A 286,635-nucleotide genomic window follows, 5' to 3' on the forward strand; every position below is an offset into this window, starting at 1 on the left:
CAGTTGTGCACCGCGCCTCCGAGTTATAGCCAGTTTGCGTTGTTCTGTGAAGGGAGTAGTACACAGCGTTGTACGAGATCTTCAGTTTCTTGGCAATTTCTCGCATGGAATAGCCTTCATTTCTCAGAACAAGAATAGACTGACGAGTTTCAGAAAAAAGGTATTTGTTTCTGGCCATTTTGAGCCTGTAATTGAACCCACAAATGCTGATTCTTCAGATACTCAACTAGTCTAAAAGCCAGTTTTATTGCTTCTTTAATCAGGACAACAGTTTTTAGCTGTGCTATTGTAATTACAAAAGGCTTGTCTAATGATGAGCCTTTTAAAATGATGAACTTGGATTAGCGAACACACTGTGCCATTGGAACACAGGAGTGATGGTTGCTGATAATAGGCCTCTGTACACCTATTTAGATATTCCATAAAAGAAAATCAATAGTTCTTTACAACATTAACAATGTCTACACTGTATTTCGGATCAATTTGATGTTATTTTAAAATTGACAAAAAAGTGCTTTTCTTTCAAAAACAAGGACATTTCCAAGTGACCCCAAACTTTTGAACGGAAGTGTATATATAAAAATAACAGAATACTGTCATTTTACAGAAATAACACCAAGTTGCTCGATATACTTTAGGCAAAGTGCAATATTTTTTTGGTGCCAATATACACTGAGTAGACAAAACATTAAGAACACCTGTTCTTTCCATGACAGAGACTGACCAGGTGAAAGCTATGATCCCTTATTGAAGTCACTTGTTATATCCACTTCAATCAGTGTAGATGAAGGGGGGGAGACAGGCTAAAGAAGGATTTTTAAGCCTTAAGACAATTGAAACATGGATTGTGTTATGTGTGCCATTCAGAGGGTGAATGTGAAAGAGGAAAAATGTGCTTTTGAACAGTGTGATAGTAGGTGCCAGGCCGACAGGTTTGTGTCAAGAACTGCAACCCTGCTGGGTTTTTCCACACTCAACCGTTTCCTGCCTGTATCAAGAATGGTCCACCACCCAAAGGACACCCAGCCAACTTGACGCAACTGTGGGAAGCATTGGCGTCAACATGGGCCAGCATCACTGTGGAACGCTTGACACCTTGTAGAGTTCATGCCCCGATGAATTGAGGCTGTCCTGAGGGCAAAAAGGCAAACTGCAACTCAATATCAGGAAGGTGTTCCTAATGTTTGGTATACTCATTGTATGTATAATCAATCTCCCTTAGGTCCACAGACCTGGTGGTGCAGCACAAACTTCAGGTAATTATCAACCAAGAAGTTGTGAGTTCAAATCCCAAGTGAGGTTGATTCCCAAGTAATCAGCATACTGTCCTGTAATGTTAGCGCCTTCACTTAGCTGTAAAAATACAGTAACTTCAACAACAACAAACACAATAGCGTTCTCGGGGACGTCTCCGGAACAAACCGGAACTGTTTAACTTGAATGTCAATTATGCCTTTAAAAAAAATCTATTCTCAATGACACTTTCACACGCAAACATGTTGCATCCTCATGTCACATTTATTTAACATGTTTTCAACTGTTGTCACGTGTAGCTTCATGTTATCACGTTGCTTCATATGTTGTCACGTTATCACATTAAACTTCACAGAAAAAAATCACACGAGATCACGTGAAATTCATGTGCTTTTCTCCCCGTAAGGGATGCACCACATATTGCCTGCACATTGTAAACATAAAATGACATAGAAAGCGGTACCAGTGCTTTTGACATTATAACTTAAATCCATTTAATAAATAAAGATATTTAGGGTTACGGTATATTTTGGAGTGTTATACATTCTCATAAACAATGTGGGATGGCAGTATCAAATGTATGTGAACTGGAGAATATTTACACAAATTATATTCTCCAGTTGAAGGCTAGGGTGTGAAACTGAGGTTAGAGTTTCAGCTTTGATTTAGGCTACAGAAAGAACCATTCATCAATCTCTCCCTGTTGTGTTCCACTCAGACAGCTGAAGATAGGACAGGTTTGGCCTCCAAACAGTGAAAGAGGCGTCACTGCAGTACCTGGTTCGAATCCAGGATGCATCACATCCGGCCGTGATTGGGAGTCCCACAGGGCGGCACACAATTGGCCCAGCGTCGTCCGGGTTTGGCCGGGGTAGGCCTCCATTGTAAATAAGAATTTGTTCTTAACTGACTTGCCTAGTTAAATCAAGGTTCATTTTTTTTAAAACAACTAAATAATAAACATTCTTGGTTATAACTACACAGTACAGATATGCCTTAATGAGGTATCAGTTTCTTATACAGCTCAGCGATGATATGTATTTAGCCTTAACATAGCTGTGAGCCAGTACCATGTTTCAATCAACACACTTACGTGAACCACAACAGTGCATTTTCACATTGGCAAATCACAAGTCTTCCGGACATGATAAGTAGACACACACCTTCTGTCTTCCAGACATGATTAGTAGATTACAGATTGACTTCAGTGGAATTCTCCTCCTTACCACAGATGAGTCTCTCTGATCTCAGCAATGACCTGACTGGCCTTCTGCAGAGCCTGTGGACACACAATGAGATACACTTGACTATGAAGCTTGTTGTGAATAATATAATATCGAAGTGCTACCTTTAGTTGTTGTTTTTTTAATCTACTTCCTGTACCAATGTTTGCGTGTATGTCAAACCTCACTGTTCATGGTTAAGGTACCAACCTCTAGCATGTCTGCAGCCTCCTTGCGTCTCTGGGCCATGTCCTCAGACTCAGTGAGCAGGTCGTTGAGAAGACTAGACTTATAGAGCTGACCCACCAGCTCACTCTGCAGACTGTCCTTCACATGGTTCACCAGGAAGTGCATCACTGCCTTAGGCACGCTACAGGACAGAGGAGGGAGAAAGAGAGGAGGGAGAAATCTGAGCTGCTGGCCTAATGGGAGCAAATACCTCTAGACTTCAACACTGCGCAGAAATACAACGGGTGGCAAGCAACCTAGCGGTTAAGAGCATTGAACCAGTAACCGAAAGGTCGCTGGTTCGAATCCCCGAGCTGGCAAGGTGAGAAAAAAATCTGCCACTCTGCCTTTGAGCAAGCCAGTTAACCCCAAACAACAACTGCTCCCCGGACACTGTGGATGTCAATTAAGGCATCCACAATCCCTCTCTGGGGTTGGGTTAAATGCAGAAGACACATTTCGGTTCAATGCATTCAGTTGTCCAACTGACTAGGTATCCTCTTTCCCAAAAAGAGAGGGACAGTGTCAGAAAACACATGCACCTGTCTTGGATGTTTTTCCGGACGATGAGAAAGTAAGACTTGATGAGTCTCTCGATGACCTCACAGTCACGCTGCTCCCGAGAAGACAACTTCCTGGCAACAGGAACGGGCTGCGGGAGAAGCATCAGCCAATCACTGAAGGGCAACACACAGCATTTTGAAATCGAATAACTTTATTATTATTCGCTCACCACGTCCAGCAGGTTGACGGCAAGGCCCTTATGGGGGCTGGCGGGGCCAGAGCCGGGGGCCCCCTCATCCCCTTTCTTCAGCATGCCTCTCCAGTTCCCTGTCCCCTCCTGGTCCCCCTGGGGCCCTGCTCCGGGAGGCTGAGGTTACACACAACACAAACAATCAGATGTAGAGACGTTTTTACAGCATCTTGTGCCACAAGTTGCAGAACCACAACGCAAACCAATCTATTTAAGTCAGAGCCAAGCTCAAACGCACAGAGAGGGAGAAGGCAGAGAGGACATTGTTAAGAGAGGGCTTGAGTGCTGGCGAGCAGACTGAGCACACAGAGCAGAGCAGAGCACAGCAGGAAGTACGGAGCATGCCCACACCCATGCTCCACCTTGGCACCCTCCGCGTCCACAGAGGCAGGGGGCTCGGTAGGAATGGGAGGCTGGCCGACTGGACCATTAACTACTGACTAAGAGGAAGAGAGGAGAGGAGGAATGGAGAAGGGACTTGTGAAGTCAGGAGAGGTAAAAAGGAAAAGACCAGGGACAATTGGTATTACATTGCGATTAAAGAGAGCTGGAGAGATTGAGCATGGGAGCCATTTTGTTTAGAGTATTATAGAAGTGAGTCAAAGTACGGTGGATAGTTAGTTACCTTATCCCTGGGGACGGCAGCGGGCAGCTCTCTCATTCGGTTTCTCCTCGACTCCTACAGGACACAGACAGCAAGGAGGAAAGTTACATCACTTTTACAACACACAATGTCCTCTTTTGCGCAGTTGATTCCCGGTACCACCCATATGTAAAATGTATGCACGCATGACTAAGTCGCTTTGGCCTAAAGCGTCTACTAAATGACATACACTACCCGTCAAAAGTTTTAGAACACCTACTCCTTCAAGGGTTTTTCTTTAGTTGTACTATTATTTTGTACTATTTATTTGTACATTGTAGAATAAAAGTGACGACATCAAAACTATGAAATAGCACATATGGAATAGGTGGGAACCACACATGCAGAGATCATCTGTTCACCCACACCACGTCTCTCAAAGACCTGGCTGTTGGAACCAAAAACCTCAAATTTGGACTCCGGACCAAAGGACAGAGTTTAACACTTTGTTGGTTACTACATGATTCCATATGTGTTACTTCATAGTTTTGATGTCTCCACTATTATTCTACAATGTAGAAAACAGTAAAAATAAAGAAAAACCCTTGAATGAGTAGGTGTGTCCAAACTTTTGACCGCTAGTGTACATTATCATATAATTATTACATCACACAACTATTATTATACAGAATTCATGTCAAGAGAAACGGTAATGAGCTGTCACCTCTATGTTGTTGTTCATGACCCCACAGGCATCAGCAAAGTCAGGGTGTTTGGTGTTGATGTAGGCCAGCTCTATGGCCACCAGATTATGCACCTAGAGTAAGATGCACCTGGAGTAAGTATATGATGCGATACAATAACCTGATGCAATTGGCATACAAATAACCCACGTGCACATTAAACCGTTTTAACCTAAATTTACCATCTCATTGGTGATAGGCAGCCTTTTCCTGAGCAGAGAGGTGACCACTTCTACTATGGCATCATGGAGCTTTGGAAATCTCAACAACTCCTATGGAAAACACAGGTATCAGGTGTGTGTGTGTGTTTAACTATACTTGTGGGGACTAGAAGGATAGGATAAAGTAATCCCTCTCACCCCCCCTCCCCCTGAAAAGATTTAGATGCACTACTGTTCCACTGGAGGTCATAAGGTGAATGCACCAATTTGTAAGTCGCTCTGGATAAGAGCGTCTGCTAAATGACTTAAATGTAAATGTAAATGTAAGAATAGTAAACAAACAAAAAGATGACCAACTGGGGACATTTTGTTGGTCCCCACAAGGTTAAATGCTATATATATGGGGTTTAGGGTTAAGGTGAGAATTACGTTTAGGGTTAGTTTTAGGGTTAGGAGCTAGGGTTAGTTTTAGGGTTAGGGTTAAGAGCTAGGTTAGGTTTAGGGTTATGGTTAGGTTAAGGGTTAGGTTTATGAGAAAATAGTATTTTGAACGGGACTGAATTGTGTGTTCCCACAAGGTTAGTTATTCAAGACTGTGCGTGTGTTGTGCGTGTCTGTGTGTGTGTGCGCGCACAGTGTCTACCTGTGTGCTGTAGTTGCTGCAGTGTTGGATGATCCTCTGCATCTCCTCATGGACCAGCTCTACACAGCGCAGGCTGGGCTCCTCCAGTCTCTTCACCTGCTTCTTCACCAGCAGCTCAAACGACACCTCGGGCACAAACAGAGACGGGCGAGGGCCCTGGAGAGAGAATGAGAGGGAGAGAGCGAGAGAGAAATTAAGAGTAGAGACAGACATGTACCGTGTGTTGTTCCGACAAAGTAGCATTGATAGGAAGACACCGATTACTATTTATTCATTCCCCAGTTTGAAGGTATGCCCACTCTTTGGCCAATACTGTTGTTAGAAGGAGAGAAGAAGAAGGTCTCAGAACTTCTACTCACAGTGGCGTTCCTGATGGCGGTCAGGATGTCTATGGTGTTGAGTCCTCCTAGGGGATCCACTGACTCTAATGTTCGCCCAAAAGTCTCGTGAAATATGTAACAGATTCTGGCACCACCGCATCTGCAAAACAAGAGGAAAGATCAAGTTGTCATGGTGTGACAAACATGATGTGCTACTATGAATCAAAGTAATAGTGCCAACACTCAAACTCATCTCAAGCATTTCATAATACAGGTACTGTAGGGGAGGCAGGTAGCCTAGTGGTTAGAGCGTTGGACTAGTAACCGAAAGGTTGCAAGATCGAATCCCCGAGCTGACAAGGTAAAAATCTGTCGTTCTGTTAACCCACTGTTCCTAGGCGGTCATTGAAAACAAGAATTTGTTCTTAACTGACTTGCCTAGTTAAAAAGGTAAATAAAAAGTGCATCTGGGTTTTCACAGGCATTTTGCCCAGACATCAGCACCACCTCGTGGAATAGAGACGGTACTACTACTCACAGCTCGGCCGTCTCAATGTACTTGGCAGTGCCCTCGATAGTGTGGCAGTACTCTGCAGCGAATTTGGTTATGAGCTGCAGAAGGGTGGCATTCTGGTCCTCAACGGGCTGGCCGTAGCTGCTCAACAGAGACTGGTACTGGGTCGCCAGTACGTTGATACGCGTTTTCAGCTCCGGTAGACAGTCTCTGATGTGGTGCATCAGTAACCTAGCAGGGACAGGAGAAATAGAATCACAGAACATTGATTTGAATGGCAATTCCAATCTTAATAGTTCTAATTCTATGGGCACAGTATCTGAGACCTTGAAGTTTCAATAGATACAGTAGGTTACTGTAATGAGAATATTTAAGCTGAATAAAGTTCATGTTTAGTTAAGTGTGACATTTACCTTTCTGTAATACATATGATTTCCAGTGTTCTGTTTGTGACACTCGGGTTGATGGTCACTAGACTCGATGCTGAATGTTATGGATTAAACGCATATCTGTTGATAGTGATTGACGCTAGACTGGAGGTACAAGGACCGAGGACACAGTGATTATTATTGTATTGTCTGTGAACACTGTGTGATTCTGTAGCAGCTGACAAAGTCACTGGTTTTTTGTTTTGATTTCCTACAAGTCTCTTGACTGGTGCTTACAGAACAGTTGTCAGCTGATTAGGTTATACAGTGCATTCGGAAAGTATTCATACCCCTTGACTTTTTCACATTTTGTTACGTTACATACAGCCTTATTCTAAAATGGATTACATCGTTTTTTCTCATTATCAATCTACACACAATACCCCATAATGACAAAGCGTTTTTTTTTTGAGAGAGAAAAAAAATATTAAAAAATATATAAAAAAATGTTTTACATACGGTTAAGTATTCAGACCCTTTGCTATGAGACTTGAAATTGAACTCAAGTGCATCCTGTTTCCATTGATCATTCTTGAGATGTTTCTACAACTTGATTGGAGTCCACCTGTGGTAAATTCAATTGATTGGACATGATTTGGAAAGGCACACACCTGTCTATATAAGGTCCCACAGTTGACAGTGCATGTCAGACCAAAAACCAAGCCATATTTTTGGAATTGTCCAAAGAGCTCAGAGACAGGATTGTGTTGAGGTACAGATCTGGGGAAGGGTACCAAAAATGTCTGCAGCATTGAAGGTCCCTAAGAACACAGTGGCCTCAATCATTCTTAAATGGAAGAAGTTTGGAACCACCAAGACTCTTCCTAGAGCTGGCCGCCCCCCGGTCAAACTGGGCAATCGGGGGAGGTGTGCCTTGGTCAGGGAGGTGAACAAGAACCCCATGATCACTCTGACAGAGCTCCAGAGTTCCTCTGTGGAAATGGGAGAACCTTTCAGAAAGACAACCATCTCTGCAGCACTCCACCAATCAGGCCTTTATGGTAGTGGCCAGACGGAAGCCACTCCTCAGTAAAAGGCACATGACAGCATGCTTGGAGTTTAATGAACTCTCAGACCATGAGAAACAGGATTCTCTGGTCTGATGAAACCAAGATTGAACTCTTTGGCCTGAATGCAAAGCGTCAAGTCTGGAGGAAACCTGGCACCATTCCTACAGTGAAGCATAGTGGTGGCAGCATCATGCTGTGGGGATGTTTTTCAGCGGCAGGGACTGGGAGACTAGTCAGGATCGAGGGAAAGATTAACGGAGCAAAGTACAGAGAGATCTTTGATGAAAACCTGCTCCAGAGAGCTCAGGACCTAGATTAGCACAAAAAAAAAAGGTCATTATGGGGTATTGTGTGTAGATTGATGAGGGGAAAAAACAATTTAATCAATTTTAGAATAAGGCTGTAACGTAACAAAATGTGGAAAAAGTCTAAGTTTCTGAATATTTTCAGAATGCACTGTTAAGGACCTTCTTAGTGATGACCAGTTAGACATTTTCTCTGCTTCTGTGCTGGAGGAGTCTTCCTGCGGCAACTTGTAATAAATCGGATAGATTCTTTGATTGCCTTGATCTGTGACTCCTTTTCTCTTTTGTTCACCTTGAAATTGCTATGACACAATTCCATTCTAGTAGTGGTAATTCCATGGGCACCATATCTGAGATCTCAAAGTTCCATTAGATAAAGTAGGCTGCACTTTGTGATTTATTGGCTGATCAGACTTAAGAACATTTCCTGGCAAGTGTTGTTAGAAGTCACTACTGTAGTTGCTACTACCATTCCTGATGTGCTTATGTAATACTCATACTAAACTGCAGTATGGAGGGAACAATAACATTCTCACCTGTTCAGAGTCCTGGACAGATACTTGGTTCCATTTCGATTAGCGAGAGAGGGATACTTCTTCTGCAGGAAAGCATGTTCATCTCGGATGGCATCGCTCACCGACTTCTTATTGTTGATGTCCAACTGACTCCTGCGTGAACCAGACAGAGACGTGTCGGCTTCACGGTAAGCACAAGACCGATTTCAGCTAATGTTCATTTTTAGGTAAGGTAGAGTAGAGGCTACTATTGGGAGTGAGTGTAACGTGCTACAGTAGAGTATAACGCCAGACCTGTTGACCACTCCGATGAGGCCCAGTTTGACAGGGATGACCCGGCCCAGCAGGGCGTCCATAGCATCAGTACCAGCGTCCATCAAGTCCAGCTTGGTCACCACCGCCAGTGTCCTCCTGCCTGTACACAACAACAGACTACAGAAATGAGTCCAACACAACATGCTGTACACACCATACACTTTTACCAGTCGCAGAGAGAGATAAGTGGCTGCCCAAACACTGTGGATGAAAATGAGCATTATAGCCCTTTTACATTGATGTCAAACCTGAAAGGCGGGTCAAAACCCTGACACCCAATCTGTTACCATCACCTAGATATGCGTGAAAAAAGTCAAACCCAGTACTGACCGTCGGGATCGACCTCACGGGCCACTTTGAGGGCCTCTGAGGTGGCCATGTCTGTGTTGGCAGCGGTCACAGCCAGGATGATGGAGTTGGGGTTGGAGATGTGCTTCAGGATCAGCTCTCTGATCTGCACCTCTATGTCTTGGGGCTGGTCGCCCACTGGGACCTGTAGGGTTGGGGGGAGGGGGGGCACAAACACAGAGGAGTGACAGACGACGGAGTCTTTTAGTGTATCATGCTCCAGCCAAGGTTTCAGTTGCCCTGCATGTCTGCTAGGCTTCTAGGTTCTCCAATGCAGAGCAGACACTTAGTACAGTTCATCGCCATCTCCAGTCACTGTTACCTTGGTGATGCCGGGTAGATCCACCAGAGTGAGGTTCACCACATTAGGAGAGAAAATCTTCAAGTGAATAGGCTCATCGCTGATCCCCTATAGGAAATACAATGACAAACAATGACTAGCTTTGTTGAAATTGTTAGGGACGTATGATGTGAAGGAGATCAATTTATGAGGTGCTAAATAATTACACTGCGATTGTCTTACCTTGTTAATACCGGAAATTCTTTCCGTTTCATTTTCGATTTCCTGCCTGATTTCACTGAAGTCTGGGTAGATCTGAAAAGACCAGCTTTGTTCATGTAGATTTTCTTCAATCAACAACACAGAAAACAGAATGTCATGAGTAGCAACACGTATCAATGTTTGAGATAAGTCATACCTTGTTTTTGGTGTGTAAGAACTTGCCCCATTCATCTCCTTCCACGCCTGTGGAATACAATAACACACGGTTTAGATACACATTTTCACCTAACCAAAATAAGGTAATGGAATACGGGAGAGCTATCAATAATATAAATTGTCCTACATGCCATTTAGCTGACACTTTTAGCCAAAGCAGCTTACAGTCATGCGTGCATACATTTGACATATGGGCAGCCCCAGTGGGAATCGAACCCACAACTCTTTGCTTTGCAAGTACAACGCTCTTCCAACTGAGCCACACAGGATCACAATCATAGATTAGAATACTATATTAATAGCATCTCTATGATCACAATCATTGAAGGAATAGCCCTAGATAGACTACATGTTCAGGTGTGGACGGTCTGTTCTACAGGTCCCTAATAACGGTCAAGGGAGGCAGGTATACATTGTTATGTGTTTGTCCACGTTGTGGGGTCTGCAGTCAGAGAAAGAGGAAGTTTCAGCTCCTATTTTCAACAATGTGGTTACTGCAAAAAACATCTCCCTCTGGGTTTAACATGATACAGTAGCAAGCGTGTGATCTTCTGAGTTTCACGACTTGCTGAAGTATGAAATGGTACAATTGGTCTGAAGGGTTGCAAAACAACACCATGGGTGGCAGGTCAGAAACAATGACACAAAGTGGCCTGAAAATACAGAATGGGGAATCGCGCGCGCACACACGCACACACACACACGCACACACACACACACACACACACACACACACACACACACACACACACACACACACACACACACACACACACACACACACACACACACACACACACACACACACGGTTAGTGGTCAGTCAGTGTGCTCACATATGGTGGTGTTCCATCCCAGGTAGGACTACGTACCATTCTCATCTTTCATTTTCCTGCCATCTCCAGGATCCACATGGACTAGCTGTAGGATGAGTGGCCGGCGGGTCACTACACCTGTCCCACGGGGCAGCATGTCCTTGCCAACCAGGCTCTCCAACACAGAGCTCTTCCCACTGCTCTGGAGACAGGCATCACATTATGTCACATCATGGAGTTGGGTTAACAGCTATCACATAAGGACAGATCTGAGAACAGCAGTGTTACAAAATAATATGGCACATAAGGTGGTGGTGACCTGACTTTAGGAGAACTGATAATGAAGATGATCTAAGAAAAATGTCCTACAGTAATTGACAGGTGTTCCTCATAATGGCTGCTGCCAAAAAGCAGGCTTTGCCCGGGTCAAATGGAACATTCCAGCTGTCCGTTAACACAGGCACACCAATAATAGCCACCCAACTGACTCGTGCACAAGCAGGATAGAAAGAGGTGTATTTTTAACTGCACCACGCTCCAGTGCAATGGCTCATTTTCTGCAATCCTGATGTTTTGCCCGAACAAAACATAATGAAAACCTCGAACACAAAATTGCTGGATAGATAGCAAATCATGTAGCTAGCTATGTAGCTATCTTTCAGGGTCATGTGAAGAGCCTAGCAGCATAGCCCTATTTTGACAACTAAGGGGAAGGATTTCACCTGGGTTCCAACGACTGCTATCTGCGGCAGCTGTATTATGTCTGCTCCCACCGTATTGAAGACATCTTGAAGCTTGTTTATAACGGGGATTAGAGCCTCCATGTTCAAGCTAAATTGACACCTTTCTAGAGAGATAAAATAATGGAACAGCTATCCACCAGCTCTGTTAAAAGTCATTCAATGTCCCACAGACAGCATTGAAATAAGCCATTCCCACCAGTCTGCGACTGCGTTGTGTATTGTAGGGACTTGTAGTCTTCCAGATGCCAAACGCTGCTAGAATTTTATAAATAGGACTGCATTTCCCAGAATAGGGCTGCTGCTCAAAAACGTTTGTTTTTCTATGGACGTGTAAGATTAAGATCACTTTACTGGTCAATTGCACACAAGCTCCAACCCGAAATTTGACTTGAGCTTTTAACCCAACCCCTCCAAAAGACACACTGGGCACCCAGGGAGCTCTTGAGGGGGCTTAAGTGCCTTGCTCAAGGGCACAACGGCAGGCAATAGTATATATGATTTGATACCATCAACACCCCAGTCGCCAGCTCACTTCAAGACAGGTTTTTCCTGTCAGACCCGGACTCAAACTGGCAACCCTCTGGTTGCTGGCTCACCTCTCAAATCGCTAGGCTAAAAATTGTAGCTACATTATAGTGGCAGGCGAAAATATAGTGTTTTGTAAACCTATTCTGAGATTTACACAAACTGATCAAATGTCAGAGCATGAATAGAATAGACACACATTTTGAAGATACTACAGTAATCTCAACCCCTGAATTTAGAGAATAGAATGTGATATAGAACATGATAGAATAGAATGATAGAAATTGTAGAAATACATTTTAGTCTGCAGGGACCTTAGAGTAAATATATTTTTATTTCCAAACAAGTACCACTCCTCATTCTTTCAATATTTAAAAATAGATCATCCTTAGGATTAACAAAGTGCAGACAGCATTCAATAACTGAACATTGGTTTCACACAAAATGATAAATCAGGCAGCAAAGTCAAAGAGACAACAGAACAAAAGGTGCCAACTGCAAATATTGCACATAATAAAATGGCAGAGGCACACTTTTCAGAAAAAAAACTAGAGGTAACAGTTGATAAATGGTGTATAGCCTGGTTAAATACACATTTAGAGTTAGGTTCTCTTCAACTTCACGGTGAGATTCAACTCAAGTGACAGCAACTTAACACACTGGGGGGGGGGGGGGGGGCATAAGTCCCCGATCAAATGCAAAAGCTCTAAAATTACAAGGCATAAGCCATATAAAATGTGCTATAACACTGACTTTCTTTCACGATATTGGAAGAACTCTTTCTGAAAGAGAGAATTACTTTGGTTTTGCTTAGCCATTTCAAATGTTCCAGAATGAAAATAAAAGAAAGCGTGATATTTTTTTTTCCCCAACTCAATACATTTGCTGCTCTCAAAGATGGAAGCCAAGAGAGAACCTGAGAAATGGGAGTCGGTGCTTGTCATAGCATGATGTAAACAAAGTCCATTTAAAATCTGAATGGAGGCATTGTAACATGCAATGATATCCATAAGTAAAAACCTAATACATAAGCCCAGCTAAATTATATCCAAAATGAGTGAAAGGTATTGCTTGAGAACAGTTTGTTTTATGGCCCATAGGCATCAACATATTTATAGCATATTTTCTTTCTTTCCAAAACCATGTTCCAAAGTGCTAAATTAAAAGTAATTACAAAATAACCACAATAGCTAAACCCATACCCCGTGAGTAGTGGGATGTGGGATGTGTTTCTGGTAGAGATCAATCAAGAACAGTCTGTGTATGTGGTGACCATGTTCCCTCTGCGCTGTGTCACTGTCCTGCAGTGTTGTTTTGCCGAGCCCTGGAACCGGCTGTCCGCCCCGCCTGTGTGTCCATTAAACGAGAACATCTTCTCCATGTCCTCAAACACGTCATCAAAGAGTTCTCCACCAAAGGAGCCCTGGAAGTGTCTCTTGTGCCTGTTCTGGGCCTTCTGATGGGCCTGTTGGTGGGCCTGGAAGTGGCTGTTGAAGGCCCTCTTGTGATGGGAGTGCTGGTTATGACCGAACAGGTCAGAGTCTCTGAACAGGTCATCAAAGTTGAAGTTAAAGTTCTGGTGGAAGTGCTGTCCACTCCTCCCACCTCCTGTGCCTGGCTCACCAGGGGAGGGGCCATGTCCAAACTGGTCATACTCCAGTCTCCTCTTATCGTCTGATAACGTCTCGTACGCTGGGCAAAGGAAAGGAAACATAAGTCTCTTGGTGGTGTCCAGACATAAGAAAAACAACAAATGCTTTAACATGGAAAAACTTCATAACTGACTGTAATGGGAATATTAAGATCAATAAAGTTCATATTCAGTTTAGAGTGATTCACTCAATGTTAAGCATTTTCCCTTTCTGTATTTACACATGATTTCCAGTGTTCTGTTTGTGACACTTTGGTTGATGATCACTCAACGCTGAATGTTATGGAGTAAACTCATATCTGTGTATAGTGATTGATGCTAGACTGGAGGTACAAGGACTGAGAACACACTGATTATTATTGTATTGAATTGTCTCTGAACACTGTGATTCTGTAGCAGCTGACAAAGTCATTGGCCTTTTGTTTTGACTTTCTACAAGCCACTCGGGCTGTTGTTCGCAGTACATTTAGCATTGCTGATCAGGCTATTGGGCCTTTTCAGCAAAGGCCAATTAGACATTCTCTGCCCCTGTGCAGGATATTGTTATCACGGTTTGCAAACTTGTAATTAAGCCAGATAGATTTGTTAATTGATATTATCAATGACTGCTCTCCTTGTTCACCTGAAAATGTCTATTACACCGACAATATTAAAAGATTGGAAAACATCTATTACTTGTTGAAATGTTTACAAAAGTATTAATACAACTACAGGATGAATAATTAACACTCCATCCAATACATTTGGTGTGGACTTGATGTAAAGGAGCCCTGATGTAACAGATGAGGGGAGTGCCCAGAAGTTGACAGGACTCACCCTCAGCTATTTCCCTGAACTTTGCCTCTGCGTCAGGACTCTTGTTTCGGTCAGGATGGTACTTCATGGCTAGCTTATGGAAGGCCTTCTTGATCTGGCGCTCAGAGGCATCTTTTGGCACACCTAGGATGTCATAGTAGTCCCTCTGTGCCAATATGAACTCAGTTATCATGAGAATACATACTGCTAACATTAAGACTGACTGTGCTGTGGCCATATTTGGTGGTTAGCACTTGCCTCCCTGCCCAGGAAAGAGAGAGGTTTGACAGTTAGTTTACAGTTTGCTACTTACACAAGCAAATAATGTAAAATTGACAAAAGTATAACTACGTAAGCGTTTTTTAACCTGTACTGTAGAAAGGAAGCATGGCAAATCTGTAAAACCTGCTGTGTGACATAGGCTTTTCTTTTTTTAAATCCCACTTTAGCTAGGGACATGATCTACAAATGTATTTACCCTAGTGAATAGATGATTGAGTCAGCCACACAATGATCCAACCATTTACATTGTATTTAAAGCAATTGATAAGGCAGTTTAAACCATTGAAGGTGGATGGGGGAGAGAAAAAGTGTCAGAACAACAAGTACATAGAGCCTGTGAAAACTATGAAACACATTTCTGTTCTGTATGCAAATTCTAAGCTAAAAAAAACATCACAAATAAATTGAGAATTTACCTTGAAAAGCACTAACAACAGCGGCTCTTCTATCAGACGATAATGGCACAGCTGATCCGTAGGTGACAAACTATAGCAGGTTGCATTCCCGAGCTGTAACACCACGACTCGCAATCTTATTGGTTAATTCCTTCACCCACTGACTCGAAACACCGCGATTGGCTGAAACTAGGGGCATGTGGATCTGTGTTGCATGCTTTCACTTCCGGTACACTCCAGTCCTGTTGGTGGCAGTAGGAAATGTGAAACCACAGCAGAAGAAAACAAAAAGAAACCGATTGCTACACTGTACAATAGCAGACTGGACTGTAAACAGATGATCTCAAGCTAGCGTCGCTGTTTAGGTATTAAAAACGTAAGTCCTTATCCGTTTGACCTCAATCTTGATTACATATTTGCATTTCCATATAGTGTTATCCAATGCCAAATGTATATTTAGTGAAAGAGAAGCATCAAGCTAGTGTATTCCATATGCATTACCTACCACCAGAGTGAGTCACTTGAGTTAAGTGCTGCACTGCTGGCCAGCAACAGAAGCAGACAGAAGACAGCTCCCAAGGATATTTATTGCAAACCAATAGCTATATTCTTCCTATCTAGAATCAGTACATGGAAAAAGTAAGCAAGGAAATCTCAATCTTTGTTGTATGTTGCTGCCTTTATTGGCAGAGTGTGATTCAGAGGGTGTTTACAGCAGATAAAGGTTTCAGACCAGATTCCAAGGTTTGTTGGCTGTTTAACTAACAGTAAGGTCCCATGATGGGAAGTAGGTTAATGGTAACAAGCTTGTGACTTTATTCTTTGGAAGAGGCTAACCAAGACCTTTGGTCACCTGTTTATGGCTTTATATCCTATACCTTTTACAAACGTTTACTAAGGTAAAAAATATCCACTTGGTCTCATAGGACTTTAAATCCCAGTTCTCTGATTTTCAGGCAAAGCTGTGTTTCTGACTTAGAGTTGTGTTTGCTGCTGTCCTGTGATCTAGGCTGTACTGCTGGATAAACTACTGTGGTGCTGTTCCCTCGCTGAACCCCCTATCACTCCTGCCTCCTACTGCTGTTCCCTTGAAGGCCTCCACCCCCTCCTATCCCTCCTGGTGACCCCTGTGATGTCGTCCCCGTGCTGTGGCTTCCTGGCGCAGTACACCCACCATCACCTGGTCGCCTTCCTCCTCACCTTCTTTAGGTAAACTCAACTCCTGAACTCCCACCAGCCTTGTAGGGATATGGTATAAGACCCTCTGAATGTTCAGAGTTCTCATTCCAGTTCTCTTTGGCCTAAATGCTCTCTACACAAGCACTTAAACCAGAGCATACATACGCATTTGATACGCAGGCTCACTTGTGCTCATATAGGCCTACATCCTCCTTAAGTAAATACAGTACTAAGCCAGGGGCCCCAGCACATGCTAATGCCTGGACCGGAGCTACAGTACTCACAGTCCTACACATCTCTCCACTGATTTCTTTTATTTAAATAACACCATTGCTTCTTGGTCAGACTGGTTGTTATCAGACTAGGAGAAAGTGAACGTATCAGACAGTTGAGCAGAAAGAATCCGATTAACGCTGAATCTGTGCCTGTGTTGCTCACATTACCTCTCCTGACCTCCCTACTCTGAACCCTGACCTTTGACTCCACTCAGCTGTGCCAAAGATTTTGTGGCTGTGCTTTCCAGGCCCTGTCATCAGGAAGTGACGTGTAGCCTAGAGTTCTTATTACAGGTTATATAGTAGTTGTAAACGGGTTGAGTACTGACCTACACACCAGCTGCTTTAAACAGCTAAACACATCATTGGAAGGCCCTGGATGTTTCTGGTCCCTTGTTCTGCTAAGAATGTAACAGGGCTTTATTAAGTCTCCCCTCCCTCTCCCTCCAGCTATGTCCTCCTGCACGCCTCAAGGAAGACCTTCAGTAATGTGAAAGTGAGCATCTCAGCCCAGTGGACTCCCTCTGTGCAGAATGCCAGCTCTCCTGCCTTCTCACCCAGGGAGGTAGGTACTCAGGAGGATGCGGATTCACTTCCTTGAATTATCCCCCCTTTTCACCTCATCTAAAAGATGGCCTCTGATATAATGACTTAATTCCTGGATGTCTGCTATTTTGCCTTAGTTTGCACTATTGGATTTGTTTAGTGATCTCTTCAGGTGCAGTCCTCAATATTTACTTTTTGTTTTGTGTAGTGGATGAGGAAGTGTTATCACGTGTGGAGCTACTGATGAGTACTGAAACAGACCATGAAGTACAGCTAATACTAATGGTCAAATGGTTAAATAAATCCCTTTATTCAGTTGCTCTGAAAATGTTTTTGTTTGATATGATATAATGTTTATTCATTGTGTTACTGTATGTATCTTTGATTGTCTATTCGGAATCTTCCTCCAGACATGGGAGGAGAATAACCTGTTTGCAGACTCCGATGAAGCCACTCTGTTCCTGGGTGTCCTTGACACCATCTTCCTGTTTTCCTACGCCGTGGTGAGTGTCAGGGCCAGCTGGGGTCATGAGGGGGGCGTACTGGTAGTCTAGCAACAGTGAGTCAATGTAACCTAATCAGTCATGTCAGATTTACTTCTCTCTCCTGCCCCACACTGGAGGTTGCCTGTGGTGTTAATTTGTGAATATTATCTTTAATTATCAACATGGAAACAAGCACACTGATGCCGTCTTCTCACATTCCCTATTCTGACCTCCCCACTCTGAACCCTGACCCCACTCAGCTGTGCTAAAGATTGTGTGGCTGTTCTTTCCAGGCCCTGTCATCAGGAAGTGACGTATAGCCTAGAGTTCTTATTACAGGTTATAATCTTGAGGATATATGGTAGTTGTAAACAGGTTGAGTGCTGACCTGCAGTGGAGGGTTTGGCCGGGGTAGGCCGTCATTGTAAAATAAGAATTTGTTCTTTACTTACTTGCCTTACTTGCCAAGTTAAATATATATATTTTTTATAGTCATAGTTAAATAGTCAAAGCAGGAGGACAGAGTAAATATGCGTGTGTTGTTCAATATTCATGCAGGGCCTATATATGAGTGGAGTGATCGGAGACCGCATGAACCTCCGGTATGTCCTCTCCTTTGGTCTGTGTGGTTCAGCCATAGTGGTAAGTGGGGCATTGCTTTTTCTATTTCACATACATCTACACAGTTGTTACATCAGATTTTTACAATAGGTACTTAGTTAAAACGTAGTTACTACAATAGTCATATATACTGCAGATTCTGCATTTTGATCCCATTACATTTCATTGTGCTCTATTGATGACGTAATCCAATATAACCTTCTGTTTCTCCCTCCTTCACTTCCCAGGAGTTTGTGTTTGGTACCCTGACTGAGTGGCTGCAGTTCTATAACATCTACCTGTACTGTGGCCTTTGGGTGCTGAACGGCCTACTGCAGTCTGCTGTCTGGCCCTGTGTGGTGGCAGTCATGGGGAACTGGTTCGGCAAGTCGGGGTGAGTATCATGTCCCTCTCTCTCCCATGACACTAGTATACTCCAACACTGATCAATAGGGCTGGGAATTGCCAGGGACCTTTTACGATACGATATTATAACGATAAGATATTTATTGCGATTCCCACAATTCTATATGTATTGTGATTCGATATTGTGATTTTTGCGATTCGATGTTCCAAACATATTGCTCACCATATGTCAGAGGGTGAGCCATGGGAAAACTAGTTATGGTCAGTCAGGGAAATAAAAGTGTTGAAAACAAAATGGACTCCCTAAAAATAAGATGGAGATCAAGCTATGAAGGAAAAATACTGGAGTTTAGGTGCAGGTACAGAAAACTAGCCAATGCCGATCACTCACACAGATTGAGTTAGGCTCCCTGATGGTCAACAATCAGAAGTTGTCTTTACAAACAGCAGCCTTAGGGGATTGCTTTAACTGTGGGGTCGTTCCATATGATTTCAATCACTTTCTGGCGACACCCCTTTTGATTTGCCAGAAACCTGTCATACATGTTTGCGCATGCTGAAATTGGTCAGAAAGTAACATTTTAGACCTGAATGCCAAAACATTCAGGAGATAGTTGACCCATTTTGCATAACTGTTTCGTTCCCCGGCAAGAAAACCAAAAATGTCAGGCAAACAGAAGGGGGAACTAACAGAGTCACTGACCAACAACCAAGATGAAACAGGTGGGGTTTTAGGAGAGGTTCTGAAAGACATGGGAGTGTCCACTGAAAGATGACTAGCAACAAAAACTGTAACCTAAAGGGCACCAACTAAATTTGCCCAAGAAGAGGCAAACAAAAGAAAAAGCCACACCAAACTTAAAGACAGGAAGCAAAACAAAATCAGATAAGGGATTGTTTGTCTAGAAATCAAAATAGGGAGCGCCAACTAAAGGTGTTAACCCTCCACATCAGTCAAGACAAGTGTCGCTCTTAAATAGCACCTGGGCCAGGACAGGTAAGACACATTCCCCTAACGTGGTGGAGACTAGCACAGGTGTAACACATACTGACTAACGAGTTGACACCAATTGGTGCGCCCTACGTGCTAACAAGCTATACGTGCTAAAGTCCAACCTCAAAACATAAATGGAAAAACAAAACCTGTAACAATACCCCACCCTACCATGGGACGTCCATGTCTTTATCTCTGATAAAGATAAACGGTTGAGTTTGGTATAATTTAAAAGTTTACAAATGGGGTTGTCAATCTATTCTATGATGTATTTATTTTTAAAAGTTTTTAATGAAATCAAATAAAATGTAAGCATTAACGCCAATTATCTAAAAACACGTGAACTCAGATTTGACTCATTTTCACAAATGGTGTAGCTTAGACCCTTAGACCCTTTGAAATCATCTAAGATCTTATTTTACATCGAAGGGGTGCAGTCAGAAAGTGATTGAAATCATATGGACAGGAAGTGATGTACTGATTTATTCTAATTGAGTATTGTGCTGAGTATGTTGTGTGAATTGTGCATGTTCTTTAGAGTGTTGTAACCGCTGTATGTCTCCTCCTCCCTCCAGGCGAGGTTTTGTGTTTGGCCTGTGGAGTGCCTGTGCCTCTGTTGGGAACATTCTGGGAGCTTTCCTGGCATCCAGTGTTCTCAAGTACGGATATGAGGTGAGTGCAGATGCACACAGATATACATATTACAGACCTGCTCTGGGATCCACCTTTTTATAAGGTCTAGATGAAAAAGGGACATGTTGCATAGACAATACCTGGTATGGTCTAGTCAGTAAGTCTAGAAGAAAAGGTCACCACATTGTTGTCTCGAGAAAAGTGAATTTATGCGGTATTGTCTTTCTCTCAACCCCTTGCTACATAGTTAGCTATGTAGTCCGTCTGTGGTCCCAGGGAAGAAAACATGAAAGCACAGAGTATGAACAGCACAATTCCCAATACAAGGCACCTCAGTGTTATGCTGTGTTTCTGCAGTATGCCTTCCTGGTCACTTCAGTGCTGCAGTTTGCTGGTGGGGTGGTGGTGTTCTTTGGTCTGCTCACCTCCCCTAAAGAAGTGGGTGAGTATTGGGTCCACATATGCTCAGTTTCCCTCATTGATCTGGTATTGTCTCCCTATCATTGTATCGTACTGTACTTTTTTTTCACTTCAAGCTTCGAGTTGAATTAGTCGTGTGTACAGGATACGCATGGTATACACCGTCCAATGAAATGCTTACTTGCAGGATCCTTCTCGAAAATGCAACAAGAATAAGAAATAATAAAAGATAAAAGATAAGAATACGAACATAAAGTAAATGGCTCAGTAGAATAGAATAACGTTTTTTTTTTTATTGTGAGGATGTTGTAATACTGTATGTGGAATATGATATAAAGCTCAAATAGCTATGATGTACTGTGTGACTCTTTTGATGAAGAGTATCGTTTATCTGTCCCATCAGGTCTGTGTTTGGAGTCAGAGACAAGTCTGAGTCCAGTGGAGAGAGATGCAGACAGCCACAGGCCTCTGATGAGTGATGAAGAGGATGAGGAAGAGGAGGGATCGGAGGAGGTGTGTGACGGAGGGTACTACACCATCCAGCAGGGGGATGAGGAGCCGCGGGAAACACCCAAAGCCATCGGATTCTGCCAGGCCTTCTGCCTGCCCGGGGTGCTGCCTGTGAGTGGGATATTACTAGAGCTCTCTGTGTGTCTCTGTGTCCCTCTTTCTCGTGATCCCTCTAACTCTGGCTAGCTGTCACCCACTCACTCTCTCACACTCACCCTGCTATCTCCCTCTTTCATTCCCCATCTATATCAATATCTATTTCTATATCTCTATCATCTTATCATCCTCCCTGCCTCTCTGCTATCTGCCCCTCCCTGTTTACGCGTTTTCATTCTGTCTCTGTTCTTTAGCTGACCGTTTTGTTTAGGCAGTGGGGGGGGGTGAAGACGTCACTAGTTGCGTTAGTCTCTTTCTCTCAACTTCTCCTCCCAGAACCAATAAAGCAAGTATTGTATTATGGAGCATCTGACGATATGAAGATTTTTAGTTCTGGCTTTCTGTGATGACTCTCTCAGTAACTGGTGACTGTCATCCTCTCTCCCCAGTATTCCCTGGCGTACGCGTGTCTGAAGCTGGTCAACTACTCCTTCTTCTTCTGGTTGCCCTTCTACCTGAGCAGGAACTTCGGCTGGAAGGAGGCCCAGGCCGACAGGCTCTCTGTGTGGTACGACGTGGGAGGCATCATAGGTGAGTTTTCCGGCCCAGGCCTAGTTAACGCTGGCTGTATTGACTGGTTAATATGAATGACATTGGCATTGGTGTTGTTGACTGCGGTTTAGCTGTGGTAACATCCTAGCTAACTATGCAGAGTCATTTATCTATGCTGTCTGAAGGGGTCTACGTAGTCTACGCTAATGGAGCCGATTGAGGTCCGTCTGCAACGCTCTCTAACGTAGTTCCACGTACATTTGTGCGACTGGGTTTTTGGAACGCGACGCAAACGGACCTCCGTCTGCTCTGTTTGCGTGGACTGTGTAGACCCCTTAAGACGGGACCGCAAATTGCGTATTAATCTTCTGCTCTCTGTCTCTCTCTCTCTCTCACAGGTGGTACGATCCAGGGCCTGATCTCAGACTGCATGGGGAAGAGAGCTCCAGTGTTAGCCGTCAGTCTGCTGCTGGCTATGGGAGCCCTGGTGGGGTACAGTCGTGAGTACTCCTCCTTTTTTCATCCACCTTCCTCCTTTTTCTAGCCCAAAACATCTCACTATATTACTCAGGCCAACATTCAATTTCAATGTGATCCCGTTTATTTAAGAAATAGTATTCCCATTATTTATTTATTTATTTATTTTAGGTCAGCGAGGAAAAAATGGAAATAGTTCATTGATGTGTTATGTCAATTCTAGACCACCAAGGGGAGCCCTTGATAGGGGGGGGGGGGGGGGGGGGGGGGGTAAAGAACCATATGTCTCATACAGAATCCACACAAAAAACATGTGAATTAACCCTGTGTTGTCCCCCTCAGACTCCCCTCCGGACCAGGTGGTGAATGCAGCTCTCCTGGCCACCACAGGTTTCTTCATAGGAGGGCCATCCAACATGATCAGCTCAGCCATCTCTGCAGACCTGGGGCGACAGGAGGCCCTCAGGGGCAGTCAGGAGGCTCTGGCTACCGTCACCGGCATAGTGGACGGGACTGGGAGTATTGGAGCTGCCGCGGGACAGGTAACACACACTAGAGATTGAGAAAGTACACACTCGCACGCACATACATACATACATACGTACATACATACGTACACACCTAAATATGTGCTTTCCATTGATTTAATGTTGAGTATTTTACCTTGTCTTTCAGTACTTGGTATCGCTGATCGAGAGCAAACTGGGCTGGATGTGTGTGTTCTACTTCTTCATAGTCATGGTAAGATCATCTGTCTAATCCATAATGTGAGACAATGTTCATGTATTCCGTTAATTAGTCACTTATTCTCCTCAGGAGCATCTTACATAAGACACTGTGGTCGCTGTTTGTGACATATTTGGTCCTGTTGTGATTGCCTCACAGACGGGGGGCAGCATAGTCTTCATCTTGCCGCTGATCGTGACTGAGATTCGGGCCATGTGGAGGGACAGACAGGCAAGGACACACCAGCTGTGAAGCCTTCCTCACGGGGGCCATGTTTGTTCCTACTCCTTCCCTATTGGGCCTACTAGCTGTCAGTCAATCAGATTATGTCCACTGATCACTACTGTAGATATATGTACAACATGTCTATGAATGTGTGTGTCCAATCTATGTATATATTTGGTCTGAAACACGTTTTTTAAAGATTACTTCAGCGCCTTTTACGAGTGGGGGCAGGGCCCTCTCAATGTTTGTGGTCTGAGATAGGAAGTTCCAAGCAGCTGTCAATGATTCAAATTCCTTTACCTGTTTACTGAAGTGTATAATGATTACTTGTATAGAATGATTGGATCTGCTCATTTGCTTAGTAGAGATCAGATTTCAAAGGCACGCAAAACACACACTCACTGAAGTCCGCCACTCACTCTTAGAATCTCACAGTCACACATCCGCTTGGTGGATTTTCAGTCATTGCCTGTAGCACATACATGTAGTCAGTGACCACGTATACATGCACACAGTATTCTGGACAGTAGCTCATTCATATGGGTTAAATAGTAACTGAAATATGGCCTACAACCTCTCACATGTAGCATAATATAATGTTAACTCATGCAGAATTATGCTTTTTTTGCAGTAAAATTAGGCAACAAATGTTAATTTTGTCTCGGGAACAGGAGTGGATAAATATTATTTATTTATTTCAGCATCTCTTGAGAAAATGCGTGTGAAATGTATCATAAACCTATTTAATCGTTTTCTCATCTTTTAATTTAATTAAAACCGGTCAAACTGATGACATTTGGACATTTTGCACAGACCTATCGTTCCCATTGTTTTTGGAATCTTTCCACTGTTCTCCCGGTCGCTAAACGAAACAGACAACTTTACCGGTTTTAGCTAGATTACTACTGCGTTCATTCTATCGATGATAGACATTATTCTGGTGAGCACTACTTTATTTGGTCTTCTGGGACAACAAGTTGTGACAGAAGAGAAGCTGCATGAATCTAACAATAGTTGGCAAACAAATGGCCTACTAATTGTCAGAAATTATAAACAGAAAGTGTCTAAATTAAGGATGAAATTAGCCAGTAGGCTACACGGTCCAATACGGAGCATCAGTAAAACTTTTTCGGGTTATTGTAAACGGGATATGATGTTTACGTGTGTCAACTCACTTGAGTACCCCGAATAATAACGGAATATTGGTGTGCATTTAAACGTGGTCAGTGTAAAAAGTACGTTTGCCGATAATGTTTTTAAGCAGCTTTGTAAGTCATAAAGGTCAGTAAACATTAACTGCGCGCCTCTGAAATATTGTATTTATTTAAAGAACAGTAAGATTACATCAATGTAAAAAAAAAATCGTCTTATCAAAATGAGGTAAAAGTATACTGATTTTATTTACTGTAGGTACATAAATTAAAACGGTACAAGTAGTTCTCCTGGTTGGACTGGGATCAGTTGCTAAATTACTGTAGTGGTTTTAACCAAGGTCACAAGTGCATTTCAGCTGGTCTAGGACCTGCTAAACTTGATGAAATGGAATGTGTATTTAATTGTAACATTATCGAATGTATGTTCTTAATCTGTGATGAATGTTCGTTTTTTTTTCTCCATATGTGCACTTTAAATTAATATTTTAATGAGCCTATGTGATGTTTGTTTTGTTTTTTCAAGAAAAGAAAATAGACTTTTTCTAAACTGTTGACTCCTATATTTTATTCTTCACAAGGGAATTTACTATATATGTTTGGGAAACCACCTCAATGAATTTGAACTTCAATGACCTAAACTATATTCACACAACTGACTTCTTTGTATAAATCTCATAAAGCAATGAAACCAGCATTTAGAAACATTGAATTAGCATACTTGTATTTATTTTCACATATAAAATGGACACAAATTAAGAGGATCTGTTCAGAAGGACTTTCGCGGTAAATTACTAATGGGATAGACACCCTTGTAGAGCAGTAGAGGATACTGAGACACCTGAAACCCCACCTCTTTAAGGAATACCTAGGATAGGATAAAGTAATCCTCCCCCCCCCCTCCCTTAAAAGATTTAGATGCACTATTGTAAAGTGGCAGTTCCACTGGATGTCATAAGGTGAACGCACCAATTTGTAAGTCGCTCTGGATAAGAGCGTCTGCTAAATTACTTAAATGTAAAAATGTAAAATACATTCTGCTCATCCTGTTACAGACGTGTTATGTCACTTCAGATCCACCAGGAGGAGCCTTTAAGGCAAAAATAATACCATCAAAATATGTGTAGTATTAGTAGGCCTAATTTTTATTTAACTAGGCAAGTCAGTTAAGAACAAACTCTCATTTACAATGACGGCCTAGGAACAGCGAGTTAATTGCCTTGTTCAGGGGCAGAACGACATATTTGTACTTTTGTCAGCTCAGGGATTCGATCAAGCAACCGTTACTGGCCCGACGCTCTAACCACTAGGCTACCTGTCGCCCCTAATATAATTAGTAGGTTTAATATAATTAGTAGACTTAATATGTGTAGAATTAGTAGGCCTACTAGATTTTCCAGCTGTTGACACTGAAGATAATATTAATGTACAAGGAGGTAGTAAATTATGGATGAAGACGAGTCTAAACAAACAATACTTTAGTATATTTCTATCATTTATTTACATATTTAATAATCTGAAACATACTGTAACAAATGTACATCAAAGTCAACAGTGCACCAAAAACCGGTCATTGAATCCTCATTGAAATGTGTCATTTTATTTTCAAACTATTACCAAACCGAATCAAAGCTAATAGTCTGTTCCCATGTAATTACATTGTAATACACTTTGCATACATGAACCATTATCCTATCAAAAACCTATGTTATCCATTCATGCATATAAGACATGCAATACTATGTTTTGATATACCTGGGATAGTGTGGGCCAGGGGGGATGCAGGATTGAGCAGCCCAGTAGCTGTATACAGATCTATGATCATTAACTTATCACAGTTCGCTTGCCAAGGGAATTCTGGGAAAACCAGTATAGTCAGTAATATTACGGCTGAGTATTACCTTGTTTTAACACTGTTGTAATACCAAGAAAGCACCGAATATCTATTTATCATTTTGTGTCCGACCCAAACTACGATAGCCCATATAGTCTGTGTCCCAGTTCAGCAGTGAAGGATTGTTTTTTTCTAAACACTTCCTCTTCCGTGAGAGTAGCTCTATAAAATCAGAAATATAGAATTATCTTGTCAATAATGTTTTAGTGCAAAGACAGTTCAACAATACACATAATCAATTAGTTTTACCGAAAGGGTATTTAGAATTATTTCCCTACAAAAACAAAATATATAGTTAAAAATAAGTTAACAGACTTTTAAAGATTTTGTTTTGAACACGTTGAAAGACAGGCGCATGTATACCAACATGCACATATAGACTCAAGTCCAAACACACACAAAACAACAACAAAAACACCATCAAATATTATTAAATAAAAATGGATAATCGATTCCATTTGTGAGGTAAAGTGTGCAAACGGAAATCAAGACGTTCTGTTGGCATGTCTCTCTACGTTGGCAAGTCAATAGGGCGGTGTTATAAGGACCTCTTTGGATCCAGACAAAAGCCCTCTAGAACACAGGCCACTCGTCTGGCTATAGAACCACTTTTGATTCAGGGTCTCGGACATCATTCTGTTGCGGTCTATTAATAAAGTCCCTGCCCCCCCCCCCCTATCCTCCATTCTGTCTACTTCTGGGAAACCAGTCAAAGCAAGCCAGAGGGCTAGAGATAACAAAGCTCAGGACTCCCAGAGGACTTTGAGTTTCCTCAGTCCTGCTTTGAGCTGGAATGGGCCTATCACTCTGACACACTGACTCTTTTACCTGATGTGTAACTAAAGCCTATGGTCTGAACCCATTTTCCCACTGAACCAGCTATGAACAGTAATACAAAATTATCTCCTGTAGTTTCCAACAAATATGTTGTAATTATTTGACAATTTTTATTTTGTATATCTTTTGTCAATTATTTTCACTTTTTTTGTCAATCGCTCAATGAGGTAGGTAATCCAGATTATGGCTATTTGTTCAAACATGACACATTTTGGGAAATGCACTCCCTGTAGGACTGCTATTTTTGCCACTATTATTTACAGTATTGCGATGTGACTCTGGAGAATGAATGGTATAAAGTTTGGAATGTAATACCAATGGATACATCTGTGACACTGTATATTAATCACAGGTATATCTGAGATGTATATGTGAGATGCTTAAGGCATGTGGATGTCTATGGCTATGTCCCTTGTCTCAAGCCAACGCTTACAGATGTCTCACAAATACATTTTTGGTCAACTGCCTCAGTTGTCACAACAGTCTAGTATTTAGCACAGCAATGGAAATGTGTTACAGCTCAGCTCCTCATAAAAAAAAGAGTCATTTACTGACAGAACTTGGAATGTTCCGTATGCATTAAGGATCAATGTACTTTTGTGAACTACAACACCATTATAACTTCAACTCCAAATAATGTCAATGCTACATTACCTTCATACAGAAAAGAGCCGCGTTCAAAACCTAGAGGCTGCCATTATAAAAAGACAAGAGTAGAAAAGGATACATTGTAAAAAAGGATTTAGCCAACAAAAGCCAACCATACAAGGTATATTCCATTTTGTTACCAAACAGTTTCCAAGAACCTGTTTTACTACCTTAATAAGATAAATGGGTCAAAATGAAGCGGGCTAAATAGATCATGGAAAGATTATGGGCTAAATAAAAACAGTTTTACATTTTATTCCGTTTTGTACTGAAGTTCTTGACGAATTCTACAGAGACGATGGTGCCAACGGTGAAGTGTATGTCTGCCATAATAACAATATTTGAGCATGAACTTAAGCTAATTTAAGCTCGTTGCCTACTGACACCTTATATCACTCTGTAATAATACTCACACCAAGAAGCTGATATGACGCTTTTAGTATCTTGTTGTTAAGAATAAAACAATTACCGTCATAAAAAACATATATTGAGAAGCATTATTACTCAATAAGATGTATCATTATCATAAAAGTCCCTACCGATGCAGCCATCGCCTGATCGCCTAAGTGCTGGAACTTCACCGTTGACCTTTGTACCCTAGGCTAATCATGGTCACGTTGCCAATTTGACCTGAGGTGACCCCGGGGCCTCTTACTCGAGTGGCTGATACTTTTACAGCCGTGGTGAAACTGAAGACGACACGTGGAGTGAGGTCAGGAGTAGTTGAACTCCTCTTATCAAAACTCTGAGAGAGGCTGTTGGAGAGCGGGGTGAGGTGGTTAGGGGTTAAGAAATACTATACCAAGGGTACTGTTGGAAGAAGTCTCTTACAACAGAGCCGTTTAGGTTTTTTCCTGATGAGTGTATTTGAACTATTTCACAGTATAATCTAAAGCTTAGACAATCATACAAGCTTAGGAAATATAGATGAAATACAGCTATATAAATATATATACAAACATATCCATCATTTCCACTCAGAGATATTTCACTCTGAGAGGACGTTAGTTAGCTTCCTTGCGTGGAAATCAACAGAGTTTGTCAGGAGATTTTAAGACATTTTGTAGCTATGAGCTTTTTGACAGTCAGAGTCGCTACAGAAAGCTGCAGAGATTATAAATTCATCTTAATGAGGTGGTTTCCAAACGAAGCATGTCCACTGAATGGTGCTCTTGGGATGCGTTTACTACAGGGAGGACCGTTTGTGGTGCATGGCCCTCCTCTTCTTCACAACAAAGAATTCTGTGGATGACCGGCAGAGAGAGAGAGAGAACAGGTGTTAGTTCCCAGTCCCAGTAATGTAAGGGAAATAATATTTGCATCCCAAATGGCACCCTATTCCCTGTATAGTGCACTAACTTTGACCAGGGCCCATAGGGTTAAAAGTAGTGCACTAGATATAGAGGATAGGGTGGAATATGGGACACACACAACAAGGCTTATAACTGGGAAACTGTTTGGGAAAATGGCATAGGTAACAACACAAGTGTTGTTGTAAGGCCTAAAATACAGTGCTTTTGCAAGCACACTGAGGTATTCACTGCTGTCACTCAATGGTTATTAACAGGTTAATAACAGGTTCATATGAAGTTCAAAACAACCTGTAAACTTCTATTATCTCTCTTTAAATGAAGACCTCAGGGCTTGTGGGAGTAATAATAATTAAAAAATACACAAATGTATTTATACATGACGATAGTCAAGTTAACCCCTGGACTCCAACATTTTGTAGGCTACTAACTCTCTATTGCCTTTTTTCGTATGGTTTTTGTACCAAGCCCAATAGAAGGAAAAAAATAGGGGGAAAAAGTGCAGCACCTCTCCCGTTCATTGACACTGACCTGTTATGGCGGCTTGTCTCCGTTTGACTGCTCCTGCCTTCTGGCTGGCCAACATCTTCTCCGACCTCTGGATCCTATAGCTCTCCCTGGTGGTCACCTCCAGGTACTCCTCTCCATTGCTGGACGACCCTGGAGATGATGCCCGCGCCAGCCTGACATTCTCGCTCTCTGCCCTCCGCCCGGCGATGCCAATCACCGGCTTCTTTACCACACAGCTGTGGTAGAACGCCGGCACATCCTGGCACTTCATCTCCTCCCACTCCATGCTGGCGCTGTTGGTGGCCGGCCGGCCGGCGTTGAAGTCAAAGTCCCAGCGCTTGTTGGCCGACTCCACGGTCATACACAGGTGCCTCTGGAAGTCCTGTTGCAGCTGCTCGTGGTCCACAGGCCCAAACAGGTTCCTTCTCACCGGGCCCTGGGCCCTGCGCTTCAGCTCCTCCATACTCCCACAGACCAGCATGGCCCCATCAGATGATAATGATGATGCCATCTCAATGTCCCTGAGAGAGAAAGGGAGAGGGTTAAAGGTGAGGTGTCTGTTTTTCTATGAGGGTGTGGCCCAGGTCACTACTGGTGTGGCCTAGGTTTAGACACACACTCATACCAACACACTAAACACACAGACACGCCTGTTCTGTTCAGCGTTTGCCCTTTAGGGGCATCGTTGAATTTTATGTGATCAAACACACATGCCCTACCTCCCTCAAACTCAACTCTGGACCTTGAAGCCAGTTCCACTGCATTTTTTTCATTGTTTCCCTCTAATCAGGGATTGATGTAGACCGTGGACACCAAATGGGTGCAATTAATTATCAGGCTCCTGACCTTATAGGGTAAGAGTTGAGTACCCCTGCCCTACCTAACCCACTTAGTAGTTAACCATATGGTAAGAGACCCACACACTAAATAAATCTCCAACATCCATAGAATCAGAATAACACCTAAAGTATGTAAAAATGAACCTGCTCCACCTGCTCTGGTCTCTGCTCTGGCTGCCAGAGGTGAGAGGTCAGGAGGAAAGGTCACATGGTGCGGCCCGGGAAACGTATGGAGAATGTTTCACCTCATGTGAGAATGTTTTCTGTGCTCTTCTAGTCACCCCATGTAATTAAAGGTATACATTCTGAACTTCAGGAATGTTACACGTTTTTGTAGTTTACGAGTTACAACCGTCCAATACTAGTGTTTTAAATGAACACTTTCTTATTTTTAGTGACACGCAAACATTCTACACACCAAGGAAATCTAGGCCTCTCAGAGTAGGAGTGCTGATCTAGGATCTGTTTTGCCTTTTAGATCATAAGGAATATAATTATATGGACAGGTCCTAGATCAGCACTCCTACTCTGAGACTGTGAATACAGGCCCTGATCAGCTTTTTCTTTTAAATTAATATATTAATAGGTTCAAAATCACATAATTCCCCACAGCAATTCAATTTAAAAAATCAATAGCAAGTAAACCATTATACAGCTTCCAAAGTCTAGAAAATATTAATTAATATCCAATAGATCACATGTAACAGTCTGAATTGTTTTAATAAATACCTGTTAGGTTGGTCAGATTTGCCTTGCTGAGTCTATCCCTGGTATATAATGAGAACTTCCCTTCGCTGAATTTTTCTTATCAAAGTTAGAAACATCTAGATCTTTTTTTCTTCTTATTTTGCCTCCTTGAAATACAGTTTTACCCGCCAGAGTGTATCAGTCAGTTACCCACTATCAGCATCAGTGAATGGGAAGGAACCACACTAAAAAAGGTGTGCCAGACAGGCAGTGAATCATTTCTACGCCTTTGTTTATCTAAAAAATCGTTACACGGTGGGATTGAGCAAACTTTACAGCGTCTGGGACACAACTACGTCTGCATTTAAATGCCAACCCCCTCATACAAAGAAACATGCTTGTGTAACAGAAACCATTATTCCACATTGTGAACATTAGGTTTTATGCATCAGATGGACCACCTTTTCAGACGTTCATCTATAAAGAAAATGCAAAGAAACAGCCAAATTGAAAATAAAACGCATACAATTTTTTTTTTTTTTTAAATGTATGAATTAAACAGGTAAAATAAGATTTTTAGGATCTTGTACTTTGAGAGACGCATACACTATGCTGGGTTTCTTGGATGACAACTGCTGGGTTTCTTGGATGACAACTGCTGGGTTTCTTGGATGACAACTGCTGGGTTTCTTGGATGACAACTGCTGGGTTTCTTGGATGACAACTGCTGGGTTTCTTGGATGACAACTGCTGGGTTTCTTGGATGACAACTGCTGGGTTTCTTGGATGACAACTGCTGGGTTTCTTGGATGACAACTGCTGGGTTGCTTGGCTGACTCAACTGCTGGGTGGCTTGGCTGATTCAACTGCTGGGTGGCTTGGCTGATTCAACTGCTGGGTGGCTTGGCTGACTCAACTGCTGGGTGGCTTGGCTGATTCAACTGCTGGGTGGCTTGGCTGACTCAACTGCTGGGTTGCTTGGCTGACTCAACTGCTGGGTTGCTTGGCTGATTCAACTGCTGGGTGGCTTGGCTGACTCAACTGCTGGGTTGCTTGGCTGATTCAACTGCTGGGTGGCTTGGCTGACTCAACTGCTGGGTTGCTTGGCTGATTCAACTGCTGGGTTGCTTGGCTGACTCAACTGCTGGGTTGCTTGGCTGATTCAACTGCTGGGTTGCTTGGCTGATTCAACTGCTGGGTTGCTTGGCTGATTCAACTGCTGGGTTGCTTGGCTAACTCAACTGCTGGGTGGCTTGGCTGATTCAACTGCTGGGTTGCTTGGCTGACTCAACTGCTGGGTTGCTTGGCTAACTCAACTGCTGGGTGGCTTGGCTGATTCAACTGCTGGGTTGCTTGGCTGATTCAACTGCTGGGTTGCTTGGCTGACTCAACTGCTGGGTTGCTTGGCTAACTCAACTGCTGGGTTGCTTGGCTGACTCAACTACTGGGTTGTTGGATGACTCAACTGCTTGGTTTGACTCAACTTCTGGGTTGCTTGGTTTGACTCAACTGCTGGGTTGCTTGGATGACTCAACTGCTGGGTTGCAGGCATTCGGTCACTTAGTTGGGTTGTTTTCTTAAAAAATATCAAGGTTGGGTTGTTGATGCTGGGTTATTGATGCTGAGTTATTGAGATATGACCGAGCGGGTTAGATCAGAAGACTGGAAGCATAGCTTTAGTAGGGACCTAGCTTTCAGACACTTGGTGACCCGTGAGAGTAAATGTCATTCCGGTTAATCTGTTCTGTTGTATTGTTATTAGGAGTGTGAACGTTAACATGTTTATAATGAAATTGGGATCTTTAACATTAAGAAAAATCCCTAAATGAAAAACAATGTTTTTCTGTTTTTTACCCTACAAAATGCAGTTATCACAAAACAATTTATTTTCCATGTTATGGACATCTAGACAATTAAGGCCTGGGGAAAGTTATGTATTTTAAGTCAAGCCAGAGAGGAAGACGTTGGTGAATTTGCAAGGCATGCAAGACAAGACATTGCGAGATACAGATTACCAAGACATATACGCTCGTTTCTGCCTGCCCCCTCATTTCTCTCCCTCGTGCTCCGCTAAAATGGTGAGAGTTTGTGTTCACTCTTTGGTTTGTTGCGTGTAGAATATCGTAGCCTATTCATTCATGATAGGCCCTGCTTTACTGATGTTGCGAGACATTGCAAGCCAAGAAATTGCGAGATACAGCTTGCCGATCAATAGGCCTAGTGCACAGTTCAGACTCTGTCTGCCTGGTGACCAACCTGCCTATACTGTGCCCTCTCTCACCCTCTGTCCCTCACTGGCTCGCTATGAAAGACACAAGTGTTTGCATTTTCGTAAGTACGACAACTAATCAGTCTCCTCCATTCCAAAATGACGGAATCTTAGGAGTCAATCTTGCACTTAGAAATGGGAGTCAACGTGGAGGAAGTGGAGGAATCAATTGTTTTGGAGTCAACTCTTCACCCCTATGTCATCGTCGTTAAGATTCGGAAAAATGGCAGCAAAGTCCTGTATGGAAATACTTTAAGAAGTTAAATGAGAAGGAAATGCTAACTTGCAAAGTGGAATTGAGGGACAGTAATGGAGGTACAGGTGTAATGCTTAACCGTCTGAAAAGGACACACTGTGAGACCTCAAACCGTTGCTTGCAGCAGCACATCTCCATTGTGAATTCACGTTGAATTTTATGCATTTTTCTTCGCGTTTTAACGGAAAACCGATTTTAAAAAATGGCTGTTTAAACGTTAAGAAATGTTTACCATTTGTCACATCCCTAATTGTTATCACATTTTAAGGTTGAACACTGAGCCTTTTATAACTTTAATGAGGGTTACACAACTCTATGAGTCCCTCAAGAGCCTATGTATATCCAAATGTTGGGATAGTTAGCACTTTGTCACAATATGTAAATAATCATATTACTCATTTTATATTAATGTATGTAGTGTGCAAAAATATTCTAGGATCGTTTTATTTTGCACTGAACAAACTTAACATGATTAACAAGAATGACACTTAAGTCTCACGGGTGGCCAAAAGTAATTATCTAATAGCCACCTCCCTTATAGGCCACCCCTCCTGAAAATAAAATGTTAAAAGTCGGTGCATGAAAGTGAATAAAAAACAGATTGATGCTAAATTAACCCATGTTGGGGGTAATCCCAACAACCCAAAATGTTGGGTTATTCAAGAAAGAATTCAGCATGTGTTCTGTTCAATATTTACCTAGTGCTGGGTTACCAAATAACACAAATTGGGTTGTTTTTAACCCAGCATTTTTTTTAGTGTAAGAATCTTAAGGAAAACAGGGGCGAGAGCCAGGGAATTGAGGTCGACTCAATTGAGCATTGCGCAATGGCCTGTCAACTGTTTAAAAACAAATGTACAGACTTAAACTGGGAGTTTGTACATTATATTCGTTGGTCTCCAGGTATATATATTGAATATCTTATATAAAGCATAGTCATAAAGTGAACAGTAGGACTAATAGGATATTGGTTAGGCCTATGAGATGCCAGAGATGCATATTCTCTACATTGCGTTCATGACGCAGTTTGATCAAATTCTTAGCCTGTTCCGTAAAGAAGAAAAAACGTTTTACGTAAAATACTTTCATTAAAATAAGTCTTCTTTCCAATAACATATTTTCATGAAAATAAAAACATTATTCTAAACTAATATAAACTGCCATTCCCTCAACAGCAACAGCTCAACTCCTTGGAGTAAAAGTTGTTTGCGTCGAAAAAGTGGGCGCGGTAACTAGATCATTTACAACTCTCTGGAATCCCCAGACCCACACAAACATTCTCAATCTCCGATCATAATTGTGCCCAACTTCTCCAAATAGTCGATAAGAGGAGAAAAACGTTGAAACTACCACATTTTAAGAGTACAACACTCGATATCATTGCCAGATGTTAAAATAGATTCAAAGTAGCCTTATTTTGAACCAATACACAGAAGAAGTATAAATCACAGATGACGCAGTTACATTCGCATACTACATGAGATGTTGGTCAATGAGATGCAACATAAAGAAATACACATTGACAATAAAAACCCGAACAGCACAGATTTTCCTATGGTTTGACTCTGCAAAGTCTGAATAAGAATAATGCAAAACTTCTCAAATGTTGCCAATGTGACTTCTCTTACCATCAGTGTCCAATGATGCACTCAAATCTGAAATACTGTTGCGAATTCCTGACGTTGTGGGTCAAAATTGACGCGCCTCACCGAAGTATAGACTGATGCTCTTCACTGTCCACGATAAACTAATATCACTTTATAAGCTCCCAGTTATTGCGCTCTCTTGTCCCCTTATGTGACTTGTTTGTTCCTAGAAGGCAATGGGACGTCCTACCGCCACAGAAGATTTAATCACGTGATAATCACCGCAGAAGACTTAAACACGTCATTATCATCATAACAATCAGGTTTTGGGAGCTGGACAATGCCCAAGGAAAACACCTTTATATAATCAGTGATTCAATCAATTTCATCCAATGACACAAATAGTTGGTATAAGTGCGCATCCTGGCCTTGCATTCTTAATTAAATACACTATTAGAAAAAAAGATGCTATCTAAAACCGAAAAGGGTTCTTCGATGGTCCCCATATGAGAACCCTTTTGAGTTCCATGTAGACCCCTTTCCACAGAGGGTTCTACCTGGAACCCAAAGGGGTTCTTTCTACCCGGAACCAAAAAGGTTTATCCTATGGGGCCAGCCAAAGAACCGTTATGGAACACTTTTTTCAAGTGTAGGCTAATGTCAAATCTGGCATAAAAATCATCTTGGTATACTACTTCTTTTAAATCAACCAACACATTTTCTATTAGTTTTTCAATATATTTCCTACCTCGTTCTCATTATAAGAACGTTTTGAAGTTCGGTTGTAAGATTCGAACTGCGCGCAAAGATTTGTTGCACTGTTCTCTCTCTAGGTAAAATATCTTGGCACATAGGACCCATTTACCCAGCTCTTTTGAATGTGACACATTCTTATGCTGGCATTGCGTCACGTTTCGCCTTGGCTCCGATCCAAGACCACGAGTCACGTTGAATTTCAACGTGAGCTAGTCAACACTCTACTCCATTTTGTATTTTTTTCTCCCGCAGTTTAGCCTACGTTTCATTTAGGTACAGTCATCTCCCGCTCGAAAAGTTCTCAATGGGACTGGCTAGGCACAAAATGTTTTTGTTGTTGCTTTGTGCCATTTTCAAATAGTTTGACCTATAGCTGATATTACTATTTAGGACAGTAGGTTACATATCAAGCATAAGGTCCCTGTTAGTCTATTATGTTCGTATAGTTAGTCTATTGCGCTATCTATTAGTATTAGTCCGAATTAACATTAATTACTTATTCTAACTAACATTAATTACAATGTTAGTATAAATAAACTCATGTTTAATGAAAATTAATTAAAACATGTACAAAGCTTTATTAATACACTATTATAGTAAGCCATATATGGACAACAACAAGGCTGCGTTTACACAGGCAGACAATTCTGATATTTTTTTCCCTAATTGGTCTTTTGACCAATCAAATCAGCTCTGACAAAGAGCAGATTTGGGCTGCCTGTGTAAACTGCAGCCAAAGTGTCATGTTATTATTGATGATTTATGTCTTGTTATACCTTTAATTTATGTGTTTAGTCTCCTGGTCTTACACTCTCACATAGAGATAAATTATGTCAATAAGAGATGTTTGCTTAGGCTATACAAATTGTTAAACATTTCCAGTGAATGACTGAGTGAGGTGTCTGTTTCTCAAACTAGACACTAATGTACTTGTCCTCTTGCTCAGTTGCGCACTGGGGCCTCCCACTCCTCTTTCTATTCTGGTTAGGGACAGTTTGTACTGTTCTGTGAAGGGAGTAGTACACAGCATTGTACGAGATCTTCAGTTTCTTGGGAATTTCTCGCATGGAATAGCCTTCATTTCTCAGAACAAGAATAGACTGACGAGTTTCAGAAGAAAGTTCTTTGTTTCTGGACATTTTGAGCCTGTAATTGAACCCACAAATGCTTATGCTCCAGATACTCAACTAGTCTAAAGAGGGCCAGTTGTATTGCTTCTTTAATCAGGACAACAGTTTTCATCCGTGTTAACGTAATTGAAAAAGGGTTTTCTAATGATCAATTAGCCTTTTAAAATGATAAACTTGGATTAGCTAACACAAAGTGCCACTGGAACGCAGGAGTGAAAAAATCAGCCGTTTCCAGCTACAATAGTCATTTACAACATCAACAATATCTACACTGTATTTCTGATCAATCTGATGTTATTTTAATGGACAAAAAATCTGCCTTTCAAGGGACTGTCTAAGTGACCCCAAACTTTTAAATGGTAGTGTATATGGTATCACTATTAAAGTAATATCTCCTTCCTTGTATCTTTATTACATACCAGTGTATCCCCTTCCTCATAGGTCCTTTCTCGTCTTTCAGTTATTACATAGGTTCTGTCATACTTGCATGGCTGTGGGGTGACATCATAGGGACTGTTTGTTCAGGGGCCAACACCCAACACCACTCCTCAGTCTGAGCTGAGGTTGTTCCAGGTTTCCAGACCAACGGCTATTGCTATTTATACATCAGCTGATGTAAAGACATACAGCATCACTTTCCCACCGAATTGGATATTGGCGACCAAAACATGGCAACTAGAGGTCATTTTTGAACATTTGTCTCTGAACTCGATTGTACTGCATTGTACTCTGCTTAACTTAACATAGGTCTACTATATTTTCTGGAGCTTGGAAGACGACTTTTCTGGGAGTAGTATTATCATAACACATAGCTGGCCGACCCCCCCCCCCCCCCCCCCGAGATGAGTTTAAAACACAGACAAGTATGATCTGTAGAGCTGGCAAGGATGTGTTTGAGATATAGTCTTTGGTTAGAGTGCATTTTGTTAGTTACACATTATCTAATAAGGGTTAGGCAGGATTCTTCCAGAAGAGAATGGCTGGGCGTCTCCATTTGATCCCAACTCAGTCATGGTGACGATTGTCTTATGACAGAGTAATGAGTTGACTCACTCACTGACTGTTCCCAATCTTGAGAACGTGCCCATGACAGTGTCCACGACTCTCTGAATTCAGCTGGTACCCTTTAAGAACAAATCAGTCTTTGCCCATGGCAGGGTTGGGCTCAATTAGAATTGAAGGCAGTCAATTCAGGAAACTGAAATGAAAATGAAATGATTGAAAAAGGGGCATCTATTTTTAATGGCTTCTTAATGAACTGAAAAGGAGAAGCTATCCATGTCAAAGGTTTTATCACTTTGAATTCAATTTGAATTGAGCCCAACCCTGGTGCATAGCAGCTTGAATACATTGTAACGTTTGGATTATCATCAGAAAGACAATGAAGCTCCTCAGTGTTTGTGGGAAATGTGTCCCTCCATTGTTTTCCCTTGACCCTGTCCTTATTTACTGTCTATCTATTGTTCTCCAGGCCAGTCTTTAATCCTCCTGTCTGTCTACAATAGAATTTAACCTTAATGTTTGTTGATTCTTCTGTTCACAACACAGTATTGCTAAGAGCAGCACATTTGTCTATTAGCACATAGACAGACACATGTTGTCTACAGAGTACAGGCCCTTTAGAAACACACACTTAGCACAACAGCCAATACCCTAACTGGCAGAAAGTACAATGTATTATATGGTTGAGTAGGCCCTATTATGTATTGTATTGGATGATAATCATATAATTTTAAAATAGCTATCATTGGTTTGACATGTAAAAATGTTTCAGAATAATCTCATAAATATGTGTTGGTCTTGTAAAAAAAATGACAGAAATCAGTAACTTTTGCGCTATCATTACAATACTATTCTACACTGAATCCTATTTGTCAAACTCAGGATGTGGAACAATTTTCTTAAAGGAAAAAAAGGGAGAAATCTTGTCAATTGGCTTCTGGGTGTGAGGAAGCTCTGAAATGAAATACTTGCAGGCTTATATGCCCCAACATGGTAAATGTGCACATGTATCGTAGGAGGCACTGCAGAGGACACAGTTTCATTTCTACAGGAAGTCTATAGTAAGAGGAAGCAGAGAACCACAGGGAGGAGGACCTCAGTTCACACGTGTAGGGGGTTTCAAATGCCCTTCTGACAGAATTAACCAACGCTCACAGATACTACAGAAAGTATACGTTTATACGCTCATGGAGACCATACAGTATGTCCCACATGCTAGTATCAGAAGCACATGGGGTTTCATTTGATGGTTGTCAGAAATGCAGGACACCCCATAATATTAAAATGCTATTTTAAAAGGCATACTATTTTCAGGAAATTCTCAAGATTGTCCTATAAATTAGGACATTCACTGGCTTCGCTGGCTCCTGTGTGCTTCTGATAGTGATACCACATCATCAGACTTTGGCTGCAGGGAAAGAAGGGAGGCTGGCTGTCCGATTCCAGTAGTGACATGTCTGCTGCTACCGTCGATTCATTGAAAATATAAGAGTACTACTACCACTCATTTTCTGTCTCCCCAAGGCTCAATATCATACTCCCTCAACATTCAGCCACGTAGGATATATTGCAACCCAAGCTGTGCAGAGCAATAATGGTACGGCAATAACAAGCAGCAAACCATGACGGACCACCCCCCCCCCATACCTCCAACCTCTCCCTTGCTCCAGTAAAGGAGGTGAAAGGAGGTGCCAGTAGGGGAGTAGTAGTCCTCCAGCTGTAGGAGTTACAGGTGGGTGAGGAGGGGAGAGGGGGACTGGGGGGTTCAATTTCATGGGGGTGAGTGGGGATCGGTGGGGGTTCAGGGGGTAGGTTGGAGAGGGAGAGAGTGCAGCAGCTGGATATTATCAGGGGGTGCACTGGGGGAGTAAAATTTCAGGGTGAACTGGTTTAAGATGAACTATGCCTGGAAAGGCCAGGCATGGTGTTTATTTTTGGGGGGGCTAGCAGGACTGTTTTTGGGGGACTGGCAGGACTGTCTTTTGGGGGGCTAGCAAGACTGTTTTGGGGGGGGGCTAGCAGGACTATTTTTGGGGGGGCTAGCAGGACTGTTTTTTGGGGGGTTCAGAAAGTATTCAGACCCCTTGACTTTTTCCACATTTTGTGACATTACAGCCTTGTTCTAAAATGTATGAAAAAAAAGTTAAGCAATCTAGACACAATACCCCATAATGACAAAGCAAAAAAAGGTTTTTAGACATTTTTTTTTTTACATTTTTTTTTTGTTGCTAATTTATTAAACAGAAATACCTTATTTACTTAAGTATTCAGACCCTTTGCTACGAGACTCGAAATTGAGCTCCGGTGCATCCTGTTTCCATTGATCATCCTTGAGATGTTTCTACAACTTGATTGCAGTCCACCTGTGGTAAATTCAATTGATTGGACATGATTTGGAAAGGCACACACCAGTCTTTATAAGGTCCCACTGTTCACAGTGCATGTCAGAGCAAAAACCAAGCAATGAGGTTGAAGGAATTGTCCATAGAGCTCCGAGACATGATTGTGTCGAGGCACAGATCTGGGGAAGGATACCAAAAAGTTTCTGCAGCATGGAAGGTCCCCAAGAACGCAGTGGCCTCCATCATTATTAAATGAAAGAAGTTTGGAACCACCAAGACTCTTCCTAGTGCTGGCCACAAGGCCAAACTGAGTAATCGGGGGAGAAGATCATTGGTCAGGGAGGTGACCAAGAACCCGATGGTCATAATGACATGGTTTCACTGTACCTCTGTGGAGATGGGAGAATATTTCAGAAGGACAACCATCTCTGCAGCACTCCACCAATCAGGCCTTTATGGTAGAGTGGCCAGATGGAAGTCACTCATCAGTAAAAGGCACATGACAGCTCATTTGGAGTTGAAGACTCTAAAGACTCTCAGACCATGAGAAACAAGATTCTCTGGTCTGATGAAACCAAGATTGAACTCTTTGGCCTGAATGCCAAGCTTCACATATGGAGGAAACCTGGCACGATACCTACAGTGAAGCACGGTGGTGGCAGCAACATGCTGTGGGGATGTTTTTCAGCGGCAAGGACTGGAAGACTCAAGTCTGTAATCGTTGCCAAAGGTGCTTTAACAAAGTACTGAGTAAAGGGTCTGAATACTTACGTACATGTTATATTTAAATTATTTTGGTTTTATACATTTGTAAGAGTGTCTAAAAACCTGCTTTTGCTTTGTCATTGTGGGGTATTGTGTGTAGATTGATGAGGGGGGAAACTATTTAATCCATTTTAGAATAAGGCTGTGGAAAAAGTCAAGGTCTGAATACTTTCCGAATGCACTGATTACAGGTGTGTGTGTCTGTATTTAGGGTACCGAGTCGTCTGTTATTTTCAGTGTGAATGTGGTTTAAGGTGATGAGGTCCCTGCTCTTTGAAAGGCGTTTTTCCAGTAAATGTATTTGTGTCGGTGGGCCAAGGAGATAACTCTAGCCTTTGTTTTCTTCCCAACGTGTGTGTATGATGGGAAGTGACTCTCTAGCCCTGTCTTAATGACACCCTAAACCAATAGCCCATTTTCTACTTTACCTATGTAATCCAATATACTAAAGGTAAAGTTTTGGGCGAAATGTGTACATTTCAGACCCAAATGCTCTCACGCATACTAGCCTTGAATAGCATGTCTGTTCATTGTCTTTTGGAGGTAAGGTGAAATGCTGTTATGATTCCTATGGTGTGTTTTTATCCTTATCTTCATCTGGACCCCATCTGGTTTACATCTGGTCACAGTGTATAGGGCCCGGGCCTGCGTGTGTATGTGTAAGCATGTGAGCGTAGGTGAGTGAGGTCGTGCGTGCAACTAGCAAGGACACTCTCTCCTCCAGCTGGATGGAGTTTGCTTGAAGTGCTGGACAGCAGTGATGATGAGGCTTTATGTGTGAAAGCATGTGTCAAACTCATCCCACGGAGGGCCGGGTGTCGGCAGGTTTTCGCTCCTCCCATGCACTTGATTGATTCATTAAGATCACTAATTAGTAAAGAACTCTCCTGGTTGTCCAGGTCTGAATTGAAAGGGAAACCCCCAAAAAACAGTAGACACTAAGCCCTCCATGGATTGAGTTTGACACCCTTGGGTTAAAGTAAGAGAGAATACATCCAGATAACTGAGTATATTCTGTAAGGGGAAACATTAGGGAGAGGGGCAGAGAGACCCTGTGCTGGGGTCCGCTCAATTGTTAAAGGGAGGTAGGATGCTGATGGTGACTGGGTCAAGTGCGCTCATCTCCACTCAAATAGCTCTGGTCTGGAGTGAGTCTGATCTTATGAACCTGACTGAAAGAGAGAGAGGGAGAGACAAAGCGCGAGAGAGAGAAGAGAGAAAGCGAAAGATTCTTCCCTTCACAGACTGAGCCCCTCCTGTCTCATGGCTCGCTTCACTGCTCGCTTCACCTTGCGTAGTCAAGGTCATTACATGGGGTTGTGTGTGTAGGACTCCACGGACCTACTCGCTGGAACAATGGGCCTTGAGCAGTGAGCAGGGTTGAGTAGGAGACGTCTGGCTATCTGCTCCAGAATAATGTTTAAATTACACCTCCGTTAAAGAGACCCTCCGTGAGTTCTATTTCACTGGAGACTGACTGGGGATTCAAGATCAGGTAGGTCCTTGCGGGGTTGACCAATGGCATGTATGTGTGCACGTGTGTGCATACCTCTGTGGTTGCTTGTGTGTATTTATGTTTGGAAACTGTATGTGCTTGTTTGAGAGAGCTGTACAGGAAGCAGGGGCCAATTCTAAATCACCAAGTAGAGGTAGTGGACAGAAGTCGCTACTATGATGAGTGCTTTGGGAGTAGTGGTGTGTTACAGTGCTAATGCATTAGCAATCATCAACAAATAGCACATTTAAAAAAAATTGGGGTTTGGTAATAATAATGTTTGGTGACAAGTAAAGTAGAACAGACAGAGAAAAAGCAAACAAAGGATAAGTCATCATCAAGACAGTTTGAGTTTCATACTCTTGTTTTTATCTTTGCTTTAGGGCAAGAGAGAACTGTTTAAGCCCTGAGGCTATGATTTAATTAGGGGTGTTTTCCGCCACACTAATCCCCAACAAGGGGACCCCACAGGGGTGCGTGCTCAGCCCCCTCCTATTCACCCATGACTGCGTGGCAACGCAGGTCTCCAACTCAATTGGCAAGTTTTCTGACGACATAACAGTGGTAGGCCTGATTGTCAACAATGACGAGACCGCCTACAGGGAGGAGGTTGAGGGCCCTGGTGGAGTGGTGCCAGGAAATTAACAATTTTCAGAAGAAAGTACTTTGTTTCTTGACATTTTGAGCCTGTAATCAAATCCACAAATGCTGATGCTCCGGATACTCAACTAGTCTAAAGAAGGCCAGTTTTATTGCTTCTTTAATCAGGACAACAGTTTTCAGCTGTGCTAACATAATTGCAAAAGGGTTTTCTAATGATCAATTAGCCTTTTAAAATGATAGACTTGGATTAGCTAACACAACATGCCATTGGAACACAGGAGTGATGGTTGCTGATAATGAGCCTCTGTATGTCTATGTAGATATTCCATTAAACATCAGCCGTTTCCAGCTACAATAGTCATTTACAACACTACACTGTGTTTCTGATCGATTTTTATTCATTTTAATGGACAAAAAAAGGGCATTTCTAAGTGACCCCAAACTTTTGAACGGTAGACATTGCTCGTTCTGTAATTTCATAATTTCTTTCTTTTTAGATTTTTAGACTATGTGTGTATTGTCTTGTATTGCTAGGTAATACTACACTGTTGGCGCTAGAAACCCAAGCTTTTCGCTGCACCTGCGATAACATCTGCAAATCTGTGTACGCTAAACTTTGATTTGATTTCTATGGTGCAGACCAGAGTTATGTTGTTTATCTTGCTGGAATCCTACAGGACATAACGTGGCACAAAGTCAAGGGTTCTCTTTCGCCTGACATTTCAAAGATTTTTAGAGTATGGCCCAATGACGTGTCAGCATATTCCTTGTTGTTTTGATCTAGACTGACTCTGGTTGATTTTAGTTGATTTTAGTTTTAGGATTATGTTGGAGATTAAAGACCCTGTCCTCGAGATCTCCAGAACAAGTCCTCCTGAGACAATTTGTTTTGTCCTGGGAAATCTTCGATTGGCATTGAACCAACTGAACCAGCCTGCACTGAATTGTACTCTTTTACTGCCCCCAAGTGGTTGTAAAAGGGTACAACTTTGTTTGGAAAGTTAGAAAACGTCATATGTGAACTAGCTGCTACCAGCAGTGAACAGGCACTACCGTTACAACAAGTAGCTTTATCTCTATCCGCTGGACTCAATGCTTCACTGCATTTCCAGCAAATGGAAGGGAGGGGCCCATTGACTCTATGTATGGTATAGGGAGGAACCCAGGACATTCTTGTTTTGTACCAAACCCTCTTGAGAATTGGGAACATATAGTTCTATTGCTGTAGCATTCCTCGTCTGAATTAGCCTGTTTACACATTCCCTTGCTGTAGTCATGGAGCTGTCAATCTCTCAACTCATCATTTAGATGACACTTAAGAGGAGGTTTAGATTGATGTGCTTTCACAGTAGGCTACATTGTCTTGACCCTTGTAAAAACAAAATGGGGTCCAACCGCTCTCTGTGCCATGGTCACATTTGGGCCAAGGTTACATCTTGCCAGGGGGCATCTGCAGCAAAACCCCATGGTAATCATAGATTTTCTTCTCTACGGGAGTGATAGCGTGATGCGTGCCGTGTCAATTCGCTCTGTTCAGACTGTATATGAACAGTGTATTCTACATATTTAAACCAGGCTTACCGGGCTGTCAGAAACAAATTGACACATTAAAAACAACCTTTTGTTTTGAATGTAATGCATACTAGTGTCAACTCTTAGAAACAAAACGCTATCTGTAACTTAAAAGGTTTCTTTGGCGGTCCACATAGGATAATCCTTTGAGGAACCCTCATTGGTTCCAGGTAGAACCCTTTTGGTTCCAAATAGAACTGGTTTGGGTTCCATGTAGAACCCTTTCCACATGAAACCCAAATTCTACCTGGAACCAAAAAAGGTTCTCCTATAGGGACAGCCAAAGAGCCCTTTTGTCATCCTTTTTATCTAAGAGTGCAGAATCATGTAAGCCTAAAGCTTTTCGTCAGTCTCGTTTGACAGCAGTCAATGACCTAAGCGTACTGTACGTACCTTATGGTACTTTGCATTGTGTGATCTCTATGCTCAAGTGAAGTCACATTCCATGACATGTTAGAACAGAACAAACGCGAAACTGTTTGCCTGAAACCAGGGATAACTCCTCACGGCATGGCTACACCCATTCAGTCTGTACTCCTCTGTTTCGATAGGGGATGTTTTTGATGTAGTGTGTGGAGCAGGGGAAGAGGCTGCTATTTCCATGCCTGTGTCACCCCCCCCCCCCCCCCCCCCCCAGTCAAAAAAATACCCCAGGCTCACTTTTCCAATTCCTGTTTTCTGTCGCTGCCATCGTTTTTTTCTCCATTGCCTTGTTCAGTCCCCTCTGGTGGATCTGTCAATAAGCCAGTCATGACAATGACACGTGGAATTTTTCATTACCTTTCCCCAGGGCACTATATAGTTCACTACCCATGCCTCTTTTCCACTCTTGTTCACACCCTCTCTCTCTCTCTCTCTCGGATTCTCTCTATTTGTTCCTGTCCTGTTCAGACGAAGCCTGCTGTGTTCCCTAGCTGTCTGTACTGCTGTTTAGCGAGAAGTAGAGCTGTTTAGCATTGAGCAGGACAACGTGTGACCACGTAGAACAGTCTAGGGCTGTGTGTAGGGCTGTATCAGCAGGGCACAAGGGCTGTGTTGGGCTGGCAGAGGTAGGGCTCTCCCATGGCCTACCCTCAGTGCCCAGCCCCTGGGTCCTACACCATGGTCATCATCCCTCTCCGGAGCAGCCTCTACAGTCTTGACGCCCTACGCTTCTACCTATGGGTGAGACCTGTGTGTGTGTGTGTGTGTTGATACTTATCAGGGGCTTCAGTTTGACAGATTCATAGGTAAAATATGCTGGCGTGAGTGCACACCGTGTCTCTGTCTGACTGACTGACTTATTGCACCGTACAGTATGTTCTGAATATTACCAAAGTGAGTGTATCAAGACAGGAAGGCCGGCGTGTGCATTTCACATGGTCTTATTTCACATAGGATTATGTAGAGAACTGTAGCTGCGATTATAGATAGCCAGTGTCTGTTAGACATGAAATGAGAGAGGGAGTTACAATGAGGCAATCAATTCCAAACTTCGTAGACACAAGCTACTGTATTGAGTTTGTATTGAGTAACACCAGCCAATAGTATCAAATCAAATCAAATGTATTTATATAGCCCTTCTTACATCAGCTGATATCTCAAAGTGCTGTACAGAAACCCAGCCTAAAACCCCAAACAGCAAGTAATGCAGGTGTAGAAGCACGGTGGCTAGGAAAAACTCCCTAGAAAGGCCATAACCTAGGAAGAAGCCTAGAGAGGAACCAGGCTATGTGGGGTGGCCAGTCCTCTTCTGGCTGTGCCGGGTGGAGATAATATCAGAACATGGCCAAGATGTTCAAATGTTCATAAATGACCAGCATGGTCAAATAATAATTATCACAGGCAAAACAGTTGAAACTGGAGCAGCAGCACGGCCAGGTGGACTGGGGACAGCAAGGAGTCATCATGTCAGGTAGTCCTGGGGCATGGTCCTAGGGCTCAGGTCCTCCAAGAGAGAGAAAGAAAGAGAGAATTAGAGAGAGCATACTTAAATTCACACAGGACACCGGATAGGACAGGAGAAGTACTCCAGATATAACAAACTGACCCTAGCCCCCCGACACATAAACTACTGCAGCATAAATACTAGTACACTCCAGGTTCTCTCTGGATCTTCATTACACACATAAGGCTACACTCTTACATTTTTGTCATTGCTTAAAATGACTCTATTCACTCCTTGTTTCATGAGGTAGTTCTAGTGTCATGGATACAGATCCATGTTTAGTCTTCGAAAGGCAGAGCAGCAGGACTCCATTGCAAACAGCCACCCCGATGACAAATTCCCACATGTTTAGTCCAGCTCCTCACAGCTTCCTGGCAAAAGCCTCAATATAGTATTACAGTCGCACAGTAGTAGGCGACTCATCTACGCTTTATTTCCATATCCAACACAACATACTTGTAGCTCTACCAACTTCCCTTTCCAACACAAATCTCCTATATGGAAAATAAAGCTAATTGAATTTGAATGTTGCCTAAATCTCACTTCTTGTTGTCTCAGATTAAGAGGTTAAAGAACTTGGAGAGGGAGCAGGACTCTCTGTGGACCGGGCTGCAGGTTCTGGAGCGAGCCCGACTATGGTACCGTCATAGACTGGAGAACAACAGATCCAGGCAGGCTAACGTGCGCACCGGGGCTGGAGCTAGGGCAGAGGTGTGGGGAGGAGAAGTGAGTTACTACAGGGAGATTGTCTATCTGTGTAATACAGAGATACAGAACTTCGCAAATGGTTCTCCATATTGGCACCAAACAATAAAACGAGCAGTCTAACTAAAATTTGAAATGGGAATTTTATGCCTTGGAAACTAATGCTGAGCTTGCATATTCTGTATATACAGTTTAAGTTGGAAGTTTACATACACTTAGGTTGGAGTCATTAAAACTCGTTTATCAACCACACCACAAATTTCTTGTTAAATCAAATCAAATGTATTTATAAAGCCCTTCTTACATCAGCTGATATCTCAAAGTGCTGTACAGAAACCCAGCCTAAAACCCCAAAAAGCAAGCAATGCAGGTGTAGCACGGTGGCTAGGAAAAACTCCCTAGAAAGGCCAGAACCTAGGAAGAAACCTAGAGACGAACCAGGCTATGAGGGGTGGCCGGTTCTCTCCTGGCTGTGCCGGGTGGAGATTATAACAGAACATGGCCAAGATGTTCAAATGTTCATAGATGACCAGCAGGGTCAAATAATAATAATAATCACAGTGGTTGTCGAAGGTGCAACAGGTCAGCACCTCAGGAGTGAATGTCAGTTGGCTTTTCATAACCGATCATTCAGAGTATCTCTTACCGCTCCTGCTGTCTCTAGAGAGTTGAAAACAGCAGTTTTGGGACAGGTAGCACATCCGGTGAACAGGTCAGTGTTCCATAGACGCAGGCAGAACAGTTGAAACTGGAGCAGCAGCACGACCTGGTGGACTGGGGACAGCAAGGAGTCATCAGGCCAGGTAGTCCTGAGGCATGGTCCTAGGGCCCAGGTCCTCCGAGTGAGAGAAAGAAAGAAAGAATTAGAGTGTTCTTAAATTCACACAGGACACCGGATAAGACAGGTGAAGTACTCCAGATATAACAGACTGACCCTAGCCCCCCGACAAATAAACTACTGCAGCATAAATACTGGAGGCTGAGACAGGAGGGGTTGGGAGACACTGTGGCCCCGTCCGACGATACCCCCGGACAGGGCCAAACAGGCAGGATATAACCCCACCCACTTTGCCAAAGTACAGCCCCCACACCACTAGAGGGATATCTTCAACCACCAATTTACCATCCTGAGACAAGGCCGAGTATAGCCCACAACGATCTCTGCCACGGCATAACCCAAGGGGGGACGCCAACCCAGACAGGAAGATCAAGTCAGTGACTCAACCCACTCAAGTGACGCACCCCTCCTAGGGACGGCATAAAAGAGCACCAGTAAGCCAGTGACTCAGCCCCTGTAATAGGGTTAGAGGCAGAGAATCTCAGTGGAGAGAGGGGAACCGGCCAGGCAGAGACAGCAAGGGTGTTTCGTTGCTCCAGTGCCTTTCCGTTCACCTTCATACTCCTGGGCCAGACTACACTCAATCATATGACCCACTGAAGAGATGAGTCTTCAATAAAGACTTAAAAGTTGAGACCGAGTGCGTCTCTCACATGGGTAGGCAGACCGTTCCATAAAAATTGAGCTCTATAGGAGAAAGCCCTGCCTCCAGCTGTTTGCTTAGAAATTCTAGGGACAGTTTGGAGGCTTGCGTCTTGTGACCGTAGCGTATGTGTGGGTATGTACGGCAGGACCAAATCGGAACGATAGGAAGGAGCAAGCCCATGTAATGCTTTGTAGGTTAGCAGTAAAACTTTAAAAATCAGCCCTTGCCTTAACAGGAATCCCGTGTAGAGAGGCTAGCACTGGAGTAATATGATCAAATTTTGGGGTTCTAGTCAGGATTCTAGCAGCCGTATTTGGCACCAACTGAAGTTTATTTAGTGCTTTATCCGGGTAGCCGGGAAGTAGAGCATTGCAGTAGTCTAACCTAGAAGTGACAAAAGCATGGATACATTTTTCTGCATAATTTTTTAACAGAAAGTTTCTGATTTGTGCAATGTTATGTAGATGGAAAAAAGCTGTCCTTGAAACAGTCTTGATATGTTTGTCAAAAGAGAGAGAGAGATAGTTTTGGCAAGTCAGTTAGGACATCTACTTCATGCATGACAAAAGTTATTTTTCCAACAATTGTTTACAGACAGATTATTTAACTCACAATTCACTGTATTACATTTCCAGTGGGTCAGAAGTTTACATACACTAAGTTGACTGTGCATTTAAACAACTTGGAAAATTTCTGAAAATTATGTCATGGCTTTAGAAGCTTCTTCTAGGCTAATTGACATCATTTGAGTCAATTGGAGGCATACCTGTGGATGTATTTCAAGGCCTACCTTCAAACTCAGTGCCTCTTTGCTTGACATCATGGGAAAATCAAAAGAAATCAGCCAAGACCTCAGAAAAAAAATTGTAGACCTCCACAAGTCTGGTTCATCCTTGCAAGCAATTTCCAAACGCCTGAAGGTACCACGTTCATCTGTTCAAACAGTAGTATGCAGTATTAACACCATGGGACCATGCAACCATCATACCTCTCAGGAAGGAGACGCATTCTGTCTCCTAGAGATGAACATAATTTGGTGCAAAAAGTGCAAATCAATCCCAGAATAACAGCAAAGGACCATGTGAAGATGCTGGAGGAAACAGGTACAAAAGTATCTATATCCACAGTAAAACGAGTCCTATATCGACATAACCTGAAAGGCCGCTCAGCAAGGAAGAAGCCAGTTCTCCAAAACTGCCATTAAAATGTCAAACAACAGTTTGCAACTGTACATGGGGGCAAAGATTGTACTTTTTGGAGAAATGTCCTCTGGTCTGATGAAACAAAAACAGGATTGTTTGGCCATAATGACCATCGTTATGTTTGGAGGAAAAAGAGGGAGGCTTGCAAGCCAAAGAACACCATCCTAACTGTGAAGCACGGAGGTGGCATCATCATGTTGTGGGTGTGCTTTGCTGCAGGAGGGACTGGTGCACTTCACAAAATAGATGGCATCATGAGGTAGGAAAATTATTTGGATATATTGAAACAACATCTCAAGACATCAGTCAGGAAGTTAAAGCTTGGTCGCAAATGGGTCTTCCAAATGGACAATGACCCCAAGCATACTTCCAAAGTTATGGCAAAATGGCTTAAGGACAAAACAGTCAAGGTATTGGAGTGGCCATCACAAAGCCCTGACCTCAATCCCATAGAAAATTTGTGGGCAGACCTGAAAAAGCATGTGCGAGCAAGGAGGCCTACAAACCTGACTCAGTTACACCAGCTCTGTCAGGAGGAATGGGCCACAATTCACCCAACTTATTGTGGGAAGCTTGTGGAAGCCTACCCAAAACATTTGACCCAAGTTAAACAATTTAAATGCAATGCTAGCAAATACTAATTGAGTGTATGTAAACTTCTGACCCACAGTGAATGTGATGAAAGAAATAAAAGCTGAATAAAATCATTCTCTCTAATATTATTCTGACATTTCACATTCTTAAAATAAAGTGGCGATCCTAACTGACCTAAGACAGTGAATATTTACTAGGATTAAATGTCAGGAGCTTAAATGTATTTGGCTAAGGTGTACGTAAACGTCCGACTTCAACTGTATATGTCTTTACAAGCTAACAAGTGTCGTTAAACCGTACAGTCGATATTAAACTTATCCCTCTGTACAGGGGGTGTCATCGTGCCTCCTGCGTTCTCAGATCCAGAGGGTGAATGGATCTTTGGGTAGTCTGATGATTGAGCCCAACGTAACCAGCTGTCCCTCCTCTCCGAAGAGGGACGGGGTCGAGGTATCAGACAGTGAGCTACGGTGGCAGAACATGGTACTGGTACAGGTGAGAGAGAACCCCTTTAGTATCTTTATCCTTGATCTCCAACCCTGGTCTTGGAGAGCTAACGGGTGTGCTTGCTTGTTTATTTCACAGCCTAGCACTAAAGCATCCTCCTTCAGTTCTTTTGATTCATGTGAGTGGGTAGATTAGGTCAATTTTTCCTATGTTTTATTTTGGCAGGAGGTGAGCGAGAAGAATTTTCAAATCTCCCTGTTGGAGCTGGAGAGAGACCGCCTTTTGCAAGAGCTGAGTGTGCATCTAGGTGTGGAAGTGTAGTGGGCATCCTGACTGAGTTATTTGAGTTTGTACATTGCCATCAAGCCCATTTCACTTTTATCACACATGAGCGCACACACGCGACTGAACACCACTTCATAACTCTTCAACTAAAGTTATTCCAATCTATGTCCGGATTTCATTGTCTCTCATCACTGTAAATATGCTTGTAAAATAATAATTCAATATACTGTATGTACAAAGACTGAGTGTGTTATTGTCTTGTTTTCTTCAGTCCTGTTGGCTGAATAACCAGGCTGACATGTAGGATTATCACCTCAGGCTCGTCCTCAAATTCCAAACCTATATGCAAATGCCAAGTGGTTTTAGCCTAATTATGTTTGTCTGTCATGTACCGCCTGTGAAACACAGAGCAACACCAAACATCCCCAGAAGGGGGCGGTAGACCCTCAGCTATGGTGAAAAGTGAAGGTGAATTCAGCATGCATATGCTGCAGTTCAAAATCTACAATCAGAACATAAGCAGAGACAAACTATAATATTTAGATGATTGTCAAGTTATATATATATATTTTTTAAAGAGATTGAAAAGGTGTCTCCAAGTACACTGCAATCTGATACACCAACTCCTTGTGCAGTAGATTTGTCGCTAGTACCCTGCCAGCACCCTGTACCATCTCTGTCAACATTCATCATAGTTCACATTTCCGCCCCAAGCCTGTGAGGTTTCTGTCGATACACGTTACCACTCCTCCGCTGGTGGTCCCGCACTGATGTTACCTCAGCTGATAAGACTTATCTATCCTCTCTATCACTGACACATGGCTGGCTCGCACACACACACACACACACACACACCTCACGAGGATAAACACACTAAGACAGCCATGCCCTGCACTCAGTCTATTTGCACAAACACTATCAGACTAAATATCATTCCCCTGTTCCATTCAGTATAGTGTGGCTGTATGCTGGCTTTTATGGGCTATCATGAACAGGAGCTTTGGGAATGTTACTTTGCGAATACTCGTGCAGTCTACTACATGGCAGCAGCCTTATTTATCTAACATTCTATTTCTTCCTTATGTTTTCTTCCTACTCCTGTTTGCATTGTTCGTGCTATCTTCTGGAGATGTGGACCAATCCTGTTGTGGGGGATTTTCATCAGAGAGAATGGCGGGATCATTGTCCCCCAGAGAGTGTTTATCCTGTACCTATACTGGCCCAGTGTCTCTGCTCACTTGTTTGGCCCAGAGAAGTGATGTTGCCGCTGTTTGTCTTGTGTTTGGAATTATACATATCCCACCAAGGACTTACAGTAATCCCACACAGAGAGCGAGAGAGGCAGGGCACTGGGATGGACAGACCCAAGTACTGCACGTTTAGCGGGGCACATATCACGTGCTGTCGTTGGCCAAAGCTTTCAGATTATGACGACTGCCTGAAACTCGCATTTGAAAAGCAGCTATTGGACTGAGAGAGGAGGCTTTGCTCAGTCAGCGAGGCCAAGGAAAGTTGAATGCTACTGAATTGTCACATCAACACATCAAATACAGTTGCACACACTGTATTTGTAAAGTGCACATTTCTTTGACCCGAAACAATAATGATAAAATTGCATTCGTAAACGCAACCACGTACAGACCCTTTGTAACAAGACAAAAAGGAAACATCCATTACGGAAGATGCTTTCAAATAAGTAGGCCCCTGTTCCCTCTCTACAGACCGCCACTGAACCATCAAGAACAGGGTACCAGCACTCAGCTAATTATTGCTTCTAATTCACACTGCAGAGCCAAACAACCTTTTATTGAGGATGTCACGCTTCTATGACACTTGACAATCTTTCTTCCTTGCCAGCATGGTTCATTGACTTTCAACTCTGCTGGTCTCCCACTCAACCTATCCTGTACCCAACCTGTTGTGATGTTTTCTTTTTGTTTTTTTTCTGTGTTTTTCCTAGAGCTGTATTGATTTGTATCTATGGTTTTTCCTATGAAGGAGAATTAGGATATACGTGCACCCACTCCCCTGCAGGTCTGTAGTGGTGTGAAATGTAAACAGATACATAGTTTGGTGGCTTCCTCTCGAGTGCTGCGGGTTTTTAATGCATTCCACAGACTATTAGGATGGAGAACTTCCTGCACACCCTCAGATGGCACCCTCAGATGGTTACTAGCTTTGAAGTACTCGGGATGTCTAATAGACTTCACTGGGGGTCTAAATGAATCTATAACATCTCCAAGATGTATTACAGTAAAACAGTAGTGTTGTGTTTGCATCAACAAAGTCCTGTGTATTTTCTTTTCATGGCTGCCTGGCAATATCAGATAATGGATGTCTTTGTTTATGACAACTCGATAATGGTGTCCATTTTATTAACAAAGGGATACTGAAAGTACTGTACATCCTATTGTAATACTTGTTGTAATACAGTGTCCCAAAAGGGCACCAATACAAAGAAAAGAAGTGTCACTTTTCATCACTGCCAAAGATTATGCTAAAATGTATTAAAAAGTGTCCAAAGTTTCAATCATCCACACATAATAAAGTGTGATAGATGTTTAACCTATTAGTCAGAGTGTAGAGTGTAAACAGACATGAGACACACACTTCCGATGGATACATCACTCCAGGCTCTCCTGTCCTCAAGGCATTGATGTTTGGGCCTACTCTCCCCTGGACCGAGTTCAAATGCTGAAAGGATGGATGACTCAAATCCACTTGCTTTCAGTCCATCACATCCGTGTCAAATAGCTAAGGATGAAATATTATTAATTGGCTCTAAAAAAAAAAGGTTGGGGATCCCCCCCCCCCATTCATTTTACTGGCACACTGAGTCACTGACACAACTGAAAATGTCATAAGGAATGTAGACCTACACAATTATATCTCTAGTGGCCTGTTTTCGAGTGTGATGAGATGACACTGTACATGAACAAGGAAGTGCAAAGCACGTACTGTACCTATGCAAAATATATTTGGGTTAAGGTCTAAGCCTCACACTGGTTTACAAAGGCAAACCAAAATACCCTAATGCCTAGGGCTCCATGAGAGAAGCATTGTGCAACTTTGAACCTGATTTAGCATCTGATAGCAGGCTTTACAGAGTCCACGGTGTCCATTGTCAAAATGCACTCTCTTGTTGCTTTTTGTCAAAATCAAGTAATCAAAATGTTCATTGAAATTAATGATAGAGTACACAGTTCATTCATATATAACTTTCATGTCATTTCTTTTTTTTTAAACCAAACTTCAACAAGGGTAGCATAAAGTGATAGGAAATACAGTTTATTCGTTTTACACAGTTCTAGAAACTCAACTCTCCACTGTCGCTGTTCTTTGACTCGCCGTCGCTGTAGCATTCTGTCATCTTTGGCACGGGCGCACGGCTGCGCATCTCTCCAGCTGACATTTCAGCTATCCCACCACTGGACACGTTGACATCTAACATACTCTGCAAGTGTTTTATGTAGTATATTGCAGCACGCAGTGTCTCCACTTTGCTGAGTCTTTTGTCCTCGAACTCTTGGGGAAGATGCTGCCGGAGCCGTGCGTAACCCTCGTTTACACAGCGCACCCGCTGCCGTTCCCTTTCGTTCCTTTTTCGAATGAACGCTGGTTCGAATGAATAGTCATATACACCGATGTGCCTGTGGAATGGGAAATATGAGAGACTCCCTGCGAATCTCTGACCGTACACAGGATCCAGGTAGGTTGTTGTGTTCAGGGGAAAGGGAAGTCCAAGCGTGTCCTTGTAATGCGCTTTCTGGTGATTCATGGAGAGGCCGAGCGCTATGGGTTGGACATATGGGATGCGCTCATATAATCCCTTCTTCTGTTCCGACATCTCTCTGCAAAGAAAAAAATAATTTAGGGTTGAATTATACTTATGATATAGGCTATTCATTATAACACAGTGCTATTTGATTAGCCTGTAAACATGGAAAGTATGAAGCTCATCCAACCCATGGTTGTATTGGAAATTATAGGCTATTTCTAACTTTCATGCGTCTTCATTTTCCCAACACCCAAAAGCCTTCGAAATTACAGTGTAAAATCCATGGCACAAACCAGAACATTTCCATTAATTCCACAATTGAATTCATGACCTGATCTTACCTCCTCACGGAGTCTTCATAATCATCTCTCATCGTGCGTTATCGCCTTTCCCCGTTTATGTTTGTCTATTGAAGTATGCAGCTGAAATTGTAACCTGTTAGAAAGAAAGTTGTCACATGCCCATTCCCTCTGTCTGTGACAATCTCTAGTTTTTGTTGGTTATCATGCCAGGTGGGTGTGATCCTATTCTGGGCGGGGAGAAAGGGATAGCAACACTTTCTCTCAAAACAAAACTACAGTATGCTATGTATATGAGTAGACATGTATTACTGAACAAAATTGAATAATTGGGGATATACTTTTGACACCAACATGATAGGGATTAGTGGGGACAACGGGAGATAGAACTGTCAAACAAAAGCCATGTCTAATTTGCATATTGAATAAGCATCTAAGTCAATTCGTTAAGTTACGTTTACAGAGTTGTTGAACTGTGTAGCCTAAAAAAAACTTTAGGGTCCGTGATAAAATAAAATAAAACAGAGAGGCTTTGGCAAATGACCTCAGATCAGATGTTTGTCCTGCAGCGCTGCATCTTGCTTGCGCATGCTCAGTGTGTCACGCTGTCATGGACCCGGAGAGGAAGCCTTTTGGTATGTTAGCTTTTGTTTTCTTAAAATGTTCACTTACTGTATGCTAACAAAATGTATATCTATTGCACGGATATATAACATCACAGCATTGTCTTTAAATCGTCAACTTGAGCTATACGCTCAAATAGGGATCGTAAGGTTTGTTAGATTAAATTGTTAGTTTTTCTTGATTCTCGTCAACTAGCTAACGTTACTGTTAGCTAGCTATTCTTAGCAAGCTAGATAGATAAATAGCCAGCTAACTACAATGCCAGTTGTATTCATGTGGCTAAAAGGTGCAATATGCAGAAATCGTTTCTCATTTTCCTAATCGTTTGCCTAATTTAAGTTTGTGTCTAAACAAACAATGGATAGTGTAGATAATACTTTTTTTCATTAAACCAATAATTATTTTGTATTGAAGCTGGTGTACAAAACCGAAAGTTTAAAAAAACAACCTTCTTATACTTGCTTTCAACGAGAAAGACTGATCTATAAGTCACATTTCTATGTGAATTTGGTCAGGTCGCCCACAAGTTAGCTTACATATTGCATATTTTGTTGATAGGGTCTCAGGTCAGTGGCTCTGATTTGGACTGTAACATGTTCTATGAAAGAGATATCTTGCTGTTAGATAGCTAACTCATGCATTGTGTCATATTTTGCAACATATTTTGGTGAATGTGACATGAAGCAAATTGATGATTGATCTCTATCCTCTCCAGCCGGCAGAATGCACACATTTCACACTATCTTGGATGAGCACACACTACCGAAGTCAGGTATCCAAGCACTGTGATAGACTTTCCACACACATTTCATGTTTTTTGTTTGTTTGTTGTCAGCCTCAAATGGGATATTACACAGCTTTTTCTAACACCTTTGACTTTTGTTGATTCCTCTCCAGAATGAATGACATGAACCTCAGCCCTGTTGGGATGGACCAGTTAAGTGTGCCCTCTGTGAGTGCCAGTCATCTGGGTCTACCCACCTCCCCAACACACAACCCCATCACTACAACAGGTAAAACACATTCACTTATCTGGTGAAACTATATTTTCTTAATTTGTTTACATATTTATTGCAAATATAGTTGTTGATACAATGATCAATACATACATTTTCTTCAGGCATGTCTGTGGCTATACCCAGCCTGGGGCCCTCTCTTGGGTCTCTGCCCTCTGCTCTGTCGCTCATGCTGCCAATGGGTCCTCTTGGTGACAGAGGGGTCATGTGTGGCCTTCCAGAGAGGAACTACTCATTACCTCCTCCCCCCTACCCACACTTGGAGAGTAGCTACTTCAGACACATACTGCCAGGTAGGACGAAGCACTTCTCTTCACCACAGTATGTAATCTCCATTGTATCTCTCATGGATATCTTAAGGATTCATGATATTACACCATGACACCTTAGCTGATCTATTTGTACGTGGATTGGACATGATTTCTCTTTCTCTCTATCAAGGTATCCTGTCTTACCTGGCAGACCGGCCTCCCCCTCAGTACATTCACCCCAGCAGTCTAAACATGGATGGGACTCTCTCTGTGTCCAGCCAGAACCCCTCAGGGCTGGACCCTTACAATGGCCCTGGAGGGCCTCTTGAACAAGGCCTGGTGTCCCTGGACTCCCGTCAGGTTGGTGGCCAGGGAGACCTCCACCAGGGTGGGGGCCACGAGGTGCAGCTGGACTCTACAGGGCTGAACATGGAGTCCCGGGTCAGCAGCCCCATGTCCCCAGACAGGATGGGAGAGGACCTGGCCAACATGGAGGGGGTGGTGGGGGCTGAGAACCAGCAGCAGCTGGGAGGGAGAGGCCAGAACCATGAGGGCCTGGGAAGAGTTGAGTCCTCTGGGGGCGTGATGCCCCTGCACGGGCCTGGCCTGGAGCTTCCTGTGGGGATGGAGCCAGAGCACCTAGGGGGCCGGGTGGGGAACTCAGGGGGAGGCGGTCTGGGGGAGTCTTTACACAGCTCAGGGGAGCTGAACTCTGGGGTGGTGAGTGTGGTTCTCAACCAGTCCCAGCTGGAGCCTGTGTCCCTCCATGGTCATTCGGGCATGGGCCTAGAGTCGGTGAACGTGTCCCCCATCACGGCAGAGGTGTCCCTGGGGCCAGAGAACAGCCTGTTGCTGGTCAACTCCACCCTGCAGCTGGAGGACTCCACCTCCAACAAGGAGAACATGGTCACTGCCTTCACCATCTGTGAGTAAGAGGGAAGGGTGGTGGACATTTTGCTTTTGTGTTTACTTGTGCTGAGTTATTGCTGGGCCCGGTGGCTCATTTTGGTCTGTAAGGGAAATTTGAGCTTAGTAATGTATGAAGCTACACTAGCTTACTGTTGTTCTGTTCTCTTGATCCATTGGAAGCCTTTGAACTTCTGATCTGTATATCTTTGTCCTAACTTGTTGTTATACTGTGTTGGAGAACAGGGTGTACGCTGTGTGAGCGGTCGTATCCCTCCGACTGCCCAGAGCACGGCCCAGTCACCTTTATCCCAGACACGCCCATCCAGAGCAGAGCCCGTCTGTCTCTGCCTCGCCCGCTCTGCCTCCGCATCTCTGTAGCTGATCAGCCTTTAGGTATGGAAACCGCCGTGGAGATGCAAGCCTCAATTAATCGGGGCATGGATTCTTACAAGGTGTCAAGTGTTCCCCAGGAATGCTGGCCTGTGTCGACTCCAATGCTTCCCACAGTTTTTTCAAGTTGGCTGGATGTCCTTTGGGTGGTGGACCATTCTTCATACACACCTTAAAACTGTTGAGTGTGAAAACCCCAGTAGCGTTGCAGTTATAGACACAAACTGGTGTGCCTGGCACCTACTACCATACCCCGTTCAAAGGCACAAATATTTTATCTTGCCCATTTACCCTCTGAATGGCGCGCACACACACACAATCCATGTCTCAAGGCTTAACAATCATTATTTAGCCTGTCTCCTCCCCTTCATCTACACTGGTTGAAGGGGATTTAACAAGCGGCGTCAATAAGAGATCATAGCTTTCACCTGGTCAGTCTGTCATGGAAAGAGCAGGTGTTCAAAATGGTTTGTACACTGTGTATTGATCTGGGCATTTCCATGTAAAAGGAGCCATGAGCACCAACATGTGAAGTTCATAGGAGCATTTAAAATTGGGTGTCAAATGAAAGCCAAGAGTCCATATTTTTGTTTTTTACATTAAGACATATATACATTTTTCAACTATGTTCCTTCCTAAAAAAATTGAATAAGCAAAGGTTTTGATTTCTGGTTAAACAGATGGAAAATGGCTCTTAGAAACCCTCTACCAGGAAAAAGTCTTAAAAGGTATTATAAATAGATAAAAAGACAATAATATTGAAGACCCCTGCCAACTAATATCAAAACTTATATTTTGTTTTGGGAACATTTTCCTGCCTTCTGTAAGTTTTAAACATTTTGTGCCTTGAAATTCCGTTACCAAAAACGCACTTCTTTTACGATATTATCTCATTTCTCTCCCTAATGAGGAGAGAAGATAATGAAAGTTCACAGAAGTAACAAGTAAAGGTCGACCTATCAATTAGTTTTTTTACTGATATTTTGTTTAGGAATTATTAAGTCATTTTAAATTCAAAGTTACCTAATCGATCATTTCCGCAATTGAATTGGCTACAATGGGAAATCACAGTAGTCGCAAACCACAGTTGGGTTCACGAGATTGGACAGTACAGCACCGGAAAGAAAAGTATAGCTTAGTACAGTAGACTACAGTACAGAAAAGTATAGTACAGTAGTGTCAAGTTCAGTACAGTGAACAGTAGAGCAACACGAGTTGAGTACACTAATGTACTGAACTGTACTGTTCTGAACTATACTTTGCTGTACTGTACTGAACTCTACTATACTGAACTATACATTACTGTACTCTACTGTTCTGTACTGTACTCTACTCTGAGCTCTACTGTGCTGTACTGTACTCTACTGTGTTTGCCGTACATTTTAAGTGAAACATCTGAGTCTCAGCGCAATTCCGTTACTGTGGAATTGCCCATCTATGAGATCTGCCCACTCAAAAACAACCTATAGCTTGTTTGCCCCTCATCAAAATCTCTATATGTGTGTGTGTGTGTCTCTCTTAGGAGTGTTTGCCCGAGACATCATACCTCCCAGGACCTGCTTTGGGCCCATGGTGGGTCAGCACTGTAGCAATGTAGACCTGCAAGACTGGCCAGACAAGGACACCCCTCAGATATGGAAGGTCAGTGGCTTCTACTATACACATCTCTTCATTTAGTTTTCAGATGACCTTATGATAGCATTTCATGGACTCGCATGCAATTCTATGTCAATTATGTGGATGAAGGAAGGCACCATTCTGACCAGTAGATGGTGGTGTTGTTTCAGATGTTCCACAACAACGTGCTGGAGTTCTGTATTGTGACCACAGATGAGAATGAATGCAACTGGATGATGTTTGTCCGCAAGGCACGGTAATTATCACTTAGTGAAGCCACCTCATGCATTTTGCTCAATGTTATCTTTGATCCAAAATGGCTTCCATTCAGATCTGTGGTGTCTCTGTGAGCAGGACCAGAGAGGAGCAGAACCTGGTGGCCTACCCTGACAACGGGAAGCTGTTCTTCTGCACGTCCACTGAGATCCTCCCAGACCAGGAGCTGCTCTTCTACTACACCAGGGACTACTGCAGGCAGATGGGGGTCCCTCAGGTCCCAGAGGGCCAGATGTGCCAGTGCGGCAAAGAGTGCCAGTCCTTCGCCGAGCTCAAGTCCCACCTGAGCAGCCACAACAACCAGGACCACCCCCATTCCCACAGCCCCAGCCAGGACCACCACCAGGAACACCATCAGGAGGGCAAGCTGCCCAGCGGTACCTCCAGCTCCTCCTCATCCCCCTGGCCCTGCCACTCCCACTCTAATAACACAAATACCTCTGGCTCCAACACACACTCACACAGACACTCGCTTGAGAGAAAGTACAAGTGCAGTATGTGCTCGCGGGCGTTCACCACGTCCACTAAGCTCAACGTGCACTTCATGGGACATGTGGGGATGAAGCCGCACAAGTGTGAATACTGCAGCAAGGCCTTCAGTGATCCGAGCAACCTAAGGATGCACCTCAAGATACACACAGGTAGGAGATGGGTGGTGTGGCCTGCAGCTAGGGGATGGGTGGCGTGGCCTACACTCACACGTATACACATTGACATGGGATCTTTCAACATAGCAGCTTAGCATTATCTGTGTCAGTCTCAGTTTTTTTTTTTTAGATTAGTCAAGATATTATTAGTTGCTTTAAAAGACATGAGGGTTCTATTGTATACAGTACCAGTCCAAAGTTCTTTATTTTACATTGTAGAATAATAGTGAAGATATCAAAACCATGAAATAAAACATATGGAATAATGTAGTAACCAACGAAGTGTTCACCATTTGCCTTGATGACAGTTTTGTACACTCTTGGCATTCTCTCAACCAGCTTCAACTGGAATGCTTTTACAACAGTCTTGAAGGGGTTCCCACATGCTGAGCACTTGTTAGCTGCTTTTCCTTCACTCTGCGGGCCAAGTCATCCCAAACCATCTCAATTGGGTTTAGGTTGGGTGATTATGGAGGCCAGGTCATCTGATGCAGCACCATCACTTTCCATCTTGGTCAAATAGCCTTTACACAGCCTGGAGGTGTGTTGGGTCATTGTTCTGTTAAAAAACAAATGATAGTCCCACTAAGAGCAAACCAGATGGGATGGTGTATCGCTGCAGAATGCTGATTAAGTGTGCCTTGAATTCTAAATAAATCACAGACAGTGTCACCAGCAAAGCACACCATCACACATCCTCCTCCATGCTTCACGGTGGGAACCACACATGCAGAGATAATCCGTTCACCTACTCTGCGTCTCACAAAGACATGGTGGTTTGATCCAAAAATCTCAAATTTGGACTAATCAGACCCAAGGACAGATTTTCACCGGTCTAATGTCCATTGCTTGTGTTTCTTGTCCCAAGCAAGTCTCTTCTTATTGGTGTCCTTTAGTAGTGGTTTCTTTGCAGCAATTTGACCAGGAAGGCCTGATTTACGCTGTCTCCTCTGAGCAGTTGATGTTGAGATGTGTCTGTTACTTGAACTCTGTGAAGCATTTATTTGGGCTGCAATTTCTGAGGCTGGTAACTCTAATGAACTTATCCTCTGCAGCAGAGGTAATTCTGGGTCTTCCTTGTGAACCAATTTCATCATGGCGCTTGATGGTTTTCGAGACTGCGCTTGCAGAAACTTATTGGACTAGGTCCGCATTGCCGGACCTTCATGTCTTAAAGTAATGACGGTCTGTTGTTGCTCTTTGCTTATTTGATCTGTTCTTGGCATTATATGGACTTGCTTTTTAACCAAATAGCGCTATCTTCTGTATACCACCCCTACCTTATCACAACACAACTGATTGGCTCAAACGCATTAAGAAGGAAAGAAATTCCACAAATGAACTTTTAACAAGGTGCACCTGTTAACTGAAGTGCATTCCAGATAACTACCTTATGAAGCTGGTTGAGAGAATGCCAAGAGTGTGCAAAGCTGTCATCAAGGCAAAGGTTGGCTACTTTGAAGAATCTCAAATATAAAATATATTTTGATTTATTTAACACTTTTTTTGGTTACTACATGATTCCATATGTGTTATTTCATAGTTTTGATGTCTTCGCTATTATTCTACAATGTAGAAAAATAGTAAGAAAAAAAACCTGGAATGAGTAGGTGTGTCCAATCGTTTGACTGGTACTGTATAAGGTGATTGATTATATGGTCTACGTAGGCTTCTCATATAGGTTTTACTCACTCGAACGTCATGTGCTCCCACAGGTCAGAAGAACTACAGGTGTAATGTGTGTGAGAAGTCGTTCACTCAGAAGGCCCACATGGCGTCTCATATGGTGATTCACACGGGGGCCAAGAACTTCAAGTGTGACCTGTGTGACAGGATGTTCATCAGGAAGCAGGACCTCAAGCAGCACATGTTCACACATACACAGTAAGTCAACTAAACCAAGCTATTGACATGAGTAGTATGGGGAAAAAGTCTCTGCTCTAGTTAATAGCCTGTAACTAGGGCCCAAAGATTCTGCTCAGGTCACATGGCCAGGGAAAACTCCTGGACACCAGATGTAAACATATTTTATAAAGTATCTGGATTTCCATCGGTCTCTTTTCCTCTGTTCTTATTGGCATTTCCCCTTCTATCCCTCTGCACTCTTTTCTCCACCCCTTTCCCGTCATCATTCCCAACGCACAGAGAGCGACAGATCCACTGCCCCAAGTGTGACAAACATTTCTTGAGGACCAACCACTTGAAGAAGCACATGAACTCCCATGAGGGTCGCCGGGACTACATCTGTGAGAAGTGTGAGAAGGGCTTCCTCACCAAATACCACCTCACCAGACACCTCAAGATCTGCAAAGGCCCCAAGACTGACCGAGGGGCCCAGGAGGAGGAGGATGAGGATGAAGATGATGATGATGATGAGGATGAAGAGGAAGTAGAGAGACTAATAGATCCAGATAGCAGAGAGGACTGTGGGTTAGAGGGATACGATTCTGAGAAAGCGTTGTCGCCACACAATTGACTGTGACTTCATTGTGCCAATACTAGATATGTTTATTTATATTTACTTAGTTTTAACTGTTAGTTTGTTTTGCCAATATCTCATTTGTTGTCAAGTTAAGGTTTCTTTTATTTTCAAATATCAGTTTAACATTGGGAACAATCAAACACGGATAATCCAGATTGTGATTTAGAGGTACTGTATATGCATAGACTTCATGTTTTATTTCTTACATTTTCCTTGCCAGACAATGATGATATGCTGCTCTATCATCGCTCCATACATTAGTCTGAACTGCCATCCTATAAGTCGTTTGTGCCGATGTCGAAATGATGTGATTCACGTAGGCCGGCTTTGGCCCAACCCATCGGTTTCTGGGACCAATCAGAATGTGTTTGGGTTCTCAAAGAGTCGGGGAGGAAAGCTAATCCAGACTCATCATGGAGAAGTAATGTTAGTGGGCTTGCTGTTTGGCTGGAGCGATGTGGCTGAGTAGCCAGGCAATAATTTTAGTAGAAAAAGTTTTAATTATGTTTTAACTCAAAAGACATGGCCTTTTAACAGTGGCTTGCTGTTTGGCTGGAGCGATGTGGCTGAGTAGCCAGGCAATAATTTTAGTAGAAAAAGTTTTAATTATGTTTTAACTCAAAAGACATGGCCTTTTAACACACAATAATATATATTTTTTTAACAGTGGTCATCTCTTTATGGAATAGATGCTGAGTTTGAGTCTGTCTCTGGATGCTGGTTCTGCTGCTGGTTGAATGTTGAAGAGGTATACCTTGTATTTTTGTATGTATGTATGTGCAAATATATGAATAATCTAAAACGTCTGAATTCCTTATTGATTGTGATAATGTAACAAAATATTACATCCTACATCTCATCTGTAATAAGGTATTAGCCAATTCACAACACAGCAGCACGTTTTGAAAAGGGGCGGGTGTACGAAACGGAAGTAGTTAGACAGCTCTTGGACATTACATTTCCGGTTGAAATGCAAAGTTTGCAGCGCCGTTGGAACTAACGGGGTATGTATGAAATATACTTACATTTAGCTGTATTTACTATATTAAATTAAACGTATCGTATTGGTGGTATGACTGACTAAGTAAAAACAAGTTAAACGAGTTGGTAAAACAAAAATAATTTGCCAGCGATTCAGTGTTTATATTAGCTAACCAACTGTTGACGTTAACTATTGACGTTAGCATGCTATGCTAGCCAGCCAGAACATACATTTATTTATTTCACCTTTATTTAACCAGGTAGGCAAGTTGTGAACAAGTTCTCATTTACAATTGCGACCTGGCCAAGATAAAAGTAAAGCAGTTCGACACATACAACAACACAGAGTTACACATGGAGTAAAACAAACATAGTCAATAATACAGTAGAAAAATAAGTCTTGTTTACACTGAGCTGCATTGGGGTCGGGAAAGCAATCATGGTTACATTAAGACACAGCGAAGCTGCATGGGATATGGGTCGGATAACGTACCTCGATGCAGGGATGGGGATATGCCAGTGACCCTCTACTCGAAATTGGACCATTATCCACACTGATACATTGTGAAGATTGAAATACTGCTAGTTTTCCTGGAAAACTGCCCTTTTCGGCCTCATGCCAGCTAGCGGTAGCGATTGATTGCAGCCATTTTGGAGTTGTAGTGTCAGGCAATCAGCTATTTTTGTTGTTCAACATGATGTGCCTTTCCATAATGGCTGCAGTGGCTACTGCTTGCTAGCATGAGGATGAAAATGGAAGTTTTCTGGGAAAGAAAGCAGTATTTCAATCTTCTCGATGGAGCAGTGTGGACAAAGGTAAAATTTGGTGTACTGTGGCATATCCCATTCCTGCATTGAGGTACTTTTTCAGATCTTGCACCTGCGCCATGGTGTGTTAATGAAACTAACCATTATTGCATTCCAACCCCAGTGCCGCTCAGTGTAAAACAGTTTAAAGGCAGGGTCGGAATCTTCTGAGGGTCAGACACTGTTAACCATTCTGTCTGAATTTATCAGCCTACATGACTCCGACGAAACAGGAGGGCATGTCTACTCTCATTGACAGGACGATGAGGATGAGGAGGGAGGAGCAAGCGCGCCAGGTGGTCCTCGCCTGGGCAGTCCTCAATGTGTCGCTAGCTGGCATGATCTACACTGAGATGTAGGTTGTGTTTTCTTGTCAACGACTGACTCGCATGATTAGTAATCTTTTGCTAATGCCTAACTAGAAGCAAGTGGTGCTAATGCCTTTCTCAGTAATATGTGCATTGTCTTCTCAGGTCAGGGAAACTGCTGAGCCTGTACTTCAACATCTCTTACTGGCCTATCTGGTACATAGGTGAGTGCTCTTGTTGCTGTGTTGTTAATGGAGAGAAATTAAACATGATTTTGGGAGGGAGTGGCCAGGTGTGGCACCGATGCACACTGTTTACAGATTTATTTATTTTGTATTTATTTTTACCTTTATTTAACCAGGCAAGTCAGTTGACGGCCTAGGAACAGTGGGTTAACTGCCTGTTCAGGGGCAGAACGACAGATTTGTACCTTGTCAGCTCGGGGGTTTGAACTCGCAACCTTCCGGTTACTAGTCCAACGCTCTAACCACTGAGATGAGCCATAACCTGTCAAATTTATTTTATCTCTCCTTCCTTTTCCTTTCCCACAGAGCTGGCCTTCGCCTCGGTCTTCAGCCTCAACGCCCTGTTTGACTTCTGGAAGTACTTCAAGTACACCATGGCCCCGTCTACCATCGCTGTTACCCCTGAACAGCACCGCCTTCTTGGCCTCAGAAACTCAGGTGAGTCATTGGCTGCAAAGTGGTTAAGATGATGGTGTTGTACATGTTTGTTTTATCTATGAAACCCAAATGTAGTCTATCCCTCTTGTACGTTTGTCTTTTTAAACATCTCTATTCAGGTATCCAGGCGTCACCCGTGCTCAAGCAAGAGAAGCAGGAGTCTCAAGCTCCGGCTCAGTCGTCGCCCCTCCGAGGTCAGAGTGTGCTCAGCTTCAGTCCCTCCAGACCTGCCAGCACCAGCCCCAAGTTCTCCCCCAGCTGTGTTCCTGGATACAGCCCCCTTTTGAGCAGCCCGGGCAGCGGGGGACACTTTTCACCCTCCCTGGTCTTTGGAAAGGTCTGTCAGACCCACAATGCTCTCTATCTAGCTATCAATCTGATGCATTTGTGTTGGGTGTTTGTCAATGAAAATGGTACACTAGAGGTGTTACTGTAACCATAGGCAGTATCTAGCTACCATTTAAGTTTCCAGTGTTGTGGCTACCACTTTTTTGTTTTCCTTCTCATGTTTGAAATCTACTGGCATGAAGTCAGGGAGATCATGCTTTCCCATTTGTAACAGCTTTCTGTTGATTGCAGTTGAACTACAGCCCCCCCTCATCCTACCCCAGCAGCATTGGCCCAGTGGATGGCACCAGCCTGAGGGCACGCTACCGCACCTCTCCCTCCGTGTTCAACTCCCCCGGGGGCAAGGAGGACTACATGGAGTCCCTGAAGACCCTGGACAGGTTCCTCCGCACCGAGGAGGAGAAGAGCCACCGCAGTCAGTTAGGTATGAGTGTGACAGTGTAGCTTAGTTACTACTAGGGAAACTGGTCTGGATAAAAAAAAAATAGACCATGGCTCACTTGATAAAGACATGGCAATCCCACTGTGACTTTCTTGGTTAAATAAAGGATAATAATGAACTACAACTCAGCTGTGAATAGCATTTTTGTAATATCCTGTATGCATCCTTTGACTGTTTCTCAGGGAGCCCAGAGTCGGTGTCACCCTCCCACAGCCCCACGTTCTGGAACTATAGCCGCTCGGTGGGGGATTACGCCCAGAGCCTGAGGAAGTTCCAGTACCAGCCTGCCTGCCGCTCCCAGGCCCCCTCAGCCAGCAAGGACGAGACTGACCTGGGCTCCAAACATGCTGCCGAGGAGGTCAGAGGGATCAATCAATTGATTCATCAGTCAATCAATAAAATAACTATTCTTTATTATACCAGAGGGAAATTTGTTGTCCTAGCAGGAATACACATTCTCCTGTAACTGTTATTTTTGATCTGCAGGTTTGGGCCAGAATCACAACCAGTCGTCTCGTGGTGGACAGTATAGACAGCTGGACAGCCAAGCTCAGAAATGTAAGGAGATACAACACTGAAGCTCTGGTCAAATCTGTCATTTTGTCTGAGAAAGTGGTTGATAAGTGTGTAGTTTCTCTTTCTTTCAGTGGATAAATGACACCATTCTAGTGCCACTGGTGAAGGAGATGGACTCGGTGAATGGCCAGCTAAGGAGAATGGGTTGCTCTGAGCTCCAGATTGGAGGTATTTATTTTGCAATGAGCCAAAATGGAAAATGTAGTTTACGCCAACCCAGTTATACTTACCATGTCTGTCGCCCTATTCAACAGAAGCCAGTATTGCCAGCCTAAAACAGGCTGCTGTTTTGAAGGCCTCGGTCATCCCTACCATGACTGCTATTGTGCAGTACCTGGACATCACCCCTAATCAAGAGTATCTAGTGGAGAGGATCAAAGGTAGGCCTATGAGAGGTTATGTTTTGTATCCTTGCTTATTCACTGTGCTATAATCCTGTCATATACTATAGGTGTCCACAACTGATGGACCAAGGTCATAAGACTTGATGAAAGCAGAGATTGACATATCATTATTGACAATGTGTTTGTTTCCCCTCGTCAGAGCTGGCCCATAGTGGCTGCATGAGTTCTTTCCGCTGGAACAGGGGCGGGGATCTCAAAGCCAGGAAGTGGGACACAGACCTCCCTTCAGACTGTGCTGTGAGTCTCATCTGTCACCTCTAATCTCGACCAAAAAAAGTATAGTCTGACCTCCTCCTGTCACTATGGCGATAGTAAGAGATCAACATGGTTGAATCTCAAACACAAGATGTGTTTTCTGTCCATTAGATCCTCATGCATGTGCTATGCACATACCTGGACTCCCGACTCCCGCCTCACCCCAAGTACCCCGACGGAAAGACCTTCACCTCACAGCACTTCACCCAGACGCCAGACAAACCTGGTAAGGCTGAGCAGCACAACACACACAGAATGGACATCGTTCTTCTTCTATTCTTTACCCATACCCCGCTCTTGTTTCTTAAATAGACGTGACGAATGAAAACCTCTTCTGCATTCACCAAAGTAGCACCAATCCCCCGCACTACCAACTTATCTACCAGGCCCATGTCTACAGCCTTCCCAAGGTAAGAGCCCATCTCTGCCTCTTTTGACCCTATGGCCTTTTTGGTCATGCCTTTAGTGAGTGAGATGTTTCTGTCAAAAACCACATGTGCTCCATTCATTTGAGTCCCCTCTGATTGTGCTCCCAGGGAAGGAACAACCTGTTCCACACTGTTCTCATGTTCCTCTTCGTCATCAAAACCAAGGAGTCTGGGATGCTGGGGTGAGTACTCCCAACTATTCCACTGTATTTAAACTTCCCAGTCCAATGTGCCATCACTGACTCATGATGGGCACTGTAATAAGCTCTTTGTGATAATGTGCTGCTATGCCACTTCAGTAAAGTGAACTTGTCATGACCACATTGGCAATCAATCTCTATGTAAAACATTAGTGTTTTAATTGCACATAAGTTGTTGTACTCTGTCTTTTTACAGGAGAGTAAATCTGGGCCTATCAGGCGTGAACATCCTGTGGATATTTGGGGACTGATGCAATCTCTCTTTTCTTGAGCATTTCACAGTAGAGTGTCACAGAGGATTTTAGAGGTCAGATACTTCCTCAACATTTTGTCAAAGGTTTGTTTATGAAATAATAAATTGTAGCTTCTGATAACAAGAATATTCTGTAGATGTTAGTCACCATAACTGTCCTCAGATCCAGGTTCATAAGGAAGCACTTATGAGAGTAACATTTTGTTGTACATTTGTTCAGTCATTTTCCTTAGAAACAGCAGACCACATTTTCTCAGTTTTATTTCATTTGAAAGTAGCTATTGTCATTTGTGACATTTTTAAATCAAATTATTATGACCATTTTATGGTGCATCAAAAACAACCGTACTGTATTTTAACTCGAGGCATCCACAACTGACTCAACATCCAACTGTCAGGATGGCGTCCTTGTAAATAATATACCACAGGTTTGTCTGGTGGATTGCATTGTGTTGAACCCGCCTGGCTTGAATGTATGTTATTGTTTTCCTTTCTGTATGAATTGTTTGTGAGAGCTTGAATATTGCAGAGCTAAAATGCTTGAGTTCTTCCTTTTTGTTGAGTGACAGGATTTGGAGCGGTAGAAAGTTACCTGCATAAGAATGCATGGCTTTGTTTACTAGGGCTGCAGTTACTTGCATTGGCATGCATATTATGTCTTCTAATTAGACGTTTGTTCCACAGTTCAAATGCTTGATAAGTACAAAGCCATGCACATGGTATGCCTTTTAGAATTTCATGATTATGGAAGGTTCCAAGTAAATTGCTGTTATTTTTATTACCAGTCTTTGCTTGGCAAGTTCTGATGTATACTGGTCAAAGAGGTGCCTTTTATGATAGGTTGTGTGAATGTCATTCATTTTGATTAAAAAAAATAGAAGCTAATTCAAAGCTGGTAAAAGGGCTGCATGGACTTGTGGACTCATGGGGTGACTCCAATGCACTCCAAACCTCCCCCATTCAATAATTTTGAATATTTTTGTTGGTTTGTAGTGATATGGTTTTCAATTGAGACATGGAAATAAACATAATTGATTGAATTCATCCGTCTATGGTTGAAAGCATATTGACGTTTCCATATATTTTTATTAGAGTTCCTCTTTCGTCCGTACTCTGTAACTCACTTCATTGTTATCAATGCATAGACTTTGGCGCGAGAGCTCTACATTACGTTACCAGAACCCACCCCATGATGGCAGTATTTATTTGCTCCCAGAACCCATTTTCTCTAGATTGACCTAATGAAATATCAAATCAAATGTTTTGTCACGTGCGCCGAATACAACAGGTGTAGTAGACATTGCCGTGATATGCTTACTTACAAGCCCTTAACCAACAATGTAGTTTTAAGAAAATAGAGTTAAGAAAATATTTACTAAATAAGCTAAAGTTTTTGTTTTTTTAACAAACAAGTAACACAATAAAATAGCAATATGGCTATATACAGATGTGCATTGAAAGAGGGGGTTATAAAATTAAAGAATGTAAGCAACCATGTCCAAATGAAATATTGTTTTTCAGATGGCATTGTGCCATGTGAAGCAGAACTGAAAGGCTTCAATTTACATACATTTGTATTTCATTTATATCAGAATACAGTATCATTGGTTAAATGAAGGTTAAATAAGAATCAGTGTTTTTGTCACTGGTGCCGTTTACTTTGTATTCTTGCTTAGAGGACTACATGTGAGACATTTTCAAATTCCTTTACATTTCTTTATAAATTATAGTTTTTTCCCCCCAGATAAATTCAATGTAGTTTGGATACAAGACTTGAATCAAATATGAAATGTCATCCCTCACATGAGTAACTGGCTATATATAAAGTTGTGTAGTACTGCACTGTATAGTCCTCGTTAAATACAAACTTAATCTACCATAATGCATTTGAAAAGGTAAAACTTCTTGGGAGATGTAGTTCTGTACTGTTATCTGTCAAATTATTTGGGAAGGCTTGGGGGTTTAAGTTATTTTATCTAGCTAGTCTATTTACTTTTATTTTGATAGTATCAGAAATAGTGCTTCTATGGCATTGATCATTATATGTCCGCTAAATGTTTGAGATTTAAACTACGAAGACCACAATGCCTTGCTTTTAATCACTACTCTGCCACTCACAATCCGTCGCCTAGTTATGTGTTGGGAAAAGGACTTTGCGAAATAGCAGCGATGTCAGTCCAGGTTTTGGCAGCGGAAATGGCCGAGGTCGAATTAAAAGACGTCCCCAGCAAAGCATTAACACCCGAATCGCCTCTGACAACAAAGGCAGACGACAAAGGGATAGTTGAAAGCGAACCAAAAGCTGTCGCTACTTCGGCTACTACCCCAACGATGGAGCCTATCGTGAAAACCGGGGACCCGAGCCCTGGTTTTCTCACCCCGAACACTAAGATGCCGCAGGCGTCCGCGATGAAACGGACAGATCCCCAACAAAACGGTGGAGAAGCTTTCGTAAATCGCGACGGTACGGTGGCAGAGGCCCCAAGATTGAAAAAGGTGAGGATGAACGTAAATGCGACATTGGCATTTATTATGGTATTCTGCTTTGGGCAGATGCAAGTTTTTTTGTTTGCGATGCTAACTAACGTTAGCTAGCCAGCAAGCTAGAAATCTGGCATTGTGTGACGATGGCTGTAGCTCAAGCTAGCAATAAAAAGCAGTTTTGCTGCAACCTGTCTAGTCAGAAGTCGTTTTTATAAAGATATTCAGCAAGTAACGACAACGTTAACTACATAATATTATTTTGTGATATTGTGTTAATGTTCGCTGCCATAGATACTAGCATACTGTCTAAAATGATAGCTAGTGGGTTAGTTAACGGTGCGCTGTCGTGGCGCTGTGCGATGCCAGTGTTGGGACAACAACGTGTCCATGTAGGTAAACTAGCAAGGACACTGAACAAAGTAGCTGGTCCTGATTGAAGTTTAATGCAATCAGCATTCTACATGGTGATGGTGGTGTTAACGCGTTTCAAGACTCACTCACGCCCATGTCACAATTTTGTCCTGACAACGTAATAATGTGATGTCCACACATGTTCATCAAAATGTTGGTTTTGTTGCCACATGTAGCTAATGAACATTTGACCGATACAGGTACAACCATGACAATACAACTAAAATAGCATTCGTCAAATCGTGGTCATGGTCAAATGCATTCAACAAAGACCGTTGTTAGAGGTGATTTAAATGCTGTTGTGGGATGATCTGATTTTGCATGGGGGTTCTCAGCTGTAGAGCATAGCAGTGGTGTGTCTGATCTGGAAAGATGCAGCTTTCAATGCAAGCTAGGTTACATTACTTTGTCAATGACCATTTTTCGCCACCGCTCCAGTTTAACCTCCCCACAATGGTAGCAGACTCATCTGACTGGTCTGTCGCATCTTTCATCTATTTCTTGTCTCATTCAGTCTGGCAATAGATCACAGACTACTTGGGGGAGTTTCCGTCATCCAAGCTTACTCTGCTAGGCTCTCCTGTGATTATATATCACCAGAAGATGTAGGCCTATGTGTGTTCCCTGTCTCATCACCTCTTCCCCAGGAGGGTGTTGGCAAGACTCTCAGGTCACTGGTCAATTACTCTTATCCCACCAGTGTCATGGAAAGTTCTGAACAGAAGAGAATAATGGGCTCAAGGAAAGTAACACTTCTAAGTAATTCCTTGAAAAGAACTGGTGTCGACTAGGCCTAAGAAGTCTCACGATAAATGGTTGTTTAGGATTTATGGCCTGTGATCGCTGTCATAAAGCTATTAATCAAAGGTGTTCAAAATCAATGTTGTGGAAGGCAGTTCATTTGCAGACGGCAATTAAACTGTGCTGTCATATTCAGGAAATTAAGTAGGGTTATAATTGGATGTACAACATTACAGCAAATGGCAACTTTTTATAGCTCTAAGTTTGTGCTGACCCTCCCTAAAACATATTGGTTTGTAGCAGTGATTTAGTTCCTTGTCCCCAAATAGGCAACAGATCTGACACCCTCACACTTATTTTTTCTTAAACATTTGTTTTCTCCCCAATTTCATGGTATCCCATTGCTGTATCTCCCGTACGAAGGTCGATAGCTGCGCGCCCTCCGAAACACAACCCAGTCGCACTGCTTCTTGAGACAATGCCCGCTTAACCTGGAAGCCAGCCGCACCAATGTGTTGGAGGAAACGCCGTACACCTGGCGACCGTGTCTGCGCCCGGCCCGCCACAGGAGTCGCTAGTGCGCGATGGGACAAGAACATCACTGCTGGCCCTAACCCGGATGACGCTGGGCCGATTGTGCGCCGCCCCATTGGATCTCCCAGTCGTGGCCGGCTGCTACAGAGCCTGTACTCAAAACCAGGATCTCTAGTGCCTTAGCCCACTGCGCAACTCACACTGTTCTGCCAACAAGCCAGTGACTATTAACATTGAACACAGGACTAGAAAGTAGTGGTCACGCAGAGAGCGAGGAAGTGGAAGAGGACTGGCTTACGACAGATGGTCCATCAGTCCTCCGTGTCCGATAAGAGCAGCAGGACCAGGAACCCTATGAGCAGCAAGGAGAAGAGGCTGCTGCATGGTATCTGGCTCGTTATGGTGACTTGTCCATAAAGGGACCACCAGCAATAACTTAATGAGAAGATTTAGTGCTGTCCGCCACGGCACAGATTCAGTATTCTGTTTTATACATGTGAGCTACTTAGACTGCATTTTGAACATCACTAGCACTTTCTGAAGGGGAAAACAGATTTTATACCGGCCTATGACATTTTACATTCTCTCACTTCACAATCATCAAAGCAGCCATGCATTGAAACAGGAACCTGCATGCAAAGTCTTAGGCCTATTTATAGGCTGCATGTTTGTGTGTGCTGTGCATTGTGTGTATATAGGCTGCGCTGCATCTGTTGAATCACCCAGTGCAGAAAGGGCAGTGAGATGGAGAGCAGCATGGATGGCTGGTTTTAATCCATGCCTTACCATGTCACCACATGGGGTATTAAGCATGGGGGGATTAATCTGCCCACTCTGGGTGGGCAGATGTTAGCCTTCGGACCGGCTGAGTGATCTGCTTAACCCCCGACAGACTGCCATCCTATCATGATGTTTCTGGACGGAGCAGGGAAATATACGCTGCCCCTGCCAGGAAGAACGGATTAGCAGCGGTAGGTTTCAAGTTTCGGCGCCATGTGTGGCTAAGACGGCTGCTAATGAATGTACCCATCCTCGCGCCAAGCACAAGCGTTTGCCAAGTTACAGATGCTGACGACTGCCACGGGTTACATGGACAACCTCCCTGGTCATTCTCCGCCCTACTCTCTGACCCAAGGAAAAGGTCCCCCAGCATTAGGTATTTTCATTAAGTAGGGGTCACTAGCTTACTGTGGACTGGGCATGACCTGTAGGCTAAATTGCTGGCAGACAGCTCTGTATAAAAAAATGGTTCTGTTTGAGATCGTAAAGAAACTCCTTGCAAAACGTCCTGGTTTATAGTCCTAAATGTATTTGGGACTAAAATATGAATATCTGTCTAGGTCTTTTCCAGGCAGTTGGTCGGTCAAGCCCTTTGATGCTCTGAAGCTGGAACATCCACGCGTCCAAAGGGACATGGGCCTTACTCTAGAAGAGTTGGAGTGGAGAGGATTCTCTCTGTAGCCCTGTGGATGATGACATATAGCCTACTACTTCTTGCTGTTCCAAAGCGTAGAAGGAAAAATAATGCTGTCTCTACCTAGCTATTCAAATGAATTCACAGGGAAGTGTGTTTTCCATGCTCTTCGTGCTCATATCTCCTCTGCTGTCAAGTGCCGTGACTCGACCCCGATAGTGCTGGTCATTGGCAGCCGCCCCGGGGATCCCTCATCTGAGTCAGGCTCTCTGACACAAGCGTCTCCATCAGATTAACAGCCTGAGTGCCTGCTCCCTCAGAAGAGCCCTTTCTGCTCCAATGATGTAGCTAGTGATTCAGGCGGACCAGCTAGAATGAGGATTATCACATTGACCTTGAAAGGGCAGTAGCCGATAGGGCAAACACTCCTATGTCATAAAAATGCAGATATCTTGGCAGATGCTTTATTACACTTGCATGAAAGGCTAGTGCAAAAATGATCTTTAGTAGCTATTGTTTAACTATTTATCAGTCTTATGGCTTTGGTGTAAAAGCTGTCCAGGATCCTTTTTGTTCCAGACTTGCATTGGTACCGCTTGTCGTGCGGTACCAGAGGGAACAGTCAATGACTTGGGTGGCAGGAGTATTTTTTGGGCCTTCCTCTGACACCGCCTGGTATAGAGGTTTTGGATGGCAGGGTGCTCGGCCCAAGTGATGTACTGGGCCGTACGCGCTAGCCTCTAGAGCCTTGCAGTCAGATGCCAAGCAGTTGCCATACCAAGCGGTGATGCAGCCAGTCAAGATGCTCTCAGTGGTGCAGCGGAATCTGAGGGCTCAAATCTTTTCAGCCTCCTGAGGGGGAAGAGGTGTTGTCGTTCCCTCTCCATGATAACTCCTTAGTGATGTAGACACCGAGAAAGTTTTTGACCTGCTCCACCACAGCCCCATCAATGTGGATAGGGGTGTACTCAGCCCTCCTTTTCCTATAGTCCACTATCAGCTCCTTTTGTCTTGTTGGCACCGTTTTATATCGGAGTGCCTTTTGATTCGAGTGCCTGCACGTGCACAGTTCGGTGTGAGACTACCGGATTTTTACGTTTTCTGCAATGTTACCTTCGCTAGACAAAATTGCCACGACAGCGCCTTGTCCTGATTTAGTGGGAAAAAATCCTTTGTGCTTGGTACCACATTAGCCATTAACTGTTGGCTAAAGATTGTGAATGAGTTTGAATATTCGCAAAGGTCTCTGGCCGGGGCCACCCCCAGAGACCAGAGATCGAGGCCTGTGTCAACAACCTCGAGCCCAGTTGAGAAAGACACGCTCCAGTGGGGCTTCAAGGAGAGCCGTGCATGTGATGCGGTGTTCATTAACACGGAGGATGGCTGGAGGAAGAAGAGGAATGGTCGGTGATTGGGACTAGATTTGTTGGTGTAGTGCTCACAGCAGCAAACTGAGCTGGAAAGATCCCTCCGTGCCTCTGGGCCTTACTGCCTCGCTCCAGACCGGTCTACAGGAGCTTGATGTACATCGGACAAACCGCTAGAAAAGACCACTCGAGGCCTAGTCTTTTGTGCCCTTTGTGTCGTTAGGAACTGGCAAGCACGAGTTTACGACCAACACACACTGTCTTTTGTCCACCATACGCAATAGGGCAAGTCGCATTTGCTCACCAATGCAGATATATTTAGATATCATACCGATATGAATGTCTAGAGCTCATGTTGACTATCGTGCTTCTCAGCCTGCCTTGGACACTCTGTAGGGAATGGGATGTGAGTGTGTGTTTGGCATGGTGCCCAGTCAGTGCACTCAAGTCTTCGACTGATTGTCGCTGTGGTTTTTAATGGCCTTGGAAAAAAATTCTCACACAGTCGTTCACGCACACGCTGTGTTCACCTGAAGTCACCCCACTCTCTCGTTACCTCCGTGTTCTGCTGTAGGCAAACAATAGCGTAAACCAAACAAAGACGTTTCTGCTGACTGACCGCACTTCCTTTGTGGGTTGATAGTCATTGTGTTCTGTAAAAGTGTTAATTCACTCTCCCTTTTCTTACAGTGTAATTACAGCACAATACTGGAGTCCTACTGCACCTTCCGTTGCCTTGATCTGTGGTGGTGTGATTATTCCCAGGGAAATGGGCTGTTCGCACCACGGCTAGATAATCTCTCTGCTCGACTCCAGACCTTGAATGAACTCGTGTTTTTTTTTGTAATATTTCTACCACACGTATGTTTTTGAAGTGAAAAACGTAGGCTAGCTACTCCAAATTAGTATTTTTCTTTAGAGCCCATTACAGCTGGATCTGGCCTGGGATATCTCTGTGCTGCAGCCAGACAAACTTTCTCGCAAAGCTGTCAGGTGCATGTGTGCCTTGTCAGCATCTGGGGTTCCACCTTCAGACCCTCTCCCTTCCTGTCGTCACTTTGTACTATGGCTCTGGAGGGTGTGTTCTGTGAGGTGAAACATTCAGAACGACCCAGCTAGAAATATAAGCTTCTGATGTCGTCAGAACTGGTTTCCACAGGCTCAGTAATGTGTACCCAGTAGAATATTCATACTAGAGGTCGACCGACTGATTTTTTTTAATGTGGACACTGATAATTGGAGGACCAAAAACAGCCGATACCGATTTTAATCGGCCAATTTTTATTATTATTTTAATATATATTTGTAATAATCACAATTACAACAAATACTGAATGAACACTTATTTTAAGTTAATACATCAATAAAATCTATTTGGTCTCAAATAAATAATGAAACATGTTCAATTTAGTTTAAATAATGCGCAAACAGTGTTGGAGAAGAAAGTGAAATATGTGCCATGTAAAAAAAAAAAACTAACGTTGAAGTTTCTTGCTCAGAACATATGAAAGCTGGTGGTTCCTTTTAACACGAGTTTTCAATATTCACAGGAAATACGTTTTAGGTTGTAGTTATTATAGGACTATTTCTCTCTATACCATTTGTATTTCATATACCTTTTAACTATTGGATGTTCTAATAGGTACTTTAGTATTGCCAGCCTAATCTCGGGAGTTGATAATAGGCTTAAAGTCATAAACAGCGCAATACTTGAGGCACTGCAAAGATAGTGCTGTTTGAATGAATGCTTACGAGCCTGCTGCTGCCTACCACTGCTCAGTCAGACTGCTCAATCAAATATAAAATCATAGACTTAATTATAATATAGTAGCACACAGAAATACGAGCTTTGGTCATTAATATGGTCAAATCCGGAAACTATCATTTCGAAAACAAAACGTTTATTCTTTCAGTGAAATACAGAACCGTTCCGTATTTTATCTAACAGGTGGCATCCCTAAATCTAAATATTGCTGTTACATTGCATAACCTTCAATGTTATGTCATAATTATGTACAATTCTGGCAAATTAATTACGGTCTTTGTTAGTAAGAAATGGTCTTCACACAGTTCGCAACGAGCCAGGTGGCCCAAACTGCTGCATATACCCTGACTCTGCTTGCACTGAACGCAAGAGAAGTGGCACAATTTTCCTAGTTAAAAGAAAGACATTGATGTTTATGGTTAGGTACACATTGGTGCAACGACAATGCTGTTTTCACGAATGCGCTTGTTAAAATCACCCGTTTGGCGAAGTCGGCTGTGATTCAATGATGAATTTACAGGCACTGCATATAAATCGATGCAGTGCCTGTAAATTCATCAACGCCAGGACAAGCTAGATAACTACACATGGTTGATGATATTACTAGTTTAACTAGTGATTATGTTTGTTTTTTTACAAGATAAGTTTAATGCCAGCTAGCACCCTACCTTGGCTCCTTGCTGCACTCGCATAACAGGTAGTCAGCCTGCCACACAGTCTCCTCAGAGTGCAATGTACTCGGCCATAATCGGTGTCCAAAAATGCCGATTACCGATTATGAACTTGAAATCGGCCCTAATTAATCGGCCATTCCAATTAATCGGTCAACCTCTAATTCGGACAGTTATATGTTAGCTAACCGTTAGCTGAAGAAGATCGTGTTGAATAGGAATGTTAAGTAGAGGAATAATATGAAGATGAAGAACCAGTGCAGGGGGGCTAGATGGAGTCAGAGTGCTGAGTGTTAATTTGGAAAGTCCCCAGACAGTACATCTCTCTGACAAAGGCCTCCTCACACAGGCCACAGGGAAGGAATTCCATTCAGACTCTGACACCAGGCCCCTGTACAAAGAGACAGCATTATGTTCAAAAAGTGCGGCATCACAAAAGTCCCCCCTCACAAAGGAAAAAGCACTATTCTGTCTGCCTGGTTTCCTCCCCGCCAGAGATAAAAAGGCACGAGCCACGAGCAGCGGTAGGCTAATCCAGTACTGGGAGAGACCATTCCCGTGGCGAAAGGGGTATAGGACTCCTATGAGCTGGATTAGTCTGACTGTTCAATCAGCTCTGTTGTAGTTGCTTTGGTTTCAACCTGCAGCCTCTGTTGCACTGGCTTTGACTATTGGCATCTGTTGGGTTGTAATACATGGACCTTGATACTTCACAGCTGTTGTGGCAGGTAGCCTAGCAGTTAAGAGCGTTGGGTCAGGAACCAAAAGGTCGCTGGTTTGAATCCCTGAGCCGGCACCGTGGAAAAAATCTGCCATTCTGCCCTTGAGCAAGGCTGTTAACCCCCCCAACCACAAATGCTCCCCGGGACACGGTCATCGATTTTTAAGGCAGCCCCCGCATCTCTTTGATTTAGAGGGGTTGGGTTAAATGCGGAACACACAATTCGGTTGAATGTATTCAGTTGTGCAACTGACTAGGTATCCCCCTTTCCCCTTCGTAAACAACCGGTGTAGACTAACATTTAAATGCTAACTTACGGGTCATTCCCAACACTGCAGAGAAAAATGTAGAAACAAATAACACAAGGAATAAATACACGATCAGTTATGATAACTTGGCTATATACACTGGGTACCGGTACCGAGTCAATGTGCAGGGGTATGAGGTAATTGAGGTAGATATGTAAATATATCCTAGGTAGGGGTAAAGTAACTAGGCAACAGGATAGATAATTAACCATAGCAGCAGCGTATGTAATTAGTCGAGTTAGTGCAAAGAGGGTCAATGCAAATAGTCCAGGTAGCTATTTGGTTAACTATTTAACTAACTATTTAGCAATGTTATGGCTTGGGGGTAGAAGCTTTTCAGGGTCCTGTTGCTTCCAGACTTGGTACACTGGTACCACTTTTGTACTGCGGTAGCAGAGAGAACAGTCAGTGACTGGAGTCTTTGGCAGTTTTTAGGGCCTTCCACTGCCACCGCCTGCTTCCACTGCCACCACCTGTTTCCTCCGCCTGTTTTTTCGGCCCAGATTACACGACCACTGAGTTTTGCGAGGGAAAGCTACATTACAGTCAGGCGGGCAAAAGCGCGAACAGACATTTTGTAATTCGTTCAGAGCTCACAGATGGTTGGATCCCTTCCACGGTCGCATTTAAACGGTGCAGACTCAGAATAGCACGACCCTAAAAATGACTTAACTGCCCTCAGTGTTTTATGTAATTGTACATTTCCATTGAGACAATACTATTTTCGGGAACACTTCTTACAGACATATAATTCCACAATCCCCAGCTCCCCCTCCCTTGCTTTGTTGTGGGAGAAATAATCTCTAAATTGCTTCCCGTCTGTATAAATGTTGTTTTCTATCACTCTCAGGCTTAGGCTAGATGCAGGCCTAGCTGTCTGTCACTGACCCCTAGACCTTGAGTATCTTTGTTTTGTTGTTTTAGTTAAAAAATATATATCTATATATGTAGCGAAAACGCCTAAATCCTTAAGCTTTATTCACAAACAAGCATAAATGGCAGAACTGTTGCGGTATTAATCCGGCTGCATTTATAGACACTCGGCTAATGGAGGGAGAGGCAACATCAATGAGTGTGTGGCTGGGCTTTGGGGAATGGGGCAATCTAGTATATTGATCGTGTTTCTCTGATCAGGGAAATTATTAAAAAGCACTAGATCCCCATGATCAATTGGGATTGGTTGGTGGTGTCGCTGTCAATGGACGTTTGGTTAGGCCGATTGGATTCTCAAAACGACCCTGAGGGATTGGGACCGTGACCTTGAGCTAATTAACACGGACCCTCCAACAGTCTAGATGGAGCATTGTTCTCATGGTGGTTTTGTATTTATCTTGCATCAATTGTCAGACTTTTCAGCGGCTGCTTTTTAGAGCTTTGGTGTTATGCGTCTCTGGGAAAACCCCTTTTTTGCAGTGATCCCGCCTGACACAAGCATATATCTGCTCCTGAATGTGCAGGTAGGTAGCAGGCAGCCACACTTAATCCCTGCTAAGCCTTGGCGTTCCCCATCTGGTTTTACAGTGACTTACATGCTTATTTTCAGTGTCACCGAGTCCGTTCTCATGGCTACATGTTGAAATGAAGCGAGGTGAAGCGAGGCCAACTGCTGGGGCCGAAGCAGCTATACTGTGCTTTATGTGCTAAAGGGTGTATTTCTGAATGCACCAGGCTCTCTGTGTGTGTCCTTTTTAAAAAAATTGTCCTTCTTTATGGGAACACTTGTCTGTGTGTGTATAAATCAGCCGGGGCACCGCTTACATCACACCCCCGAGAGGCAGCCAAGCGGCGCTGCACTCTCCTCTCTGACTCAAACTCAGGCTCACGTAGCCATCCTCCTCAGTAGCCGTTGGAAGAGGGCACGAGACACTTCTGAGCAGCGATTGGACGGGAGCGGTCCTCTTTGGAGAGATCTCTCTGCATCATCACTCTGCGTGTGCATGATTCCATGTGCATAGACTACCCTCTTCTTATGTCGTTGACGGGGATGATCCTGTTGGATCTCTCGTTTTCACCATTCACCCAGTGAATTATTGCTCAGAGTTTGAATGTGGCCAGTGATTCCCCCGGGACCTACGTTAATGAAATGCGCAGAAAGGACATGAATGCCTTTTTTAACTCATCGCCCTGCTCTTCCTGCTTTGAAAATGGCCTCCAGGTCAAAACTGCAGGCACTCATTTCCCGCCGTGCTGCTCTGCTCACACACAGCCCAAGCCACAAACACAAACCAAGTTGACATTGATAAGGAGACATGGAGGATTCAAGCGGCACTGTACTTCATATATCAGAGTGAACTAAAATGTACTGGTGTTACAGTGCCGGGGCTGTCGGCTTGTCCATCAGGGCTACCCAATCTGCCTAGCCGTGGACAGACCCCTACGTTCAATGGTGTGGAGGTCTACCACCGTTTAGGGCCCCAAAGACATTGTCTCTGTTACAATCTTGTGAATGTGTAGTCTTTTCCATTTGGGTTTGTGTCCTTGGAGGGGGTAGTATTGCATGGTCATTGTGTGGGTTTCTTCTTTTGGATCTGTGAGGAGTGGGTGGGGAGATAGAGATGGAGGCTCTCTCAGGGTAAAGCGGGGGGGGGGGGGGGGGGTTGGTGTCCAGGAGTACTGAGGGCAATCCAGCCCACGCAGAATCCGAACCCTGGGTCCTGTCTGGCCGTGCTGGTTGTCCCTAAATGGTAGCTGAGCAGGGTGAGCCTCTGGCTGTCTGTCCAGATTTCAGCGTTAACTTGATTTTCCTTTCTGTCCCAGTCAGTGTCTCTGTCCTGCTCACAGAAGGAATAGAATTATTAACTGTATGGGTGTCTGACATGCTGATATGTGCAGAAAACAAGAACCCCCCCGATCAGCTGGCCCAAACACCAAAATTAGCCCCTAGTACTTAGTCTAGTAATTAGCCCCCCCAAACCAATGTCTTAATAGTGTTAGGCCTGCAAATGTAAATAGCAGTAAGCAATGTGCTTTTTTTATTTGAAGTGAGAACCAAATTTTAAAGGTAAAATAAAGTACAAAAGATTCATTGTTTTTTTTTCATTTTGTAGCTACAAGCATATCTTGTTTTCTTGTGAGGATTTTCCACAAAACAACTATTTTCAGAGCTCGGCCTTCTATACTTTGATATTTCTGTTAAAATCTGTTCACTCAGCCCCACATTTAAGTCTCTCTATATAGCACACCATGTACCTTTTTTTTGTGTGTGTGTAATTTGTATCTCGTCTCAGTATAATCAGAGGGCACTTTGTCCTGCATTATCTGGGTCTGTTTTGATCCAGTCGTCCTCTAATGGAGTGTTATTCCGTGACAGCAGGGCTGGGGAGGCTGAATAAAATGGGTAGAGTGGTGTGTGGCCTAGCCTCTCGCTCTTTCGCTCGTCTGTTGTGTTAGGTGAGCTGTGGCCTGGCGGAAGCGAGCGAATGCGGGAAAGGATTGTATGAATGAGTGTACCTGAGGCCGTGTTAGTGGGCGAGCTCAAAGAACAGCCTCTTCAGTTGCTCTGATGGTCCTGTAGCACAAAGGAGTGCTGCTGGTTTTAGGGAAGCACCAGGGAATGACGTAAATGGAAAACATGCAACACAAAGGGCTTTGGGTAAAGCGGTATCCTTGAGCCTCAACATAGTTATTATTGTGATTTTTAAAATAACAATTAAATGTTCAAATGAGAGCGTCGACATAGATCGCTGAGTGAACACACCCTGTGCGAATGTTTGCTGCTTACCCCACAGACCCATAGTTCTACATGTTCTATTTCTGCGAGTCGGCTCTTATTACCTGTTGGAGCTCCGTCTTCCTCGAACAAAGTCACATTCTAAGAACTCCCTCCTGTGAAGGGGTCAGCACTGTGTTCCCCTCCCTCACCGAGAACAGGTGCAGCAGCCCGTGTGTGGGTGATCTCTGCCCTGTCACCCTGGCCAGCTGGTCCCAAAGGGGGGAGCTATGTTTCTCCCGCAATTACACTCCTAAAAAGGACTCCGGTCGGAGACTTAAGTTGTTGACGTGGCCTGTGCTCTGTTCTTGTCCTGTTAAGTTTAGCCTACTTTTTTTTTTAGAAATCTGTCTTTTCAGGATCGCCTAGGCTATTCAATACCAGGTCTCCATGGAGTCGTCTGGCGCCCTGTTCCTCCCGTTTCTCCTGTTTGCTGACAGGCATGAACCTCGCTGTCACAAATGTTGCCGGCCAGTGTTTGGGTTGGTTGCCTGCGCTGTCTCTTGCCGGTGATATGGCGTGGCGGACGGCAACATGAGATGTTGACACAAAGTAGTGTCTGTAATAATTGGGAGAAATAACATTCAGAAGTGTTAGACCCCTCACCGCTGCAGTCGACACATGAGATGTGATTTAAATGATTTTTTTTCTGAACAATCTGGATTTTCTGACTAATCTTTTCTGCGTTTTTATATCCCCAACCCTGATCTTTTGCCACTCCATTTGTTTTTGTTTAGCTTTTAGAACCTGAATTCATCAAATGGCTCAGCAATCTCTGTGCTGTCAAAAGATGACCTGATTTTTATTTTTTATTTTTTTATATATATATAAAAAAAGGTTTTATAAATGATGTATATATATATTTTTTTCAAACGGCAAAGCATCTGACTCTGTATAAATTCCAAGAACTGTTCCAAGAACTTGTTTCCCTGTGGATAGCCAACTCCCCTGTGAGGCGAGCCTAAGTGAGGTCCGGGAGGATTAACAGCCTGTCGTCGCTCCCCAACAGAGACTTCCATTCTTCCTCCCGCTGACTACTGACAACCTTGCATCGTGTCGCATGTCTCTTTTTGCTCTGACTGACTCAAGTCAATGAAGTATTGGGTGGGTGACGAATGGTAGGTTTCATGAACCATGGGTCTCTTGACGCAATATTCTAATTGAGACTAACCAGGGTAACTTTGCAGATTTGTTAGAATCTGTGGAAAAGTGGCGCTTGCACAGAGTTGCAGCCTATATAATTACATAGAGCGAGAGTTTATTGTCATAAAGGGCATCAATTTCAACTCAAGTACCGATAGAGATGTACTGTATGACCCTTCTATTGAAGCCTGAAGCTGTATTTTCCCTCTGAACATGGTGCGGCTTGTACCAGTGTCCTTCCCATCTCCATTAAAAACCTTTTGAATAATAGGCATCGTTCAGAAAAAAATCATGTTGAAGATCCCACATCCTCAAGCCCGGGGTGTCAGGCCAGTGGATTATCAGACTTGTTGGATGAGGACATTGGTACGTGGGGTTCAGCGGTTGGCAGAACAAAATAAGTTTCCGAAACGAGTCCAGGCAGCCTAGTTTGATCAGGTTTTTTGTGGTTCTAGTTTTCAAAAGGTTCTCTAACTAAAGCGCCCACCGCCAATAAGACTCTGAGGGAGTCTGCAGCAGTAGGTTGGTGAGATGTTCCTCTTGAAGGAAACTCTAACTTGTCGTTAATGGGTAAATTCCTGGGGGGGGCATTATGGTTAGTTTTGACCGTTATCTTCTAAAATGGGCGGTAAAGAGGCAGACAAGCTGAAGCGTTTGAAGACTGTTCTCATCAGAACAATGGGACACTCATGCCAGGCTGTCCTCGGCAGAATGGGCTGAGTCTTCTCAACTGTGCCCAGAGAGACTTATGGTGTTGACATTGTCTCCTCAGCAGGCCTAATTATCTCACCCTTCGTTACCTTTTCAGTCAGAATTTACACGCGCTAAAGATCTAGCATAATGTTGTGTCCTAAAGACTGATTTTGGGATCTCTTAAAACCAAAGCAGAGCATAATCACATACTTCTGTTCCTCTTATAGCCCAGTTAAGACTGGGTCTGGTTTATTTGTTGAAGCTACCACTCCCCCACCATCCACATCGTAGCAGTCCAGGCTCCAACCCCTGTTGTTACTGCCGAGTGCACACACACAGGGCCTGCCCTAGATGTCTCTGTACAGCTCAAGGGTTACAATGGAGTATGCACACTTCACACGCAAGGATCAGTTTACACACGCGCATGCACACACACACAGGGATAACCTCCCTCTCCTGTCTCTCTCACTCCTCTACTGTACTTTTCCCTGGGTTTCACAATGTTCCTCTGCTGTAACAAACTGAACTGTGAGCTCTCTGAGAGGATAAGGACTCTGAGGAATGGCTTGTCCTGGCTGCGCCTGTTGGCATTGCCCAAGTCCTGACTGTTCTGGCTGTGCCATGCCATAGAGACGGCGCAATCCATGTCATCTCTGTCAAAGACGTGTCACTGTCCGCGGCAGCCCATTTGGACTGTCCTCTGTTTACCTAACACTCTGTTAGGGAGGGAGTTTTCCCTTCCCGTCAGCTCGTCAAATGACTTTACCTTTTGTGTCTCTCTGAAGCGGAAAAACCCCCACCACATCAAAGTTCAGTTTGGTCCCGCGCTCTGTCCTGGTGCTTTTCATTGCCTCGTTGTTTGAAAGGTCAAACTTCTTCACCTAGGGCGGTAACCGATTTCAAAATCCCTGGGTTTTGTCTTCCCATGTTTTGTTAAGTTTGGCAATGCGACATGGGGGGGGGGTTGGCAGAGCATGTTGGGAGATTATATATTTGAAATGCCTCACTCACTCGGTAATAGCCGTGCATGCCACTAGCTAAATGACATCTTGGGATCTGGTCAGCTTCAGTGGACAGACTGATTGACTTCTCACGCAGTCAATCATTACATTGCAGGCGCCTCTTCTCAAAAGTGTTTTGAAAAGCGACGTGAATTAAGCTGGTCTATCGTCAAACTCCAGGCCCCCCAACGCGCTCTGTGTGCCCCCCTCTGCAGATCAGTGTCCAAGCAGTGAGCACCCAGCCCTTTTGTGTACATTCCCCCATCTCCTGTCTGCCAATGTGGGCTCCACCCTGCTCTGTCTGGGGGTAGGCTAGTTCCCAGGCTCCTGTTACAAAGGCCTGCGCCTCAGTGTTTAAACTTCCTTCAGGGCATCACGTGACACTGACTCAATTATATTGCATGTCATGCCAGTGTGGGCTCCACATGCAGGCTTCTCATTGTCATCTGCCCAAAATGATTTGGTGCCTTATTGATAGCAATGCTTCTGGATGCGTTGTTTTTGTGGTACCTCTCTGAATGCGTCTTTGTCTGGTTGTGGATGAGCAGAGGAAGACTGGAAGTGAACTTTAGTCTGACTAGTGTTTGCCTGCTGAATGCAGTTCTGGAGTGGAGTAGATGCCTTGAGGAAAGTCTGTGGACTGGTAGAGGGGAGGCAGAGTGATCCCACATGTAGGTGCGATAGTCTAGGGATTTGGCCTAACAGTATCTTGCGTCTCTTTCCTATGCCGAGGGGGAACGTTTTCATTCAGGAAAAAGGGATGACGTAATGTGTAGTAAAGATGAGGTAGGCTAACCTAAATTGAAGCTATAAAATTGTCTTTAGATAATACCTAGGTGTTGGTGGGAACCAGAAACAGAATGTGTTGCATATTTGTGTTTTATTTTATTTTGACAGGGAGTCGTCCTGAGAACACAATCATTATATCTATCCAATACACGAAACGCAAAACAAAACCATAGAAAACAAACACATTCTTCAGCAAAAAGGTCCTCAATCAGCCAATCAATTCATCCAATTTTAGTGTGACTTGGGGATTTTCCCACAAGTAAGGTGCAAACCAAATAGTAACAACAGATGTACCTAACTCAGTGGAGATGGATAGGACAGCCATCCCTGAGACGGAGTCTGTTATCTCGTACGTTGAAGTTAACCATGTAGAAAGGTACCGCTGGAGTTTACGCCGGGGGCGTTATAAACAAACGCATCGATCTACGAGCCTCCAGCCTCCTTTCTGATCCAGAAGGACACAGGCTGGGGTCCTCTGCTGCTGAAGAGAGTTCTTCTCCCAGAAACAACCATTCCTAAAAAAAAGCTTTTTTTTTATCAATTTGTTTGATTTTGTAGGAAAGTGAAATCTCCTGCCTCTGTGAGAGTAGAGCTTTAGCCGTGCTGACCGGATTGCTAGATTTGTAACATTTTCGCTCATGAAGTCGTTTTTTTCCTAATAATGGAAAAACAAACACATTTTAATTTGTCAATGTAGATTCATTTCTTAACATTGTGTTAATATTTTCCCTTAATATGTCTTTCCTGGTCTGTTCCAGCTGATGTGCTGTCATGTCAGGAATCAGGATAGCCTGCGACTCCTCTTCTCCTCATCCAGCTATGAGCCCTCCAGCCAGAGTATAGCTCAGTCTGTAGCTAGTGTTGGCAGAACATCACAAATAGTACTGTAGAGCAGGGCCTGCCTGTCAGCTGCAGGGATGGAGGACCAGAGTTCTGACCCCTCACACACATACTCCCAACTGCGTATACAGAGTATTTCAGCAGGCTGATGTAGTGTTGTAGTACATTTTATCATGGACTCACTCTTTCTGTGTTTCTCTCCCAATTTAAAAATATAAATAAAAATAAAAATAAAAAATCACTTTCTCACTCTCCTCCTTTCACCCCCCCCCCTCTCTCTCAAACAGTTAATTCCTCTTCCTGTCTTGTCTTCATTCTTCCTGATATCGATTTATGGCAGCCCCGCCCCCTCCCAGCACCAGAGGTTGAGTTAAATGCTGGAGACACATTTCAGTCGAATGCGTTGTTGTACAACTGACTAGGTATATTCCTTTTCATTTCTCTCCTTTCTCATAGTCCTCCAACCCATCCTGTATCATCCACCCAGGCCTGTACTGGTCCTATGTGTCTCTGGCACCTCCCTCCCTGTCTGTTTATCATTCTCTCTGTTGAACTATGGACTCTGCCTGGTGTGGATTCCACAGTATCAGATCGGATCACATCTGTGCCTGTTTATTTTTCTCGGGACTGTAGCTTAATGCTCCGTGCTGTTTGAAGCCCCTCTTCTCGCTGTTCTCCTGGAACTCTTTCCAGGGCTTCAGACCCCATGGTGGCTGGTTGCTCAGTGGGTATCGCTCTGCGGCTTCGCCCTGGAACCGCTTACCCTGCAGCTGACCCTAGTGAGACTTGGCCTGGAGCAACACGCATGCCGGCCTCCGGCTCTCCCACTTTCAGCTCCGGATACTACTATAGTAATATGACTAGTATACACTGTGGCCAGTATACTAGGTACGCCACACCATTCACGAAAGTGGATGCCTCCTACAGACAGTAGCTTGCTTTATAAAGCAGCCAGACAGGCATCGAGGCATTCAGTTACTGTTCGGTTGAATGTTAGAATGGGCAGAACGAGTATCTTAAGTGACTTTGAGCGAGGTATGATCGTCCGTGCCAGTATCTCAGAAACCGCCGACCTCCTAGGCTTTTCACGCACGACCGTGTCTAGGGTTTACCGAGAATGGTGGGAAAAACATCTCGTTGACGAGAGAAGTCGAGGGAGAATGGTTCGATTCGTGCAAGCCAACAGGCGGGTCACAAACAGGAAAATAATGGGGACGTACAACCAGTGGTGTGCAGAACGGCATCACGGAACACACTCCTCGCCGGTCCTTGTCATGGATGATGGTGCAGCTATTGCAGCAGACGACCACACCGGGTTCCACTCCTATCCGATAAAAACAACAAGAGTGGGCTCCAGTGGGACGGCGATCCCCAACACTGGACAATTGAGGAGTGGAAAAACATTGCCTGGTCCGACAAATCCCATGTTCCTGTTGCGTCATGGGGATGGCAGAGTCAGGATTTGGCGTAAGCAGCATGAGTCCGCAGCCCCATCCTGCCTGGTGTCAACAGTACAGGCTGGTGGTGTAAGGGTATGGGGAGTGGTTTCCTTGCACATGCTCTGTCCCTTGATACCAATTGAGCAACGTTTGAATGCCACAGGATATCTGAACATTGTTGCTGACCAGGTACATCCCTTCATTGCTACAGGGGGGTCCGACCCAGTACTCGATCTGTATCTGATAAACCGGCCACTGAGTGTATATGACCAGAGCATATCAGACCATATACCGTGGGTATTATATTTTCAATTCTTTGTATTTATTTAACTGTTGTAGTTATGTTGTGAACCAGTTTTATAATAGCAATAAGGCACCTTGGGGGGTTGTCGTGTATATTGCCAATATACCCCGGCTAAGGGCTGTATCCAGGCACTCCGCATTGCGTCGTGCTTAAGAACAGCCTTAGCCGTGGTATATTGGCCATATACCACACTTCCCCGGGCCTTATTGCGTAATGAGACCTCACCTTTGGTGGTCTTGGCCAGTCAGTCATGTTACACAACTGCCAAAAGCCCGCCTTGCCAAGCGAATACACGGCCACCTGGTGACGCCAACCTTTCCGATGCAGGTACCTCTCTGTCTGGGCTGAGGGAGCACAAGGCACCTGTCACCTGTCCTCCCCAGGCACTGTAAATGTGGCACGGGTTGGTCGTTTTGGGCCATGGGGGTGCCTGTGATTCTGCCTGGCCAACATTGACCTGGTTCCTCTCTAGGCTACAGTCAACTAGCCATGCCCAGCTCCAGCGAGAGGTGACCGCGCGCTCTATTCCGCAGTGTTGGGATAGCATCTATTATTTACATCTCATTAGCCTTGCAATCACTGAACATGCATACTGTCTGTATTATGCGCCGCAGTGCTGAAAGGTTAATGCCGTTAATGCAGACTCTGCAGTAGGATGCAGGGAGAGAGAAGGCTAGTATTCAATACTTTGCAGCATTGGTGTTGCACCAGAGAAGGCTTTGATCTCTCTGCGACCCCTGCCCTGTCTCATCCTGGATGTGGGATTAAGACGAATCATTGGTCCAGTCTGATTAATCAATTTCTGTAGCATCTATTTAATCCGCAAAAATTGACAATTAGGCCTAGCTATGAGTATTCCCTTAGCCGCATTTGGGAGAGATCCACATGGTTGCCCTTTGTCAGTGATCAAGATGAATTGCTGCTGTTCATATTTCTAGATGAATGGTCACCCCCCCCACTACAGTTGTCAGTAATATTTTCCTCTAATCTGTTTAAACATCTCCTCCCTCTGCTCTGTGATCAATGTGTTTTACTGTTCCTCAGGAAATGTAGAACGGTAGTTCATTCATCATGCCCTGCTGATAATCCTTAGCCTGCCATCCAACCGGTTTCCCCTGCGTTTCACTGTCGCGTCACTACAATGGTGGGCCCAGAGTTCAGTCTGGTTTAACCGGGTTAGGTGATCCTAGTGCTGGGCCAGAGTGCTGCTGTATGGCAGGCAGTTTACCCTGTACCCTGCTAGCAGTCTGTGGTCCTCCCTCCCTCTCGCTCTTGCATAAACCATCAGCTCTCACTAGCATGTTAGCTAACGCTACGCATGCAGCTGTGAGCACATTTTCCAGATCGAGCATCAGTTGGCTTTTCGAGAGTGTAACATATGGTCATTTGAGGGAACAAGGGGGAGGTTTATTTTATTTTTTTCTTCGCTTTCCTCAATGCAGCGGTGGATGGATGTCAGTGTTCTGAATGGAGCCGCTTTTCGTCAGCCTGTGGTTGCTCATGCGTTCATTGAATGTCCTGACACGGATCATGCACGTCGGCCTCACTTATATTCCGGTGCTGGCCTAGTCTAACACGCATTACGAAATGGAAATGATCTATTGCCACGTTCCCAATTCTTGGCACTCTTGTCTCCTATTTATACGTTAGTATGTTAGTACTCTTTATATGTTAGTGCTCCTGGAATGTGTCAGCAGTCAGCCGGTCTGAACACACAGGATTAATGCTTTGATTACTACTGACCCTCGGTCCTCTCCTCCTGCCCTATGAAACCTCGTAGACCCAGGTGTGTGTGTGTGTGTGTGTGTGTGTGTCGGCTGTCGAAGAGAAGTTTGCTCCGGACACTCATAAGGTCAGGAGGCACATGTCCAAGCAGTCCGTTTCCGTCACACACTAGCATGACGATCTGGCATAAGGACCAAGTCGGGTGGCCAAGTTTGAAATCCGTTTCCTGTTGTTTGCCCCTCTGTGACCCTTGGTTTGAACTTTGATTAAAACAAGTAACAGACTAAAATGTTTTTGCAAGAAGATGAAGCCAAACCTTTTGATGTTATGTGATCTCTCACTGCTGGGCAAGTGGGCATGGGCTATTGTGAACTGCCACCATAGAGGTCCTGTACGTCTATTTCTTCTAGGCTACAATATTTTCTAGTTCAGCGACCTTGGTCTCACACAAGCAAAATGGGCCTAATCACTTACACACAGTCTCTATTGTCTGTCCCGGTGGTGGCAGCCCAGGGTCTCTCCTTGGCAGAACCCACTGTCCTGACCACCCCCCCCCCCGCTTCTGAAGTAACACAGCCTCAAAATACAGTTCTGCAACCCTCCTTCCTACCATTTTTCACCCTGGGTCAACCGGTCTACTATGAATGACCTCAATAGTCTCCAGCCAAGAGCCCGTTGTGGGTCACACAGTTTTTGGCCGTGATAAAGAATCCCCAATCCAATCCAGCCTGGGAACAAATAACAATTAAACAAGTAGAGGGAGAGAGGAGTGGGATAAACAGAAGTGAGGAACAATTCTGCTTTGTTTCTGAGGTACAGCACATGGGTGACAGTCCAGACCAGTCCGGGCTGGATCGGGGCTAAAGCAGCCTGGGTAAAGAGGGTATAAATGGACAAGGCCCATAACTGCTAGTTTTCCAGACCCACGCCCTCTAGTCCAAACACAGTTTCTCACCTCGCACCAGGCCACTGAGTCATGTTGTCGAAGAAGAATGACGACTGTGGAGGTGAACCCAGTAGGAGAAAGGTAAGACGGGAGGAGGAGGAGGATGGGTTAGGTTGGGACTGACAAGGCTTTGGTAGATTTAAATTAAATCTACATATGTGTACAGGCGTTTATGGATCTCATTGTTGGTGACTTTTTTTTTCTTTTTTTCTCCAGTTTTCAGGACTGTTTATATGAGTTTGGTCAGGACCGTGCATGGTTCTAATGCCAGTGTTAATATAATACCACGTGTGACATTCTTCTGAGTGAAGAGGAAGGAAGCCGAGTGGATACTTGGAAAAACCCGACCTCCTATCATGAGTACGCAAGACCTTTGCCTCCCCCGTGACTCATATCCATTTGGTTGGTTGGTGTGAAATCCAGATTGCGCAACCACGAGTCACTCCCACTCCCTCTCGGTATTTCGGTAGTCACGCCGTAGCTTCCTGTAGAGCGAGAGGTGGACGGGCGCGTCTGGTACTCTGGATGTGCGTCAGACACTTGTGGGCTTATTTCAGCGTGACTGTGTCAGTGTGTTGTGCGTACACACACACACACTCACTCACTCACACACACTCATACTCATTCGACGGTCAACGCTTTTGTTTTGCGCTCCGACGATAAGTGGAATGTTTACACACATTGAGGTGTCGTCCAGGTGCTTGAAAAATGAAACCCGGATAAAAGATTTCAAGAAACATTTTCTATCTCAACTCTTGTTTTCGTCTGTGAAATCTCCCAGTGCTCATATTTTTTGTCCAGATTGTGAAACGTTACATAATCGCTCAACAATGCCGCTCTACATCACTGGGATTTCATACGTTTTTACATCCGGTTTGATCACAACATAATCTACGGCATCGCTTTCCGTGTAGTTTCTCCATTAAGTTGTGTCCGTGTTGCTGGTTTTTATGACGCCAGTAAGTAATCCATCAATATTACCAGCAGCAGGATTAACATATATTTCCTCCAAACCAAAGCTGCCTCCCTGGCTCTGGCCTGTTGTTAGACCTACATTCTACTATAATGTTACTGCAGATAAATCGTGATTTTTTTTTAACCCGTGGTTGTGTTAAATCGATCACTAGCCCCGAACCCCTAGACACTTGCCCCCACACCCCTTTTAGATCGTACAGAGCCTGATGTGGGTAAATGGTGGAAACTCGACACAGCCTCGATTGCTACGGTTATCATGTTGCTTTGCTTATTCCCATCTGATCCTTTTAAGATGTACAAGGGGCCAACAAGGAAGTCTGTCAGGGAAAGGAGTTGCTGGGTTTTTAGTTTTTGACTGGGTGTTGGACGTTGGTGCTTGTGTGGGCGTTGTGGTCTCATTCCTCCCTCTGCCAGCAGATCCAGTTTGCGGACCAAAAACAAGAGTTCAACAAACGTCCCACCAAGATCGGCCGCCGATCCCTGTCCCGATCCATCTCCCAGTCCTCCACAGACAGCTACGGCTCAGGTACTGAGAATGCACGTGTGTGTGTGTGTGTGTGTGTGTGTGTGTGTGTGTGCGCGCACACACTCGCATACACACCTAGCATGTGCACACACCTGACACGCTCACGAGCGCCCTGACTCACCCTGTGCCTAACTAATCACAGCCCAGGTACAGTATCCAGTATCACACAGTAAGAGTCTATTCCCAGATAGGTGGGGAGCAGGAATGTTCTCTGTAACGTATAACTGGATTAAGATGAGACGATACAGGCCACAGAGAGCTGCTAGTGTTCTCTCTAGTTTCTAACACTGTTCCATTCAATAATAACTGCAGCCACACACACACACACACACACACCAATGTCCTTGTGAAAGTTTGAGATCAGTTGTTTTTTTCTTCTGGCAGGCATGCCAGTGTAAGCCGGATTTAAGGTTGGGGGTCCATAAAAGAGAGGGGGGGAGAGAGAAAGGTGGAGGCACTATACGTGTTGTCCTGGTCACCTGCTTATCCCACTCCTGGTTGTTCCCAGGGCTCCTAGAGGCCCCTTTCAAGAATGGGGGGAGAGAAAAAAATGGAAGGGGAAGGGGGAGGGAGAAAGAGGAGAGGTGATATTTTCCACTGAAGCGCTGGGATGGTTTGTAGTAGGATGAGAGGCCTGTCAGTCCTGTGTGTCATAAAAAGGGTGTGACCCTTGCTTTACAACCAGAGTTAATCTGGCGGGGTGACGTTCAAGTGTTGTGAACATGTTTGTCAGGAGTGAAGTGTGAAAGACGTAGTGTGAAGTACGATTTCCCTGGCATCCCCTACGTGGCCTCTCATTCTTCCACTTGTGATGTCACTCACAGCCTACCTGGCTGTCCCTCGTCTTTTTGAATGTCACGCACAGACACTCACCGGCCGCTTCACCCAAATGCTTCAAGTTCACCCTCCTTTCTTCTTTGTCCTCTCACTGTACCTCGTTGCATTCTGCCTCCCCCCCACACTCTCAACCCCATCTCCTCCGCTGGGCTACTCTCTTTCTCTCCCTCTCTTTCCTGATCCCCTCTACTGTGATCCTCAGCTCTGTGGTTGCTGTCATTATTCCCACAGAAAGAGTCAACAGTCCGAGTCCTGACTGTCCCCGCTGACCATTCTGTCTCTCGCTCCTTTTCTTTTTCTCTCTCTCTCTCTCCTGTTCACATGCTCTCTGTCCCAGCCCTGGGCCTTGAGCGCACACACACACACACACACACACACACACTGTGGAAGAGCTGTTGTTCGTCTTAAGGCGTCCACATGCTTCCCACCTGAAACAGTTTGTAGATATATTATGACGTTTTTGATCTTCAGCAATGTTTTCTTTTTTTTTTTGTGCGTTCGTTAGCCAACGTCTACACCTCTTCGTCAGTGATTGGTCAACAGTAGGGATTCTTCAATGAAGTGTGGTCATTCAACGAGATACGACTTGTTTTCTTGCACTTTTTGCAATATTGCGTCCAGCCTAAAGTTAGATGTCAAACTGCGCGACTAAGATATCCTTGGCAAAAAGGTCCAAATTAATGACTGATTTCTTGAATTGTTAGATTCATTCTGACAATTTTTATTCTGGCTACGGCGTCTCAAGATGGACAAACGGTACCACTGTCGCTATTTTCTTGTTTTTTTAAGGGTGTATGCCGAGGCACAGACGTTCACTTCACCTAGCCGAGTTCTGCTAGGATCAAACCCAACCGAGTATGTAGATGCCCAGGCTCTTCTGGTTTATTCTGCCCTGGGGTTCAGTCCCTATATATATCTTGTAATGTGAGAGATGACGATCAGATGACTATCAGAGTAGATTGTGGTCTAGTGTGTGGTCATGTCACATGTTGTTGGTTTAATGTCTATATCCTGAGGGCATGTTGAATGTGCATTTTAATGTGTGTGTGTGTGTGTGTGTGTGTGTAGCTCGAGTGCTGCTGTTGAGTGTGTGTATATGTGCTGTTGTGTGCGTTTCCTGTCCTCTGACCCCTCTCTTCTCTGTCCTGCTCCCTCTTTTAGCTGCGTCGTACACGGACAGCTCTGACGACGAGACTTCTCCTCGGGACAAGCAGCAGAAGAACTCCAAGGGCAACGGAGACTTCTGCATCAAGAACATCAAGCAGGCCGACTTCGGACGCAGGGAGATCGAGATCGCTGAGCAAGGTGGGCTAGGGATGATGTGTGGCAAGGTGGGCTAGGGATGATGTGTGGCAAGGTGGGCTAGGGACGATGTGTGGCCAGGTGGGCTAGGGACGATGTGTGGCCAGGTGGGCTAGGGACGATGTGTGGCCAGGTGGGCTAGGGACGATGTGTGGCAAGGTGGGCTAGGGACGATGTGTGGCAAGGTGGGCTAGGGATGATGTGTGGCAAGGTGAAAGATGTGTGTGTGTGTCTGTGTGGGAGAGAGAGAGGGATTCTCTGATGGTGTGATTACGTGTGTGTTGGATGCGTGTGCCTTGCTGACAGGCCATCTCCCCTAGGGCTGTTTGCTTAGTGGCCGTATGTTCCCAGCCTGTGAGATAAACCGCAGGGGGCCGCCTGCCTCTCCCACTAATACCCAATCAAGCACGCTGTGATGGGACACTACATTCTCTGCCCAAACCCAACAGGACAACACCACTGACCACTCAGTCCCCAGTGTCTGTACTGCACCACTGACCACCCACAGTCCCCCGTGTCTGTACTGCACCACCGACCACCCACAGTCCCCCGTGTCTGTGCTGCACCACTGACCACCCACAGTCCCCCGTGTCTGTGCTACACCACCGACCACCCACAGTCCCCCGTGTCTGTGCTGCACCACCGACCACCCACAGTCCCCCGTGTCTGTGCTGCACCACTGACCACCCACAGTCCCCCGTGTCTGTGCTGCACCACCGACCACCCACAGTCCCCCGTGTCTGTGCTGCACCACCGACCACCCACAGTCCCCCGTGTCTGTGCTGCACCACCGACCACCCACAGTCCCCCCGTGTCTGTGCTGCACCACCGACCACCCACAGTCCCCGTGTCTGTGCTGCACCACTGACCACCCACAGTCCCCGTGTCTGTGCTGCACCACTGACCACCCACAGTCCCCGTGTCTGTGCTGCACCACTGACCCCCACAGTCCCCCGTGTCTGTGCTGCACCACCGACCACCCACAGTCCCCCGTGTCTGTGCTGCACCACCGACCACCCACAGTCCCCCGTGTCTGTGCTGCACCACTGACCACCCACAGTCCCCCGGTGTCTGTGCTGCACCACCGACCACCCACAGCCCCGTGTCTGTACTGCACCACTGGCCACCCACAGCCCCCGTGTCTGTGCTGCACCACTGGCCACCCACAGCCCCCGTGTCTGTACTGCACCACTGGCCACCACCCACAGCCCCCGTGTCTGTGCTGCACCACTGGCCACCCACAGCCCCCGTGTCTGTGCTGCACCACTGGCCACTGCACACCGACCCCCCGTGTCTGTACTGCACCACTGGCCACCCACAGCCCCCGTGTCTGTGCTGCACTGCACCACTGGCCACTCCCACAGCCCCCCGTGTCTGTGCTGCACCACTGGCCACTCACAGCCCCCGTGTCTGTACTGCACCACTGGCCACTCACAGCCCCCCGTGTCTGTACTGCACCACTGGCCACTCACAGCCCCCCGTGTCTGTACTGCACCACTGGCCACTCACAGCCCCCCGTGTCTGTACTGCACCACTGGCCACTCACAGCCCCCCGTGTCTGTACTGCACCACTGACCACCCACAGTCCCCCGGGGTCTGTGCTGCACCACTGGCCACTCACAGCCCCCGTGTCTGTACTGCACCACTGGCCACTCACAGCCCCCCGTGTCTGTACTGCACCACTGGCCACTCACAGCCCCCCGTGTCTGTGCTGCACCACCGACCACCCACAGTCCCCCGTGTCTGTGCTGCACCACCGACCACCCACAGTCCCCCGTGTCTGTGCTGCACCACCGACCACCCACAGTCCCCCGTGTCTGTACTGCACCACTGAAGCTGTAACGTCTGAAAGTAACATTTAGCTTGTTTGCGATGTATGCCTTTTAAATGTATGGTGTTTAAATGCGGTGCCAAACATTGGGATGCAGGGAGGATGAGTGCAATCTAGATGAGATGGTCGATGTGTCAGCAGCGGGCACAGAAAATGACATATTTGATTGTTTCAATCAGAGAGGACTTAATTTTATCCATGTGAACGCTCTGAGCCTGCTGCCGAAATAAGAGGAATTAAAACTCCTCGCTTTTAACACACGGGCTGCAGTAGTTGCTGTGACCGAGACATGGGTCAATTGAGGACAATGAGGTTGAGCTACCAGGTTATAGCGTTCCATAGACTAAACTGAAACGGTGGCGGCGTGTGTGTGTTTTTACTAGAAATTATGTGCATTTTAGCCCTCGCTCAGATCTGAAAATGGATGGTCTTGAGGTTGTAGATAAACTCCTTCCTAAATGTCGTCCTGTACTTGTCGGTGTGTGCGATCGGCCTCCTAAGCAGAATCATTTCTAGGATTTACTAGAATTGAATTGCTGTGATCTTAGACCTCGTAAGGAAATAGGATCTCTACCTGGCCAAATTCAGAAGGACAAATCTACAACAAGATTACGACGGTTATATTAACTGTTGAAACCAGGCAAGATACAAAATGGATAAGGCCAAATCCCAACATTATATAGACGCCGTTAATGACGACTTACATCAGCCTCGTAAACTGTGGAACCTTTTAAAGGGCATTGGTTCAAAAACTCCCCATATGGTAAAATCCTGTAGTATTGGCCTGGATATTAATGAGGTTTTATGCTATGACTGGCAAAGGTTGCAAATTATTATTATTATTTTTTTTTTTAACACAATAGCCTCATCTCTGGTTAAGAAGTTACCCTATCTGCTCTGGACACTATGGCCAGTCTTTCATCAACAACTTTTACAATAGCAAAGCTATCACAAATGAACAATCTACTATGCTTAATGAGCACAAACAAAGCAACTGGGCTTGGGTAACCTTTCCTGCAAGATTCATAAAGGATAGTACTTGTCACTGCTAAAATGATACCGCGTATTGTAATCCTTTTCGATTGGTTAGGAAATGCACCACTACCATCTCAAAACAGCCCGGGTGGTTCCACTCTCCACAAGAAGAGCAGTAAAACAAATGTAGGAAACCACCTCATCCAAAGTTGTTGAGAGAGCGAGATGAGTTTTTAATCAACTTGAGGGATACCCTCTTGAGCACAAACTTTATGAACTACAATCTGTCTTTAGAACAGCTCATTCCACTGATACTTGCCGTATCCACTTTTTTTTGGGGGGGGGGGGGGGGCATATTAAGAAGGAAAGTGAAAAGGGGAACTATACAGGTATGGTCATGTTAGACTCACAGAAAGTTTTTGACACTGTGGACACATTCTCCTGGTGAAACTGAAGTGCATGGGTCTAAAGACGAAAACCAATTCCCCGCTACATCATTATCTGACCAACAGAATACAAGTATGTGATGTTCTGTCAGAGGCCAAATAAATAACCTGTGGCGTACAACAGGGATCAATCCTAGGGCCTCTCTTATTTCTTATATATGTTAATGATATGCCAGGTACAGTAAAGTGCAAACTCCTGCTTTATGCTGATGATTCAGACATACTGGTACCAGGAAAGGATACAGTTTACATAGAGGAGACCCTGAGTAAGGAATTGCATTTTGTTAGATATTGGTTGTCTGACAACAAATTGTCACTACATTTGGGAAAAACTGAGGTTGCTTAGGGCTGACAAGATAACAGTAAACTGTGCAGGCAAGAAGATTGAATCTAAAACACGTGTATCTTATCTTGGTGTGTCCCTAGATCAATCCCTTTCTGGAGACATGATTGATGCTAAAATAATTTCTAAAATGGCAAACATTTTTATTTTTTATCTTAACACTAGATATTTTAACATTAAAGTTAAGAAACTGCTTGTCTCGACCTCGATTCAGTGTCATTTTGATTAGGCTATCAAAAAGCTGAAAGAGAGAATGCATGTCATAAGGTGAATGCACCAATTTGTAAGTCGCTCTGGATAAGAGAGTCTGCTAAATGACTTAAATGTTAAATGTAAATGCAGGTCATGCAAAATAATGTTATCAGGTATATGCCGAATGTCCCCTCTAGGACCCACGTGGGGTACAGGAGTTCTGGGAGGTGGGCTTGTTGCCTTTGGAGTCGAGAGTGGACCAACTTAATCATATGTTTGACATCTTAAATGACCGTGCCCCAGGTTACAAGAAACACCACATTGATATGGTCTAACCAACACAGTCACAAAGCTAGTGACATGTCTTGTGAAATCCCAAGAGTAAACAGTACTGTGAGGAGCACGTTTTTCCATACAGGCATTTGTCTATGGAATAGCCTTCCCTTGGAGGTAAAGAAAAATAGCTTTAAAAAGCAGGCAGTGTTTTTCATTTGGACAAGGCTGTCTAAGTAAGGGAAACCACTCCACAGACCTTTGTGACCCCTACTGCTGAGCAGGTGTATTTATTTGAGGGATCGGTATGATGTGCAATTAATCAATTGTTTTAATGTGAAATTAATATGGTTGATTTTTGAATATGGTTGACACAGCCCTGGCTCAGTGGGTCTCATCACACAGCCCTGGCTCAGTGGGCCTCATCACACAGCCCTGGCTCGGTGGGCCTCATCACACAGCCCTGGCTCGGTGGGCCTCATCACACAGCCCTGGCTCGGTGGGCCTCATCACACATGGCTCGAGCTCTGAATGTCTGGGTGATAGACTATAGGCAGCGCAACAGACGGATTCCCAAAGAATGTTGGCCGGATTCCCAAAGAATGTTACTTTCATTAACCACTCTTTAACCAGTTAGAATTTTTTTGATTAAGATTTTTGTCATTTAAAGATTTTTCAGAGAAGGATGCCTTTTTGAAGTTTTGAAACAGGACCAATGTTTTTTTTAGTTGTTGGAATGTTGGGTCTAAAATAACCTGTCCGTTGCGTTGTCTCCTCCACACAGAGATGCCAGCCCTCATGGCCCTGAGGAAGAGAGCCCAGGGAGAGAAGCCGCTGGCTGGGGCCAAAGTAGTGGGCTGCACCCACATCACAGCTCAGACAGCCGTGAGTTACACACACACACACGCCACCATCCACCGCTCAGTCCACTGTGAGTCTGCCTCTTCTGCTCAGAGAACCACGACTCACAGCCATACTGAATGGCACTCGTCTTAAGCCAGTTTCACGCATCTCTTAGCCGCAGGACTTTGCTTTGAACACGAACGTCTCCGTTGGCTGTGTCCTTAACAGAGCGCGCGGTCTGGTCTGTGTGTTTCGTGCAGGTGTTGATGGAGACGCTGTCTGCCCTGGGGGCTCAGTGCAGGTGGGCTGCCTGTAACATCTACTCCACTCAGAATGAGGTGGCAGCTGCTCTGGCCGAGGGAGGTGAGTGTGAACAGGGCTGCTTCATTTGAGCGTCTGTGTCGTGTGGGAGCTCTTTCTCTGTCACGACCGCTGGCTCTCTGTTTCTCATCAATTCAATGGTAGGATATTCCTAAGAACATGCTGCATTGCTCCATTTCTCTTCTCTTACTTTCTCTATTTCTCATCTTTTCGATTCTCTCCCAGGGTTCTCTGTGTTCGCGTGGAAGGGCGAGTCGGAGGATGACTTCTGGTGGTGCATCGACCGCTGCGTCAACCTAGAGGGCTGGCAGCCTAACATGGTACGTGTCTGTCTTGTCTCCCTCAATCACTCCCATCTCTCAGTAACGGACTGGCACCCGGACTTTGTTACGGCGTAAACGGCGTCAGTCCTTTATCCCGATCAGTTAGAGAGACGCGTTGTTGTCTCCTGCTCCAGATCCTAGATGACGGCGGAGACCTGACCCACTGGATCTATAAGAAATACCCCAACATGTTCAAGAAGATCAAGGGAATCGTGGAGGAGAGCGTCACTGGAGTACACCGGTGGGTGGATCACTGCTAACCACACTGCTTCATTATTAGTTGACTCATTGTCTAGACTGAGAAAAACAGTATTTTGCCAGTAAGCTTCCCCCTTCGTCAGGGGTTTGTTTTGAAGCGAGTGGTCCATCTTCTATGGCCATGTCTCCATCTAGTGGCCATAACGGGTAGTGTCAGGTTTTACTGGTAATGACCCCCCCCCTCATATTGCTGTGTATAGGTTGTACCAGCTGTCCAAGGCGGGGAAGCTGTGTGTCCCGGCCATGAATGTCAACGACTCTGTGACCAAGCAGAAGTTTGACAACCTCTACTGCTGCAGGGAGTCCATCCTGGACGGGTAGGACAACTCCGGGCATAATTGTCTTTGGGCGCTGTCTACGGACGACTTAAACATGTTGTCATGCTAACTTCTTGTGATTTTTTTTTTTTTTTTTTTTGTGTGTGTGTGTTTCTTCGCTCTCCCTCCAGTCTGAAGAGGACCACTGATGTAATGTTTGGGGGGAAACAGGTGGTTGTGTGTGGATATGGAGAGGTAAGAGTCTGTCTTACCTACTGTTGTTTAGTGATGGGGGGGGGGTCGATAGTTGCATTTCGCTACATTATCTGTGGACAGTATTATATTGATATTTGTATCGAGACAATGTTTTTTACCACTGTAGGTAGCATTAGCTGTGCCTGCACCAAAACTCTGATATTTTTCCTCCATCTTCATTTTATTAGCCAATGTGTTTTCAGGCATTTTATTTCCCTGACTGATCAAAACTAGCTTTCTCATTCTCTCTGCAGCAGACATTTGGTGAGCGATATGTTTGGAACATAACATCGCAATACATAAAGTGTCTCCACAACATTGTATCATGAGGTCCCTGGCAATTCCCAGCCCTACTGTATTTTTTTTTTTTACCTTTAACTAGGCAAGTCCGTTAAGAACAAATTCTTATTTTCAATGACGGCCTAGGAACAGAAGGTTAACTGCCTTGTTTAGGGGCAGAACGACAGATTTCTACCTTGTCAGCTTGGATTCGATCTTGCAACCTTTCGGTTACTAGTCCAACACTCTAACCACTAGGCTACCTGCAGCCCCAAATGGTACTTTTTGTAACCCTAATTTTACCAGGTAAGTTGACTGAGAACACATTTCTCATTTACAGCAACGACCTGGGGGAAAAGTTACAGGGGATGAATGAGCCAATTGGGAGTTGGGGATGATTAGGTGGCCATGATGGTATGATGGCCATATTGGGAATTGAGCCAGAACACCGGGATTAATACCCCTATTCTTACGATAAGTGCCATGGGGTCTTGAGTGACCACAGAGAGTCAGGACGCCCTTCTTCTTTTTTACGTCCCACCCGAAAGACGGGACCCTACACCGGGAACTGTCCCCAATGCCTCCTACTGGCCCTTCAAACCCATTTCCAGTAGCATCTGGTCCCCCATCCAGGGACCGACCAGGACCAATCCTGTTTAGCTTCAGAGACAAGCCAGCAGTGGGATGCTGCTGGCGATCTAAACAACCTATTATATCAACATGGACCACCAGAGGAACCTATTTACCATCCATGTCTATAGTAGAGCCTCCATTAGTCCTATGCCCATGTGTGTTTTTATTTGCGTATCCATAGGTGGGGAAGGGTTGCTGTGCTGCTCTCAAGGCCATGGGCTCCATCGTGTACGTCACAGAGATCGACCCCATCTGTGCCTTGCAGGCCTGGTGAGTTCAACCAATCGGAGCCTGGTACGTGAACTAATCGGCCAATGGCAGCAGGGTGAACGAGGAAGTAACGCGTTTTTTCTTTCCGTCCCCGTTCAGCATGGATGGCTTCAGACTGGTGAAGCTGAGTGAGGTGATCAGACAAGTGGACATTGTCATCACTTGCACAGGTGAACAACACTCCTTTGTCCCCTCGGTCAGCACTAGATGGCCACGTTAAAGCATATAAGTGGCAATAGTGTCAAAACGAATAACCAAGCGTAAGTACATGGGCTTGTTGGAGTTTAAGTCAGGGTTAGGGTTTAGATTTCTTTGTGAAGTTAATTTTGTGGTTAAAAAACACTGTACTCCCATCCTTTCCAGCATGGGCATAGCAACAGCAACCACCATCTCCCTACAGCTTTACTGCTTGGCTAGTTCAGCCTGCACCGCTCTATTCTCACACACACACACACTTCCCTCAGCAGCCTAGAGGGTGACTAGGCAGTAGGGTATAGGCCAGCGGTCCCCAACCGGCCGATCGCAGTCTCCAAGGCATTTCTAGTCGATCACCAAACATTTCTGTCAAAAAAACAACAATGATAAATCCTTGCGTACCTATTTTTTGTTTAGAGCTGTTGGTGTGCTTGATTCAGCAGCCCTAGCGCCGGGAAGGCAAAAGTGTTCCGGTTCTGAACCATTTCATGTGTCTGAAGGCAGAAGTTCCCCTAAACGGCAGGCCCATAGAGCAAATCAAGTTCACCTATAGGCCTTCCGCTGGCCAATCAGAGAGCTCAGATCAGTGTCTGCACAGTTTCCTTGTCTCCACAGGCTGTAAAAAAGAAGCCTCGAACGCACAGCAAGGTTGATACTGTGAGATTTCTTCACTTTTTTTTAAAAACCATGACTAGAGAGAGACAACGAATACAGCAAAGAGCTGCTGTTTGTATGAGTACATGTTTGTTGTTATTCAGTACTGTCAACACTTTATTAAACACTTTTCTAAGCTATAAAATGAGCGCTCTCCCTACTCCCACTCGCGCTGCAAAAAGCACTGCTGCTGCGGAAGACTGTGTCCCCAGCTGGAAGACTTTTTTTTCAAATCAAATTTTATTTGTCACATGCGCCAAATACAACTGGTGTAGTAGACCTTGCAGTGAAATGCTTACTTACAAGCCCTTAAACAACAATGCAGTTTTAAGAAAATACCTGAGATAAAAGTAGCAGATAATTAGAGCAGCAGTAAAATAACAATAGCGAGGCTATATACAGGGGGCACCGGTACAGTTGAGGTTTGTGAGGTAATATGTACATGTAGATAGTTATTAAAGTGACTATGCATAGATAATAACAGAGTAGCAGCAGCGTAGAAGGGCGGGGGGGGCAATGCAAATAGTCTGGGTAGCCATTTGATTAGATGTTCAGGAGTCTTATGGCTTGGGGGTAGAAGCTGTTTAGAAGCCTCTTGTACCTAGACTTGGCGCTCTGGTAACGCTTGCCGTGCGGTAGCAGAGAGAACGGTCTATGACTAGGGTGGCTGGAGTCTTTGACGATTTTTAGGGCCTTCCTCTGACACCGCCTGGTATAGAGGTCCTGGGTGGCAGGAAGCTTGGCCCCGGTGATGTACTGGGTCGTACGTACTACCCTGTGTCGTGCCTTGAGGTCAGAGGCCGAGTGGTTGCCATACCAGGCAGTGATGCAACCCGTCAGGATTCTCGGGAGGGAGGGAGAGAGAGGAGGGACGGTGAGTCGGGTGAGAGGCAGCCTCGCCTCTGCTCCTTCCCTCCCCTCAGACTGACCATCAGATGCAGACCATCAGTCCAGTCATAAAGCTAATTATTATGCTCACTCCACTCTGTCTCACAAGTAATACAACAAATGATCTAGTACCATTGCGATCATACCAGAGAAGAACAACATTGGCAGGGCAATTCAAGCATAGCCAATATGCAGTGATAATGTATTGGGCCTATAGCCTACTACAGACATCATTGCTACAGAACTGTTTTGAATTGGTTAATGTTGCATAGGCTTACTTTTTTAAAGTCATGTTTATAAAAATAAAACAAAAGTGATCTTGACTCAAGATGTTGGTGACCACTGGTGTAGACATAACAGGAGTCGCCTCAATCACTCTGACCTGGCAGCCATGTGCGTAGCCAGCCGGTCAGTGCTCCACATTCAGATTCAATCAGAGTGAAGAGTTAATTGGGACAGACTGCATTACCTCCCTCGTCTATTAAGCCTGTCGACAGGCTGCCGTCCTCATCAACGTTAATTGAAACAGGACAGACAACCGTAATCACTCGTGCGAATGTGTATGCACGCAGACCTGCACGTTCACACACTCTGACTTCGAGGCACGCGATGCCATTCAGACACTTCTTTTTTCTTTTCTAGTGCAGGAGATTTATTCCTAGCATCATTTGTGTAGCATATACAGCAATATAATTCCTTTTTGAAGTCGTTATAAACGTCATTCAGCATGTATCGGCCCGGCAAGAGGTATTGGTAGTATTCACCTCTCTCCTCTGTCCACATGATTTTCTCTGACGTTTCAGTGTACAGTAGTGAACATGATGTTTGTGAGAGTGTAATATTGATGGCACGTTTAATGACGGTCCCTCTACTTCAGGTAATAAGAACGTGGTGGTGAGAGAATACTTGGACCGTATGAAGAACAGCTGTATTGTCTGTAACATGGGACACTCAAACACCGAGATCGACGTGGTGAGTGAAGTGTGTGTATTGGTGGGAGATGAAGGCTTGACTGATCGTGTGGGTGGAAGACACTGCTGTCACCAATGCTTGTCACGTTATTGTCACTGTGGGGGAAGCTGTGATACGACAACACGCCCCTGACCTGACGTTGTCATAGTTATGGGTTGGCTCGCTGTGGCTTATGCCTGTCAGTTGTTATCACTGTTAAGGTGACATCCTCAGGGTCATAGTGAAACCATTTTCACAGTGACTGTTGTCAGCAGGGTCCACCCACCACTGCGGCAGATAGATTTAAAAATCTACCAGCACCTCAGATTTTTTACCAGCCAAAATAGTTTTTTAAACTTTTTTTTTTTTAATGGATGAGCATGCGTTGTAATGTTTCTAAAACAATACATTTATTACCAGTAATAAGTGAAGTGGTATATTACTCAGTTACTTCATTTTTTGTGACCTGAGTCACAGATGAGAGAGAGATATTATGCTGCCCCTTTAAGGGCTGGAGGTTACCGTGGCAACGAGGGCACTGAGCCACTGGACTGGTTAGTGACTGCCTGTGATATAGAAAATCTGACGAGTAGCCGATGTATTTGCTAGCAGTTGAAGCAAACTCAAACATTGAAAAACAACCTAGCTTGTGAACAAAACTATGTAAATAGCCACAAAACACAAGGACAAAGTCTCACTTTAGAGTAAGTTTGACCAACTTTGGACTTCAAAGTTGCGCAGCGGTCTAGGGCAGTACTTGAGGTGTCACTACAGACCTGGGTTCGATCCCAGGCTGTGTTGCAGCCGGCCGTGACTGGGAGACCCATGAGGCGGCGTACAATTGGCCCAGCGTCGTCTGGGTTCGGGAAGGGTTTGGCCAGCCAGGATGTCCTTGTCCCATCACGCTCTAGTGACTCCTTGTGGTGGGCCGGGCACCTTCAAGCTGACTTTGGTCGCCAGCTGGACGGTGTTTCCTCCGACACATTGGCGCAGCTGGCTTCCGGGTTAAGCGAGCAGTGTCAAGCAAGCAGTGCGGCTTGGCAGGGTCGTGTTTCGGAGGACGCATAGCTCTCGACCTTCGTCTCTCCCGAGTCCGTAGGGCACAGCGATAGGACAAGACTGTAACTACCATTGGATATTACAAAATTGGGGAGAAGAATGGTTAAAAATATAAGAAATTAAACAAATTTGACCACCTTTTTATACTTGATCGCACCGGTTCCAAAATGAGTCTTCAGCGCGGTGCACCCAGCTCCCCAGCCAGGCTGTTCCAGCATGTTGAGTGAGAAGGGATATTATTATAGGATTTGTAGTTCTTTGTGTGATTTTAGCTACCAGCTATGAAACAAAATGACAGAAATACTTTGAAAACAGCTACTGCAGCATTAGTTCAGCTGTACATGAGCTCATACTTGACTTACTTACAAATGGGATTGACATGCTTGTGGAGCCCTGACCAACCGCCAACGTGGCTGGTGAAACGGACATCTTACCCACCAATGGGTTTAATTTTAGGCCCTGGTTGTCGTAGTGACACTGTTCTCGTGGTAACTGTTTCCTGTCCGTTTTGTTGTCCTCTCCTCCAGGCGAGCCTGCGGACCCCGGAGCTGACCTGGGAGAGAGTGAGGTCACAGGTGGACCATGTCATCTGGCCCGACGGCAAGCGGATAGTGCTGCTGGCTGAGGTGATTCATCATCGTCACATTAGTACCGTCACGGAGAGCCTTATATTATCTCAAATCACTGCTCAATCGCACGGGTCAATGATCTGATCCATAAATCCTCAACTTCCAAATAACTGGGCGTGAATAGATCCATATGTAGCTGTACAACAACCCCTATCTGAGGCTGAGCCTGGTAAACGAGCAGTACGTCTACACCACATTTGCCCCTCTCTCGCGCTCTCTCGCTCGCTCTCTCGCTCGGTGTGCGTGCATCACTCCCTTTCTCTTAGCAGAGAGAGACAGAGGCACACTCTGTGTGTGTGCAGCAGTCTCTGACAGAATGAAACCACCGTGAGAGCGAGCCAGACAGAAAGCCAGACAGAAAGCCAGACAAAGCCAGGTGCTTCAGTGTGTCTGCGGTTTGATCTCCTCCAGGCTTTAATCAGAGAACAGAAACCCCCTCTCCTCTGCTGTTTGTTTGCCCCTCTCACGCTTCCCTCTTTTGACTCTATTCTCTCAGTCTTCACTCCTGGACTCTCTCACTTCTCTACTGTCTCGAGCTGAGGGGCCTTTTCAAAGAGAAGTTGCTTTTTTGTTTGTTTGTTTGGTTCTCCAGAGCTCACCAGTAGCCGGTGTTCCGTTCTCCTGACGCTCTCTACAGAACAGGGAAGTGTGAGCTGCCTCAGTTTCCCCCGGGCAGTGTGCATACTGGGCAGTGTGCATACTGGGCAGTGTGCATACTGCATAAAGTAACAGTACGCCCGTTGTGCTGTCACTGCTACTCGCAGCAAACGGGGAATTGAAACTAAAGCGCCACCAAAGTCGTAATTGCTACGCGCTAAAACATGTTGCAGCTCTCTGGGGACATAATGAACATTATCGCAGGCTTTCTGTGCCACTAAGGAGTGTATGGTGGCGGTAGTAAATGGAGATCAGTTCCTCCTCCTTTGTGAACGCTGCCTCGTTAGCGGTCTGAGCCCAGTAACAGTACCAGTCTCATTTTCTCCCTCTGTTTTACATCTCTCGTCTGCACCATGTCTTCTGTTATTCTGACCTTGGACTCGGCAACACTTTTTCTGACATTTTGATGATGTCGATGTCAACCACACACACACACACAGTATCTTATCATTGAGACGGAGCTGTAGGCAGTTTTCTCTGATTCTGTGTGCCGTTAACTGGTTGTTAACCCAATGTGTGTGTCTCGATCTGTCCTCAGGGTCGTCTGCTGAACCTAAGCTGCTCTACGGTCCCCACCTTTGTCCTGTCCATCACCGCCACCACTCAGGTACCGTGCGTTTTTTTGTGATTTGTGTGTGGGGTGGATCAGCGTTGGCGTATGTGCCACTTCGTACAGTAATCGGAGAGATCGGGGTCCTGTCATTGCTCTGCCGCTGACCCCAGGCTGCGTGCGTCATGAGAGCGACTGTGGCGTTGCCATGGCAACACAAATGTGTGTGTGAGATTGACATCCGGGTCTTGTTTCATACCTCAGGCCCTGGCTCTGATAGAGCTGTACAACGCCCCGGAGGGACGCTACAAACAGGATGTCTACCTGCTGCCCAAGAAGATGGGTAAGAGGCCGAGCTCTATGTCCACAAACACAGACATACACCTTTACCTTTATCCCTCCTCTGTCCTCAACCCTCGTTCTCACACACACACACACACAAACACACACACACTCCGTAATCCTTATTCGCTCAGGCCTCAGCCGAGGCAGCCAGTAGTGACCTGACAGCACCCGTCCGCCTGTCTGAACCTCTGACAAAACCCTTTTAGGGGTAAACATTGAGTTGAAAGTGTATCAGCCAGAATGCACAACCGACTCAGCTCAGCAAATAGAAGCGATGGATTCAGTATAGGGATAGAGATGGCTAGCATGACCGTGAATATGTTTTGAAGCAGCTCTGTGCTAACTCAACCCCTGCAGCCATGTCTTGGATTGGGTTATCTATGTTCTACGTCATGATCCAAAACTAACACTGGATGTTAGTATATCAGGTCGTGTTTGCGCCGTTTAGTCTTTCGTTCTACTCATTTACAGTCATTGCACTGTCTGGGAAATATAGAATCCATAGTAGAACGCATCCTACGCCAGCGTATGGCGAGAATGAGAATGAGGGGCAGACTGGCAGAGAGGCTCAATATAGGTCAGCCTGTCAGGCCCTGCTGCTAAGCTCACTGCACCATTACAGACGGTGTGAGGGAGAGACCGGGACAGGAGAAGCAGCCCCAGTGTGTTCAGCTAACCCCACACAAACAAATAAATGAGTAAATAACCAACAGCCCCATGTCCCTGCTAGCTAGAGTAACTAGGTGCTCTCCTCCCACTTTTTCTGTCTCTCTCTATCCATCTTTCTCTCTCGCTCTTCTCCCCCCACCACTCCCTCCTTCTGCATTATTCCAGATGAGTATGTGGCCAGTCTTCACCTGCCTACGTTCGATGCCCACCTCACTGAGCTGAGTGACGAGCAGGCTAAGTACCTGGGCTTGAACAAGAACGGGCCCTTCAAGCCAAACTACTACAGGTAAACATTAACGCCTGAATGCTTAGATTGCCTGCTAATATTGTATGTCACATACACTGAGTATACCAAACATTAGGAACACCTTCCTGCTTTTGTGTCGTACACCCCCCCCCATCATTTCGTCAGGGCATGGACTCTACAAGGTATTGAAAGTGTTACACAGGGATGCTGGCCCATGTTAACTCCAATGCTTCCCACTGTTGTGTCACGTTGGCGGGATGTCCTTTGGGTGGTGGACCATACATGATACACACGGCAAACTGTTGAGCGTGAATCCAGCAGCGTTGCAGTTCAAATAGATTTATAAAGATCTTCTTTACATCAGCTGATATCTCAAAGTGCTGTACAGAAACCCAGCCTAAAACCCCCAAACAGCAAGCAATGCAGGTGTAGAAGCACGGTGGCTAGCATGTCCGGTGAACAGGTCAGGGTTCCATAGCCGCAGGCAGGAACAGTTGAAACTGAACCAGCAGCATGGCCAGGTGGACTGGAGACAGCAAGGAGTCATCAGGCCAGGTAGTCCTGAGGCATGGTAGTTCTTGGCACAAACCCGTTGCACCTGGCACCTACTACCATACCCTGTTCGAAGGCACTTAAATCCTTTGTCTTGCCCTTTCACCCTCTGAATGGCACACGCATGCAATCCATGCCTCAATTGCTTAAAAATCCTTCTTTAACCTGACTCCTCCCCTTCATCTACACTGCTTGAAGTGACATCAATAAGGGATCGTAGCTTTCACCTGGATTCAGCTGGTCAGTCTGGCATGGAAAGAGCAGGTGTTCTTAATGTTTTGTCTACATCTTTCGTGGTGTTATATTGCAAAGGTGTAATGTTATGAATACAGTTATCAGAGTTATAATGAGAAATCAATCAAATGTATCTATAAAGCCCCTTTTACATCAGCCAATGTCACAAAGTGCTATACAGAAACCCCGCCTAAAACCCCAAACAGCAAGCAATGCAGGTGTAGAAGCACGGTAAGACGGCGATGCTTGGTAGAGAGAGCTCCACAGTGCAAGATTTTTACATAACTGTATCTGCAGGATTTGACATTTCGTTTTTTTTCCCTCCCCAAGGTATTAAACCAACTCTGAAATGAAGAAAATACCGAGGCTCCAAAAATCGTACAGAACCCAGAAGAAAGGAGAGAGGAGGACGGAATAGTCACACACCTGCTTTTTACATGAGGGGAGGAGCTATGTGCTAATTGCTCCGAGTGGAGGGCGTGGCTTACCTGCGCTTTGGCAGTGTTTTATTTATTTCCGCTAGAATAATGTAACTCTAACCTTTTTTTGAGCTGCTCCTGCCATTTTTCGCTCCTTAGCAAGCGTCTCCTGGAGATTTCGTCTTCTCTTAGCTACTTGTCTGTCCGTCAGTCAGTCGTACGTAAACTCCGTTGCGAGATCTTTTTATTGTTCGTTTAAAACCTAAAGATGGAAAAACTATTAATGAAGAAAAACCAATGTACAAAAAAATCTCTGTGTGAATGAAAGATGACCTCTGAAGATTTAGTGATGGACGTGTGGTTCATGTCCTGTTGTCCGTATTTCCTACTCTTGATTTTTTTTTTTTTTCAAATATAAATTGAAAGGGATTAGATGAAGAGGTGGGGGGGGGAGGGGAGGTCATTGGGTCCAATCATATCCTGTCTTTGCTCATTTGATTCAGATTTATTCTCTGTCCTTGTTTTTAAGTACGTTTTAATGCGTTGGTTCTCCTATTCCCCCAGTCAAACTGGACCGTGACAGGTGTGGGGCGGGGTCTTTCCCTGTGATTGGTTGGGACCTCTCTCCCGCACCTATCACTCAAACACAGTGAATCCATCTCAGCTCCCTGTACCACAGCCTCTCAATAATGAACTATGTTCTTCAGCTCCCAAACTGCTCACATGATGCCAGTGTTGAAGTTATATGAAAAGTATTTTGCCCGACCAGAGTTTATGACATCCATCCACAATGTCCGGAGCTAGATTCTCCTTTCAAAGCATTATACTGTATTATAAACTGGGTAGTTCGAGCCCTGAATGCTGAAAGCCGTGGTATATCAGACTGTATACCATCATGACAAAACATTTATTTTTACTGTTCTAATTATGTTGGTAACCAGTTTATAATAGCAATAAGGCACCTCATAGGTTTGTGGTATATTGGAAATATACCACGGCTAAGGGCTGTGTCCAGGCACTCTGCGTTGGGTCGTACATAAGAACAGCCCTTAGCACAGGGTATATTGGCCATATACCACAAACCCCCTCGTACCTTATTGCTTAATTAGAGGCATGACAGGTATGGGAGATCATTACAAGGGGATATATTTAGATATTTATGTAGAAATGTAGATTTTTCTATCTTTCCTCCACCCATCTAATATCTTACCTTTGAAATTAAACATCTGTCTCGCTATAAAGATAAGCAATTAAATGTTATGATAAATGTTCGATATGATTTTTTTTTTGTTGAAAACTGTGACAGACTATTTCAGTGAGATACCAAATGTACAGCAAGGCTGGTAGTAGTTTCTTTGGCCAGGTCCTCAATAGTAAGCTGCTGTACGCAAAACCTGTACAGTAATTACAGCGCTAAAACCAATTGGCCATTGTCAGGCGTTAGTTGTGATTTTAACTGCAGTGAGGCTATAGCTTTATGCCTGGATCATTACATATGCTTGTAATTAGTTGGGGACCTTACATTTCACACGTTCCAAAAAGTTTCACCACTTCAGACATCAGTTTACCTCATTTTTCCAATTTATTATGCATTTATGATAAACGGTCATAGTCACCTTTTATAAATGTCCGAGATTTGGTGTCTTCGTTAGTTTGAGTTTTTCTGGTGAGGGCCAAACACCTCTGGTACGATTTATTAGTCCGGCTTAATTTCCTCTGCGTTTTTTTTTAGATTCAACTTTGTTAGAATCCCAGCTGTTAGTGTTTTCTCCTGAACCAAAAGCCCGTTACTACAAGCCAGCTGGGAGGAGCCAGCTGGGAGGAACCAGCTTTTCTTCTCATTTTTTTTTAACATTGTGTAGAATGGACTTAAATCCTTGAGAACATACACCCATATTGCTCCCATGTTAATTATGCCCAAAACTATACATTCTAAAATGCCACTGTGTTCATGTCATACTCGTGAGCTACCGTTTGTGCATTTATGCCCCCCAGCCTCCATAATAACCATCTTCCAAGTCGGAGGCCCTGTCTGTGTGACCATCCATAATGCCCATATTTCTGTCTGACTGTTTAGAACATTATCCTTGTGCTGATTTATCTCATCTGTTAGAGTGGTTTATCGTGTCTGACCGAGTGTGTGTGTGTGTGTGTGTGTGTGTGTGTGTGTGTTAGGGTCATGTGTAGTAGGACATGGTTGCTTCGATACAGTTGTCTCAGGATCATAGCCTGTGCGTTTCCCGGGGGTGAAAGTGCATTAGTCAGTCCAATAGCTGTGTCACGTGGGCAGGGTTAACGCCAGCATCTTGTATGGTTAACTCAAAAGTATAGGAATTCCAGCATATCAACTCTTGTATTTATTGTTGTAAATCCACAGTCAGTACAAATGTTTTTTCTCAAATTTTTAAGTTGTCGAAACAATGTTTAAATATTGCAAGTGATAATGATAGATGAGCAATAATAAATCTAATCTTAAAGAATAAAAATGTCATTGTATCAACCTTTGTCGTCTAATATACGATGTGCTGTATTTTTATTCATTTTCATGCATCTTCTTTTTTCATGTATTTTCTTGAACATACCTACATGTGGATAGAAAGATTGCTGCCGATGCCTATTAAGCATACATGGTTGCATTTACACAGGCAGCCCAATTCTGAGACTTTGCCACTAAACGCGTTTAACCGATCAGACCTTATACCAATTATTGGGCAAACGATCAGTATTGGGGCTGCCTGAGTAAGCTGATTTCCCATGGCCTTGAGGAATCTCTAGACTCCGGCTGATCTGAGAGATGAGAGGATGACTGCCTGCTGCTGCTGGGAGCTCAAAGAAAGATAGACATCCGTAATGACACCACTTGAGAGAGGAAGAGAGGATGTTATGCCAAGTGCTAGAAACAAAGTAGTATCATTGTGGACTAGGGCGTTTCACTATAGCTTGGATGATTTGATTACAAGGCGCTGGTACCAGTGTTTGGCCAAGTTTTACAGGATGGGTTTAGGTTATGTTCCCACAATCTTATTTACAAGCCATTTGTCCTATAAGACTTATTACTGCGGTTGTGAAGAACACGTGCTTCTAACATTAACACGGGTTATTCAGTGACTCAACACGATAGATTCTGTGTCTATTTGAATTATGTTCTCAGAAGTTTGGATACTTACTCCGTCACGGGGTTATAATTGGGGTATGCGCTCAGATTAAATGGATAACTGTGTTGCCAGATGACACAGTGATAGGGGGTGACACTGGGGGTGTCGAGAGCACTTGGAAGCAGCTGTTGTCGCCACTCAGTCACAGTCGTAGTGAGTGACCTAATCAGAGCGAACCCACTGCACCAGCACACTGAAGCACACACACATACACACACAATCAGATGTTGACTGCCTATTATCCCGCTCATGCAACACACACACTGACTTCACTCCGTTAATGTGAAAGGTTTGACACACAAAGGTAAAAACGCAAGATTCATAATTAAACTGTTGTTTTGGTCCCTAACAGCCACCAATATTAACCATATCAGGAAATTAAATGTGTTTGTCACATAAGCAGAATGCAAAAGGTGTAGACTTTAGTGAAATGTTTACGTATGAGCTCTTTCCCAACCATGCAGAGTTTAAAAAAGGTGCTAATAAGAAAGAGGAAATAGTAACCCAATGAAGGTGGCCTCAAAAGAATGACATTAACACAGGTGCATTTGACATAATCATGTTTGTTTTGACCAGTGTTCTTCATCAATAAATCCCTGCATACAGTATAAACACCCTCGCACTCAACCAGCCACCATGTGTCAAGTTCACGCACGTGAAACAGATATGACCTTTGCGCTCTCAAACTGTACACTCCAATCAGATCACGTTAAGTGCTTTTCTCAGTCAGGGGGGTTGTTATGGAGGGGGGGGGGCAATCTACATCAAGCAGCCCCCTGTTACAGTCACTAATCAATAATTCACTCAGGTCACTAGCGGTGGTGGGATGAGAATGACCGTGGAGTGGTCTGGTCTGTCGTCACCCCTCTCCGACCCTTACATTACCACCACTCAATGTGGCAGCCTGCCTCAAGGGATGGATGTTTGGGGGGGAATATTAAATTCCCTCTGGAGCAGTGTTCTTCAATCATGATCCTGGAAGCAGGCTTTTGTTCTGGCCCAGCAATAACATACCCAATTTGTCAAATGGTCATCAAGCTCTTGATTCATTTAATCAGGTTTGTTACTAGGCTGATATAAAATCATTGTATTGACACACAGGTTTTGTGTCTTGTCTCGGGTCTTGGATTGATTGAAAGGCCCACTCTGACAAAGGTGTGGAGGATATGACAGATAATCTATACACAATCCAGTCATTCTGACAGAACAAGATGGATTTAACAGCTGTGTGAACACGTTATGGTTATATTCAAGCACATAGATACAATTGAATAGCCTATCAATACTAAGCTATAATAGCAAATGTTTCTTTGAAATCCACCGAAACGAACAATGTTTCTAATGTAGGTGCCATTATGGAACACTCAGCATCAGCACCAATTAATTGACCGCATTCGAAGATCCTCTACTCGACTGATTCACTCGCGGGTAAGACCAACCCGCCTGTCACCATTTACAGTAGAAGTTAACCCCGCCCTCTCTGGCGTCCAGTCGACCAATCACACTAACGGGGACGGGTTTCCTGAACTTGGAATAAACTGAAATCTGTTCCAGTTTGTCAGGCTCGAACCTTACCGGAATGCACAAGCTGCAGAAAAAGTGAACGAACCAACACAGAAAGATGCAGGCAGACGAAATGGAGGTACCTGTCATTAATTATATTAACATATAACTGCAACAAACAAAAGGCCTCTGCCGAATGGGAGATATGTGTTCGTGAATCTGCTGAAGGATTGGGAGGTAAAGCCAGTTTGTAGCTACTCGTTGAGCCAGTGTAGAGGGGTCCACGTCCGTGTGGTTGGTTGTTGCTGGGGAGCTTTAAATGCCCTTTTGCCACAGAGCCGCTTTTGAAAGCATGTAGCTCAGGTTGTTATTTTGGTGACCGAGCAAGTGGATGCTATAAATACCGTAAGTTTATGGTTAATTCTGAACGTGGCAAATACAGGTATCTAATGTGACTGTCAATGTCCAGGACGTTTTGTGGTCGAATCTTCTCTTGCAGCTGCTGCCTGTCTATTTGTGCATGGCATCGTAGACCAGTGTCAGATTGGCAAATATACAGTAGGTTTATGTACACAGTAGTGATGTTGGGGATAGAAGAAGAAGAAATCATTCGGTGTGTACTTATTTGTCCCATATGCTCGGGCAGCAGCCTATATGTAGATATTCCAATGTGTGAATCAATTACATTTTTAAATTGCATCTATTTTGTCAGTGCAGAAGAGTGGATTTGAAATTGATAGAATAAGGCATAGGCTATTAGCTAGTTTCTCAATTATTACATATTAAGATGTAATTACTAACTGGATTTTTTTTTAAACACACTAATAGGTTTTCAAAATGTTTCTCCTAATTATATGCTTGCTTTCAAGTAAACATGCTTGACATTATGCTCCATACCTCTAGGATACAGCATATAGTTGTTCTAATAACTAATTCATTCAGCCATTAAAAATGAAAACAAATCAATTGCATTTTGGGGGCAGTGGGACTAGGTTGCCTAGCCCTGAGTGGGCAAAAAATCTATCCAGGAATTCAGAGTGTTTGTTGGGCATATTATATGGTGGTGGGAGGGGGGGGATGATACAAAAAAGGAATTAGAGCATATTTCCCCTCCAGCCTCAAGCTTTCCAGGACAGAGGTGGGGGGTTTCAATGATGGTTGATGGGCATGAAATAAACGCATGAAACCTCATCTCCACACTGGTGAAATCTAAAGAAGGATCCAGTTGGCTCATTTCTTTACCAATGGCTTCTTTTAGAGCAGACTAATGCATCTGTAAACAGATCTCGGTGTAGTCAAGTAGCTAAGACTACATTCAGTGCTCAAGCCACACAATGCACGCCTAAGTCATCATAGTCGATATGAGATATGATCATCCCACTTAATTCTATTGCTTTGTCCAGGCTATTCCTCATGTGATCTGTGTTAGAGTTGATTGTTGCATTGGCCCATTGGCTTGGCTGGCTGGCTTCGGTCATAGGTTATTTTTAACATATGCTTTTATGAGAAGAGGGGGGATGGGGGCTGGTGGGGATTTTGATGGGATGCCCAGTGTTTGCACACACCGACGGTGGAGCGCAGGGTTCACTGTGCCAGTGTGGAAGGAAGGTTAGTGTTCATAGCAAGCTGGAGGGGGTGGGGGAGAGAGAGATTTGTTGATGCCCACGGGTAGCTGAGTGAGAGACACCAAATTCCCCACTCTCCTTCAAACAAACATGAAATAGCTCTATTGAGAGCAATAACAACACCAACCTTAGTTTCCCGTGTAACAGGCACAACCTTCTGGCATCCTCTCATCTCATCTGCAGGGGGACTAAGCCAATCAGACATGCCTGTGTTTAATTATTATCCCAATCAAGCAATCGTGAGCTGAAATTAAGATGTGGTTTCTAATCAAATCAAATCAAATGTTATTTGTCACATGCGCCGAATACAACAGGTGTAGACCTTACAGTGAAATGCTTACTTACAAGCCCTTAACCAACAATGCAGTTTTAAGAAAATATTTACTAAAATGAACTGAAGTTTAAAAAAAATACATAAATAAAAAAAATATACATTTACATTTACATTTAAGTCATTTAGCAGACGCTCTTATCCAGAGCGACTTACAAATTGGTGCATTCACCTTATGACATCCAGTGGAACAGCCACTTTACAATAGTGCATCTAAATCTTTTAAGGGGGGGGGGTTGAGAAGGATTACTTTATCCTATCCTAGGTATTCCTTAAAGAGGTGGGGTTTCAGGTGTCTCCGGAAAGGTGGTGATTGACTCCGCTGTCCTGGCGTCGTGAGGGAGTTTGTTCCACCATTGGGGGGCCAGAGCAGCGAACAGTTTTGACTGGGCTGAGCGGGAACTGTACTTCCTCAGTGGTAGGGAGGCGAGCAGGCCAGAGGTGGATGAACGCAGTGCCCTTGTTTGGGTGTAGGGCCTGATCAGAGCCTGGAGGTACTGAGGTGCCGTTCCCCTCACAGCACCGTAGGCAAGCACCATGGTCTTGTAGCGGATGCGAGCTTCAACTGGAAGCCAGTGGAGAGAGCGGAGGAGCGGGGTGATGTATATAAAAATAACGAGCAACAATAAATAAAGAGCAACAATAAAATAACAGTAACGAGGCTATATACAAGGGGTACCGGTACAAGTCATTGAGCGGGGGCACAGGTTAGTCAAGGTAATTAAGGTCATCTGTACAGTACCAGTCAAAAGTTTGAATACACCTACTCATTCAAGGGTTTTTCTTTATTCTCACTATTTTCTACATTGTAGAATAAAAGTGAAGACATAAAAATCTATCAAATGTTTTTATAAAGCCCTTCTTACATCAGCTGATGTCACAAAGTGCTGTAGAGAAACCCAACCTAAAACCACAAACCGCAAGCAATGCAGGTGTAGAAGCACGGTGGTTAGGAAAAACTCCCTAGAAAGGCCAGAACCTAGGAAGATACCTAGAGAGGAACCAGGCTATGAGGGGTGGCCAGTCCTCTTATGGCTATGCCAGGTGGAGATTATAATAGAACATGGCCAAGATGTTCGAATGTTCATTGATGACCAGCAGGGTCAAATAATAATAATAATAATAATAATAATAATAATCATCACAGTGGTTGTAGAGGGTGCAACAGGTCAGCACCTCAGGAGAAAATGTCAGTTGGCTTTTCATAGCTAGATCATTGAGTATCTCTACCGCTCCTGCTGTCTCTAGAGAGTTGAAAACAGCAGGTCTGGGACAGGTAGCATGTCCATTGAACAGGTCAGGGTTCCATAGCCGCAGGCAGAACAGTTGAAACTGGAGCAGCAGCATGACCTGGTGGACTGGTGACAGCAAGGAGTCATCAGGCCAGGTAGTCCTGAGGCATGGTCCTAGGGCCCAGGTCCTCCGAGAGACATAAACTATTGCAGCATAAATACTGGAGGCTGAGACAGGAGGGGTCGGGAGACACTGTGTCCGACGATACCCCCGGACAGTGCCAAACAGGCAGGATATAAAATATGTGAAATAACATATATGGAATTATGTAGTAACCCAAACAGGTTTAAAGAAATCAAAATAGATTTTAGATTTTAGATTCTTCAAAGTAGCCACCCTTCTTGACAGGTTTGCACACTCTTGGCATTCTCTCAACCAGCTTCATGAGGAATGCTTTTCCAACAGTCTTGAAGGAGTTCCCACATGCTGAGAACTTGTTGGCTGCTTTTCCTTCACACGCGCAATACTGAAAGCGCAATTCACAGCATTTAACCATGGAAAGAGGTCTGGAAATATGGCTGAATATAAACAGTGTAGTTATTCCCTCCGCAAGGCACTCAAACAAGCAAAATGCCGGTACAGGGACAAGGTGGAGTCGCAATTCAACGGCTCAGACACGAGACGTATGTGGCACGGTCTACAGGAAATCACGGACTAGAAAAACAAAAACGGCCATGTCACGGACACCGATGTCTTGCTTCAAGACAAGCTAAACACCTTATTTGCCCATTTGAGGATAATACAGTGCCACCGTTGCAGCTCGCTAACAAAAACTGTGGTCCCCACCCCTCTCCTTCTCAGTGGCTGACATGAGTAAAATATTTAAACTTGTTAACCCTCGCAAGGCTGCTGGCCCAGACGGCACCCCTAGCCGCGTCCTCAGAGCATGCGCAGACCAGCTGGCTGGTGTGTTTACAGACATATTCAATCGCTCCCTATCCCAGTCTGCGTCCCCAAATGCTTCAAGATGGCTACCATTGTTCCTGTACCCAAGAAGGCAAAGATAACTGAACTAAATTACTAACACCCCGTAGCACTCACTTCTGTCATCATGAAGTGCTTTGAGAGGCTAGTCAAGGAATATCACCTCCATCTTACCGGCCACCCTAGACCCACTTCAGTTTGCATACCGCCCCAACAGGTCCACAGATGACGCAATCACACTGCACACTGCCCTATCCCATCTGGACAAAAATAATACCTATGTAAGAATGCTGTTTATTGACTACAGCTCAGCATTCAACCCATAGTACCCTCCAAGCTCATCATCAAGCAGGAGGTCCTGGGTCTCAACCACGCCTTGTGCATCTGGGTCCTGGACTTTCTGATGGGCTGCCACCAGGTCGTGAAGGTAGGAAACAACATCTCCACTTTGCAACACTGGGGCCCCACAAGGGTGTGTGTTCAGCCCTCTCCTGTACTCCTTGTTACCCACGACTGTGTGGCCATGCAGGCATCCAACTCAATAATCAAGTTTGCAGACGACACAACAGTGAAGGGCCTGAACACCAACGATGATGAGACAGCCTACAGGTGGGTGAGGGCACTCGAGTGTGGTGTCAGGAAAACAACCTCTCACTCAACGTCAACAAAAGGAGATGATTGTGGACTTCAGGAAACAGCAGAGGGAGCACCCCCCCTATCCACATCGAAGGGACAGCAGTGGAGAAGTTGGAGAGTTTTAACTTCCTCTGCGTACACATCACAGACAAATTGAAATGGTCCACCCACACAGACACTGTGGTGAAGAAGGCGCAACACCGCCTCTTCAAACTCAGGAGACTGAAGAAATTTGGCTTATCACCCAAAACCCGGACAAACTTTTACAGATGCAGAATCGAGAGCATCCTGTCGGGCTGTATCACAGCCTGGTACGGCAACTGCACCACTCTCAAACACAAGGCTCTCCAGAGGGTGGTGCGGTCTGCACAACGCATCTGCGGGGGCAAACTACCTGCCTTTCATGACACCTACAACACCCGATGTCACAGGAAGGCCAAAAAGCTCATCAAGGACAACAACCACCCGAGCCACTGCCTGTTCACCCAAAGCTGAGACCGAGAGATTGAAAAACAGCTTCGCTCAAGGCCATCAGACTGCTAAACAGAAATCATTAACTCCGAGAGGCTGCTGCTGACATTGTTACCCAATCACTGGACACTAATAAATGGATCACTAGTCACTTTAAACAATGCCACTTTAAATAATGCCACTTTAATAATGTTTACATATCTTATATTACTCATATCACATGTAAACTCAGCAAAAAAAGAAACATACCTTTTTCAGGACCCTGTCTTTCAACGATAATTCGTAAAAATCCAAATAACTTCAGACTTTCATTGTAAAGGGTTTTAACACTGTTTCCCATGCTTGTTCAATGAACCATAAACAATGAATGAACGTGCACCTGTAGAATGGTTAAGACACTAACCTCTTACAGACTGTAGACAATTAAGTTCACAGTTGGGAAAACTTAGGACACTAAAGAGGTCTTTCTACTGACTCTGAAAAACACAAAAAGAAAGGTGCCCACAGGGTCCTTGTTCATCTGCGTGAATGTGCCTTAGGCATGCTGCAAGGAGGCATGAGGACTGCAGATGTGGCCATGGCAATGAATTGCAATGTCCGTACTGTGAGGCACCTAAGACAGCGCTACAGGGAGGCAGGACGGACAGCTGATCACCCTCGCAGTGGCAGACCACGTGTAACAACACCTGCACAGGATTGGTACATCCGAACATCACACCTGCAGGACAGGTACAGTAAGGCAATAACTGCCGAGTTACATCAGGAACGCACAATCCCTCCATCAGACTGTCCGCAATAGGCTGAGAGAGGCTGGACTGAGGGCTTGTAGGCCTGTTGTAAGGCAGGTCCTCACCAGACGTCACCAGCAACAACGTCGCCTCTGGGCACAAACCCACGATCGCTGAACCAGACAGGACTGGCAAAAAGTGCTCTTAACTGACGAGTCGCAGTTTTGTCTCACCAGGGGTGATGGTTGGATTCGCGTTTATCATCAAAGGAATGAGCGTTACACCGAGGCCTGAACTCTGGAGCGGGATCAAGGTGGAGGGTCCGTCATGGTCTGGGGCGGTGTGTCACAGCATCATCGGACTAAGCTTGTAGCCATTGCAGGCAATCTCTACGCTGTGCATTACATGGAAGACATCCTCTTCCCTCATTTGGTAACCTTCCTGCAGGCTCCTTCCTGCAGGCTCCTGACATGACCCTCCAGCATGACAATTCCACCAGCCATACTGCTTGTTCTGTGTGTGATTTCCTGCAAGACCGGAATGTCAGTGTTCTGCCATGGCCAGCAAAGATCCTGGATCTCAATCCCATTGAGCACGTTTGAGACCTGTTGGATCGGAGGGTGAGGGCTAGGGCCATTCCCCCCAGAAATGTCTGGGAACTTGCAGGTGCCTTGGTGGAAGAGTGGGGTAACATCTCACAGCAAGAACTGGCAAATCTGGTGCAGTCCATGAGGAGGAGATGCACTGCAGTACTTAATGCAGCTGGTGGCCACACCAGATACTGACTGTTAATTTTGACCCCCCCTTTATTCAGGGACACATTATTCCATTTCTGTTAGTCACATGTCTGTGGAACTTGTTCAGTTTATGTCTCAGTTGTTGAATCTTGTTATGTTCATACAAATATTTACGCATGTTAAGTTTGCTGAAAATAAACGCAGTTGACAGTGAGGCCGTTTCTTTTTTTTGCTGAGTTTGTCGCTCTAGTACGTCTTAGCACTGATGGTGTTTGGAACTGAAAACCACCTCATAATACCCAACAAGTCTCCATCTGGAGTTGAATCTGGGCCCAATGTATTTTAAATGAACAAGTCATTAGGCCAAACGATTCTTACATTTTCAATCGCTCCTATTGAATCTCAACCTAATCTGACAGACATTTTCTGAGGCTTTTGGGTGCTTCAGATTCCAATGAATTGCAGATGTTCGCCTATCCCTGACATTTGCTGCCCTTCTGTGGTAGGCTGCATGAAAAACAACTACAGACAGTCCTCGCACTCCAGCAACGGCTCCGCCACTGACACATGCCATTTAAGGACCGTGATTAGCTGTAATCTTCTCTCGCTAAATTGCCGCTGAGACACTCACTCCAGGCTGACTAACGGCTGTCCTTAACCTATTTCAAAGTCTGGTCTGTCTCTGTCCAAGTGCTACGGCCTTTTGAATTGGCTGGCAGTATGTGAATGTTGTTCTGTGGTGCTTTGATAACTGGTGAGATCAGTGCATACTGTATCAGTCTGTCTCCGACCTGGGAAAATAATGCTTTTAGTAACCATGACGGCTAACAGAGGTGGGCTCGGTCCTCTGTCCTTATCCCCGCCATGCTGTGTGTGTGTGTGTGTGTGTGTGTGTGTGTGTGTGTGTACTGTGTTTGAGTATGTGTCTCTCTAGGCGTGTGTGTACCATGGGGTCCTGTAGTAAAATGCCCAGAGGGCAAGCAGTAATCATGGGGTGAGGCTAATGTCAGAGCGGCATCAAAGACCCTTAACTGGATACGTACGTTAACCCACTCTGACATCTAGGGCATGTTGACTCCTGCGTCCCTCTCGTTCAGTTTTTCCACTCCGACTGTTGCCTGCATTTGCATAGCCATGCGGAAAAGAAAGCTCAACGAATGTGCTTACCCATCCGAGAAGGAAGAACAGTGAGTGGAAGAACCTGAACTGTGTGCTTTCTGTGGTTGTAAAGGAATTATAACCACGGATGTATGCTTTGTGCGTGCCCGTGCGTGTTAGTGTGCCTTCATTTCCCTTCGCGGTTCTGCCTAGACTTCAGTGTTGTTTTTCTGTTTTCAGAGCTCCATGGAGTCTCCTAACCTGGAGTTTGAGTATGGGGACACAGACAGCCTGACCACTGAACTCTCAGGTAAGGTCTTTAAACCCTAACCCAGCGGTCACCAACCATAGACCCTGGGCAGCTACCGGGCGGGCTTTTGTTCCAACTGCAAAACACCTTATTCAACTAATTGTCAAGTCCAGTTGTTTAGTTGAAACAGTTGCTGGAGCAAAATTGTGCAAGGCTACCACTGTAGCTTTCCAGGAGAATTGGTGATCACTGCTGTTCAAGTATACCCACAAGGGATATGCTCTGTCTTTATGTTCTGTTCATAACCAGAAGCTAGTCACTGCAACAAAATGTGCTACTGTGTAGTACAGTGCTGCACTGTCAGGAGCTACATTTGATTTAATGCAAGATCATAGTTTTCCGTTGTTGAATGCAGCTGCTTTGGTTAGGTAGCTAGTCCCGCTGAGACATTAGCTTACACAAACACTACAGTTGCTCTCTTGTGACTGTTCCTCAGGCTGCAGTGACTGTTGACATTTAACTACTGTATACTCGCTGAAGAAGGATTAGTCAGTGATGTCATCAATCTAATAAAAACACTCTACAGAAAGGATAACTGGGAGCCAAAATGTGAGTGACTTAATGAAACAGTTGGCTTATATTTATTTTAATTTTTGATTTACCTTTTAATTAACTAGGCAAGTCTGTTAAGAACAAATTCTTAATTACAATGACAGCCTACCCTGGCCAAACCTGGACGATGCTGGGCCAATTGTGCGCCGCCCTATGCGACTCCCAATCACGGCCGTATGTGATACAGCCTGGATTCTAACCAGGGACTGTAGTGGCACCTCTTGCACTGAGATGCAGTGCCTTAGACCGCTGCACCACTCGGGAGCCCATAAATTATAATCTATGCAATTTAGCAGATACTTTTATCCAAAGCGACCTAGTCACATTGCGTCCCAGGAATCAAACCCACCATCCTGGCACTGTAAGTGCCATGCTTTACCGACTGAGCCATACAGGGCTTCCACTACAGTATACCCCGCGATGTCTTTCATGACCTCTGTTGAATCCTTCAGTACAGTACTATATGTCATCCTGTCTGTCTGATGGTTCTCCTGTTTGTCCACAGAGATCTACAGTTACACGGAGGAGCCCGAGTTCGCCCTCAACAGGGACTACTTTGAGGAGGATTTCAGGAGCCATGGTACTGTTACCTTCCTGTCTGTCAGTGGCGGTCATCATTTGTGTGTGCGTTCATTTTTTTTCTAAAGCAGTGAGTGTGTCAAACGGCTTTCTGACTCACCTTGAACACACTGTTTGTTTGCATACCCTCTGTGTTTGCCTGTTATTCTAGTGTTTACGGAGAGAGAGATGGATAGATAGAAAGAGAGAGCGTATGTAGAAGTGTAATGGAATGGATTCCCGCCCTGGTAATCGTCTTCAGAAAGAAAGTCTGATAGAGAGAGGGTGTGAAAGAGGGAGAAGGGATAGAGGGTTGAAGGAGCTGATTAATTGACCGCTCCCAGGTGTAACGTTTCCCTTTTTCTGTGAGTGGTTCAGAGGGAGAGAAGGAACTGTTCTGCACAGTGGGGTGTGTGTCTGATTGCTTGTTCTAACCTGACACTTTCAGCTAGAGGTTTTGGGAGTAGGTGACACACACACACAGGAACACACACATCTTGCCAAACTCTGCTCTGCAGCCGCTGTCTCTCTTAGCGCCACGACAAACCAAGCTGCCTTATCTATGCGCTGCAAAACCACAGCTAAACAGCCGTAGCCGACTGCTGTGACCAACTGTTCCGTATCATGAGCATTGTTATTATACAGCCGGTCGATTCCGTTTCATCTCCTAATGTGAATCATATTGACCGGATGAATTGGACCGTGTCCATTTTGCTGATCTAATCTCCATACTCATTCAACCCCTCTCATATTCGCTGAAACTCTGCCCAGTTCGTTGCTGTACTGTCAAACGTGGTTGTGAACTTACTCCGCTTAGGAAGTTAGCGAAGTAAGCGGAGTAAGGAAGGTTCATAATGAGTCATAATACATAATGTGTAGCTCCAGACATTCAGGTCCACAAAGGGCAACTTTGTTGCAGCACATTACATGACTTAAGAGCGCTAGGTCTTGTCCTTCCCTACTCTGTTTCCCTAAAGCCAATAGGAATGAATGGGTGGATCAGTGGAAAGCTTGGCTGTCTTGTCTGTGCTGCAGAGAGAGATAGGAGATGTGCTGTCACTCTGTATCTGGGTTTAAAATATGTCAAACGGTGACGGGGCCCCTCATCAATGTTTTAACACATCTGCCAGACTGCCACTCTCCATCACTGCTAAATCTGTTATGCACCCATGTCCTCTGCGTCGCTACTCTCCACGCACTTTTATCATAATGACCATTATCAGAGCACTTATCAGAGCATTAAAAGTTACATGGGATGAACTTTATACAGGGGAAGTTTTGTCAGAGTTAAAGTGCTTTCAGCAAGTATTCATACCCCTTCACGTTTTCCAAATGTTGTGTTACAGCCTGAATTTAAAATGGATTAAAAGTAGATTTTTGTGCCACAGTCCTACACACAATACGCCATGTCAGTGGAATTGTGTTTTTAGACTTTTTTTGACAAATTAATTAAAAATGAAAAGCTGAAATGTCTTGAGTCAAGTATTCAACCCTTTTATTATGGCCTAAATATGTTCAGGAGTAAACATTTGCTTTACATGTCACAAGTTCTTTCAGGCCCAGCAGTGAATTTCAAACACAGATTCAACCACAAAGACTAGGGAGGTTTTCTAATGCCTCACAAGAAGGTCACCTATTGGTAAAAAAATATATATATTATATATATATATATATATATATATTTTTTTTTTTAAAGCAGACATTGAATATCCCTTTGAGCATGGTGATGTTATTAATTACACTTTGGATGATGCACCCAGTCTGCAAAAATACAGGCCTCCTTCCTAACTTAGTTGCCGGAGAGGAAGGAAACCACTCAAGAATTTAACCATGAGGCCAATGGTAACTTTAAAACAGTTAGAGATTAAAGGCTGTGTGATAAGAGAGAACTGAGGATGGATGAACACATCACTGAGTACCACTCTTCATATTTTCAAGCGTGGTGGTGGCTGCATCATGTTATGGATATGCTTGTCAAGGACTAGAGTTTTTTTGGGAGGGGGGGGGGTTGTAAAGAAACGGAATAATAATCCCAGAGTAAAACTTGATTCAGTCTACTTTCCACTGGACACTGGGAGACGAATTCACCGTTCAGCAATAACCTAAAACATAAGGTCAAATATATACTGGAGTTAGTCACCAAGACGACATTTAATGTCCCTGAGTGGCCTTGTTACAGTTTAGACCTAAAGCAACTTGAAAGTCTATGGCAAGACTGGTTGTCTTGCAATGATCAACAACCAACATGACAGAGCTTGAAAAATAAATAATAATGTGCAAATATTGTACAATCTAGGTATGCAAAGATCTTAGAGACTTACCCGGAAAGACTCAGTTATGTAAATGTGATATTTCTGTATTTCACTTTCGATACGTTTGCAAAATGTTAAAAAAAAATGTTTTCACTTTGTCACTATGACGCAGTGTGTGTAGATGGGTAAAAATAATTATTTAATACATTTTGGATTCAGGCTGTAACACAACAAAGTGTGGAATAAGTATGAATACTTTCTGGAGGCACTACATGTCAGAATATGTCTACTAAAAGAGGGGAACTGACTCGCTATTTCAATTCCATTGATCATGATGTCCTACAAGAATCCCAAGAGTTGAGGTAAAAAAAATAAAGGTCAGAAACATTCCTATTTATACACTCTTCTTCACTTTTACACTCTTCTTCACTTCTAGGCTATCGCTCATAGCCTAGAAGTCAAAGGTGATGTTGCCTTGATGTTGGATCCTGGCATTCTTTTCTCTTTAGTGAGCGTTCACAGTGGGGTGATCAGTGATCAGTGGGTGTACTGCTATACCTGGCCAGGGCTGAAATAGCCTGCTGTGAGCTGAAGCCAGGTCACTTTGACTCTGAGACCACTAGCTGCTCCTGGGTCAGTGTAAGTTTAATGACCAGAGCTGATCCCAGCCAATCTTTTTCACGTGTGAAAAGGGGAGAGAGGGGGGAGAGAGAGCAGACAAAGAAAAGAGACAGCGAGAATAGAGAAGAAATGAGGTAGAGTGAGAGAATGGGAGAAGTAAGTGAATGGATGGAGTGAGCGAGAATAAGAGAGCGACAGACGTACAAGCTCAGAGTCACAAGGTCACACAAAGTCACCAAGACTCACCTGGTCTCTCACTCTGTCCCTGTCTCTCTGCAGTGCGGGGGAGGTGGATTGAGCTGGGTCAGGAGCAGCAGAAGGGCTATGTGATGAGACTACTAGATGCTCTGGAGGTCACTGACCGGGACAAGAGGCTGAAGGTGGCCCGGGCCATCCTCTACCTGGCACAGGGTAATCATCATCACCGTCCCTGCACACTTCAAGATCATTTGCTTTGGCTGTAGCATATTTTGACATGCGTCGAAGAGATTAAGGGGATATTTAAATATTTCCTGTGCGATTTCTCTGACCAACATTTTCTCATGAAACAGAGGACATGTACAGTATATATGCTCGAGTCCTTCAGAGTCCGTTGAGAGCGTTGTGTGGTGAGTGAGCATCTGTTGAAGCCTGCGTGTGGCATTCCCCAGGGGTGTTTGACGAGTGTGACACGGACGCAGACGTGATCCACTGGTCTCGCCACAACGTGTTCCTGCTGTATGACATGGGCATCTTCACCGCTCTCCTGGAGCTGCTGAGCATGGAGATGGAGTGAGTAGGACAACATTACTACAGTCGCTCCGTAACGCTGCCGCAGCAGCCGCAATGTCTCGTAATTACTGTATTATTGTGTTTCTCAACAAGCGTTAGCACCACTGTGGTTAGCGCTTACCTCCTCTGTGATTCACGGTCCAATGCAGCTGTTTGTTTTTTATCTCAATATCAAATCATTTACACGGTGACAATTAAGTACCTTAATATTATTGTTTCCGATTTAAAATGGTCAAAAGGAACCAAAAATAGTTTCTTAGCAAAGGACAATTTCTCAAGCAAGAATTTTGCTAGGACTGTCTGGGAGAAGTCTGAGTGGGGAGGGGAAAATTGAAAACTAGCTGTTATTGGCAGAGAGGTTTGGAAATCTTTCTTAGTGGTTTATTAACTAATATACTGCCTGGTGATGTCACCACTAAATTCCATCCCAACCAAAACAAGCTGAAAATTCAGGCAGCCTATTTCAACAACTCTTACACTAAAAGGGCATCATCATTTTATTTTTTTATTTCACAGTATTATTCCAACCTCATAGGTTGGAAATGTATATAAAACACAGGAAAATCACGTGTTTGACTGCACTGGGCCTTTAATGCTACAGGGATGGTACACAGTAGCATTTACTCTCATTAGTTGTTAGCTGGAGTTGGAGAAAGAGATACAGTAAGAGAAAGATATGAGGAAAGAGAGAGCTTCCCAAAGTTGTCAAGTTGGCTGGATGTCCTTTGGGTGGTGGACCATTCTTGATACACAGGCTTGGAAAAACCAAGCAGCGTTGCAGTTCTTGACATAAACCGGTGCGCCTGTCACCTACTACCATACCCCGTTCAAAGGCGTTTAAATATTTTATCTTGCCCGTTCACCCTCTGAATGGTACACATACACAATCCATGTCTCAATTGTCCCAAGGCTTAAAAATCATTATTTAACCTGTCTCCTCCCATTCATCTACACTGATTTGAATTGGATATAACGGGTGACTTCAATAAGGGATCATAGCGCTCACCTGGATTCATCTGGTCAGTCTATGTCATGGAAAGACCAGGTGTTCATAATGTTTTGTACACTCCGTACAATTTCAGGTGGGCTTTTCAAACAGCTCTTAGACAAAAAGGGCATCACATAAGCGTACCCACTGTTCCTCTCTCCTCCGGAGTCATCTCCTCTGTGTCCTTCCTGCCTGAGGTCCCTCCTCTCCCTAATGGCAGATCTACTGCTGCCCTAGTACTTTAGGTCTCTACCACCCGCAGCCATTGACTAATCTGCCTAGTTGAAATGCCGTAGGTAGTTGCTGGTAGAGATGGTGCTGATTTTGGTATTTTATTAGGATCACCATTAGCTGTTGCAAAAGCAGCAGCTACTCTTCCTGGGGTCCAACACAAAACATGAAACATAATACAGAATGACATACAGAACATCATTAGACGAGAACAGCTCAAGGACAGAATTACATACATGTTTAAAAAGTCACACGTAGCCTACATATCAATACACACAAACTATCTAGGTCAAATAGAGGAGAGGCGTGTTGCTTTATCTGTTTTTGGAAACCAGGTCTGCTGTTTATTTGAGCAATATGAGATGGAAGGAAGTTCCATGCAATAAGGATATAATACTGTACGTTCTCTTGAATTTGTTCTGGATTTGGGGACTATGAAAAGACCCCTGGTGGCATGTCTGGTGGGATAAGTGTGTGTGTCAGAGCTGTGTGTAAGTTGACTATGCGAACAATTTGGGATTTTCAACGCATTAATGTTTCTTATAAAAAGAAGTGATGCAGTCAGTCTCAACTCTTAGCCAAGAGAGACTGGCATGTATAGTATTAATATTAGCCCTCTAATTACAATTAAGAGCAAAACGTGTCACTCTGTTCTGGGCCAGCTGCAGTTTAAATAGGTCTTTCCTTGCAGCACTGGACCACACGGACTGGACATTAATCAAGATTAGACAAAACTAGAGCCTGCAGAACTTGCTTTTTGGAGTGTGGTGTCAAAAAAGCAGAGCTTCTCTTTATTACGGCTAACCTCTCCCCATCTTTGCAACCATTGAATTGATATGTTTTGACCATAACAGTTTACAATCTAAGGTAACGCGAAGTAATTTAGTCTCCTCAACTTGTTCAACAGCCACACCATTCATTACCAGATTCATCTGAGGTCTAGCACTTATTGAATGATTTGTACCAAATACAATGCTCTAAGTTTTAGAGATGTTCAGGACCAATTTATTACTGGCCACCCATTCCAAAACAGACGGCAACTGTTAAGGGTTTCAGTGACTTCATTAGCTGTGGTTGCTGATGCATACAGTGGGGCAAAAACGTATTTAGTCAGCCACCAATTGTGAGCTGTCAAAGGACACCAGAAACAAAATTGTAGACCTGCCCCAGGCTGGGAAGACTGAATCTGCAATAGGTAAGCAGCTTGGTTTGAAGAAATCAACTGTGGGAGCAATTATTAGGAAATGGAAGACATACAAGACCACTGATAATCTCCCTCGATCTGGGGCTCCACGCAAGATCTCAACCCGTGTGGTCAAAATGATCACAAGAACGGTGAGCAAAAATGGGGGAACCTAGTGAATGACCTGCAGAGAGCTGGGACCAAAGTAACAAAGCCTACCATCAGTAACACACTACGCCGCCAGGGACTCAAATCCTGCAGTGCCAGACGTGTCCAGGCCCATCTGAAGTTTGTTAGAGAGCATTTGGATGATCCAGAAGAAGATTGGGAGAATGTCAGATGAAACCAAAATATAACTTTTTGGTAAAAACTCAACTCGTCGTGTTTGGAGGACAGAGAATGCTGAGTTGCATCCAAAGAACACCATACCTACTGTGAAGCATGGGGGTGGAAACATCATGCTTTGGGGCTGTTTTTCTTTTAGGTGGGAGAACTTGCACAATTGGTGGCTGACTAAATACTTTTTTGCCCCACTGTATGTAAACTTCCGACTTCAACTGTACATGCACACGCACATTCACAGACCAGCAGAGAGAGACACACACACACACACACACACACACACACACACACACACACACACACACACACACACACACACACACATACATTCACCAGAAATGTTAATTCATGAATACACCATTCTCTCTCTCTCTTCCTTTCTACCTCCCACTTCCATTCCTCTTCACCTCAGCGTAGGATATGAGGCACCTGCTGGCTCTTAGTGAGGGGGATAAGAGCAGAGAGAACAGGGTGAGAGCAGAGAGAAAGAGACAGATCACCGGCCTCTGATTCACACTTCAAATAGCTCACTGGCGAGGCGGCAAAGCCTTCAAGGCTTTGTTTCCTTCCTTTTTAGTCTTTGTGCTCCTCTGTCTGCTCCTGCCGCCTTTAGTCTTGGTCTCTTATCAACCTCTGATTCTACACCTTAGCCTTAGCAGGCAAGCAGCCGCCTCCTATTACTCTGTAGCACCTGTTAAGCTGCTGAGCAAACACACAGGACATTTTCTCTGTCTGTATTTCTCCTCTGCTATTTATCCTGCCTGCACTGGTGTTCATTCTCAGTTGTGATAATGCTGTGTTTTCACTTCAACTTAAATAGAATCAGTCACATGCATCGTAAACAACAGGTATGGACTAACAGTTGAATGTTTACTTATGGGCCCTTCCAAACAATGCAGAAGGAGGAAAAAAATTGAGAAATAATAAAAAAGTAATACACAATAATAATAATAATAATAATAATAATAATAATAATAATAATAATACAAGTAATGAGTAACCATAACGTGGCTATATACAGTCGTGGCCAAAGGTTTTGAGAATGACACAAATATTAATTTCCAAAAAGTTTGCTGCTTCAGTGTCTTTTATATACTTTTGTCAGATGTTACTATGAAATCTGAAGTATAATTACAAACATTTCATAAGTGTCAAAGGCTTTTATTGACAATTACTTGAAGTTGATGCAAAGAGTCAATATTTGCAGTGTTGACGCTTCTTTTTCAAGACTTCTGCAATCTGCCCATGCTGTCAATTAACTTCTGGGCCACATCCTGACTGATGGCAGCCCATTCTTGCATAATCAATGCTTGGAGTTTGTCAGAATTTGTGGGGTTTTGTTTTGTCCACCTGCCTCTTGAGGATTGACCACAAATTCTCAATGGGATTAAGGTCTGGGGAGTTTCCTGGCCATGGACCCAAAATATCGATATTTGTTCCCCGAGCCACTTAGTTATCACTTTTGCCTTATGGCAAGGTGCTCCATCATGCTGGAAAAGGCATTGTTCATCACCAAACTGTTCCTGGATGGTTGGGAGAAGTTGCTCTCGGAGGATGTGTTGGTACCATTCTTTATTAATGGCTGTGTTCTTAGGCAAAATTGTGAGTGAACCCACTCCCTTGGCTGAGAAGCAACCCCACACATGAATGGTCTCAGGATGCTTTACTGTTGGCATGACACAGGACTGATGGTAGGGCTCACCTTGTCTTCTCCGGACAAGCTTTTTTCCGGATGCCCCAAACGATCGGAAAGGTGATTCATCAGAGAAAATGACTTTACCCCAGTCCTCAGCAGTCCAATCCCTGTACCTTTTTGCAGAATATCAGTCTGTCCCTGATGTTTTTCCTGGAGAGAAGTGGCTTCTTTGCGGCCCTTCTTGACACCAGGCCATCCTCCAAAAGACTTCACCTCACTGTGCGTGCAGATGCACTGACACCTGCCTGCTGCCATTCCTGAGCAAGCTATGTACTGGTGGTGCCCCGATCCCGCAGCTGAATCAACTTTCGGAGACGGTCCTGGTGCTTGCTGGACTCTCTTGGGTGCCTTGAAGCCTTCTTCACAATAATTGAACCGCTCTCCTTGAAGTTCTTGATGATCGAATGAATAGTTGATTTAGGTGCAATCTTACTGGCAGCAATATCCTTGCCTGTGAAGCCCTTTTTGTGCAAAGCAATGATGACTGCACGTGTGTCCTTGCAGGTAACCATGATTGACAGAGGAAGAACAATGATTCCAAGCACCACCCTCCTTTTGAAGCTTCCAGTCTGTTATTCGAACTCAATCAACATGACAGAGTGACCTCCAGTCAACACTTGTCAACACATGTCAGCTGGTCTTTTTGTGGCAGGGCTGAAATGCAGTGGAAATGTTTTTTGAAAGATTCAGATCATTTGCATGGCAAAGAGGGACTTTGCAATTAATTTCAATTAATCTGATCACTCTTTATAACATTCTGGAGTATATGCAAATTGCCATCATACAAACTGAGGCAGCAGACTTTGTGAAAATGTATATTTGTGTCATTCTCAACTTTTGGCTACGACTTTACAAGGGGTACCAAGTCAATGTGCAGGGGTACGAGGTAATTGAGGTAGATATGTAAATATAACAAGGAATAAAAAGTGACAGACCGTAAAAGCAGTGTATGTGGTGAGTCAGAAAAAAGTATGCAAAAAGGGTCAATGCAGATAGTCCAGGTAGCTATTTGGTTAACTATTTAGCCGTGTTATGGCTTGGGGGCAGAAGCAATTCAAGGGCCTGTTGGTTCCAGACTTGATGCATCGGTACCCCTTGCCATGCGGTAGCAGAGAGAACAGTAAATGACTTGCGTGGCTGGAGTCTGCCAATTTTTAGGGCCTTCCTCTGACACCGCCAGGTATAGAGGTCCTGGATGGCAGGGAGCTTGACCCCAGTCATATACTGGGCTGAACGCACTACCCTCTGTAGCGCCTTGCGGTCGGATGCCAAGCAGTTGCCATACCAAGTGGTGATGCAGCCAGTCAAGATGCTCTCAATGGTACAGCTGTATAACGTTTTCAGGATCTGAGGGCCCATGCCAAATCTTTTAAGCCTCCTGAGAGGGAAGAGGTGTTGTCGTGCCCTCTTCACGACTGTGTTGGTGTGTTTGGACCATGATAGATCCTTAGTGATGTGGACACTGAGGAACTTGAAGCTCTTGATTTGCTCCGCTGCAGCCCCCGTTGATGTGAATGGGGGCGTGCTCGGTCCTCCTTTTCCTGCAGTCCCTGATCAGCTCCTTTTATCTTGCTGATGTTGAGGGAGAGGTTGTTGTCCTGGCATCACACTGCCAGCTCTCTGACCTCCTCCCTATAGGCTGTCTCATCGTCGTCTGTGATCAGGCCTACCACTGTCATGTCGTTGGCAAACTTAGAATTTTGAGCGGCCACACAGTTGTGGGTGAACAGGGTGTACAGGAGGGGACTAAGCTTGCACCCCAGAGGGGCCCCCGTTTTGAGGGTCAACGTGTCAGATGTGTTGTTGCCTACCTTCACCACCTGGAAGTGTCCCATCAGGAAGTCCAGGATCCAGTTGCAGAGGGAGGTGTTCAGTTCCATTGTCCTTAGCTTAGTGATGATCGGTCCCGTGTGGCTTAGTTGGTAAAACATGGTGCTTGGTAACACCAGGGTTGTGGGTTCAAATCCCATGGGGGACCAGTACGGAAAATATGAAAACGTATGCACTCACTACTGTTGGTTGCTTTTGATAAGAGCGTCTGCTAAATTACAGAAATGTAACAAATTATGAGCTTGGAGGGCACTATGGTGTTGAACCACATTCTCACGTAGGTGTTCCTTTTGTCCAAGTAGGAAAGGTCAGTGTGGAGTGCAATAGAGATTGCGTCATCTGTGGATCTGTTAGGGCGGTATGCGAATTGGAGTGGGTCCAGGGTGTCTGGGATGATGGTGTTGATGTGAGCCATGACCAGCCTTTCAAAGCATTTCACGGCTACAGAGTGCTACGAGGCGATAGTAATTTAGACAGGTTACCTTGGCGTTCTTGGGCACAATAACTATGGTGGTCTGCTTAAAGCATGTAGGTATTACAGACTGCGTCAGGAAGAAGTTTAAAATGTCAGTGACGACACTTGCCAGCTGGTCAGTGCATGCTCAGAGTACGTGTCCTGGTAATCCGTCTGGCACTTGTGGCCTTGTGAATTTTAACCTGTTTAAAGGTCTTACTCACATCAGCTACGGAGAGGAGGATCACACAGTTGTCTGGAACAGCTGGTGTTCTCACATATGGTTCAGTGTTGCCTCAAAGTGAGCATATAAGGCATTTAGCTTGTCTGGTAGTCTCACGTCACTGGGCAGCTCACAGCTGGGTTTCCCTTTCCTGTGATAGTTTGCAAGCCCTGCCTCATTCGATCTTAGTCCTGTTTTGACACTTCGCCTGTTTGATTGTTCATTGGAGGCCGTAGCGGGATTTCTTACAACTGTCTGGGTTAGTGTCCCGCTCCTTGAAAGTGTCAGCTCTAGCTTTTAGCTCAGTGCAGATGTTGACTGTAAACCATGGCTTCTGGTTGGGATATGTACGTACCGTCACTGTGGGGACGTCGTCGTCGTCGATGCACTTATTAATGAAGCCGGTGGCTGATGTGATGAACTCCGAAAATGCCATCAGATGAGTCCCGGAACAAATTCCAGTCTGTGCTAGTGAAACAGTTCTGTAGCTTAGCATTTGCTTCATCCGTCACTGGTACTTCCTGTTTTGAGTTTTTTATTGTAAGCAGGAATCAGGAGGATAGAGTCAGATTTGCAAAATGGAGGGTGAGGTAGAGCTTTGTATTTGTCTCTTTGTGTGGAGTAAAGGTGATCTAGATTTTTTTTCTCCTATAGTTGTACAGGTGACATGCTGGTAAAAATGGATTTGAGTTTTCCTGCATTAAGATCACCAGCACTATGAGCGCCGCTGTAGTGGCTGCGTAGGTGCGGCAGAGAAGTCAGGCGCAGGAGAGCGAAAATGGATTTACAACGGTGTCGTTTAATATCCATAAACCACCGTCAACAGAACAATACAATACATGGGTCGAACAAAACACAGTACATACCAGCATACCGTGCAGAAGCACTACAAGAAACAATTACCGACAAGGACATGAGGGGGATCAGAGGGTTAAATACACAACATGTAATTGATGGAATTGGAACCAGGTGTGATGGAAGACGAGACAAAAACCAATGGAGAATGAAAAGTGAATCCGCGATGGCTGGAAGGTCGGTGACTTCGAACGCCACCCGAAAAAGGAGAGGGACCAACTTCGGCGGAAGTCGTGACATCCGCCTCTGGATGAGCATTTACTTGTTGACTTATGGATCTATACAGCTCATAGAGTTTGGTTTTAGTGCCAATATTAGAGATTGTTGTTAACAAAGACCGTTCTGTCCTGCTGATGCATAGAAAAGGCACCTAGATTGAGTCACTTTATCAAGGGGAAAACATTGGAACCGTTTCAAATGTTTACCACAGTATCCTTAACATGCCAATATTTTATTTTGATCATCTTAGGAACTCATGGCAGGTTGAATTAGAGGTGCAGGTATCAGAGGAGAACTGGGGGAACATATGGAAAACACTATATAAAGCCACTGCATGTAACCGAACAAGGGTTACATGTAGTTTCTATTCAAAGTACTAAATTTAAAAAATTGTGAGCCCTGATGAAAAGGAATAGCAGCTACGTGTTAGAGGCAGTGTGGACAAATAGGTACTTTATCTCACATTTTGGCTAAATCCAGTCTTTTTGGTCTGAAATTCTCCATGTTATTCAGGACATCACAGGTATTACTATTCAACAAGACCCATGTCATCTCCTTCTAGGTATTGTTCCTGTGGATACACTCCAATCCTCTCCACTTAAATTGATAGATCATCTTTTAGCATCAGAAAAGAAATGTGTAACAAAATGCTGGAAGAATGAACACGCACCCTCAGATATGTGGTTAGGCCTATGCGGGGTACATGCTGACATGGAGAGAATTACATCAATCTTGCAACAGAGGCCGCATAGGTATGAAGGTGTCTGATCAGAGTTCCTGACATATCGTACCACCACCCTTCTGTAATTTATGGGCTTTTTGTTTGTTTTTTGTGTGGCTTAATCCAAATTGTGTACTTATTCAGACTCTTTAAAATATTTGCTCTACGCAGCCAAAATGTACCCTTAATATGTGAATGTAACTATGCTCCTTAGTAAAGGACGCAAAGATAAGTTGTGTATGTATGGTACATTTTTCTTTATGTGCTCTTTAATACAAATGAATGTACACAAAAAGAAAGCCACCTAGATTCATGTCATCCATGTCCTTGTTCAGCCAAGTTTCCGAGATGCATATTAGTTCTTCAGGTCCCATTGTTCTCCAGCGATTTGTACATTTGCCAATAGAATCAAATCAAATCAAAGTTTGTGTCACGTGCGCCGAATACAACGGGTGTAGACGTTACAGTCAACTGCTTACTTACAGGCTCAAACCAATAATGCAAAAAAAGGTGTTCGGGGGAACAGAGGTTGGAGGCGGTTTATCAGGGTGCCGGCACATCGGCCTCTTTTATCGCAGTCTCTTTCTCTTCCGAGTGTCTGGGATAAGGGCCTGGCCTGGGGTGAGCAGTATGTCATGAGCCGCCGACTCGTTGAAGTAGGAATCTTCATCCAAATCGAGGTTACTGATCGCTGTTCTGATGTCCGGAAGCTCTTTTCGGTCATAGGAAACGATTGCGGAAAACATTATGTACAAAAACAAATAAGATCTGTGCATAAAACGGCCACTATACATTCCATCGACATTCTAGTCTTAGTCACTGCAGTTAGAGGTAATGAGAACTTCCTGACCCCGTGACCTGACCAGGTCCTAGACATTAGCGATATCTCTAGTCTGTTGTGTTTAGCTGTGGTGTGGTATGATTTGTACTGTATGTATGCTAAACTGCTTCTGTGTTCTCCTTTGCAGTAACAACCAAGTCTGCAGCAGCGCAGTGAGGAAACCTGCGATCTCTCTGGCGGACAGCACAGAACTCAGGTGAGCATCCTTCTACCGCACAAGTTTTTACAGCAGTCCCCCAATCAGCCAAGCCACGGTCTTCAACCCTACTCCTTCAGCAACCACTTGACATGTCACCACCCCCAGCCCAGAGTCCAAAGTACCAGTTCAGCCCAGACTCTAAAGTACCAGTGTACCAGTGTCAATCCCTCACTGACTTCTATAGACTGATAATGACCTGTTCCTCCCATCCCATCTCTACCACTCTGTCTAGGCAGCTCTGTGTGCCTACCCCAGTAATGATCTGCTATGAGAACCAGATCTGTCTTGATGTCAATCAATCAATCAAATGTATTTATAAAGCCATTTGTACATCAGCAGATGTCACGAAGTGCTATACAGAAACCCAGCCTAAAACCCCAAACAGCAAGCAATGCAAGCAAGCATGGTGGCTAGGAAAAACTCCCTAGAAAGGCAGGAACCTAGGAAGAAACCTAGAGAGGAACCAGAATCTGAGGGGTGGCCAGTCCTCTTCTGGCTGTTCCAGGTGGAGATTATAAGAGTACATGGCCATTTAAGGCCAGATTGTTCTTTTAAAATGTTCAAACATTCATAGATGACCAGCAGGGTATAATAATAATCAGTGGTTGTAGAGGATTCAACAGGTCCGTACCTCAAGAGGGTCAGTTTGCTTTTCATAGCAGAGCATTCAGAGGTCGAGACAGCAGGTGCGGTAGATGGAGAGAGAGTCAAAAACAGCAGGTCCGGGACAAGGTAGCATTTCCGGTGAACAGGTCAGGGTTCCCTAGCCACAGGCAGAACAGTTGAAACTGGAGCAGTGGAATGACTAGGTGGACTGGGGACGGCCAGGTTGTCCTGAGGCAAGATCCTCTGGGAGAGGAGGGAGAGAGAGCGATTTAGAGGGAGCATACTTAAATGTACACAGGACATCTAAGTACATTTAAGTTCTCCACAGGAGAATTATACCAGATATAACAGACTGACCCTAGCCCTAGGTACTGGAGACTGAGACAGGTGGGTCGGGGGACACTGGCCCACGTCCGACGATAGCCCTGGACAGGGCCAACCCCATCCACTTTGACAAAGCACAGCCCCCACAACACTAGAGGGATATCAACAGACCACCAACTTACTACCCTGAGACAAGGCTGAGTATAGCCCACGAAGATCTCCTCTTGGGTCAGAGGCAGAGAATCCCAGTGGAAAGAGGGGAGTCGGCCAGGCACATACATCAAGGGTGGTTCGTCTCTCCAGTACCTTGCTGTTGACCTTCACACCCCTGGGCCAGACTACACTCAATCATATGACCTACTGAAGAGATGAGACTTCAGTAATAACTTAAAGGTTGAGACTGAGTCTGCGTCTCTCACATGGCTAGGCAGACCATTACATAAAAATTGAGCTCATTTGGAGAAAGACCTGCCTCCAGCTGTTTGCTTAGAAATTCTAGGGACAATAAGGTGGGAAGCCAAATAACACGTCCTAATAGCTTGTAGAAAATGGAGGCCATTATGGCTTGTTTTCCATCTAGATCAAGGCGTTAATGCACAGGACACTGCCTCGCTAATCTTGTATAATTACTGTAGGGTTATTTAGGCTGATTCATTAGCTAGGCAAGTGCATATGGAAAGGTGTGCAGCAATATTAAGTATGCGCACACACACATTTACAGATTCACGCATACAAACTACACATAGGCAGACATACTGTATGCACAAGCACACATCGTTACGTTTTTGGAGTGGAGAGCTGTTCTACCTTGGTAGCTTACAGACTATTTGTCTTGATGCATGCATGCATTCTGACCTCTGACCTCTCGTGTTCCACTAGGGTCTTGCTAAGCATCATGTACCTGATGGTGGAGACCATCCGTCTGCAGACAGAGGATGACAGGCCAGAGTGGAGAACTACCAGAGAGGCCTTCAAGACTGAACTGGGTTTGTGTTTGTGTGTGTGCAGTGTAAGACTTTTCTTACATTTCAACAGTAAAACACGGTGAAATACACAGTGAAATACCTTAAATGTGTTTTACAGAATTAATTATGGTGCATTGTGGGTTAATGTTGTAAGTGGGGAAAGAGTCTCTAGCTCATTAACATACTGTATGTTAATGTATGCCTTCTAAGAGGCTATATTTGTTGCACAGGTGAGTGAGAATGCTGTACTCCCCCAGAATACAGTAATATACTGTATATGAGGAATTCTTCAAACCTTGTCCTGTAAATCTCCAGTAATTTACTGGCCAATTGCTGCCAGTAATTGACTGTAATTCAGAAAACAGTACCATACTGTATTTTTGGAGCGCCAAAAACCTTTTGACCACTAGTGGATGCATGCTATTGTTGTGTCTTTTTAAGAGGCTATATTTGTTGCGCCCTTTTAGTGAGAATGCTGTACGAATTGAACTGATATGTGGTAGTGGTTCCCTAACAATGAAATGTATATAGGGAACAGATCAGCGTTAGCCTGGCTGACGGTGACCCACGTGACGACACAGCTCGAGAGCTGTTGTCTGCTAGACTAGATCAGAGTGGTAGTGAGTCTTTAATGGTTGAATATGTAACCATGTCCATTTGATTCGTTTTGCCCTGTAATCACGGACCGTTTGGAAGCCTTTGATTAGGCCTCTAGAAGTGCAAGTGGTATAAAGCACCTAGTATTCATTAATATGCTGTAATATACAAATGCCTGGCAGCCAACCTTCTTGCTCCAATCCCTTGTAATTACAGTAAAATGCTACAATAATGACTTTCTTACAGTTTATTAGTCACCTTTTACAGTATTGTACTGTGTTTAATTTCTTTGACATTAGTAATTTAAATACAGGAAGCTGGCATCAAGTTGCCCTGAATATCTCAGTAATGTATTGACACTATCCAGTAATAGTCAAATATATATCATAAGATATCTTGTTTTAATTACAACTATTTTGAAGACCAGTATCCTTTAACTACAACAATATTTTCAGTAAAGGTTACAGACACCTTTTACATGCTATGACTTTGATGTGGGTGTTTCTTTCTTCTCAACCTTGGTTGAATGCAAGTTGCTAATGTCAAGAGTGCCTGCTAAATGACCAAAATGTAAATGAAAACTTGCAAAGACCACTGGGTAATTACGGAAATATACTGTAATTGTAATTGGTACTGTAAATGGATTACAGTAGCTGTACTGTAAAAGAAAGTACAGTAACTTACTGGCCAATTGCTGCCAGTAAGTTAACTGTAAATTATACAGGAAATGTTTTTTGTGTGTGTGCCATGTGTGTACTGTAGGTGTGTGCTGGCTGTTGACTCTCTCCTCTAACATCAGGTTCTCCTCTGTACAACGGCGAGCCATTTGCCCTGCTGCTCTTCACCATGGTGACCAAGTTCTGCAGTATGAACGCTCCACACTTCCCCATGAAGAAGGTCCTGCTGCTGCTCTGGAAGACCATCCTGGTCAGTAAGCTACAGCACCGACACCATCGCCTGTCCCTTTAGTAGGCCGGGCCGCTCCGCAACGGAGACATTTCATCCACCGTTATGTTATCGTCCATTGTTGTGCATTCAAAACTCTCGTTAGAAGGACGTTAGAATGTTACGGTAGTGTCAGGCTCGACTAGTTCCACAGTGGATTTGACAGGCTTGGAAAACGAAGTTTGTCTGTGTTACAGTTCACCATGGGGGGCTTTGAGGAGCTCCAGGAGATGAAGGTTCGAGGCAGAGAGAGGCTGAGCCTGCCCCCCCTGCCTGAGGACAGCATCAAGGTGGTCCGGAGCATGAGGGCAGCCTCTCCTCCAGCCTCGGCAATGGAGCTCATCGAGCAGCAACAGCAGGCCAAGAGAGGACGCCGCAGCCGCAGGGTACGTATTCTACCTTCTATCACGCACATACTGTTCACACACTGTTCCTGGCGCTTTTCACATGCGCACACCTCTGTGTTAGGCTTGACTGAATACACACCCGATGTGCACTAACAGTGAGCCTAACTGAACCCTGCGGTCACAGAGGGCATGGTGCGTGAGGCTAACAAGCATTGATTGTTCGGCCTGGCTGTGGCAGCAGGAAATGTGAATAGGAACCATGTGCACACCAGCCGTGTACTGTGTTCCCCTGCCAGCGGAGTGAAGGACACGTTTTGTTCTTTTAACTTTTTCCTCTAATCCCCACTGTGCTGTTTTTAGACTAGAGCTCTGACTTCACCAGGCTCTCAACCGCCCTCCTCTTCCGTGTGTCCCTGCAGAGTGCCTTTGTTGATAGCTTGGAAGGAGACAGTCCCTTTCCCAAGAAGCAGGTCTTTACCCACTTTCCCTCTGCATTTTCTCTGCCTCGGGCTGGTTCTTGCACCTTCTATTCCTCCACCTCTTTCGTCTCCTCTTCTCTCTCTCCTCTTCCTCGTATTCTTTCTCCTCTTCTTCCTCCATCTCCTCCTTGTCCTCCTCCTCTCCCTCCTCCTCCTCTCCCTCCTCCTCCTCCTCTTCCCCCTTCTTTTTCTCCTCCTTCGCTGCGTTCTGCCCTGTATGGGGTGGGTGGGTACGGAGGCAGGGCTGGCTGTGGTCATTGAGGTCACATGACTGGAGCCTTCCTCTAAGCCTCGATCTCCACTGAGTTGTTTTGCCGCCACATTATCACTGTTTACAACAGTTCACTGCAGCTTCTTTCCCACCACAGAGCCAAATGCCTTGTTCTCCATGGGATACGAGTCATATTAATTCTATGCTGGTCACACTGCTTCCGTCCCCCTCTGTTGCTCTCCTCACCACCACACACCTAACGACTAGTTGCTACCAGCACACCACCGTAGGCTACATTGCACTGGCGTTTTGCTGCTGTTGAATGCAACCCCCTCTCTGCTTGATGCTTGTTGCATTGATGATGCCTCAGTCATTCATTGAAACCATAGACGTGGCATGAGATTACTGGGTTTGTGTTGTATGACTGATATATGGTTGTAAGTGGAATGTTTAACACTTGAATATGGAGTCGGGCCCAAACGTTCCTCTGTTTGTTTTTTTACTGGGAGTTTCTGTCACCTTTTACTGGGAGTTTCTGTAAGCGTCTTGGAGTGCAGCCTTACGGCTGGTAAATCTGAGTGTTGCTTGTGGTTGAAGTGGGAAGCCAGGGCCTAACCCTGTGTGTATGAAGGGACGGCCTCTTTTATGCCCCCTGCTGGTTGTTCTGGGTTCCAGCCCCTGGTAAAGCAGGACAGCCTAGACACGTACAACGAGCGAGACCCCTTTAAGAACGACGACGCACGAGACGAGGAGGAGGACGGCGAGGAAGCCGACAGTGGCATCGAAGGCGAGGTGGACCCCCTGGACAGTGATGTCATCATCCAGCCACCACCCCCACCGCCCCCGCTCAGACCCCCCACTGAGAGAGCGTCCCTCCCCAAGGGTCTGCCCTGGGCCCCCAAAGTCAGGTAAGACTGGGAGGCCCAGTTCCAAACAAACCTCTAGCCCCTTTCCATAACTCTTAACCCTTCTGTGTTTGCAAATCTGAAAGGATTGGATGAGTGTAATATAGCTGAGGCTCCCCAAACACCATCAGAAGGCAGGGTGGATCTATCATTTTATTGCTTACCTCAGATCTTCAAACTCAAGGGATAACATTAAAAATAAAAAGTTTTGTTATTCTACACACTCGTGCTGCTGATAGTGCCCCCTCTGTTCAGGAGAACTCAAAGTAACCCACCTCAGTCACTCAAACAGTAACGGCCTGGTCCCCTAGCTCCCCCTCGCAAGATGGCCTCCGTCTACACAGCTGTGTGGATAAGACCGAGAAGGCAGAGGAAGACAGGGAAGGCAAGGAAAGGACGGCCGCAAGCGACCCAGTCTTAGCTCTTATCATCCTCTACTCATTATCTGTAAACTCATGCATTATTCGTGTGTGTGTGTGTGTGTGTGTGTGTGTGTTCAACCTTGAACCATAGCGTAATGCTGAGATAATTTAGCACGAGGCGGAATTCCAGATCCCAATATCGAACAGAGGCAGCATCGAGCGTGACTGAGGCTTTAAGCATGAGATGCATCATCTGCTTAGCAGCTGTATGTCTTTGATCAGTCTGTTTGGATAGTATCGCTACAAGCCCCGGAAGCCAGGTTGGGAAACACAGTAGGTCTAGTAGTGTGATCAGTGAGAAGGTGGATCACAGACTGGGGGTTAGTGAGGGGCAGCAGGCTCCAGGTGATTTGAGATGTCTGTCTGTGTGTGTGTCTCGACAGAGAGAAAGACATCGAGCACTTCTTGGAGACCAGCAGGAACAAGTTCATCGGCTTCACTCTGGGAAAGTGAGTGTCAATATCCCCGTGTACCATCTGAAAGGCTCGCTCCGTGTAGTCCACTGTCATGTGTGGTCATAGTTATTGCAGTGCCAGTGAATGTTCTCTCTCTGTTGCTGTGCTGAGTGGTGTTATGTTTGTTTTCTAGTGACACAGAGACACTCGTCGGTCTTCCTAGACCAATACACGAGAGTGTGAAGACCCTTAAACAGGTAAGGAGAGAAATCAGTCTTATCATTCCTCCTCTATCCTCTCCTCCTCCTCTCAATCCCTCCATCCCTCTCTCTCCACCAGGATTGAGTGTTACACTGGCGATTGAAGTATTGAAGTTTATTTGACCAGCTAGTCAATATCCCTGGACATTGATCCCACTTAGAAATCAATTGTGTGTTTCAACTGACTGTGAAACACTTTTACACCGAGGAACGCCCTTCTGTGTGTCAATCTGTGAAGTCTAATTAACGCCTGTTAAAAGCCTCTTCTGTTTACACATCGGGTGCTGCCTGCCAAGTGATAGTCAGAAATACGACAGTATATCGCCATGTTGATGGTCTCATTGAAAAAAGTGTGAAGTGGACTAGAATGGATTGTGGTAATGAAGTGCTTTGCGCTGATTCTCATAGGGCTTTATATCGTATTGTGGTGGACTATAGGCTAACGCATCATTTCCCTCCAGCACAAATATGTCTCTATAGCCGAGATGCAGATCAAGCGGGAAGAGGAGCTTCAACAGTGCCCCATGACCCTGGTCAGTGACGCTTCTCACTGTTGACTTTATATGAAGTGACAGGAACTCCTCTCTTTGAATGAGTTTAACGCTAGGCTAAAACAAAACTGGACAATGAAGTTGGGGGATTTTTAATCTCAATGAGACTAACCTGGTCAAATAGAAATGTGATCCTTCATTTTCTAAGTGTTGGAACAGGGCTTTGTGAGTGGAAACAAGATGAGTATATGTGTAACTCGTATTGTGTTGTGTTGGTCAGGGAGAAGAGGATGTGGATGAGACGCCCACAGAGATCCTGTATCTGGGAATGCTTCCTAACCTGTCTCAGTATGTGGTGAGGACATCTACCGTTCTATTCTGCTCAAACAAGACACTTCACATGGCATCATCTTACTTTGCATCTTGAAAATCATGCCTGCACTGTAGATTTTTACTAGGTATTTGCTGTCTAGACCTGTCATGTTTCTGAGCTGAGAGGTTGAAAGCTAAAAACCCACATTGTATTTATCAGATTGCCCTTCTGAAGCTGCTGCTGGCTGCAGCACCTACCTCCAAGGCCAAGACGGACTCCATCAATATACTGGCTGATGTGCTGCCAGAGGAGATGCCGTGAGTGTAATAGCCTTGTGCCTCTCCTTGTTCCCTCATAGTCATCTTTGCTGTTCAGGCTTAAGTTGGAAATGAATTTAGTTTGTTCAGAAATAAAGTCAATGACTATAGTTTTGTCATGTCAAGGGAAGTTGTTGCTATGAATCACATAAAAGGTGTGTGTGTGTGTGTGATGGCAGAATCACGGTCCTCCAGAGCATGAAGCTGGGTATTGACGTGAACAGACACAAGGAGATCATTGTCAAGGCCATCTCTGCACTTCTGCTCCTGCTGCTCAAGCACCTGAAACTCAATCACATCTACCAAGTAAGCCACCTACCACCACATTCTGTCTTTCTTTCTCTCTACCTCTCTCTCTTTTCTCTGTTTCCCACGTTTCCACCCTCACACACCAGGTCACCTCCATCCCTTCCTCTCTCCCCTTCTCCTCCACCCCTTCAGGTCTGCCGCAGCTCTCTCGCTCTCATATCTCTTCCAGTGGTGTAGTGGAGGGCAAGTAAATGCAGTTTAACCATTTTTTGCAGAAAAATGCATTGAAAGTATAGAAAGCATTACTTTTTTCACCACGACCCGGCGATCAGTTTACCCAACTCTTTTTTTTGAACCCCTACATCACTGGTCTCCCCCCCCCACACCTTTCACACCCTCACACACTTGGTCAGCCTCCACTCTCTCTCTTCTCCTAGCCCTCCACATTCACCACCACATTTCTCTCTCTTTATCTCCTCTCCCTGCCCCTACCCCTTTGGCTCCTGGCAGCCTATAGACAGATCCTGCACTGGAATGAGAGGCACACAGTCAAAGGTTCATACGTCTCCCCGCACGAAGAGAAGGCGATGGATAGAGGGAGGCAGAATAGAGAGAGGAGAAATACCATCAGACAAGAAATGGGCACATAGCAGCACCATCCATCTTCCAAAATCTGCTCTTGTAAAGGATTATAATTGCGATTTCTGGGGGTGATTAGCTTCGTTTATCGTCTTCCTACTACTGCTTCTCCCTGAGAGGAGCGAGTGTGTCTCTCTTCAGCACACAAAATCACTGTCCTTAAAAAAGGGATTGGTTCAATATTTACTGTTTGGCAGGTAGTGATAGGTAGTGAATCCTCTTCACAGAGAAATGGAGCATCTGCTCTTTTGAGAATAGTGTGCTTATACCTGGCTGCATCCCATACCTTGCAGCAGGTCAGGACTATTCTGTCAAATCCTACATGAACAAGGAGCTTAGTTCCCCATTTTTAAAAGGATGATAGATGAAACATAGCTGGATGTAAAATTATAGTAGCGCCATCTACTGCCCAAAATGATTACTTTCACTTTTATTTCCCACTACCAGCTGTCAAAATGAAGCTTGTTACAAAGACTTATTAATGCAACTGCAGAACCCAGCTGAGTGAAAGGGTTTGAGTCTGCCTATGGCTCCTATCCTGCTGGCTCTTAGACGGCCGTGGCGCAGCGCTGAGTAACTTTAGGGAGCGCAGATTGGCTAAATCCTCTTATTGTGAACCCCCGTTGTGAGAGTGGAGAGGGGTTGTCATTTCAGAGTGTCTTTTACACCACAAAAATCGGACGATGGAATGCTTTGAATTCATAATCATACAGCAATTAATAGTACTTGTGCTAATAACATGTGGTCTCGAACATTCTTTTGATGATAGTAAACGATTCCATAGAATGAATGCAAGAGGAGGAATTGGTCTATTCCTGAACTCCGCAGGCTGCTCATAAAATATGAATTTTTCCTTATTAGGAATTAAAGGGCTATCGTGACTTAGTGCTTTATCTGGTCCTCCATGGTTCCTGTGCACTAAAGACAGTCAGTGATTTTGCAGTGACCTTGTACTTCCTGTCTCCCCCCCCCCAGTTTGAGATTGTCTCCCAACACCTGGTGTTCGCTAACTGCATCCCACTCATCCTCAAGTTCTTCAACCAGAACATCCTGTCTTACATCAGTGCCAAAAACAGGTAGGACTCGCTGACTATACCACTTAGTTTCTGCCACAGTGCCAGAGGTGCATCTGCACCCACATAAAGGCATGGCTTCCGTCTGCCAGGTATGCGTTTCCTGCTCATAAAAGACGTAGAGGTGGATGTGCCAAAACACAGGGGGTTCAGGTGTGGATGGTAAAATGTCTCTCACCTCAATGACAGGTGTAACACCACTGTTGACAGAAAGATGGGCTGTAAATAATCTTGTGTGTGTGTGTGATCTTATTGTAGTATATGTGTGCTGGACTTCCCTCACTGTGTGGTCCACGAGATGCCTGAGCTCACGGCTGAGAGCTTGGTGAGTCCAGATCACAAACCCATGTGTTTACATCAGACTGTTCGAATGTTCAAGACCTGGCTATGGCTTTATCTGTTGGCTGTGATTAGACACTGGCCGTGTCCGGCTACCCCGTCCTAAATAGTAGGCCGTTATATACAGTATGTGTTCTTTGTGGGCGTTTCAATTCTCCTAACCCTTTCTTTTCCTCTGATTGTAGGAAGCTGGAGACCGTAATCAGTTCTGCTGGCGTAATCTCTTCTCCTGCATCAACCTGCTGAGGATCCTCAACAAGCTGACTAAGTGGAAACACTCCAGGACCATGGTGAGAGAGACCTGAATAATGTGTCCCTTATTCAGTGCCCATTTGTAGAACCTATCAGATCCTTTTAGATCTACAAGAGTGCCTAGGGTGTACAGGCTAGCGGACCGTTTTGAAGTCAAAGACTTGTCGGGACACTTTTGAGATGCACTGTGTCCTTCCCTTCCACCACCTCCTCTCTCAGATGCTGGTGGTGTTCAAGTCTGCTCCCATCCTGAAGAGGGCGCTGAAGGTCAAACAGGCCATGATGCAGCTGTATGTCCTCAAGCTGCTCAAGATCCAGACCAAGTACCTGGGCCGCCAGTGGAGGAAGAGTAACATGAAGACCATGTCAGCCATCTACCAGAAAGTACGACACAGGCTCAATGACGACTGGGCCTATGGCAACGGTAAGATGCAAATAAACTTTTGAACGCATACCTGAGGTCAACTCTTAATTCACTGGTGTGTAGGAGATGTGAAAGCTATGCAACGAATCAGAATGTGATGATGAATGTGAATGTAACGATGTAGGTACATACTATATGCCTTTGATTAGGATCTCCGTAACTGAAAGTCCAATCACCCAACTACTGTAAGATAGCCGGTAGCTAGGCCAGTATCTGTTGCCATAGTAACCGAACCAGGAGCCAGTTAGAGGTGAGAGGCCCTCAGATAAAAAGAGACGACCTGTCCGTCATCACATGTCTCAGGTTCTATTCTCAATGGACCAGATTGTGAGAGATCCCCTGGTCCCTCAAGTCCCTCTGCTGAAAATTGCAATCCTAGACTTGACTCTTTTCTCTGTATTGATTGATTATTGAGGTCTAACTGTCCTTTAACAACAGTATAACGTGTGTATTCCAAACAGAACATCGACAGAGACAATGGAAAGGGTTATGTGGTGCTGTTCATCAAGTTAATAGGCCTGCGAATAAAACTCTGCTGTTCTTTTGTCCTCCAGATATCGACGCGCGGCCGTGGGACTTCCAGGCGGAGGAGTGCGCCCTGAGGGAGAGCATCGAGAAGTTCAACAGCCGTCGCTACGACAAGAACCAGAACGGTGAGTTCGCCCCGGTGGACAACTGCCTGCAAAGTGTTCTGGGCCAGCGCGTTGAGCTGCCGGAGGACTTCCACTACAGCTATGAAATGTGGCTGGAGAGAGAGGTGTTTTCACAGCCTATCCAATGGGAGGGTCTACTACAACAGGCCCAATGAGCGGGGAGGACACGCATACCAGGGACACAAGCCTACGACTACTGTGATCTTCATGTAAATATGTGGCAGAAATAGAACCTCTGTTTTGTAATCACCTGTATCCATGCAGAAATTGTACAGTAATGGTATAGACAGTAATAATGATGTCATGGCAACTTGGCAGGAGCAGGCTCTTACAGTACAACTATGTGGAATACTGTGATTCTTCTGTTAGTCACGACAACCAATCCAACCACTCACTATGTCCACTATAACTATAACCACCAGTACATTTTTTTCTCACTCAATTTGGTTCGCTTCTGTGCTTTGTGGAATAATGAATTTTATATTCATGGCATGTCCTCTTTTTTTATCATGAAGATGTACATTTGAAGTACTGGCACTATGTTTAGTTTATGTTGTAATGTTTTACATGTGTATTTATTCATGATCACAGCCATTATGTTTCGGTATGTAAATCTCATAGCTGCAGATGATATTGTGGTTGATATTTCTAGAAAAGAAATGCCTATTTGTAAAGAAAGTACTGTGTATTAACAGGCTAACGATTAATTACCTTACTGTGATTGTTTTCAGTTAAAATAGCAAAGAGGAATTTCTCAAGCAAGAATTTAGCCAGGACTGTCTGGAGTTGGTCTGAGTAGGGAGGGGGAAATGAGCTGTTATTGGTAGACAGGTTTTGAACTAATTTACCCCGCCTGTGGATGTCACCAGGCAGACTAAAACTCCATCCTACCAAAACAGGAAGAAACAGCTGTTACATTTAAAGGGCATTATCATAATTTTCACAGTATTATTCCAACCTCTGTGTGGAAATATATATAAAACACAGGAAAATCACGTTTTGGGAGAATTTAACATTTCCCCTTTCTAGATGAATAGTATTTTCATTTGTGCAATCACAAACAGATATTCCTGTAAGTCATTGATCATCAACTAGATTCAGCTGCGGGATGATTTTTATTAAACTTCTTCAGCGGATGGTCAGTGTGCCGAAACATAATTACAAATCATTTGTAGACATAGTATTTTACAAAGATAATAAACGTGCTTACATTTGTATACGATCACATCTCTCTATTATGCGTGGGAATACTTGGCAAACCGATTTCCAAAATTTAAAATCACTTGGACCTGATTTCTTGGTGTTTTTCATGTCTAGCTGTCCAAATTCGGGCCCACGGCCAGCGAGTGGGGAAACCCTGCTGTTAGTAGTATGTGGTAGTTCATTTATGTTTATAAAGGTCTGTGAAGCCTTACGCCAGATAGAGAGAAAATAAAGGATAAGGACACAGGCAAACCTTTTGAGGCTAAGCTGAAGGGTTTGACCAGGGATTTGGAGGCTTGAGGGGGTTCATCGGCCCAACGTGGGGAGGCCGTCTCTGGGTAACTAGATGACAGTGTCCCTGACTCCCTCTGGGACCCCGAGAAGTCCTGTGTGCTTCACTCTCTGTCCTCCCAAATGTGTCATGGCTGTCTTGGTTTAGCCCTCAGGCCACCTCTCAACTTCCACAGAGCAGCACGGCAGCCAACCTTGAATAACCGCACAACGACTGAAGGGCTACAAGTGTCCTTGTGAGGCCTATGCTCTCCCTCGCTGAATACACAGTAGTTGTCACACAATGGTGTTGATTTTTATGAGATCTGTTGTCTCGTCAATTTATTTCACTGTAAAGTAGAACTACCCTGGGCTGTCAAGGCCAGTACGTATTCTCTGGTGAGTGTCCTGTAACTTTCTCTCAGGGTTATGGAACATTCTCTGATGACGCAAGCACATAAGACATGATCATGGTCACTTTTTCCTACTATCTAGTGTAGACTTTAGTGTCTCTCTCTGGAGAATTTGTGTAGGCGGTGGAGATGTACTTGGTTGTATTATCTTTGTATTGAACAATGATTGTGTAACTGAATTGTGCTTCTTCGAAGGAAACTAAGTCTGCATGGCTGCAGTTTTATCTTTCTGTTTGAATGTGTCCTATTTAAAAGTGTATTCTGAAATTTGATACAATATTTCAAAATGTGACTTGTTAAAATTCTGTTTTTAGAACACATATTCAAAATGTACTCTCACTCACCATTTTGGTATATGTAGGGTGTTTTGGTAAATGCACCTACATTCTTGTCTATTGAGTCAGCACAATCTGGGGTATGTCTCAAAAGTCATGTCAAGTTTGTCCTACACAGGTGAAGAGAATGTCATTTGACCTTTTAGTTCTGGGTTTTCTTGAATGCAAAATATGTTTTTTAAAATAACTGCTTATCTTGAGGTTCTCAGGTTTTCAGTATGTACAACCTGAACTTTTAGAATTATTGTACAACTATGGCTTCCTCCTCACTACCTATACAGTATGTAAGTATGAATGCAGCTGGTGGACTTGCATGGTAATAACAATCTAAGCATTGTAAAGTAGTCTACACTTGGATTGGCACAAACAGTAACCCAACACAATGTTGATAATTTCTTTACACTTTTTTGTTTCAGTTACAACTTTTTTTCAGAAACCCTAACCTCATGTGACAAAGTAATGAGTGGCAGTTTTGATTAGGAATGAATGCCTTACTCAGAGCACCTCTCATTCAAAACAACGCAATATCTCTTTTTCTACCTGAAATTGTACAATCACTGGAAATACCCTACAGTACATGTATGTATGTATGTATGCATGTATGTTTGTTGAGTTCTGGCACAGTTGGAGGAAGTGTTCCTAGATGTGATTTGCAGTGTTTGGATATTTGTGTTTTTGTCATACTTCTAGTTGACTGTAATAATAGTGATTTTGTTCAGGGGTTTGTACATTCACTGTCCTGTACAAAGCCATTATTCTGTTGAAAGACACATCAGAGTTGAAACTTGTAAAATGATTCTGTCCTTCATATTCTGTATTTTCTAAATAAAGAGATCACTGGTTTTAATTTGTATACATGTATTATGGATAATGTTTATGACGTCTACACTAGACTCCAGCCCCTTTTTACAACCTATTCAGGATAGTATTGTCTGACATGTGCATTCCACACAAGGTTTCCATGGAGATCAGGTAGTGTGAGAATACGTGATCTCTTATTTTTTTTATCCCAAACTTAAAAAGGTAAGCAAAATTGTCCCCCCCCCCTTGGTATAGGTCTATTTATTGATTCTGAATAAGGAATGGTGTTTTTGTAATTTAACATTCATGATGCCAAGAGATAATCAGAAGATTACCATCGTGATGAAAACAAACTATTTGTGGGAGACAAAGGACGTGATCCAACTAACGTCATGCCCAGAAGCACAGAGGTGGGGGACAACCTTGCAAAAGCAGCTGCCTATTCAAACACCAAGAACAAGCCTTGTCTACAACCACAGGATACAAACGCATTGGATTTCATCTCTGCCAGACTTTTACACCGAAAGGTTGTTAAGGCTAACTATTTCTATTAGAATTATAGGTTATTTCAATACTTGTGTGTGATTTCATTTGACATAAAAAAATAGCTTTCACTTGTTCACAAAAAAATGCAACTTGGTCAGGTTTGGGATGTGGGTATGCATCCTGTACTGGAAAAAGGAAAAGTAACCTATTTGTGTGATGTTTCTAATGTTTCCAGGTTTCCTTGTTGACACATTTTCAGAGAACGAACAATCTCACAAATTATACAGGAGAGGAATGTCCACACAATAGTGCAGTAACATTGATGCAGTTGTTGCATACATTGATCACTGGTCAAGGTTGCAGTGTAAAGCAAGAAGCATACATTACTAAAACATACTGCTTCACATGAACTTTTCCATGTTATCTATAGTGATTATCAAATGGTTGGTCCACAGCCTACACAATCAAGAAAGAAAACAACAGAATCTATAAAGTGGCAGGCCTGCCAAAAAGGCTGAGAGTAGGTCATCCAAGAAGAGATCAGTCAGTGCCAAAGACACCAAGTCAGAAGTGGACATTCTCAGTCCAGCAGACATGCAGAATGTTTACTACATTTCACACAATGCAGTTGACTGTAGTTCCGAGGCGTTGGATGGCCTGAGTCGACAAAAAAGAATGAAGAGCAAGAAAACAAAAAGGGATTCTACCATAAACCTTGCCAAGACCAAAACAAACATAGTTTAGTGCGGGCTCTATTCAATCCGCATGGCGGAAATCCAGCTTTACAGCGCGACATAAATGTAAAGGCAATGTTCCCGATCAGTGGAGGCTGCTGAGGGGAGGGCAGCTCACAGTAAGGAATGGAACGTTTTAACACCATTCCAGCTAGTATGAGCCCTAAGCAGTCTCCACTGGTCCCGATTTAGCAGACTGCATGCATCCTAAACGCTGCTTATTTTGGCTAAATAGGAAATTACATTTACGTTGCAGAATCTGTAACGCTTCAGTTTAACAGATTGAATAGAGTCCCAATTATAATGTAGATTTTAGTTGATCTATTCTGTTCAAATTCCAAATATAATTTTGGTGACATCTGGTGGATTGGTTGTGATTTACAGAGAAGAGGGGAACAAAAACATGGAACTATGTTGACCTCTGCTGTCATACCATACCCAGATGATCTCAAGAAAAACATAGCTGTGACGCGGGTGAAGAATGCTTCTCTGGATAATGGAGGTTAACCATAAACATGGCAAGTTAGAATAACTGCCCTACAAAATAGGGCCTCACGTGTGGCGCAGAGGTCTAAGGCACTGTTAGCTGTGCCACTAGAGAACCTAGTTTGTGACCGGGAGAACAATTAGGCGGAGCACAATTGGCCCAGCGTCGTCTGGGTTAGGGGAGGGTTTGACCGGCAGGGATGTTTACTGTCCTATCGCGTACTAGCAACTCCTGTGGCAGGCCGCTAAGCACGCTGACTCGGATGCCGAGTGTACGGTTCTTCCTCAAACACATTGATGCGGCTGGCTTCTGGGTTAAGCGGGCGGTGTCAAGAAGCAGTGCGGCTTGTTTGGGTTGTTTCAGAGGACGCAGGGCTCTCGACCTTGTCCTCTCCCGAGTCCGTACGGGAGTTGCAGCGATGGGACAGGACGATAAACTACCAATTTTGGATACTATGACAGTTGGAAGAAAAAAGGGGTGAGGGGAAAAAAAAAGGCCCTACAAAATAAATTTTACTGGATGGTGATGAAGTATTGAGTTAGGCCCCTTGCTTGACAACACTATCTTATGTGATGTAACACCTTTCAATTTGACACAGAACCAACATCAGCAAATGTATTAATGCAGGCTGAACAGAATTAGGCACATCTGAATTAGGCCTACGATGTTAGAGAACAGCATTTAGCTTAGAATAGACGCCAAACAATGCAATTTACATGAGTGACTCATTCTCAAATACCCACAGAAATAAAATCCATAGAACAGGCCTCCCAGTTTAATTCTAGATAACATCACTCAAAAGCAGTAACTGCACTGTTTAGTTGGCAAAAATGACAAGCGTATATTGTAAAAATGCCATGTTTAGACTTGATATAACTGCAATTGCCAGTACCCCACCCAAAGGCCTGCCCTGCCCAGCTGCTTGCGAGGATAAGGCCAAGGTTTCTGAAGTTTATTAGATCCCACAGCAGTTAGTCATCTTCACATATCCACCATAAATAGAACCCCCATAATATTATCTTTAAAATGCAGCTAAACACTTTAAGAATAAAAAACAAAAAAATAACACTGGACCAGTCCAGGCACTGTAAAAAACCCTGATTAGAGAATCATTTTTACAATTTATTCCTCTGCCCGTGTAACCTTGGATTAAATTAGATGAAAAAATATATGTCCTTTGCTGTGTGCATTTTGTTGTTCCAATAGTCCCCATCTCTTCAATCTGCCTCTGATCAACATGGATCGAAAGAAACAATCTCTTCTTTAATCTGCTGGAGGTTTCTTCTTTGCCGCCACATCCTTCTTGAAGGCTTCTATCTTTTTGGATATGTTGGGGACCTTAAACAGAGGTGGAGTAATCAGAGAAGAGTGCCAAAAAAGAAAAAGTTCAATGACATAGGCCTATTGTGTTATGCAAAAATACAGGGGAACCATGGACACTGACTGACATCTATAGTGGGTTGTTCCCTAAGCGGACTAAACTCCACGGTGAAGGAAATTCCTGATGACACTGCCAATGGAGTGGAGCCGAAACCAGACTTGGTGGAATCGAGCGCTGACTAAGGTCAATACTTAAAAAATATATATATATATAAACGCCTACCTTTTACCTGTTTGTCCTCCGTTGTTGCATGCCTTTCTTTGGCTGAAATCCATACTTTTTCAATCGAAGTTAAACTACAACCACAGACTGTTTGCTCATTGCTGTTGCTCTAAGATGCCAACACAGTGCAAATGTCGCCAATTGAACGTCAACAAGGAAACAGTTGGTGGTTGTATTTGATTAACGTTTATTGAAAAAGTATGGATTTCAGCAAAAGAAAGGCACGCAACTACATAGGTACACGGTAGGCGTTTCATAATGTATACGTTTATTTTTAAGTAATTGACCTTGTCGATGTAGTTAGACTCCACAAAGCCTGGTCTCTGCTCCACTCGGTTGGTAACGTTAGTGGAGTTTAGTCCGCGGCGCTAGTTGCTCCTCTTAGCAATACCTCGTAGTTTTGAGCGAGGTACATCCCAACAACGTTTCCCAAAGTAAACCCAGCCTGCAAGATTAGAAATAAAAATGGTTATTCCATACGGATTACATGCTGTTGTTTTTACTAGATAGGTCAGCAGCAATAACAATGCATAGTTATGATGGCTAGCACACAGCATAGTTATGATGGCTAGCTACAATAGCCCAGCAATACACACAAAGAGACGCAGGAAGTTTGCAATATATCGTTGTCATTTCGATATCAACTCACCAGGAACTGTAGCATGGTCGTGTCTAACGAAGGAGACAATATTTTATGTATTTTAGCAATCCAGTTGGCAGTTAAAAAGTTCCGTCGATCCAGCTAGCAATGTCATCAACAGTGTATAATGCGCATGTCATATCGCCCTCAAAAAAAGCATTTATTGGCCACGACTCGTCTACAAGGTTTCTGTCATCTACGCGGATGCTGTGTGGTCAAAACAGTTCTTATTCAGTGGGGTTTATCGGCGGATGGCATCCAACGTTACACGGTGCATTACCTCCACCTACTGTACTGGAGACCGCACCCGATTAGCTACCGGGAGAAACGAAATCCTACCTGCCAGCTCCGTTGCTCTTAAAAAAAGACTACATCTAATGACGTTCTCCTCAATATACTTTTAAAACTAATTTCCTGTATCCCCTTCTCCCTCATAGTAGATCTCAGCCTCCCGCTTTCCCTTTGATACTGCCCACACTGAAGCAAGACATGCTCCATGGTCTCCGTTTCCTGGCAATAATCACACTTTCCTGTTGGAAGCTTTCAAATAAAATCGAATTTTATTCGTCACATAGGCATATTTAGCTGATGTTATTGCGGGTGTAGCGAAATGCTTTCCTATCACATGTAAGGTCTTATTCAACCGGCTGTGTTCCACCCGTAATCTTGTAAAAATTAAAAATAAATCCGCTCTTCTGTCCCTTCCTACCGTCCTCCCGACTATCCACTGTATTTGAAATAAATGCCTGGAGAAAAATACGCTTATATTTTTTGGTTCTCGTGGAGTGTGACAGTTGAACTAAGCTCACGAGGCATTTATAAAAGTTATATTCTTCAAGAATAAATGAATATATAAGTCAAAAAATTGATGTAGCAACAAGAGATTGCCCCTTTAAATCTATCAAAAGTTTGCGAGTTTGAACATGTGTCCATTAGGCCTATGTCCACTGGTTTCAAAAACAATGATTGATAGGCACCTTAAACGGCTTGAATTCAAATAATTATTGGTTTCAAATACACATTTAGATTTGTGAACAGCCATCCACAACAGGCACAATCGGTAAAATGCAAATAGCTAAATGAGAGAGCAGCAGTGTGATTCACATCAATGCGCTGTGTAGATATCAATACGTGATGTCCGCATCGCCGTAGACTTACACCACTGCTGTCATCCTTACCTCCAAGTGTTAATTCAAATGTGATAATCTTTGGATGTCGACAGCATACCATTGGAAGACAGCTTGGACTGTAGCCTACAAAAAGTATATTCCTGCGATCCATCAAACCCATTTGGTGTGTCATCATAGTGGTCTCTGACTTGTGGTCAGACTCGCTCAGGAGGAACAAAAAAAAAAGAATCAATGCTGATTTGAATGTCATTGAGACAAACAGAGAAGTGTCAAAATATATATTTTTCCTCGCAAAACTCATTTCTGAATTTAAAAGTAATCATCTTGTTTTTCAAAGGTATCTCATCTGATCACAATATGTTTGCTGTTAACATAACGCAACATATGAAATGCCATTGCATTTTAATATGGGAGTGGCGAGACAGTAACAAGCCTTTGTCTTTGTGTTGCAAACAATAATATAAAACTCAACATGTAAAGTGTTGGTCCCATGTTTCATGAGCTAAAATAAAAGATCCCCAAAATGTTTAATATGCACAAAGAGCGTATTTCTCTCAAATTGTGGACAAATTTGTTTTTATCCTTGTTAGCTAGCATTTCTCCTTTGCCAAGATAATTCATCCACTTGACAGGTGTGGCATATCAAGAAGCTGATTAAACAGCATGATCATTACACAGGTGCACTTTGTGCTGTGGACAATAAAAGGCCACAGATGTCTCAAGTTTTGAGGGAGCGTATAATTGGCATGCCGACTGCAGGAATGTCCACCAGAGATGTTGCCAGAGAATTGAATGTTCATTTCTCTACCATAAGAGAGAAATCGTTAAAGAATTTGGAAGTACGTCAAACCTGCTTATCAACCGCAGACCATGTGTATGGGGTCGTGCGAGCAAGTGGTTTGCCGATGTGAACAGAGTGCCCTATGGTGGCAGTGGCGTTATGGTATAAGCTACAGACAACAAACAATTGCATTTTATCGACGGCAATTTGAATGCACAGAGATAACGTAACAAGATCCTGAGGCCCATTGTCGTGTCATTCATCCGCCGCCATTACCTCATGTTTCAGCATGATAATTGCACGGCCCCATGTTGCAAGGATCTGTACACATTTTCTGGAAGCTGAAAATGTCCCAATTCCTCCATATCCTGCACTCACCAGACATGTCACCCATTGAGCATGTTTGGAATGCTCTGGATCAACGTGTATGTCAGCGTGTTCCAGCTTCCGCCAACGTCCAGCAACTGTGCGCAGCTACTGAAGAGGAGTGGCACAACATTCTACAATCAACAGCCTGATCAACTCTATGTGAAGATGTGTTGCGCTGCATGAGGAAAATGGTGGTCACATCAAATACTGACTGGTTTTCTGATCCACGCCCCTACCGTTTCTTGAAGGCATCTGTGACCAACAGATGCAAATCTGTATTTCTAGTGAAATCCATAGGTTAGGGCCTAATTAACGTTTCCCAATATGAACTGTAGCTCAGTAAAATATTTGAAATTGTTCCCTGTTGCGTTTGTTTTTTATTCAGTAAACTTATTGGAAATCTTTCTGGTTGATCTCTTTAAAAAGTATAACAATTAGACCACTTTGCACACACATTTGAGGACATTTTTTAAATCAATAAATGTTTTTTCATGTTTTATTTTAGTATGTGAGTCAGTAGATTACCTTGGTTAAGTATTTTCTATACAGTATGCTTGTACAGAATCACCAATAACTACTGTAATACTTTGGGTATGTGTGTTTGATAGAGAAATTCTAAATTACTCTATGCTTTAATTGCCAAAACCAATTTCACACTCGTTTCTATTCATTAATGAGGTGTAAGTTCATTAATTATGCATGAAGTAGATCGAGACCAGTCTTAAAAGCCAGGTAAAGAGCGTTTAATTCCAGAGAGTACTGAATGCTTACACACATTTCCACAGGTTATAAACTGAAAATGACGTCAGCGTTTTCCAAACGTTCCGTTTCACAAACAGAGGGCCCCTCTAACTTTCAAGCCTCCGCGTTATCAGCACGAAGTCAAGGCCAGTCAGCATAAATCAACATTCCCGACCATTTGGAGATGGCCCGTTTCCACCACCTGGAGATTTGTACAACTGAATGAACTAAGGAACAGACCTATTATTGTTACTAACTCCTGACTACATTATATACAATTGGGAAAGGGAGCAAGAGGGATAACTCACATGTACCGTACATTATAGCATTTGGACTAGTCAGTTTCTGATTGGAATGTATACATAATTAGTAATTTCAACTATATTTTCCTCTATCAGTGTTTGAAAATGTATTTATGTGTTAAAGCTATTTAAAAAATGGCAGTTATGAGAATTATGCTAGGATAATGTTATGGCTTGCTCAACATACCGTATTTAAAGTAAGAAAATTAGAACACCTCACCAATAGTAGCGAATCATAATCAGAGCTGATCCAGAAGTCAAATTTGTATGTGAGATTTGAGGAAAAAGCTGGTCCTGGCCCAACTCTGTCTGTTTTATATCTGGCATACAGATTCACGCCGGTTTTGGCCTCGCTTCACGGATCCGGACCAGATGTTGCAATAGGTCCAGGCGCGGATCTGGCGTGGATCCTTCTTGCTGTCTGGATAGCTAAGGTCTTTATGCCTGGCTTGAACCCATATCACGTGATTCGTCTAATTTACTGTTCAATCTCAGTTTTTCATCCTTTGTTTGTAGATTTCCACTTTTCTCAAATTCAGATAATCGTACATAAAACAACGTGGGCACTGCAGACACTACTAGCTCGCTAGCTAGTTTGTGGCTCCAGAGACTTCTAGACAGGCTATTCAGGGCCATCACTAGTTACCACATAAAGCCCGCCCATTTCTGCAATTTCTCTTCTTAAAATGTGATTTTAAACCTAACCTTAACCACACTGCTAACATTTTATGCCTAACCTAGATAGCGTGTTGGTTCAAATCTAGTAAACTAGCTATGCATTTGAGGCTTGTGTTGCAGATCTGCATAAAATATGGAGTCTGTGGTTCTGGGTCTGTTGCGTTTAATCTAACCTATTTTTATGCTAGGCCACCGTTATACATTTTATGCTATTCACACCTTCGTACAAAAATGTATGCAAGGGAAGTTGATTTCAACAGGCAACATTACAGCTTGAGTCACTGGCTGCTGAAATCCCCATGACTTTTTAATCACAAGTTTTTTTTAATCACAGTCATTGTAAGGTCAAAAATCACTCCAATATTGTATTTAAACACTAGTGAACAGGTTATTACCTTGTTTAAGGAAGAAGATTTGACTCTAGACATACTACAAATACTGATCAGCAACAAAAAAAAGCTGTATATTCGACATTGTTATCATATGTTCTTCAACTCAATCGACATTAGCATGAAATGCATACTGCATCACATCCTGAATTATTTAAACAAGCAGTGTGTTCTTTGTCATTGTGACAAGCAAACCCTCTGCGCACGTACACACACACACACACACACACACACACACACATGCTGATTCATGCTGATTCATTCAGCTACTCCTTCACTCGCCCTTTCTTGGCCCCATCTGCTGCTTTACCTGTAGGGGGGCGGGAGGCAGGCGTAACCCATCAAATCCAGACGCTCTACATAAACCCCATTCACATCTGTGTTTCAGCTGTTCTTGTGCTGCACTGAGAATACTGATTCCTTCCACGTTGAATACAGGAATCCTCTCCTCTCACAACCCAGAATCCTAGGATTGATACTACAGCAGCTCTTTAAAGATGACACCCACGGTGACTCTCAACACCGGGGCCAGCATGCCTATCGTGGGCTTGGGGACATGGGGGGTAAGATAAAACGTAATTTAGTTTCTTCTAGGCATCTTGCATGGATAGCATTGATAATTGTTGAATTGGCAGTTAACTGCTTCTTTCTTTTGGCAACTACCGGTATGTTCATGTTAAAATACGAGTCTTCTCATTTGCCATATATCCTGAGAGTTTTAATGAACTACGATGACAAAAGATGAAGCATCTTATTTTTGCACTTATGTTTCACCGTCACACTTGGAATCGGGGGTTAGCCTATACTTGACTTTTTGACCTAACATAGGCCGTCTATTAATGATGATTTATATTATACAGTATAATCAAATCTGTCCTGATGAGTATTTCTACAGTATTATGTAGCCTTTCTGACAGATGCTCAAGTCATGTGTGAGGTTGCCACAATAGGCCCTCTGAATCCGTGTGCAGGCAGAAGCAGGCAAGGTCACGGAGGCAGTGAAAGCAGCAATCTCTGCAGGCTACAGACACATAGACGGAGCCTACTGTTACCAGAATGAGGACATGGTGGGGGTTGGCATTCACACCATGATTGGCCAGGGGGTGGTGAAGAGAGAGGAGCTTTTCATCGTCAGTAAGGTGCGTATGAGGACGATTGTCCACTTGGTCACGGTGTCAAAAAAGGGGAAAACAAGATGCATTAGTCATGTTTGTAGATTTGGTCATGGAGCCACTATGATTTCCCCCTAGACGCCAGGCAGACAAAGAGCTCCATACGGGCTGAAGGCATGTCATCACATGCTCTGTATTGTCACCAATGTCAAGCTAGTACTAACATTTGTTCTGGGTGCTCTCTTACTCAACTGCCACACATCCCCATAACACTTCAAGAATTTGTCCATAGGCTAGTTTTGGCATTTAAATTGTATTTCAACATGCGCCGCAGCAGTCTAATATGACGGTTTCTCCCAAATAGCTGTGGTGTACTCTCCATCAGAAGTCTATGGTGAAGGGAGCCTGTCAGAAGACTCTGAGTGACCTCAAGCTAGACTACCTGGACCTCTACCTAATACACTTCCCTATGTGCTTTCAGGTACTGTGTGTGTCTGTGTCACGAAAATGACTATCAGCTTTCAAACTATCCCTGATTTAAGAGTGAGAGGACTATTGTCCTGTAACTAGTTTGTTTGCCATTGCAGCCTGGAGAGAATCTATTTCCTTTTGGTGAAGACGGACAGGTAGCTGCAGGTGAAAGCAACTTCCTGGACACTTGGGAGGTAAGGGAAAAAAAATTAAAATGGTATACTGTATTCCAAAATCCCCTAACACCAGCAAACAAGATTATACTACAAGACATTTGACAGTTTACTGAGCTTGACCTATTGAACAGGCTATGGAGGAGCTGGTGGATGCTGGTCTGGTCAAGGCTATCGGTGTCTCCAACTTTAACAAAGACCAGATTGAATCCATCCTAAACAAGCCAGGCCTCAAGTATAAACCTGCCAACAACCAGGTACTGTAGTCTTTGGTGATCAAGACAGACAAAACAAGTCAATACAGTTTTTAAGCAAGGCATTATTGCCCCAATCTCTGTATTACCAGCGCCTTTTCTTTGTATTGGTCCCTTCAGATTGAATGCCACCCCTATCTGACTCAGGAGAAGCTGATCAACTACTGTCACTCTAAAGGCATCCCAGTGACAGCCTACAGCCCTCTGGGCTCCCCAGACAGACCAAGGTGAGATAGGAATATCTTATAAAAAGTGTGCTCTAATGTGTATACAGTCACTTTGGATTAAAAGGAAGGTTATAGAATGAAGCAGAAATGGACCTGTACACTGAAATGATCCAAAACGGGCATTGTATTTAATTGGTTATTGACAACGTTTCAATGCGTGTGTGCATTGTCAGACCCTACCCTTTCCCTACTTACAGATGTTTTTCATGTCAACATAAAGAAGACTAAAATAAATGACATTTTCAACAGGGAGAAACCTGGTGAGCCGCAACTGCTTGAGGACCCAAAGTTAAAGACCATCGCTGATAAGCACAATAAGACTGCAGCACAGGTATGAGAGAAGCATCAATAACCCCTACAAACGGTGAACTTTCTCCTAATTCTGCCTTTAGTGACATACTGTAGCAAGATTTGATCCTGTATTTTAAGCCTTATCCAGAAATATTAAATTACACCAAAAATGAAAGCAATTGTCTGAGGATGGTGCTGGACCATCTGACATAAAAAGGGGACACCATTGAAAAAAGCCACACAAAAAAGTAAGTTAAAATCCAGGTATGTCACATGATTGCACCAAACCCAGGCCCCTAGCTATAGGGAATACAAAGGGTATAACCAACCCGTCTTCTCAACCATACTTACTCCGGTCATGATTCGTGAAATTCTACATTTAACAAAAGTCCATTCAAGTTGAGGTTAATGCAGCTGATCACTCTCCAAAGAATATTACATTAGCATGAAATTGGATATGGGTCCCATGTGTAGCGTTTAAAGAAAACGGCTAGGGGTTAGAATGGGGACAATCAATTGTCAAGGTTTTGGCTAGTGTTTTCCAAGTCTCTAACATGAAGAATCATTGTTTTGAAACCATGCCATCGGCGTGGGTCCAACGCTCAAATGGTAACAGTTACATTCTTTGGATAAAAGGTGTCTTGGTCTAGGGTCAATCAAGTGACCAATCCCTGTTCTTATCCTCTCCACAGATCCTTATCCGCTTTCAAATCCAGAGGAATGTGATCGTCATTCCCAAGTCGGCTACGCCCTCCCGGATCAAGGAAAATTTTCAGGTATTTTTTTGACAATTATAACTGTAGATGGAGTTGGGACGGTCAGAGGTTAAATCCCTGCCTCCTAACCTAGAGGTTCATATCCTGTCTGTTTTCTAAAGCTTTCAATGTCAAATATACGAAGAGCAGTGTTCTAAGTGTGGAAGAGCCATTGGCTCTGGTAAGAATCTTACCTCTGATGTACGGGGTTGTAGGTTCGATCCCAGGCTCAGCTCCTGAATGTGGTTGCGTTGACTCTCTGGGATAGTTGGAAGGCTGTCAGAACTCATGGTGGTATATACCTGGGGTCGCCTCCTGTAAAAAGCAGTGATTAAAGCTCCTGGAAAAAGTAGGCACTCATAAATAAATCAAATATAGATGTGCCTATATTAAAACGTGTTTATTCGGAAAGTATTCAGACCTCTTCACTCTTTCCCCATTGTTACATTACATCCGTATTCTAAAATGGATTATATATATTTTTTCCTCAATCTACACAATACCTCATGACAAAGCTGTTAAAGGAATGTAACAATTTCAATGTGTTCAGTAACCAATTCAATTAAAACTACACACATTATATTCAATATTATGATTATAAGATTCATACATCCATACAGTAACATAGTAGTATTCTGTTTAGTTATAGTTCTAAGTTAAATGTATACATAATTTTAGTCATTATTCATAAAAATCAAATAACAAAAGCAAAAACTGGTTTGTACATTTTTGGCAGAAAAAAAAAACCCACAACTGAAGTATCACATTTACATAACTATTCAGACCCTATAAAAGGGTACTTTGTTGAAGCAATTTTGGCAGCGATTACAGACTCGACTCTTCTTGGGTATGACGCTACATGCTTTGCACACCTGTATTTGGGGAGTTTCTCACATTCTTTTCTGCAGATCCTCAAGCGCTGTCGGGTTGGATGAGGAGCGTCGCTGTACAGCTATTTTCAGGTCTCTCCAGAGATGTTCGATTGGGTTCAAGTCCGGGCTCTCACTAGGCCACTCAAGGACATTCAACTCCTGAGTTGTTTTGGATGTGTGCTCAGGGTTGTTGTACTGTTGGAAAGTGAACATTCATCCCAGTCTGAGGTCCTGAGCAGGTTTTCATCAAGGATCTCTGTACTTTGCTCTGTTAATCTTTCCCCTCTAGCCTGACTAGTCTCCCAGGCCCGGTCGCTGAAAACATCCCCACAGCATGATGCTGCCACCACTGCTTCATCTTAGGGATGGTGCCAGGTTTCCTCCAGACATGAAGCTCTGTCAGAGTGACCATCTGGTTCTTGGTCACCTCCAGATGTGAAGCTCGGCATTCAGGCCAAAGAGTTCAATCTTGATTTCATCAGAACAGAGAATCTTGTTTCTCATGGTCTGAGTCCTGATTGGTGGAGTGCTGCAGAGATGGGAGAACCTTCCAAAAGGACAACCATCTCCAGAGTAACTCTGAAGCTCAATGACCATCAGGTTCTCGGTCACCTCCCTGACCAAGGCCCTTCTCCCCCGATTGCTAAGTTTGGCTTGGGGCGGCCAGCTCTAGGAAGAGTCTTGGTGGATCCAAACTTCTTCCATTTAAGAATGATGAAGGCCACTGTGTTCTTGGGGACCTTCAATGCTGCAGAAATGTTTTGGTACCCCCTGTGCCTTGACACAATCCTGTCTCGGTGCTTTACGAACAATTCCTTCGACATCATGGCTCTGTTTTTGCTCTGACATGCACTGTCAACTGTGGGACCTTATATAGACAGGTGTGCGCCTTTCCAAATCATGTCCAATCATTTGAATTTACCACAGGTGGACTCCAATCAAGTTGTAGAAACATCTCAAGGATGATCAATGGAAACAGATGGACCTGGGTAGTGGACAATTTGATACACAGGAAACTGTTGAGCGTGAAAAACCTAGCAGCATTGCATTTCTTGACATACTCAAACCGGTGCGCCTGGCACCTACTACCATACCCCGTTCAAAGGCACTTAAATAGCGTCTTTCCCATTCACCCTCTGAATGGGAAAGACAAAGTGACATCAGTAAGGGATCATAGCTTTCACCTGGTCAGTCCGTCACAGAAAGAGCAGGTATTCCTAATGTTTTGTACAGTGTATATGATATAGAGTTAAAAACAAAAAGTTTTGAACCTACATGCAAGCCAGGATTTAACCTGGAAGCCACAGAGACCTTCACACTTTTACCTCTTCATTGACAGTGGCAGAATTGTACACAAAAAGAGAATGTGGGTTCAAATCACACAATCGTTTGGTTTCAAGCCACTGGTTCCTTCGCATGTCTACATTGTTATTTTGTCGCCTTCAAACAGGTGTTTGACTTTGAGCTGAATGACGAAGACATGAAAGTCATCTTGAGTTTCAACAGGAACATGAGAGGATTCGCTATGAAATGGTGAGTTCCAGAGTTTCTAAATGCTGACTTAAACCCACTTTCCTCTTTACCTGTTCTTCCCTTGATGTAACCTCCTCCTCACTGCAGGGGCAACAAGCACAAAGACTTCCCTCTGCATGCAGAATACTGAAACCTCCGTGTGGACACCCACATTCCTACACTGGGGACATACAGCGAGAGGTCCAGTAGTTGTACAGATTCAACCACTACTGTGACCTTGTTCATGAGGCAAACAGAATGTCAATGTGTAACGTAATTACGTGCCAGATATTGTTGCCTTTACTTGTTCAGAGTTTAAACATGTTGTACATTTACCTACCTTTGAAAGCATGGTGGCCCTGTGCTCCTTGTTGTAATGTAACATTATATTAATAATTCCTTAGACAGTGATCTTTAGAGATATCTCAACCAATATGTTAACATTGACAACTTACACAGTAAAATGTGACTCGTTCCAGAATTTCAAAGAAAGCTATCATAAAAAAATAAAACTGTTCAAGGGAACTGGGAATTTCACAACAGTATCACACAAGTCAAAGTCTGTTACTAGGGGTTTATCATTCTCTAAGGCAGTAGTGTGGATTATTCATTCTAGGCCAAAAGGCACCTATGACTAGGCATTTGAGGGAAGGAGTGTTCAACAAAATATCTTAATGCACTATTAGGATAAGCGTGTGTGCATATGCCAATGTTTCACCCTTTTGCCATTTTTAAAAACAAAACTCAGCTCATCTGGTTGGACTGAATTCTCATGGTTATTATATGGCCTTTAGATGTGGAGGCTCATTGAAAAGGTCAGAGACCATTAGACTCAAATCAAAAGAGACAAACAAACTGGGTCATGTGAGAAGCCACAAACTATTGTGCGTTAGCAGATACAAGGCTCCAGATTTCCTACCAAACCAGTAACCAAACTCAAGCTTTTAATACTTCACTAATATCGATCCCATGTCATTGTTTCCATGATTGTTGAAAAATAATTACTATTGTGTATTAGGCTAGAAAGCAACAATATAGATCAGAGTGTATATGTCATGAGAAATACAATAGTGCAACACACAGATACTAAATCAGTCTTTAATAGCTAGAAACTAGCTCAAGGATGGCCATTTATGTACAGTCTTAAAGGGAGAAATAAGAATGTATCGAAATGAGAACGGAGGCCAGACATCTCAAGCAAGCCACAACACCAGAAGTAACTTTGTGAATCCCTATTTCCCTAAAATTCGGCATTGAAGGGGTAGTCCTTGTGCTTCATGCTCCTGGGTGACAAAGAAAAACAAAGCACAATTCAGAGAGACAGTACAATTGTTCAAACATCAAATAAACACTTAAGTGTGTAGAAAAAGGAGGAAGGCAAAGCGCTGCTAAGGTACAAAATAGTAGGTTTTGGTAGACAGAAGGTGCTCTTTGGTAAATTGGTCGTCAAAAAGAAAGGAGGAACCAAGGCACTCTTCATATAAATGAGTTTAAATGACTTATTTATATGGCATGCTCAATGGAAACAAAGTTGAAAAACTCAGATGCGTTTCGGGTGCATAGCCTTCGTCACATTCAAAGAAAAGTAACACCGTAATAAACATAGGGGGCTTCATAATACTTATTTAAACAGTTTGAGCCTCTGCAGAGTGTGTATGCTGTAAAATACAGTACATGGGTCAAACTAAACCAAGTAGAGTCTCACCCCATCACTGGGCAGAATCTCCAGTTCCTGTTGAAGCCCAGAATGCTCTTCATTTCCTCGTCGCTCAACACAAAGTCAAACACCTGCATGTTTCAATAAGACAAAAATGACCCCAAAGCGACACGTGTGAACTAAAATCAGATGACACAACCTCTTCAAATAAAATGGAGAATTTATGGGAGCGAATACCTTGAAATTCTCCTGGATACGTGTGGGGGTGATAGACTTGGGAATCACAATCGTGTTCCGTTGGATATGGAAGCGGATCAGGACCTGAAGTGAGGATGACAGAGAGAGGAAAGCGGACATGTAAATGTGATCCCAGGATAAAGAAAATATCAGTGTGGTTCGGGTTGGCTCGATAGTGTGAAAAGGCTATTAGAGTACAGTACCTGGGCAGAGGTCTTCTTGTGCTTCTCAGCGATGACCTTGATGTTGGGATCATCCAGCAGAGAAGGGTCCTCTGGTTTGGCCCTGTTATTGACACAGTGCTACAATCTTTTCACAGGGAGAACTGTAAATGGCTTTGTATGTTCATAATAATAATAATGTATGTAATGTAATAATAATGTAATGTACTAGGTGAATGTACACCGAGCATACCAAACGTTAGGAACACATTCCTAATATCGAGTCGCAATATTGGATTTAACAAGTGACATCAATAAGGGATCATAGCTTTCACCTGGTCAGTCTATGTCATGGAAAGAGCAGGGCTTCTTAATGTTTTGTATACTCAAGAGTATATCTCTTAGGTATTATTAGTTGAAGTATATACACTCACCATGGTCTGTCTGCGGAACCCAGGGGGCTGTAGGCTGTCACAGAGATGCCCTTAGAGTGACAGTAGTTGATCAACTTCTCCTGGTTCAGATAAGGGTGGCATTCAACCTGGGCGGCATAAATGATTTGTGAGGTTATTCACTTCACATGCAGTTCTTATACATGGGATGTATTGTAGCATTAGAGAATTAGTGGGGTGATATTTTACGTTGATAAACATACATAATTAAATTATAAGGTAGATTACAAATAAATAACATTTATTTGAATTAAGACACATTGTGTATTACTGTCAAAATAAGCCCCATGAAGTTTAGCTGTTTATTCCGGAAGCCTGGGAAGCTGTTCAGTGTGGTGACAATAGAAAGCACAAGAGGGTCTTGTCCACTCAAATAATCAGATTGATATGTACCCGTTAATCAAGATGTCTATTGGGATAGATGTGCCTGGAAAACAGCAGGAATATAAAGGTCACCAAAGCATTGCTGCCTTGCCTCAGGGAAAGAGGCTGACTATAAGGCACTAAACTGGCCTTTATCTGACCGAGCTGTCACTGTGAATAAGACAATGGGGCAGGGATATTGACAATGAGGCCTCTGCCCTTTGAGGGAGGGTTTAAAACAAGCGTTGGGTGCTCAGTGTCCTGAAAAGTCTCATTTAGAAGAAGGTTGAGGGATACAAGATACAATTAGGAATGTTGGACCAGCATTGTGTGCTTCACAATGTATTGTGTTGATCCCAGGCTTGTGAGCTTTTTGAGTGACTATCACCATCAGTAAACACTCATTCAGTAATGAACGTCAGTACCTGGTTGTTGGCAGGTTTATACTTGAGGCCTGGCTTGTTTAGGATGGATTCAATCTGGTCTTTGTTAAAGTTGGAGACACCAATAGCCTTGACCAGACCAGCATCCACCAGCTCTTCCATAGCCTAGTATACAGGACAACATCAGATCAATATGGTCAATATGGCATGCCCAATTTGTGATAGATTACAATAAACTCAGGGTTGTATTCATTAGGGCACACAACTGAAAACAAAAATGTGCATCTCTTATTGGACCGGGTAGTCCCCGTTTTAGTCCGTTTGGTGTCTAATGAATATAACCCAGTTTAAGTGATGTTCAATTGAAGAAAACTGTACAGTGTCCTATAGTGTCTTAGAGGACGCGTTCTCTCTCACTGGCTCACCTCCCATGTCTCCAGGAAGTTGGAGCCATCATCGATAAAATGTCCATTGCTGTCAGTAGGGAAGAGTGCTTCTCCAGGCTGCGCAACAACGATAGTAGTAAAACAATTAGAAAAGTCACAAGACACTCCTCCTTACAACACCATGAACCAGGGTGATTCAAATCTAGACCTTGAAGCCAGGTCTACTGCTGATTATCATTCTTCCTCTCTTTTCAGGGACGGATTTAGACCTGGGACATTATCAGGTAGAACAGCAGCACTCCCGTACCTCCAGGCTTGGATTTGAATGCCCCCCGTCATAAACCAATGATGGAACCTCCTTGAGCAAAAAAGCTACAAGTGAGATAGTGTTCAAATGGTATTAGTCTCACCTGAAAGCCCATGGGCCAGTGCATCAGGTAAAGATCCAGGTAGTCTAGCTTGAGATCACTGAGAGTCTTCTGACAGCCTTCTTTCACCATAGACTTCCCATGGAATGTGCACCACAGCTGAAAAGAGAGCAAGCTTGAGTTGCGTAACTTCGAACCAATTTCCTCAATTCAATCTAAACAGATTCACTAGCCAAGATTTGATCACTTCAATCATACAGCCTTGATATCAAGTTTGTTATTTTAAGTAGCATATTAAAGAGCGATTCAACTTCTCACTGCAATGTCAGTGTTACAAACTTGAGACCAGAGATGACTGTCCTGCAGTGACATTGTATCTCACCTTGCTGACAACAAACAGATGCTCTCTCTTCACCACCCCCTCCTTGACCATGGCATGAATGCCCTCTCCCACCTCGGTCTCGTTCTGGTAGATGAAGGCCCCATCGATGTGCCTATAGCCTGCAGCTATGGCCGCCTTCACCGCATCAGTTACTTTACCTGTAGGGGACTGGTACAGAGGAGGGAGCAAGATCTTTAGTAGGCAATCGGCGGTTGAAGGTATGCTTAGGACGCTAAAAGGTGCGTTACGGGTACGGAGGTCGTATGACATCATCAGGGACAACATTCCCTTCTGGGATGGGGGAGGCGTTCCCCGGAGGGATATTGGAAAGATAATTCCCCGGAGGCTTAATCAATCTAGTCGTCTTGACTACTTTCTTGTGTCCTTCTCGCTGGAAAAACTCCAGGGTTGATGGCACAACTCAATTTTGTTGTTCCCTCTAATATTTTTAGTCACTGAGCAAATTCCAGGTCTGCTGAGCGCAAACATGAACCTTGTGATATTTCTGTGCAACTTCCGGTGCATGTTCACTGTGAACACGGAGGCTGCAACCGCTTTAATTGACTATTTTAACAGTGGCCAAGTTGGCTATTTGATCATAATGTAGGCCTACCAGAGTGGCCTACCATAACAAACAATGGAGAGAATGAATCACATAACATTTCGAAATACATGTTCATCATTCAGCCTACAGTAGCAGCCAATGTGTGGTGTTCAATGTAGGCCTACGTTCCATGACTTTGAAAAAAAACAAAAACATGCAGGGCTTGACATTAAAACCTGTTTATACACTTGGCCTTCAGACAAGGTGACTGAACATTATTGTGTCATAATTCCCATGCCATTATTACAGAGAATCAGACACATTATGCTACCCTCTGTCTATTAGCTACTTAGCTTATTCAAGCCTGTCTCAAAATACAACACTGCCCCTTTAAGACAAAAAAAACTCTTTACCGGACTCGCTTTTCAAAGATGTCTAGAAATGTACACGTTTTGTGCTCTTGTAGGAAGCAATCACTTCCCTATTGCTGTCTAGAAATGTACACATTTGTGCTCTTGTAGGAAGCAATCACTTCCCTATTACTGTCTAGAAATGTATACGTTTTGTGCTCTTGTAGAACGCAATCACTTTCTTATTGCGGACTACAAATTAGCTATAACTGGGCTATTTACTCACTAAATTGGCGCTCCGGTCCGGCCTGAGTTGTGCCTGTCAATGCAACAAATTCCTACACCAATGCGCTCTGCCTACAACAACATCTCTTGCTTAGTTTGTTTTGTTATGTTGCAATGAAAGTAGCTAAAATTGTGTTGATTTGATCACAATTCCCACAGTAAAAGGGAAACATTGATAGTGTTAACTAAATGGGGAAAACTCTAGAAAGTTGAGCAAAGTTCAATCTTCAGTCTCATTGAGGATTAGATGAATATCACTGCAATGGTTTGTGTGTCGGGGGGCCAGGGTCAGTCTGTTATATCTGGAGTATTTCTTATGTCTTATCCGGTGTCCTGTGTGAGTTTAAGTACGCTCCCTCTAATTCTCTCTCTCCCTCTTGGAGGACCTGAGCCCTGGGACTAGAGGCCGACCGATTAATCGGAATGGCCGATTAATTAGGGACGATTTCAAGTTTTCATAATCGGAAATCTGTATTTTTGGACACCGATTTTTTTTTTACACCTTTATTTAATCTTTATTTAACTAGGCAAGTCAGTTAAGAACACATTCTTATTTTCAATGACGGCCTAGGAACGGTGGGCTGCCTCCCTCTGCGCCAGAACGACAGATTTTCACCTTGTCAGCTCGGGGGATTCAATCTTGCAACCTTACAGTTAACTAGTCCAATGCAATAACGACCTGCCTCTTGTTGCACTCCAAGGAGACTTTTTTATTTATTTATTTTATTTCACCTTTATTTAACCAGGTAGGCTAGTTGAGAACAAGTTCTCATTTACAACTGTGAACAGACAACAACACAGAGTTACACATGGAGTAAACAATAAACAAGTCAATAACACAGTAGAAAAAAAAGAGTCTATATACATTGTGTGCAAAAGGCAGGAGGTAGGCAATAAATAGGCTATAGGAGACTGCCTGTTACGCGAATGCAGTAAGCCAAGGTAAATTGCTAGCTAGCATTAAACGTATCTTGTAAAAACAATCAATCATAATCACTAGTTAACTACACATGGTTGATGATATTACTAGATGTTATCTAGCGTGTTCTGCATTGCATATAATCTGACTGAGCATACAAGTATCTAAGTATTTGACTGAGCAGTGGTAGGCAGAAGCAGGCGTGTAAACATTCATTCAAACAGCACTCTCGTGCGGTTTGCCAGAATCTCTTCGTTGTGCAACAAGCATTGCGCTGTTTATGACTTCAAGCCTATCAACTCCCGAGATTAGGCTGGTGTAACCGAAGTGAAATGGCTGGCTCGTTAGCGCACGCTAATAGTGTTTCAAACGTCACTCGCTCTGAGCCTGTGGTTGTTTCCCTTGCTCTGCTTCGAGGGTGGCTGTTGTCTTTGTGTTCCTGGTTCGAGCCCAGGGAGGAGCGAGGAGAGGGACGGAAGCTATACTATTACACTGGCAATACTAAAGTGCCTATAAGGTCATCCAATAGTCAAAGGTTAATGAAATACAATTGGTATAGAGGGAAATAGTCCTATAATTCCTATAATAACTACAACCTAAAACCTCTTACCTGGGAATATTGAAGACTCATGTTAAAAGGAACCACCAGCTTTCATATGTTCTCATGTTCTGAGCAAGGAACTTAAACGTTAGCTTTCTTACATGGCACATATTGCACTTTTACTTTCTTCTCCAACACTTTGTTTTTGCATTATTTAAACCAAAGTGAACATGTTTCATTATTTATTTGAGGCTAAATTGATTTTATTGATGTATTATATTAAGTTAAAATAAGTGTTCATTCAGTATTGTTGTAATTGTCCTTATTACAAATAAATAAAACATTTAAAAATTGGCCGATTAATCGGCATCGGCTTTTTTGGTCCTCCAATAATCGGTATCTGCGGTGAAAAATCATCATCGGTCGACCTCTACCTGGGACCATACCTCAGGACTACCTGGCCTGATGACTCCCTAATGTAGTCCACGTGGTCGTGCTGCTGCTCCAGTTTCAACTGTTCTGCCTGCGGCTATGGAACCCTGACCTGTTCACCGGACGTGCTACCTTGTCCCAGACCTGCCGTTTTAAACTCTCTCTACACCTGCTATTTCAACCTCTGAATGCTTGGCTATGAAAAGCCAACTGACATTTACTCCTGAGGTGCTGACCTGTTGCACCCTCTACAACCACTGTAATTATTACTTGACCCTGCTGGTCATTTATGAACATTTGAACATCTTGTCCATGTACTGTTATAATCTCCACCTGGCACAGCCAGAAGAGGACTGGCCACCCCTCAGAGCCTGGTTCCTCTCTAGGTTTCTTCCTAGGTTCCTGCCTTTCTAGAGAGTTTTTCCTAGCCACCGTGCTTCTTCTACATCTGCATTGCTTGCTGTTTGGAGTTTTAGGCTGGGTTTCTGTATAGCACTTTGTGACATCGGCTGACGTATTTGATTGATTGATTGATTCTCTAGCCTCTCTGGACTAAAACCTAGTTATGAAAACTTATTGGATTGGATCATTAAAAGACAACTTTACCCTGTAGTTTACCAATAAAATAGTCCGATGGTGAAGTAGACAAAAATAAATAAACTCACTACAACAAATTTCATTGGAAAGTTAGCAAAAATAAACGACATCTTGCAACCATGGAGCGGTAAATACCTGTCTATTTATGAAAAAAAAAATCACACTTTACACTTTAGTGATATCACAGTTTAGTATGACGCTGCCTACTTATATTTATATAATGAATACGAGTTTGGGGGGGCTAAAATGATTCAATATTAAAGAATTAAACCTCTCAATAAAAGCTTCAGTCATACAAAAGTTATACTTAAAGGTCATGAACAGTAAAAATCATGTTTTTCATGAAGGTGGATGATATTTGAAGGAAACCAGATCAAAGAATTATGACCAAAGTATGAAAAATTATCATAAAGTTACTGGTCCCCTCCCCCATGTCAAACACTTGGACAAATATACCAGTTTCATTTGAAAACCAAAGTCCATGCCCCATGGTTTATGAACTGATACACAAAACAACGCTTGATTCAAATTCAATTATTATACAAAATTCTTGCCACCAACATAATGCTATGTATATGGGGCAAATAACCATCTCAGCTCTGCAGATTTTGGTCACAGGTTCAGGAGTGGCTGACAAATCATAAGAGGGTGGTTTACTGAGATACAGTCGGTGGAATGGGCAGAGAGCAGCTGAAGGGTGGGTTCAAAAGCCCATGATCTATAAATGTTATGACTGAAAATAATATATACAGTGCATTCCGGAAAGTATTCAAACCCCTTGACTTTTTCCACATTTTGTTATATTACAGCCTTATTCTTAAATGTATGTCCTTATCAAGCTACACACAATACCCCATAATGATAAAACAAACTAAAAACAGAAATACCTTATTTACATAAGTATTCAAACCATTTGCTTTGAGACTCGAAATTGAGCTCAGGTGCATCCTGTTTCCATTGGCCGTCCTTGAGGATGTTTCTACAACTTGGAGTTCACATGTGATCAATTCAATTGATTGGACATCATTTTGAAAAGGCACACACCTGTCTATATAAGTCCCACTGTTGACAGTGCATGTCAGAGCAAAACCCGGGCCATGAGGTTGAAGGAATTGTCCGTAGAGCTCCGAGACAGGATTTTGTCGGGGCACAGATCTGGGGAAGGGTACCAACAACAATTCTGCAGCATTGAAGGTCCCCAAGAGCACAGTGGCCTCCATCATTCCTAAATGGTAGAAGTTTGGAACCACCAAGACTCTACCTAGAGCTGGATGCCACTCCTCAGTAAAAGGCACATGACAGCCTGCTTGGGAGTTTGCCAAAAGGCACACACCTAAAGGCCTCAGACCATGAGAAACAAGATTCTCTGGTCTAATCTCTTTGGCCTGAATGCCAAGCATCACGTCTGGAGGGAACCTGGCACCATCCCTACGGTGAAGCATGGTGGTGGAAGCAACATGCTGTGGGGATGTTTTTCAGTGGCAGGGACTGGGAGACTAGTCAGGATCAAGGGCAAGATGAACGGAGAAAAATCTGCTCCAGAGTGCTCAGGACCTCAGACTAGGGCGAAGGGTCACCTTCCAAAAGGACAACGACCCTAAGCACACAGCCAAGACAACGCAGGAGTGGCCCAGCCAGAGCCCAGACTTGAACCTGATCAAACATCTCTGGAGACCTGAAAATAGATGTGCAGCGATGCTCCCCATCCAACCTGACAGAACTTGAGAGGATCTGCAGAGAAGAGTGAGAGAAACTCCCCAAATACAGATGTGCCAAACTTGTAGTGTCATACCCAAGAAAAGGGGATGGTGGATGGTCCAATAATAACAAGTATTCAGTGGCCTGCAAATGTATGGATTTGTGGATTCAAATGTATACAGACTTGATCACAAAATATGAAACAAAAGGCATGCGTGACTTTTATAGATGCATCTGAGGAAATGGGTGCAGCCTTTCAACCACAAATCACAAGACCACAGCTACGAAAAGCTTTGTGACAGAAACTATGGGGCCTAATTGCCTATTCCTAAAAAACGAAAGAGTTCACACAATATCTTGACAATATATATCGAACAAATGGCATTGCTCATTTTCTGGAATTACAGCTGGCTCCCAGTTATGCTTATTGTCAAGAACGTGCTAGAGAGAAAAGTAATTGACAATATATTATAATTACATTGATAACGGAAGAGAGAAAGGTACGTATTCATTTGTCATTAAATGACATGCCATTGTGTAACGTCCAAAGTAGCTAACGAGCTCAAAGACAAAGAACTCAAAAAGTTGGCGCTAGCTACTAGTAACATAGATAGCTTTCTTGGCAAACTACAAGTAAAAAGGATTACTTGCTCAATTTAGAACGAACCTTCCACGTCCCGAGACCGAGAATGGGCATTTCTGTACCGGTGTTCAATTTCACGGATGTTGCCATCGTCCTCTTTGCTGCAAAATACACCTTTTAGATACTTCGTTGCAATTGCAGACCGTGCTTGTCCAACCTCAAATACGGCGCAAAGTCCTGTTGATAGATTGCTTATGTCTGGAATTATATGTTGCTAAACATCTTGGACAACAGCGCCACCCAGTGCCACCGTCATTCTCTTTATTAATGAGTCGCGTCATACAGGCAACTTTGACATAAACCTGCAGATGGATTTGAAATGTTTACAGAATGCGAATGACTTCTTCATAAAAACAGAATCCTGAACCAAAATAGTTTTAATAGTATTGTCACAAATTGAATAATCAATGCTCCCCCCCTCACACATTGACCTTGAATTCTACATTTGCATCCTATTAATTTGTTTCTGACACTTCAACAAAAACGTTTGCTTCACCTCAAGCATTATGGGTAACAAGCACTAGAGGGAGACATTACCACACCGTTCAGCTGGCAATCAAACGCTTAAAGGGGCAATCAGCAATTGTTACGATATTTTTTACTTTGAAATTCATATACCCATTGATTATTGAATAATATAACTTATAGACTTCTGAGCTGAGCTGAGCTGACAGCTGAGCTGTCTTACCGCACCAGAACCCAAAATATAAGCTTGTTATACTCTTTTGTTTGGTAACACTGTATTGCCTAAAAACATTATGATCTTATGGATGGTCTGTCCTTGCATCCATAGCTCTGTCCATGCATTTGGGAGCATTGCCATTTCTCTAGCCCCAAATACCTAAGCTATTTACCAATTCAGGGGCGGTGTAGCCACTTTGTTATTGTTAAAACAACAGATTGCACCTTTAACTGGCATATTATGGCTCCTACACCATACGATACTGAACTCCAAGGAAAAACTGAAACTACGCATTTAGTGATACATGCATGAAGTCAAAATGTTAAATTCTAACTGAAATAGCTGAAATAAAAAATCCCAGAAATGTTCCATATGTGCATATTTCTCACACATTTTTGCACAAATTTGTTTACGTCCCTGTTAATGAGAATTTCTCTTTTGCCAGGATCTCCACATCTCCGGCTTCTTCACCTGCGTCTGAAACCAGCCACCCGGATAGCTGATGAAACTGAGTTTTCACAACCAAAGAATTTCTGCACAAACTGTCAGAAACCATAACAGGGAAGCTCATCTGCATGCTCGTCGTCCTCACCAGGTCCTTGACCTCACTGCAGTTGGGCATTGAAACCGACTTCAGTGAGAAAATGCTCACCTTCGATGGCCACTGGCACGCTTAAGAAGTGTGCTCTTCACAGATGAATCCCGGTTTCAAGTGTACTGGGCAGATGGCAAGCAGTGGAGGTTCTAGCTTGTATGGCTCCCTGGGTGAACCCCCCCCCCCCCCCTTAGCGCCCCTCAACAAACAAAAAAAAGCACCCTTTTGCACTATTTGTAATTTTTATTCAGACATTTGGAACAACACAAATAATTAATCATAACATTTAAAACTATATAAATATAAAAATATATACAAAAATAAAACTCATAAATATCAAAAAGAAGTAACAAAGATAAATAGAAACAAATTGTAGTATATAAATACAAATAGAAAAGAGAATGGAATTATTACACTACTACCCTGTTGCTAACAAAAAACACACAAATTAAACTAAATTGCACAAATCCTTTATCACACAAATAGAATAACACACTTTTATAAAGAAGATTGATTACACTGTTGCACTTCAAACAAGAAACACACAAACTAAATTGCACAACTGCCATCTACACGTAAACCCTGAACTTTCTTGCCTTCATCAATTACATCAACATAATAAATCTGCCCAGCGATTGCATAGTTAATACTGATGACAGAAAGGCCACTAAGGCGTTCCTGTGACATGGTGGACCTCAGGTAGGATTTCATGAGCTTCAGCTTTAAAAAGCTCTTCTCTGCTTCAGCTATGGTCACTGGAAGAGTAAGACACATTCTGAGAGCAGTCCACAAATTTGGATACATTTCTAAGAGCTCCCTTTTGTGCATAAATATCATCAGCTCAAGCAGGGTCACGGTCTTCGATGGCAAGTCAGGCAAGTTCTTCAGTTCCTGTGCAAGCTCTCTGCCATCCAAGTCTGAGTGTTCTTTATAGTGCAGTGTCATACTAAGGGATTCACATTGTCGTGTCAGCTCCTCATTTGAGAGAAGGTTGACAGCACTCCAAACTTCTCTCCCACACTTCCTGAAGGGCTGAGGTTGCAGAATCAACAAAGACATTGAAAAACATGTCACCTCCAGCTTCTTCAGGGCCATGACTCAAAGGCTCATAAAAGGATTTGTATGAAAAGTGTCTGCTTTGTGGACCTCAGACTTTTCTGTTGTAGAACGGCCTCTACATTCATACCGTCGCAAACATCCTTGGCTGACGTTTGTGCGGTCATAAAGCCTGTTGCCCTGTAGTTGCTGAGACCTCACTCTGTCTTTCTGAGAAGTCTGACTGCAACATCCACATGCATACTGGGAGACCGCATCAGCTTGCTTACATGTTGGATCTGGCTCCAGATGTCACACCACACCACTGTACAGATGCTGAAGCGGTATGATACCACCTCCTCTGACAAGAACTGGGCCTAAATCTTTATCACAGGGTCTTTGGTTTGATCACTCACCTCAATCGGTGCCTCTCTCACCGCTGCTGCCTGATACCTCAGTGGCTCGACACTCTTAACTTTACTCTCCCACCTTGTCTCAGTCCACATCTTCAAAGTGATGTCCACATGTTTTTCTGGGATGGCCCATCGCTGTGTGGAGGCTGAGAACAGGGTGTACAGTTTGTGTAAGATGCCAAAGTATAGAATGATAGAGAAGAATTTTGCCAGCTTGATGTCACTCACCAGGATTGAAATTACCTCAACAAATCGATGAGTTCATTCTGTATTTGGTGGCCAAAGTAATTGGTGGTGTGACTCGAGGTCCCTTTTTAGACACGGTTGAGGTGCTCTTTCATGACTGGATCAAATTGTGCCAGCAGTTCAACCTCTTTGAGGAAATTTCCATTTGATGGAGAGTACAGCATTTCTGTGCGTCCCCTTAGTGCCAGATGTGCTATTTGATAGATTCCCCCGCTCCCCCCCTACCTCGGGCTTCCAGTGGGGAGACCTGAGGTCAACCTACCATCGCCCCCCCTCCCCATCTCGTACTTCTGAGTGGGAGACCTTCCCAGGTAGTAGCTTGCCTAGGTCACAAACTAAAATCAGGGCGCCCACTCCGACAAGGTTAGTTGACCCACAGTCCCACACGGTGACGTGCAAGTGGCATGACGTGCAAATGAGCGATAGAAAACCAATCGCGCAAATGTCACCATTCCAACATTTTTTGTTTGGCCGCCCCGTGCCGCCCCCAGCAAGATGGCGCCCTGGGTGACTGCCCATGTTACCTATACCTAAATCCGCTGCTGGATGGCAGACAGCGTGTTTGGCGTTGTGTCGGGCGAGCGGTTTGTCGATGTCAGCTTTGTTAACAGAGTGCCCCGTGGTGACGGTGGGGTTATGATATGGGCAGGCATAAGCTCCAGGCAACGAACACAATTGCATTTTATGGATGGCAAATTGAATGCACAAAGATACCGTGATGAAATCCTGAGGCCCATTGTTGTGCCAATCATCTGCCGCCATCACCTCACGTTTCAGCATGGTAATGCACAGCCCCACGTAGGAAGGATCTGTACAAAATGTATGGAAGCTGAAAATGTCCCAGTTCTTCCACGGCCTGCATACTCACCAGACATGTCACCCATTGAGCATGTTTGGGATGCTCTGGATTGACGTGTACGACAGCGTGTTCCAGTTCCAGACAATATTCAGGAACTTTGCACAGCCATTGAAGAGGAGTGGGACAACATTCCACAGGCCACAATCAACAGCCTGATCAACTCTATGCGAAGGAGATGTGAACGCGGGAACGTTGCTTTTACATTTTTAACCAATAACGCAGATCTTCCGTGATCTGGAACGAATCCAAACCTTAACCAGGTTAGTCTCGTTCAGGTAAAAAAATCAATTTTTCTGAAAATCCCTATCTTAAAACATGTGCAATGCGAATGTGTGGAGCCTACTGTAAGTATCGAACAGTTATTCACCCCCATGACGAATAAGCCAAACCCCGAGAGGCAACCAAAAGAAGAAAAAAAAGGGGGAAAAAACACCTCTTTTGTCAAAGTCAGACAAAACCTCACAGACCCTTTAAATGAGCCGTTCAAAATTCTGAAAAGGACGTACCGAAAGGAAAAAAGAAAAATAAGAAAAGAAACAAGAAACAGAAAAGTTATCAGAGCCACTGTCTGTGTACCTCACAATGGCTCTCGCTGAAGTTTGTGTCTCTTCTGATCTTCTCCCAGCTGGACTTCTGATTTCCACCCTGTCTCCTCTGATCTGCCTGCAGACATCCGACAGCCTTTTGCCAGCCTGTGAGCTGTCAAAGTACCCCTGGAATCAAACGCCCAGCCATCCCATCTCCATGCTCCGGCATGATCAAAGAGGCACAGGTAAGCCAGACATGAAGCCACATACAATTGCCATCTAAAAAGGTGGAACATTTTCATTTTTTTTAAAAACATTTATCTTTTGTGTAACTTGACTAGGCTGAGTTGACACGGCTCCTGGAGAACAGAGTCAATGCATCGATCAGAATCAAGGACAAAAAAGATTAGCAGTTTTGAAGATAAGAGAGATTAGTTGATCTTGATCTGACTGTCTCCCTGAAACTTTTGGACAAAAAGTTTAACACTGTAGTGAGTTGTCTGAACATTCGGAAGAATTTGAATTTGAGATGGAATATTCATCACCTTCCTTCTAAAGTTCATGTTTAAGTTATTAATTAAATACATATATACTGTCACTGTCTCATCCATGTCAAGATATGGCTATGTGTCTGCTATGACATACAATATACCTACTATTACCTATGATAAAGTACAGGCAAGCATATATAGACAAAGAGAAATATGGACACACACACACACACACACACACACACACACACACACACACAGGCCATTGACCAATGCATATTATTGACCCAGTTTTCCTTTCCAATGCTGCTACTGATCTCCCAGTCTGGCCTCCCTGATGTGTTTGGTCATAATAGGGTCTCTGTGGGCCGGTGGCCATGCTTCCCTTCTTCTTCCTGCTCCCTACCAGAGATCACACACTAAATCTTTGAGTCCTGACCTGTCCCGGGGAGATCAAACAGTATCTCTGTGCTCGGCTCGCCGGGCCACCTCTCTCTCCGACTCTGTCTGTCTACCAGGGTGAACTGTCCACGGGACATTCTGTCTACGGACTAAACACAAAATAGGAGATATCGTCATCAGGCTTTTACTAGAAATCTCTACTGAAATCAATGGATAATGCTTTTCATCATCATGCTTTAAATCTTCACTGGAAATCGTCACTGGAAATACCAGGAATACTAGCAATCTCAACTGGGTTAATAGACAGAAAACACAAACAAAGCAGTTATTATTGAATTGGGTCTGATCAATGTGAATCAAATTAAAGCAGTGGACAAAGTTATTTGCGGGAAAACACAACAATGTAGAAACAGAAACATTGTAGAAAGTCAATGGTTCATTAAATATAAACGTGTCCCTTTCTTCTAGCGTTTGATGGAATGCTGGCTGGACAATCAGACCTTGATGATGATACTTGAGTTCTCAGAAAGAACAGGAGAGAGGTCATATAAAGACATGCAACGAGTAGTCTGCACTATCCACCTCACCATCACACAGAAGAGCTCCTCTGTCCAGTGGGACGCCTGCTGCCCCTCTCAGAGCTGGGCGACCCTTCACCTCTGCTGTGCACTGAGGCAGACACAAGCCTCTGAGTGTCTGCTTCCATCGTCTGCCCACTCCCTGCCTACGTGTTTGTAATGCAGTGTGTGTGTGTGTGTGTGTGTGTACTGCGTGTGTGTGTTTGTGTACGGTCCGTGGAGCATCCATAGCCACGGGCCTCTCCTGTCCACTCCTGGCCCCTCAAACAAGGCATAGGCTTCAGCTTGATTAACCACTTAGTTCATCCCCTCAGACAGAATAATGCAGGGAGAAAGCCGAGTAATGAAGTGCTTCTCTGACGCCTTGATTTTTTGGGGGTTCAGTACTGTTTGTTCCCTGTGGACAATCTGAAGATGCTTCTTTTTTCGCCAAAACAAGTGCCCATCCATGTCCCTCTCTCGCCATCCCTAACTGGTGTGAATAAACATAATCATAATGGTACATATTTTGAGAGGAAATTGGAGGCTTTTTCTCTCAAATCACTTCTGATGGGCTGTTCGTCTTTCTAATTATGTAGATTATACTGTGTGTGTCAGACATGGGCTCAACAGACGCGGAATAGAAGAGTGCTTTGCCTTTGTACCGGATGGAACAGAGTGTCAGAGTTCCACAAAGGTTGGCAATTACGTTCTCCTGTTATGCTTCTTTGTTCATGAGAAGAGGAACTGCACTCGACAGACAGACATGGATAGACTGTCTCAAGAATGATTGAGGATTGAGGAGTCAAGACTTAGCTGAAAGTCAAGTAACTGTGCAGAGCCTGCAGTCTAGCAGCAACACTCACGGCTAGACACATATACCAATCCCCAGACCCCACCGTGAACTGGGGTTCAATTCCTGCATCTACTGTTCTCCTACTTGCCTGTCTCCCTCTTTGTTTCCAACTGTCTAAATCAAGTGCGAAATGTAAAAAATATAGAAAAAAGGAATGTCAAGTAACTGCTGATAGTATTTTTCTTTCATGATATCAAATTGTTTGTGCCTACATTTATACTAAATTTACAATGTACATTTACAATGTACAGTATCTGACTTTAAGGACTTCAAATAGCCCTGTTTACTGTAAACAATATTATGTTAAGAACTTGCTCGAACATCCCTCATTGAGGAAATAGATGCCATGTCAAAAACTGAAGATTCACCTGAAACTTTTACAGACAATGTCACTTATACTTTCGATCACCGCTCCTAAAAGCTCGAACTCCATCCTAACAACGCATCCCTCTTTGAAAAAGACGCCACGGAGTGAGTGATGTGACACACATTCATCAGTATACATAGCAGGATGACTTGTCAAAATCTGTGGGTGATTATTTCTGTCCAAGATATGTCAAACCAAGGATTTGACGCAAGAACTTCCCTTTGCACTCCGCTCCAATAGACACAAAAGAGGAAACAGGGTTTTGGTTAAATATCTAGGGCCTTTTCACTTGCCCATCCAGGGCTGATATCCAAAGCTGAAGTTAGAGTGCAACATTATAATACTCCATTGACTTCACCTACAGACCTGCTAACCACTCCAAACACAGGTAGGCTAATTCAGTTCATTCTCATAACCAATAATCACAGATTTATCTAGACACATATTTCTGATTTAAAAAGTGTAGCTAGCAAAGGTTTGTAGCAGTAGGCCTGTGTGATTTTCATTTGAATGGATTCCATACATTTGGATGATGATGGAATTCTGTGCCTTGTCTGGAGGTACTTCAAACCACAGATCTAGGATCAGATAACCCTATCCCCAATGCTACCCTTGAGCATGAGGGGGGGATGAAGTATCTGACCGTAGACGATTGGTTGGATACAATGTATACCTACTCTGGTCCTATCCAACCCTAACTTCTCCACTAACCACATCCTGCTTAACAGGAAGTATATCTTATTCAGGATGGATTGCTCTTTACAAACATCGGAAACATTTAAACTGTTTGACACTTGTTGGGTATTTTGAAGTGATGGTTCCGATTGGCTATGCGATGTTGGGGAACTAAAATAACTCTATAATAATATATCAAATCAAATTTTATTGGTCACATACACATATTTAGCAGATGTTATTGTGGGTGTAGCGAAATGCTTGTGTTCCTAGCTCCAACAGTGCAGTAGTATCTAACAATTCACAACAATACATACCAATCTAAAAGTAAAAGAATGGAAATAAGAAATATATAAATATTAGATTGAGCAATGTCGGAGTGGCATAGACTAAAATACAGTAGAATAGAATACAGTATATACATGAGATGAGTAAAACAATATGTAAACATTATTTAAACATTATTAAAGTGACTAGTGTTCCATTACTATTATATATGCTTGATTCTAAGTCATTATATGCCCTGATTAAAATGTATGTAGTAATGCTGAGGTTTACTGACATTTGATTTTTTTTCCCCAAACAAAGAAAAAAATCCATCTCGCTTTGTGATTGAGAAGTACCAGGAAAGGAAATAAACGTGTGAGTCACTGTAGATAGTCGTGTTGCTGCAGCCTTGCAGTTGTTTGTGCTTGTTCATCTGAGAACAGCATGTCTCATGTGCTGTGATTGTTTTTGTTCCAGTGAACTTCAACACTGTACACAATGGCATTGCAAGAAAAGCCTTCCACACCCCCCTTTTAATGGGGGGGGGGGGGGATTTCCTGTTTTGTTTGGTCACCAGATATGATTCTCAATATGTTTTATAAAACTCTCTCGGACTTCTGTAATTTGGCACATTCATCACGGGGCATTTGATATGATCATGTTATATGGGCATCCTGTTTAGACAGGAATGCATTGGCTTGCACCCTACACTGGTGAGGGGCGAGGGACCCAGTGCCAGTACTTAAAGGGGCACATGAGTCATTACAGAACGTGTCACTATGACTTAGCGAAAACTCTACATGCATATTGTGCATTATGAGTGGTGTGTCCACTATGTGAAAAGGGTTGGCATGCTGTCAGTGTGTTGTAATTTGTGTGGGAGTAGGCTACTCAATGAGTCAGAGTTATTTCATGAGTCATGTAATACCTAGGCTATAATAGGATTTCTTAATATAGTTTTTACCCCAACTGGACGTAAATGTATAATAGTCCTTTATGCATTCCTATAGGATGGCAAGAGAGGGGAACCACAAGGAGCATAGGAAATAGTGTATACATTGCCCTCTTGTGGATCATAGGGGAAATACAACATGAGCATGAAGACAAGTTGAGCATCTTGGACCACTACCACCTTAGTGTTCAGTATCTCAGATACTGATAGTATCTCAGATATAACACAGATCAGATATTATACTAATGTTAATGATAGTGGAACTAAATAACATTGCCTCAATAAGAAAAGGATGACTTTGGTTTGAGATGACACTACTCTTCTATCAAGTGCTATGTCTGGTGATGGGAGAGCCCTTCAGACACTCACTTTGCCGTAGAGGGGAAAAGAGTGGGCACTTCACTGCTCCACAGACACTAAACTAAAATGCTGAAAGAAGGCTTGAATAGAGAGAGATAGAGGGATGGAGATAGACATACCGGAGAGAGAGACAGACAGAAAGGCGGACAGAAAGAACGAGAGAGAGAGACCGAGAAACAGAGACTAAGATGTAGAAAGAGAGCGAGAGAGAGAGATGAAATAATGCAAACATTGTATCATTGTATGGTCTAACAGTTCAGTTCCAAGTGGAGACCATGTTAACCTTACCCCAGTGGGGGGTCTCATTGAGTTCGGTGAACGTATACGTTGCAACCCAGACCTGACCAACTAGAGATGACATAGATTGACATAGAGGATGGAGACGAGGAATCTGAGACCAATCCACTGTCTCTTATGCTGGGGCGCATTTGTCTTTGAAGTAACGAAAGTGATCTGATTGACTTGGGAGGCAGACAGTCAGATAGATCCAAGTGTATTTTCTCTCTCATGGGTAGGGTAATGCTGCAATCGCAAGGCAGACATGCTCTCTGTCTATCTATCTGTCTGTCTGTCTGTCTGTCTGTCTGTCTGTCTGTCTGTCTGTCTGATAACTGAACGCAGGTGGTACAAATTTGTGAAGAGACGGTTCAATCAACAAGTGTGATATCTTGACGAAGGACGCGAGCTGTCGGCTACCTCAAAACAAATAGCCTGTGTGTCAACATGCCTCTCAAACAACAAGCCCGAAGAATGATCAGACTGTCAGGAAACATCTTGAAACACAACATGGGACTGGTAGGCCTATTCTACCCGGCAGTTGAAAGGAAAAGTGATGTCAAGAAGTGATTTCATATAACTATGACCTATAATCTGAGTTCATTTGCACACATAACACATGTGGTGATTGTGGAGTAGCAGAGTGCTTACGGTTGGGCTGTTCAGAACAGAATAGCAGGGCTGTGCTGTGCTGTGCCGTGAATAAGGCCTGCATCTCTCCAGGGTCCGTAGCCTCATCATTATCCCAGCTCAGTGACTCACATCCTAAGGAGAGAAAGCAGTCTCTCATGGCTGCCTGGTTCACAGCTCCACGGGAGGTGTGGAGGGACAATGATGGAGAATTAGCGGTGAAAAGAGCAAATAAATAGGTGCTTGCTACTTGAAAGGCCAGTCACAAAGCCCCAGCAGCCCACTGAAGACAAGAGAGGAAAGAGAGAAGAAACATGTTTTTTTTCTCTTCATGTCTTGCCTGATGAAAATAAAGGGTTGATGCTCAAAGGAAGACACAGAGGCAGTGGGGGATAGGAGGTGACGCGAGAGCAGAGAGCCTCACAGAATGGTGGTGTCTGTGGGATGGGTTTTAATGAGGAGGAGAGGTGGAGGGTGGTTGAGTGGGTGAAAGGGGGCATGAGGGGGGGGGGGGTTTGCTCGTCAGACTGTGACACAGACGCTCAGAACATAACATCCTCCTGAGGAAACGATGCACTGACTTCCTCTCTCTGGGGCTGAGAAGGACGTGTGTGTATTGTGTGTGTTTTTGGTTGCACTATCCTTGTGGGGACCAGAAGTCCTCACAAGGATAGTGTAAAACAATCAAAATGTGTCTGGAAAAAGGAAAAAGGCTATTTTAGGCTTAGGGGTTAGGTTTAGGGTTACAATTAGTGTTAGGTTTAGAGTTAGGAGTTAGGGTTATGTTTAGGGGTTTGGGGTTAAGATTATGTTAAGGGTTAGGGAAAATAGGATTTTGAATGGGAATCAATTTTTTGGTCCCCACAAGAATAGTCAAAAAAACATTTATGTGTGTGTGTGAGTTGGGCAGAGGAGGGGCAGAGGGACAATCACGAAAGCTGTCTCTTTTAAAAGGAACGAAACCGAATAACATTTGCATGTTGCCTTCGAAAGACCCCAAATAAATAGCCTGGAGGCCCGTTGAATCAGGAAGATGTAACTGGGATCTGATTGACCCATTGATGGAGAATTAAGTGGTCATACCACGCTGTGATCAATACGTTGCAAGAGAGGACACAATTACAAGGGGATTTCAAAGCTTTTAAGCTTCCTAACATGTCATGTTTCATCATCTTGTGACTCAATCATATTCAACCTTGATTTTACGGCAGACTGTGAATATAATTTGCTGAATCTATTCTATATGGAATATGCATGTAGTATGAGGTCCATCTCATTGAAATATACAGAACAAAAATATAAAATGCAACATAAAATAATTTGAGAGATTTTACTGAGTTACAGTTCAATTTTTTTTTGGTTTTCAAATTATTTGGACCTTTATTTAACTAGGCAAGTCAGTTAAGAACAAATTCTTATTTTCAATGATAGCCTAGGAACAGTGGGTTAACTGCCTTGTTCAGGGACAGGACGACAGACTTTTACCTTGTAAGGAAATCAGTCAATTTAAATAAATTCATTTGGCCCTAATCTATGGATTTCACATGACTGGGCAGGGGAGCAGCCGTGGGTGGGCCTGGGAGGGCATAGGCCCACCCACTGGGGCCCAGCCAATCAAAAAAAATTCCCCCACAAAAGGGCTTTATTACATTAGAAATACTCCTCAGTTTCATCAGCTCTCTGGTTGGCTGGTCTCAGATGATCCCGCAGGTGAAGAAGCCGGGAGTGGAGGTCCTGGGTTGGCACGGTTACACATTCTCTAACATGACGTTGGAGCCAGCATATGGTAGAGAAATGAACATTCAACTCTCAGCATGCCAATTGAACGCTCCCTCAAAACTTGAGACATCTGTGGCAGTGTATTGTGTGTCAAAACTGCACAATTTTAGAGTGGTCTTTCATTGTCCCCCGGCACAAGATGCACCTGTATAATGATCATGCTGTTTAATCAGCTTATTGATATGCCACACCTGTCAGGTGGATGGTAAAGGAGAAATATTCACTAACATGGATGTAAACAAAATTTGAGAGAAAGAAACTTTTCTGGGATCTTTTATTTTAGCTCATGAAACATGGGACCAACACTTCACATGTTGCATTTATATTTTTGTTCAGTATAAATGCATATAGAAATCATTTTGGTGGGCATATATAGTCACATCCTTATTTTTCAATTCAACACTATCCACCCCTAACACAGGTGTCAACTGTTTAGTAAATGATAGACAAAGACAGTCACTGCTAAATGACTTTAGGGCCATTTGACCTCTAAATATGACTAAGTAGTGTAATGGGTGCAACTGGCAACAAAAGCCTGGTTTAGTGACATTACCTTGCCCACAAGTGCCCATTAGTATATTACCACTGGCAAAAAATGGACTCCTTGTCAGAGAGGGCAGAATGTCCTCTCCCTAATAGAGGGACCTACACACAAACAATGGCTAACACAGACACAGACCCAAGTCAAGTGCAGACAAGGCCAATTGTTCAAAATGGGCAGGCTAAAACAGGGTATCGCCCGTGGAATGGATGATAGGTAGACTAAATTTTTTTTATTTCCCCGTCGCCCAACTTCATCCAACACATTTGTCCAGTGTCTGAGGTAGAATGGGCAATTATCTAGCACCCCGGGGGCTCTGCAATGCTGGCAACAGAAAAAAGAAGAAGGGGCAAATGAAATAGTGTTTGCGTTATGCACAGAGAGAGGGAGAGGGACAGGGAGAGAGAGAAAGCGAGAGAGGGAGAGTGAGGGGGAGAGAGAAAGAAAGAAGCGGAAAGAGATGGAGAGATGGAGAGAGAGCCAGCCAGAACCTTGCCAATTACATCTCCATGTGAAAGAAGGGATGAAGAGGAGAAGGGCCATTGCTTAGGGCCCACACACTTCTCCTTCCCTTCCACCTCACTGCCACCTCTCCTTACCTCCCTATTAGAGGCCCCTTCCCTTCTAGTCTCTGCTCTGTTTACTTCTCAAAGCTGTCTCTGAGTGTGTGGGGCCGTCTCTCCACTGCCTGAGCTCTAATGGGGAACACATAGGGATGACACACAGACATTCAAACAGGCATGGGCCAGGGCAGCCGAAGCTGGCTGAGGGGTCCTCATTTGTGCCACAGATGATTAACAATGTAGGCAGAAGTTGCCCGACTCCATATCTGAACAAAACCACCAGGAAAATGAAAGGTGTCAACTTGTATGTTATATGATCACAGACAATTATTTGACAGATGTGCATAATAGACTACTGAGAAAGGCCCCAAATTGACTTATTGACGTACAATCTCTCTGTGGGACTATACAACGTAAAGTAAAACATGGCATTTAAATGTATTACACTGTTTACAGACAGGCCACACTGCACTGAATCATGATTAGGATGAATAGTCCCCAATATGTCACTTTAAGTCATTTACAGATAGCTCTCGTTATTTACTGATAACATTGGTTTGCTGGCATCTTGTTTTCCCCAATTCAATTGCCCAGCTTGATTTAGTTTATGTATCAACTGAATTCAGTATGCTGCGGTAATTTCGAGGGTTTATACAGAACACGATGCTCTTTATTACTACAGTGACACTCTCATTATCCCCTAAAAGATTTAGTAGCTTTAGGAAGAGACAAGGACATCACCCAGCAAGCATGACCCCATGGCCCCATATGGGTATTTGGTGAGCAAGGTGGGAAGGGTCAAACATTACAGAGTGGCTTAATGACTGTATTGGCCCTTGTCTGTCCTGTTTCTCTTCGACCCAGACAAGACCATTCGTGGAGAGCCATGTTCGATTCCCCGACTGACCTGCCTGTGGTGCAGCTGGTGAGGGGTCAACTAAGGGGACAGCCTGAGGGGGTGAAGCAGGAATACTTGGGCCCACCAGGACCACATCCCCATACCTGGCCCCAGCAGCACCGGCCCTACCTCTACCCTCCTCAACCTGCCTGTCCAACCCGGCCTGCCCGCCCTCCATGCCCATACCAGGGGGCCTACTACACAGAGCAGCAGCCTCCAGCCTGGTATCAACCACACAACACATGGGAGGTATGGACAACCTTCTTGTTCAATTTCTCACATGGGGGATATACAACTCTTTACCTACAGTTGAAGTCAGAAGTTAACATGCACTTAGGTTGGAGTCATTAAAACTCGTCTTTCAACCACTCCAGAAATGTCTTGTTAACAAACTATAGTTTCGGCAAGTCGGTTAGGACATCTACTTTGTGCATAACACAAGTAATTTGTCCAACAACGGTTTACAGACAGATTGTTTCACTTATAATTCACTGTATCACAATTCCAGTGAGTCAGAAGTTTGCATACACTAAGTTGACTGTGCCTTTAAACAGCTTGGAAAATTCCAGAAAATTATGTCATGGCTTTAGAAGCTTCTGATAGGCTAATTTACATCATTTGTGTCAGGTGTACCTGTGGATGTATTTCAAGGCCTACCTTCAAACTCAGTGCCTCTTTGCTTGACATCATGGGAAAATCAAAATAAATCAGCCAAGACCTCAGAAAATAAATTGTAGACCTCCACAAGTCTGGTTCATCCTTGGGAGCAATTTCCAAATGCCTGAAGGTTCCACGCTCATCTGTACAAACAATAGTATGCAAGTATAAACATTATGGGACCACGGAGCCGTCATACCAATCAGGAAGGAGAGGCATTCTGTCTCCTAGAGATGAACGTACTTTGGTGCGAAAAGTGCAAATCAATCCCAGTACAACAGCAAAGGACCTTGTGAAGATGCTAGAGGAAACAGGTACAGAAGTATCTATATCCACAGTAAAACGAGTCCTATATCGACATAACCTGAAAGGCCGCTCAGCAATGAAGAAGCCACTGCTCCAAAACCGCCATAAAAAAAGACAGACTACGGTTTGTAACTGCATATGGTCTGATGAAACAAAAATAGAACTGTTTGGCCATAATGACCATCATTATGTTTGGAGGAAAATGGGGTAGACTTGCAAGCCGAAGAACACCATCCCAAACGTGAAGCACGGGGGTGGCAGCATCATGTTGTGGGGGTGCTTTGCTGCAGGAGGGACTGGTGCACTTCACAAAATAGATGGCAACATGAGGAGGGAAAATTATGTGGATATATTGAAGCAACATCTCAAGACATCAGTCAGGAAGTTAAAGCTTGGTCGCAAATGGGTCTTCCAAATGGACAATGACCCCAAGCATACTTCCAAAGTTGTGGCAAAATGGCTTAAGGACAACAAAGTCAAGGTATTAAAGTGGCCATCACAAAGCCCTGACCTCAATCCAATAGAAATTTTGTGCGCAGAACTGAAAAAGCATGTGTGAGCAAGGAGGCCTACAAACCTGACTCAGTTACACCAGCTCTGTCTGGGGGAATGGGCCAAAATTCACCCAACTTATTGTGGGAAGGTTGTGGAAGGCTACCCGACACGTTTGACCCAAGTTAAACAATTTAAAGGCAATGCTAACAAATACTTATTGAGTGTATGTAAACCTCTGACCCACTAGGAATGTGATGAATGAAATAAAAGCTGAAATAGGCCTCCAGGGTGGCACAGTGGTTAAGGGCGCTGTACTGCAGCGCCAGCTGTGCCATCAGAGTCCCTGGGTTGGCGTAACCGGCCGCGACCGGGAGGTCCGTGGGGCGACGCACAATTGGCCTAGCGTCGCCCGGGTTAGGGAGGGCTTGGTCGGTAGGGGTGTCCTTGTCTCATCACGCACCAGCGACTCCTGTGGCGGGCTGGGCGCAGTGTGCGCTAGCCAAGGTGGCCACACTGTGTTAAGAAGCAGTGCGGCTTGGTTGGGTTGTGTATCGGAGGACGCATGACTTTCAACCTTCGTCTCTCCCGAGCCCGTACGGGAGTTGTAGCGATGAGACAAGATAGTAGCTACTACAACAATTGGATACCATGAAATTGGGGAGAAAAAGGGGTCAAAAAAAAAAAAAGCTGAAATAAATAATTCTCTCTACTATTATTCTCTAATAAAGTGGTGATCCTAACTGACCTAAAACAGGGAATTTTTACTGGGATTAAACGTCAGGGATTGTGAAAAACTGAGTTGAAATGTATTTGGCTAAGGTGTATGTAAACTTCCGACTTCAACTGTATGTGCAGCCTATGTGTTTGATTGACAAATCTACTGTACATTGTAAAGCAATATCACTTTCTGAGTCAAGATCACTTTCTGAGTCAAAATGCATGCCGGGATCTACTACTCCATTTTTTTTAACATGACTTAAAAAACGTAAGCCTATGCAACATTACCAGTTAAGAACAGTACTGTAGCAATGAAGTTTGTGCAGTAAGCTATAGGTCCAATACATTATCACCGTGTACCAAGATGGCGTAGCAGTAAGTCGTCCTGTCGTATCGTCTCTCTGTAAATATCGTCTCTGGTTCCAGTACTCTGCTGCCTGTGACTGGAACGAATTGCAAAAATCGCTGAAGTTGGAGACTTTTATCTCCCTCACCAACTTCAAACATCTGCTATCTGAGCAGCTAACCGATCGCTGCAGCTGTACATAATCTATTGGTAAACAGCCCACCCATTTTCACCTACCTCATCCCCACAGTTTTTATTTATTTACTTTTCTGCTCTTTTGCACACCAATATCTCTACCTGTACATGATCATCTGATCATTTATCACTCCAGTGTTAATCTGCAATATTGTAATTATTCGCCTACCTCCTCATGCCTTTTGCACACATTGTATATAGACTCCCCTTTTTTTCTACTGTGTTATTGACTTGTTAATTGTTTACTCCATGTGTAACTCTGTGTTGTCTGTTCACACTGCTATGCTTTATCTTGGCCAGGTCGCAGTTGCAAATGAGAACTTGTTCTCAACTAGCCTACCTGGTTAAATAAAGGTGAAATAAAAAAGTACTGGCTTTGTTTCAATTGCCCTGCCCAAAAGTACTGGCTTTGTTTCAATTGCCCTGCCCATTTTTTAAAATTATATTTCAAAATTTGAGGTAGGCTATATGATCACACCGGTAATAGATCGATCAGTTGTTGTATTACCCGTGAGGCACAGCTGAGTGAGGATACATTTAAATAATTAGCTTGTTGTTTGTACTTTACTGGGCTGAAGGCCCCTGCATCTGATGGTCAGTCTCAGTGGGGGGAGAGAGCAGCTGACATGCTGACCACACCACTTGCGTCGCGTGCACTGCAAAATACATTTGCACATATATGTTATTCAATCATTGCAACCCCACTGCTCGCAAGCATCTGCATAGCCAGGTGCTAAAATAGAACTTGGTTCAATTTGTGATGCTTCATGCGCTGCAAGTCCCTCCTCTCCCATCTCCTCATTGGTTTTTAGGAGCATACAGCCACGTGGGTGATTGAAAGATGAACTAAGGTCTGCACTCCAGTCCAGTTGGTGGTGGTAATGCACCTTAAAGTTGGTTGCCAACTGCCATATAAAGTCCAAAGAAGAAGCCTGAAGTATGCGAGTACTAGAAACAAACTCGGTTTAACGCTACCCCTTTATCTGTGGATTAATTGTTGGAGTAGAGGACCTTGTGCATTTCAGGTAAAATAACAATCCAATGTTTATATCCCAGGACAAATTAGTTAGCAACAGCTAAATTGCTAGCTAGCTAAATTGCCATAAATGTTTAATGCTTTTCGACCTGTCCCCAAATTAATATAGTTGGTTCAGAGTTTGTTTTGATATTTCAACCTGCGTGTCCTGATCACGTCTTGTGTGCGTGGACAAAATCAACATGCGTGCGAGAGGTCTGGTCAGCATGTGAGGGTCCGCCTCTCAACCTTCCTCCGCTCTCCTTTTCCTCTGCTGACACTGACCAAAAAGGGTCACCGTCTTCCAGCTGATGGTGAAATTTGAGTTGCACCGCTTTAATCCTGCCTCATGCACAAATACCTGTTGTTACTCCAATGAACAGAGAAAGTGAAATTCTTCACTACTAATAATAACAACGCAAACCTATCGATACACTTTCCTACTCATTCATTACAGTGCTGGTTGTTGTCTGAGTGGAAGTAGGAAGAACGTGCATTTTATGGCATATAAAAGTGTTGAAAAAAAAGTGTTGACAGTGTTAACAGACAGCTTAAACATGAATTAACTCATAAAAACTAAAGCTCTTTGCTGTATTAGTTGACAGTCTCTCTCTAGTCATGGTTTTAAACTTTTTGAAATCTCATGGTATCAACTTTGTTGTAGCTTTTTTTTATGCCTGCAACTTCACTGCTGACACGGTAATCTCAGCCATCCGATTGGCCAGCAGTTGGCCTAGTGCACTTGATTTGCTCTCCTGGCCTGCCGGGGAAGTCAGAGTTTGTACCTCCAGACACATGAAATGGTTCAAAATTTGAACATTTCTCCTACCCGGCGCGCAGGGCAGCTGATTCGGGTACACCTACCGCCAACAGCGGGAGACAAAAAAAAAAGAAAGATTGATGATTTTATCGTTGGGTTTTATACAGAATGTTTGGCGATAGAATAGGAATGCCTTGGAGATCGACCAGTTCTGATCGACTGTTGTAAAGTATGGCTATATCAATGAAGGCACACATCATTTTCATTCATAAATCAACAAGGTGAATGATGCTCATTGTTGATCCTGTCACATTCTGGAGCTCAATATGGCTAGGTAGGCAACTAGAGCTACTGAGGTGAGGCACCTAGCTCGGTTCAAGGGAAGTGTTGTTACTGTCCCTAGCCCGGTGGTGGTGGAATCTATATTTTGATTCGATTAGACACACCATATCAAACACAACTTTGAGAGGAAAGCAATGGATGAGTGTGTGTGTGTGTCTGTCCGTGCGTTCGTTCTGGCTGTCTCTGCTCTGCTATCAATACTTCATCTCATGTTGTGTTTAAAAAGGCATGCCGATGTCTGCACATTTGAGCCAGGAACCACCCAAAAAGTCTCTTTGTGTTTCAAGGGTCCTTTCTCAGGAATTCTGTCCCACAGGATTTGGCCAGTGTTTTCCCTGAGAATAAGTCCTCCTCACAAAGTGCTGATGGACCACTGAGCCAAGACATGTCACTGGAATTATAGCTTTCAGGGTTAACATGTGTGTGTGTGTGTGTGTGCGTTTATTTTGGTTGTACTAACACTAAATCCGGTTTCTTTTGAGTTTTTTTCCTCTCTCTCCTCCCCTGGCTTCTAGCTATGCAACTGAGAGTTTATATTTCCCAGTTTGGGGATGTTGGGGCTATTGTCTATGAAGTAGAATAACTCCCAGCTCAGTTACAGTTGGCCAAGACAGGTTACCCAAAGTAAGAAATGAATGAGACTTGCAGCCGGTGTTGGGGAGAAGTCAGGGAAACTTCAAAGCAGCAGTTCTGTTTTCTCTGGTCTGCAGGAGGCCTTTCATGTGTTAAAGTGTGTCTGGTTCAGGGGAGCTAGGGCCTTACCTGCATTTCGGTGTGTGTGCCATTGAGTGTGTCTGTGAGCGAGAATGAGAAGGAGCGATAAAGAGTGTGTGTGTATACACCTGTGTATTTTTTTGTGTGTACTCACACGTGTTTGCCTGTGTCTAAGAGGTACCAAGAGGGTCGATCCTATCAGAAGCAGGGTCTCCCCTATGGTTGCTGGGGGCATGGGGGATGGATGGATGGGAATCCAGCAGTGTGTATGTACAAGCAGCCCCTGCTGTGAGCCTGATTATGCCTGATGTTGACTGTCTCATGGCAGATGGAGGTGGAGGGGTTGGTGGGGGCCCAAAGCTGACAGCCATATGGACCCCACTGAGGGGTTGGGTGTAGCAAAGGGGGAATTCAGAGATTCAGGCAGTGATTGGGCCAGACCACCCATCTGGGCTGGCGCGGTGCCTGGGGGTGTCGTGCTGTGGCCCACTAGGCCTGCAGTCAGTCAGTGTGAGGGAGTCTATCTATGTATCTACACACTCCCATCCAGACCCCATCTCTGCTGGGATGAATCCAAAGGAAGAGCGTAGGTAGGGTATTAAAGTCCCACAACCAGGACAGCTGTGGTTCAACAGAAGAGCTTTTATAGTGTAGGCCTACACTCACTCTGAGCCTGCCTGGGAGACCTGAGGGCCAGTTGCAGTTACTGTACAGTACTGTAGCATCTTTGAACTATACCTAGGCTACTCAGCTTTTTTATGTGTCTTGTCTACTGGCCAGAATACTGTGTCAGGGAAACAGTCCATCTTCCATACGGAGAAACACTGTCGAGCAGATGTGGATTCCCCTGGCACACATGATTCTGATCCAATCCCTCTGAGTGGATAAAGGGAAAACAAAAAAATACATAATGTACTTTGTTGTATATGGAAGCTGGTGTTTGGAGGATATATTGGCACGGTTTGCCAATATAACGCTTTTTTGGTTACTACAGGATTCCATATGTGTTATTTCATAGTTTTGATGTCTTCACTATTATTCTACAATGTAGAAAATAGTAAAAAGAAAGAAAAACCCTGGAATGAATAGGTGTCCAAACTTTTGACTGGTACTGTATATCTCATACTGTACTTTCCTCCCCAGATGGGGACTTTTTACACTTTTTCCATTTGCATGTAAAACATAAAAATGAATACATTCCAGTATTAATACTCCCTATACATTAAAGCAAAGGCCTTGTTTGACATTTGGAGATTTTCGGATGTGATTCGTAACAGCATTTAAACGTTTTATAACCTGGGGGAAATCGAGTCACCTTTTTATTGAAGACACACACACACACACACACGCACACACACACACACACACACACACACACACACACACACACACACACACACACACACACACACACACACACACACACACACACACAGAGTCCCAGTCCTGAGCCCCCCCCACCGCTTCCTCCTAATAAAGTCATTGTATTATCCCTCCCTCTGCTCTTGGCAGCCTAGGAGGCCTAGGCAGGGGCTTGGGACAGGACAGGGACGGCCTTCAGTGTGTCTGCCAACTCTCAGATCTCTGCCCCATCATCCACATACACACAGGGCCTACTGCACACTGGAACACTGGCATCCCTGGCCCCTATTATTAAGCGGCCCCCACATACTAGACGTTATGAGATTAATGCAGTGCATGTAGCAGGTGTCTGCCAAAATTCCTTTCCTATTTAAACCTCCCGGCCCATACCAGCGGTTAATCCTATTACGGCTAATTGAGTGAAGTCGTCAGTCTTTTTCAGTTAAACCAAGTTCAGCCACTAATAGGATTCAAAAGAAAAGGTACAATGGTACAATGCATGAAATAGAATAAGCAACCAGTTAGTCCAGTAGTGTGTGGCTGGAGCAGTGAGCAGCAAGTGGTGAGCAGTGGCTAGTAAGGCCTGAGGAGATCTGTCCCCCCTGCTGACTTGGGATCTGTTTTATAATGAGAGAGGGGTGAGGCTGGGGTCTCTGGAGGCTAGAGGTGCTGAGAGGGAGATCAGGACTCAGTGGTGGGAGGGTGTGGTGGCGGGTTTGAAGGGGTTATGGTACTAGTGAGGGGTTTGAGGTGGGGGCTGTTGGTGGATGGTGACGTTCCTGTCTGACTATTGGATTGATCCTTATCCCACTGTGCTCATCAAAGGGACCACACAAGGGACAAATGCTCTATTATTTGTGTCATGTTCATGTACACATGGACAATATGAACCTGGAGCCCATTTCATGCAGTTCATACTTTAGAGAAATAGGAATTGCTTGAGCAAAGCCCTTAACGTTTCTTAATTTCCCTACGTTCTAAACAGAAAAGCAGACACATTTTCCCTAATAGTTCACGACAGAAGCAGAGTTGATCTCGATTTGTTCACACCACCAGGTCAAATGCATCAGTGGCCTCGTGAAAGACCCTAGCGTGATCTTATCTTGTCCTCCCTAGTCACCTATGACCTGCTCCTATCTAAAGAGGATGAGGATCGAGAGAAGAAACAACTCCCTCACACAGACCCACTGTGTCCTGTCATCATTTGGTGTAATTTAGCCCCCTCCCCCTTATCCCTTCAACCCCATCTCCCCTCTCCGGCCACCAAGTTAACTAGGCCAAACTGGGACACACCTATTACCAGTGGCGTCAGGACAGACACTGCCCCAGGAACTAACCTTTGGAGAGGGGACAGGGACCAGTCTGAGACTGGTGTTAGCCAGTGGTGCTGGGCTACACAGGCTCCCTTTGAAGAGGACAGCCATGGAGACCAGGCTAGCAGTGATACACAGTAGTTCCATGGGGTGAATTTAGAGACACGTCTGTCTGTTCATGACAGACAACTATTAGTCTCCCTAGGCAGGCAGGCTGTTGCCAGGGTGGCAGGTAGCTTGGCCAGTAACAGAAAGGTTGCTGGTTTCGAATCCTCGCACCAGCAAGGTGGAAAATCTGTCGTTCTGCTCTTGGGCAAGGCAGCTAACCCCCACAATAACTGCTTCCCAGGCGCCGATGACGTGGATGCCGATTAAGGCAGCCCCCTGCACCTCTCTGGTTCAGAGGGGTTGGGTTAAATACAGAAGACACATTTCAGTTTAATGCATTCAGTTGCGCAACTGACTAGGTATCCCCTTTCCCTGGGTCTGGGATTTCCGTCACGAGACAACTAAGGGAGCATTTGGACTAGCTGACATCGAAAGAACACAACTTCTTAAAGTCCAATGGAGTGAGTCAAAAATAAATACAAATCTTAGTCTGGTTTTGGAGATGCAATAAACTTGAAAATAAAAACCTAAAATAAAATTCATGACGAAGTATGACATATGCAAGATCTCATACTTAACTTGTACGCAACTAAATTCAATTTTTACAATCCCTCAATAAAAAGGCAAACTGGTTTAACGACATCCTGAAATAATATAACAGGTTAAAAAGAATGTGACCTTTCACTAAGCACGGAAGACTGGCCCAACATAGAACTATAAAATTCACAACTCTCATTTTCTACAGTCTACTTAGAACAATCCCTTAAATCCCCTAAGTGTTTAAAGAGCTTACAGGCAAAAAAACAACAGCAATTACCGAGCTAATTCAAATCCTCACACTAATGCCATTGGTGGGTGCTGTACTGTGGACTCCTGTATATTTGATAAAAGTACATTATCTATCTATAGATTCGCCCCATGGAAACTTTACTTCCCTCACCCATCATCTCCAGACAAGGACATGACATCTCCGTATTCACGCTTTCAGATGGAGGGAGAGATAGAGTGACCCGGCAGACAATAAAATACTGAGTTGCCGTCTTTTCCGCCTAATCACATTGACACGGGTTGCTTTAACAGATGACGGGCCCCTCTCCTCCGCCATGGCCTTCACCGCTCGGATAATATCTCCTTTTGTTTCTTGTATTTACATGGAGTCCTCTGTGGTGTTAAGGGTGTCTGACTTGACCTGCAGCAGGAAGAGGGGAGTCCATAGCATTGGATCCAAACACGATCAGTTACAGTACAATGTCGAATCGGTGCTTCTTGTTGGAGGTGGTTTCTCTAGCAAACGAGATGTTATCTCAATGAGACTATCCTGTATAAATAAGGGTTTAATTCAATTAAAATGAAAGGGAGTCAGAAGACTGTCTCTCAGTGTTCGCAGTCCACTGGGGATATGCCTATTCCATTCTAGCTTGGTTCCAGTCTGATTTATATCTTGCAACAGAGTAGTTAGAGGAGTCTTCTTTTTTTGGGCCACATATTTCTGAAGTGCACAACCCACGTATTGTGGGGTTTAGTATCTACTATCCTACTTGGTAGGACAGACAGACAGACGGACAACAATGTCATTGACTATACTACCTATCTATACCATAAATCAAGTGTGGCCTTTCCAACAGGCTGTTAACTGGCTCAAACTGTGACAGAGCTCAGGGCGGTTAACCCATCATGCAGCTGTGGGAAATTAAAAGGAAAGAGCAAGCAAAGTCTACTGTGGAGAGCCATGTCGTTTTAGCTGGGTTTGACTTGACTTGTGGGAATCAAGGTTAGGGACAGAGAGTGTCTTCAATGGCTGGTTGAAGCAGGAGTTGTGGGTTTGAATATGTTACATAACAAACTAAATCACTTTGGATAAAAGTCTTTAAGTGCTAAAATGGTCATGAATGGTTACACACAGAGAGTTTATCCCTCCTGTCAGAGACATTTAAAGTTCAAATGGTATGTCTGCCCCCTGGTCTGTCCTCTGAATTAGAGAGGGTTTAAACCAGGAGTGGCAAACTACGACAAGCGAGCCACACTAGATAGAAAGTACGTAGGAATTATAAATATACTACAGTATATACTGCCCTTTTTCTGGTCTGCAAATTGATTTGGACCAAAAAAAATCAGGCCCGTACTGAAACTTTTACCCACCCCTGGTCTAAATGGTCAATTCCCCCGGTAACATCACCAACCACAACCACCCCCAGATAAGTGAGGGGGGAGAGGGGTATTGGTGTTGTGGAACCTACGAACCCTAAAGATTAAGAACGAGAACCCAAATGAAACAAAGGGGGGCCAGGAGAAAAAGTAAAAAAATGTTTTTTTAAATGTAAGAATTGGATTAATTGGCATAATGCAAGGTGGCTAGGCACAGGGAGGAAGAGTGCCAGTGTGAGTAGGCAGAATCCCCACCATCCTCAAAGTAAGATGGTCTGCACAATTAGCCGTGCGACCCTTGACCCCGGTCAGAATAATTAATGAATAACAGAGGGGATAAAGACAAAAGACGCGGAGCGGTTTGGGTGAGGAGCACGGGCTGCGTAATACATCAAAGCAGGCCGGTAATTGGCCCGGTGGCTTTCATTCTTTGCCCTATTTCTTTCAATTCATTGACTCAAAATAATGGGTTCAGGTTCATTATCAACAGGTCGTAAGCTCTGGGAGTGCAAAACTTTCAACAGTGTAGTGGTTAAGCTGTGCTGAGCTGGGCTGTGCCATGTTGATGGGTGAGTGCTAAGCTAGCTATCCTCCCACCCCCCCCCGAGACCTGACGACATTATTAGGCAACAACGCCCAGGGAAAAGCAAGGAGTTGTACAGATACAGAACCGAAGAGTCAGAGTGGCCATCATATTTTAAGAACAGTTTAAACCGGAAACAAACACCGCCAACTATCAAGCGATAGCCATTATGCTGGAATACAATTGGTATGGACAGGTAAGTCAAACGGAAATGCTGTTTATAGCTGTGTTTTGTTTTAGTCACTCGTTTCAAAGTGAGATTAGAAATCATGTAGAATAAATAACAATAGTTATCAAATGGTACTAATATAATAATATAATATGGCATCACTCTTTGAGAATTACGGGAATTTGACCAAATCACAAATAACAGTTTCAATCGAGTACATGATTGGACCACGTGTATGCAAAGCTGTGACAATTGAATGAACTTTTAGATTAAAGCCACTGTGTTGTACACAAAGCCAGGAAAGGACCATCAAAGTTTAAGGAACTCTGACGGCAAGATAAACATCCCTTGGTCAAGGCCCAACCACTTGGTCTACAGATAATCATCTCTGGCATGCTCTTATCATGACCACTCGTCTTCTCCTGCAGTGTAGTTATCCTGTAGGGTGAGATGCATCGTTGAGTTAGGATAACAGCATGAGCACGGGAAAGTCTGGTGACGTCAGCCATGTTATGGCTACATGGTTACTGTACTATTATTATTACACTAATAGTCTAATGACCATGTAATACGCACATGGTCATAGAACAAGTAGAACAAGGAAGAGAGTTGTGGCATTTGGAGAACTGTATTTTCTTTAAAGGTGAAAGCTATAGTACAGGCTACAACCTGAGTGTTTAAAATGTTTTTCTGAGCTTTCTTCCTTTACACCGAGGTCACCTTTTACAGAAAACAACAAAAACAACAAAATTAAATATTTTGAGAGACATATCATGCAAAGAGCATCATCGATAGGGGTGGCAGATAGCCTATCGGTTAAGAGCGTTGGGCCAGTAACCGAGAGGTCGCTGGTTCCAATCCCCGAGCCGACTAGGTGAAGAAATCTGTCAATGTGCCCTTGAGGACAACATCAGGTTCACATACTCTGTGTTGCCTGATGACAGACAGAGGTGTGTATCTTGCAGTACCACCAGTGAGGGTTAGTCACAATACACAACCTATACTGGTGTTACTATTCTGGTGCTAACCGTGGCGCCGAAAGAGCGTGTGTACGGTCGTACATTCCACACGGGGAAAACACCGAGCCCCATTCACCCATCCGTACTATCAGGTGTCTCTGACTGTGTTTGCAGATGGCATTCCGCGTCAAAGGGCACAATTCAGAAGGAACTGAAACATCAGATGACGTGTAATTAGCCCATCTCACGCTACATACCGTGGCGGAGAGAAGAGTGTAGGAGAGTTTAACTCAATTGCCTTTAACCCGAGTTTTTAAGCAGAAGACACGTGATTGTTGTAATAAATAAAACAAAACACCTCAGCACTTGTTGTGGTTCGAATCTAACCTCTTACAACTCACGCTTCTTTCTTTGAATCTGTGCTTTATTTGCTGTTAAAAGGTTTCCATAGTACCATTACCTGGGTGTGCCATGTCAAGCAATTAATATCCTAATAAGTCTAAAGTCAGTCTTTTGGTCTGGAGGGCACCCCGCTGTGATGAAAAGACTGGTGCCGTGTCACATTAGCCTCACACAGGTGCTCGCTCTCTTTCTCTCTTTCTCTCTCTCTCTTTCCGTCTCTCTCCGCTGCACATCAGATCATAGTGATGCTGAGCCCGAAAAGAAAGGGGAGAGAGATGGAGGGAGAGAGGTGGGTGGGTGGGGGGAGGGGTGATGGGGAGAAGTGAGAGGAAAAGGGGGAGAGAAGAGGTGGTGAGAAACATCTCAGGAATGTTCCGTGCTCTGGTAGTGCTGGAAGTTAACGCTGGGATTATTAGCCGTCCCTTGTAACATTAAAAAGACCAGGCTGAAACAACTGTTGGACCTCTTTAAGGATTGCTATGTTACACCTTGAAAGGGTTTAGAGGCTTACTGCTGAGCTGACCCACACTGACATCACATGGAACACCATCTGAACTATCAGGGCAGTTAGTACTCAGGGTTCAGTGGGCTTGAGTGAAGTCGAAAAGGTCTCAGCTGTTAAAGATATAACGTCCGATAATCGATTGTTTTTGCCCTGTAATTGTTTTTGTTATCGATCAATAGCTATAGTATAGATCAGGGATGGCCAACTTTGATGGGGGTGGGGGCCACCAAAAAAATCAGAACTCTGCATACCCCCATCCATGGAGGAATAGTACTAAGTTTTAGAGTTAAATACTTGCAATTCTACACATTTTGCCTTGGGGCAGAGAGAAGATTTTGCAGTTTTGCAGCAATTGGGTGGAGAGAAATGTTTGCTAATTCGACCAAATTTAGACAGCTGGACGCTAGACTAATTTGCCAATCTGTCACGCCCTGGCCATAGAGGCTTTTTATTCTCTATTTTGGTTAGGCCAGGGTGTGACTAGGGTGGGCATTCTATGTTCTTCTTTCTATGTTTTTGTATTTCTTTGTTTTTGGCCGGGTATGGTTCTCAATCAGGGACAGCTGTCTGTCGTTGTCTCTGATTGAGAACCATACTTAGGTAGCTCTTGCCCACATGGGTTTTGTGGGTAGTTGCTTTCTGTTTCTGTGTCTGCACCAGACAGAACTGTTTTGGTTGTTCTCTTTGTTGTTTTGTCATTCAGTGTTATGTTCTATTAAATAATGATGAACAAGGGTAAAAAAAAAAAAACTAAAATAAAATTTTAATAATGATGAACACGTACAACGCTGCACCTTGGTCCTCACCTTCTTCCACCAACAGCCGTTACACAATCTAAACTAATTTATCTGACATGGGCTAAATGAGTGACTGTCAGTGACACAGAAAAACTGCTGATGCACAACCACATTTAGAAATTACACCCTGTGTATTCTAGTATTCTAACTCTCAACCGTAAGTTGAGACCCCCAACAGTTTTTACATTTGTTTTTAGGAAATTGATCCGCGGGACACCAGTATATTGTGCTGGTATAGATTGTGCTAGCCTACACCTGCTACTGTACGCATACAAATCAAAGTAGATCAGTTGGTCATGAGAGGGTTTTAGAAGCGAGGAAAACTTAAAAAGAGAAAAGGCTTCTCCTCTACACGCAGACAGGCTAAGAATACAGCTGATTCGCCGAGATGAGAAACGGACCTTATCTGATGTCCAACAAATCATTGTATATTTCCTCCGTGACTATCTTGGCGCTCGATCTTGGATCAGGTCCTAAAGAGATAGGACTGGGACAGGGGACGGAGACCCACGACAGGACATGGGGAGACAAGGCCCCTCTTTGACAGACTGGCCAAGGGAGGCTGGCACAGTGGTGTACTTTGTACTCCTCGCTCTGGGGGCCTCGTCTTCGTCAATATCAAATTAAACTCAGGCTGAGATGATTAATCAATTAAGAAAAAAGGGGGCCCATTGATCCAATTTAAAGCAGACTGGCCTGGACAATTAATTATTGTTCTATAAAGAAATTATTGAATATTAAAATCTATTTGATTAAGTTATAACAGTACTGTTATGAACTATAGTAGAGTACTTTGGGGATAGTTCATGGTTCATTACATCCCCTTGTCTGTTGTCAGTGGAAAAAATACATTTGCATGCCGAGTTGTAAGTATTTGTAGAACTTTAATAGATAGTAGAGTACAATTAAAGCCAGTAAAACAAACAGAATACAGATGTCAATTACAGTGCCTTCAGAAAGTATTCATACCCCTTGACTTATTTCACATTTTGTTGTGTTCCAGCCTTAATTAAAACTGGATTAAAAATATTTATTTTCTCACCCATCTACACACAATACCCCATAATGACAAAGTAAAAACATGTTTTAGACATGAGTCAATACTTTGTAGGATTTTGCCTGTGCTTAGATGCATTCCATTTATTTTTTATCCTGAAAAACTCCACAGTCCTTAATGATTACATACCCATAACATGATGCAGCCACCACTATGCTTTAAAATATGGAGAGTGGTATTCAGTAATGTGTTCTGTTGGATTTGCCCCAAACATAAGACTTTGTATTTAGGTCAAAAGGTTAATTGGTTTGCCACATTTTTGCAGTATTACTTTAGTGCCTTGTTGCAAACAGGATGCATGTTTTGGAATATTTATATTCTGCACTCTGTCAATTAAGTTAATATTGTAGAGTAACTACAATGTTGTCGATCCATCCTCAGTTCTCTCCCACCACAGCCATTAAACTCTGTAACTGTTTTAAAGTTACCATTGGACTCATGGTGAAATCCCTGAGCTGTTTCCTTCCTCTCCGGCAACTGAGTTGGGAAGTATCTTTGTATTGACTGGGTGTATTGATACACCATCCAAAGTGTAATTAATAACTTCACCATGTTCAAAGGAATGTTCAATGTCTACTTTTTTATTTTCGCCCATCTACCAATAGGTGCCCGTCTTTGTGAGGCATTGGAAAACCTCCCTGGTCTTTGTGGTTGAATCTGTGTTTGACATTCACTGCTCTTCTGAGGGACCTTACAGATAATTGTATGTGTGTTACGTTCGTTGAAAGATTGATTGGACCAAGGTGCAGCGTGGTAGGCGTAAATGTTTTCTTTATTTAAAATGAACACCAAAATATATATATATATATACAAAACGAATGTAAAGTTCTGCAGGCTATACAGCAACTAACAAAATCAAGATCCCACAATCTAAGGTGGGAAAAGGGCTGCCTAAGTACGATCCCCAATCAGAGACAACGATAAACAGCTGCCTCTGATTGGGAACCATACTAGGCCAACAAAGAAATAGAAACATAGATTTGCCCACCCAAGTCACACCCTGACCTAACCAAATAGAGAATAAACAAGGCTCTCTAAGGTGAGGGCATGACAGTAGCCCCCCCAAAGGTGCGGACTCCGGCTGCAAACCTGAACCTATAGGGGAGGGTCGGGGTGGGCATCTCATCTCAGTGGAGGCTCCGGTGCGGGACGCAGACACCGCTCCGCTTGAGGCTCCCCCCACTTTGGTGGCGCCTCTGGTGCGGGTATCGTCACCGGGGAATCCGGACCGTAGATCATCATCGCAGACTCCGGACCGTAGATCGTCGTCGCGGACTCCGGACTGGGAACCGTCGCTGGAGGCTCCGGACTGGGGACAGTCGCTGGAGGCTCCGGACTGGGGACCGTCGCTGCAGGCTCCAGACTGGGAACCCTCGCAGGCGGCTCTAGGCTGCAGACTGTCGCTGAAGGCTCTGGACTGCAGACCGTCGCTGGAGGCTCTGGACTGCAGACCGTCCCTGGAGGCTTCGGGCCATGGATCATCACTGGAGGCTTTGTGCCATGGATCATCACTGGAGGCTTCGTGCCGTGGATCATCACTGCAGGCTTCGTGCCATGGATCATTACTGCAGGCTCTGGGCCATGGATCATCACTGGAGGCTTCGGGCCATGGATCATCACTGGAGGCTTCGGGCCATGGATCACCACTGGAGGCTTCGGGCCATGGATCATCACTGGAGGCTTCGTGCCGTGGATCATCACTGGAGGCTTCGGGCCATTGATCACCACTGGAGGCTTCGTGCATGGGGCAGGCACAGGACGTACCAGCCTAGAGACACACACTGGAAGCTGGGTGCATGGAACTGGCACAGGATATACTGGACCGTGGAGGAGAACTGGAGGTCTGGAGCGTAGAGCTGGCAGAACGCGCCCTGGCTGGATGCTCACTTTAGGCCGGCAAGTGCGGGGCGCTGGCACAGGACTCACTGGGCTGTGAAGGAGCACTGGAGACACAGTGCGTAGAGCCGGCGCAGGATATCCTGGACTGAGGAGGCGCACTGAAGGTCTGGAGCGTAGGGCTGGCACAACGCGTCCTGGCTGGATGCTCACTTTAGGCCGGCAAGTGCGGGGTGCCGGCACAGGACGCACTGGGCTGTGAAGGCGCACTGGCGACACAGTGCGTAGAGCCGGAGCAGGATATCCTGGACCCGAGGAGGCGCACTGGAGGTCTAGAGCACAGAGCTGGCACAACCCGTCCTGGCTGAATGCCCACTCTAGCACTGCAAATGCGGGGAGCTGGAAAACAGCTGCCTCTGACTGGGAACCATACTAGGCCAACAAAGAAATAGAAACATAGATTTGCTCACCCAAGTCACACCCTGACCTAACCAAATAGAGAATAAACAAGGCTCTCTAAGGTCAGGGCGTGACAGTGTGGGGTACAGAGATGAGCTAGTCATTCAAAAATCATGTTAAAACACTATTATTGCACACAGAGTCCATGCAACTTATTATGTGACTTTTGAAGCAAATTTACATTCCTGAATTTATTTAGGCTTTCCATAACAACTCAATCGACTCAAGACATTTCAGCTTTTAATATTTTATTAATGGGTAAAAATGTGTAAAAACCTAATTCCAATTTAACATTATGGGGTATTGTGTGAAGGCCAGTGACAAACAAAATCTAAATGTAATAAATTCTGGCTGTAACACAACAAAATGTGGAAAAAGTCAAGGGGTGTGAATACTGTACTTTCTGAAGGCATATGGGTCACTAAGAGTGTGACACATAACAACATATCCCCGGGGCAATAGGATTGTGATGATCATGTAAAATGTATATCCAGTCCTTATTCCCTTGGGTTAGACAGGCTAAAAAAATGACACATGGCATGTAATCAGAATTAACAAGGCTTATAGAAGTGTATAAAAGTGACTGTGCCGCATGATCATGTGTAAACAACATTTAGCTGGGCTATGCAATGCGAGTGTTGAGATTTATGTGCTGCTGTGTGTGTCGGGAATGTGGAGTTAATAAGAGGACTTATTGGCCTTTTGTACGTTCAATTTTTTCACAGTATCTGAGTAAACATCCAATCAGTGTCTTGTGAGCCTAACCACAATAACGATTTTAATTTACGATCCGGCAACTTTTCTCAAATCCTCATGTCTTTACACTGTATGTGGGTTTCCCCCTTGCTTCTACAACACAGTAACCACCTCGCAACAAGACAGGGGACAGGGTGCCCATCTACTCTACTTCCTCCCCCCTATCCTTCACCGCTTTCACTGGCTCACGGTCGCTTCTAACCTCAGCCTGGGTGCCTCTGGGTAGCACAGATCCCCTCCTGTGTGCGCGTGCGCTCTGTCTCCCTCTCCCTCTCCCCCTCTAAACATCCAACTGTGCCATGACAGGGGACCAAAGACGCTCAGGACAAAAGCGCCTTTGTCCGCCACACACAAACCACATATTATTTGTTCCTGTAAGGTCAAAGTTGATCAAATGTTCTGCTTAGTTCTCATTAAACAGCTATTGCATTATTTAATTTCCCACAATCAGATTAAAGGGAGGGGGGCGAATGAATATATCGAGTGAAAGGTTTTGAACGGTGGCTTGCAGATTTAGCCCAGATATATATTTAATGTGCACTTTCAAAAGTTTGGAGGTGGATTTTACTCCAGATCCAAAAGGTCAGTTGGGGGAGGAGGTAAGGCAGGGATGCGACCAGCGCTTTTCCCCCCCCATCTCCAGTCTCCACGTTATAAGCCAGGCAGGGCTGCTTTTAGTAACTCTGAATGAAATATTATTCACAACGGCGCAGTAAATATCACCCTGGTTGAAATGAAACCATTCTTTTGTGAGCTGTCAGCTTTTCTCCCTCAGTCACAGAGTAGATGATCAATCAAAAGAATAGGAAAGCAGCGTGAGCTTCCCAGAATCAGACAGCCATGACAGGTCAGCTAATAGTTCACTCTCATTTCATCTACCCTTGACATTTGGTGTAAAATGGACCAATTGCTTTCCATTCTCTTACCTCTATGGGATCGCTTTCTGCTCTGAGCGGAAGCTCGCTGTTTTCCTAATTGTTCCTGAAATAAGACAGACCAACAAGGGTTGGTTAAAACCTATTGCATTAAATGTGCACTGGTTGTGTTCAGCCTGACAATCAGCGTAACAATGTAAACAATGTTGTGTTGCTACCATGCTGTGTTGTCATGTATTGCTGCCATGCTGTGTTGTTGTCTTTAGGTCTCTCTTTATGTAGTGTTCTGGTGTCTCTCTTGTCGTGATGTGTGTTATGTCATACATTTTCTTTTCATCCCACAGTAGGCCTTTTGCCTCTTGGTAGGCCGTCATCGTAAATAAGACATTGTGCTTAACTGACCTGCCTAATTAAATAAAACATGAAAAAAGAGCATAAAATGCTTATGACTCTTAGCGTGGTAAAATATGAAATCAAGTAGAACAATAAAATGGTGGTGGTTACAACGAGACATAGTATGGAACTTTTTTCCCCCTTCAAATTCAATCAATTTGTAAAAATAGATTTTGTCAATGGAGAGGCCATCAGTGAAAATATCATTGCGTTAGGTATACAGTACTACAATGATAGTATTCAGTCTGCTTTTGACATGCTTTCTTTTCAGACTACTGCTTTGCTATCGGAACATCTACTTAAGACAATATCCAATATATCATACAGCAGTGGAGGCTGGTAGGAGGAGCTATAGGAGGATTGGGCTCAGTGTAATACCTGGATTGGAATGAATGGAACGGCATCAATGGGGTTTGCATTTGTTTGATCAGTTTGATACCTTTCCATTGATCCATTCCAGCCATTAGAATGAACCCATCTTCCTATAGCTCATCACACCGGCCTACTCTGTTATACAGGTATATTTCTTGGAAGTGAAAAAAAACTTGAGTACATTTGTTCCATGAAATTGTGCTCTGCTCGAGTTACGGTATCGACATCTCTTTCCTGAGTGCATATCTTAGGACCTCAATGTTATAGAAGTGACCTCTTTGTACTCCCCTTCCCTCTCTGCCAAAACACAGATTAAAGTAGCCTGCAACGCCACTTCTCCTAACCTCACCCAGAGGATGACAATAAAGAGGATCCATTTAGTCCCAGACCAGTGGTCAACCCAGTGCTCAGCCAAGGTTAGGGACAAAGATGCCCCCCAAAACTGCAGACACAGACACAGCAGTTTACCCATAAGCCACTGCTCTGTGGCGCTGGGCAGCTTTGTGTCTGAGGGTCAGGGAGGATGGAGGAGTCATGTGGCAGGAGATGGCCATTTGGTGATTCAGGGGGAGGTGAGGGTTTCGTGAGTACCACCAGGGAGGTTTATGATTCAGATTTGTCACACTATTACCTCCTGAAGTTAAAGCTGCTCGTGCTTGAGTAATGACAAGAACAACTATAGCCATTTGATGGTAGCCTAGTGGGTAAGAGTGTTGGGCTAGTAACCAAAAGGGCGCTGGTTCGAATCCCCGAGCCGACTAGGTGAAACATCTGCCGATGTGCCCCTGAGCAAGGTACTTAACCCGAATTGCTCCTGTAAGTCGCTCTGAATAAGAGTGTCTGCTAAATGACTGAATTGTAAAGGTAAAATGTTCCGTGACAAGAGGGACACTGAGGGGACATTCTGAGCCCTCAAATTGTGTTGATGCATTCTGTAGTTGATGTTGATCACGCTTCTCTAATCAGTAACATTTTATTTGGATAGTTTGTAAAGTATCTACAGATGGACTATCAGTAACATGTCAAAGTCTGTCTGTAGTTCATCTACAGGTGTTCAACAAACCATTTGTCGACTATCAGCAGCATTTTAACAGCAGGTCTTTGGTCTTTCAGTAGCATCTCAACAGTATATCTCATCATTTTCAAAAACGATAGTGAATATAAAAACACCTGAAAACCCCATTCAACCCATGTACAGGGCCTTTATGTCTGTCTGTGAGGAGAACAAAGATGTTTTATTTTTATCAAGACACGAGGAGTGTGCATGACAAGGTGGAGCGCACCTGATTGGTAGGGCTAAGCATGAAGTCATTGAAAATGGTGAAAAACATCTACTACATTCCCATTAACGTGAGATGTGGAAATCATGGTTAACATAGCTATTAGGTGATCAATTTTAATCTGATTAATATTGGAAGGCAAAATATTGTAGTTGTGCAACGTTGCGATATGGACGCATGGTTCATTTTCATAAATTACGAACCTTTAGCATTGACTATTCAAAATGGACATGAAACATGACATTATGGCTGAGGAACATTTGTTGGAAGTAACGTGCATTACAAACCAGAAACATGAAGAAAAGACCGAAATGTTGCACTTCTCGCCCACTGTTACTTCTGTCCCAAGGCTGTGTTACTCCCGCCCCATCGACAGCTACAAAAGTAACGGTGCAGTTGTTCTGTTCTCTGTCTATATAAAGGCACAAGGCGAGACCCAGATGCAGACACAGGAGGCAGACGGTTAAAGTCCAAGATGTTTATTAACAATTCAAAAGGGGTAGGCAAGAGAATGGTCGTGGACAGGCAAAAGGTCAAAACCAGTTCAGAGTTCCAGAGGTACAGAATGGCAGGCAGATTCGAGGTCAGGGCAGGCAGGATGATCAGGCAGATTCGAGGTCAGGGCAGGCAGGATGATCAGGCAGATTCGAGATCAGGGCAGGCAGGATGATCAGGCAGATTCGAGGTCAGGGCAGGCAGGATGATCAGGCAGATTCGAAGTCAGGGCAGGTAGGATGATCAGGCAGATTCGAAGTCAGGGCAGGTAGGATGATCAGGCAGATTCGAGGTCAGGGCAGGCAGGATGATCAGGCAGATTCAAGGTCAGGGCAGGCAGGATGATCAGGCAGAATCGAAGTCAGGGCAGGTAGGATGATCAGGCAGATTCAAAGTCAGGGCAGGTAGGATGATCAGGCAGATTCAAAGTCAGGGCAGGTAGGATGATCAGGCAGATTCGAGGTCAGGGCAGGCAGGATGATCAGGCAGATTCGAGGTCAGGGCAGGCAGAATGATCAGGCAGATTCGAGGTCAGGGCAGGCAGGATGATCAGGCAGATTCGAAGTCAGGGCAGGTAGGATGATCAGGCAGATTCGAAGTCAGGGCAGGTAGGATAATCAGGCAGATTCGAAGTCAGGGCAGGTAGGATGATCAGGCAGATTCAAAGTCAGGGCAGGTAGGATGATCAGGCAGATTCGAGGTCAGGGCAGGCAGGATGATCAGGCAGATTCGAGGTCAGGGCAGGCAGGATGATCAGGCAGATTCGAGGTCAGGGCAGGCAGGATGATCAGGCAGATTCGAGGACAGGGCAGGCAGGATGATCAGGCAGGTGGGAAAGTAGTCCAGAAAAACGGGCAAAGGTCAAAACCAGGAGGACTAGTAAAGAGAAAAGAAAAGCAGGAACACGGGAAAAAACACGCTGGTTGACTTGAACATACAAGACGAACTGGCACAGAGAGACAGGAAACACAGGGATAAATATACCAGGGAGAATAAGCGACACCTGGAGGGGGTGGAGACAATCACAAGGACAGGTGAAACATACCAGGGTGTGACAGTCAATTTCATTTAAACTCATTTACCCTAGAAATGAAATTACAGCTGCTAATGGTAGAGGACATATATAAGTTGTCATAAAATAAGGTGTCTCTAGCTCTATCGATCTCTGAGTAATGATGAAAGTGTTATTTTTCGGCCCGGTTCTCCCCTACTATAGCAGCTCATTACCCTAGTTCAAGACAAGCGTATCACAGGGAGATCCATACAGGCACGCCTCTCATTGGCGCTGCTAGGTTCACAGGAAAATTGGCATACCTTCCAAATTTCCAATCTACCTTCTAATCTCAGTCATTTAAACTGAAGCAAAGAGAAGGAAGAAGGGAGGGAGGAAGATGACCTTAGATGCCTTAGCTCTCAGGTGTCCCTGTGAACAGCATCTTGTCATCCATGACAGGGACGGACCGGCCTAATTGATTTAAGGGCGAAAATCACATTACTCCATTTCACTGTAATTACATCTCCTGCGAAATGACTAAAGAAGAACGGTCTCGTTCATCTCCCCTCTTCACCCTAAGAACCTATTAGAAGTGTATGACATTGTTTGTAACATTGCTGCTCCTCTTCATCAAAAGTCTTGATTCGTGTGAGTGTGCTTGTGTGTGTGTGTGTGTGTGTGTGTGTGTGTGTGTGTGTGTGTGTGTGTGTGTGCATATGTATATGTGCATGTATGTATATGTGCATGTGTGTCTGTATGGATGGTACTGTTAGTTAGCCAAAGGGTCATTCAGTGTTTGATGACCTCTTTAGGCTATGGATGATTAAAACAGAAACTGAAAGATATGCGTTGGACAAAAGATATTGCCACCAATTAGCTAATTATAGGTTTATCTAGAATTAAAAATCTACTCCCTTAAAATGTTATATTGCATTCGAGAAATGCAATGATATTCCTAATTCACTCATATCAACGTTTACAATATCTATTGCATGCTGTCGGATTTTGTACGTTGTACAATAGATATTGTGATTGGTACGGACAAGCAAGTCTTTATTAAAACCAATCAACACTATATCCATCTACACAGTAGACATCTCTCTATTCCCAATTTACCGTAGGCTACGGTACATGCGCATTGTAAAGAAACGTACAAATACAAGGTCAACATTTCCAATACAGGCACATATCACTCCTATACCAACATCAAGCTCAAGGTAACAGTTAGGCACACATATAACACTGACGTTAAAGTGGCTGTAATATTTAATTTCTATATGAATCATTAAAGTGAGGTGCAGCGGCTATTATGCATTCCTTTTCTAGCAGGATAAAACAGCCCTTAGATGTGGGAGCAGGACTTTGAAGTCTTGTCTCAGAAGCAGGCCAACTCTTACAGGAAGTACCTTGCTCATGTTTTAAATATATCTGCTGTGGTGTGTGGGACTAACAAAGGTGAGCATTCTGGATGGGCCCCAAGATGAATGGAAAATGGCCAGCCAGGAATTTTGGCAGTGGCGAAAATAGACGTAGGCATAAGGGGTCATACAAAGATACGCGCGCACACACACACACACACACACACACACACACACACACACACACACACACACACACACACACACACACACACACACACACACACACACACACACACACACACACACACACACACACACACACACACACACACACACACACACACACACACACACACACACACACACACACACACACACACACACACACACACAGAGAGAGAGCTGTGTTGAGAACTTCCTGTCCACTAAATGCAGAACAAAATGATACTAAAACATTTGCTAAAGTGTCACTTCAATTCGACTGCTCATTTACTCAGATAATTAAAACTGTCAGTTAACACAATGACTCCACTAAGGCCAGTAGCCTAACGGTATCAGTCTAAGGATTTCCCACAATAATAAAATCATGAACCATTCAGGCCCAGAAACATGTGTGTTTATTACGTCACAAACAAGCCTCCCATCAGAAAACTAATTCACAAAAACATGCTTCGTTACGACACTGCGAGACATGGCCTTGATTGAGCATTTAAGTGTCAAGTTAAGCATGCACTCCAAAGACCATGTGCTTGCTATCTGCTACATTGTAATGGCATCTGAACCCTTATTGCTGTACTTAAATTCAGCTCTGATACGTTTACTTAACTGTGTCTAAAGTTATTAGGGCGTTCAATCATCGCAAATATTGATACAGCTGACATCGACTGAGGTAGTGAGAATTAAGCTATAGTGACAAACAGACACAACACAATGTTTTGCAGAATATTTGGGTGAGGAAGCATTTAAAAAAAATACTATCAGTCTCATTCCTGAAATATGGTTCCCTAATGTAAGAATCCATTTCCCAGACCAGGTGTTTGTTGGCTTGGACATTTCGCTGAACGTTTTGGCATTATCTGATGCTACAGGATCAAGAGGTTGAGTCACACAAGCTTCCACTTTGCTGTCCTCAGTACTTCTGGTACAGAGAGGTTCTGGTAAACACAATGCCTTCTGAATGCCCAGTGAGACCTGTGTGTGTGTGTAGTAAAGGGATTCCTGGGGAAGTGAGTGTCAGTGAGATAACCTGGGAGGAATGTGCTAATCAGAGCTGAAAGGGTTTCAGGCAGGAAAGTGTGGCAAGTCAGAGGCAGGAACACAGAACTATCCCCCCCTGCCTGCTTCAGACCAACTGCCATCTGTATTTCTGCCACAGTCAGGTCTTTTCCTAACCAATGTTAGGGTTTGCAATGAGTGCTTGGCTCATGCACGCACGCCCACACACACTTAAAGGAAGTGGACCTGCTCTCCAAAAAGCTGATGTGTCATACCTTCCTTTCCTGGAACGACATACGTTAGTTTCAGCAAAGCTCAGGAAGTGCACATGGCAGCTCCACTCTTCTTCTCCTTTTTCTGTTTCTGGGATCCTGACAGACAGCCAGTATGGTAGCGCTTCTTCTTCTGTCGCCTGAGTCGTCTCTGTAGGCGGAGGCCGTCACTCTCGGAGCCATGAGTCGATCCTGTGTGGTCAAAGTGATCACTCTGACTGAGATCCAGATACTGCCGGTAGGTGACAACAGCAGGCAAAGGAGAGAGGGAAAGAGGGGGATAAAAAGGGAAAGAGAGAGGGAGAAAAAAGGGGAGGGGGGGTCTCTGCAGTCTCACCCAGGATACTGCATGTATATGGAGGTACTCGCAGATCTTGTGCTTGGATGCAAGTGAAAGTGCTTTGTTTGGTTGATGGGGTGTCTATGTATGGTGGGTTATTGTAATGGCATTTTCTGTGTGACCTATATAATGCTCACTTACTACTTACACATGCACATACACACACAGTTCCATAGAGCATGATCTTCAAGACTGACATTCCAAAAAAGGGCAATTATACTCAGTGTGGAATTATCTCTCCTCCTTCTATACAATCTCAGATGTGTGGTCACAGCTATTAACTGGTTAGCTGGCTCAGCAATATCCACAGGAACCATGTCTGAGAACATATCTGTCGTGTTCCATATACAGTGGGGAGAACAACTATTTGATACACTGCTGATTTTGGAGGTTTTCCCTACTTACAAAGCATGTAGAGGTCTGTAATTTTTATCATAGGTACACTTCAACTGTGAGAGACGGAATGTAAAACAAAAATCCAGAAAATCGCTTTGTATGATTTTTAAGTAATTAATTTGCATTTTATTGCATGACATAAGTATTTGATCACCGACCAACCAGTAAGAATTCCGGCTCTTACAGACCTGTTAGTTTTTCTTTAAGAATCCCTCCTGTTCTCCACTCATTACCTGTATTAACTGCACCTGTTTGAACTCGTTACCTGTGTAAAAGACAACTGTCCACACACTCAAACAGACTCCAACCTCTTCAAAATGGCCAAGACTAGAGAGCTGTGTAAGGTCATCAGGGATAAAATTGTAGACCTGCACAAGGCTGGATGGGCTACAGGACAATAGGCAAGCAGCTTGGTGAGAAGGCAACAACTGTTGGCGCAGTTATTAGAAAATGGAAGAAGTTCAATATGACGGTCAATCACCCTCGGTCTGGGGCTCCCTGCAAGTTCTGGAACTACCCGGCAGGACCTGGTCAATGACCTGAAGAGAGCTGGGACCACAGTCTCAAAGAAAACCATTAGTAACACACAATGCCATCATGGATTAAAATCCTGCAGCGTACGCAAGGTCCCTCTGCTCAAACCAGCGCATGTCCAGGCCCGTCTGAAGTTTGCCAATGACAATCTGGATGATCCAGAGGAGGAATGGGAGAAGGTCATGTGGTCTGATGAGACAAAAATAGAGCTTTTTGGTCTAAACTCCACTCTCCGTGTTTGGAGGAAGAAGAAGGATGAGTACAACCCCAAGAACACCATCCCAACCGTGAAGTATGGAGGTGGAAACATAATTCTTTGGGGATGCTTTTCTGCAAAGGTGACAGGACAACTGCACTGTATTGAGGGGAGGATGGATGGGGCCATGTATCGCGAGATCTTGGCCAACAACCTCCTTCCCTCAGTAAGAGCATTGAAGATGGGTCGTGGCTGGGTCTTCCAGCATGACAACGACCCGAAACACACAGCCAGGGCAACTAAGGAGTGGCTCCGTAAGAAGCATCTCAAGGTCCTGGAGTGTCCTAGCCAGTCTCCAGACCTGAACCCAATAGAAAATCTTTGGAGGGAGCTGAAAGTCCGTATTGCCCAGCACCAACCCCCGAAACCTGAAGGATCTGGAGAATGTCTGCATGGAGGAGTGGGCCAAAATCCCTGCTGCAGTGTGTGCAGACCTGGTCAAGAACTACAGGAAACGTATGATCTCTGTAATTGCAAACAAAGTTTTCTGTACCAAATATTAAGTTCTGCTTTTCTGATGTATCAAATACTTATGTCATGCAATAAAATGCTAATTAATTACTTAAAAATCATACAAATGTGATTTTCTGGATTTTTGTTTTAGATTCCGTCTCTTACAGTTGAAGTGTACATATGATAAAAAATGACAGACCTCTACATGGAAAACCTGCAAAATCGGCAGTGTATCAAATACTTGTTCTCCCCACTGTAGGTCTGTATCCATTTCTGTATTTACACCATAGAAAGAGCATTACTGAATAGCATTAATGTAGTAGTATTAATTCACAATACGTAATGCTTTATAACACTAAAGGTTGGGATTCATAGTAGAAATGAATCCCAACAGTTACGTCCAGAATTGAAAAATCCTGTCCAAGCCGAAATAATAACCCAGTGTTTTATAATCCAGATTAGTCTGAAGTGAAACAAGAACTTGTGTAAGGGTGAAACTGAGTTAAACAACAGCTGGCTATCTAGAATAGTGAACACTAGTGAGCTCTGTGACATACAGAGGTGTCATCAAAGGCCATAGATCACTGTGCTACTGCAGGGCTTCACTGTCTGACTTCAAGGAGAACGCACATACCGAGGTAAATCAGTGCAACTTTGTCACAATTTAAAGTAGATTTGAGTATGGTTATTATGTACAGTTCTTAGAGTACTTTTAAACATTAAAAACATCAATTAACTTAATTTAATATTTTAAAGCGTTCTTAGTAACTTTTGCACGGCCTTACGTGATGTTGTTAGAATGTGAATGTTTTTTTTTGACCAAGTTTCGTCTTGAAAATGTTTTTAGCCCAATTTTGTGACCCTCTTCATCATAAAAGCTCATTTAATGGGAAGCCTGAATCTGTCCATACATTATTAGTGTTTTCTTGTTGACTTTGACATACTGCGCATCCCATTTAACTCTCATTTATCATAACCGACAGAACATTTCATAAACATGATGCACTTTCTTTTTCAGTGCCATCACAGCTATGTCGTGTGAAATAATGTGATATGTTATACAGGAGACAGACAGTAAGAGTCAGTCCCAGAGTGATCCATGGATCAGATCAGTAAGCTGTCTCTCTCTTCGCTGCCTGTGAGACATTCCTCGTTTTAGTGGCTTAAGCAGTGAAAACAAAGTTATGAAGTGGGCACAGCTGCCGTCCTAATAGGAGTCAAAGCTCTCATGGATATTCTCCCCACCAGCCATTAGAAAAACAAACGAAACAACAACAAATTTATGCTCTGATTCAATCATAAGCCAACTGCATTGGGAGTACAAAATATGTCTGCCTCGGGCCTACAGTACATCTACAGTGCCAATGTCTGTTAGGCATACAGCTTGATGATGTATATGCTAATGGAATGATATGGAGAGCATTCAACTATGTATCTTGTACAGTGGGACAGAATAATGGCATGGGTCAAGTGCACAAACAAACCTGACTTTGGGTCATTTTGACTGACACAGAAGGAAATAATTATAAGCGATATCCAAACCAATAGGGTGTGTGGGTGTGGGAGCAGACGTGACAATATAGTCCCGACACGAATCTAAGGTGGCTACCTAGGCTGGCTGGTTGTTCGTTCTATCGGTTCGGGTTCCAGAGACGCGACCCAGTCGTTAAGTCTTTCTGTTCTGTGTATATGGACGCGACCTAGTCGTTCGTTCTAAATATTCCATTGCCATACTGGCTGGCAAAGTTCTTATCCCTTGCTTGCTAGCTAGCCAACTACGGCTAACTGACCGTCACGTCAAACAGCAAAGTAGCTGCATTTGCATTTGTTTAACATGTTTTTTAGTGACATTTATTGGTGTACATTCATAATGATGTGCGATTTCGCCTGGCATAGAAAATGTGCATACTCATTAGGACACTGTTGTTCAGAGAAGCTAGCCAACAACACAGCTAGCACAATCACTTCAAACTGAAGCTGGAAAGACTGCAAACTAGCTGCATTTAGTTTTCTATTGAGATTTCATTGTATATATCCATAAAAATTATGCTAACTGATTCATGATTTCGACTGGCTGAGATAAACTGTCTGCTTGTCTGTCTCGTCCTGACAGGTGCATTACTATGGGACAGCTGGAGATCGAATTTCAATATTCAAACAATGTCGCAGATGTTGGAGAGACCGACAGCAAAGTTTGTACAAATCTCCGGTGTTGAAAGCCAAATGCTAGTCTAAAAGAAATGGAAGATCATGTCTAGATGTTTTTAATAGAGGAGATCAAGTTTATAAATTGCCTGGCTGGGCTGATGAGACAGTGGATTGCGCAGTGAGATGGAACAGAGTAAATAGGCATTTCAACGTCATTGCTTTGGCCACTGGTAACTTGTGGAATAGAAACCGTCTGGAATGCAATTTTAACCACAAAGCATCTAGGATTAGACTGATGATGCATTTACATGACACTTCAACATTCTATGGGAGCCATGTTAGCTCCTCATTAACATTACATGGGTAATATTCAAACAATGCTACGTAACTGATTTGTCTAGAATTAGAACAATATTCACAATTCTAAAAGTCGGCCTAACTCTTTAAATATATGACTCTGATCACGACAATCCGCTGAATGACAGAAGGGACGTCACAATCAGTTCCAACAAGTGGAATAGAATAAACTCTTCCATTTTCAAGAGTGTCAAAGTAATATACAAACCTTTCCATCGCCGATTCTCCAGGCAGATATCTTATTCTGTGCCTAGTGAACTGCAGTGTGTCTTGTCTTCATGCACAGCCCTGTCATTGTCGTGCCGCGCATTAGTGACAGAAGATACATTACTTGGTAGGAATCTAATTAGATGTCCCCTTACGACCTAATAGGCGTGTCTCCTGCTGCATGTACAGTAGAGAGAAGGCTATTAATCCAAGGACAACCTCTATCTCTTCAGACAACAAGCTGAGTGTAGTACGCTGGCAGGCTTTTCCATCCGCTGTGGAAAAATGTTGATTGAGTAACAAATGGCACCTTGTTTAGCCCTTAGTTGCCAGCGATGAGACTTGGTCTCTCTCTTCATTGGTGACAAGTTCAGTACTGTCGTGCGGGAGTCCATTCTGAGCAGGGCCAGTCATCTATGTGAGCTATGTGGACGACAGACGACAGCACTGGTGTTGACCAGAAATGCTGTGCAAAATGTGCATCTGTGGTCAAATCAGGTGCTTCTATAGTACTTTTGTTTATATTATTTGTAAAAAAAATAAAAAAATAAAAGTACAACCTCAAGATGTTGTTGCTAGTATTCGAGTAAAGGGTAGCAAGTGGTCACGGTTGTCTGCTGTGGTCTGGAGCTAAAAAAAGGAGGTCATTCTGAATGTTCCTGTACGGTGACCAGGATTACAACTTCACAACTCTAGTACAGACCTACGTTGACCTGAGTTGCTTCTTCTCTGTATTGAATGAACGAGGAATGATTAGGAAAGCCAGATGCTACTCCTAAAAGGAGACAAACGTTTCCTGCCAGGAGTTCAATCAGCAAGGCAAATAGTTTCCAGTAAAGATGTTCAATTCTCACAGGAATTCACTGATAGTAGAAATTAAAACCCAATTCATCCAGTGGACCTAATAATCAATCAACCAATTCTTCCCAAAATGCTTAGGCAACGGTAAACCAATTTGAACAAACACGACTACAATGATCTCTTTTATAGGCCTAGACAAGAGTAAAACATTTTTAGACAAGAGGATAAACATAGGGTCACGATAGCTACAGTACTAAAATTAGCCCCCAGATATAGTCCATCTAGGGTTATTCTTGGAGTAATTGACATTAGACAATGAGCGGCCAAAGGAGGGGTCATGGTGCAAATGGCCCTCCAAAGTTATTTAAAAAAGAAGAACAAGAAAGAACCAATTGTGCTAGAGTCAACTACTAGACCCCCGAAGGAGATCGTAGAGAGTCCAGACTAGGGGTCGATCGTGATTGGCCGATAACTCCCAAACAGAAACAGGGCGGTCCCGTTGAATTAGTCGAGATATAGGCAAAAGCCATAGGCAGATATCCTGTTGGGATCAAACCCGGGGGTAATCTGATGAATCTCTGTTTGAAGTGATTATCATGGAAGGAAACTAAGGGATAGCCCAGCTTCTCGCCTAATTAGCTAATTTAGTGCAGAGCCTTAAGAAGTTTATAAAGACACTGGCTGAGGACAGGAGGGGACAGTCCTCAACATATCAACTCATATCAACTCACCAGGATAGCCACCGGATAGCAGCAGCTTAACCGCAATCCTACTGCTACTTTGAGCTGTTCTACAACTAGCAGACCAGACCTGAAGACAGTCTCTCTCTGACCGATGAGAATGCCACACTTAAGTGACTGTAGTTACTACAAGATGCGAGACGGAGCCCGAGTTTCCAATGTAAGGATGAATGTTTAGCAATAGCAACAGTATACATACACCAATGAAGTCGACTTGGACACTTTGTTGACATACTTGGTTTAGTAAGTTGGTTGTAGTTGTATGGTGTGTGTATACATTTATGGCATAGACATTTGAAGGATACAACATTGGGACATCTGCTAGTGCTCTACTTACTGTTACAACTTTTTACACTTATGGTAAATCATCTTCTTACTGACTATCTAAGGTTTGATTTGTCCATGATTTGCTTGAGAAGTCAAGAGGACATGTCTTGTGTTCAGGGGTAAAACATGATTAAGATCATTAAGAACAATTTGACGAAACAGCTTCAACATGACTCACGACTTGCTACACTATCAATGCTCTCTCTGAGACTGCACTGAGCGGTGACTTTTATTTTTTATGTCTATCTTAGATTGCATACTAACACTAAACTCTGTTATCTGAGACTACATAGTAACCGTTGCCTGTTGTGTTACCCAATAACTGATCTTGGGTCTGTATGGAACAGGTCCAGAGCCACCTGGAGGGCTCTAAGTTCCACTTGCACCAGGCCCAGAGTCAGCAGGTCAAGCAGTACCTGACCCTGGGTTCCAAGCTGGCCGGGGGACAAGGGGGCCACCCTCACCCCACTGCGCAGGGAGGGCAGCTCCTGGGCACCGTTCCAGTGATGAGGAATGCTCACATGGCCCCCCTCAGCGATGGCAGCACCCCCAGCAGCCCCGTTACACTGCTGACCCTGGCATCCAACCACGACAGCGAGGTGAGTGAGCGTTTTGATTGATCTTTTCAACAACAGCAAGTGTTCATCTAGGTACCTTTGATATTTAGTGTTGGGATTCAATCAATCCCGCTATTTGTTTGTTGTATCTCAATGTCTTTGTTTAGTAAGTCCTTACAGTGCCAAAAATAGTGAGGTGATTTAATCACACTATGCAGGTTTGATTACAGAGTCCTAAATCTCTTTTACCTGAGATACCAGCTGTGTAAACAACTCAGTTGTTCTCTAGTGACCTGCCCATTCTCTTTGAAATGCTCAGCAATAACTTCAGAGATTCAGTTCCTAATGAGAATCTCTGTTAAGGAGGAAACCAGTTTGATAACAAACATTTAGTTCCCGCCATGGCTGATCTCTTCCAGCATGGTGGTGAAGAAATGTCTGTTATTGGATTAGGATCCTAACTGTCCCACCCTCTGAATGATAGGTTTAGAGATGACGCAAAAAAGAAATGTTACATTGAATTACAACGTTATAATGACCTGTTGTTGGATACATAATGTATCTGAATTGAACTGAGGCTGGTACAATATGACTGTTTTCTTTTAGTTTCCAATGGATGAAGTTATTGATGACTTGATTAGCCTGGAGTCCGGCTTCAATGACGGGGGCTTGGATTGTATGGATCCCAGCATCATAATGCAAAACAATGTAAGTATGACTAATCATTTTAACTATTATATCAGTCGCAAAAGTCAAGGGAAAAACACTTATTTGAATTGCAAAACTAAGGGTAAAAACAGAAGAAATGCTATCGACATGCAGGTGTTTCTGTCTATTGATTCTTGCTGACCTTATTCCTTGATCCAGACGTGATTCCCAGAAGATCCTTGATCTCCTTGACACTCACGAAGAAGCATATATTGGGTAGTTAAGTTCAGCTTTAAAGTTAAGTTGCTTAACTAACTTCTTTAAAGGACTTAAAAAGGGGAATATGAGGAACTACTTCCTCGGCCAAACGTGAACTTTCAGGCCCGACTTGCTTGGGAAAAAAAGGAGCTGGCTTTGTGTGAGGTCAGATTAAGTCCACCGATGAGTCAAAGTTCATTTCACCTGAGTTGAGGCTTAAAGCATTTCTCACATTTCTCAAGATGCCGAACAATATGGATTAATCCGCAAGTGGTGTCATTACACGGTAACTGTTGACAGTGTGAGAATAATGTGTTAATTAGTATAAACACTAAGTCTGGTGATTCTTCTTTTTTTTGCTGAAAGCCCTACATGGACACTGGTCACTACCGGGGAGTTTGGGAATGGTAGACAAGAAGACAGAGGGAGAACGGCGAGACTATGCTAGATATCTACTACAACAACAAAAAAAGATCTTGTTCAGACTAGGCATTCCATTAGAAAAATGCATGGGATGGCAGCAGAGACAAGTGCTCCCAGTGCGAATTATATCTGGAGTTGAATTCCAAAAAACAAAAGACTCATTTGAGTAGCGATTATAGACACACCTGAACTCACCACAGAGGTATGTGGTACGAAAGGAAAATGAGGTTCCCACCTGCATTTCAAGAGAGAGGCATTGAGGAGAGGCCAACCAGACAGAGAGATAGAGATGAAGAGAGATAGAGATGAAGAGAGATAGAGAAAGACAGAGGCAAGCAGGCAGCCAGGCACACAAACACACACATAGAAAAGGAGGGAAAAACGGGGTGATAGAAAAGCAGAGGGGTGTGTGTGTGTGAAAGACAAGACGGGGGGTGTAGAGAGTGAAGATCAGAGCGACAGGGAAAAAAAGGGAGAGGAGGAGAGATTTAGAGCGAGGCAGTGAGGCATTGGATTGGGTTAATGCCTACACTCCCGATGGGCTTGTTCCGAAATGATAGCGCGCTTAAATGGATCAATTCATTCTAATTAGTCATACAGTACGATGCATCACGTCGTTTTGTCATGTCAACATATCCCAGGAACACAGATGGGAGCGGATTGAAGTGATTACGATGTGAGCAGTCGGGGGGACTGTTGCAATCTTTCATTTTGATAAGTATCCCCCCCCTCTGTTAGAGATAATGACAGAGAGAAACCCATCTACAGGCAAAGCAAACCAACTTAAATATTGAAATGTCTACAGTTCCTTATTTTTCTCCCACTCCCTCCTTCCTGCCCTCCCATAACTTGACCTCTATTCTTATCCCTCTCTACACTATTCTAGGAACTGAATTTCACACATACACAGTGACAAATTGTCTTTACACAGCTTGTGGCATCTATGCCGGCTTTTGTAGGATTCCCAAAAATGCACAGCTCCCTAAGATGAGACATGCATCACTCTGCATTCCAACAGAGTTATCCCGCTTGTTCGGAAAATATATGCCTATTTTCTCACAGTGGACAAGCAGCGTAGAAAAACAGTTTGGTGTCTGTTTGGGCGGGTTATGACCCGGCTTTCATCCAGTGGGGTGATATTTTGAACACACAGATGCCTCTGTGTTCTGGGGCCCTTTCAAGCCACTGATATTGGTACTATTAGGCTAGTAAACAGGGGCACGGAGCGAGGTCGTACCCCCAGAGAAGGACCTGAGAGGGCCTTAGGGGACGCAAACAGGGCTGTGGTCAGGCAGGGCCCCTGGTGGGGAGACATGGAGGCCCCTAGCCTCTCCTGCTGGATCACACAAAGCAATGCCCTGAGGGCTGATAAGTGACAGGACTGCCAACAGTGCTATGATTGCCCTCATCTGAAAGCCTTACAAATTCCTGCCACCATTTCAATGCTTTCAACTGAGCCAAAGTCAATCTGCTTCCAAAAGTTGCAATGACTTAGTGAACCTGAGGTCCCCGAGTCTGAATGAGACGTTAATCTCTCTGTGTCTGTGCGTCTGTGTTCAACCATTCCCTGACATCTTCCTCCTCTCTTTTTCTTCTCTCCAGGTGCTGAGCAGCAGCATGCTGGACATCTATGGGTGTGAACCAGGTATGACTACAGCCCCTCATGGCCGAATGACACCCACCTCACGCCCCACTAAGCTCACTACTGTAAAAAGGGAAGTCACAGGTACGAACACACATCATAGCACTAAAGATGATCAAAATAATCAATGCATGATCACATCGAAAGAGGAAAGGAGGGTGAAACTCAACCACATACTGTAGCATAAAAGCACAACACTAGGTGACACATTCCTGACAAGTCTAGATCATGTCAGTTACTGGCATCCATTTTTTTTGTAATGAATGAATAAGTTTAGCATTTTCTTAAGGTGCCCGACAACAGGAAACAAGAAAGAGTAATCCATTTAGTAATTTTTCTTCTTTAGCTGAGTAGAATTATAACAAAATGCTGTGTAGGCCCTCTTCTTCAACCCTGATCAAATCAAATCAAATCAAATTTTATTTGTCACATACACATGGTTAGCAGATGTTAATGCGAGTGTAGCAAAATGCTTGTGCATGCTGTTGTGTACAGCGTTAATCCTACACAAACTATTCAACTTATTACTAAGTAAACTCATGAATATCCTTAGATTAAGTTTGTCTGCTCTCAGCCGATTGCCATTGTGTATTCTATACAGCATCTACAACTTGTCGGTCAGTTTATTATAATGGAAGACCGTGCAGGTTCAACATGGATTTGTTTTGGATAAATTACGGATCGCTTCCATAGGGTGCATGTGTAGTAGCACGAGTTCACTGTCTAGCCGTATCAAGTCAAATGAAGAAGGAAGCTGAAGGAAAACAAGGCAAATATGTTTACATGTAACACATAGATTTTTCCCTTAAATGTGTAGTGTTTGGACTACAGTTGTGTCACTCACATCCCTAATTATCAATGGCCTCTGTCCATAGTCCGCGACACAAAGGACCTCTGAGAAATGTTTTAGAAAAGCCATGCATCGAGTAAAGCTAATTGATTTAGGAAATAGAAAGGATGCCTCAAGAACGCTTCACTCCGACGAGAAAATAAGTGAATTAGTATATTTTTCATATAAGTGTGCGGTCGGGAACAACGGGCAGTTACCAGAGGTCTAAATGACCTTATTGAATCAACAGAGACGAATTGAGAAATCCAATCACAGGTTCTAATTATATCATTTGGGAGAAATGTGAATGTGAATATGAATGATATAGCATGCCTTTCCCCTCATGGGTAGATCAGCAAATTTGTTAAGCAGACTTAATTGCCAGCCTGAGTGGCTTAAAAAGAGGACACAGATTTTTCACAATGAACCAAAGAGATGCCAGGCGGGCTGGGGGCGAGTGGGGTAAATCGAGCCCTTTCACTGTGTGCGTGAGTGTGTGGAAGGTTCAGACTCTGTGGAAGGTTCAGGCTTTCTGTCTGTGGTGGCAAAGATGATCTCCACTCTGTCTGCCACCCCAGAAATATCCAGGCCAGAACTGTGTATCGACTGAGTGGAGCTTCTTTCATACTCTGTGTGCGTTTCTTATCAGGCTGTGTTCTTCTTTGTGTTTCACAGAACATGAAACGAGAGTGATGGCCAAAGAACGACAGAAGAAAGACAATCACAACTTGAGTAAGAGTCGCCCTACTCAATACAGAGTACCGTTCGGAAATGTTGCGTGGGGCCACTAAAGTAACTCAATGTCCTCTCACTCTCTCTCTCTCTCCCTGACCAGTTGAAAGAAGACGAAGATACAATATCAACTACAGAATCAAAGAACTTGGAACAATGATACCAAAGTCGAATGACCCGTAAGTGATCTAGCGTCTTTATTATGTTCCAAACATTAGCTTACCTGACTTAAAGAAACTCCCCATGATCAAGTCTATTGCCATGAAAAGAAGCGCAAATGTCTGGCTGGTGTTAAGCATATCAAATACTAAGCACAGGCCGTTAAATGTTGTTAATTGAATTCAAATTAATAGTCAAGAGCACATTTCGCTTCTATTTCAAGGGTGTACTTGAGTAGCTATTGTAGTCTTTACGCTCTGCAAAGTAGTGAGTCTGTGTCCTCCATGGGCACTCAACAGTAGACTACAGCTTAGAGCTCAATGATGAAGATTGGGGTCAAACGCAAAGAAGGCCACCACCCATTTGAATCAAAGTTTGAGCACAATTGGCCCACTAAGATGGAATACGGAAGCCGGAATTGGAATCCGACTGGCCCAACAGCAATTTAACTTACGATAGAATTTAAATGGAAGGTTACCGCTGTCGCCGTGCCATTAAGACAAGATAAAGAAGATTATTAGCTGTGGAGCAGACCAACGTCTTGTTCCAAAGAAAGGTGCATTTTACAACTGCTTCCTCCTTTTTAAAAAGTAATGGTATCAGGGAACGGGGCCTGCACTCTTGGATTCTTCTAAAGTCACATTCCCCCCCCCCCCCTCTTCCGACACCTATTTTTACTTGAGGATTAATTTTACCATATAAGCGGTTCCAGAATGGACTTTCTGCCGACGCACTTATACTTAACTATTCTATTAAAATTCCCATTCAAAGGCTGGATGTAATGTCCGAGAATGAATAATTGGCCATGTAAATCACTATTTCTTATTCATATATAAAAAAAATTGGTCCCTGTGTAAGTTTTTGTACAGAGCATTCCGCTGAGGCGGTGAATAAAAGGTTATCTTTTACGTCCCTCTGCCGTAGTGATATGCGCTGGAACAAAGGCACCATTCTCAAGGCGTCGGTGGAGTACATCAAGTGGCTGCAGAAGGAGCAGCAGCATGCCAGAGAGCTGGAGAACAGGCAGAAGAAGATGGAGCAGGCCAACAGGAGGCTACTGCTCAGGATCCAGGTATAGACTACAGGAGAGAGAAAGACAGACACCCTCAAAACCCGAGCCCCCTACCACTACAGATCCCCAACCCAGCGACCAGATTCAATAGAAGATCTCTTTGTTTCTTGGGACCTAGAACAAGCATCTCTGTTTTGTCCGAGTTTAAAAGTAGAAGTTTGCAGCCATCCACTTCCTTATGTCTGAAACACAGGCTTCTAGCGAGGGCAATTTTGGGGCTTCACCATGTTTCATTGAAATGTACAGCTGTGTGTCATCCGCATAGCAGTGAAAGTTAACATTATGTTTTCGAATGACATCCCCAAGAGGTAAAATATATAGTGAAAACAATAGTGGTCCTAAAACGGAACCTTGAGGAACACTGAAATTTACAGTTGATTTGTCAGAGGACAAACCATTCACAGAGACAAACTGATATATTTCCGACAGATAAGATCTAAACCAGGCCAGAACTTGTCCGCGTAGACCAATTTGGGTTTCCAATCTCTCCAAAAGAATGTGGTGATCGATGGTATCAATAGCAGCACTAAGCTCTAGGAGCATGAGGACAGATGCAGAGCCTCGGTCTGATGCCATTAAAAGGTAATTTACCACCTTCACAAGTGCAGTCTCAGTGCTATGATGGAGTCTAAAACCAGACTGAAGCATTTCGTATACATTGTTTGTCTTCAGGAAGGCAGTGAGTTGCTGCGCAACAGCTTTTTCTAAATTTTTTGAGAGGAATGGAAGATTCAATATAGGCCGATAGTTTTTAATATTTTCTGGGTCAAGGTTTGGCTTTTTCAAGAGAGGCTTTATTACTGCCACTTTTAGTGAGTTTGGTACACATCCGGTGGATAGAGAGCCGTTTATTATGTTCAACATAGAAGGGCTAAGCACAGGAAGCAGCTCTTTCAGTAGTTTAGTTGGAATAGGGTCCAGTATGCAGCTTGAAGGTTTAGAGGCCATGCTTATTTTCATCATTGTGTCAAGAGATATAGTACTAAAACACTTGAGTGTCTCTCTTGATCCTAGGTCCTGGCAGAGTTGTGGAGACTCAGGACAACTGAGCTTTGAAGGAATACGCAGATTTAAAGAGGAGTCCGTAATTTGCTTTCTAATAATCATGATCTTTTCCTCAAAGAAGTTCATGAATTTATTACTGCTGAAGTGAAAGCCATCCTCACTTGGGGAATGCTGCTTTTTAGTTAGCTTTGCGACAGTATCAAAAATACATTTTGGATTGTTCTTATTTTCCTCAATTAAGTTGGAAAAATAGGATGATCGAGCAACAGTGAGGGCTCTTCGATACTGCACGGTACTGTCTTTCCAAGCAAGTCGGAGGACTTCCAGTTTGGTGTGACGCCATTTCCGTTCCAATTTTCTGGAAGCTTGCTTCAGAGCTCAGGTATTTTCTGTGTACCAGGGAGCTAGTTTCTTATGAGAAATGTTTTTAGTTTTTAGGGGTGCAACTGCATCTAGGGTATTGCGCAAGGTTAAATTAAGTTAGGTTAAACTCAGTTAGGTGGGTAACTGATTTTTGTCCTCTGACGTCCTTGGGTAGGCAGAGGGAGTCTGGAAGGGCATCAAGGAATCTTTGTGTTGTCTGTGAATTTATAGCACGACTTTTGATGCTCCTTGGTTGGGGTCTGAGCAGATTATTTGTTGCAATTGCAAACGTAATAAAATGGTGGTCCAATAGTCCAGGATTATGAGGAAAAATATTAAGATCCACAACATTTATTCCATGGGACAAAACTAGGTCCAGAGTATGACTGTGACAGTGAGTAAGTCCAGAGACATGTTGGACAAAACCCACTGAGTCGATGATGGCTCCGAAAGCCTTTTGGAGTGGGTCTGTGGACTTTTCCATGTGAATATTAAAGTCACCAAAAATTAGAATATTATCTGCTATGACTACAAGGTCCGATAGGAATTCAGGGAACTCAATGAGGAACGCTGTATATGGCCCAGGATGCCTGTAAACAGTAGCTATAAAAAGTGATTGAGTAGGCTGCATAGATTACCTGATTAATAAATAGAGTGATAGACTTCGGCTCCATCTGTCCGGAAGGAGGAATCAGGTCAGAATTAGGTTGTGAGTCCTAATAATACCCAGAGCCATGCCTTTCTCCCCCCACTTCCCCCTCACCCTAAAACGAAGCGTTAAACCGGGGCGACTGGGTATTGACATGGCAGAAGAGCAGAGCCAAGTAGACAGTGGAGACGTTACCACATGTCCTCAGCCACTGAGCCATCGCAATTAACCAACCAAATGAATCAGCGCATTCACGGCTCTGGCTCTTACGCTGAACTCACAGTCAAGCTAAACTTCTCAATGTAACAGTGTCATCCTAAAGGACGCCGAGACCAACAAAACACATAGAACACAAACGAGACGAAAAGAGACATTTCACGTGGAGAGAGAGCTAAACACAGGCATTTAACGGAACGTTAGCCTCACAGCGTTAGCCTAAAGAAGCGCCGATGACAGTTTAGTAACACACTGTGGGGAGAAAGACGACATCAACACCAAGCATCACCCACATAAACATCACGCTAGTCTTACTTAAATGTACTGTTGGAATCCTACAGAAAGATGTTGCAACTGAGAGAAACAGACGGTTATAACTTTGCATCACGTAACGTGGGAACAGCAATGCTTCTCCCTTGCATTCCATTCCTCTACACTCTTTTTATCCCCCGAGTTTGTTTAGCTAAACGACATGCTAGCCTAACCGTTATCCAGGTAGATTGACAACAGACTATTACCCATCGTGTTACTGCTCGTAGAGCGTCGATGGAGAGGCGTGAACCACATTGCTGACCTGCTGGTAGCTGATTGATGAGGTTTTGTCATTGGTTCCTCCCCGTCATGTTTATAACACATATCCCGAGGGCCCTGGCTGCTTCCTGAGAGGGGGGTCTGGAGAGGAGGGGTAGATTAAATGGATCGGCCTCCACTACATTAGAGTGCTATTTAAAGTCAATTCATAATCATCTACCAGACTATGAGGTATGTGTGTGTAGGGGAGGCAGGGAAGTGGGGGGTATGTGTGTGTGTAATGTGTATGCACCCATGTGTGTTTGTGTGTGTGTGTAAGGGTTGCCAACTCGTACAGAGCTCATTCTAAGAAAAGTAATCTCCTTCATTAAAAATCTTCTTATTCGAACACTGTTCCCATTCCTATGTATTTGAGAAGAACACTGTCCTGATCCTTGGTCCTTTTCTGTGCGTTTCAGGAGTTGGAGATCCAGGCCCGTGCTCACGGCCTCCCCAGCATGGCCACTGCCCTGGGTACTGTAGAGCTCTCCTCCCATCTCCTCAAACAACAGCAGCAGCAGCCCTTGGCTCCCCAGTCACAGCAGGGTCCTCAGCCACCCCTGTACCAGGAAGAGCTGAACGGGGAGTACCTCCAGAGGACCTCCATGCCAGCCATGACCACTGGGGGCGTCACTGGGGTTACAGACCAGGGTCAGGGGGTGGTTGACGGCTCCACCACTTTCTCCGACCCGCTTTCTCACTTCACAGACTTCTTCAGCTCCACGCTCAAAGAGGAGCAACGGCTGGACGAGATCCTCATGGACAACCCGCTCTCGCCGTTCGGCACCGACCCGCTTCTCTCCGCCGGCTCACCCGACGCCTCCAAGGACTCCAGTCACAGGAGCAGCTTCAGCTCGGACGATGACGACCTATGATCCCTGACCCCTACGCGACCCCCACGGTGACCCTGTGTCAAAGGTCAAAGGACATAGAGCAGTTGGTCACCCTCACAAATTGGTGCGGGGATTTGTTCCAGCCCAGCACCAACAACACATCCGATTCTACTGACCAGCTCGAATCAATGAGAGCTTGATTAGTGGGCTCAGGTGTGTAAGTGCTGGGCCAGAGCAGACGCCTGCACACCCTGTGGCTCTCCAGGACCAGGGTTAGTTACCACTGGCACTCCCACTTTTTACAAACTTTGGTGGAGAGTGTGTACCTCGCGGGCAGAACCAGACTCATGAGAAAAAGGGAGAAAGACAATCGGTCCATACTGATCATATGATATGGTTCCAAAATGCATTGGACACTGGGGATGTTGTACACCACTGTAAACTATACGGTGGCTTTGCAATATGCCAAAAGAGGACAGTGTCCTTTTTCAGATGTCTACTATTACAGTTATTGTATAAAATGACTTTAAACCACTGAGGTTCACTGATGGGCCCTATCTAGAGCTAGTTACTGGTGGTTCCTCTTTCAGACAGAAATTAAAATGGAACAGTGATACTTGGCGAAAAAGCCTAACACTTCCTTTGTTTGTCTTTAAATGTATTTTTACAAAATGTTTTATGTATGTATGTGTTTTAATCCATGTATTCCTAAAAAAAAAACATTACATTATCTAACATGCTCTCTTTTGTATTCTTAGTGGGGGTGGGGAAAAAAAGAATAAACCCCTTTTTTGAAATAAATCAAGACCTGGCGTTTTTTTTCATTATAATCACACATACTTACCACATACCCAACACAAAAGTTTTCGTGTTTAATTTGTAATATTGCCTACTCTATCACAAATAATTACGATAAAAATTTAAAAAATGACGGAGACCTCCTGTTAACTTTCATTATTCTCCTATCTAACAGGAGCCGTTCAGTTATGAACCAGGAAGAGTGACAGAGAGGTTGATTATCACATAGTCAGAGGCAAGACCTATGAGGCTAAACCCCGTTGAATGAAGGTCCATACAGGTGAACTGTCTGAACAAAGGTGAGAGTGTGGGTAAAATGAAGGTTTCGCCCAGGGTGACAGACAGTAAATGAGCGACAGAGAGAAGACAGAGAGAATGGGAAAATGAGGAGTGATGATGACGAGACAGATAACGGCTCTTAAGGACAGGGAAAAGGCAGAATGAAAGGAGAGTGAGTATAAAGTAGGCTTTAAAAAAACGTGGTCGTTAAAAGTTCCATGAAGAAGCTAGGTGACTGATTTAAAAGAATATGTCAAATGAATCATTGAGAATCAAAATAGTTGCTTAAAAACTTTACTCAGAAAAGGTTAGTCAGACTTGTTTTGGATACATATAATGCTGAAATCTTTAGAAGAAATCTTTAATCAGTGGATATTTTCTAATCATGTTAAAGTTATGCATTAATAAAACAACAAACAGTCCAGAGTGAAAAAAACAACATTTCAATGCGTTTCAGTGGATACCCTGTGTTCCTCATCAAAGCTCTTCTAAATTAATGTTTTAGAATGTTATTAGCTGTATGTTTCTCCCATAATGAAATCGAAAGATTCCTGCTTGCATCTCCTCTAGCTACAAAATAAAATTGAACCACGAATCATTATGAAATATAGGCAGGCCAACTACAAAGCGATGAGTGATGTTTACGGGTAATTGGCCAACGCAATTATGGAAGGTAAATATGGATTTTCATTAAAGAGAAAACATGGAGGGTCTCGGAGAACTTTGCGTTGCGTGACTAAAATACATTTTCCAAAGGCATAATTTACATTTTGATGTCAATACGATTCTCTACAGATACTCTCCTATTGCAAAAAAAATATAAAATAAATCATTTGGATACACAAGCTTATGTGACTAAAAGAATCAACACATTTCATCAATTGAATGCATTTCAACTATGTCCAGTTTCCTTGCTACATCAAAGACAATATTGAACAAAGTTCAAGGGCTTCTACTCAAGGGCTTCAAACAGTGATGCGGCCTGAGGCAACGGTGACATCAGAACTAGGAACTTTTATTCGGAATATCACAGTTCATTAAACCACCGCTTTGGAAACTCAGGGGCAAGACAGGGACACAACGTGTCTTATTTAGATTGACAAAACAGTCGGACATTGTTAAGAGTATCCGATAACAGTTTAATATAGGAGACATTAACCGATACATTCAATAACTAAATATGAATGTAAAGATGTAAAACAGACTAGTTTATCATATTTAAAACCTTCCTTGATATGGTGCTGCCATGCCCTCTGTCTAACCTTCTGCATACGACAGAGATTGTAATTATTATTCTACTAGAATAACTGCCAAAACTGTGTGGTTTGTAAAATAAGCTTTCCATTGCTTTATTGTATAACTTCTGTGCGTAGCTGAGCATTACCTCACCACTAGTTCACTGCCATAATTCACCAGTAGGTGGCAGCAGTATGCTGTGTACTCATGTCAAAAACCCAAAAGCTCTCGTTTTACCAATCCCAATACAAAACCAGAGATTTATAGTACTATTGTGGTTGATTTAACGAGCAAGGCAAACGAACAAACGCCAAAAGGCTTTCATGTTAATGTGAAATGAACTCCTTACTTTCTAATATATATATTTAAAAAAAAATATGAACATATCATTTTAACATTACCCCAGTAAAATTACAAGGAGTACATTTGGGTTTCTTCTAGATGTACAGTATATGGACTCCAATACAGACTCACCAGTCTTATAAACCCAATAGATGTAATGAACCTCCGAGGTGCTAGTGCAGTGTTCTGTCACCACAACAATTTCTCACCCCTTTTCCCACTAAAGTTGACACGGATGCTGCCGAGCTGTCACCTGTAACAGCATGCCACAGCTGCCAGCCTAGCGTGCTACAATGCTTTCACCTGCTGAAGCTGCCAATGGCAACTTTGGAACACAACGAGCACTCTGACACACACACACACACACTCGCATATGTATATGTGCGTGCGCATAGGCACACACACCGTATTCTCACCTCCTCACCTGCCACACCAACCCGAGCAGGAGGGGAAGAAATACAATTTACAAACAGTCATCAGCATCTGGCCTGTGACAAGGCTTGTGCACAAGTTAAATGACATTTGACTGTGAGTAACAAAGTGACAGCAGGGCCCAAACATCAAGTGTCATATGTATTTGCATGCCTCGACTCAGAGTTGCCGTGTGGTAAACAACATGCTGATTCTGATCCAGAGATCCTGGGCACTGGATACATATGGCACATTGCACTCCATTGCCAATCTAGTACAGTACTTTTGACCATGGCCAAATGACACTGTATTCCCTGTAATATAATGCGCTTCTTTTGACCAGTCCATTTGATATTTGCAGATACTGTAGCGCCCCTCCGCCATACTGTACAGTACCACCCCAAAATATTCCATGATCCTTCGGGGCTGGGCCTCCAGTCCATTGAGCCTTTACGAGGCGAGACCACACCATGACCAGTCTCTCACAAACTCCCACGTCACACGCTAGCAAACCATCGCATTAACGACGGAACACAAAGGGATGAAAAATAACCAGCTGGGCTTCGAAACCCTATAAAATGAATGCGATTTCCAGAGGTTTTTATGAATCAAAACAGATGTCAAAACATTTCTTCAAACAAATTGACTTCCAATTATTTGCGCCACACAATTCCAGATGTTCAACAGATGGGGGTGCGGAGGGGGGGGGGGGGGGGGGCAAAGGTGTCTCGAACCGCAGTTTTGTTTTATTCTGACAATAAAGGCAGGCGGTTACAGTTGTATGTGTTTTAAATCAGTGGGCGGGGCTGAGAGGTGAGTGGAGGGACATGGACGAGAGAAAGAAAGCACATCATTAGGAAAATGTCAATCCAACCAGCGACAGAGAGAACAGAACACTGCAGCATTCATATAGTCAGTTAATATCTCTGTGCTGCAAGCCAGGACCAACCGTATCAAGGTTTCTCTGAAATGCTAATGTGATCCCTCTGCATATTTCTCTTTCAGTGTTCAAATTAAATGAAAAAGGAACAATTACTGAACTCACTATTTTCAATGCGTGTTCACATGAAGAGCCTAGGCATATGGTCATGCGTATGGACCTACATTCAATTACATGGCCAGATGTTGTCTTTACGCACGTCTATGAACATATCAAGAACTACATTACATTTACATTTAAGTCATTTAGCAGACGCTCTTATCCAGAGCGACTTACAAATTGGTGCGTTCACCTTAAGACATCCAGTGGAACAGCCACTTTACAATAGTGCATCTAAATCTTTTAAGGGGGTGAGAAGGATTACTTTATCCTATCCTAGGTATTCCTGAAAGAGGTGGGGTTTCAGGTGTCTCCGGAAGGTGGTGATTGACTCCGCTGTCCTGGCGTCGTGAGGGAGTTTGTTCCACCATTGGGGGGCCAGAGCAGCGAACAGTTTTGACTGGGCTGCGCGGGAACTGTACTTCCTCAGTGGTAGGGAGGCGAGCAGGCCAGAGGTGGATGAACGCAGTGCCCTTGTATGGGTGTAGGGCCTGATCAGAGCCTGGAGGTACTGAGGTGCCGTTCCCCTCACAGCTCCGTAGGCAAGCACCATGGTCTTGTAGCGGATGCGAGCTTCAACTGGAAGCCAGTGGAGAGAGCGGAGGAGCGGGGTGACGTGAGAGAACTTGGGAAGGTTGAACACCAGACGGGCTGCGGCGTTCTGGATGAGTTGTAGGGGTTTAATGGCACAGGCAGGGAGCCCAGCCAACAGCGAGTTGCAGTAATCCAGACGGGAGATGACAAGTGCCTGGATTAGGACCTGCGCTGCTTCCTGTGTGAGGCAGGGTCGTACTCTGCGGATGTTGTAGAGCATGAACCTACAAGAACGGGCCACCGCCTTGATGTTAGTTGAGAACGACAGGGTGTTGTCCAGGATCACGCCAAGGTTCTTAGCGCTCTGGGAGGAGGACACAATGGAGTTGTCAACCGTGATGGCGAGATCATGGAATGGGCAGTCCTTCCCCGGGAGGAAGAGCAGCTCCGTCTTGCCGAGGTTCAGCTTGAGGTGGTGATCCGTCATCCACACTGATATGTCTGCCAGACATGCAGAGATGCGATTCGCCACCTGGTCAACTACAATATAAGAATGAGGCCCGGCAGCCTCCTTTACGCCACAGACTCGGCTAATAGTGTGTCTAACTGCACTGTGTCCAGGGAATGATCCCGACTGGCTCTGATCCCATTATAACCAGAGCCCTGGGGCCTGAGGGAGCCATTGGGGATCCACCAGGGATCGAATATGTCCGTGTTATTCAGCCTGGGCCCAGAGAGGAGCCATCCACTGGGACTCCATTGGGGCTCCCTGATTCAGCCTCAGTCTCCTCACTAACGGGCTGCTTTTAGCACCTCCGGCCCAGCCTCTGATCTGAGGGGGCCAAAATATCCCTTCTCTGCCTCTCTCCCCCTCTCCATCCATAATATCTCCGGCTAACGTATTCTAATGGAGCAGAAAAGCAGGTCCGTTTTGTTGGGTTAGCGTCTTACTTTCCCCGTTTAATTCCTCCACTATTGGGAACTGCTATGCTAATCCTCCCACCATTGGCCCCCTTCTCCCACTCTTCCTCGTTCTCCCTCTGGTAACCTTCTGTAATCTGGGTGACCTTGGTGGGGCAGTGGGGATGGTGGGGACGGCGGGGCCGTGGCCATGGAAGGCCCTGATTCATTTGTCATTCAAAACGGGAGCGACAGGTCTAAAGCTATGATGGTCGCTGCTTTAACTGCCACCCTTACCGTCCCGAACCCCCCCCCCCCCCCAAACACCTCAGGGGGAAACCAAGCAGGGAAAATATTCTGTAAAACAAGAGAAAAACAAAAGTTGAATCTAATAGTGGAGAGTGCAATTGGACAATGTGCTCTGTTCTCCTGCGCGTCTCCGGCGTAAGTGAGTGTGTGTTAGTCAAGAGAGAGACGAGGTGAAGCGAGATGCAGGGCGGGACGTGTGGGTAAATGTCAGCCAGGTTTGGGGGGATATGATGATCATTACCACAGTGAGATAATTGGCTCTAGCTGTGTGGGCCGAGGTGTTTGGTGAGGGCCTCTTCTCTCCAATGGGCATCTTTCTACTCGTCTACATTATTCATCTATTCATCCACCTCTTTATCTCTCTCTCCTCTCCTCTCTCACCCAGGAATCCAGGCCATCGCTGGGCCTTCATTCATAATTGATGGGTAATTGTTTATTAAATGCAAGACCTGACCCTATTATGTCTATTACCATGTCTGCAGAGTAGTAGTGTGTGCATTTTCCCATATTCTAAAGATCTTACCATCCCCTTTAGGAGATGGGATCGTATGGATAAGTGGGTATGGATGGATGGATGGATGGACGCAAGGGAAAACAGAGGTGTAGGGAAAGGGGGGAAAAAAGAGAGAGAGGAAGCCGGCCGAGGGAGGAGAGGAGCGAGAGGAATGATAAAAAGAAAGAAGTCAATGCCCATGCGATTGGCCCGCGCGGAGTTAAGTCAGACTCCGTACAGAGTGAGAGGAAAGGACGAGAGACAAAGAAGCTAAAATAACCTCTTTTGCTCTCATTACATTGACTCTTAATCTCTCCACGGCCCGTCGTGGGCAATCCCAGCTCTGGGCGTTTGGAGGGTAAAGCCTTCCGACGAGACCGTCCGTCAAAAGCGGATTCATTACCTGAGATGGGACTGCGGCTGCGTGCCAAATGGCACCCCGTTGGGCTGCGGTCCAAAATAGTGCACTATGTAGGGAAAAAGGTTGTCATTTGGGAACACAGCGCGAGTGTCTGTCTGGCCACCACTGAGTCCAGTTAAATGTCATCTCTGCCAGGGAGGGACAGAGACGCAGAGAGGACCTGATTGGGACCAGGCACCACTAGAGGTCAGTGTGGCTACAGAATTAAAAGGTATATCTACATGCCTGACAGGGCTGAGGCTAAGGCTTGGACTCAAGCAGATGCAAACATCACAAAAGGGAGGACAAAATATAATTCAGGTGATGGAAATGAATTGAAATGAAACGATTAAGTTCAGTTAATTACTCGGTAGCTTAGGCAAATCAGCTTAACTTATATCGAAAATCATTACTTCAGCTAAAGCGTAGTCAGGCAGGCAGATTCCGGGAAGATATTTAGCCAACATGTACTTAAAACAGCCTATATCAGTGTATATAAAGTAGGAACTCGGTTAATGGATTAGATAGCATACTGTGTGCCCCATGTATCCTAACACATATTAATGTGCCATTAAGTTATATTAAGTCTTGGGGAAAACAGTAAAACACAAAAAAAAAATGCATATCCACAGATGGCTGAGTGTAGAAGGAGAAGTTGGGGTGTTTTTTTCCTATCGTACTTGATGTCATTTCATACTAAGTGTTTGTGTAGTCAATGTGATGCCATAAAGTGATTGACAGTTTTGTTCAATACAATTCCCTCCCGAAAATAGAAAAAACGATTTTTTGACACACATTTATTTAATGAAAGCGCTCGTTGGAATACCATAGTATCTTTCCACACACACACACACACACACAGGCAGAGAGATGAATTGAAAGGAGGACATATTGTGTGAGGTATAGTGAGTGTAGCGATCTGTATGATGGAATGTCATTACCTTGGCTGGGTTCAAAGTGATTAACACGGAGTGTTAATTAAGAGCTCGGAGCCTGAGGAGTGGGTGCGTTGCTAATCTAACGACACAGTTCTGAAGAGTTCGCTCCTCTCGACACATAAACACACAGTAGAGATCAGCAACTGCTGGCTTCTTTTAAACAAAATGTATTAAAACAATAACACGGTTCACAATAACAGTCTAAAATAGACTCGGAATGAAACATATAGCATATTGAGTTCATCAAAGTCACTGTACGCTGTGATAAAATAGCACCATTTACAACATGGTAAATACTTAATTAATAATATTACTAATAATACTTGTGTTTGTACATAAGACAAAATGTAATTGAAACATTTTATATTACACATACAATGTTGTGTAATACAGTGCATTTTAACCATAGACACTGCACTTCAGGCTCACCTAGTGTTACAGAAACCTTGTGGGAAAGTGCACTCAGTCTCAACTCATAATCAATGAACGCAGCCTGGATTTAAAAAAAATGGCTACTAATGAAATCAACTACAGATACACGTGAACAACGGAACATACTATTCTGAAGCAAAATATTTTGGAAATGAAATACATTACAAAACTAATAACTATTGAAAATGGTTCAAATTAACAACGATTAGAAACCATTAATAAACGTTAAAACATTTAAATCTCTCCCTTTACGAACATCAGGTGTAGGCCTACATCAAATAGCCATAAACCGATCTAAAGATCATCAAATCAAATGTTATTGGTCACATACATGTGTATAGCAGATGTTATTGTGGGTGTAGCAAAATGCTTGTGTTTCTAGCTCCATCAGTGCAGTAATATCTAACAAGTAATATCTAACAAGTAATATCTAACAAGTAATATCTAACAATACACACAATCTAAAGTAAAGGAATTTAATTAAGAATATATAAATATTAGGATGAGCAATGTAAGAGCAGCATAGACTAAGATACAGTAGAATAGGATAGAATACAGTATATACATATGAGATGAGTGATGCAAAATAAGCCAACATAATTATAGTGACTAGTGATCCATTATGATCCATTGGCCAGTGATTTCAAGTCTATGTAAATAGGGCAGCAGCCTCTAATGTGCTAGTGATGACTATTTAACAGTCTGATGACATTGAGATAGAAGCTGTTTTTCAGTCTCTCAGTCTCAGCTTTGATGTATCTGTACTGACGTCACCTCCTGGATGATAGCGGTGTGAATAGGCAGTGGCTCGGGTGGTTGTTGTCCTTGATGATCTTTTTGGCCTTCCTGTGACATCGGGTGCTGTAGGTGTCCTGGAGAGCAGGTAGCTTGCACCCGGTGATGTGTTGGGCAGGGATGCACCACCCTCTGGAGAGCCCTGCGGTTGCGGGCGGTGCAGTTGCTGTACCAGGCGGTGATACAGCCCAACAGGAGGCTCTCAATTGTGTATTTGTAAAAGTTAAGGGTTTTAAGTCAAATTTCTTCAGCCTCCTGAGGTTGATGAGGCTCTGTTGTGTGGGTTGACCATTTCAGTTTGTTAGTGATGTGTACACCGAGGAACTGGAAGCTCACTTCACACTCCCAGGGCCCTTTCCTCCTCCCTTTAGGCTGTCTCGTCATTGTTGGTAATCAGGCCTACTATTGTTGTGTTGTCTGAAAACTTGATGATTGAGTTGGAGGCGTGTGTGGCCACCCAGTCATGGGTGAACAGGGAGTACAGGAGGGGGCTGAGCACGCATCCTTGTGGGGCCATAAGTGTTGAGGATCAGCGAAGTGGAGGTGTTGTTTCCTACCTTCACCACCTGTGGATGGCTCATCAGGAAGTCCAAGACCCAGTTGCACACGGTGGTGTTCAGACCCAGGGCCTCAAGCTTGGAGGGTACTATGGTGTTGAATGCTAAGCTATAGTAAATGAACAGCATTCTCATATAGGCATTCTTCTTCTCCAGATGGGATAGGGCAGTGTGCAGTGCGATGGCAATTGCATCGTCTGTGGATCTATTGGGACGGTAAGCAAATTGAAGTGGGTCTACGGTGTCAGGTAAGATAGAGGTGATATGATCCTTGACTTATGTCTCAAAGCAATTCATGATGACAGAAGTGAGTGCAACGGGACAATAGTGATTTAGTTCAGTTACCTTTGCTTTCTTGGGTACGGGAACAATGGTGGACATCTTGAAGCATGTGGGGACAACAGACTGTGATAGGGAGAGACTGAATATGTCCGTAAACACTCCAGCCAGCTGGTCTGCTATGCTCTGAGGACGCGGCTAGGGATGCTGTCTGGGCCGGCAGCCTTGCGAGGGTAAACGCGCTTAAACGTCTTACTCACGTCGGCCACGGATACAAATCCCCCCCCCCCCCCTCCACCTCGATGTACACTACTGAACAGTAAGGAAACAGAAGTTCCAGTGGCAGACCCTCTCAACACTATCGAGTTGATTAACTGAACTAGAGAGAGAGGAGTGAGGAGTGAATCTATCCCAAAAGCCTATTTAGACCAGCAACGCCTGCCGGTGATTATACAGGGGTAGAGCAGGCTAATGCCGTCCAAATGAATGAGCAAGGCAATTTAAACGAGCTTCTCTGTTGTGCTGCGCGTAACACACGGGGAGTTCTGTAAATAATCGGCAGCTGTCACACCCCAGCTCAAACACATGGTACGGAGCAGCTACGTAGCTAATGCCATGTTAGGATTAGCTAACACAGATGAGTGAATATATCATGAACTGAGGAGAAGTCCAACAACAGTACAGTACAGAAGGAATCTTCTGCAACACATAAAATGTAATTAAGGAGTGGGGAGAGAAGAGCAGAGAGAGGTGGGTGGGTGGGGGGCGTACACACACACATCATGCTCCTTTGTTACTTGCCGTTATGCATCCTAATACCCAGAGAGTAAAATACCTTTTTTCGCATTATGGAATTTGTCATGTTCAGTTGGAGCTGTCATATCTAGGAGTGTGTGCGTTAATGTGTATAATCTGCTTTGCAACACATCAATTATGATGGATATTCCTCCAGCGCCAGGGTTTTGATAGCAGCCTTTACGGTAATCAGTCTTCTCTTGTTAGGCAAGCAACCTGTTTAGTAAATAATGATCCACTTTGGCGGAGGCTGACTGCTGTTCTATTATGATGCTGGCTGGTGAGAGAGTGTGTGTGTGTGTGTGTGTGTTTGCCAAGGAGCAAGGATCAAGCCGAGTGCATACAAAAATGCTTTAGGCAAGAATTCAATCAAAACCGCAATGTGGAAAACAAATACATATTTTACAAATACTCCCACGCAATCTTTCACTGTCTCACCCAAGCATGCTACAGAGTGCATGTATGCCAGCTGTGGCTTCCCCCTTAAGTAGGAAGCAGGTAGAAAGAAACCAAGTGAGAAGCTTTGCCAGCTTTCCACCTTCTCTCCCGCTTCCTCTCTCCATCCCACTCTCTTTCTCTCCCTCTCCCCACTTCTCCCCCCACTCCCTCTCTCCATCCCACTCTCTTTCTCTCCCTCTCCCCACTTCTCCCCCACTCCCTCTCTCTCCATCCCACTCTCTTTCTCTCCCTCTCCCCACTTCTCCCCCACTCCCTCTCTCTCCATCCCACTCTCTTTTTCTCCCTCTCCCCACTTCTCCCCCACTCCCTCTCTCTCCATCCCACTCTCTTTCTCTCCCTCTCCCCACTTCTCCCCCACTCCCTCTCTCTCCATCCCACTCTCTTTCTCTCCCTCCCCCATGTCTCCCTCTCCCAACTTCTCCCCCCACTCCCTCTCTATCCTCTCATTCTCTGGGGCTGGGGCCTCAGGGAAAGAGGAGCAGAGCCACAGTCCTAATTCGCTGCTCAACCCTGCAGCGGGCGTAAGATAACAGCAGGGCTTAAAACACCCGGCCCGTCTCCCTGTTCCCTCTCTCTCCTTCAACAAAGGCCTGTTTGTTCAAACTTCCACACCTGAGACTGCTGGAACGTCAGCGCACAGCCACATCACCGTGAGGGCGTCTTCAAAAATAAACATGTTTAAAACAAGTCCCTCCCGTTTTGCTTGGCTCAGATCCTCCTCGTATCCCCCTCCATTTTTCACGCTCTTATTTGGTGTGGAGACGGAGAAAGGGCCTTGAGAGGCTGGTGATGGTGGGGGGGGGGGCTGATTACAAACACACCAACGGGCCCTGGGGGGCTTTAGCCCCTGAGGCCCATCGGGAGCTGCATGGATCAGATGGAGGTTTCTGTCAGACCCAACACTTCAGTCAGGCTTTCACTCGATTCCCCCAGCATCAGCACAAACCCTGACTGATCCGCCTGGAAATCACTCACAGACCCTGTAGCGCAAAGCACCGTAGACGGCTGTATTGAAGTTACTAGAAGTGCCTAAACAAATTCAAGCCTTATATTGCAAATCAATGGGAGAATTTGGGGGAGAGTGAAGGTGGAGGAAAGAAAATGGCCGCCACCTACTTATCCCCTCAGAATCGACAGTTAAAAAAGCAAGAGGAAAAGAGTCACAAAACACTTTTAAAATGACAACAATCAATTGACGTAGACAATGAAGTAGCAATGAAGGAAAATATAATATCAGATACTTTCACTGTTTGTTTATGGTCAATATATTCGATTTACTTCATTACCTCCCTTAGTTCTACCCCTAGAAGTCAATCCATCAGCATTGAGTGAGAGAGAGAGAGGGGGCTTGAATCGTCCCGTGACAGAAGAATGAGTACCGAGCCACTGATCCTCAGTGCATTCAGTGGTGTGGAATGGCTTTATTTATGAAGTAGTACAGGCAGGCAGGCAGGCAGGCAGCCACATGATGCAGTCAGCCACATGCTACGGCCAGTAGCCATGCAATCCTCACACATTTTAAAGATTGATGCTGTTTTGCGTGAAGAATGGTCCCTCATGTGAACGGCAGTCAGGGGACTGAGGACCAGCACGTACATTAAATGGTTCTGGAATAAATAAAAAAAGAAGACAGATATTTCTCCTCCAAGAAATTGTTGGTGTTGAAAATATTTCAAAGATATGACTTTATGTTGTTACATTCATCTGATTTGAATGTCGTTAACTGGAGGCAGTCACATGTGAGTTTACGCACCAGAGGATTTGAATAGGCCGGAGAAATGAAAAATGCCCTTGAGATGATCTTCTCCCTCTATCGGTTTGCTTGATCATCAAGTCGGACTGACGGGCAATTAAAATTACACTCACGTGACACGGTCATTACATTCTAATCAGCAGCATCAGTAGCTACAGTGCAGTATTCACTGACTCTATTGGAAGCATGGTGTTGAGTATCATTTTTTGAATTGTGTGAGGTAAAAACAGTTGCTCCCTAACTGGCCATAAAAGAGTGAATTAGATCCCTTTTCGCAGACACCTGGGGAACTTTCAAGTCATGGAAAAGTGTGTCTCTAAAATCAGGAAATCTCTACAGTACTGCCCAGAGAGGAACAACTCCTCACCAAAATAAATCCATTAAACTCATTACAGATACACCCACTGTCCCGTATACTCCCTCTCCGGCGCTCAAATTCGTCAGGCTGCACATTATTACGTACATCTGTCACCATTGTTACTCGCATCAGCGCCTCATCAGACTCACCTGGACTCACCTGCCTGATTAGCTTCCCTATATATGTCACTCCCTTTGGTTCTTTCCCTAGGCGTTATTGTTTCTGTTCCATTGTTTCATGTCTGTACGTTACTCATGTTTCTTGGTTTGTTGCCTCGTGTTATTTATTATTAAAATCACTCTCTGAACTTGCTTTCCGACTCCCAGCGTACACATTACAGAATAATGCCTCACCAAAGGGGAGCATTTTTGATTTTTTTGTTAGTGTAGGTGACGTCTGGTCCGGGTGTCGCTACCGGAGCAACCGGGGATGCCTCAGCTGGCTCGTCAGGCTTCCATGCCTCAGTCGGTTCGTTAGGTTTATAGACCCGGTTGCCCCATCAAGCGTCCGATGCCGAGTCTACCGAGGATGCCTCGGCCGGCCTGTCAGGCTCCCCATGCCTCAGCCAGCTCGTCAGGTTCCCACATAAGGGGTGTACGCGGGGGTGGGGAGATATTTTTACCTCGGCTTAAACCTGACACACCTGTGGAGTAGTGAAGCATCAGGAACACATACCCCATTGTTTCTTCACTTCATTCTGTGACCACCTAGCTGCAATCCCCCTTTTACCGAGGGTCACATGCAGTCCCAGTGGTGTTTACTGAGTAACTAGGGTGAATTCCTTTTACAACAAAGTTAACAAACGTTAACAAATGTAGCTAGCACAGTGGGGCGGCAGGGTAGCCTAGTGGTTAGAGCGTTGGACTAGTAACTGAAAGGTTGCAAGTTCGAATCCCTGAGCTGACAAGGTACAAATCTGTCGTTCTGCCCCTGAACAGGCAGTTAACCCACTGTTCCTAGGCTGTCATTGAAAATAAGAATTTGTTCTTAACTGACTTGCCTAGTAAAATAAATTTAAAAAATTTAAAAAAAATTGAGCTCTGACATGATACTGGATAGGGCTGGCCTATGACCAAGTTATAACTACACACTCCCAGATACACTTTTAACAGCATGACTAACATGGTTAAATGCCAACAAATGCTACAGAGGAGCATCTGCCGGCAAGGCACTTGAGAGGAACTTAAGGTTGTTATCATCAGTATCACTGAGAGTGTGTACTGTATCATACAAGTCAGACAGGAGAGGAAATACTTTTCCATCTTTTCACAACCCTTAAAAAGGCTAAATATAGAGTCTGGCTTTTGTACCGTTGGATCACATATTTCAGTCTGACCCCGTTTCAACAGACAAAGAAAGCACTCAATGTTTTCTTTTTTTCCCCTTCCTCTCCTTTTCTCAACACATTTAATATCTCACTTCTTCGTCTGCGCGACGCGATAGGATTTACAGCTAAAAACAACAGTGGGGGCTCAGATGCGTTCGCTCAGTAAACTGCCCGTTTGTTAAAGAGAGATGTTATACTCCGGTCACGTTGGTTCCCATCTTGTTTTGCCAGGTGGAGCCGCCACAGTCGCACTGTTTTGATACAAACCAGCTGGCAGAGGCCGATACCAGTTTAGTCTGAGGAATCAGCCTGTGCAAACAAACACACGGATCCCCGCTGCATCTGCCAACCATTAGCTATGTATCGGCAGGGAGGGAGGGAGAGAAACAGAGAAACAGAGAGAGGGATGGTGTGTGTGAGAGAGAGAGAAATGGAGAGCGGGAGAGAGAGAGAGATTGTGTGTGGGCGAGAGGGAGCGAAAGAGAGAGAGAGAGAGAGAGAGAGAAAGAGAGAGAGAGAGAAAGAGAGAGAGAGAGCAAAAGAGAGAGAGAGCGAAAGAGAGAGAAAGAGAGAGAGAGAGAGATAGATAGATAGATAGAGAGAAAGAGAGAGAGCAAAAGAGAGAGACCGAAAGAGAGAGAGCGAAAGAGAGAGGGATGGCGAGAGAAAGAGAGGGATGGCGAGAGAAAGAGAGAGATGGAGGAAGAGTGATAGGTTCTGCTAAATAAGCCTGATCCTGTTTCAGAGCCAGCAAATAAACAACAGCCCCAGAATCATTATTCATTAGAGATGATATGGCCAGGGAGGTTTTAAAAGCACACCTGCTCTGTGTGGGAGGGCTGCATGCCCACTCACTGACTGACTCCCCCATGCACTGGTCCTCAGAGAGGAGTGGGCTGGCCAAACGTCTGCATACTTCAACCCCCATGGGAGATACCACCTAATTCTTACAGGAGTGGTGAGTTACCTCCATGCAATGTGAAGTGCTGCGATGGGGGTTATTCAAAGTGAATTTATGCCATTTATTCATTCTTCATCATTCTAAAAGTACAATTCAACAGCGCAATGTGAGTAAGTAGGTGAAGTGAAATCCAGCATTGTTTTCATGTAGAATTCCTGGGGTGCGCCAAGAACACATTCCCTGCAAACATGTATCGGATTATATTTTCAGTCATTCCAACACAATGCATGAAACTGATGAAACATTTGCTCCGCTAAGCAATTCCAGAGTGTCAGAACGATTGAAGCGTACTCGTAAACACGCACTTCTCTTGGGAATAGTAAATTGTTACAAAGCAAGGAAAAGCTTTTGTGTTGATGGCAGAGAAGTGAAAACCACTCACATTGGTTTCGGTGTGTATGGATAGCTTTTATGCTTGAAAACATCTCCAGTGCCAGGGGTAGTGTTACTAAGAGAAAGGAGAGAGAGAGAGAGACAGAGAGAGAGAGGGGGAGAGAGAGAGAGAGAGAGCGAGAGATAGAGAGCGCGAGAGAGAGAGAGCGAGAGAGAGAGCGCGAGCGAGAGAGAGAGATAGCGAGAGAGAGAGAGAGCGCGAGAGAGAGAAAGAGAGAGAGAGATAGCGAGAGAGAGAGAGAGGGAAATGAGAGAAAATGTCAGATAGAGAGAGAGAATGACAGAAAAGGTCAGAGGAGGGAAATGGAGAGTGGGGTAGCGGTGGAGCTGTTTTCATTGGCACACCTGCGTTGAAAAACACCCGGTAACAGGAAGGTCTAAAAGTAAATTACATCACCGGCGAAGCCAACAAAAATGTTTCTCATTGATGTAATTTGACAGCGATTTTAATTATGCTGACACTTATAAACTTATCAAATGATTGAGCAGTGAATGCTGACACTTCTAAACTTATCCAATGATTGAGCAGTGAATGCTGACACTTCTAAACTTATCCAATGATTGAGCAGTGAATGCTGACACTTATAAACTTATCAAATGATTGAGCAGTGAATGCTGACACTTCTAAACTTATCCAATGATTGAGCAGTGAATGCTGACACTTATAAACTTATCAAATGATTGAGCAGTGAATGCTGACACTTCTAAACTTATCCAATGATTGAGCAGTGAATGCTGACACTTATAAACTTATCAAATTATTGAGCAGTGAATGCTGCAATAATGCCACACTGGCTGCCTGTGCTTTTTCAACATTTACTCTGTCACACCCATTTCTCTTCTAAAATGAACATTTGACTTCCTAGTTATGGTGAAGTTAAAGGGATAGTTCAGGATTTTCCTTGAGTCAGATGAACTTGTGGATACTATTTTTATGTCTCTGCATCCAGTATGAAGGAAGTTAAAGGTAGTTTTACGAGCCAATGCTAACTATCATTAGCATACTAGCTGTACCCAAAGACTTCCAGTCTTTGTGCTAACCTAGTTACCCCTCCTGAACTACTATATTTGATTAGAGCCTACTGTGTGTGTGTGTGTGTGTGTGTGTGTGTGTGTATGTATGTATGTATGTATGTATGTATGTATGTATGTATGTGTGTGTGTGTGTGTGCGCGCACATTTATCTCCACTGGGCTTTCCTTTCTTCCCCTGGCTCTGTTCATTAGCTGAATCTTGTTCCCCTGCCCCGCTCCACAGCACCGCTCCTGGTGCTAATCATTCTTAATTTCAGAGGCCCCTCAGTGCCCCCACTACCCCAGCTATCCCCTACCGGGGCCCCAACACAACCACCTCACCAGAGCCAGGTCCTCCAGCCTCCACACACATTAACACTCAACACAGAGTGGACCACACCATGCATAACCTACTATAGCACCACCCGGGTCAGGCCTGGTCAGATATAGAGATAGATACTGAAGTAGTTTCAATCAATCTACAATAACAGACAATGGCTGGACTGTGGGGTCTAAAGGTCTGGAAGACTCAAACCAACTTTATTGGTAGGAGAGAGAGAGAGTTCAGAATGCTAACATTGACACTATTCATCTCAGATGAGTGGCTCATGCATGTCGGCTGACTTGTTACCCTAGAAATCAATTCCATAGCACACCACCCTTCACCACCCATGATTGTCTCACTGTTTGGGAGGAGAGACTGACATAGCTGTATGTATGTTAAATGGTTGAGTAGACGTAATTAATCACTTGGTGCTGAGGGGTATTTTGTGGAGGAATGGCGACGGCGTAATTTGTTCCAATAAGGCGTATCTGAAGGAAGGGGAAATGTGCTCAACCACGTTGCAGTCTGAGAAAACATTGTGGAGGAGAAACAGACAGCATGGAGCACTGAGAGAATCCTCCCTCCCCACTATGTCAGACCCGGCTGGGCTGCTACTCAGGCAACCCTCCCCTGGTTGGCTGGGGCTGCTCACTCTGCGTGGGAGGGAGTGACTCTGGAGACATCCTCAGCCACTCCACCATGAGAAACTTTGAATTCACTTCAATCACATTGTCGCCTGTAATTAATATTAATCATCGTTCCCCCATCGCAGTCCTGCTGCTGCTGATAAATATTGATATGGTGCTGCGGTGACGATAAACAACAACAAAAAATGATGTACTGCTAACATCAGGCAAGGTCGTGAAAATGTGAGAAATTGAATACGAGCAAGCACATGCACCTACACACACATGACCCCCCTCCCACCACACACTATCATTTTCAGATGATAGGGTTGGCCTGTACACTGACGGTGAGGTCACGACCCTGTGATGACCACACCCACAGTAGGCTCGGGCTGGCTCCTGGTTCAAAAGGAAGTGACACATTGTCACCCAACTGCCCTCTACCCCCCCCCCCCCCCGTGTGGACTGTTCCTCTCTCCTGAGGGCCTGTTTAAACTGCCTTTTTAAACCGCCATTCACAATTTAATTGTCCCTAATCACTGTTGAAGGTCAAAGCCACTCAGTGAAACAGTGCCTCAGTCTCAGCACACACATGCACACTCACAGGAAACTTCCAACTGTCACTGCCAACTGGGAATCAGCGATTGACAGCCATGCGTTGCCCCAGCAACCACCTAGGCTAGCTACACAGCACTGTACTGTACTACAGTCCTTTATGAATAGGTTATTTTGGATATACAGACACAGAGTGAAACTGTAATTAGGGCCCTTTAAGGTCCAAGTAGTCTCATAGGAATTCATCAGAGAGGAAGCTGAAAATTAACAGTGAAAACATAAAGTTGAAGTCGGAAGTTTACATACACCTTAGCCAACTACATTTAAACTCTTTTTCACAATTCCTGATATTTAATCCTAGTAAAAATTCCCTGTTTTAGGTCAGTTAGGATCACCACTTTAATTTAAGAATGTGAAATGTCAGAATAATAGTAGAGAGAATGATTTATTTCAGCTTTTATTTCTTTCATCACATTCCCAGTGGGTCAGAGGCTTACATACAATCAATTAGAATGTGTTAGCATTGCCTTTAAATTGTTTAACTTGGGTCAAACGTGTCGGGTAGCCTTCCACAAGCTTCCCACAATAAGTAGGGTGAATTTTGGCCCATTCCTCCTGACAGAGCTGGTGTAACTGAGTCAGGATTGTAGGCCTCCTTACTCGCACAAGCTTTTTCAGTTCTGCTTTGTGATGGCCACTCCAATACCTTGACTTTGTTGTCTTTAAGCCATTTTGCCACAACTTTAGAAGTATGTTTGTGGTCATTGTCCATTTGGACGACCCATTTGCGACCAAGCTTTAACTTCCTGGCTGTAGTAACCGTAGTCTGGCTTTTTATGGCGGTTTTGGAGCAGTGGCTTCTTCCTTGCTGAGCGGCCTTTCAGGTTATGTCGATATAGTACTCGTTTTACTGTGCGTATAGATACTTTTGTTCCGGTTTCCTCCAGCATCTTCACAAGTTCCTTTGCTGTTGTACTGGGATTGATTTGCACTTTTCGCACCAAAGTACGTTCATATCTAGGAGACAGAACGCGTCTCCTTCCTGGGCGGTATGACGGCTCTGTGGTCCCATGGTGTTTATACTTGAGAATGATTGTTTTTACAGATGAATGTGGTACCTTCAGGCATTTGGAAATTGCTCCCAAGGATGAACTATACTTGTGGAGGTCTACAATGTTTTTTTCTGAGGTCAAGGGGCGATTTCTGAGTTTGAAGTTAGGCCTTGAAATACAACCACAGGTACACCTCCAATTGACTCAAATTATATCAATTAGTCTATCAGAGGCTTCTAAAGCCATTTAGACTAATTTTAGATAGATAGAGCCTGATAGACTAATTTTCCAAGTTGTTTAAACCACAGTGTATGTAAACTTCTGATCCACTGGAAATGTGAGTGAATTCTAAGTGAAATAATCTGTAAACAATTGTTGGAAAAATGACTTGTGTCACGCACAAAGTAGATGTCCTAACCGACTTGCCAAAACTATAGTTTGTGAACAAGAAATTTGTGGAGTGGTTGAAAAACGTGTTTTAATGACTCCAACCTAAGTGTATGAAAACTTCTGACTTCAACTGTACGTTGCTATATAAATATCCACATTTCTGCAATTACACAGACAGACAGACAGACAGACAGACAGACAGACAGACAGACAGACAGACAGACAGACAGACAGACAGACAGACAGACAGACAGACAGACAGACAGACAGACAGAGAAAGAGAGAGATATATGAGCTGTAAAAACAGAAGTAATCATCTGTGTGTGTGTGTGTGTGTGTGTGTGTGTGTAGACTAGAGCAGAGGATGGTGTCTGAAGGTCACTGAGACATTGAGGCAATCACCCTAATGAAAACAAACGAGGGAAAGAGAGGGGCTCTGCAATGCCTCAGTATAATCACACGCGCACACGGCCCTGTGGCACACACCCAGTCTCACACACACCCAGTCTCACACACACCCAGTCTCACACACACCCAGTCTCACACACACCCAGTCTCACACACACCCCGTCTCACACACACCCAGTCTCACACACACACAGTCTCACACACACCCAGTCTCACACACACCCAATCTCACACACACCCAGTCTCACACACACCCAGTCTCACACACACCCAGTCTCACACACACCCAGTCTCACACACACCCAGTCTCACACACACCCAGTCTCACACACACACAGTCTCACACACACCCAGTCTCACACACACCCAGTCTCACACACACCCAATCTCACACACACCCAGTCTCACACACACCCAGTCTCACACACACACAGTCTCACACACACCCAGTCTCACACACACCCAGTCTCACACACACACAATCTCACACACACCCAGTCTCACACACACCCAGTCTCACACACACAGAGTCTCACACACACCCAGTCTCACACACACAGTCTCACACACACCCAGTCTCACACACACCCAGTCTCACACACACCCAGTCTCACACACCCCAGTCTCACACACACCCAGTCTCACACACACACAGTCTCACACACACACAGTCTCACACACACCCAGTCTCACACACACACAGTCTCACACACACCCAGTCTCACACACACCCAGTCTCACACACACCAAATCTCACACACACCCAGTCTCACACACACCCAGTCTCACACACACACAGTCTCACACACACCCAGTCTCACACACACCCAATCTCACACACACCCAGTCTCACACACACCCAGTCTCACACACACCCAGTCTCACACACACCCAGTCTCACACACACACAGTCTCACACACACCCAGTCTCACACACACCCAGTCTCACACACACAGTCTCACACACACCCAGTCTAACACACACCCAGTCTCACACACACCCAGTCTCACACACACCCAGTCTCACACACACCCAGTCTAACACACACCCAGTCTCACACACACCCAGTCTCACACACACACAGTCTCACACACACCCAGTCTCACACACACCCAATCTCACACACACCCAGTCTCACACACACCCAATCTCACACACACCCAGTCTCACACACACCCAGTCTCACACACACCCAATCTCACACACACCCAGTCTCACACACACCCAGTCTCACACACACCCAGTCTCACACACACCCAATCTCACACACACCCAGTCTCACACACACCCAGTCTCACACACACCCAGTCTCACACACACCCAGTCTCACACACACCCAGTCTCACACACACACAGTCTCACACACACCCAGTCTCACACACACCCAGTCTCACACACACCGCATTGTTATTTTATTTACTGTACATGCTCATCTAGCCTTTTGAGGCCTCACCAGCCACTAATGACACTTATCACATGAAAAGACAAAGAAATACGAGAAGGTTGATCCTGGAGGGATGTATATACAAGGCGAGCTAGAAGCAGGAGGCACTGCACCCGACTGTGACATTCAGCCTAAAGAAACTGATTAATGGCACAGTGCGGTATGTATCATCATATAGCATGGAAATATTTACATGCTCACTTTGACTGTACAATACCTATACACTGAACAGTCTTACACTGAGTCTTAAAGGTCCGATGCAGCTGTTTTTATCTCAATATCAAATCATTTTTGTTGGGAACAATTAAGTACGTTACTGTGATAGTTTTAAATTCAAACGGTCAAAAAGAAACAAAAATAGCTAATTAGCAAAGAGCAATTTATCAAGCAAGAATTTAGCTATTGGTCTATTATCTAATCTACCATTTGGTGATGTCACCAGGCAGGCCAAAACTTATTCGCACCACAACAGGCTGAAATTTCAGGCCGTCTTTTCAAACAGCTCTTACACTAAAAAGAGCATTATCATCATTTTCACAATTTCACAGTATTATTCCAATCTCATAGTGTGGAGACATGTAAAACATCAACATAATGTGAAAATTGTGTGTTTCTATGGTGTTACACATGGTGTTGAGTATAATTTTTAGAATTGTGTGAGGGAAAACAGTTGCTCTCGAACTGGCCATAAAAGAGTGAATAGATCCATTTTCGCAGACACCTGGGGAACTTTCCAGTCATGGAACAGCGTGTCTCTAAAAACAGGAAATCAGGAAATCTCTACAGTACTGCCCAGAGAGGAACATCTCCTCACCAAAATCAATCCATTAAACTCATTACAGATACACCCACTGTCCTGTATACTCCCTCTCCGGCGCTCGATGTCGTCAGGCTTCTCATTATTACGTACACCTGTCAACATCGTTACTCGCATTAGCCCCTCATCAGACTCACCTGGACTCAATTACCTGCCTGATTAGCTTCCCTATATATGTCACTCCCTTTGGTTCTTTCCCTAGGCGTTATTGTTTCTGTTCCATTGTTTCATGTCTGTACGTTACTCATGTTTCTTGGTTTGTTTCCTTGTGTTATTTATTATTAAAATCACTCTCTGAACTTGCTTTCCGACTCCCAGCGTACACATTACAGAATAATGCCTCACCAAAGGGGAGCATTTTTTCGTTTTTTGTTAGTGTAGGTGACGTCGGGTCCGGGTGCCTCTACCGGAGCAACCGGGGATGCCTCAGCTGGCTCGTCAGGCTTCCCATGCCTCGGCCGGCTCGTCAGGCTCCCACGCCTCAGTCAGGTCGTCAGGTTCCCACGCCTCAGTCAGGTCGTCAGGTTCCCGTGCCTCTGCCGGGTCGTCAGGCTCCCCATGCCTCTGCCGGGTCGTCAGGCTCCCCATGCCTCTGCCGGGCTGTCAGGCTCCCACACCTCAGTCGGGTCGTCAGGTTCCCGTGCCTCAGCAGAAGCAACTGGCCCGCTCCTGGTCCCCGGGATCATCCCTCCGGTCGGCGTCCTGTTTCTATGTTTTGTAGTAAAAAAAAAATGTTTTTTTGCAACATGAAACCTTATTAACATCTGTTCATATACAGTAAAACCCCAGGAAGAATATGACACGTTTTAAACATTTTCTAACAAGTGATCACTTAGATATGGTCATTTTCACGTTTTCATAAATTCTTAGAATGTTTGGGAATTGCGTATACAAAGGCATTTGTGAAACTTCTATAGCAATATAGAGTGGGAAAGCGGCCTGCATTTGGAGAATTAACAGACACTGCAGCAAATAAAACCTAATAAAAACATCTGTCTCGTCCCGGACCGGAGTCGACACAGACCGGTGCACCATAGCCAATCAGAGCTACAGTAGGCCTTTATACAAACAAGCCATTGCCACACAGGCCTGCCATCATTTACTTTGAATCGGACTGTGTGTTTACAGGCAGTTTTAACAGCGCGACATTAGATCATTAGAACGCATTCACCAAATGCCACAAAATACACCTGAATGGATTCCTGCAAATATGTCAATACCTCTTACATTTGGGAACTTTTACAGTCCTATTGATCAAACAACCATGAAAAGGTAGGCTCTCTCTCAGTTATGCACATCAACAACAAGACAAATAACTAATGCTAGCCAGAGCAGATGATGAGGAGCTAAAATATAACGAAGGAACATTAGATAAACCCTCTCAAACCTTTCCAGCTAGTTGGCCATCAACATTTCAAAAGGCACTCGCACATCTGAGCAATCTTTTTTGCAGGTGCATGGTAACAGTTGAACAAGATGAAGGAAAAAGTAAACCGCTCTGACGAAGGCCGTGAGGCCGTATACGTAAGCTTATTAAAGATCAGTGATACTATCAAGAGCAGAGTGCGGTTTCCTTTTTCCTTCAGCTAGCGGTCAAAATTGCACTGATTAATGATGGGGAAATGTAGCCTACTTGTCCTTCAGCAGCTGGCTAAAGTTGCCTAGCTTGCTAGCTAGCTACTTACAGACACAAATGAGAACCTCACCCTGACCTTTTTACTCGCCCTAACAGAGCTGGTTAGCTAGGCTGTCGTGAGCAAACGGGAGGAGAAGCTTACTCCATAAAAACGTACAAACGGTGAAAACAATTCCATTTTGAGATGGGGTAAAATACAAAGTTGTGCTCTATATTAATTGGGTATATTATGGAACATTTTTTAAAGATAGATATTGATACATTACTAGCTCAAACACTTAAGTGGGTGATGGTGATTTCAGATCAAAAGTGGTGGGGGGCATACATTGCACGACCCCCCCAATCTGATAGTGGGGTGTTAGATACCCACTAGTCTCCCTTATGGCTCAGCTCAGGTGACTACAGATACGCCATACGTCCTTCTCTCTCTCTCACACACACACACACAGCTCAGAGAGGTCCATCATTAGCAGATTTTAAACTACAACGTAAAATGTATGTTTATGCAAAAAATGTTAGTGCATCAAATTGTATCTAACCGAATTGTGTCGATTCGTTCCCTCTAATCAAACCAAATCGCATCGAATCGTACCAACTAAAATGCATCTTTCCGGTATCTTTGACAGTCAAAAAGTGCAGTCAAAAACATTATTTTCCTGTGTTTTATATATGCAGTATTTCCACACTATGAGGTTGGATTAATACTGTGAAATCGTGAAAATTATGACAATGCACTTTTAGTGTGGGATTGTTGGCCTGCCTGGTGACATCACCAGGTGGTAAATTAGTTAATATACCAATAAGAAAGAGAGTTTCAAACCGCTCCTCCCACTCCCAGACAGTCCTAGCAAAAGTGTGGCTTGAGAAATTGCTCTTTGCTAAGAAGCCATTTTTGTTAATTAACAAAAAAACAACATTTGAATTGAAAACAAATCACAGTAAGGTACAAAATTGTTACCCAGAAATGATTTCATATTGAGATAAAAAAAAAATGGCTGCATTGGACCTTTAACTTCCAAATAAAGTGTCTTAATAGGGGATTGGGCCACCACGAGCTGCCAGAACAGCTTCACTGCACCTTGGCATCCATTCTACAACTGTCTGGAACTCTATTGGCGGGATGTGAAATTACATCATTTGGTGTTTTGTTGATTTTGGTGGAAAACACTGTCTCAAGACCCACTCAAGAATTTCCAATAAGTGTTCTATTGAGTTGAGATCTGGTGACCAAGACCCCTCTTTCAAAGTCAGTGAGACCTCTTCTTCGAGCCATGGTGGACAAAATAATGGGCAACTGGACATTTCTAAACATGACCCTAAGCATGATGGGATGTTAATTGTTTAATTAACTCAGGAACCACACCTATGTGGAAACACCTGTTTTCAATTGACTTTGTATCCCTCATTTACTCAAGCGTTTCCTTTATTTTGACAATTACCTGCACATATGCCCCTTTCTTAATCTTAATGGCATGTTAAACAATAATTTTCTTTATTCATCAGAACTGATTAGAATTACAGTGATTAAGAATGGGATTTCAACGGCACAGTTCAATTTTCATATCAAAAGCCTAAAACATGAGAGAGAGTCTTCTGTCTATGATAGAGAGACTTCTGTCTATGATAGAGAGACTTCTGTCTATGATAGAGAGACTTCTATGATAGAGAGACTTCTGTCTATGATAGAGCGACTTCTGTCTATGAGAGATAGACTTCTATGATAGAGAGACTTCTGTCTATGAGAGAGAGACTTCTATGATAGAGAGACTTCTGTCTATGATAGAGAGACTTCTGTCTATGATAGAGACTTCTGTCTATGATAGAGAGACTTCTGCCTATGATAGAGAGACTTCTGTCTATGAGAGAGAGACTTCTGTCTATGATAGAGAGACTTCTGTCTATGATAGAGACTTCTGTCTATGAGAGAGAGACTTCTGTCTATGAGAGAGAGACTTTTGCCTATGATAGAGAGACTTCTGTCTATGATAGAGAGACTTCTGTCTATGAGAGAGAGACTTCTGCATATGATAGAGAGACTTCTGTCTATGATAGAGAGTATTCTGTCTATGATAGAGAGTCTTCTGTCTATGATAGAGAGACTTCTGTCTATGATAGAGAGACTTCTATGATAGAGAGAGACATTGAAAGATTGCAACCCACATCGATTTTGAGTGAATGAACCCCATTTCGTTCGTTGTCTCGATGAACGTAAAGGCCAGGATGTGGGGCCTTAATTAACAGGGCTGCTAATTAACAAGCAGTTGTAAATCGGGACACACACACACACACGCACACATGGTGGGCCCCCACCACCACAGTAATCGCACGCTTTGTTGAGGCCAGCACCAGCCCACTACTCAGTATGCAGCCCGCCCGGCGAGCCCCCATCTACCAATAACATGAGTGAGAGATCATTGAAACATTAGCACTGATCAATAATAGGAGGCCCCACTATTGCATATAAACCATCCCAACGGAGGACAACAGCCTCAGGCAGGGCAGCGAGAGGAAGGGAGGAAGGAAACGCCTCAGAGAAAGGCAAGGACAGAGTGGGGAGGGACGGGGAGAGAAAGAGGGAAGGGGTTGAAAAGGAGGGAGAAGAGGGGAAGAGGGAGAGAGAAAGGGGAGAGAGAGGGAAAGGAAGAAAGAAAGAGCCTACCACATCCTCTCTGAGCAGCAGGTGAGCAATTGGTTTTGACATTTACACCCACACACACACCGCTAACTTTAATTAAGACGTGATTGTGTTGTTTTATTGAACAGATTTGACTCAGTAGGAGGAGAGACAGAATAAAGTGAAGTGGCTGCTACAGTAGACAGGCCGTGGTGAATGCTCTACCTACTGTACAACCACATAACAGATTCTCTGAAGGTATAAATCCAACCAATAGGCTTTTCTAAAACCAGGAAGTGGAAAGCTGATCAATTCAACTACTCATTGAAGTCATATTTACAGTGAAAAACGACACATTGAAGAGCCATGGTAAGTCAATCTAAGAGCGCAGCACGGCTGTTGACGATACGCAGCAAGGCCTGTATCCACGAAGCGTTTCAGAGCAGGAGTGCTGATCTAGGATCAGTTTTGCCTTTTAGATCATAATGAATAATATGATATGGACAGGTCCTAAATAAGCACTCCTACTCAGACACTTTGTGGATACAAGAACGGCACCTACTCTGAGAGGCTTTGTGGATACGGGCCCTGGTGTGCTACACAGAGAGCCTAGTACAGTACATGTGTACTGACATCAACCTCTCTACTAAACAACCTGACTCAGCATCTCTGTCTCTCTCTCTACTGAACTCTGTTGAACCGTGTTCATCCATTCTCTCTCAGAGAAATCCTGGTGGTTTAGTTTTCATTTGGAGGGGATTTCGTCCCTATCAAGCGTCAGCAGACCAGTATCAAACGCATGTGAACACTGTGCTGTGGGGCTTGTAGCCTTGTAAACAGCAGCTGGCAGTCCTCCAGACCCCCCTCCAGTGCCGTGGAGTTGTGACACTGATCCCAGCCCTATCGCTCCCTCACAGCACACACACCCCCGTATAATAGACCCTTCAAAGCTCACCTCTATCTATATTTTATTTGCGTCTGTGCAGTGTGTGTGTGTGTGTATGTTTTCTTCCCTCCTCCTCCTTCCTTTGCCAGCCTTGGCTTCTTTATTGCTTGTTGTTGACATGGATCCCTTTAGCCCTCAACAGGAGGCAGCAGGGGGGGATCTTCTGCTGCTAACCAGACGCCCGCCACCTGCTACCACACTACCCATAGTGCACTGCACTGCTCTGCCAGGGCAACAGACAGAGAGCGTTATTATTGAGCAGGTCAGGAATAAGGCTGTATCCCAAATGGATCCCTATTCCCTATATGGTGCACTATTGTTGGCCAGAGCCCTATAGGGTACCCTGCGGGCCCTGGTCAAAAGTAGTGCACTATACAGGGAATAAGGTGCCATTTAGGACGTATCCTCAGACACAGCAGCCAGCCAGTAGTGCTTGAGGCAAAGACACTCACACTGAAATGATGTTCTCAAACAGACTCCATGTTGTCCTCTTTATTCTGACAGCGAGCGGCGGAACATCCACAAATAAATAATCATCTTGGCCAGACGTGACTGCTGCTGCCATCTCAGGGCTGGAAGGGCTGGAGAGAAAAATGATTGTTTTTATTGTGGGATGGTGCTGTCTGTGTGACAGGCAAAGTGCTGTGTGTCTGTGCCACACAGACGCTGGCGAACGGGTGATATGAACAGTGTCTAAAGGGTTTCTAAGGACACATTGAGGGGGTTATTGTCAGTTCCAAGGGCTGAAGGGTTATGGCAAAGGCCTGGTATATACAGACACGTATTGTGTACAATGTAAAGAAGAATCTATGATGCAAGTTCTGGAAATGAACAAGGTCTCGGTGGCGAGGGTAGTTTAAGAATGCATACAGAATGTTAAGCATCGTTATGAACTGCCATTTTGTTTTTGCATTTTTGCCAGAGGGAATATAATAGATTTTTGTGTTGACGCCGGTTTATTTAAATGGCTAGAGCAAAAAAAAGTCTTAAAATGCTGCTGATGATAATGAAAAGAATAAAATAACTCCCCAGCCGGCTTATAAAAGAAAGCAGACAGATGTGTTTGAAGGTCCTCCTTCAAAGCCCGGCTCGACACCATGGCCGCGTCGGGGGAATTTCAGTTATTAATTGAAGTTAATTTTCTGGGATATCAGTTTGCCGGGCACGTGGGAAAGATTGATAGCCCCGGCCACTGTGTCTCCCGAGTGTTGGGAAAATGACACTGTTCCTTCACCAGGGCTCTTTCACTTTTATCATCACAAATCAAATTATAAACATCGCAGCCCAACCTTGCTGGGATTCTGGCTGGAGGAGATTTCCATAAGATTAATTAGGCTCGCCAGCCAAAGACAGAGCTGGGCGGAAGGGACAATATTTTTTATATTTTTTTTTAATGCGATGGGAGGAGGTTGGATAGAGGGGGTGGGCGGGAGGCGGTGGGGAGGCATTCATTGCAGTATGTGAATAAGGGAAGTCAATTGGACAATAGGTAGTTAGTGTGGACTAGCATGGATTCTCAAAGACACCAGAGGACACCGGACCCTCTCCCTCCTCTCCCCTCTCTGGGCCTGTGATGTGGAGGGCCACGTGGTGAACCCCACATTTAATTAGAACACTTTGATACCCACAGGAGTGCCTGGCGAGCCCCGGGGCATCCTAAACACTGACTGACACACGGCACACTCCGGCCGCTCTCCAATTAGAGACGCGTCACGCTGTGCTACCACACACTCCACACACACATCTATGACCATACCACTACTACACACACACACACACACACTCCACACACACATCTATGACCATACCACTACTACACACACACACACACACTCCACACACACATCTATGACCATACCACTACTACACAAGCTCCACACACACACACACACACACACACACACACACACACACACACACACACACACACACACACACATCTACAATACATCTACACACAGCTGCCAGTTGCCAGCCCAAACAAGCACTAACCCGCCCGTCAGTATTTGCGTGCCTTTCCAAATTGGCATTTGGATTAAATGGTGCCTAAGATGCCCTGAAGTGTGTCAGAGAGAGAATCTCTCACCTGAGGTGATCGGGGTGCAGAGAGACTGCAAACCAAGTGATTCAAATGAGGATATATTTTTAGGGGGGATAGAGAGAGAGAAAGGAGGGATTGGTGTGTGCAAACTGTCTGGCACGAGGAACAGACACACAGAGTTTGGTTGGCATGCCGATGTGCAATCTGCAATATTAATGTGGGTTGGGCTGAATAAATGATAACAATGCAGGGAGCTTTGCTGTGTTACACTGGTGTATTTTTAATGTGTAGGGATAAACCTAACACCACAACATTTTACAATGCTTGACTTACGTGAACAATCACTGGGTTCATGCATTATGCAAATCGGGACCCTTTCATCCAACACATACAAGTGTTTGTACGTAAACAAACAGCTTACTCTTTAGCTAACAAGATGTTGCTGTAAATAATAGATATTCAAATCTGCTCTCTGTCTTTCTCTCGCCAGATGGAGAAAAGAAGAAAGTTGTGTCATTTCCTGTATTATTTAACACGTTCCCCTCGCCGCCGCTTCCCCCGCTGCTCAACGACAAACAAACACAAACAACGAGAACATCAAGAGAGGCCTCGGCACGCCGTTGTTGTTCTATCACAGAACACAGCCCTGTGAAAACACTTCCTTTTGCATAACAAACCCCTGTTAGAAATGTATTATCCAGCTTTGAAATATTAATAACACGAATCTGACATACACTTCTCTCAAAGAGAAAGATGCGTGACTGTCTCCACCGCGACGGGAGTGTTGTGTGGTTGGAGGTTTTAATCAAAAGAAATCAATAGGATAAATATTTCATCTCGAAAGACAATGGCAACTCACAATACCGAACGCCATCACAGACTTTGCATGCGTCCGTCAACGTTAATTCCTCTAGAAGTCTGTCATATGAAAACATACTGCATGTCAAGGCTGTGCGAGGAACCAGCTGAGAGACTCGAAGACATTGCTGTAATGGATTGCTAGGACATGGGGCCTCACCTCAACACAACAAGCCTGTCCTGTGTGTTAGTCTGTTTATCCAAGCTTCAGTCAGTTGTAGTGTTTCATCAATAACCTTGTTTGGTCAGAGATGATCTTTATCGATGGAGGAAATCAAACAAACAGAGAAGCACTAATGGTTTGATAATCACTGACAAGGACAGGGCTCCTCGTAACCACTTTGGGCTGGATGGTAGGCTTAGTGCTGGCTAGAGGAGGAGCGTTTTGTTTCCAACACCCCCATCCCCTAGCCCCCCTTCAGAGATTATAAAACCCTATTACCATGCCCCCCCACCCCCACTGCACACCCTGCTGCCCAAACTCACCCCAACCCCCAGACACTCTCTCACCCCCCCACCACCACCCCTTCCCCTTGATACATGTGGGGCCCTGGGACCCCAAAACACCCCCAGATGGGTTCTCATTACCCCACGCCGACACCAGTCACATGCCGTTTTAAGCATAGAACCACATTTTCTACATAAAAAAATGACACATGCCTTCAAAGCCAGGTCCTATACATATAGATGTTGCTAAAACGTAGCATGACTGGCTGAAGTGAACACTGATTCGTGTGGAGCTCCAACATCTGTCAGAAATCCAAAGTCCAATCATCTTTCCTCAAGGCAGAGATTGGGCGGCGAGCCCAGAATGTGAGCACCAATGGCTTTATTGGGCCTGACAAATTGAATGACTCTTAGAAAGCAAGTTATTTGGCCTTATAATGCACTTTGTCATTGTTTGCCTATATTTTGGCAGTAATACCAGCAGTATACCACTTTGAGGTTGAATGTGATGTATGGTGTACTGCCATATTTCTCTCCCGGCGAAGTATATAAGATTTACACCCATCTCAGTTCTTCTTGTCTCCTGTTTTCAGTTCTGTCTTCTGTATCAAAGTGCCTCTCAGCACAGCTTGTGTTCCTTTCAAAAGTGATTTGTCAAGACGTGATTGAGGGACGCATCTTTCTCACTCTCACGTCAGTCTCTCCGACTTCCCACCCTTTTAGAGGTGATGTGAGCGAGACGGAAGGGAGCTGTCAGAGGATCAAGAACATCTGTATCAATCAACATGGATTTGTTGTTGGAAACCGACTTTTACTGTATAAATCAGTTATCAGGTTACTGACTCTGTCTGTACGTTTATGGTATATCCCAGTAGGGGATTCATACATATGCGATTATCGTTTGGATTTGTTTCCGTCGCACTCGGGTATGTATATTTAAGGCCTGGGGCTTTTAAAAATCCCCATTCTCTTGGCTATGCTATATCAAGTCAATTTGATGGCAAGCATAAACATGCTACGGTGAGTTAGCTATTGGGAGCTCGATAGTTCACGTAGCCAGTGTGATCATGGTAAAAGTGAATAGGGGCCAAATACTGCAGCGTACACAGAAAAATACATTTGAAAAAGTCTTTATTTATTCCTTTTATTTATTCAATCAAAGGTTTGATTTCCTCCCAAAACTCTTATCTCCATCTGGGAGAAAAAAAGAAAGAAAAGTAAACAGTTTAAACAATAAAACAGTTGAACCTTTTTGAATAGCTCCACCAGAAGCCAACTTGAGAGTTAATGCTGAATCGTCAGCCAAGTCTGATGCTTGCCAATGATACACTGCCTGCGTCCTACTCACTAAAGACTACACACTCAATATGCTTCTTCTTCTTCTTCTTCTTCGCCGGAGCGTTCATGACTCCAAACGGAATGGAACAAGCCGGTCACAAAATCCAATCAAAGGACTCAACATGGAAACCGTTGGCACTGGTACATGAGGTACTTCTTAAACATCTCCGTGCTCACTCAGGCCAAGCGACCAAAACATATAACACTGCTGAGCTTCATCCATTCAACAGCTGCTAGCCATTACCATTTGTTATATATTCTGTATATCAACAAGGAAAACATTAAATAAAGAGTTCCATATGCCATTTGTGTGTTTGACGTTAAACGGTTTTGAGTAATTTAACATGATCCGTTTGGAGAAAGAATCGCTCTCCCCTTTCCAGCAAATGTTCTTCCACAAAGACACAAAAACACATGGCGTGGAAGGCATGCAAGTACAATAACATTTACACTGGAAATCACAACCACATTGGGCTCGTGTTGTGTCAGGTAAGCAGCTCCAGCCAAACCAATCCACACACTGTGCTGTGCTGCTCGGCTTGCTGATGTGTACTGGTGGCTGTCGGACCTGTTGCCGCTTGGCTCACAGACATACAGTGTTGGCAGGGGCCCAGCATAGCCTATTAAGGGGAACGCCAGCCAACGCCGAGAGACAAACAAGGCTCGTCTCCGCTCCGTGACGTTGTGTTACATTAAGGCTTTAATCGGTGACAGTTCACCGCTAAACTGTTGTAAACACTCCTCGTCAGCGTGGGCGGAACTGTGAGAGAAGAGCTAACAGCAATCTGTTGGTAAATTAATGAGGAGGGGCTTTTCTACTCCTCCTGCTCCCCCGTTGGCACAATGCCAGGCCTGAAGTTTCAACAGGCTGGCAGGGAGAGGAGGAGAGAAGGATGGGGGAGAGGAAGGTGGAGGAGAGGAGTGGAGAGGGGGGGCCCTCGGGATCCAGCGGAGGAGAGGAGATGGGGGTTTAATGTGAGAGGATCAAGATGGATTCAAGGTTTCCCCCTAAAAATAACTCCCAGTCTCCCACCACCATATTATATCCAGTATCCACAGCCTAGTCTGGAGCTGGCTGCGCTCTCAGTGAGTTCAAAGTGACAGTTCACATTGAGCAGGGTTGCCCTGCCTGTGCCAGAGAGGGCTTTTAGCTGCAGCTAATTTACAAAATGGATTGTGTGAACAACCCCTGGCCTCACCCCGCCCCCTTTCCTCACTTCAAAGCAACTTTATCAGGGGAGAGATTAGACTACACTTAACCCCTAACGAGCCATATGAGGGACAGAATAAAAGGTTTCTTAACTGCACTTTTATTTGATGGTTTCAATATGAGCCACGGGGTGGGGAGGCGAGGTCTAGAGCTCTTGATGGCTTCATATATAAAAGCAACCTTCTGTCTCCGACCGGCACAACTCGTACCCACCTCCTTTTGACTAGACACAGCTGTTTCCCACCCCTCCCTCTTTCTCTCTCGCTCGCTCGCTCGCTCTCTCCCTCTCACTTATTTTTTTTTTTGTTGCAAAATAGGCCAAAGTAACTTCCAAGGGTTTCCCCCTGGGGTTTATGTGATATTTAACTACGGCTACAGTGGCATTTACTAATTTTATATGTGCAGAATTTATGTCAGAATCTTATTCAGAGATTTCCGGGACGCGGAGCAAAGGTGGCCCGGTCTCTGTCCCGCTGTGTATACAGTGGTATTAAGTGAACTATTCACAACACGTACGGTGACATGTGCATCGCTATTTTGTCTAGAACTCTGCTGCCTTTCCTCACCTTGCGCCACAATTAAATGCTAACCTTAGCATTTGGAGAGGGTGACCTGCAGGAGCCAATTTGTTGTCCGCGGCACCTCACCTTCAACACAGAAGAGCCAGATAAACGCAGTGGGGTGTCTTGTCAAAGGAAGCCTCTCTGAGGGGCCATCTTGTTGACAGGGACATGGGATAAATCAGACAACATGAACACAGAGACAACAACATGCTGTGGGTTGGTATAAGTCACCCTGGAAATAGTCTATTAACAAGCTGCATCAACTGACACAGAGTCATTTCCTCCACAGTGCACTTCTTTTCACTACTAAAGCCACATAGGCGTTCCACATAGGGCTCTGGTCCAAGGTAGTGCACTATATAGGGGAATAAAGTGTACTTCCAGATGCAGCCACAGCTGCAGTCCAGAAAGACACTTTCAGCATCCCAAGCTTTAACCAGTGGCCTCTGCATATATATACAGCGATTAAACCAGAAACTGTCCTGAAAGACAGTTCTTCACCATAAACCCCCCCCCCCGTCAATATTCAAGTCAAGTCAAAGTTACAGTATGGAGAATTGGGGGGGAAATGAAAGAACGATAAAAGAAAATGCCTGAGAAAGGGTTCAGAGGATTGACCCGCAGGGCTTCAAATCAAATTGCGACGGTATTGTATCCCCTCCCATTTCCAGTAGTGCCGGTAAGCCCCTTATTGATACACATGTGATGAGACCACCCATACCTGGGGCTCATCCCCCTGTACCGTACAAGACGGAGGATAGGAGGGGGAGAAATCACAGGATCCTTTTCTTATTCTAAAAGCTAAATCTAAATCCCCTGGGTGGGTTTCTGTCTCACTCCTGACTCAATAAAATAATTACCTCCTGGTCTGCATTGCTCGTTAATCAAGTAGTTTAAAGTTTTATGCAAAAAATTAAAAGTATTCCTCTCATCCCTCCTTTCTTCACCTGGTGGAGGAAGGATCGGTCGGTGCCTACTTTTATCTCTGCAAAGTCGCTGATGTGCAGTTTTGAGATTTCTATAAAACATACTGTATCGCACAGATTTCTTTTTAATTTGATGTTTAGTCTACGGGAACCCCGATTGTTGCACTCCCTGGACTGGGTTGAGAAAGTAATTCAAGTATCAGCATAACTGTTCGTTTAAAATAAATCTGCTCTGAGCCAATGAGAGGGCAAGTCATGTAATGATTTTGTTTAAATAAACAAAATGTGCAGTTTTTCCTGAGATTCCTCTGTTTGTAATTGTCAGTTATAACCGCTAACATCTGTTTGGCTCTGACGCCCCGGTTACAAACGACCCCAACAATTCCAACACCCCTTAGACAAATAGGCAGGAGGGAACAAGGCAAAAAAAATTGAACTAAAAGTCCAATGGAGATTTGGGAGGAATTCTTTGGAAGCCCTCTGATCAGGACCATAATGACAAAACATATTTTAGATAATAATACATATATTTTTGACTTCCATTGAGTATCTTTTCTTCATATATTTTTTTGGGGGGGACTGCAATCTTTCATTTAATAAGTGTCTTCACAAAATGATCTAGGACCAGAGGGAGCAGGATTAAAATCTGACGTCCATTTGATTATTATCTTCACAAAATGATCTAGGACCAGAGGGAGTAGGATTAAAATCTCTTGTTGTAACAATAGACGTGATTGCTCCTTGAAACGAAGCGACAGAGAACAACACTTGTGAGAAAGAAGTGTTAATAACCGGTTGGAAGTGTCTGACAACAAGTGAGATCCTTCCGTCTGTGGACACAGTACGACACTACGCCGTTGACGATGGGTCTAAAATATGGAGCGTTAATTCGGGTCCCGACACGTCTTCGTGTTTTTTTTCTTCTTCTGCTATTTCACGTTTCTCTGCAACATGTCACAGGTTGAAGGTAACAGACATATGTTTTAATCAATGGTATTTCACCTATGATGGGCGCAGGCAACTGGGCCATACTCTAGCTCGCAAAAACAACAGTAGACCTACTGATATGTTTTCTAACCACGAAAGTACGAATTGATTCAGAGCCGTTATCTAACGGCATCTATTGACTCGAACAAATCAGAAGCATTCCATTCAGACTTTCAAATCTACACTAAAGGGCTGTAGGGCTGTAGGAAGCAGACAGATTCAACCAATTCCCTCAGTCGCCTCTACTGCACAGAGAGGGGCAATTCCATGGTAACGGAATTACACCGAGACTCACTTTAAAATGTATACCAAACAAAAATCATTGATTTCAAAGTTTAACCAGCCATTTAACTCTATGCACAATGACTACTTTAACAATTCCACTGAACATTTGACAAAAACACATTTCCAGGAAGAACTGTGGAGATGCAGAGTTTAGTGACAGACTAAAACCGAGGGAGATTTTACCTTAATTCTGTTACCAAACTTTGCATCTGCACAGTTTTTCCAGTAAATGTTTATTTTTTTACTGTGTAAATTGTTCAAAGTAGTCATTGTGCATAGAGCTGTGTGATTTGTTCAACTTTGAAATCGTGTTTTTTTTTGTTTGGCATACATTTGACAGTGAAAAATTGGAGTCTCAGCGTAGTTTCATTACCGAGGATTGTCCATTGTCCATAGTCCTATCCTCTTTTAAATATGACCTGTACTCTTGCTACTGAACTGTGTCCACACAAGGGGAATCAAGCCAACCTATTCCTGGCCAAGCCGTCTATCTTCAAACAATTTCAACCTAAAGTTACACTCACTATGAATGCCACGTGTTCTTTTATCCCCCCCCCCCAAAAGAAAAACAGAGGAAACATGAATTAATACTGAAATGCTAAGCAACGAGACTTCTCCTCCGCTCTCCCACCAAAATAGAAAGAAACAAGCGTCCCTCGTCCTCCTTTCATCCTGCTCTCTCGCTCCATCGAATGTACATTTCTAATGCATGAGGCTCATGGTAAGGCATTGTGGAAGAATCCAGCATCAACCAACAAAGCGATCAATAAAACATGGAGGCATGGCGTTCAAAGCCATGGTAAACGCACCTGACATGGAGAGGAGGGAGAGGACGTGCATCTTTTGTCAGATAGGGAAGGGAGAGAGGCAGGAGTAGTGCACTGTAGATGTACACAGTGTGGTGAGGAGAAGTAGAAGGACCACGACTGTTGCGATGGGCAGTGGAAAAGGACGGGCAGCATACAGGTGACACGTGAAGCCAGCTTACCTTTCAATCTCCCTTTGCACGTCTTTTTTTAGGGAGGGATGGAAATAGAGAGAGAGAGAGAGAGAGAGAGAGAGAGAGAGAAAGAGAGCGAGAGAAAGAGAGAGAGAGAGAGAGAGAAAGAGAGCGAGAGAGAGAGAGAGAGAGAGAGAGAGAGACAGAGAGAAAGAGAGCGAGAGAGAGAGAGAGAGAAGGAAGAGGGAGAGAGATTGTTATATCAAATGGTTTTATCTTCTAAAAGTTGATTTGATTGGTTTGTTTATTTCATTGAATGATTCTCATGATAGTGACTGTAGCCTATACATCTAAGGGTTGTGTGAAGCTTTATGTGAGTTTGTTTACTACACTATCATGTTCCAGGAAGTCTTGTAATTCTATCACATAGGAAACAGATATAATTAGATATTAGTGTTATTTCACACACTTTCCTCTGAGGGCATAATTGGATTCCATTTGAACCGTTCTCGTCACACACAACCTCAACAAATGATTGTCACAATATGAGAAACACACTCAGAGGGAGACGTTAACACTCATACCAGGTGGGCATGGAAAATGGTAGATTCTCACATAACATATAGGAAAACCAGATGATTTTATTCTCTTAACCATAGAGGTTAATTGGAAGAAATAACTATTTGCCTGTTGAATAAACAAACTCTGAAGGTGACTACGGTGGACTGTGTTGCTAATCATCGTGTATCATCATTATCATGTGTAGTAGAAATTTGCTGGAGCAGGAATGTTGAAAATGTCCATCATCGTGTCTGTCTGTTTTCTTTGGACAGGAGCAGCAAATCACCTCTAAAAACTGTCAATAATTTTCAATCGTGACCGCTGTCCTCGATCCATAATCTCACAGTCCCTCGACGGACAACACACACTGGCCCACATCCATGATCCGTCCACACATATGGTAAAGGTGGCCTAAGAAATAGAAAAGAGACGAGTCCAAATGAAATAAATAAATAGACAAATAAATAAATAAAAAACACAAGCTAGTGTTCTCATCCATTTTTGATGACAACCTCCTATTGATTGGGTGCGTTTGAAACTAAACAAGCATATCCATGCCCCAGAGCGCTGAACATGCACACTGATAATTATTTATGACATATTTGGGTGGAAGAGAAGAGGCCGGAGAAGTTTTCTTGGCATAATAAACCCGGGCTGCTCTCTATTTTACCGTGCAGTAATCTACTGGGTGATCCCAGAGACTCACAAGGCTAGGTCAAGTAGAGTGGAGTAGTCTCTTAATGAGATTTAAAAAAAAAAAACTTTTGGAGAGAGAAGGGAAGGATCCTATAACGTGATCTGTTTAATTATCGACCAATTCCACACACTCTCGATAACAAAATCCCAAATCAATTGCTTTTCTTACAGAGATCTACATAGGCCTTGTGAATAGAAATGCACAGGGAAACACACAAATAAGTGATGACTCCTTAAAACAGCGGATCACCCAATTTAGCCCGTCGTAAGTGTCAGCCGCTGGGTTCAAATCATAATAGCGCCGATGTATGATCTTGTTAGCCGTACCTTGTCATGACGCCGAGGCAACATCTTAATCTGATCTAAGAACAGGCCGATCTAAGCAGCTACGCGGCTGGGTGGAATAAAACCTGTTCAACGTGCAGATAAGCCCCGGAGAAAGATGAGACAGGGCCTAATGTGACAGGTGATACACTTCACATTTAACAAGCTTACACTCCAGTGTGTCCGTACATACAAACAACCCGTAAGTAGCTTAGAAATCAATGGCCAGTGAGCAGGGAGCAGACAGGGTTTTTATTTATTTCCTGAGGTGTCTAGCAGACAAGAGCTTAGCCATCCATAATCCATGTTTAATATCAGGAGAGGAAGAAGCCCCGGTCGGGCCAAAATGGCAACCTCGGATATCCAATTTGAGCCCAAATAAAAAATTGAACAGTAATGAAATACTAATCAAGTGGGTTGTTTACTTAGCTGTGATCTCTGATCTCTGTGTCTGATTATGTTTTCTCTCAGGGTGGGTGGGTGTGTGTGTGTGTGTGTGTGTGTCCTGATCTCTGAGCTGTGTTGATGTGTTAGCTGGCCTCATGTACTCTCCAGACAAAACGGTCATTCCATAGATCAGCCTTGTAGCGTTGCACAAGCTGGACCAGCCGTCATAACATTATGGCACAGAAGTAACTACCCTTTAAAATGCCAAAAGTTAGGTGTCAGACACGGACACACACAAAGTGGCTAGGCCTCCTGCAGAGGTCGGTATGGTAAACGCCACAAAGATCAAAGGCTTTTCTTGACTACACACACACACACACAGACCAAACCCTGCATGGTTCCTGAGATGATGGACAAGACTTCCCGAGACGTCTGTAGCTAAAACTATAGATAGAAAGTCTGTACGGACTGACTGAATTAAGAGGCGAAAGATCGACTCCGTAAGTCACACTGCAAAGCCTTCCTTCCTCACAGGTTGCGCTGTAAAACACATCAGCCTCCTTGCAAATCTTTTCTTCCACCTTGGATGTATCACGTGTTTAATAATCACAAAGTCCCCTTCGTGGTATCATAGGAAAATAATGTAAAACACTGATATTATCTACTCCAGCTGAAAGGCATCGTGAGATCTCCTGTGTTAATTAATTCCATACCTGTCATTCTGGTAAAACTCTCAAATCTTAACACATACCATCTCTTCTATTTCCATGTGAACGAGAAGAGAAAAAGGAAAGCTGCAGGTTGTGCTGAGATCGAGAGAGGGAGGGTATGAAAGTAAGTGTCTTCCTCTTCTGATTTTAATTGCGAGGTGCAAAGTGAAATGGCTGCACTCCATGACAGCGTTACAGAAGCACGAGTGTCAATGAGACTGGATGGGTGGAGGAGGGGGGGCATGGAGGGAAGAAGGGAAGGTGACAGACAGAAGAACCCGTCCCCAAGGTGCTCTCCAAGAGCAATAGATAAAGATTCCCCTGGGACATTTTTCTCATTAGTCGTCAGACACAGTTCAGTAATTCAGGGGGTGTTGGGTTACCATTTGTCATGAGACAAAAAAAATACATGTCACTCCATGCTTTGCTTCCTTTATTTGGATATGTCACCTCGAAGGAAAAATTATAAGCCTGGCTTGCATTCAAACAAAGGGACTGCTGCACACACAGGCAAGCACGTACAATCACACACACAGACACAGACACACACACACACACACACACACTGAACGGTGGGTTTACATTGAGGCGCGTAATGAATGACGGCAAACTCTGCGCGATGCTTATCGGCCTGACTGTTGTGATAAGTCCGTCTTTAATGAGTATGAGGTGTTCTCCACCAGAGAGAGCCAGTGTTTTAATCCTGCTGGCTGTACGTTACTTCTCATGTCGGAGTCTCAGACAACGAGACATCTGCATTAGGCTATCTGGGTTTGTCACTCACTGAGATTGTGCACTTTCCTTATTTACGGCGCCATAGAAAAACCAGAAGGATCGAGTCACCTTAAAAAAACAAAGAAAATAACAACGACTAACGGGCGATATTGACACTAGAGGTAGTCTGTCTAAAGTAAAGATGCAGGGCGGCTGAAAAACATGCTAATCTTGCACCCGACACTGTCTGTGTTTGAACAGTTATCTTCGGCTACAATATGTGCTCCTCCAACAAAAGGAGAAGCTTTTCTTCAAACGCGCTGTGCAAGTTCTGGACGTTTTTATTACACCCGTTAGCCACATTCATTCTGCCGCACAAAAGGAGCCTTTGCTTGTGTGTCACCTCGGAGACAAAGCCATACCAAGACAGATGAATTCCAGAGGATGTGCTTGTTTCTAAAGAGAAAGATCTATTCTCTCTCAGAAGCCTTGACACCACACCGCCAGATACAACAAATGTGCCCTTTCAGGAACATCTTTGCAGGCGCAGTGGAAGGACAGGGAGGACAGGTCCAATGGAAAGTGCCCGTGACCAACCAGCACTTCCACCTCTTTTATAAATTCACTACCCCAATCAATATCATCAGACTTCTTTTCCCGAGAAAGAAATAATGAATAATAGAAAAATATTGAAATTCAATTTCAGTGAGAGAAACGGAAGAAAGCCTGCATATAACCCTGTTAGATTTTCCACACCAGGAGGTGTGTTAGGTGTTAGTTATCCCCTAGGCTTGTGACTGTGTGCCATCTTTCTCCGTATCCCTCTCTGTCTGCATGCTTAAGAGAGGAGGCCTGGGCCTATTAGGGAAGACTGAGACTGTGGCAGACTAATTGTGTCAGCGACTGTACCCAGGCCCATCTCCACCATCATCATCTCACATAGTGACCTTATCATGAACAGAGAGCGAGAGCCAGGGCGTGTGGCTTCACCGCGTGCCCTCGCAATACTGATGGACCGCCAGTCTGTAACGGGGAGAATAATACGCCTCGCTCTCATCTCACTCATGAACCCCCCCCGCAGGGTCAAAGGTCAGGCCATATCTGTCCCGAGTGGTCATTTAACTCTTCTTAACACAACAAAGATTGCAGATTACATCCCTGTTGCATAAAAAGGTTACACACGCCGCATATTTAGAAAATACTTGAAGCTCTCGGCTCGGCCTCGACGGCAGGAATGTCCACAGGTTCAGGGAGGCTCGCGCGGTGGGAGAATAACGGGTTGGTTCATCCTTCTAAGCGACCTTGGAAATCTTCTCAGCTACTCACAAATACAAACCCTGGCTCCCTCTTAACAGATGCCTTTCATTATTAATATTGTAAGAAATAAGCAGTGGGAGAAAAGTATGGAGACTATGGGGTTTTATAATACTAGTACCCAGCAGAGATAGTCCACATAGACCACAGGAGGTTGGTGGCACCTTAATTGGGGAGGACAGGCTCGTGTTAACGTCTGGAGTGGAATCAGTGGAATGGTATCAAATACAACAAACACATGGCTTCCTGGTATTCGATGCCATTCCATTTGCTCCGTTCCGGCCATTATGAGCTCCCCTCAGCAGCCTCCACTGACATAGACAGGGATACGTGAGAGAGCGGTGAAATTACAATTCAGACCTAAAATAAACACAGAGGTTGTTGAAATGGAATAACAGGGCGTGTCCGTCCTGTGGTAAGTCGAGGCTACACAAACTTGGACAAAACTCGTCGAGTATTAGTAAGTTCATTTCCTAACCCTCATTTGTCATGTCTCGATGCCAATATCTTCTAAAACCCGTGGTAAAATAAACACCTGACCGCACAAAGACATTGGTGCTGTTCCAACATCACACCCCAGCCTCTGGCCTCATATCCCCCTTTAAAACAGTGTTGTTCCTCCCCTTCATGTAGGGGTTATCAGCAGTCACCCGACTCTGTCTGACAAGCCCCCTGCTACAGTACAGGGAACAACTGTCTGTCCTACAGGCCTTAGTCTGACCAAGCAGAAGAAGAAGAGCTACGTGTTTTACACTCCTCATCTTCAGGGAAAAACAACCGTAGAAAGTCTGTGTGGACCGGAGGCTGCTGTGCTACTGCCACCACTGACACTGCCTGGGGCAGACTCGGATGCAACTCAAGTGCCCCGTGTGGCTCAGCTGGTAGAGCATGGAGCTTGCAACGCCAGGGTTGTGGGTTCGATTCCCACGGGGGACCAGTATGAAGAAGAAGAAGAAAGTATGAAAATGTATGCTATTGGATAAGAGCGTCTGTTAAATTACTCAAATGTAAAATGGGACAAGCCCCATACCAACGTTGATACTGAACAAATTGTCCTCGTTTGGCAAATAGAAGGAAGTGTTTTGTGTTGAGAGGTTCAAGTCAGTGTCACTGATTTTAGGACAAACATGTGTCTGCTGTATGTCAGATGTATTTATCAATGTATAAATATGTCATAACACAACTATATATGTACTGCATGTATCCCTTCACACAAAAATTGAAATACTGTGTATCAGAACAGTAGATAACCTTGTCCTCAACAAATACTACTGGAGACATACTGGAGGTCACTCAACGGTTGGACTAACAGCAGAGGTCAGTAATAGCTACAGATACACCACAGTAAAGAGATGATACATTTTCCCTCATTTGAACTCACGCTGAAAGTTGAATTAAGATATTTATAGGACGACAAGCTTTTGAGCTGTGAGCAGAGAGAGACAGAATTATGTAAATTCAAATAGCATACTCTTAATATCAAAAGGAAAATAATGAAGGGGCTATAATGTGTTCTCTGTAACAATGAACAAGTTGGAGGAAATGTCCTCCCGAACCTTGATCTAGCAGAACAATGGGCCTGTTCATGGACAATTAAAACAAAGAGTCAATGGAGTTCTGCTGGGGAACAGTGATGAGCATAAATGTCCTTTATGGCCCGTGCAAATGGTTCCTTCTATTAGAGACACCACATTCAACCTTAAAGAAGAAACATGGGATTCTTCTCATTCTTGTTCCTCTCTTTCTCTGTTTTACTCTCTCTCTCTCTCTCGCTCGCTCTCTCTCTCTGACCCTTTCTTTCTAGCTTTGCCTCCCTCCCTCTTTCTCTCTCTCTTTGCCTCTGTCTCTCTCTTTGCCTCTGTCTCTCTCTTTGCCTCTGTCTCTCTCTTTGCCTCTGTCTCTCTCTTTCCCTATCGCCCTCTCTCTCTACCTATCTCACTTTATCTTTCTCCCTCTCTCTTGGTTGTTTGGGGAAGATGACAGTGTGTCCTTCCCTCTTTCCTTCTGACTGTTCCTCCCCAATCCCTGGGAGTGGAGTAATCACCTCTTTACCATGGCGCCGGCTGACACTTTTGGAACGAACCAGAGGGCTGAGGTTGGTGAATGTGATTTCACACACGGCAGGGTTTGCAGGTGACAGGACTGGGGGACTATCTGATTAGTCCCTCGCTGTAGTCTCTGAGCAGAGCTACAAAGCATGGTACTCTACTGTCTCTCTCCCTCCCTCCAACCTCCCTACTCAGGCCCTGTCACCATAACAAACACTCATTATTTTTAATTTACTTATTATAGAAAGCCTCTCTCGTTGCAATTTGTACAAACAAACATGTGGGGTATCTGTATGGAGATAGTGATATATACACATATAGAAAACAAACACATCGTTTGCATATATTATGGGGAATTTTGTATCATTGCGAGCATGCATACACATGAACACACAGGCAAACAAACAAAGACAACAATTTGCCCTGATTGTAGATCTATCTGTGCTAAAAACAAATGCTATGGAGTCAATTGGCTCATTCATCCCCCCTCCTCTCCCCTGTAACTATTCCCCAGGTCGTTACTGTAAATGACAATGTGTTCTCAGTCAACTTACCTGGTAAAATAAGGGTAAAATAAATACAAAATATCAAGGGGGTATTCGTATGTGTGTGCAAGTGTATGCTTGTGTGTGTGTGTGCGTGGGTTCTTGTGTGTGTGTGTGTGTGTGTGTGTGTGTGTGTGTAGAAGTAGAAGTAGAAGGTTAATGCAGACCTGTGAGCAGAGATGACAGCAACTAGACCCTAGTGAGCACCAAAACGAGGAGTCCAGGGACTTTCATCTTCATATGCACTGGCCCCTTTGTCCCTCTCCAGTCTCAGACTTCACATTTATTGCCAGGCTTTAGAGAGGGCAGCGTGGCCTTGAGAGGACCCTGTAGTCATCTATTCCACTCAAACACTAGTTAATTAGCAACACCACGGTTTGGGGTTTGCTAAATCACTGGATAGAGTAATCAAACCACAAGCTGACAGGCCGCGATACAAACGGCTAAGCAGAAAGGAAAGGACCACGGTACTAACTCTGAAAGAAAATAATTACAGCACTGTGTAGTGGTGTGTGGGGGTGAGGGGCTGTGTGTGTGTAGTAAGTGTGTGTGTGCACGTGTGCAATAAGTGTGTGGGTGTGTGTGCTTGCTCCGAAAAAACCTACTCAATTAAGATAGATAGGGACTGAATAGAGGAGACAGAGTAAAATGTTTAAAAGGACTATCAAGGCAAACATCAGCCTGCTGTCAGAAATGCCCCTTCCCATGGTAAGTCTATGGAGACGAGGGAGAGTGACCTGCCTCCCTCCCTCTCCCTCTGTCAGATAGACCTATTGTTCCTCTTGACAATCAACAACCAGCCAGAGGTTACACGGAGGTGTTCAAATCACTCACTTCCCTTTTATTATTTCACATTCTTCCTGAACAACATCCGTGAACAATTTTTAACACTCACTTTTCAAAAGAAAAGGAGAGAGGAAAAATATAATATGGCAATTTAGCTAAATAATTATAGCATTTTAGTCCTCTTCCGCCTACACTCGGAGGCTCCGCTGGCGAAAAAAAGCTAATAATTCAATTTCTCAGTGCCTGTAATTGTCACCGATGTACCTAAAGGTCATATCATTCACCCAGAAGAAAGGGAGGGAGAGGCTGGAGACATGCTCAGAAGAGGCAATTTAACACAGTGCTAATGGGAGGAGTGTTACTCAAATGGACGAAGGAGTGAGGGAGGAGAGAGGGAGGGTGTTCGGTTAGCAGCAACTTGGTAACGGCGGGCTCATACTGTATCGGCTCTCTCCCTGGTCGCTACGCCCTCCATCACCACCGCCATCATTCTCAGGTAACTAACAGATGAGTGATGGAGCCAAAATGGAGATGATGTTTAGGCCTGTGTTAGAGGTTAAGCCAGGTGGCCTTTCAAATGGCTGCCATCATAAAAGTACGGTCGGGAGGCAGGATTGGGGGAGTAGCAGCCCTGGCTTTGAAAGTAATTGACTAATACAGTGCTGGGTATTAAAGTCATAGAGTGCCAAAAGGGAACACACAGCCGCTTGACCCTAAGCCACTTTGGAGTAATCTAGTATTCAATCCAGCGTGTAATGACTGCTGGGGCTGTCAATCCTCTGGGCTCTCTGTCTCTGCCTTGCTCCCTCAGTCTCTCTTTCTCTCGCTCTCTCTCCCTCTCTGTCTCTCTCTCCTCCCCATAATTCCCTCTCTCTCCCGCTTCCCCCCCCTATATCACTCCACCAATCCCCCTTTCTCGCCTGGCCCATGAATGCTGTTGATTCACAGAGAGGAGATGGAGGGATGACTGAGTTGAGGGTTGACTGAGTGGCCTAGAAGAGCCAGGCTTTGGGGTGTTAAGTCCAGGGCTACCCACAGGTCCCTCCTCCATCCTCCAGTCTAATCCAGCGACACCAGAGGGGTCAACACACTCTCCGTCTCCCCCACGACCTCCTCCCCGAAACAGGGCGCACTGCACACTCCTCAAACTCCCTCTCAAACAGGTTATTCGTGTTTAATACAAATGAATGTGGAACCGTTGGTGAGGTGAGGAGTTCAGAAGCGGTGTCTTTGGGAACGGGGGAAGGCATCATTAAAGAGTGGAGCGGTTCGAACAATTTGCTTAACCTCTCGGCGGTCTCTGTTCTCTGTGATCAATAGGTTTTATCCACCGTGTGAGTCGTCCATAATGATGAGCGGACCGACAGAAGGATAAGAAGCTCTGAGTCGGAAGAGAGGAGAGGGCCAGGATTTTCGACGTGCTCTCTTATTAAAATCATTAATCGGTCTCCTGAAAAACGCTCTCCATGGACTTTCTGTATTGTTCATAATGTTAGACAGAATGTTGCACAGCGGTGTTGTAATCTTTGCAAATAGTATTTTAGGTCTTTTTTCCTATTATGTACAGTAATGTGTTAACGTACCGCAGTCATGATGAGATGTGTGAATCACACACATCTTTGTCAATGTGATCTGGTGAATCTGCGAAAGGCTAAACATGCACCTGTACGTTTCTAGCCAGACCATTTAATACTCGTCCGCACATCACAGAAGTATCTAGCAATAGCAAGATAAAAAACCTAAGGAAACCAACCATCGAGGACAAGTGCACACTGCACCCCCCCCCTCGCAGAAGAGAAAGGCACCTGTCACACTGTTTGAGCAGAGGTACGGGGATGGGGGGGGGGGAAACACGGCAGCACTTCACAACACTGTCATTGCCATTCATAATACGCATTGCAGTATAAAGAGGGCCATTAGGGCCCCAACCTGGGAGCCATTAAATCATTCTAAATCACTGTAACATCCCATTAGTGTCAGTGGTGAGACCACATAATAGTCTGTATTATAGAGATCACCACCGCGGACCCATTTGGACTAAATCACAGCAGCCTCTCTTCTCCGACTGGGATCCTTATCCCTCGTCCCCTAGAGCACAGGGACACTCGTGCCGAAGAGAGGCTGGATGCTCCTTGGGATCTCTTAGTGTGTTAAAAGCAGAAGGATCGGGCGGACCGTCCACAGCACCACCCTATGAATTAGGCATGGTGCAAGCCCCATTAGAAATGATGCTATTAAGCTATCTGTTGCTGTTTCTGTGGGAAAATCATACAACAGAAGCACGTTTTGCTTGTTTAGTGGACAAAATATAAATTGAATTTGAACCGAAATGCACTACTGAGATGTGTTGATATACAAGCATAATTAGGATTGGAAGATGGACTTTACTCCCTAAATCAATTGCCTGCGATCTGGGGGAGGATAACGAGTCAGAGCTTGTTGGGGTGGATTTGCAATCTGGAGATGAGCTAGACAGTAATGTGATAATAGCAAGGTCCAGTGGGCCCCAACTAACCTGTGAGGAACCAGACCATGACAAAACAGCCATGCAGAGGTCACACAATCATAGGCCTGACACACAACCATGACGAGACAGCCATGCTAGAGGTCAGATGTCACACAATCATAGGCCTGACACACAACCATTACAAGAAGCCAGGGATCACATCATGAAACAAATAATGCTGTCTATAACAACGAATCCGAATAGAAGACAGGGAAGGAAAAAGCATGTTCAGAACGAATAACTGACTGCTGATTGGACGTTAAGACACCTACAAGTTTGTTACTGAACACAAATATTGATGACATAAACAGAAGAAATGATGAGAGGTCACGGTTAGTAAACAGAAATGAAAAGCAGAACAAATAGATAAGGTAGCGGCGCTGGGTTTGAATAAAAAAACTCCATGAGAAATATGCATCTTCCGTTACATATCTATATATCTCCCTCCACATGATAAATAGCTCCTTCCACAAACCCTTGGTCTGCCCTATGAGTTCTTAGAGGAACAAAGCTATGATGAATGGATTAATGCCAGAGCCCAAGCAAACACCTCTCCTGGCTGATAAAAAGATATCCTGCCAATGACAATTTGGGGACACTGGTGACCCGAGGAGTGGTCTATGGGGTATGCCCCCCAGAGAGGCACGGTGATGGAGCCGAATGACCATTAGGGGGAAGATTAAGTGCCCCTTGCTTCCGACACTCACTTCATTATACATGCAAGCCCTCGCCCCACTCGCATCTCCCGAAAAGGCACAGCTCCTTTGTTTCTAGTGACTCCCGCCACTTTGATTGCTTATTTATTGGCTGTCTCTGTTGGCAACCCCGGGCTAGAGAAACAAATCCCATTGGCCACGTGCCCCTCCTATCAGGTGAGAGAAGAGAGGAGAGAAGTGAGAGTTTAAAAAAAAAATATTGTGTGGGATACTAACACAGGTGGGAGGGACATTTTTTTTTATTGTGCGGGATACTAACACAGGTGGGAGGGACATTTTTTTTTATTGTGCGGGATACTAACACAGGTGGGAGGGACATTTTTTTTTATTGTGTGGGATACTAACACAGGTGGGAGGGACATTTTTTTTTATTGTGCGGGATACTAACACAGGTGGGAGGGACATTTTTTTTTATTGTGCGGGATACTAACACAGGTGGGAGGGACATTTTTTTTTATTGTGTGGGATACTAACACAGGTGGGAGGGACATTTTTTTTATTGTGCGGGATACTAACACAGGTGGGAGGGACATTCTTTTTTATTGTGCGGGATACTAACACAGGTGGGAGGGACATTTTTTTTATTGTGCGGGATACTAACACAGGTGGGAGGGACATTTTTTTATTGTGCGGGATACTAACACAGGTGGGAGGGACATTTTTTTTTTTTTATTGTGTGGGATACTAACACAGGTGGGAGGGACATTTTTTTATTGTGCGGGATACTAACACAGGTGGGAGGGACATTCTTTTTTATTGTGCGGGATACTAACACAGGTGGGAGGGACATTTTTTTTTTTACCTGTCAAATGTTCTGTGTGTCAGGAGGAAGAGGAAGCAGGAACCAAAACTACAGCTGACAAATAGAGAGCCCTCAATATGAATGGCTGTACTTGGAAACAATGGGTATGAATAAACAATAGCTCCCACACAAATGCTAATAAAAATGATGTCATGGGGGAAGGGGGTTGGGAGGTTAGGGTCATTAGACAACCTGAAAGAAATCTCCTCTAATAAGCATATTAACTATATTAACTAAATGAAATGACTGGATAAAATGACCATATTATTACTTTGTCTTGTTAGACTAAACTAAACTGAAACATATACTGGCATACTGCATTTTAGTCCAATCTGTTCTCAAGCCCCCTTTTAAAACAACCAATCACTACAAATCGCCAGCTGATATTTTCGCCAGATTTTTACAGCGTTTTTACAAGCGGTGATCAGAGGAAGGGCGAAAGTCCTCGTCGGACATTTAAGAGCCAAAGTGGGCTTCGTGAGGACTTTCATGGCTCTTTAAGTAAATTCCAAATACATGCCACATGTGTTCCAACATTTCAGGGTAGGAGGACAACCCCCAACACCCCTACAAGGTGTAAAACAGGAACACATTTTATATAGGAGAAAAAGCTGAATAAAGAAACACTTTTAGAGCGTGTTGGGTAAAAGGACAGTGTGAATAATTAACTGCTAATCTAAGTTACTCGGTTGGGCTTCAGTGTACTACTCATCCTGTTATGAAGATATGGCAGGAAATGTTTTTTATTCTGACATTTCCAAAGTGAAGAAATCAACTGATATGTCCTCAGGCACCCCTGTGTTCAATGCAGAGCAGAGTGCTTCCACAATTAAATACAACCTGAGAACCTTTAGAATTGATTAGGCTATTTTGTTAGCTAGCTATAGGCTACTAAGAAATCAATGCAGTTAGCATAAAACGGCAATGTAATCCTAAAGCCAATGTAATCCTAAAGGCAATGTAAACCTAATGATTCTTAAACCACGCAGTACTGTCTCCTATCAAAATAAAAATACAATTTGAATCCAAATGGCTACTATTAAAACAGGAGCCATCATGAATACTTTAGTTTTGACAGACTGATAGTAGGTATCAGAGTACTGAGAAAAATATATATTTCACACCTCAGAGTTGAAGACAACCACATGGCTGATAAGCTTTCAAACATCCCTCAATGAACAAATGTTACACTAAGCGTACCTCTGTCACATATCAATAGATAATCAGCTTTGACATTGAAACCAACAATGCCCGGACTCACTGTAGGAACTTACGATTCTGTTTTCTCTCAAGAAATGTAGGGCATCAAAAACTGAGTTGTAAAAAGTATCTTAGCCACATTTACAAACCACATTATGAAAGCTATAATCAAACCCGTTGTCTGAGAAGTATGAAGGGTTTTGATAGCACTAAGTGGAAAGTTTGCTGAAGTTATAAACAGGCCACAAGTTACATATTAGGATTTTTTTTTTGGGGGGGGGGGGGACAGCATAGATGTGGAAAGTACTCTACTAACTCTACTCTCTATAAATACAGAATGCCATTTTCGAGAAAAGAAAATTCTATGCAATTCTGCATTAACATTTATGCCCAAAAGCCATCCATTATTAAATATAATTTGAGATTGATGAGCTGAAAGTGACATTAATGGTGGTAACGAGATTGATATACTTAGACTCAAACTTAGACACACGTTGTCATGCACACACACACACACACACCAAATATTAGGGGGCGCTCTCCACCTGTATTTTGACGAGACTCGCATGCCAAGACATTTGTGAGAACACCTAATAGGCATTTTCCTGAAAACCCTTAATGGGTGTGTCATTATAAAACTATATCCATATTCATGCAGACTGACAATGAATGATGACAATAGAATTACTATTAACTCATATTCACGCTCATAATCCAAAATAATCCCAGCATTCACACTTTATGCTACATTTTTTAATCCTAATATTATGCCCCGTTGGATTTATTGAATATATCACGACACCAAAATCAATATATAAAAAAATATGGTTCCAATATGGCTAAACATGCTTTTCTATACATTTCATCACATCATATCTACTGATCATTCCTAAAAGTGGACAAGTGCGTCCAAGAAGCATATGTCAAATCAATGAAGGGAAATCTATTAAAAAGAGTATAGATTGACATGGTGGATCATCAGCACGATCGATTTCCTCTACTGTGCTGTTCATGAGACGCCACGTTCAATCTCAACTTTGCTCAGGTAACCAATACATTGTTCCCGCCCTCCCTCGTTTGCACACGGCAAAAGAAGTGCACGAAATTGGCGTTTTTTTTCATCAAGTTCCCTCATACAATTGACAAGAGACAAAAGTCTCTCAAAAGTCTCAGCCAATGAAGTACAGTAGTCCTCTAAAGTTGAAACAAAGGGCTCTTTCCTCTGACTTGGCTGACTTCAATCAATTATAAATGATGCAGTCACTGTAGGCCCACAAAAGGAGACATCTCCACTCTATAGTCACATGTAATTACCCAAGTCGGCTGCTCCGTGGCGTGTGATCTTTGGCTGACAGGAACATTGACTGATGACCTTCCCAGAGAAAGGACTCCCCGGGTCGGGTCGCCCAGCATGCTAGGCTCTCCTCAACCTCCATAACTACCCCTCCCAGCCCAAACATCTCAATACACCCCCGTCACACCCGGCTTTCAAATACAAAAGCTATTGACGAATCAGACCGTCAGTGTGAAAGCGGGTCTCGCCTATCACTCACAATCAAGGATCTATCTATCACTCCTCGGCTTTGTAGGGCAAGAGAAATGACTCCTCGTCGTCTCGGCCCCGTGCTAATTTGACACAGCCCACTTGGCTCGCCATAATTGCTCTGTCACTGTCAGTCCTTGGTGGAACCCCAGCACTGTACAATTTGGACACAATTACCGGGCGTTTACCGGCAGCCATTATACCAGCGGTGTTGCCCGCTCCACTCCTCACATTGCCACGGCTCATCAAACGTGGACGCGGCCCATTAATGAACATTGTTAGCATTTCTCTTAAACTTCTCTTCTCCTGCCTCTAATAAACAGCCAGTGTTCCATGAAGGAGCATTGCCATCCTCCATGTGACATGATATTTATTGTCTGCTGGGTGAGGTGGGGAGGATCTGCTAGAACAGGAGGAGGGGTGACCATAGATATCAGGTTGGGATGGAGAGCGGGACACAAAGAGAGAGAGAGAAATAGAGAGGCCAAAAAAGAGAAACAAAGACAGCCACGGAAAAAGAAAGTGAAAAAAAGAAATTGACATCCTAAATCTATAGGACATCAAAGTAAGCCGAAAGAACACCATTATGACCAGAACTGCATTGGTAGCTATGAATACATCAGTGGCCATCAGAGGTCATTCTTCAGCTGCCTGACACCTGTTTTGTCCTCATTGGCCCAGAGGAGAGGACACCCGCCGTGACCTAATGGCGTCCATGTCCTCTAAAGACCGCTCATTTCCTGCTCTGCCCCCGGGGTGGCGCTGTGTGACACAACAGGGGCCATCTTTAGCGAGGGGGTCACCATCCATCACGGGCCTGTGGCGTTGCTCTACATCGCTGTTTCCTATTCCAAGGTAATTATACACTGATCAGACGAGTCAGGGGTGTCTCCCCGCGGTGGTCACAGGCTGAAACTCAAGCTGAAACACATACACGTAAGCAAAGGCACACTCACAAGCAAACCCCCCCCTTTACACACAGACAGACCCCCATACACACACACACACACTTGCCCCTGTATCCTCCCTTCTCACAGGG

General features: G+C 44.1%; 14 protein-coding genes across 30 annotated transcripts; 8 read left to right on the forward strand and 6 right to left on the reverse strand.

Moving 5' to 3' along the window:
* Nucleotides 1-1,499: 1,499 nt before the first annotated feature.
* On the reverse strand, nt 1,500-11,823 carry LOC115133177 (dynamin-1-like protein). 2 transcript variants are annotated; one of them, XM_029666148.2, is made up of 19 exons: nt 11,598-11,823; nt 10,933-11,077; nt 10,043-10,089; nt 9,868-9,939; nt 9,667-9,753; nt 9,327-9,489; nt 8,976-9,096; nt 8,703-8,834; nt 6,448-6,654; nt 5,949-6,069; nt 5,590-5,745; nt 4,968-5,057; nt 4,767-4,859; nt 4,085-4,138; nt 3,822-3,899; nt 3,439-3,576; nt 3,248-3,357; nt 2,688-2,847; nt 1,500-2,533 (listed from the first exon to the last, which is right to left on the reverse strand). In XM_029666148.2, exons 1-19 carry the CDS (start codon nt 11,697-11,699, stop codon nt 2,477-2,479), a joined length of 2,133 nt encoding a protein of 710 aa, XP_029522008.1. In that variant the 5' UTR covers nt 11,700-11,823; the 3' UTR covers nt 1,500-2,476. The 2 variants fall into 2 exon arrangements, with proteins under 2 accessions (XP_029522008.1, XP_029522009.1); XM_029666149.2 differs by lacking the exon at nt 3,822-3,899 and having other exon boundaries at nt 11,598-11,822.
* Nucleotides 11,824-12,454: 631 nt separating this feature from the next.
* LOC115133179 (dnaJ homolog subfamily B member 9) lies at nt 12,455-15,395 on the reverse strand. Its single transcript, XM_029666153.2, has 3 exons — nt 15,288-15,395; nt 14,611-14,851; nt 12,455-13,835 (listed from the first exon to the last, which is right to left on the reverse strand). The coding sequence occupies exons 2-3, from the start codon at nt 14,825-14,827 to the stop codon at nt 13,390-13,392; spliced, it is 663 nt and encodes a 220-aa protein (XP_029522013.1). The 5' UTR covers nt 14,828-14,851; nt 15,288-15,395; the 3' UTR covers nt 12,455-13,389.
* A 114-nt stretch (nt 15,396-15,509) lies between these two features.
* On the forward strand, nt 15,510-25,051 carry LOC115133178 (sugar phosphate exchanger 3-like). 2 transcript variants are annotated; one of them, XM_029666151.2, is made up of 14 exons: nt 15,510-15,642; nt 16,276-16,475; nt 17,171-17,285; nt 17,677-17,769; nt 18,310-18,393; nt 18,600-18,745; nt 20,287-20,383; nt 20,702-20,786; nt 21,168-21,385; nt 21,820-21,961; nt 22,321-22,422; nt 22,742-22,941; nt 23,075-23,140; nt 23,285-25,051. In XM_029666151.2, the coding sequence occupies exons 2-14, from the start codon at nt 16,399-16,401 to the stop codon at nt 23,375-23,377; spliced, it is 1,518 nt and encodes a 505-aa protein (XP_029522011.1). In that variant the 5' UTR covers nt 15,510-15,642; nt 16,276-16,398; the 3' UTR covers nt 23,378-25,051. The 2 variants fall into 2 exon arrangements, with proteins under 2 accessions (XP_029522011.1, XP_029522012.1); XM_029666152.2 differs by having other exon boundaries at nt 16,361-16,475.
* A 157-nt stretch (nt 25,052-25,208) lies between these two features.
* Nucleotides 25,209-35,689, reverse strand: LOC115133180 (cyclin-dependent kinase inhibitor 1B-like). Its single transcript, XM_029666155.2, has 3 exons — nt 35,380-35,689; nt 29,722-30,221; nt 25,209-29,122 (listed from the first exon to the last, which is right to left on the reverse strand). Exons 2-3 carry the CDS (start codon nt 30,209-30,211, stop codon nt 29,067-29,069), a joined length of 546 nt encoding a protein of 181 aa, XP_029522015.2. The 5' UTR covers nt 30,212-30,221; nt 35,380-35,689; the 3' UTR covers nt 25,209-29,066.
* Nucleotides 35,690-42,596: 6,907 nt separating this feature from the next.
* On the forward strand, nt 42,597-51,887 carry LOC115133737 (suppressor APC domain-containing protein 1-like). The gene is made up of 4 exons (XM_029667223.2): nt 42,597-46,166; nt 47,488-47,655; nt 51,245-51,409; nt 51,587-51,887. The coding sequence occupies exons 1-4, from the start codon at nt 46,065-46,067 to the stop codon at nt 51,680-51,682; spliced, it is 531 nt and encodes a 176-aa protein (XP_029523083.1). The 5' UTR covers nt 42,597-46,064; the 3' UTR covers nt 51,683-51,887.
* A 3,033-nt stretch (nt 51,888-54,920) lies between these two features.
* On the reverse strand, nt 54,921-55,931 carry LOC115133184 (achaete-scute homolog 3-like). Its single transcript, XM_029666159.2, has 2 exons — nt 55,766-55,931; nt 54,921-55,497 (listed from the first exon to the last, which is right to left on the reverse strand). The coding sequence occupies exons 1-2, from the start codon at nt 55,795-55,797 to the stop codon at nt 54,954-54,956; spliced, it is 576 nt and encodes a 191-aa protein (XP_029522019.1). The 5' UTR covers nt 55,798-55,931; the 3' UTR covers nt 54,921-54,953.
* Nucleotides 55,932-56,274: 343 nt separating this feature from the next.
* On the forward strand, nt 56,275-64,737 carry LOC115133181 (PR domain zinc finger protein 4-like). Of its 2 annotated transcripts, XM_029666156.2 has the most exons (11): nt 56,275-56,358; nt 57,063-57,119; nt 57,245-57,360; nt 57,468-57,656; nt 57,805-58,539; nt 58,767-58,916; nt 60,436-60,554; nt 60,701-60,786; nt 60,885-61,447; nt 63,169-63,337; nt 63,599-64,737. In XM_029666156.2, exons 3-11 carry the CDS (start codon nt 57,246-57,248, stop codon nt 63,927-63,929), a joined length of 2,457 nt encoding a protein of 818 aa, XP_029522016.1. In that variant the 5' UTR covers nt 56,275-56,358; nt 57,063-57,119; nt 57,245; the 3' UTR covers nt 63,930-64,737. The 2 variants fall into 2 exon arrangements, with proteins under 2 accessions (XP_029522016.1, XP_029522017.1); XM_029666157.2 differs by lacking the exon at nt 57,063-57,119 and having other exon boundaries at nt 56,302-56,358.
* A 100-nt stretch (nt 64,738-64,837) lies between these two features.
* Nucleotides 64,838-70,660, forward strand: LOC115133182 (transmembrane protein 209-like). The gene is made up of 15 exons (XM_029666158.2): nt 64,838-64,939; nt 65,934-66,078; nt 66,197-66,255; nt 66,583-66,714; nt 66,834-67,051; nt 67,294-67,486; nt 67,687-67,862; nt 67,991-68,062; nt 68,152-68,248; nt 68,335-68,460; nt 68,624-68,721; nt 68,851-68,965; nt 69,052-69,149; nt 69,276-69,349; nt 69,564-70,660. Exons 2-15 carry the CDS (start codon nt 65,939-65,941, stop codon nt 69,616-69,618), a joined length of 1,653 nt encoding a protein of 550 aa, XP_029522018.1. The 5' UTR covers nt 64,838-64,939; nt 65,934-65,938; the 3' UTR covers nt 69,619-70,660.
* Nucleotides 70,661-71,737: 1,077 nt separating this feature from the next.
* On the forward strand, nt 71,738-114,313 carry LOC115133185 (putative adenosylhomocysteinase 3). 3 transcript variants are annotated; one of them, XM_065021726.1, is made up of 17 exons: nt 71,739-72,116; nt 94,018-94,126; nt 96,125-96,268; nt 101,110-101,210; nt 101,429-101,531; nt 101,715-101,809; nt 101,947-102,053; nt 102,271-102,387; nt 102,519-102,582; nt 103,676-103,764; nt 103,864-103,934; nt 106,379-106,473; nt 108,039-108,137; nt 109,336-109,399; nt 109,607-109,690; nt 110,527-110,647; nt 111,725-114,313. In XM_065021726.1, the coding sequence occupies exons 1-17, from the start codon at nt 71,790-71,792 to the stop codon at nt 111,729-111,731; spliced, it is 1,797 nt and encodes a 598-aa protein (XP_064877798.1). In that variant the 5' UTR covers nt 71,739-71,789; the 3' UTR covers nt 111,732-114,313. The 3 variants fall into 3 exon arrangements, with proteins under 3 accessions (XP_064877799.1, XP_064877798.1, XP_064877800.1); XM_065021728.1 differs by lacking the exon at nt 71,739-72,116 and adding an exon at nt 93,560-93,584; XM_065021727.1 differs by lacking the exon at nt 111,725-114,313 and having other exon boundaries at nt 71,738-72,116; nt 110,527-110,651.
* A 2,190-nt stretch (nt 114,314-116,503) lies between these two features.
* On the forward strand, nt 116,504-153,440 carry LOC115133186 (striatin-interacting protein 1 homolog). 3 transcript variants are annotated; one of them, XM_029666165.2, is made up of 22 exons: nt 116,504-116,610; nt 124,555-124,624; nt 125,682-125,756; nt 128,887-129,018; nt 129,258-129,378; nt 139,089-139,157; nt 140,970-141,076; nt 142,452-142,579; nt 142,795-142,983; nt 143,364-143,414; nt 144,310-144,542; nt 145,345-145,410; nt 145,550-145,613; nt 146,078-146,149; nt 146,388-146,462; nt 146,640-146,737; nt 146,917-147,043; nt 148,601-148,701; nt 148,957-149,023; nt 149,223-149,327; nt 149,509-149,713; nt 150,268-153,440. In XM_029666165.2, exons 1-22 carry the CDS (start codon nt 116,590-116,592, stop codon nt 150,519-150,521), a joined length of 2,430 nt encoding a protein of 809 aa, XP_029522025.2. In that variant the 5' UTR covers nt 116,504-116,589; the 3' UTR covers nt 150,522-153,440. The 3 variants fall into 3 exon arrangements, with proteins under 3 accessions (XP_029522025.2, XP_029522024.2, XP_029522026.2); XM_029666164.2 differs by lacking the exon at nt 116,504-116,610 and adding an exon at nt 124,233-124,403; XM_029666166.2 differs by lacking the exons at nt 116,504-116,610; nt 143,364-143,414 and adding an exon at nt 124,235-124,403.
* A 2,256-nt stretch (nt 153,441-155,696) lies between these two features.
* On the reverse strand, nt 155,697-167,637 carry LOC115133189 (short transmembrane mitochondrial protein 1). 2 transcript variants are annotated; one of them, XM_065021730.1, is made up of 3 exons: nt 167,467-167,637; nt 165,206-165,326; nt 155,697-156,433 (listed from the first exon to the last, which is right to left on the reverse strand). In XM_065021730.1, the coding sequence occupies exons 1-3, from the start codon at nt 167,532-167,534 to the stop codon at nt 156,359-156,361; spliced, it is 264 nt and encodes an 87-aa protein (XP_064877802.1). In that variant the 5' UTR covers nt 167,535-167,637; the 3' UTR covers nt 155,697-156,358. The 2 variants fall into 2 exon arrangements, with proteins under 2 accessions (XP_064877802.1, XP_029522030.1); XM_029666170.2 differs by lacking the exons at nt 165,206-165,326; nt 167,467-167,637 and adding exons at nt 157,090-157,143; nt 157,348-157,585 and having other exon boundaries at nt 155,849-156,433.
* Nucleotides 162,104-171,560, forward strand: LOC115133188 (aldo-keto reductase family 1 member B1-like). 2 transcript variants are annotated; one of them, XM_065021729.1, is made up of 10 exons: nt 162,104-162,291; nt 162,700-162,867; nt 163,205-163,321; nt 163,428-163,505; nt 163,619-163,741; nt 163,859-163,965; nt 164,215-164,296; nt 164,949-165,032; nt 167,334-167,416; nt 171,290-171,560. In XM_065021729.1, exons 1-10 carry the CDS (start codon nt 162,226-162,228, stop codon nt 171,357-171,359), a joined length of 978 nt encoding a protein of 325 aa, XP_064877801.1. In that variant the 5' UTR covers nt 162,104-162,225; the 3' UTR covers nt 171,360-171,560. The 2 variants fall into 2 exon arrangements, with proteins under 2 accessions (XP_064877801.1, XP_029522028.1); XM_029666168.2 differs by lacking the exon at nt 171,290-171,560 and adding an exon at nt 167,504-167,940.
* On the reverse strand, nt 168,480-177,982 carry LOC115133187 (aldo-keto reductase family 1 member B1-like). Its single transcript, XM_029666167.2, has 10 exons — nt 177,818-177,982; nt 171,785-171,952; nt 171,445-171,561; nt 171,074-171,151; nt 170,691-170,813; nt 169,885-169,991; nt 169,493-169,574; nt 169,290-169,373; nt 169,101-169,183; nt 168,480-168,678 (listed from the first exon to the last, which is right to left on the reverse strand). The coding sequence occupies exons 1-10, from the start codon at nt 177,881-177,883 to the stop codon at nt 168,636-168,638; spliced, it is 951 nt and encodes a 316-aa protein (XP_029522027.1). The 5' UTR covers nt 177,884-177,982; the 3' UTR covers nt 168,480-168,635.
* A 1,472-nt stretch (nt 177,983-179,454) lies between these two features.
* LOC115133190 (transcription factor EC-like) lies at nt 179,455-234,335 on the forward strand. 8 transcript variants are annotated; one of them, XM_029666172.2, is made up of 9 exons: nt 179,455-182,395; nt 191,731-192,013; nt 223,926-224,177; nt 224,742-224,843; nt 227,067-227,190; nt 228,611-228,667; nt 228,771-228,846; nt 229,751-229,898; nt 233,121-234,335. In XM_029666172.2, exons 2-9 carry the CDS (start codon nt 191,753-191,755, stop codon nt 233,574-233,576), a joined length of 1,476 nt encoding a protein of 491 aa, XP_029522032.1. In that variant the 5' UTR covers nt 179,455-182,395; nt 191,731-191,752; the 3' UTR covers nt 233,577-234,335. The 8 variants fall into 8 exon arrangements, with proteins under 8 accessions (XP_029522032.1, XP_029522033.1, XP_029522031.1 ...); XM_029666173.2 differs by lacking the exon at nt 179,455-182,395 and adding an exon at nt 185,021-185,211 and having other exon boundaries at nt 227,067-227,109; nt 229,724-229,898; XM_029666171.2 differs by lacking the exon at nt 179,455-182,395 and adding an exon at nt 185,024-185,211.
* The last annotated feature ends 52,300 nt before the right edge of the window (nt 234,336-286,635 follow it).

This window comes from Oncorhynchus nerka, linkage group LG8 (genome assembly GCF_034236695.1).
Source record: "Oncorhynchus nerka isolate Pitt River linkage group LG8, Oner_Uvic_2.0, whole genome shotgun sequence".
NCBI classification, from domain to species: Eukaryota; Metazoa; Chordata; class Actinopteri; order Salmoniformes; family Salmonidae; genus Oncorhynchus; species Oncorhynchus nerka.

What these genes read in the sequence shown, in the direction of transcription:
- LOC115133182 (XM_029666158.2), top strand. Translation starts at nt 65,939, where the DNA reads ATGACTCCGACGAAACAGGAGGGCATGTCTACTCTCATTGACAGGACG. An exon ending in CCTCCCTGGTCTTTGGAAAG is followed by an intron (nt 67,052 to 67,293) that starts GTCTGTCAGACC and finishes TGTTGATTGCAG; the next exon opens with TTGAACTACAGCCCCCCCTC. An exon ending in CCAGACGCCAGACAAACCTG is followed by an intron (nt 68,966 to 69,051) that starts GTAAGGCTGAGC and finishes TTTCTTAAATAG; the next exon opens with ACGTGACGAATGAAAACCTC.
- LOC115133190 (XM_029666172.2), top strand. Translation starts at nt 191,753, where the DNA reads ATGTTCGATTCCCCGACTGACCTGCCTGTGGTGCAGCTGGTGAGGGGT. An exon ending in CATCCAACCACGACAGCGAG is followed by an intron (nt 224,178 to 224,741) that starts GTGAGTGAGCGT and finishes GTTTTCTTTTAG; the next exon opens with TTTCCAATGGATGAAGTTAT. An exon ending in GCATCATAATGCAAAACAAT is followed by an intron (nt 224,844 to 227,066) that starts GTAAGTATGACT and finishes TCTTCTCTCCAG; the next exon opens with GTGCTGAGCAGCAGCATGCT.
- LOC115133189 (XM_065021730.1), bottom strand. Translation starts at nt 167,534, where the DNA reads ATGCAGAGGGAAGTCTTTGTGCTTGTTGCCCCTGCAGTGAGGAGGAGG. An exon ending in TTACATCAAGGGAAGAACAG is followed by an intron (nt 165,327 to 167,466) that starts GTAAAGAGGAAA and finishes TGCTTTTTACAG; the next exon opens with GAGGCGACCCCAGGTATATA. An exon ending in TACAACCCCGTACATCAGAG is followed by an intron (nt 156,434 to 165,205) that starts GTAAGATTCTTA and finishes CCTCTGTTTAAG; the next exon opens with GTCCCCAACATATCCAAAAA.
- LOC115133188 (XM_065021729.1), top strand. Translation starts at nt 162,226, where the DNA reads ATGACACCCACGGTGACTCTCAACACCGGGGCCAGCATGCCTATCGTG. An exon ending in ACTTCCCTATGTGCTTTCAG is followed by an intron (nt 163,322 to 163,427) that starts GTACTGTGTGTG and finishes TTGCCATTGCAG; the next exon opens with CCTGGAGAGAATCTATTTCC. An exon ending in AGAGGATTCGCTATGAAATG is followed by an intron (nt 167,417 to 171,289) that starts GTGAGTTCCAGA and finishes CTCTCTTTTCAG; the next exon opens with GGACGGATTTAGACCTGGGA.
- LOC115133180 (XM_029666155.2), bottom strand. Translation starts at nt 30,211, where the DNA reads ATGGCATCATCATTATCATCTGATGGGGCCATGCTGGTCTGTGGGAGT. An exon ending in GAGACAAGCCGCCATAACAG is followed by an intron (nt 29,123 to 29,721) that starts GTCAGTGTCAAT and finishes GGTCATCCACAG; the next exon opens with AATTCTTTGTTGTGAAGAAG.
- LOC115133179 (XM_029666153.2), bottom strand. Translation starts at nt 14,827, where the DNA reads ATGGCCACAGCACAGTCAGTCTTAATGTTAGCAGTATGTATTCTCATG. An exon ending in GTTCAGGGAAATAGCTGAGG is followed by an intron (nt 13,836 to 14,610) that starts GTGAGTCCTGTC and finishes TCCTTTGCCCAG; the next exon opens with CGTACGAGACGTTATCAGAC.
- LOC115133177 (XM_029666148.2), bottom strand. Translation starts at nt 11,699, where the DNA reads ATGGAGGCTCTAATCCCCGTTATAAACAAGCTTCAAGATGTCTTCAAT. An exon ending in CCGTGAGGTCGATCCCGACG is followed by an intron (nt 9,097 to 9,326) that starts GTCAGTACTGGG and finishes TGTTGTGTACAG; the next exon opens with GCAGGAGGACACTGGCGGTG. An exon ending in CCGCCATCAGGAACGCCACT is followed by an intron (nt 5,746 to 5,948) that starts GTGAGTAGAAGT and finishes TTCTCTCTCCAG; the next exon opens with GGCCCTCGCCCGTCTCTGTT.
- LOC115133186 (XM_029666164.2), top strand. Translation starts at nt 124,374, where the DNA reads ATGTGCTTACCCATCCGAGAAGGAAGAACA. An exon ending in GTGTGAAGACCCTTAAACAG is followed by an intron (nt 145,614 to 146,077) that starts GTAAGGAGAGAA and finishes ATTTCCCTCCAG; the next exon opens with CACAAATATGTCTCTATAGC. An exon ending in AGCTCACGGCTGAGAGCTTG is followed by an intron (nt 149,024 to 149,222) that starts GTGAGTCCAGAT and finishes CTCTGATTGTAG; the next exon opens with GAAGCTGGAGACCGTAATCA.
- LOC115133178 (XM_029666151.2), top strand. Translation starts at nt 16,399, where the DNA reads ATGTCGTCCCCGTGCTGTGGCTTCCTGGCGCAGTACACCCACCATCAC. An exon ending in CTGCCTTCTCACCCAGGGAG is followed by an intron (nt 17,286 to 17,676) that starts GTAGGTACTCAG and finishes ATCTTCCTCCAG; the next exon opens with ACATGGGAGGAGAATAACCT. An exon ending in TCCTGTTTTCCTACGCCGTG is followed by an intron (nt 17,770 to 18,309) that starts GTGAGTGTCAGG and finishes ATATTCATGCAG; the next exon opens with GGCCTATATATGAGTGGAGT.
- LOC115133737 (XM_029667223.2), top strand. Translation starts at nt 46,065, where the DNA reads ATGGCCTACCCTCAGTGCCCAGCCCCTGGGTCCTACACCATGGTCATC. An exon ending in CAGAGGTGTGGGGAGGAGAA is followed by an intron (nt 47,656 to 51,244) that starts GTGAGTTACTAC and finishes CCCTCTGTACAG; the next exon opens with GGGGTGTCATCGTGCCTCCT. An exon ending in AGAACATGGTACTGGTACAG is followed by an intron (nt 51,410 to 51,586) that starts GTGAGAGAGAAC and finishes TTATTTTGGCAG; the next exon opens with GAGGTGAGCGAGAAGAATTT.
- LOC115133187 (XM_029666167.2), bottom strand. Translation starts at nt 177,883, where the DNA reads ATGGCAACATCCGTGAAATTGAACACCGGTACAGAAATGCCCATTCTC. An exon ending in ATAAACCTGCCAACAACCAG is followed by an intron (nt 169,992 to 170,690) that starts GTACTGACGTTC and finishes TATGCCGCCCAG; the next exon opens with GTTGAATGCCACCCTTATCT. An exon ending in AGATTCTGCCCAGTGATGGG is followed by an intron (nt 168,679 to 169,100) that starts GTGAGACTCTAC and finishes TTTGTCACCCAG; the next exon opens with GAGCATGAAGCACAAGGACT.
- LOC115133181 (XM_029666156.2), top strand. Translation starts at nt 57,246, where the DNA reads ATGAATGACATGAACCTCAGCCCTGTTGGGATGGACCAGTTAAGTGTG. An exon ending in CAACCCCATCACTACAACAG is followed by an intron (nt 57,361 to 57,467) that starts GTAAAACACATT and finishes CATTTTCTTCAG; the next exon opens with GCATGTCTGTGGCTATACCC. An exon ending in TGTAGCTGATCAGCCTTTAG is followed by an intron (nt 58,917 to 60,435) that starts GTATGGAAACCG and finishes TGTCTCTCTTAG; the next exon opens with GAGTGTTTGCCCGAGACATC.
- LOC115133185 (XM_065021726.1), top strand. Translation starts at nt 71,790, where the DNA reads ATGTCAGTCCAGGTTTTGGCAGCGGAAATGGCCGAGGTCGAATTAAAA. An exon ending in TTGTGTGTGGATATGGAGAG is followed by an intron (nt 102,583 to 103,675) that starts GTAAGAGTCTGT and finishes GCGTATCCATAG; the next exon opens with GTGGGGAAGGGTTGCTGTGC. An exon ending in ATCTGTGCCTTGCAGGCCTG is followed by an intron (nt 103,765 to 103,863) that starts GTGAGTTCAACC and finishes GTCCCCGTTCAG; the next exon opens with CATGGATGGCTTCAGACTGG.
- LOC115133184 (XM_029666159.2), bottom strand. Translation starts at nt 55,797, where the DNA reads ATGAGAGATGATTATGAAGACTCCGTGAGGAG. An exon ending in TATGAAGACTCCGTGAGGAG is followed by an intron (nt 55,498 to 55,765) that starts GTAAGATCAGGT and finishes TTTTCTTTGCAG; the next exon opens with AGAGATGTCGGAACAGAAGA.